At 39.9% G+C, this 224,917-nt stretch overlaps 3 protein-coding genes and 1 pseudogene across 13 annotated transcripts; 2 read left to right on the top strand and 2 right to left on the bottom strand.

Moving 5' to 3' along the window:
* The first annotated feature begins 2,402 nt into the window (after positions 1 to 2,402).
* Positions 2,403 to 119,027, top strand: WWP1 (WW domain containing E3 ubiquitin protein ligase 1). 4 transcript variants are annotated; one of them, XM_058528975.1, is made up of 25 exons: positions 2,403 to 2,525; positions 24,812 to 24,907; positions 33,770 to 33,860; positions 39,701 to 39,839; positions 40,486 to 40,610; positions 54,018 to 54,155; positions 54,251 to 54,314; positions 56,941 to 57,125; positions 66,964 to 67,300; positions 81,088 to 81,183; positions 82,700 to 82,874; positions 84,678 to 84,732; positions 84,814 to 84,898; positions 85,024 to 85,152; positions 88,726 to 88,801; positions 88,909 to 88,980; positions 90,908 to 90,996; positions 94,466 to 94,625; positions 98,260 to 98,393; positions 98,482 to 98,622; positions 103,187 to 103,307; positions 108,678 to 108,782; positions 111,318 to 111,414; positions 111,838 to 111,910; positions 117,441 to 119,027. In XM_058528975.1, the coding sequence occupies exons 3-25, from the start codon at positions 33,791 to 33,793 to the stop codon at positions 117,538 to 117,540; spliced, it is 2,766 nt and encodes a 921-aa protein (XP_058384958.1). In that variant the 5' UTR covers positions 2,403 to 2,525; positions 24,812 to 24,907; positions 33,770 to 33,790; the 3' UTR covers positions 117,541 to 119,027. The 4 variants fall into 4 exon arrangements, with proteins under 4 accessions (XP_058384958.1, XP_058384954.1, XP_058384955.1 ...); XM_058528971.1 differs by having other exon boundaries at positions 2,404 to 2,525; positions 54,248 to 54,314; XM_058528972.1 differs by lacking the exon at positions 24,812 to 24,907 and having other exon boundaries at positions 2,404 to 2,525; positions 54,248 to 54,314.
* Positions 28,607 to 31,222, bottom strand: LOC131396646 (eukaryotic translation initiation factor 4B-like; annotated as a pseudogene).
* A 4,937-nt stretch (positions 119,028 to 123,964) lies between the features above and the next one.
* On the bottom strand, positions 123,965 to 160,043 carry RMDN1 (regulator of microtubule dynamics 1). Of its 5 annotated transcripts, none has more exons than XM_058528978.1 (10): positions 159,878 to 160,042; positions 152,769 to 152,886; positions 144,789 to 144,885; positions 142,724 to 142,883; positions 133,545 to 133,634; positions 130,444 to 130,499; positions 128,598 to 128,685; positions 127,293 to 127,323; positions 124,556 to 124,650; positions 123,965 to 124,097 (listed from the first exon to the last, which is right to left on the bottom strand). In XM_058528978.1, the coding sequence occupies exons 1-10, from the start codon at positions 159,986 to 159,988 to the stop codon at positions 124,047 to 124,049; spliced, it is 897 nt and encodes a 298-aa protein (XP_058384961.1). In that variant the 5' UTR covers positions 159,989 to 160,042; the 3' UTR covers positions 123,965 to 124,046. The 5 variants fall into 5 exon arrangements, with proteins under 5 accessions (XP_058384961.1, XP_058384960.1, XP_058384959.1 ...); XM_058528977.1 differs by having other exon boundaries at positions 124,537 to 124,689; XM_058528976.1 differs by having other exon boundaries at positions 124,556 to 124,689; positions 159,878 to 160,041.
* Positions 160,044 to 167,284: 7,241 nt separating this feature from the next.
* On the top strand, positions 167,285 to 210,097 carry CPNE3 (copine 3). Of its 4 annotated transcripts, none has more exons than XM_058528981.1 (16): positions 167,285 to 167,375; positions 179,750 to 179,889; positions 180,163 to 180,342; positions 181,766 to 181,840; positions 183,102 to 183,173; positions 187,113 to 187,196; positions 189,166 to 189,255; positions 193,845 to 193,943; positions 196,548 to 196,634; positions 197,320 to 197,379; positions 197,901 to 198,034; positions 202,796 to 202,850; positions 202,933 to 202,984; positions 206,152 to 206,285; positions 207,395 to 207,631; positions 209,509 to 209,699. In XM_058528981.1, the coding sequence occupies exons 2-16, from the start codon at positions 179,758 to 179,760 to the stop codon at positions 209,617 to 209,619; spliced, it is 1,602 nt and encodes a 533-aa protein (XP_058384964.1). In that variant the 5' UTR covers positions 167,285 to 167,375; positions 179,750 to 179,757; the 3' UTR covers positions 209,620 to 209,699. The 4 variants fall into 4 exon arrangements, with proteins under 4 accessions (XP_058384964.1, XP_058384967.1, XP_058384965.1 ...); XM_058528982.1 differs by lacking the exon at positions 167,285 to 167,375 and adding an exon at positions 176,975 to 177,035; XM_058528983.1 differs by lacking the exon at positions 167,285 to 167,375 and adding an exon at positions 178,304 to 178,320.
* The last annotated feature ends 14,820 nt before the right edge of the window (positions 210,098 to 224,917 follow it).

A 224,917-nucleotide genomic window follows, 5' to 3' on the forward strand; every position in this document is an offset into this window, starting at 1 on the left:
AGGTAGAAGAAAACTTTTTTTTTAGGAAGATTGGCCCTGTGCTAACATCTATTGCCAATCTTCCCTTTTTTTTTTTTCTTTTTTCTCCCCAAAGCCCCAGTACATAGTTGTGTAGCATAGTTGTACAGTTGTAGCTCTTCTATGAGGGACACCACCTCAGCATGGCTTGATGAGCAGTGAGTAGGTCCGCACCCAGGATCTGAACCAGCGAACCCCGGGCCGCGGAAGGAGAATGCGTGAACTTAACCACTACGCCATCGGGCCGGCCCTGAAGAAAATGTTTTAATGTATAGTATCAATATATTGTCCTTATATCAATGCAGTTATAAATATAATTTTTAATATTATTTTATGGTGGAAGAGGCCACAAAGGTAAAAGCATCTAGGGTCCATGAAAATCTCAACGTGGCCCTGGGTGGCAGAGCTGTGGTTTAATCCCAGGTGATATGACATCTAAGCCTATGTTCTTCCTGGGAGGCAGCTTGCCAACATGTTTCTAGAGGGCCAAAATTGTTCATGCCTTTGATTATTTTTAAGGATTTAAATTAAGGCAGTAAGTAAGGACACGGAAAATGATTTGTGAAAAGATATTTATTCATAATAGTGTTCATCTGAAACCAAAGAAATACTTAATAATAAAAGGCTGGTTCAATATTGGCTGTCAACTTTGGGGCCTAGGTGAGCACTAGGAGCTTCTGCATGGAGGAGAACTGAGGGAGGAAGCTAAGGACTCAGGAGAGCTTGAAGTGAGACACAGTAGAGCAGGAAGTGGAAGGGGGCCTGTGTGCACTCTGCAGAGGGAATGCAGACCTCTGCTGGGTGTTTGTACGCAATGTCTGAGAGTGCACTTGTAAGTCTGTTCTTGAATTTATTTTTAAAGGAACTGGACCAACAAAAAGGTGAGGAAAAGGTTAAAGCAGAAACCAGTGAGCACAATCAGGGGACTCGGAAGAGTTTGTCATAACAGGAGAGACAGAGCACGCAAGCATGAAAGAAGCCTTGAGGATCATGTTTATTTTTGTCTTAAAAGCTCTGATGAGCCAATGAAAGATTTTAAGCAGTGGAGTGTCGTGCTCAGATGTATGTTTTGGAATAATCATTGTGGATATAGGGTGCATCAAATCCAGGTATCAAGTCAGAGGGTAGGACCTGATGTAATGGAGAGAAAGAGAATGTGCATTCATTCAGTCCAAAGATATTTATTGAACCCTACAAATATTCATGGAGTGTCAATGCTGTCCGTGGTACACAATTCTTTCAAAAGCTTGGTTATGATGGAAGAAGACAGAGAACTAGAAGGAGGTTGTAAAGTCAAGGGAAAATTTAAGACAGAAAAGTCTTAAAATGTGATTATACTGAGGAGTTGTACCCAACAGAAAGGATGAGGTTAGAGATACGTCAAGGAGGGGGTCCCAGGAGGGAGAGGTTTGCTTGGAGAGGAGCAGGGACACTCAGCCTCTGAGACAGAGCACAACTAGTAGGCTTGCGTGTGGATGTAGGTAATTTGTGGGGTTTGGGTGAGAGAGTTGGGCAAAAATTGCAGAAATCCCTGCTTGATGGTCTTCATTCTCTCTCTGAAGTAGAAGAAGTAGAAGCACAGGTCATCTGGTGAGCAATGCGGTCACCAGTGACTTCTACTTGCAGGGTGGCCTTTCTTCTAAAAGCCACACACAGAACCAACAGCCCCTCTCTAGACTAGTTGATTGGTTTGTATAAATGGGGAGAACAGACCCTTCCATATGGCACTGCTGTACGGATTAATCGCCCTGACACGGGTACCTGCTCAGTATTAGTTTTATCACTGTACTCATGGGGGCGGGAGGAGTGAACGTTTTGAGTACCAATAAAAATGGACTGGCACTCTGCTTATGACCATCCCTAAACGCTATTATTTCCTCTCCCAATGGGTTCTAAGTCAAACACTCGGTTAGGTCAAGGGGGCTATATTAACAGTCTCCTTTTGCTGTAAAGCGTTCAAGAACTGAACGCCAGCGCCCCACGACCTCACTTGAGGTCACGCACAGGTCCGGCCTCGAACCCGAGACTCAGGTCTGCAGCAGCCTGCCCCGCCGCCGCCCCCGGCTCGGGGAAGACTCCTCCCAGTCTGGGCCGCGGCCCCGCCCCTTCCAGGCTCAGGCCCCGCCCCCCTCTCCCATTGGCTGGCCCCTCGGCCGCTCCGAAGACCCGGAGGAGCGGAGTTTCCCAGACGCGTCGTCGCGCCGCCTCACTGCGCATGCTCGCGGGAAGCCGGATTCCGGTCCGGAGCGGGAGGCTTGGGCGGCCGCGGCGCCGCGCGCGGGGCGGGGCGGGCGAGAGGCGCGCTCCCGCGGGGGTGGGGCGGGCGTCGGCGCGCTCCCGCGGGGCTGTGGGGTCGACGCGGGCGGCGGCGGCGCGCGGCGTGCGGGCTCCGAGCGGCGGAGGCGGCCTGGCGGCCGGGGCCGCGCTGCTGCGAGATGGCGCCCGTGGGCGCGGAGGGCTGAGGCGCCGCCGCCGGAGGAGGGCCACCGGCCGACGGCGTCGCGCCGGTGAGGACGCCGCGGCGGGCGGCGGGCGGCTGAGGCGGCTGAGGCGGGGCGGGACCCTCGGGGGGCGCGGGCCGCCCTGCGGCGCCGGGAGAGCGGGCGCGCGGGGCCGGGCCCGAGCGCTGGCCGGCGAGGGGCGTGCCGGGAGTCGCCCGGCCCTCCGCCCGCGGCTCCGCTCCGACGCCGGCGGGGCCCCCCGCACGGCTCCGTCGGACGGGCTTCCCGCGCGGTGCGCTCCGGCCCCCGGCCCCCGCCCCCCCCCCGGTGACCTGGGAGGTGCGGTGACCTTGCAGTTTTGACTAGTCCTCAGCTCGTCGGTGACTTGCACCTTCTCGTTTCATCTCTGTTTTTGAAATTCTCGTCCTGCGCTGTGCCCGCTGCCGCTGCAGCCTGCGCACGAGCAGCCTGGGCGCGGGCTGTCTCCCCACCGTGGTTCGGGTGGGCTCCGTGGGCCCCCGTGATGCTGCGACCCCTTCCGTGCCGGGGAGGGGGGTGTCTGTTACCTTGACGTTTGCAGTCTTCCTGGGAGAGATGTTTTCCAGGGCCTCGATGTCGCTTTCTTGTTTGTTTGATAAGTTTTTATCTTTCTGTGTAGGCTAACGTGCGAGAAAGATTTGAGCGTCTGCTTCCAAGTGCCATTGGTAATAGGAGTGGGCAGGAATTACACCCGAAGTTCTCCTTTCCCTCCCTGTGCTGTTCTTGCCCGAAATTCCTAGTGGACAGTGGTCTGCAGATTTCTACAGGAGCACATGTTTAAGTCGGCCTCACCTGCCTCGCTCAATCGCCGTGTGTGGGGCGAGCAGAACGCGCCTTTTAAGAAAGAAAGGCGTTCTTTTATTTATGTGACTTGCTGTTAGCCATCAAGTGGCACGTTATCTGTGACTGGAAATGGTCACTTTTCGTAAGAAGTTACTATTCTTTCAGTTGAAAACTTAGCGGCCAAGTGTTGGGAGCTGCTCAAATCAAGAAGTGTCGAGTGTGGGGAAGAGTTCTTCGGGCTGTAGCTTATTCACATGTTCACATGGTTCTTCCCTTAAAATGCAAAAAGGTCTCTAAGACCTACCACACCAGGGCTTTGAAAAGCAGTAACTAAGGGTTATGTTTTTTGTAAGCCTCGCATGATAGAGAATGTCGCTGAGAAGGTCTTTGCCTTCAAGGAAATAGTCGTCTTTGCTGTTTACCCCGCGAAGGCTGGAATTTCTTTTGCCTCCTTGCACAGTTCTTAGCCTCTGCTGCATGACTGTGTGAGGTGTTTGGGGGAATATAAAGATGAAGATGATACCAGTTTCTGCTTTCACAGACGAGGTAGGCACGTAGGACTGTACACAAAGGCCTCGTTTGTCTTTTAACATATAGTTAAGTTGCGTAGAGAATTCACATTCAGAGCGGGTAGAGCCCACATCTGATTTGGCAAGGTGGGGTTAGTTCATAGAGCTGGCTTCTGAAATCTTTGTTTTGAAGGATGACTGACTCGGGATAGGCTGGGAAAGGTAATCCAAGCAGAGAGAAGGGACTGAGAGCACCGAGGTCAAACACTTGGGGAGGAGCAGGGCATTATGTTTGGATGGGACACACGGTGTGTGTGCTGGTAGAAAGGGTAAAGCTTGAAGTAAAAATCTGGACCGGTTTATGATTGTTGTATATGCCTGGCTAATGACCTTGGATGGGGGGGGGTGTCTTACAGATGATTTTTGAGTTGAGAATGAAATGATTAAAGCCTAGCTTTCAGAGGATTAATCTGGCATCAGCGTGTGGAGTGAATTGAAGTAGAGAGACCCTGGGGTAGGAAGGCCTTGATTGCTGTGGTTGTAGGTAGTGAGGGTCTGAACTGCAGCACTAATAATAGGAGTGGGAAGGAGGAAGGAAGTAGAAGAGACAGAATTTGATGAGAGAGGAAATGAAGAAAGTAAAAGATAGCTAAGATTCCCATCCAGGTTGATTGGGAGAATAGTGGTACCATTTTGAACGACATCCATGGAAGCTTTATCTTGGGCATATGTGTGTTACTTTATAGCAGTGGTTCTCAGCCTTTTGGGGATTACTAATCCTTGAAACTAAAATCTGCTGGCCTGGGAAATTTCCATGTGCACCTGTGCTTTGTGGATATAATTTTAGGGGAGTCCATGGACCACCTGAAGCTCATCCATGTAACCCATGGGCCAGTGGATTAGTCTGGGAGCTGCTCACAGAATTACTGGGGGCTTTTTAAGGCAGTAGAGCCTTCAGATTCTTCCACTTAGTTGATAAGAACCCCTACTGTAGAGACAGACTGTAAATACACCTAGAGACAGTATCTCCTTACACTTGTGTTGTGGTTTACAGTTTACAGAGGATGTGGACTAACTTATATTATTTGCTGTTATATTACAGAACAGACTAGCCCAAGAGGTTAAATAATTTGCCCGAAGTATTTCAGTTAGCAAGTGGGTGAATTGGAGTCAAAAGTTGATTGACAATGATGGTTTTCTTTGTAGGAAGATAAATGCAGCTGATTTACCATCGACTGGATATAGTTACTGCCTTTAAGTGACCTCATCAGTAAGGTCTAGATGATCCTGGGAGGTTTCTTCCAGTTTTTGACATTTTGCTATTGGTCTTAGATTTTCCTTGAACTATCTGTACCCTTCTTGTTTTCCATGTGCAGGGTTGCTGGTGAGGCTGAGGAATGGATTGGGTGTATGGAGAGCAGATGGCAATATCAGACCAGTCATTTACTTACTTATTTTCTTTGTATCTCAGTTTGGGTTGGGGCAGGGGAGGAGGGATGTGAAGTGAATGAAATAAGAAGCTTTAAGAACTTTTTTCTGTTCAGGTATGCCTTACTTAAGAATACCCTGTCCTTCATTCAGGAAGCCTGTATCAAGTAAAAACTGAAACTTTATAAAATAAATGAAGTACAGGGTCGTATCAGTGAATTTTTTCATTGGATTAAGTAGCTGACTCTCCCTAGTATGGTTAAAGCATAATTTGATTAGTAAACAATTGACCTTTCTGCACCTATAAGATGATCTTCCTGGTAGGGAACCAGAACAGGTTATTACGTGGTATCTTTTATAGCTCTAGAAACTGATTCCATAATGATTAGAAAGACTGGGGTCTTTTTTACCCTATAAAAATATGATGTAATTGTAACAAGCAGTGGAAAAACAAATAAATTGGCCTTTATAGTGGTGTTGAAGGACCTAGTTACTAATACGTAATGGAGGAAAAATGTCTAATGAAAGCACATACATAGACGATTTTTTTATTCTCTCCTGGCATTAAGAAGAGTATCATATATTAGTATAGCATTTTACATTTTTTCATAATGGTTGTATAGACTTTATCATTTGATTCTCATGACAGCTGAGCACTAGTGTGTCGGGAGATAATCATTGCTTTTTAGATGAAAACACTGAGGCTCAAAGAAGTTATAAAAAGTTAAATTTCCAGGGTATATGGCTAGTAAGTGGCTAAAATTAGAACTAGAGCTAAACCCATATTTTTGTTCCTAGGTCAGTGTTCTTTTCCCACTGACTCTTCATCTACAATGGAAATTTAACTGAAGGCTGTTGTGAGGAGATGGAGTTTACCTGTTTGGAATCTGTTAAACTTCTGTACTGTGTAGATCTGAACTTGTCTGTTTCCTCCTTTGTGTTAAAATGGTAACCTCATTGCAGTGGCTGTTGGTAGGTAATTTTGAAATTTGTATTTATCACAAATGGTTATTTTCCTGTCAAGGAAAAAGCAAAAGTTGATTTTTTTGGTCTGAAAAAGTACATTGGTGAAATGTAGGTATTAATTTCCTTTTGAAAATTTGTTGATTTTAGTTCAGCTGCTTTTACAGATGAAGTTTGTTCTCCTTTTATAGACGTGTAGTTTATGAAAATTTGTGTTTTTGGAGCATATAAATCGGGATCTGATTTCCAAAATATATATCATGATATTTCATGATTTTACCATTACATAAAAAGCTTTATCATTTAAAAAAAAAAGATTTACCATTAAAAAGTTCTTAGTATACACTTCAAATTCATGTTTAAACAACTTTTTTTGGAGTATATTATGTAAAACCATGTATCAGATAATTCCTAAATTCTAAGGAAGGTTAATGTTTGTCTTGACATTCCTTCAACCTATTGTTTGTTCACATATTGATGTTCCTCCTACGTGCTGCACACTGTGCTGGTACAGTGCTGGGGTGACAACATGGAGCCTGTCCTCTTGGAACTTGGGATTTAGTGGAGTCACTAACGTCACGAAGGGCATAGACTTCATCTTTTGAGATTGTGTGAATATTTGGGATTATAATTAATTACACCTCTCCTTTTCTCTGGGTTATCAACATATTATGCAAAAACACAAAGAACCAGGTGAGCCTTGTTTTGGTTACTTATTGCTGTATAACAGCCCTAAAACTGAGTGGCTTTAAACAGCCGTTGTATTTGCTCACAGCTTGGCTGTCCTCTGCTGGTTTTGCCATTGGTCACTAACAGCTGCTTTCAGCTGGCAGTTCAGCTGGGTGCCTGTCTTCTCTCTGTCTCTTGCTCTCTTTCTCTTTTTCCATATAGTCTTGTAATTTCAGGGCTCCTTCCTCTCAATGTGGCCTTTCCAGCAGGGGTGCTGGCCTTCCATGGTGGCTTAGGGCTCACAAGAGTGCAGAAGCATAGGCTTGAAACCAGCATAGCATCATTTCTGCCACATTCGATTGGTTAAAGTAAGTCACAGGCCCAGCCCATATTTAAGGGAAAGGGACTAGACAAGTATGTGAATCCTGGGATTACACCAAGAGCTGTATTACACTAATACAGGGCTTCTGGAAAACTGGAAGCTGGGACTTAAGCTGCCTGGTGCTGTCAGTACTTTGAGTCTGGGCCTGTCAGAGGGAAAGCTGAGTCGAAAGTGCAAATGATAGCATATTTGGCTTCTTGGAGAGATGAAACAGCCAGCACTATCCGTGGGTAGAAAAGAAGAGAACGTTTTGGACCTCTGGGGTCTGACCCAGTATGCTGCCGTAATGGGGCAGACTGACTTGCTCTTTTGAGGGTTGTGGAGTCTAAGAAGTGTAGGACCTGAGTGCAGGCTGCTCTGAGGCAGAGATTTACCCAGTTTCACAACCTGGATCGTCAGACTTCCGTCAGCACCCGGTGCAGAGGGTGGGCCACCATGGGCAGAGATCCGTCCCCTAGCCCTATGAGACTGAGGGTCGCAGAGCTCCTTGGCTGGTCACTCTGGCCTTGACTAGCCTTGAGCAACCTGGTGCCTTGTAAGTAGTATTTTCTGTTTGCAGTGTCTTGAAATTGGTTGGGATAAACCACTCTTCCTCGGAGAGGAGTCGTGATAGTGGAGAGAAGGCTCCTTCCTGGGGAGACTGGAGTGGAAGTCTCCTCTCCTCAGGGAAGTGTGAGGAGGAGGGGGATGCTCATCCCTTCCGGGAGCAGGGAGCCTCATTGGTTGCTAGCTGGGTTTCTCTCATTTTATCTTCTTTACTATCTTTATCTGACTATCACTTTATCTTAGTCTCAGTACTATCTTTTTTTTTTAGTTCAGGTTATCTACTAAGTAATGTTATGGCTAACTGTGGAATTGAAGAAAATGAGCGTTTCATTGTTATTACATTATAGCTTCTGAGTGGAATAATGAATCAGTATATTTCATTTAAAGAATTTAGGTGTAGATTTGGAGCATTTTTGAAGCGTTTCATGTACACTCAAAAGTGGGCCCCTGCATCCTAGTGCGAATCTCTGTAAATTTCTGAATCTAGTACACTGGCTGTTGAGGGGAGGAGTTTGGTGGTGAAGAATACTGAGAAATGTGGTTTATATAAATAGGAAAGGCCAGGGCGCAAGGAAGCGGGCAGATAGAATTACCTTAGGGTGTTTCTTTATGGCTCTCCTCCCTGCCCTAAATTACATGGGTAGTTTAAAAATGTACTAGCATTGACAGAATTGTAGGTGTGATAGCTTTTTATTTAACTAAGGAAAACAAGTTCTTTTGATAGCTGTTTAGTACACCCATAATTACGATTAAATAGGGTGGGTGGAAGCAAACTGTTGAGTCCTGACTTGAAGTAGGCTACTCCGCTCATGTGTTAGCCCCAACTTGTTTGTGTTTAGTTAGTGTGGGGAGGAGACTTAGTTAAATGAACTTGTTCTGTATAAATTAGGACATACTCTACCTTGAAAGTAAATAAACTAGATCACTCTGCTCCTAAAGGGTGAGAATTGAAGGCATCCTGGCGTGTGGGTTAAGAGCCATAGCTTGAAGGCAGGCAGAGCTGACTTCTGTCAGTGCTGCTTAATAGCAGTGTTGCCTCAGTTTCTTCTGTAAAATGTAAAGAATATCTTCCTTACTGGGTTTTTGTAAGGATTAATTAAAATAATGCTTGTAAAGCAGCAAGTGTGGTTCTTGGGACATAAGCAGCCCTGAAATCATTTTTATTGCTCTTAATTCATTATTATTAATAAATTGAAAATTCAAACAAGTAGTCTACTTTTCTGTGAGCCACTCATTTCTCAAAGACATTTGTAGCTTAGTTTTGGCATGTGCAGAGCTGCATATCAAATCTCACCTCTTCACTTAAAAAATATGTTGCCAGAAGGTTAAGAATGAATCTGAGAAAGATACTGACTCAGCACTGGCGGTGTATCAGCTGGTGATGGTTTGGCTGTGCAGTCTGAGAGCAAGAAGTTGTTAACACCTTCATGACATGAAATACGGTGCAGACCAGCGTTTGTCCAGGTGCAGTCCCCGCATGGCAGTCGTCTGGGATACCTGTGAAACATGTAGATTCTTCACTACGGTTCGAGATCTGTGGTGTGGTTCTTGATGGTGGAGCTCAGGAATCTTCATTTTTAACAAATATCTCAGATGATTTTATACACATCAGTTTGAGAACTGGTAGGAACTGAATTGGTAATTTGGAGTTCTGGTGTTCTCTGAGGCCGTTTTTTAAGCTACAGTGTTCAATAAATACAGGTGTATAATGTAAATACAAAGAGAGCTTAACCTCTGAACCTTCAGATGTTTAAGGAGGCTTAAGATAATGGCCAAGAACTTGATCCAAACAAACTATGGACACCTGACAGAGGATGATTATGGTAAGGAGTAGGCCAGAGAAGTAACCCGTTGAGAGGCTCCATCAGGCTTCCTTGTTCAAAAAATTTCCCTGTACTTCTACAAAAGAAGAACTTTTGAATGAATATATTTCTTTTTTAAAAAATGCCTACTGAAACAGTTAAGGTAGATATTGTGATTATCAGATAATCTGATTGCTTTTCACTTAGCTAAAATAAGCTGCTCAAAAATAGATGTTTTGGAATTTGGTCCTTTGGGTAGAAAGTAAGTTGGGTGGGGGTTATGATCTGTGTCTTGTGGGGAAAAGCCATTGCTTAGTGTAAGGGCGTTGACTTAGAAAGAAAGTCATGAGAAAAAGTTTAAATTTTAAATCGATCGATCAAAAAAAAAACTTGAAACTTATTTTCTCTGACTTTTGCTTAGGGCAGTAGTGATGGCAGCCTGTGTCTACATCACTTAAACTGTCCTCAGTCCTAGGACCATACCTGTATTGGAACAGCAGATCTTTGAATTGGGGCTGTTCATGGAAAAACTTAACCTATGGTTATATGAACCATATTTTTATTGTGTTAGTACCTTTTGTGGTAAGAAAAAAAAAACATGCCAAACCCATGATTCTTTCTCAAATTGAGTGGAAAAGATTAGTTGGCATTTGTTTCAGGAGCCTGTTGTTTTTGTGTTTGTTTTCACTGACTTGGGGGCCAGTTCTTTGAGGAGAAAACAATAAACTTATCTCTTTTTGTCCTGTGAGCTGTGAAATACAGTGTCAGTGTTTAGATGTGAATACCCAGCATGGAAAGTATACATTATACTCAGGAATGTCACTGTTCTAGGTTAAAAGTTTTGGTAACTATAACTTGCTTTAAAACTTTCTTTGTGATTTAATTTTCCTTTAAAGTGTTAACTATTACGAGCTTACGCCTTAAAGTAAGACCAACCTAGATTTGAGTTCTGATGCTCATTTGTTGGCTAAGTGACCTTGGTCAGGTTAACCTTAGATTAAGCCCTGGTTTTGTCATATGTAAACTGGGTCTTCATATGTAAAGTGGTAACAGTAATACCTAATTCATACATTTATTGTGTGGCTTAAAAGTGGCATTAGTATTCAGTAAATATTCACTATGATGGGTTCATAATACCTTGTCGCTGCTGTCAGATGTGTTTCAGAATTAATTATTTTCTTAATTTTAGAAGGGTAATGCGCTCCGTATACCACATTACATGAAACCGCACTGAAGTCTAGGGCGGCACCTGGTACTTCTTTGGCAAATGTTTAATGAATAAGGACAGTACATAGCCACACATCTGGTCAGATTTTGCTGCCAAATGAGTTCAGGTCAGTTCAGTTTGCCACCCAATGACTTAATGAAGGAACTTGAAGTTTTTCTAGCTTTTTGGGTTTTGGATTTGTGGATAAAGGATAATGTCCCTGTATTTTAAACTTGAGAAGAATGATGTTATTCTAAATAACTAGTTATTATAGAAATAAAGTTTTAGCTGTTTAATTGATTATCTCATTTTGGAAAGTTTCTGTGTATTTTGAATTCCTATGTTTTCCTCTAAGAGTGAGGATATCTGATGAAAGTTTATACTTAGCAGCCTGCTTTAAAATTCTTAGGAAGAGTATTTGTAAATAGTAAGTTAACATTGTGTGTCTGATACTTGAGTAGTTTTAAAATATCTTGAAATGTGTATTTATAACAAAAAATTTAGCAGCACTATATTCATCTCAAGTGCTTCAATGTAATTTTGGTCTTATCCTTCCTGCAGATGTGGGGCTTTGCTGTGTATCATTTTGCAGCACGGCTCTGCAACTGAAATGCCTCTCTCAACCTCCTGTCCTCTGAATTGTTGTGGAAGTATGCTAGGAAAATAGTGGAGTTTCTCTGCCTCGCAGTAATTGAGAGTGCGGCTGGAGTGGTGGTGGTGACAGGAGGGTGTTAGGAGATTAACACTTATGGGCGCCTTCTATATTCCAGGTTCTAGAAACAGTTCTAGTTTCCTAGGGCTAATGTTAACACGTCACAAAACTACATTAGTATCCTTATTTCAAAGATAAGAAAACTGAGACTCAGGATTGAAATGTACGTAGGTAGTAGAGTTGAAGTTTGGACCTAGGTTTGTCTGACTCTAAAAGCTGTTCTCTATGTTACATTACCCCAATGTGCTCTTCTTATGCTAGAAATTGGCACTTGGGAATTGAAGAGTTAGCAAGTCTCCATGGCTGCTTAAATGCTGGTAATTTAGAATCCTTAATGTATTTAGAGACAATCAGGAAACGTTTTGGGGTGAGCCTAACTTTGGGTCCTGATGTCCTAGTGACCAGGGCAGTGCAGGAGAGTCCTAGCCGGGTCAGCAGGCCTGGATTTGGCCTGACGTTAAGGAGCTTTGTGTCCCTGAGGACGTCCCCTAATCACCTCTCAGCCTCAGCTCTCATGACTGTGCCGTCTGCTGCTTCATGAGACGTGGCAAGTACTGTGTATTTGAAGAATACCAAAACATTTAAAATTTTTGGATTTGAAGGAAAAAGTCTGGTAAGCAAGTGTTATATTATTAAGGTACCACACTTTGAAACAAGTGACCAATTATGTACGGAAATGTGTCATTTTGAAATATGAGAGTGTACATAATATAATTACATGAAGTTTGATCTTCCCAAATGGTAAGAATGTTATGTTGCCCGGAACATGTTTTTCCTGGAACACATGGAAATGGTTTATTAAACCCAGTCCCAACAGCTTCCTCCTTCGTTGTTGTTATTGTTCTTACGTTTTTACACATTATCTTTTTAAGATTACTTCTTCTTTGTCTCTCAACCTTTGGGAGAAGTCTTTTCAATGACTAGCCTAAAAGCCCCACAAAGCCACCCTACTATGAAATTGTTTAATCTTTAAGTGATAAAATAAGAGAAGAGTAACTTCAGGTTGCTATAGCAAACTGCTCATTTTAAGGCGTGGGTTCAGCTCAGCATTTCTTACTTTATATTCTGTTTTTGCAGTGCAGATGTAGTGAAAAGAGCATTGGCTTTGAGCCCAAGAGATCTGGGTTCAAAATCCTGACTTGCACTAGTTTTCTGGCCTGGGCAATTTACTTAAATTCCTGAAACCAGTTTTTCCCACATCTGTTAGTAGGAATAATGACTCTGAAGGTAGTTGATGACATTAGAGGTAGTTTTTTTGTAACATGGCTGACAAATAATAGGAGCTCATAAATGGTCACTGTTATTCTTACTATTTTTGGAGTCAGAGACCTGATTCAGATTCCGGGTTTAAGACTGCCTGAGTTTCTGTGTCGCTTAGACACCCCTTGGAAGTGCAGGGGTCCCAAGTAGTTCCGCTCTCTTATCTTACTCTTCTTCCTAGGGAGTGTTTATACCGCTCTTTTTACATATGAACTTGATTCTGTAAGTTTGGAACCCAAGTTCTCAGATGGTCAGCGTTCTTTGAATTTTATTTTCACAATTGATTTTATGTAGCACAGGAGTAGGAAACCTGTTTTCTACTGATGTTCACTAAGGCGTGGGGAAAAATTACCAAATGCAAAGTATTTTGCTTTCAGTTTTGGTGTTTTTGCCATTGTAAACATAATGTTGCATATTATAAGAAATTGAGAAATTATAGCAAGTTAGAGAAGAACAATCTCATTCTCAATGCTGATAGCATTTTGGTGTAGTTCTCCTTTTTGACATAAATAAATTTTAGTATCCATTTTTGAAAACAGAAATAGGAATCATCTCCCTAAATTAAGAATAAAAAAATAAAGTTAGTCAGTGCGTGATAAGTAAAAATACATTTGAGTTTTTTATTATGGCCTGGGGAGGAAAGGGAGGGAGCAGGGAGAGAAGGAAAGATTAGTGTGACGAAGGACCCAGTAATGGTGCCAGAGTCCTCTGTTCTTGTTGTGTTTTTAAGGACCATAACTGTTTAGCTTAAAAATTAGAATAGTTGCTGCTAAATTTGATGAATATATTTCCTCACTAATGTTTTCTAGTAAACAAAATACAAACATTTTTGATACTCCTTCCTTACAGTGGAGGGAAACTATTTCATTTTTTGGAAAGTTGGTATAATGTTTTTAATTATATTTTTTAAAGGTGCATTTTATGGAGCAACATCACCACCTTGTGGCTTTCTAGAATATTGTTGTCAAAGTTATGTTTTCACAACTATAAGCGTAAATTAAATTGTTCTTTGATGTTGGCCAAGGGCTCAGGTTTGTAATCGGCATTCTTGTTGTAAATGGGAGTTGGGGGTAGAAAATAAAATGACTTGTACACTAAGATTGCTACTTTGTAAAAAAAAAAAAAAAAAAGTGTATTGGAGGAAAATAATGGTGCAAAAATGAAAATAGTCATTGGGCCGGCCCCGTGGCTTAGTGGTTTAGCACGTGCGCTCCGCTGCTGGCGGCCCGGGTTCAGACCCCGGGCGCGCACTGACGCACCGTTTCTCCGGCCATGCTGAGGCCGCGTCCCACATACAGCAACTAGGAGGATGTGTAACTATCTACTGGGGCTTTGGGGGAAAAAATTAATTAATTAATTAATTAAAAAATGAAAATAGTCGCAAGTTAGGTTGGTGCACTTATGGATGATTGCTGCTCTTTCATGTTTTCATGCAGTATGCAGTGTTTTTAGTGAAGCAGTTGTAAGCTAGAAAATCTCAATATTTCTGTGCTCTATTTCTTTTTTTTTTTTTTGTGAGGAAGACCAGCCCTGAGCTAACATCCGATGCCAATCCTCTTTTTTGCGAAGGAAGACTGGCCCTGGGCTAACATCCGTGCTCATCTTCCTCTGCTTTATATGGGACACCGCCACAGCATGGCCTAACAAGCGGTGCGTTGATGCGCGCCCGGGATCCGAACCGGTGAACCCCGGGCCGCCGCAGCGGAGTGCGCGCACTTAACTGCTTGCGCCACTGGGCCGGCCCCTCCATTTCTTATTTAATAAGGTTACCACAGCCCAGAAAAATTTAGATGCCCTGTCTGATTCAGCCACTTAATGAGACTGTTTGTTGTCTAGAACAGTGTTGTCTAAGCTGGTGACTCTTGGAGGAGTATTTCCTACATAAATTTTTGTTTTTCATTTTGATGATAATTTTAAGGGGAAAAAAATCAATTTGAGAAACATTGTAGTTCATTTAAAAGAGCACCTAAGAACTAAATAAGGCTATTTGGTTTTAAGCCTGTGTTTGCTTGTTTTTGAATTCAGTTAATGCTGGGTATCCTTCATCAGTGAGTGTGTGTTAGACACTCCTTTGTGCCAGGCTTTGAGGAGGTGCGTGGATGCAATGGTGAGGACTTGTCCCTAAGTTTACAGTTTAAATGCAGTGAGAAAAATAAAGCTATTTTGATGAACACACAAGTTTGAAATCAGGGATTCTGGATGAAAACAGCTGTAATTTATTGAGTATTTACTATGTGCTAGGCACCATGTGAAGTGCTTTTGGTATTTTCCTCAGGGTCAGCAGTTTATTTTGGATTTTGCTTGATTTTGCAGGAGCAGTGCGTATGCACACAGAGGTATTTGTAGAGGCCCTGAACTGCCTCTGTGGAACAGTAGGTCTCCTTGTGCAGCACGAGTGGTTTGGCTGTTACGGGTTGGGTGGGCTATTGTGGCTTGGTTTTGGTACCTTACCACCATTTATGAGGTTTCTGTGGGAACGTTTGCTGTGTCCTAAGTAGCCATCTTTCCCCAGACTTTTAGAGTCCAGTTGATGTGTAATTTGGGGATTAGCATATGACTCCTGAATTATTTTGAATATTTAATTAGGGCTAGAGAATGTCCAACTTTAATGAGCTTTCCTCTGGTTTATATACTTTTGGACATCTGAGTATTTAATAAGTCAGATGAGCATTTTAGGTAACATTTATCCTTTACTTTTGTGTTGGGCATTTTTGTATTGAGCCTTTATTGTGGGCTGTGGAGATGAAATCAGATTGGTAAGATGGACTTGGACTTGGTGCTCAGAATTAGCAGGGCACAGATGGGAGAGGCTATAGATGGTTTATAGTCCCACCTGTATAGGATTTTCTTTATAATATTTTAGTTTAAAGTTCCAGTTCTGTGCTATATAGGTACTTTTTTTAATGTTTTATTTTTATTTTTATTTTTTCCCATTAACTTTATTGAGATAATAATGGTTTATAACATTGTGAAAATTCAGGTGTACATTACTGTTCATAGGTACTTTTTCTTTTACCCTAACTGCTCTAACCAGTTCTACAGCATTAATGTTTCATTAATCGTGAATCTTCATTTAATACACATTTATTGAGTATTTAGTAAGGGCTGAGCACTGGGCTAGTGGCTGGAATTAGAAAGATGAATAGTAATCAAGATAGTGTAATAGGAGAGATAAATAAACCTGGTTAGAGGGCTGTGAAACATGGCAACTAACTCGTTCAAAACTGGAGAGACGACACTTGAGCTAAATCTTGAGGGATGATTAGAAATTAGGTAGATGAGTGGTGGGAATAGCATTTAGGAAGTCATTGATACATAAATGTGCCTGTGAGAATCACCTAGAGCCCCCAGCGTCGTCCCCAGGTGGTTCTGACATGGCAGCTAGGTTGGGGAAAACTGGTGGTGGATTAGAAATGTGTGTCCTTAGTGAGCTTTGCATAAAGAGCTTTTCTGGAGAATAACAATCATCTTATTTTCTCTAGCTGAATTTTAACGAATGAAGGTGACAGAGTGTGTATACGTAATGCATTTGAATGACCAGAGGTATTGTCATAGTAGCTAGAGTATGCCCTTTTCTGTTCTGGAACCTGTGCTCTAACCAGCTCTAACAGTTAATGTCGTTGCTTCTAAACATCAACTATGAAAATGATTTGGAAAAAAATTCGTGTCTGTGGAGATTGGTGCTGCTAATCACCTGGGCCCAAGTCTCTTCTCCTTCTGCCTCAGATTCCTTACCCAGCCACATCCCTGTCAAAACAGGGCATTGTGTCTATCTTTATTGACTATTGTGTTCCCAGTGCTGCAGAGTGCCTCCTTCGCTGAGGAAAATGGTGGGTAAAACCTCCTTAAGTTTCTTTCTAGACACTTTCAGAGATGTCTGCATTCACACCCATTCTCTTCTCTTTCTAGTTTCAGTGTAAGAGCTATTTATGTCTATACCTTGGAGTTAAATCTCAAGCAATCCTGCCTTCTCTGAGATCTTGTCTGAGTAATCATTGTCTCTCCTGTGACTTCAGCTTCTTCCTGTCTGTGAACATGGTTGAGTCTCTTCCGTCTTCAAAATAAACCTATGAACACCACTTCCCCGTAAGCCTGTATCTCTCTTTTCCTTTATAGTCAAACTTCTGAACAGTGGTTCTGGCTGTTCGTTTGCTTCTTAAGCCACTGGCTTCTGGTCCTACCACTGCATTAAAATTGCTCTTGCTAAGGGCCGGAAACATCTGTACTGTCCAGCAAACAGTCGTCTCTTTTTACTGATCTTACTGGGGCACTTGGTGAGGTTAGCGACTCTTTCCTGCTCCTCGAAATTTTCTTGAAGTTTTCTTCAACCCTGTGCACATAGTCCTCATCTCCTGTTCCGCCTTTCAGTGTTGGTGTACCCCAGGTCCTGTCTGTCCTTCTGCTAATCGTATGCAGTAGGCCTTTCCTGGGTGATTGCATGGACATGCACAGAGGCCTGTCGCATGGAGTTGGCTTTCCGTTCACTCTTGAGCTCCACTTACGGAATGCCATGCATACCTTTACCTCCAGCACATACCTCTCTTCTGAGCTTGCCTCAGTCAGTCAGTACTTACTTACTGGAAATCTTCCCTCAGCCAGGCTCTGGTTCTGGGAAGAGAATGGTGAATCAGATCGAGTCCTTGCCCTTGGGGGTGGGGGTAGAAGTGAGAGGACAAAATATGTGAGCACAAATAATGGAGAATTGTTAGGAAAGATAAAGTAGGATGAGGTGGTAGGGTTGGAGGAGGGAGGGTCTTGCTTTGCCTGGGCTGACTGGGAATTTCTTCTGAAGGGATTGTATTTGAGTTGAGCCCTAAGACTGAGAAGGCAGCCAGGGGACTATCAGATGGAGCTGTGAATGCGGAGGTCCCTCAGCAGCACAAGGTGATCAGATTAGGGATGGGAGGAGTGCCAATGAAAGGGAAGGGAGGGGAGGAGAGAAGTAAGAGATGTCGGGGCAACAGATCACGGGAGGCCGTGTGTGAGTTTGGATTTATTGTAGTTAAAATGAGAGAACATTGGAGCGTGCAACAGTTGTTGCAATGGGTCCTGTTAGGGAAAGATCACTCTGACTGCTGGATGGAGGATGGATATGAGGTGGGCATGAAGGGGGCGCAGGGAGACCTTGTAGCGAGCTGTGCTTGTAGTTTAGATGAGAAATTATGAGGCTTAGGGAGGAGAGCTGTACTGGAGATGGTCAGAAGTCATCTCCCTGTCTTCTCTCCCTGCATCTGCTTAGCCCACCAATTATTGTAGACTCTGGGCCTTCTTCCTCTATTTCAGGCCACATCCGGCCTAGCCCTCTTTCAGGCTACCCTCACAACACTATTAGAGCAGTTTTCTAAAATATAAGTATATTCCTTCCCTGCTGAAAGTTCGGTGCCTCTCTATGGCTTTCTTGTACCCTTCGTGGTACAGCTTCTTGATGCCGTCCGTAATGGTTTCATCTCTTAGATTTCTCTCTGCACACCCTTCCCTTGTATGCTTACTGCACGTATTGGTCTTGATAGCATTTCTTTCCTTTCGCATATACAGTCCTGCATAGGAGTCCTCCACAACTCGTCTCAACTGCTGCCGGCTCTCAGAAGCCCTTCCTGACACCTCTTCACTTCTCCCTCCAAATCCCATGTCAGTGCTCCTCTCTGTGCTTCTGTCGTGCTCTTTGCACAGCCCAGTCAGTGAGCTCATAGCTGCTGCTTCCTTTGTCTGTTTCCACTGCTGCGTTGTAAACTCACTGAGGGCTAAGAGCATGCCTTAGATGATTCTTGTGTTTCCTGAAAATATGTCTAGTATAAATGTGCTGAATGACTTAATTCAGAAAAATTGTTTAAAAAAATGCCTAATGTCTAGTTTGTGTATTGATCAGCTCTTTTTTTGCCCCACGGTAAATTGATTCTCTCTTACTGGAAAGATTACATTAGAAGCTTGGGTCAGGATTTCACAGGGAGAGCGTGAAGGCCCAGGGCACAGAGCACAGTCAGTGTTTACTGAGTGAACCATCGTCTGGTGCTGCAGAGGGGTCCAGGAGAAAGTGAGCATGATGTGGCCACAGAAGAGGAGGAAGTACTTCAGTCGAGTGGTGAGGCAGCAACTGCATTAGATGGGTAGGGGAGTCAGGAGGTGGGAAAGGTTAGCTATTCTTTTAAGAAGTCAGTTGGTCAAAGGATTTTTTTCTTTCTTTTTTATTGCTCTTTTTTTTTTTTTTAAATAGTACACGAGCCCTAGGTCTGTTTGTTAGGCAAAGAGAGGAGGGTATATCTGGGGCCGGGCAGGGGTGGGGGTATCCTGGGAGGTGGAAGTGGAGTAGGTACTCAGTCACTTTGGAAAGCAGGAGGGTGTACTTCGTTTTCAAAGTGTTAATACTAGGACAGGATTGTATGTGGTCTATTTTTATAAGAATCTCTATCACAAAAACTATGTAAAATAAGGCAGATGGGGTGAGTGTCTCCAAAGGCCAAAGTGTTAAGTTTTAAAAGGGTAACTTGAGTATTTAGAAAAATTGATAAAATTGAATAAATATAGCAGGACTATGTATATTTTTCTATATATGCTTTATTTTTCATTGTCTCCTATTGTTTTTCTCATGTTATGTTCTTAATAATTTAGCATTTATACAGCACTTTATAATTCACAAAGTGCTTATATAATATTAATATCACCTAAGACATCTGCTGCTTAGAGAGGTTAAATTACTTGTCCAAGTTCTTGTTGATTTATTTGTTAAGCATTTGTTGTGTGCCAGGCAGTTTTCTTGGCGGTTTGTCAATATTAAATCATTTAATTCTCTTAATAACCCTATGAGGTAGGTACTATTATCTTTCTCATTTTATAGATACAAAAACTGAGGCTCTGTGAGGTAAAGGAACTTTCCAGAAGCTGAGCATAGTCAAATGGAGCCAGGATTTGAACCTAGGCAGTCTGGCTGCAGAATTGACTCTCTTGACTGCTGTTATGCTGCCTCTTAGTAAATGTGGGAGCAGAAATTCAAATCCAGATTCAAACTAGACTCTGGTAAATGATAGTGGCTTATTTTCCATTCTTGGCTGTCCCTCCCCACCCCCAGTAGAAATAACTGGACCGTCAGCCAGACGGCATGTCTTCTGTATGTGAAAGGTTGGTCATTGACAGGATTTAACTTGGGTTTCTTGTAACTTATAACATTACTAGATGTTTATAGAGTTTAAGTTTGCAATAATTGTAATTTTTTTTAATTGCTAACCTCTGACTTGGAAAAGAGCAAAACCGGCACTTTTGTCAGCTCAGAATAGAAATATCTTTGATATTTGATCTTCTGGACTGACCTGTACTTCGTCGTGTCATGGTTACTGCCTGCTTAGCCTCTAGTCTTCTGTCCAAAGGCTATTATTAATTATTTATTACTTTTTGGGGAAAGAATTTTCATTCTGTATAGACAAGAAGACCCTGTAAATTTTGCTAGCTCAAAGTTTATATGAAACTCATTTTGTTTGAAAGAGTGGGTGGTTAGTTTTGCTGTGGTAGGTAATTGTAACTATTTCTCATTAATTGGGGCAAGCACCTTGATAAGAGAAGCGAAAGTTGCTCTGATCATGTTTTTTGCTGTGACTGGAGCCTTGCTTGTTCCCAGAATCAAGAATTAACTTGATTAGAAATAACTAGAATGAGAATTGAGTTCAATAGTTTGGCTAGCTGTTGGACTTGAATTTCTGTGAATGGAGTGAATTTTATGTGAAGAGTAAGGAGGTGGTAAATTGCAGGAAGTCAATGGGCAGCAGTTAGAAGGTATGCCATGATAATTTGGGGAGGCATAAGGTTAAATTCAAGGCTTTTGACTACCACAGGCATACAGTAACAATGCAAATGTCTGTTGACTTGAGGAAGGGAAAGAAATTTAATTTTCTAACCGCTAAATCTTGATCCCTCTCTGGGTTCCCTTTTTACTGCCAGTTTTAACCATTTCTAAACTACTATGTGAACGCCTTGCTCTCAAAATTACTCTATGATCAATCTACTTTATCAGTTATAGTTAATAGTTAATACAGAATTGTGATGTGTATGGTGCTTTTTTTTTTTGTGAGGAAGATTAGCCCTGAGCTAACATCTGTTGCCAATCCTCCTCTTTTTGCTGAGGAAGATTGACCCTGGGCTAACATCTGTGCCCATCTTCCTCTACTTTATATGGGATGCCGCCACAGTATGGCTTAACAAGCGATGCATCGATGTGTGCCTGGGATCCGAACCTGTGAACCCCAGGCTGCCGAAGTGGAGCACGCACACTTAACTGCTGCGCCACCGGGCCGGCCCCTGTGGTATATTTTAATGTAAGATTTTTTTTGCTTATTAGCGTGAAGTGGCAGCAGATACATATACTAATGAGAGGCAGATTTTGAGATAAGTTAATTGTAAAGCAGATTTTTCGTGTAATTGTTTGAAAGGAGTAACACTTAAAAATAAAAAAATACAGTTGAATATAAACTCCTTGTACACAAGAAAGTGAGATAGGTGAAAAATAGGGAAAGAATGAATTTTTGAAGGGGTAGATGTGAGATATAGCTGAAAAAGAAAAGTCAAGAAAAGAGGCCTAGATTTGTGTTACTGGAAAAGTAAATATAAAAATGGGAGGATGAGCAAAAACAGAACCAAAAGACCTGAGAAAAATTAATGTATTTACCTCCTCTGGTTGAAAATCTGAAATTGGGTGGAAATAAATAATAAGAGTTTAGTATTAATACTGACTTAGGAAATTTGGCATTTGGAAGATAAATACATTTTTCTCATAAAAAAACACCTCCTGTGGGGGCTGGCCTGGTGGTGCAAGCGGTTAAGTGTACGCACTCCACTGCGTCGGCCCGGGGTTCGCCAGTTCGGATCCCGGGTGCACACCGATGCACCGCTTGTTAGGCCATGCTGTGGCGGCATCCCATGTAAAGTAGAGGAAGATGGGCACGGATGTTAGCCCAGGGCCAATCTTCCTCAGCAAAAAAGAGGAGGATTGGCATGGATGTTAGCTCAGGGCTGGTCTTCCTCACACACACACACAAAAAAAACCACTTCCTGTGTTCCTCCCGTGGAGTGCCACATGTTGTGCAGTAAAAGGAGCTTTGAAATTGACTGAAAGTTCAGAGAGGTGGAGTAGAGAAAGATGAGGTTATTAGATCCTGTGATTAGATAAGCTTTATTAGATTAAAATAAACACCCAAACTATAGTCAGAGGTTAAAGGGTACCGGTGGATGCCCATCTTTGTTTGTCCTTTGTCTGGTAGATATTGTGAATGCTCTTCAAGAAACTAGAATGGCACAGTTTAAAAGTATTTTTCTTTTTCGCCCAATAGCACTTGTAAATTATCAAGAGAGACACAAGATGTCTCTTTGCATTTAAGAGGATTAAATAAGTGATTTTTTGCAAGGAGGTCAGTGTGGACAAGTAAACTTTTTAAGAAATCAGTTAGCTTCTGTCCCAAATAGTTAAAAGCATACATTGAGACCTTAGCACTAAGTTTATTTAAAGTTAGAAGGAAAGGCAAAATGGTTGAGAGATCCTGGAAGGAAAAGCCGTGTGGGAGACAGAATAGGAATAAAAATAATGTTAATATTGCCTTGTTAAAATTGGAAATGATTGTGCTTAGCCTATTCCCCTGAGATACGTATGTGGAAGTTTGAAACTGTGAAGTGCTTTGCAAACAAAGTAGTGATGATATTACTAGTTAGCACTGCGAGGAAGGAGAGCTGGAGGGGCTGGGGGCCCAGAGTTAAGGGACAGGTTCTAAATGGAGTGTGGGAGAGAGAACTATTTGGAGATGTGAGCAGAGTGGGGCCCTTCAGCTCCAGCACAGAGTTGTCCGTGCTAGTCAGTGGAATGGAGATTGGTAAGATATAAGGCCAGTGAGTTGTTGGTGTAGAGGCAGAGACTGGGGAGTGAGGATGATGGCATGGTGGGATGGTGGGGCGAACAGTAGGACTGAGTGTTAGGAAGCTATTCAGGAAGTTGGAAATGTCTTCGGATCCTTAGGAGAACACAGTGGTAATTATTTGGTGAGTTTGGTAAAAGTAAACAGTTCTGAGGGCTAAAAGACACGGTATTGAGAAAGCTTGTTCCCTCCTCCTCCCGTCTCCCAAGATGTAGTCTCAGTGGTGTGATATTCAGGTCTAGTGATGAATAGTCCCTGTAAAATTGATTTTTCCTTTCTCAATATTTAGGTCATACAGAAATGCAAAATCTAACAGAATTATGCTTTATTATAATAGGATTCCACTAGACAAATCTCTTTGAGATACATCAAAAAAGCTATCTTTGCGGTTGGAGCCATTACGTTGTTTACTAAGGTTACCAGATATCCCAGTGTGCCCAGAACTGAGAGGTTTCCCAGGAAGCAGGACTAAAACCTGGATGGTCCTGGCAAATCAGGACGAGTTGGTCACCCTCTTGTTTATTGTCCTGTTTTATAAACTTATTGAAATGACCAGCAGTATCTTCTTATAAATAATCTCTCTATACGGAAGTAATATTCCTGTATTGTTTAAAATTAAATCCTCTATTTTGTAGTTTATGTTTTTATGAAATACTTATTTTCTGCTTTAGAGTTGCTGAATCTTGGATATTTTAGGGCAAGGGAGACTGGTCTTGATTCATCTGTCTTTATATTTGCCGCATTCATTGGGTTTTAAATTTTGTGCTATTGATAAAACAGCATTGCCTAAAGGCAGGCTTTGTAGTTTTCCTAGTTCTGCGTTCACTGCACCTGATATGTACCATTCTATCTTGTTATTGAGGTTTTTACTGTGTATTAATGTTGTCTTCAAAACTAGACTCAGTATTGATGCTGGGACTTGGTCTTCTACCATTTTTGTGTCCTTGCCACACCCACTTTACAGAGTGGGTGATCAGTAAGCATGTTATTAATTGATCCAGGCAGATAGATACGTGACAGAATTTCTCTGGCTTTTTCAAGCCTTAACACTACGCATAGTATGCAGAATAGATCAGATCTGTTTTTGTTTTTTAAAATGTTGGTTCTGATTTAAGAATGACATCTTGAAGTAAGCAGGCAGTTAAGATAAATCTAAGTGAGGATTTGATAGGTCTGTAACCTTGGAGGACTGGAAATGTCGCTTATTATCTACATCCAGGACTCTCGCTCTGTTCTTTGCAGTTGAGTAATAATGAACCTTTATACAGCTCGGTGGCATTTTGAAAGGGTTGAGCTGGACATAATCAGCTTACATAAACTGGCCGTATCCTCTGGGGAGAGGTTATGACCTAAATTCATTTGGATGAATAACCAATTTGCTTGAAAGTTTATTAAAACTCAGACTCTGCTTTTTCTTTGGCCACGCTTGGTCACGCAACTGTGAAGTGGCAGATTGGAAACGAAATCCAAATAATCTGACTCCAGAGTCGGCTCTTGAAAACTGTGCTGTATCGTCTGGCACAGCTCGCTCCTCCTCTTCTCCTCCCTCTCCTGGTCATGGCGCTGTCATCCACCCAGGTAGTGAGGTGGGAAGTTTTAGTTGTTCAGGATCTTCCTTCTTTCTAACCCTCAGCTATCCTGTAATCATCTGACGGAAGATCTTATACACATCCTGAGTTTTTTCCTTCACACCACCAGTGCTCTAGTTCAGATAGTCGTTATTTTAAGTCTAACCCCACTGCTGCCAAAGTTATTCTAAAATGCAGTTCTCATTATTGAAACCTGTCAGTGTGTATCAGTTACCTTCAGGATAAACTTTAAACTACTATGGTTGGTATATTGAGAATACCTTATAAACTATTCCACAGGATCCTACACTATTTAGATTACTCTGTTTGCCTGTTAGCCTCGTCACTTTACACTATCCTTGCATTCCATTTTCTAGCCATTCCAAGCTTCTCTGAATGCTCCCTACTTTCCGTAATTCTCTCTTGAAGAATTACACTTCAAGACACAGTTTATTCAAAGGTTATCTTCCCTGTAAAGCTCTTCCTGATTCCTGTAGATTGGATTGTCTGCTTTCTCTAGTGTGCCCCAGATGTACTACTGTACATTTTGCCTCTATTTAGTAACTGTCACACTGAAAGCTATTTATTTGTTTACAGGTTTGTCTCCTCACTAGACTATGAGCTCCTTGAAAGAAGGAATCGTGTCTTACTCATCTTTATATCCCCAGTGTCTAGTACAGTTCCTGGTACATAGTAAGTGATTAACTTTTTTTTTTTTAACTAAGACTATGTTTAACAGTCAGTCTCCATACATGTTGATAGTTATACCTATGTAGACCTAGTAATACTTTGTCATAAAAAGTATGGCTGTAGACTTTTCACACTTATGAGGCTCAGTTTCCCCATCTGAAACATGGGAACAGTACCTCCCTACTTAGACAGTAGTGTTGTAATGCTCAGATTAAAGAATATATATAACAATACTACATTATATTTTAAATACCACACAACTTTGTTATTAAAGCCTTCCGCACACTTTGTTATATAAACAAAATTGTTTGTTGAAATAGATAATTTTATTGGCTATGTATCTTCCTTTTTAAGGCAAGATGGTACCATTTTTGAACCATCTGTGTCATGTTTTGCAGTTTAAATTTGCAGTTCCTGGTTACCAGAGGCCTGCACTCTTGAAACTGAGGACTGGTTTATATAGAACAAAGGGAGAAATAGCTTGGAGTGGGAATCTGGGTGAAGAAAGATTTTCAAGTAGTAGACTGAACAGTCTTTACCTACTTGTCACTGTTTCCCAATCTGCATAGTGTTTTAAACTCTAAAGTTCTTCTCAAATAGCTAATCCTATGCCTGTTTGTCTCCTTTATTCCCAGCAGTTATCTTTCTGTCTAGTTCACTAATAAAGTCCCTCAGTTTTTTTTTTAAAATCTATCTACAAATGAATTAATATCTTCACTTATCCTTAGGTCTCTCTTTTATTCTTCAGAGGAAGAAGTGTCTTTTTCTTGAAAGACTAATTGTTACACACCATCTGTGGGAAAGCTATGTCTTTGCCTTCTTGTCCTTCACGGGCTACAGACATAGTCCCTTACCATCTCACTTGATGAATTAGTGATCTGAACTTTCCTGTAGCTACTTCCTTGCCTTCTTTAAGTTTTTAAAATTCTGTAATTTGAACATGCTCGTTGTATGTAACATCTGGAAATTAGTAACTAATCTGGAAATTAGTAATAAAAACAAACAGTTGTGAACCAACCACTCGAAGTAAGAACTCGGTCAGTACCCCCCCAGTTAAAGAGCTGCCTGTGAGCATCTCTGCAACCCCGTATTCTTCTTTCCCCAACTTTTGTAGTAACTGTCTAAATTTGTTTATTTTTTATCTCCTCCTCTTTTTAAAAAATAGTATTGTCACAAATATATGTTTTAGTTTTAGGTTTCATAATTGTTCTGTTTGTAGGCTATTTAAAGCTTGCACAAATGTTATTTTATTATCGAGGAACATCTGATTTGTTCATCTTTATATATTTCAAAGAAAATATTCAAGCATCATAAAAGAATACATAGAAAAGTATGCAAATTTAAAACAGGAAAAAATCACAGAGACTTCCCATTGGAGTGTGGATATTATTGTAGTAGATACAAAGTAGAGCTGCTTATCCAGAGCGCGTGAATGTAGCAGAAGCCTTCCACACACTCGTTTCTTTAGTTTGTGCAGGAGTGTTTCCCGTTAGGGTCATAGTGTACTCCCTGGCGGAGTGACAGTTTGTCGTGGGATTGTCCTTCAGACCTCAGCAGTTCTTCACTGGGCTTCATTTGTTTGTTTGTTGATTGTGCAAGCTTCTGAGACTTAGGATCCACAGTGCCCCATGTTTCTGGGTTTCTTTTTCAATCATAGAATTACAGCATTTTCAAAGGAAATGCGTAGGAAAAGACGAGGTCATGATAACCACCAAAAGTATTCATTTCTTTCTTTTTTGTTATTAGGAGTTGGAAGCATTTTTTGGTTACCTCAGTGTAGAATGTTAAATCTTGGAGGTGGGGCTGAGTGAGAGGAAGATGTTAATACTCAGAACTCATATTTGTCTTTTTTTCATTCCTAAGATCCATTCCTGTTGTTGCCTACAGCCATAGTTCATTCCTTCTCACTGCTGTGTCATGCTCCGCTGTGTGTTAGCCTAATTCATTTAACCATTTTCCTACCAGTGGACATTTGAGTGTTCTTCAGGTTTTTTTGTTGTCGTTATCATGAGGAATGCTTATACTTGGCACACAAGTACAAAAGTTTTTATAGTATATGTCTAGAATTGCTCATTGAATGACATGCAAATATTCAACTTTACCTGATAATGCCAGATCATTTCCCAACAATTTTACCAATTTAAACACCTACCAGCAGTTTATAAGAGCCACCACTGTGCCACTTTTTTCCCTATTATTTGGTACTCTCAAAATTCCTAGTTTTTACTATTTTAGTGAGTGTTAAAATAACATCATATGTAGTCTTAACTTATAGTTCTCTGCTGAATAATGAGATTCTGCATCTTTTTATATAATTATTGTCATTACAAGTTTCCTTGACTATAAAAGTCTTGTTCATGTTTTTTGCCCATTTGCCTACTCTGTTGTCTTTTTCTTACTTTTTATAGAAATTCTTACGTAATTTAAATATTACTCTTTAATCAGTTTTACACTTGGCAGATATCTCTCACTTTGTGGCTTGTCTTAGTTTTCTTTATGATGTCTTATGGTAAATGGAAGTTCTAGATTTCCACATAGGCAAAATATTCACTCTTTTCTTCTTTGGTTAGTATGCTTGTTTAAGAATTCCTTCCATTCTGGGAAGACATAAAATAATAGTTTTCTGCTGTAATTTCTTCTAAAAACTTTAAAGTTTGCCTTTCATATTTACATCAGTAGTCCATCTTGAATTGATTTTGTATATGATGTGAGGTAGGGATCCAATTTCATTTTTTTCCACATAGATAGTTTCAGGACCATCTAATTGTCTCTCTTTTCCCTCAGATCTATGTTGCCTACATCTGCCACATGAGTATGTCCTTACATGCATTGGTCTGTTTGGGGGGCTCCCCATTTTGTTTTATTTTATTTACCCTTCATTAATCTTGCCTGGCATTTATTTGTTTTAGTGTTTCTAAGAACTCTGACTTTGTTGATCTTTTCTGTTACCTTTTTTCTACTTTATTTGTTTTTGGTCTTTATTATCTCCTTTATTATCTTCTTGGGGTTTACTCTGCTATTCTCTTTCTAACTTAACAGATTGGTCTCTTAACTCATTAATTTTCAACCTTTCTTTTCTTAGTAGAAGTCTTTAAGGCTATAGATTTGCCTCTAAGTGTAACTTTTACTGTAACCCACAAATTTTTATATGTAGTATTTTTCTTATTCAGTTCTTGGTATTTTTTTTTTTTTTAATTTTCAGTATGACTTCTTCTGACCCATGAAATATTTAGAAGTGTTTTTTTTTTCTATTTGTATTTTTCAAATTTATCTTTCATTATTGATTTTTAACGTAATTGTATTATGATCAGAGCCTGGGAACAACATGATGTATGCTCTCTGAAATTAAATGAGATTTTCATATTCTCCTGGTATGTGTGTTGTTTTCCTGTACGTCCCTTGCATGCTTGAGAAGAATGTTTATGTTCTGATAGTTGGATATGAGGTTTTGTTTATGTTCATTAAATCCTGCTTGTTCATTATTTTGTTTTAATTTTAATTTTTATTTTTTTGGTCCATTTGACCTATGAAAAATTGGAATGTGTTGCATTGCCCACGACAATGGCCAGTTTGTCAGTTGCTTCCTGTGGTTCTAACAATCCTTTGAAGCTTTTTTATTTCCCCCGGGACATGGTGAGTTTTATTTTGTCTTGTCTGGACAGAGATTTGATTTGCTCAGGAATGTTCCAGGTTAAAGAGAGACTAGTAGAAAGCATAGAGTGTAATGTAATGTAATGTAATGTAGTGTAATATAATCCTCCCCTCATTTTAATCTTCACCATCAGCTGAGAGAGCAGCATACTTCAGTACTGAACTTAAAGGCTGGATTCTTTAGGTTTCTTTGGCTCAGGTGCAGATTTGGAGTCTTGATCCTTTTTGTCATGTTTCCTTTCAGACTCCTTCCATTGGTCTTTGTTCCCTCCACTTCTTGAACCATGCTGGAGTTCCCACTTTCACCTTTTGGGACATTTACCCCATCGGCTTTATTTTCATCTTTTCTGGTTGGTCCTTCCTGAGATAGTTGAGCTGGAGCTGCTTTTCCCCCATCGCTTGCTCTGCGAGGGGGTTGCTGCTCTGTGTCTGAGCTCTGAGATCAGGCAGAAGGATTAGCACTTCATCCAAGCGTCCTCTTTTGATGGAGGGGCCAGCATTACCTTTAGTGGCTGATCAGGTTTGGGAGGCTTAGAAGTTGGAGAGTGACAGTCTTCTGCCATACAGAGTATTTCATTTTCCAGAGACTCCTCACTTCCCTCCTTCAAGTACCCTGGTCTGCCTTGTGATAGATGTAGCCGAGGTCCCAGTCTGAGGCGAATCCCTTCCTCTTCTTGACCATTCCTGTTCCTGAGTTTCTTCACTTTGCCGGTTTGAGTGTCTCTTCTGAGGCTGCATTCTAGTTTTGGTTCCTCTCCCTGATGCTGTGATTTCTCCTGTTCCTTCTGAAGCTGCTCTTCTACTTCTGCTCTCTCACAGCTGGGTCAACAGGCTTTGCCCCTCCAAAGATAGAAGCTGCTTGACTAGACTGGGAGTTACCACCAGAGGAGTCATCTTTCTTAGGAGTACTGTGAGGCTTTAGATAAAGTTTGAGTCTTTGGGAGGGACCTCTGCCATCACGCCTGTAGTCGTCTTGAGAGGAATCGTCTTTGGAGCTCCATGAACAAACGTCTGTCGTATTGGTCTTCATAGTGGTCCTGCTTCCTGTGTGGTTGTCATCCTTAGAGTGCCCCCTACCACATGCATCTCTGCACTGTTTATCTTGGAGCCATAGCCTCTGTCATAGTCTCTGCTGCTTAGTCACCGTAGCAGTCCTGGCCTCCATAGTGATCACAGTGTTTGCCTTCAGAGCTGTCGTCACCTCTTCGGGGTGGATAGTCATCAAAGCTGCCTGTGGCAGGACGATTCCTCCAGTCTGTTTCTGCTTTGTCAGAATCCTGATTTCTGTCTTGGCCAAAAGAACAACCATCCCTGTCTTTATCCTGTGTTTGATCAGCAATATCCACTGAAATTCTTTTACCCAGAGACTCTTCATTGAGGTTCAGGGTACTTAGCATGGAATCCAGGTTCTCAAACTCAGCATAATCAAAACCTTTCAGGCTCCCTGGATTGCTGAGTTTGCATGTAAATACACTGCACTGATATTTAATCCTCTAAAGAGCTCCTTAATGGAGACTTCTGTCCCATCACAAGTTGGGTTCCCTAGAGGAGCAACGTAGGGTGGCAATTCGGGAAGATGGCTCTGGTCAGTTTTGGGTCTCAAGCAGCCTGTGGAGCAGTGAGCAAGAGGCAGTGGTCAGTTGGAGGTGCCTTATGCCTTGTCATCATTGCTGTGCCAAGTGATTAAATATCTTCCAGGTCATCTGTTTTATGGTCCAGCTGACTGGTTTAGGACAGATTCTTCCTCCACCAGGGCTGCCATCCTCAATAAGGCAGTCTGTTAGCGAGAGACTCTTCCCTGTCTTTTTTGCTGATACCGCTGTGTTGGTGGGGGCGGGCAGTAGGTGAGAACAAAAGGTTAGGCATTTTTTTTAAGGCATGCAAGTTTAGAGTGTTGTATCTACTTACTGAATTGAACCTTGTATCATTTTCTTTGTTCTCCTTAATAATGCTGGTTGTCTGCTATTGTAACTAATCCCAGCTTTCTTTTTGTTTATATTTGCCTACTATATGGTTTCCGTATTTTTGCCTTCGTCCTTTCGGTATCTTTATTTTGTAGGTGTCTCTTATCTTGCTTTTGAATTTGTCCATATACATTTATTGTGATTATGTCTATATTTGGACTCTCTTACTTTGTTTTCTGATAGTCCTGGTTATTTATAATTCTTTTTCTTTCCTTGCAAGCCTTTTTTTGGATTGATTGAGTTGTTTTCTTATTGGATTCTCTTCTTTATTAGTTTGGAAATCATACCCCCTTATTTGTATTCTTTTATGATTACTCTTGAAATTCTGCTGGGAATACTATACAGTCTAAAGTTAAACCAGATCATAATCCCTCTGCTAAGCAATGCAAGCAAGGATTCACAGCGTTAACTGCCCTGCCCCTCCGCTATGTGCTTCTGTTCCTTTGTTCCCTATTTTAGTGCTTTATAGTTTTTGTTTTTTTAAACATCATAATAAGATATTGTTATTTGAATCAGACAATGTTTATTTAGATTTACTTGTATGCTTACCAGTTTCTTCACTCATCTTTCTCTTCTTGTGTCTCAGGTCATCCTTCTGTGCTAATCTTACTCTTTTATGAAACACATCCTTTAGATTTTCTTGAAATAAAGGTCTGCTGTTGGTGAACTCTGTTTTATCTGGCAGTGTCTTAATGCCTTCCATGTTCCCCAAAGAGAGCTTTGGTGGTTGAAGGCTTTTGTCTCAGTCCTTTGTAGATGCTTGTTCACCTTCTATGCTTCCATTGTTGCTGTTGAGAGTTCTGCCAGTGCTTTACTCTCCTCCTCTGTGTGTAATCTCTTTCTCTCTGGCTGCTTTTAACACGATCTGTGTTTTGGTGTTCTGCAGTTTCAGTGCTGTGTGTCCAAGTGTGAATTTCTTTATGTTTATCCTGCCCCTTTTATATATGTTATGTTTCTTAAAATTGTGGATAAATGTCTTTCATTGGTTCCAGAAAATTGTCGTTTTCTCTCCTAGTACGATCCCCCTCTTCCTTCATTTTTTGGACTGTGAGTAGGACTATGTCAGGTCTCAGTTTATCCTTAATGTCTTGTAACCTCTCTTTGGTATTTTCCTTCTGTTTATTTCAGCACTCTTTCTAAATGATTTTTTCAGATTTATATCAAGTTTACTGAGTCTCTTACAAGTTCTGTCTCATCTGAATGAACTATGGAGTTTAGTTAATAATGATGTATTGATATTTGTTCATTAACTATGACGAATGTAGCATACTAATGTAAGATGTTACTAATAGAGGAAACTGGGTATGGGTATATGAGAACTCTACTGTTGTCACAACTTTTCTGTAAATCTTAAACTATTCTAAAATAAGGAGTTTAAACAAATTCTATCTGGTTCTTTTTCAAGTATGCTGTGCCCTTTTCATAGTCCCTTTCTGCTTGACCATATTTTATTTTATCTTTTATTTCTAAAACTAATTTTTAAAAGTTTATATGATAATCATAATATTTAAAGTCCTTGGAGGCTTAGAAACTATTATTTTTTGTTTCTGGTGACTCAATCATGATGGCTTGTTTTCTTATAAGTTTGATTTTAAAATTATAGGCTCATAATTGGTTGTTCTTCTTCTCGGGTGATCCCAGTGGCCTAATTTGGGGTGCTTTCCTGAGAGCCTGTGTGCATGCTTCGGCTGTGTGTTCGAGGTGGCTGCTGACTTGGGCCCTCGCTTACTGAGGGAGTCTTGGCCCCCTTCCCTTGTGGCAGGCCCAGTGCTTTGTGTCTGGATCCCGGTGCTGCTGTCAGCATGCACATCCAGGGCAAAACTCTAATTGTTTGGCTTACTACTCACTGTTCCCTTCTGTTATTTCAAATCACTTTTAAAAAGTTTGTTTTTTTGGTTTTTTTGGCTACTATTATATGGAGTGAGAGCAGGCTTGATAATTTCTCATACTTCTTGAGAACATAACATTGTTTAAAAAGTACGTTGGTTTTAGTTTATCCAGGATCTGTTTGCATTAAAGCAGGAAGACCTTTCAAAATATCTAGTATACCAGACTGCTAGAAATCGAAAACCTTCAATCTCCATTGATTTTCTTCATTGTCCGTTGGTTTTGTAAGGCTTCCATTTCCATTAGTTTTCTCATATGACCATGACAGCTGATGTACCTGCAGGTAGATGTGACCCTCGAGCCTGTTTTCTCATCTGCAGAATGAGAACATTGGCCTGAATGAGGTCTCAGGCCTGTGAATATATGTTAATTGGAATCAGTTAATCAAATAGCACGCAACCGTTTATCTTGTTGTTTTACACACATATATGCAACTATAAATAAGTGAAGAGAGTGTGATGATTTTTAGAATATTGGGTCCTTGAATTTGGAGGAGGGATCTAAATGGAGCATAGAAAAGACTACAAATAGGGAAAAACAAGGTAAATATTAATGTTCATTATTATTTCTCAATCTTGCCTAGAATGTTCCACTTTATCTTTAGTAGTTAAGAGTGGATAGAAGTTGAGCCTTAAGATATTTGTCATGCAGAAGAAAACTGAAATAGCTATGCTTTGTATTTTATTTAAAAAGTAAAAATTGGGGTGGAGGAGTGAAGCAGAACTTGAAAAAAGTTATCTATAAAAAGAAGTGTGGAAGATTTACTGGGAACATGACAACTAATACAATGTATAAACCTGAACTAGGTACTGCATTTAAAACATGATAAAGAACATTGTTGGGACAGTTGATGAAATTATAGAATATGGACTATATATTAGATAATAGTAATACATTGGTTAAATTCCTAAATTTGGTCATTGTACTGTTGTTATTTAAGAAAATGCTTTTATTCTTAGGAAATACATAGGTAAAGTATTAAACTGTAAAAGGGCAACCTACTCAGGCGGTTCAGAAAATTAATAAACAAATAAAATGTATAATAATATTGTTATTCTATATAATATGTAATACTAAAATAGATGAAAATTACTTATATGTTTATTTTATTTATTAATCAACACAGACTCTGGATTCTTTGCTCAAATTGACCCAGATATGGTTTATTGGCAGTATTCTTCTATAATGCTTATAGCACTAAGTCTTAATTTTAAATGGAGGACAACTGTGACTATATCAGCATGTGATAGGTTGAAAATATTGTGTTAGGTGTGGTTTCTTAGTTGATTCAAAGTAATAATTTTAACCATATTGAAAATTACAATCTCTTGTCTAACACTTGAATAAATTAAATTTTTTATAGGTTTAAGCTGAATTTTGGGACATGGCCACTGCTTCACCAAGGTCTGATACTGGTAATAACCACAGTGGAAGGTTACAGTTACAGGTAACTGGTAAGTTATTTTCATAATAATTTAAAATAGTGATTCCCTGATGAAACTTTCTTTTTAATCCTAATTCAGCAGACTTAGTTCATAAGTATCTTTTCTTTTAGATTCATACTGTAGTGTATTTGTTGCAACAGGCCTCTAAGGTAGATACCCTCTAAGAGTGTTTTATTTATTCATTAAATATTTATTGAATCTGTGCTGGATGCAGAAAGAAGTGCATCCTCTTCAGTAGTGGGAGAATTTCGATATTGGAATAAGTGTCATTGAGTTGGTCTTTAAATGATTATTAGGATGGAGAAGGATGCTGAAGGCCTTCTTTCCTCCATTTAGCCAATCCATTCAATCATTGGGCAAATATTTGTTAAGTGGAATTACGTATATGAAAACACAAGGCCTTAGTTCTCCAGGAATTGACTGCATAGTGGTGGAACAGGTTAGTTTTGTATGGACAGCTACCATGCGGAGTGATCATTAACTGGATGCAGTGAGGACTTAGAGGAAGGTGTCTTAGGTCTGCTTGCGATTGGAGGTGGCCTGTAGACATCGGAGAAGAGGATAAGAGAAGGACTCACAGAGCGTTAACACTTTCACTCTTGCTGGAGGAATCGGAGTTCATCTCAAATTAGATAGGCAGTGTAGAGCATTAGAGGGAGAGGGAACAGCTTTTGCAAAAGCGTGGAAGAACCTTGGTTAGGGGACTTCACATAGTTCATTCTTGCAGTTGCATACGTGATTCAAGGAGGAGTGGTCCTTACGCTAGCAATTTTACTTCTAGGAATTTATCTTGCAGATATTTATATTGTTTATATAATTATAAACAAAAGTTTATAAACTGTTACATAGTTTATATGATTATAAACAATATATAATTAAATATTATATTATTTAAATAAACAATACAAATATCTACAAGATAAATTCATAGAATTTATATATAGAGAGAGAGTTTGTAATATATGTATATAATATATAATTATATGCAGGGTTGTTAGTAGTAAAAGACTAGCAGTGGAATTTTAGATAGATAATGAAATGAAATAAATGAATATGTGTACCAAAGGGGTCAAGTTCTAAGATAATATTTTTGAGTGAAGAGCAAAATGTGGAACAGTGTGTATGATATGCTACCATACGGATATGAAAAAGGAGGGATGTGTGTGTGTGTGGCTTTGTGCTTAGAACATAACAAATAATATTGGCCTTCAGAGGGGTGGGATTGTGATAGTAGGATAAGAAGGAGATATACTGTAATTCACATGGTACTCATTATTGTGAGGTCAGTTGTTTCTAGGAGTGTTCAGTGTTATTTTTATTTTACAGTACTGTTTAAATATTGGGAGAAATCTCTCATTACTTTGTATTTTAAAATATGCCTTCACTGTGTTCTAAATTACTTTACCTTTCACTTGAATTTTAGAGTCTCCCTCCCTTTTCCTCTGTCCTTCCCGCCCTCCCCCCCAAAAAAACCTCCCTCATAACCAATGTTAGTGTTTTCCTTTAGATCATTTAAAAATAATGTATTGGAGAGAGTTGAAATCTTTCAGTGTTAACACTTGCAAATCCAGGAATATATCATGTCGTTCCCTCCAAGGCTTTTGTGTCCATCATAAAGTTTTGTGGTTATCTTCTGGTGGATCCTGTACATTTCTTAAGTTCATTACTAGTTTCTTTGGGGGGTATTACTGCGAGTGGGATTTTTAAATTAAATTCTCTTTCTCTACATATGTACACAGAAGATTCTCTTTTTCTGATAGATTTTCAATGTTTATATAATCTTACAGTAGAGGACGTTCTGTGTATAACACCGAAGGAAACTCATTAAATGGGGAAATAGAAACTATCCTGTGTATTCCACTAATTAGAATTTTATTAATAAGGTTAATTAGATTAATTAGTAAGGTTGTAAGGTCTAATTAATAAGGTTAATTTTAATTAATAAGGTTATCTTTTCGTTATTTAGAATCATAGTGTTCTAGTTATTTATATGCACGTTTTTTGCCTGCATATTATAAATTCCTCGTGAGATAAAATATTATATCTTTTTAAAAATCACTTTCCTTTCCCTGCCAGCATCTAGTATTATTGAGGACTTTGCTAATTAAAGGTATATAATGGATGTGTTATGAATGTATCTGTAATTAACTCAGAAGAATTAATACTATGCCATCAGTAATAATAATAGAGTAATAGGTACCACTGTTGGGTGCCAGGAGTTCATTGATGATATTAGTACTTTGCATGCCTCCACTCACCAGTCCTAAGAATCCGGTACCATTGGTCCCGTATTTTTCAGATGAGAAAATTGAGGGTCAGAGAGGGTGATTGACTGACTTAAGGTCAGACATCTAGTAAGGGGCAGAGTTAAAGTATGAACCCAGATGTATTCAGCTCAGTGCTTTTTTTTTTAAGACTTTATTTTATTAGAGCAGTTTTAAGTTCACAGCAAAATTGAGAGGAAGGTACAGAGATTTCCTGTGTGCCCCGGCTGCCACACTTGCATACCATCCCCCATTATCAACATCCCTCAAGAGAGCGGTACATTTGTTACAATTGATGAACCTGCACTGACACGTCATTGTCACCCAGAGTCCATGGTTTACGTTACAGTTCACTCTTGGTGTGGAACATTCTTTGGGTTTGGACAAATGTGTCTATCATTATAGTATTATATAGGGTATTTTCACTGCCCAAAAAATCCTCTGTGCTTCGCCTGTTCCCTTACTCTTCCCTAATCCCTGGCAACCACTGATTTTTTTTACTGTTTCCTTAGTTGTGCCTTTTCCAGAATGTTATATAGTTGGACTCATGCAGTATGTAACCTTTGCAGATTGGCTTTTTTTACTTAGTAATATGCATTTTGGTTTCTCCATGTCTTTCCATGGCTAGATAGCTCATTTCTTTTTAGTTCTAAGTAATATTATCTGGATGAACTACAGTTTGTTTTTCCATTCACGTACTGAAGGACATCGTGGTTGCTTCCAAGTTTGGGCTGTTATGAATAAAGCTGCTGTAAACTTCCAAGTGCGGGTTTTTGTGTGGACATGAGTTTTCATCTTTAGATAAGTACCAAGGAGTGCAGTTATTGGATCATATGATAAGCTTATGTTTAGTTTGTAAGAAACTGCCAAACTGTCTTCCCAAGTGGCTGCACCGTTTTGCATTCCACCAGCAGTGAGTGAGGGTTCCTGTTGCTCCACACCCTCACCAGCGTTCGGTGGTGTGCGTGTCCCAGCTTTTGGCCGTTCTGTTAGATGTGTGGTGGCAGCTGGCTGTCTGACTTGCGTTTTCCTGATGACACATGCTGTGGAGCTTATTTGCCATCTCTGTATCTTCTCTTTTTTTTTTTTTTTTTCCAATAAGATGACTTTTTTTTTTTAATAATTTTATTTATGTACGTTTTTTCCCCCAAAGCCCCAGTAGGTAGTTGTATGTCATAGCTGCACATCCCTCTAGTTGCTGTATGTGGGACGCGGCCTCAGCGTGGCTGGAGAAGCGGTGCTTCGGTGCGCGCCCGGGATCCGAACCTGGGCCGCCAGTAGCGGAGTGCGCACACTTAACCGCTAAGCCACGGGGCTGGCCCTCTGTATCTTCTTTGGTGGGGTGTCTGTTAAGATCTTTAGCCCATTTTTAAAATCGGGTTGTTTTCTTATTGTTGAGTTTTAAGGGTTCTTTGTATATTTTGGACAACAGTTCTTTGTCATATGTGTCTTTTGCAAATATTTTCTCCCCATCTGTGGCTTGTCTTCTCATTCTCTTGACATTTCTTCCGCAGAGCAGAAGTTTTTAATTTTAATGAAGTGCAGCTTATCAGTTACTTCTCTCATGGATCATGCCTTCCATGTTGTATCTAAAAAGTCATTGCCATACCCAAGATTGTTGAGGTTTCCTCCTCTGTTATCTTCTAGGAGTTGTATAGTTTTCTATTTTATGTTTAGGTCTCTGTTACATTTTGAGTTCATTTTTGTGAAGGATGTAAGGTTTATGTTTACATTCATTTTTTTGTATGGATGTCCAGTTGTCCCAGCACCATTTGTTGAAAAGACACCCTGTGCTTTTAACACCATCCAATACTGCCTTCCCCTTCTTCCATTATGTAGATAAGACCTGCATATACTGAGAAAATGACACTTGTATTTGGAGTGAAGGATCTTGGTTGGGGGATTTCTTGGGAGAGAGAAGCCTGTGTCTTCTGTATCACTCTAGTGGTGTTGACCTTGGAACAGTTTGGAACAGAGAAGGATGGAAGTGAGTTTTGCCAAAACCCTGGTAGTAACTCTTCAGGCATAACGTTGAACCCCCTTTGATTGCTTTATGTTGCCAGTATGTAAAATAGTATTTCCTTTGAGCCTCTCTTCCTGTTCTTCAGATATTAGTTGAGGACTACCGTTCAAACACTGTACTTCAGCTTAGCATTTATCACACCATATTTTGGTGATTTATGTGTGTGACTATTATTTACATTACTCTTCTCTCACAACAGAATGGAAGCTTACATTAGTTTATTTATGTTCATATCTTTAACATGTGGTACAGGTATGGCAGGGAAGGGGTTTTCCCCTTTCTCGTCTCAGATCCTTGGTGTTCATAGGTAGTTGACTATAGAGGTGATCTTGATAAGTTGTTATTACTGCTTGATAGTCAGTACTTTTCCCTGAAGTATGTATTCCGCATTTGAATTAGTAGTTGTAAAAGTTATTTAAAATCAAATGTTTAGCCTAAATTAAGTCTTCCTCCAAATCTTAGGTCAATTAGATTTAAAATTCACTTTCTGTAAAGGGTTGTGATTAACTTCTATAATGACATTTTGATTTCAGAGTTTTTATTTGAAAAAGCAAATACTTGATTTTTTTTTGAAACCAACTTGCCAGGGAAACTCTTTTTAAATTGCCAAAGTTTATTTAATTTCCGATAGGCAAGTTATGAATACTACCTGGCAGAGAGGTTAATAGGTATGTTGAATCTGAAGACACTTACAGCTTGACGCAGTTCAGTATTAAATTGAAATGGTTGGTGAGGACGTGGAGAAATCAGAACCCTTATATACTGCTGGTGGGACTGTGAAATGATACAGCCACTTTGGAAAATAGTCTGGCAATTATTCAACACAGTGACCGTATGACCCAGCAGTTCCACTCCTAGGTCTATGCCAAGGGGAATGGAAACATAGGTCCACGCAAAGACTTGTGTACTAATGTTCATAGCAGTATGTGCACAATAGCCGAAAAGGGGAAATAACCTAAATGTCTATCAGCTGATGAATGGATAAATAAAAAGTGGTTTATCCATACAGTGGAATGTTATTTGTCAGTAAAGGGAATGAGGTACTGATACAAATGGATGAACTTTGAAAACATGCTAAGTGAAAGAAGCCAGTCACAAAAAGACGTGTTGTATGAATCCATTTATATGAAATGTCCAAAATAGCCAAATCTATAGAGACAGAGAGCAGATTAGTAGTTGCCTAGGGCTGGGGGAGGAGAGGGTTTGGGAGGGGTTCAGAGGAAATAGGGTGACTGCTTAGTGGTTTGGGGTTTGTTTTTGGGGTGATGACTATGTTTTAAAATTGATTGTGGTGATGGTTACACAACTCTGTGAGAATATTAAAACCGTTGAATTGTATAGTTTAAATGGGTGAATTATATGGTATGTGAATTATATTTCAATAAAACTTAAAAAAATTCAGACAGTTCTCAGGCATTATCAATTTTGTGTTGTTTTTCGTTCTGCCAATGAAAAGAGTTCGAGTTGCACAAGAAGCACAGTTCCATTTTTATTGATTTGTTAATACAAAATACTGCTTTTTGGCTACATATATTCACTAGTGATTATCATATTTCTGTTAGTTTCTAGTGCCAAACTAAAAAGAAAAAAGAACTGGTTTGGAACAACAATATATACAGAAGTAGTTGTGGATGGAGAGATTAAGAAAACAGCAAAATCCAGTAGTTCTTCTAATCCAAAATGGGATGAACAGCTAACTGTGTAAGTCCCTTGTATAAAAAATGCAAAACCTTCAAAAAAGAGGGTACTTCTTGAATTTTTTTTTATTATTTTGTAAGATGACTTCAAAGTATTGAGTGTTCTTTTCCAGTGTGAATGGACAATTTAAAGTATGCAAAAGTTTTTAGTTAATTTCATTTTCTTTAGAGAGAAGACATAATAATCCTTGCTTTTCCTTTATAAACTAAATTGTTTCTATATAGCCATATTTTCTCTTACTGTCTTATAAAAATAAATAGGGCAGAAAATCAGTCACCCTTAATTTTGTCATTTCTGAAATATAATGTAATAAATTTTTGTAGTGTAATTAATGCCTTCACTTGTCTTATATCTTTAGAAATTTGTTCAAATTGAAATAGTGTTGTTGTGAAGTCTCAGACTTATCATGTATTGCTGGTGTTTTAGTTTGCTAAAAATTCTTACCTAGTTATTAAAGTCCTAATGTAAAAGTAAATATTGTTTTTATTTATAATTCAAGTAGTTTACTATTCCATACAATATTTTTTCCTCAAGTAAACTGAATTCATGGCTTTTTAAAAATTATTGAAGCAAATGATTATTTAATAGGAATTATCACTTAGAGTAATGGTGTTACTCCTGTATTTTTGTTGTAATTTTACCCTTACAGAAATGTGACCCCACAGACTACATTGGAATTTCGAGTTTGGAGTCATCACACTTTAAAAGCAGATGCTTTATTAGGAAGAGCAACAATAGATTTGAAACAAGCTCTGTTAATACACAATAGAAAATGTAAGTTTTTGTTCTAACCTTTGTTTCTTTAAAAGTTTTATTTTAGACACTTTGAAAGTATCCTGAAGTCCGAAAGCAAAAACTAGTTTTGTATTTATAGAGGAGAACTTCAGTTATTGCCTGTGATTGCTTTAAGTTGTGGTGTTGTGTGAGATAGAAAATATTTACTGAGGCCTTTCTCCATCCTACAGATTTATAGAAAGACCTCAGTCATCCATGAGTGCCCTATTGTCAGTGCTTATCAGTGATTTATCATTTACTTACTATTATATACTTTAAAACTTGAAATCATGATCGTTATCTTAGCCTACTATACTTTGTTACTTGGTTAATAACAGTTGTGTTTGGACAAAATACATTCTAACTCTTAAATTTTCTTTTTTCATTTCATAACTAGTTCTTTGTAGAAAACATGGAGAATATAGAAATCACAAAGGAAGATAAATTATCTGTGAATTTGCTATGCAAGGATAACCACTCCTAATAATTTGGTCTCTTGTCTTTTTCTTGTTCATAGACACAAGCACATGTTTTTTTTCTTCTTTGCATCTGCTAGTTTATCCCCTGCTTTTTTCATTTAACACTATAATTTCTCCATGTTATTAAGTTTTTGTATTCTTAGGATAGTTTAAGCTTCAATTATTTGTAAGCCTCCTATCATTGTATTAAAAAATTTGGGAGTTTATACATATATTCTAATTCTGGGAAGAGAGTTCATTCCTTTTATCAAATTCTCAAAATACTGTGTGATCCAAAGATTAAACACCAGAATTCAAGTTTATGATTTTTAAGGACCATGTAATGTTTTTTCACACAATAATTTAGTTAAGTAGCCTTTCGTTTGACGTTTAGGCAGTTTCTAGTAGTTCACTCAAACTAGTGCCCTTATTCAAATATGTAAATCTTTGTATTTGTCTTCTTATTTCCTTAGAAATTTTCTCATTAATTCCTAAAAGTAGATTCGCCAGGTTAAGGGTTAAAATACTAATATTTAAAATGATAAGTTGATTTCTTTTTAAAAGTTTTTTTCTGTCTTTAACAAAAAAGAAAATCCACATATAATTTAAAAATCAATTTTTGATGTAGTTTTTAACCATAAAGAGTTATGGGTCAAGTAAATGTAAAAGCCACACTAATTTTTATGTATTCTGATTTAAAAAAAGATATTCTCTTGAAGCATTGAAAGTTTGATTCTCTGCTCTGCTGTGGCTTGTTTTTTCGTCGTGCAAACTGTCTTGGTGATGGAAATAGGTAGTTGGTTTTGTAAGCATATGAAGCCTCCCCTGGTCTGATGGTGGCTGGATTTGTACTTTTCCTGGCTATAAGGTGTTATTGGCGTAGATATGTAATACCTCAGTTAACCCATATTATTTCAGAATTGAATATTTTGTTTCACCTATTTTTATGCTATTTTTGTGCTGGAATAAGCATTTGCATAGAACCTCTTTTTTAGTACTCATACTTATTTGTCTTAATCTCATAGCTGAGGGATAGTAACTGCTAACATTTTGATGAATTTTGTTTACGTGTATAAGTGTATAACAATTGGGATCATATTCAGTTTCATATTCTGCTTAGTTCTCTTAATGTGCATTTCCCTGTATAATAATTCAGTGGTAATGTGCATTTCCATGTATAATTCAGTGGTATTCTTTGAAAGCTGATTTTAGTAGTTTTATAAAATTTTATCATTTACTGTAATTTTTTAAAACCGTGCTATTGTTGCCATTTAGATTGTTTTCAATTGTTCTATTAGACTGTACTGAACCTTCATATAAAGATTATAATTATCTTCCATACAAAGATTATAATACTTATCTGCCAAAATGATTGTTGTAGGAAGGTTGTAATGTCAATATACTTTGAAATGAAACTCTTATAAAATATATAAACTTAAAGTTGTCTCTTATGATTTAGTTGAGCAGAATATGCCCAGAGGAACAATAAAACTTTATAAACATTCATACATTTCTGAAGTCAGTGGCTTAAGAGATTGTAGCAGTAGCATCCTGTATGCTGTGGGCAGTCAGTAGATTTTTTTGGATAATTGAAAGGTGTATTTGCCAGGGCTGCCGTACCAAAATACCACAGGCTGAGTAGTTTAAACAACAGAATTGTATTTTCTCACAATTCTAGAACTAAAAGTTCAAGATCAAGGTATTGGCAGGGTTGATATCTTCTGAGGACTCTCCTTGCTTAGATGGCCATCTTCCCTTATATCCTCATACGGCCTTCCCTCTGTGCATGTGTCTGTGTCCAGATTTCCTCTTATAAGGACACCAGTCATATTGGGTTAGGGCCACCCTAATGACTTCATTTAACTTAATGACCTCTTTAAAGATCCCATTTCCAAATAGAATCACCTTCTGAGGTACCAGGGGCTAGGACTTCAATATATGCATTTCTAGGGGGGCGGGGGGGGGACACAATTTAGCCCCTAACAAAAGGTAAGTAAATTAATTTAAACAATTAAACTTGTGATAGAATCATAGTGCTTTAATGGTAGAAGAAACCTATGGCATTAATCCTGGTCACTCATTTTATTGATAAAATAACTTAATGTAAGTGACTTGCTCAAGAACACAAGTACTTGTGGAGTTATGACTAGAATACAGGTTTTCTGATTCTTACTGCTTAATTTTGATTAGAAGTAATAGAAAATTAATACGGTTCGAGACAGTCTTGTAGAATTTAAAAATACACTTATAATTGATAAAATTCTTGGTTGCCTTTCATTTAACCTCTTGGACTCTAGATTTTACTTAGGTATCAGTTGAATGAGCTCTAGTTAAATTTTGGGGGTGTTGTGGTATTTACTTTTAAAAGAAGCAAACAAATAAGAACTGTTTAAGAACAAAACAATAACCCAACTAAAACATGACGACATAGTGATGAATAAAGATACTCAGTGCTAAAAACATTCCCTGTCTCCTCTGTCAAGTTAGAATTCACTCACCAGCCTGGGAGGCAAGGTTATTATAAAAAGGTATTGTGTTTTGGAGGTGTGCTGTATCGAGAAGATGTTTGATGACATGCGCCTTAAATGAATAGAATCTGTATGCTTGTATAAAAGGCTGCAGTGGAGGGATATTCCAGGGTTATGTCTCTGTCGCACACTTGTTTACAGAGAACAGATTTTTAAGGGATGAAGTGGGAGCGGAATCTCCTGACAGGAAATACAAGTAGACGGAGGTTTTAGGTCTTGTGACAGTGAAAGAAGAGAACAACATTGCAAGCTGGTCTGGGCTTTAAGGAGCCCTGGATCTGGCATGCTGAAAAGTTCCAATATGGTTTCTGGCAAGACACTTTAAAAAAAAGTCTGTGGTATGAATAGTAGACAAGATAAAAGTCCTTAAAGGCAGATTACAACATGCAGGGGGTAACTGGAACCAGAAGTATTTGTGGGGGCCATGATATTCTAGGGTCATGTTAGCGATGTAGGGACATGGTTTGGTCATGGTAGGAAATGTAAGAATTTGAGATGGCCCTTATAAAATCTGTAAATCACAAACATAATGGAATTAATGAGCAGCTTGAAAGCAGAGACTGTCTTATTCGTCTATATTGTTCAGTGCTTTTCACAGTCAACAGCCAGAGGTTTGAATTTTAGGAAATTTGCTTATCCAAATAAAATCTTACTATAGAATCTTACTGTGTGTAAAGCATACGGCAGTACTGGACTACTCAAGCATGCACATACACACAGTGACATCCCTTTAGCTCTTGTTACCCCCACGGTTCCTGAATTAACTTCTTGGGACGCTCTTTCTCAAACTGTTTTGAAAACCACTTGGCTAGAAGCACAAATCCAACTCCTGCTTTTAACACCTTTAACACCTAGAGTCTTAATTCAGTGTTAATTTCCACTTAGAGCTTACTATATACTCTGACTGCTCTGTCCAGCTCGTCTTCTCCTGATCTTCTGAGTATCCTTTGCTTGTTCTCCTTTCAGAAGAGCAATGTCTTTGTCACTCATCACTTCCTTCATATTTTCAATAATTTTACATTTGTTTAGTGTGTCTTTATATTTAATTCTTTAACATACATGGAATTATTATGGAGAATGGTGTAAAAAAGTAATCTAAGTGAATGTTCTCCTCTTGCTACCCAGTTTTTTCCACGGTATTAATTTTTCTTATCACGTGGATGGATTTGGCCCACTAACATTTTGTGTTCCACTTGTGTAGCAGGTTCTCCCCCTTTTTTTTGTCTTGACAATGATGCAGGCTCTGTAGTGAACTCATTATTTTTGTCTAAATGCTATTGGAATGTAACTTTTTCTTCACTACCCTTATCTTTCAACATAAGTTTACTTAAACTTGCCCTAAATCCTTTCTGGAATAGGGTGGCGGTATAATAAATAATCAAATAAAAACATAAACTAGTTGTAATAATCATCTATAACTGAAGAAACTTTGAATATCATTCTGATGTAGGAATGAAGTTTTTCCTATAGGTAATGGTCCAACTTTCTCTTATCCTAAACTGGTGTTTATGGTTGCTGTATATACCTTACGTGACTCTTACTCCTTCTTTCATTAGTATTGGAGCTGTATGTTAGATATTTCTGTTTTATTGGGCACATGTTTATATTAGAACCACTTAAATAAGGATGATCTACCAAGGATCTTGTGAAGAAGGCAGAAGGGAGCACCAAGAACGACAGTCTGAGTAACAGCACGGATTATAATTTGCGTTGCGACTTGTCCTGACCATAATCTTGATTTCTAAACTTTTTAAATGTATTCTTGTGTAATCCCAGTACCACTGAATTTTATTGACACACTCTTTTGGTGTTTTGGATCTTTATGTAATTTTCTTCTGTCTTCAGAATGAAAAGTTAGACTTATTCTCACAGTTCTCTAAAAGCGGCTGTTCAATAGAACTTTCTGCGATGGTGGATATGTTCTCTATCTGTGCTGTCCAGTATGATAGTCGCTGGCCACATGTGACAACTGAGCGTTTAAAATGTAGCTAGTACAACTAAGGAGCTTAATTTTAAATTCTCATTTTAATTAACTTGAAACAGCCACATGTGGTTAGTGGCTCCCATGTTGGACAATGCAGCCTGCAACTTTTTTTTTATTGTTTGAATTACAAAATCAGAGTTTATTCCTGTTTTTCAAAAAAGTAAGCTTTCCTTTCCTTTTGCCTGCTTATTTTATCTTTCTCTTTTGTGAAGTTTTAATTTTTATCAGTAGCTGTCAGGTTATCTTTCATGTAAGGGTCAATTCTGGAAGCTTCTTAGTGTATTTTCTTAATTGCTAGTCTGAAATCTATATTCTATTTTAGAAAAATTTCTGAATTTCTCCCCCATTATGATTCTCTGCCTTCTGTTGTTTGTGTTTCTTCTGGCGTCCTTATTGATATAATTTAGTCCTAATGATCTTTTTTCCTAGGTTTGTCTCCTGTGTCATCAGTTTGCTTGGTCTGTATTTGTTTTGATTATTTGTAACTCCTTTCTTTGTTGCCTCCAATGTTGTTTTTAAGTTTTCATGTTTACCATTGTATTTCTAGTTTTTAAAAAATATGTAATTTCTTTTATAATAGTTCTTAAGATTGTATTTAAAAGTCCTCATAGCATATGTTGATCAGTAAATCTTATTTCATTTGCCTAAGATTTAAAAAATTTTTCCGTATAACTTAAGGATTTATCCTTTTGACCTCTGCAGTCTTTTAAATCAGACCCGAATTGCTTTTTTTAACTTTGTTTTCCCGTTTGCTAACAGCCAGTAAGACTTATTTTTCATTTCTTACCATTTATGATTGTTTAAATAAAGATGCCTTTGTTGTTTTGATGTTTGGTTCAAAGCTTCCTGTCTTCCCAGAAGTTGCATATTTTACCTTTTATATGCTCTGATAACTTGACAAAAGTTAGAAACCCATAAAGTTGTTGTTTTTTAACTTCTTTGGATTTAGGACTTTTCTTCATTAAAGGAACATTTGTTGAGTTTAAGAAAGAAACGTATAAAGAAGACACAGTTTCTGATCACTCCCCCACTTCCACCGTAGTATGAATTCAACAGTCTCCCATATCAAAATGCATTTTGCAATTGTCAAGGTCATTGTTCCTCTTCAGATTTATGAGGCTAATTCCTTCCTGTACTCATGGCCCTGACATTTTCTTCTCATAAATTCATGTTTTTACATATCGTTTCTCCTGATATATTTGGGGTAAGATTGGAGTATTCATTCATTTGGTTAGCTGTTTCTTCTATTTTTGAAGATGTTTACTTCTTCAGCCTTCATAATGTAATATGCATTGTTATAGCCATCCATAGCCTTAAATAAAACCCACAACTAGCCCAACATAAAATCATCGTATTTTCCCGGTAAAAATCCAACTGCAACTTACTGGGGAAATTTCTCCTCTTCTTCCTATTTTAATCCTAGTGAGCCTTCAAGGCCTTAACCTTCCTTGGTTTCATGTGATAAGCCTAGTGGGTAGGGTCCAAAGCTTTTGCTCATGCAGTCCTCTAATATATTGACTCAAAACTTCTGTGGATTTAAGCCCTCATTTGCGCCTCAGTTAACCTTCAGTGTTGCGTTCAGATCATTTGAATACCATTCTAAATTGTAGAAGTTATTTAATTGGCTCTGCAGAGATGTGTGGTATTTTTCGCTTTCTTTTCTTTATGTCACCAGCATTAGATACTGATATCTGAGGTATATTTTTTTCCTCTCAACCACACAATTTTTTAAGTTGCAAAGGAAAAATCCCTCTGTTGTCAAAGAAACAAAGCTGGACACTAGTTAAAGTGGTAAGGACAGGGCCCGCCTGGCAGGGTAGCAGTTAAGTGTGCGCGCTCTGCTGCTGTGGCCTGGGGTTCGTAGGTTCGGATCCCGGCCGCGCACCGACGCACCGCTTGTCAAGCCATGCTGTGGCGGCGTCCCATATAAAGTAGAGGAAGAGGGCCAGCCCCGTGGCTTAGCGGTTAAGTGCGCGCGCTCCGCTGCTGGCAGCCCGGGTTCGGATCCCGGGATCGCACCGACGCACCTCTTCTCCGGCCATGCTGAGGCCGGGTCCCACATACAGCAACTAGGAGGATGTGCAGCTATGACAGACAACTATCTACTGGGGCCTTGGGGGAAAAATAAATAAATAAAATCTTTAAAAAAAAAAAAAAACAAAAATAAAGTAGAGGAAGATGGGCAAGGATGTTAGCCCAGGGCCAATCTTCCTCCACAAAAAGAGGAGGATTGGCATTGGTGTTAGCTCAGGGCTGATCTTCCTCTCACACACACAAAAAAACTGATAAGAACAGAGGTTAATCAATAATATACTATTGGAATAAGGAAGCGAGTCCAGCTTGAACTGAACTCAACTTTACCTTGGACAAAGGTGACTGGGTCTTTCAAAGGGAGAATGGGGAGAGGGGAGCAAGCAGATGCTGGGTAGAGTCAGGGAAGTGAAAAATTAGGGTTGATCAGCGTAAATGTGGTTAGGCCAGCTTTGCTAGTTAGAATTCCGTTTTCCCATAGACTGGGAGACCCTGTCTTTCCTGATGATTATGTTTCGGAGGAATGGCTTTCAGGTCCTTGGGAAAGACACTCCTGAGTTATAGGAGATAACATGTGCATCTCAAAGGGCCAGGAGGGATTCACCGTTGTAAGCTGTTTGTAATGCATGCTGTAAGAAGGCGTGGTCAGGGGCCATCCCAGGTGTTGGCTGGGACATGGTAAATTCTTTTCGCAGGCCTGAGCTTTCTGAGGCAGGCACTGTATAAGTGGGGCTGGGGTGATCCCAGGGATGCAGCCTTGAGCTGTTAGAAACTATGTTAGTGTTTGTTCAAGTCTTTTAATGTTTGGGGGATGGCGGTGGACGAAATCATTCATGCTGAGTTTGCAGTGTTTATAGGCCAAGGTTGAGGCCAAGTCGAGAAGAGGCTCCGAGGAGGCTCCTGGAGTTTAGTTAAGGAGAGAATTTTGTCACTGTATTCGTGGGTAGGAAGATGTGTAGCTAATTCCCATGCTGGAGTGTATACGTTTTGTATTTCAATTTTGCGGCTGACAGAGCCACTTTAAACATTCCAGAGCAGTGTCAGATGACTGCCATTCGAACACTGGGAATTACACTGAGTTTTTAATGATGTTAGTTGAACCCAGAACTTGGCTTTTGTGAAGGAAAGCATTTTGAAATCCCTTAAGTTCAGTTCAAATTGACTTATGTTCAAAATGCTTTACAATGACCATTTATCTCTTTCCACTGAATGGTAGGGAAACACAGCAGAGAAATGTGTCAGTTATGATAGAAGACAGAGCATAGTCAAATTTAATTTTATTTAAAAATTTGCTTTAGCCTATTTACTTAGGTATTACTAGTTACTTGTTTAGTTTACTAAGTCTTAAGTTCTCTTTTTTATATTCACTTGCTTTCAGTACAAAGATATTTTACAGCTGAGGTTTTAAACAAACTGTGTCTTTATATCTGTAATATAAGTGCATTTCTATTCTTTAGAAAGGTTTGTAGGGTTGGAATTACGGGGTCAAAGGGAATGAGCAGCTTTAAGCCTCTAGCTCTGTATAGCTGTCCAGGTGCCTTCCTGAAGGCTTATGTTAATTTGTGTGCACAATACAGCATGTGTGAGTGCCTATTTGGAAATATTGGCCACACTGATAGATAAAAAGGTGAAGCTTTTTATCGAAACATTTCTTTGATTATTAATGTAGTCAGGTGTTTATTGCTTGTTCATATTTCATAATTTGTGATTGTCTTATATTCTTTGTACATTTTTCTATTGGTTTGTTTTTTCACTGATTTATAAGAGCTCTTACTTTTTTCTCCTTGTTCATCATTTGCCTCTGTATTTTTTATCCTCAGTTTTGATTTATAAAAGTTTAATATTTTTTCAGTCATTAAAGTTTATTCATCTTCCGTTGTTTGTAGTGCTCAGAGAATCCTTTCTAATCCTTGTGTTTGATAGTTATCTATTTTGTTCTTGCACATTTATTACTTTACTTTTACTTTAATTCCTTCTGTAAATTCTGAAATTTATTTTATCACATGATAGGAGATAGGGATTTCGTGAGTTATTGCACTTTGGCTCATAGTATGATGTAATAGAAAGACTTAGGAATCGGAAAACCTGGTGATTCTCAGCCTGTTGCTTACAAGCTTTATAACCTAATGCACTCGTTTTTTCCCTAAAATTCTACTATAATCATATTTATGTGTATGTTGGCCAGCCTTCACAATGCTCCCAAGCATTCCTACCTTCTGGTGTTTCACACCTCTATGGAGTCCCCTCCCCCACTGAATCAGACGCAGTCTGTGTGCCAAACAGAGTATGGCGGAAGTCATGGTATATGACCTCCAAGACTCGATCGAAGAAGGCATTCCAGCTTTGGCCTTGGTCTCTTGGATTCACTCAAGGGGAGACGAGTTACCATTGTGAGGACTCAAGAAGCCCTGTAGAGAGGCCTAGATGAAGGGGAACCGGGCCGCCTCTCAGGCCTAGATGGAGGGGAACCGGGCTGCCTCTCAGCAGTCAGCACCAACTTGCCCGCTACCTGTATGAACCACTTTTTAAGCAGATTTTCCAGCCCCACCCCCGAATTCCCCGCCCACAGAAACTATGTGCAATAATAAGTGGTTATTGTTATTTTAAGTGACTAAGTTTTAAATAATTTGTTACTTAGCAATAGATAATATAGTGTGCAAGCAATTTCTAAAAGTAGCTTCAGAATGTGACTGAGCTAAATCTAAATCTGTGAAACAACTTAAAAACCAAGATTTTTGAAGATCTTTTGTTTTCTATGGGGACAGAAAGAGCATTTGTTTTCGACAAATCCATGATTACAGGATAAATTTTCTAGTTATATACCTAGCTTCCCAGAGACTCAGATTGTTCTGTTACCCTATTAAAACTAAGGAAGAATGTCTAGGAGGTAGGAAAAATCAGCTTGTGTCAGATAGGGAAGCTATGTGACTGAATTAGGTGGACAAGATCTCTGCTCTATTGGAGACTTCAGTTTAGTTAGGGAGGTAAACTCCCCCCCCCACCCCCCCACCCCCATTCTGGTGGTAAGTCCGATGAAGGAAATAAGCAGAGTAATGTCAGGGAGGTCTGCCTGAGGCTGGCCAGGGCTCATCCTGCCTTCCCAGAGTACAGTACCTGGCACACACTGGGCACTCAGGTATTGAATGGAGGACTGTGTCTGAGTTAGGTTGTCTATACTGTAATTAGAATAATACCCTCACACCCCCCACCACGTACATACCCATGTAAATGGAAATTATTTATGTGGTAATCCTCCCAATTTTATGATTCAAAAATATTATACGCCAATCTTCCATGTTTAGCATTGTGAAAGACTTGACGGTATAATGGCCTTGCCCTGCAGAACAACTAGGTCCACAAGTTTTTGTGGCACTGATGCGTTTTGCAAAGAGGCAGAGGTGGTCTCCAAGGCCCCCCTTCTTCCGAAAAAGAAGGCAAAGAAAACCTTATGAACTGGAGTTAAAATAGTGAATAGCCACTTTAGGGTACTGAGCTTTTGGCTAACAGCCAGATAGGAGCTGAGCTTGGACTCCTGTGGTCTAGACACTTGGAGGTGCCCTCAAACCACTGGCGGAGTTAGAAACAGACCCTGACTATACTAAAGCCCAAAGATTACCCTTAGACTAATATCAGAGAATGAACTCACCATCAAAGATTACAAATTACAGGAACAAGACACCATAAGCAGGGATTGGCAAATGTTTTTTGTAAAGGGCCAGGTAGGAAATATTTAGGCTTTGCAGGCTATATCGTCTCTGTTGCACCTGTTCAACTCTGCTATTGTAGCAGGAAAGCAGTTATAGGAAATATGTAAATGAATGAGCATGGCTGTGTTTAAATAAAACTTTATTTACAAAAACAGCTTGATGGGCCAGATTTGGCCGGCAGACCATAGTTTGCTAACCCCTGGAATACAGGTTGGAATAGGGTAGATATTTTAAGAGATAATGGCTGTAAGTTGGTGAACAATAATGAAAAATAAGAATCCATAGATCCATAATATCCTGAGAAAGTCATGCCTAGATACGTCACAGTGAAATGCGTGACACCAAAGACCAAAAAGCAGCTATGGAGAAAAACAGGTTGTTTGCAAAGATTTATAAATTAGTATTGCAGAATTAGCCGTAATAGGAGAAGATAATGGGAAAATATCTTCAAGGAGTTGAGAGAAGATCATTATCATTGTAAAACTGCATGCCCAGCAAATCTTTCGAGGGTGAGAATACTCGAAATAACTTAGATTAAAAAATGAGAGAATTTACCAACCATGAGACCTACACTAAAGGATTTTGAAAGGCTGTTCTTTAAGAAGCTACTCAAACAGCTAAATATTTTAGGAACAAGAGCCAAACCTCCAAATTCCGGAAACTTTAAATGGAGAGAGATGACAAGAATGAAATAGAATGGTGGTCAATATACTCTTCTTCACATATAGATTATTAGAATCTAGATAAAGTTGAAATTCATGCTTTTGTAACTTTATGGGGGTTTGAGGGCTACTTTTGTACTCCCCCTAGTTTCTTTAATTATTTTTATTAATGTCATTTTTGTGATGTGGAGTGAAAATGAAGCTTAGGTTGGTGCAAATGGTTGGGGTAGGAATTCCGTAAGGTCCTCTTTTTTTTTTATTTTTTTTTATTTTTATTTATTTATTTATTTTTTATTGATGTTTTAATGGTTTCTAACATTGTGAAATTTTGGGTTGCACATTTTTGTTTGTCCATCACCACATACATGACTCCCTTCACCCCTTGTGCCCACCCCCCACCCCCACTCCCACTGCCCTGGTAACCACAGTCCAGTTTTCTCTGTCCATGTGTTGGTTTATATTCCACATATGAGTGAGATCATACAGTGTTTGTCTTTCTCTTTCTGGCTTATTTCACTTAACATAATACCCTCCAGGCCCATCCATGTTGTTGCAAATGGGACGATTTTGTCTTTTTTTATGGCTGAGTAGTATTCCATTGTATATATATACCACATTTTCTTAATCCAATTGTCAGTCGAGGGACACTTAGGTTGCTTCCACTTCTTGGCTATGGTGAATAATGCTGCAATGAACATAGGGGTGCATAAGCCTCTTTGGATTGTTGATTTCAGGTGCGTTGGATAGATTCCCAGTAGTGGGATGGCTGGATCATAGGGCATCTCTATTTTTAATTCTTTGAGGAATCTCCATACTGTTTTCCATAGAGGCTGCACCAATTGGCATTCCCACCAGCTGTGTATGAGGGTTCCTGTTTCTCCACATCCTCTCCAACATTTGTTGTTTTTTGTCTTGGTGATTATAGCCATTCTAACAGGCGTGAGGTGGTATCTTAGTGTTGTTTTGATTTGCATTTCCCTGATGATTAGTGATGTTGAGCATCTTTTCATGTGCCTCTTGGCGTAAGGTCCTCTTTTATTACATTGTTCTTAAATTTTTTGCAAAGAATTCCTATCCAGCAATTAGTCATTTCAGATTTTTTTGTCTTGTGTTTTCTGTACTTGGAGAATTAGTCAGTATGCTTATGCTGCACATTTGGTAAATGGACAAAAAAAAAACCAAACCAACTTGTTAAATATAGGAAAGACCAAAGTCAAGGACTTGATCTAAGAAGTGAAATGTTCCATGATTTCAAAAGAAATCGCTGCAGAAAGCCAGTGAAGATCAGATTGAAGTAATTGGCCTTATTTTGTATAATAAAGGGATCACTAATAACTTTTAATATATATTCTGTGGGAGAGAAGTTGAAGCGAAATGAACTTGAGTTTAAGAACTAGATATCCTAATAATAGGAAGGAAATATTTGGTTTTATATAAAAAAGAAATAATAAACTGTTGTCACAGTACTTACCATTTATTGAGCGCCTACCATGTGTCAGGTGTGGTGCCAAGAGCTTTCTGTATGGTTTTGCATTTGGACCTTATGACAATCCCTTTAGTTTGATGCTCTTATCTCTATTTTGTAGTGAGGAAACTAAGGCTTAAAGTTGTTTGACCGCTTAGTCAAAGTACAGCTGGAAGTAGCAAAGCTAAAATTAGTAACCAAACCACCTGACTCGCATGCAGAATTTTTCCCTCAACCACATCTTATGTGGTACCTTGGGCTGAAGAGCAGGTTTCGGCAATTGCTGCATTATTGTCTAGATATGTTTCTATGTCCTCTGAGGTCTGTACTGTGCAAAGGAGCAGTTACAGATGATACTGAAAGCGTGGGGGTGGGGAGGAGTTATGCAATGAGGTGTGAAAGGGCGTGATCCTGGTGTCGTGTAGAAGGGTCTGCTGGTGAAAGTGCAAGTAACTGCTTCCACACACAGACGCCAGGCACTGAATTAGACTAACTCTTGGTATGTAGTTTGGATTTCTAAAACATTTTTGTATGTGGCAAGAGCTTTTAAATTTGGATCGTTTTTTTCCTAGTGGAAAGAGTGAAAGAACAATTAAAACTTTCCTTGGAAAACAAGAATGGCATAGTGCAAACTGGTGAATTAACAGTTGTGCTTGATGGATTGGTGATTGAGCAGGAAAATCTAACAAACTGCAGATCATCTCCAACCAGTAAGCTAACTTTATGTTTTTTTAAAATTTGAAGGAAAAAAAATCAGCAGGAAGTATATAAAAACCTAGTTTCTTTCTTTCTTGTTGTTCAGTAGAAATACAGCAAAATGGTGATGCCTTACATGAAAATGGAGAGCCTTCGGCCAGTGCAACTACCAGGTAGAATATTTTATTTTAGTATTTGTGGCAGAGTAATATAACATTTCCCATATGTGAAGTTTGTAATTTTAACCTTAGTTTGCCATAGAATTTAAAGCTCATATCTAAACACGTCATTTGGTTGAATTCTTGCAAAAGTAGTTTTTAAAAAAATAACAGCTTTATTGAGATATAATAAATATATCATAAAATTCACCCTTATAAAGTATACATTTCAGTGTTTTTTAGTATAATCACAGAGTTGGGTAACCATTACCACTATCTAATTTCAGAACATTCTCATCACCCTCAAAAAGAAACTGTTCCCACAAGCAGCAGTCTCTCCCCGTTCCTTTCTCCTCCCAGCTCCTGTAGCCACTAATCTACTTTGTCTTTATGGATTTGCCTATTCTGGTCATTTCATATAAACGGAATCATACAATATGTGACCTTTTGTTACTGGCTTCTTTTCTTTAGCATACGGTTTATCCATGTTGTAGTATATATCAATACTTCATTCTTTTTCATTGGAAATGGCCTTTTAAAATCTGTATTTAGGCATATTTTATCAGTAAATAAATAGAGTCAGATAATGTGGGAAAATGAGTATCTCACTGCTATCTGAAGTGGCAGCTTCCTGTAGATCACTAGAAGAGAGGTGCTCCACAGATTGTGGCCTTCCTTCAGAAATCAGCTGGTCATTTCAAAAACTTCCTTGCATTTATGTTTGATGACAATTAATAGAGGCTTTCTATTTGAAATAATTTAAATTGAAATAAAAGCATGTAATAGACCAAATGTAATGGAATGAACACCTGAAAATATAAAAATATATTGCTCTAAAACTGACTTGTTGCATTTGAAAAAGCATGCTAGTATATGACAAAGTGTGACCTTTATTATAATCTACAGAGTAACTAATATCATTACTCCTAAATTACCATTAAATGATTCTCTTCAGAGCACTTAAACAGAGAATGTGTCTTCTAAATATATATTTGGCTTAAATAAATATATTAGTGTCCATATTATAATTTACGGGGTACAACAATAAGGTTGATTAAAATGTATTAGCATGTGCATATATGTGTCTGTTTTTATAATTTTTGAAATACAGTTTTAGATGGGTAAAGGAGCTTGAATCGTTACCAGTCTGAAACCTAATGTTTTGTTTATTAGGTAACCGCACGTTTTGAATTAAAGATTAGCTCTGCAGCACCAGGAGAACTTCAGATGGGTTCTTTCACGTGGGTCGCTGATCCGTGCTGAGTGGCTGGGGGTGCTTATTCAGATACTTACTGAGTGCCCATTGGTGCCAGGCGCCAGACCACGCACTAAGAGTATCAGCCCTGCTCCTGTGAAGTTTTCCTTCTGGTGGGATAAAGGTAGATAGGAAACAAGTGAAGACATAAGTTAGCTAGTTAGAGATAGTGATAAGAACTGTGAAGTCACTGAAACAGGGCAAGGTGACAGGAGTGGAAGGGAGCCTGTTTTAAGAGAGATGTCAGGGAATCATTTCTGAGGAAGTGCCATTCGAGCCAAAGTTAAAAAGCCAGAAAATGAACTGTGCATGCAGAGTTCTGAGGGCAGAGCACTCCAGGCAGAGGAAGTACAAGTGCAGACGCTGAGTTTATTTCTGCTTAATTTATGCTCTACAAATTCTTCTAAGTCTAGAAGATAATATTTAACCATTTTTTGATAATCCTGTAGACATTATAGTTTTACTGCCTGTATATAATAATTTGTAATAAACATTTGATGTCTTTTCAGCATGTTTTTCATATTCACTAAAGTTGATACACTGTATCGGCTGCAAGGGGAGCCAGGCAGAGCTGGGCAGAAATAGATCAGACTGAGAGAGGGGTGGGGACTGACCTTGAAAAGCTTTGCTGACTGTAGTAAGAAATCTAGATCTTGTTCCAAATACAGTGGATTTTAAGCAGGAAGGGGACGTGATCTGATTTATATTTTGAAAAAAACAGTAAGGCTGCTTTGTGGAGAACAGCAGCTGCAGGATGCCCTGTGTGTTTGGAAGAGCTCTCCTGATCACTCATATGATGTCACCCAATTCCCTAGCCACTGCCAATAAGATTTAAGTTACAGTTTTTATTAATTTATTTGAAGTTGATTTATACACTATAAATTCTTTTGACTCTGCAATATAATATTTAGCTTTTTCTGATCATGTATTCATTATTTTAAAGCCTAGTATATAATGATTTGTAATCAATATTTGAAGATTTTTCAGCTTATTTTCCAGTATTTGATAAAATTACACTAGTTTGGAATTGATTTTTATAAGTTTGAGCTTTTTGAAAGGAAGTTCAGAGCATTTTTAAAATAAAAATTAATATTGTTAGACTTAAATATTTAAAATGTACAGTGTGATCATTATTTTGAGGGGCTGAATTCATTTTGACCTGGTATATTTGTATATTTCAGTATATTTTTATCTGCTGGTGTGGTGTACTTAGAACTGAGAGTAATTGAAGCTCTAATTAATAAGAGCATGTCATATTTTTGTTCATTACTCTGTCTCATGACTTTGCTTGAATGCTAAGAACTTAGGAAATAGTTCTTATGAAAATTCCGATGAAAAGTTGTTTAATGTACTTAACTCGTTGAAGTAAAGCATCTTCTTTTAAAGGTTGGCTGTTGAAGGTACTAATGGAACAGATAATCATGTGCCTACAAGCACTCTCGTCCCAACCTCCTGCTGTTCATATGTAGTTAATGGAGAGAACACACCTTCATCTCCGTCTCAGGTTGCTGCCAGACCCAAAAATACACCAGCTCCAAAACCACTCACATCTGAGCCTGCCAATGACACTGGTAAGCATGGCTTTTTATGACACACTGTTTAAATGAAAGCTAATTAAATTTTATGTATCTGTGCCTACACTTCTCTTATTGTGCAGTCTTTCTTAATCTTCAGTTCTATAATAGGAATTTAAAAATTACAATGCCTAAAATTTTTTCTAATTATTTGAATTTTTCTAAATTATTAATGAAGGTATTCCAAAAATATAGAGAGCACACATTTCACTAAGCAAATACTTATGTGATAGCTAGATTCTTAGCCTTTATGCTATAAAAAATACCTATTTAATTCATAATATGAAATATATTTCCAGAAGAACTTTAGTGAATTCATTGATTTATCAGTAATGAATGGTTCCTTTAACTTGTCTTGCAGTATACAAATATTTATTTCTTGGCATGTAACTTAGTAGAAAAATGTACTGTGAGCTGATAAAACTCTCAGAAGGTTTTCTATTTTCTAAGGGTAAGTGTTATTCTATCGTAGAAGGAATGCCTAAGGAAGATTTCCTCTGTAATCCTGGTTTTCAATGGACTCAGCTGTAAAATTCATAAATTATTGTTTGTTTGATCTTTATGTATTAACTCTTTCAAATGAATCTCTTGAAACTCAAACATCTTATCACTTAAGATTACTAGGATATGTGCTGGGGCTGCAGTTGGAATCCTGGTCTTTTGATTCCAGAACACCGTATTCTTTCCTGTGTTTGTCTATTTATGAGAAAGTATTCAAAAGTAGAAACATGTAAAGAAGCAATTCAGTAATTAAGTGAAAATAGATGGATTTATAGGTAAGACAATTGTGTATTTATACCCAGGGTTGGGGGATATTTACCATGTGTTATCCTGAGAGTTTTTATAAACATGGGAACTGACATATGAATGGTTATTTACAAAATTTAAATTTGTTTATTAATGCTGCCCTTTTTTAAAATAAGATGGACTTGCAGATCCTAAGTACCCACAATAGGTAGAACTTTTTAGTCATTAATTTAAGGTGGCTCGAAAATGAACAGAAGATCAGTGCATATAACCAGGGTGAAATTAGTGAGCAAAGTGCATTTATTTTCTGATTCTGGCTTACTTTCTAGTATGAGCATTCGTCTAAGATTTCCGTTAGCAAAGTAGAAAAGGAAACATTATCTTAGATTATTCAGAATTGTCTCTAAATTAAGAACAGACCAGTTAAAACAGTTGATACTCCATCTTTTATAGATATATATGAAAAGACACCATAGTGTGAACATACTTAATAATTCCAAGGAAGTAAATACAGTAGTGAGTTTCACAGAACTCTGCCTTATATTGTCTATCCTAAATTAAATTTTACAGTTTTAAAAAATAGTCTGAGGAAATACCAGTAAGAAGGATCGATAATTTATTCTTTTAAAATACAACACATAGAAAAATGGTTTATGTGAATACCAGAGTTCTTTGCAGTAAAACATGAGTCCAATGCCTTTTGGCCAGAAGGGTTTTTAAGTTATCAGATATTTACCTATACCAGAAAACATGAAGAAAAAAGCCTAGTTATCCACTCATAAAAAAATTTCTGTTGTAAAACACTGTAACTTCTGCGAACTCTCCAAAGAGGTTATAAAAAAGAAAATACCCTTATGTGACCAAATGAATGAGTTGATTTGTTATATGGGATTATCATTGGATTCAGAGTGATAGATGTAATTTCCTTCTTTCTGGAAGTAGTTAGATAACGTGGCTAGTTATTTATTAAGTCCACTCCTGATTCATGAAAAGTGTAAGGATGTCAAATGCTCATTTTATTTTTTATTTTTTTAATGTCATAATAGTTTATAATGTGAGATTTCACTTGTACCTTATTATATGTCAGTCACCGTATAAATGCACCCCTTCACCCCTTGTGCCCACCCCCCAACTCCCTTTCCCCTGGTAACCACCAAACTGTTCTCTCTGTCCGTGTGTTAGTTTATATCGAATGCTCATTTTAGAAAGGCTTATACCACCATTTCATTCTTGTCATCACCCTCCATTTATAGTATATGGAATTTGGAGATTAGCTCTTCTTCCTAAAGTATTTAGCTGTTGAATAGATTGGTGCAAGTATCCGTTGACCACAGTTAGTTGCATGTTTTAGTGTTGGGCATGTTCAGATGTTGATGCAGAAGGGACTTACCGAGGCCACCTCATTGTAGAATCTCTTATTTACACTCTATGGCTTGTCAGATACTTTATAGACTCTTTTCCATTGGGAGTAAATTCACTTCCCACATTCTTACTTATTCTTGAGATTTCAAGGTGAAATAAAACACATATGTGAGGAACTAGAAATGAAGGCTCCATCGTAAATAATTCCCCTGACGTTACAATAACTGCAAGGAAACCTAAGACAATCAGAATAATAATGTTAATGTTTGTGCTGTGCATGTTCTAAACACTATCCATTTGCTGATATCACTCTCACAATAACTCTTTGAAATAGATCTGATATTTTTCACTTTTTTCTCAGGAAGGAACTGAGGCACAGGGAGGTGACAGCTGGGAGGTAGAAGAGCTGTAATTGACATCAGCTCTGTGGCTCTTAGCTCTCGGCTTTCCTGTTCATCTTGATGTGTGTGATTTTTATAGTGTCTCAAAGTTGTACTGTTCATCTTTTATACTATGATAGGCTTCAGATAATATTCCCCCAACCAACGTAGTGACTGTGTTTTCTCCTTCTCTGATTATTGTTGGTGACATCTGACAAAACAATTGAACTGTCATCACTCGATTGGCCGGTTTACAAAGCCTTCCGGAACCTAGTCTGTTGGTAGCAACCACTTAACCAGTGTCTTTTGTATGATCTGTCATCCCTTAGTAGGAGGATGAATTCAGGTATCTTTTCAAAGAATGGGCTAATCTGCTTTAAGGTGTTAGTGCAAAGATGATATTCCTTTTTTGAATGTAAACTTTAAAAATCCGTTTTCACTGTTTAAGTGGTAGTGGGGATGGGAGTGTACGTATTCTGTGTGTAAGACATTACATGCTCTTAATCCCTTACCTGCAATTCTAAACTCCTAAAATCTTTAAAAGCAAAAATTTTTTTTTGTAAACTCATTTGGTGACAAAATGACTAGAACTGACTTGAGGGTATTACAGTTTATCATGTTTACTGTGAGTATCTCTACATTTTGCTGCAGAAATATTGTGTTTAATTACAGTGTATCCTCCAAACATACTCAGGTAGTAGTGTAAGATACAGCATATGTGCTATACCATCTTTCTAAATTCCGGAAAGTTAGTGAGTTAACTTAACTGGAACACACTTTAGGTAAGAGATTGTGGGCCTGTGCCAAGCAGTTTAAGAAATGGTGTTTTTTCGCCAGAGACAGCATTGTCTATGAAGGCTTCCCTGCCCCACCCCCTGGTCTTTTGAGTCTTGATGAAGGGGATCCGTTCTATAACTTGAGTTCCTGTGAATATTGGCAGTTGTTTTAAGCTAAAATGGGAGGCAGTCATGATTGAAGAGAGTAGATGTGGCTTCTACAGGACTGGGTTCAAATCCCAGCTCTACCACTTAATGTGTTAACCGTGTGGCCTTGACAAATTTAACATCCTCAAAATTTATCTCCTCCATTTGTAAAAAGAGGATAATATTCAGTTAACTACCTTTTAGGATTGTTTTGAAGGTCAAGTGAAATAATAAATCTAAAACATCTACCATAGTCCTTGGACAGTGACAGGTATTTAAGAAAAATATTATTTTCTTTTCCACTTCTTCCCCCCTGCCCCTCACTTCTAGTGTGAAATGACTTTTTTCTAATATGTAATTATTGTTTTGTTAGTAAAATAGATTAGAGCTCAGTGTGATGAGTTTCAGACAGGGCTAACTGATTTCACAAGTTTATTAGATTTTTGTTTTTAACTTTCTATTTTTCAATAATTCTAGATTCACAGAAAGTTGCAAAGAGATATACAGGGAGGTCCCCTGCACCCTTCACAGCACCCCCAATGTTACCGTCTTTTATGACTATAATACAGTATCAGAATTGAGAAACTGGTAGTGACGCGGTCCACAGAGCTTGTTCACATTTCACCAGTCACCCCTGCTCTGTGTGTATGTGCGTGCACACAAGTTGATCCCATGTGGCTTCATATAGTTACCACAGCGATCACGATACAGAACTGCCCTGTCACCAAAGGCTCCCTCACGCCCTGCCCCCTTTATAGCCACACCTGCTTTCAAGTGTGACCTTTTTTTATTTTGGTGAGGAAAATTGGCCCTGTCTAACAGCCGTGCCCATCTTCCTCTATTTTGTGCATGGGGCCTCACCACAGCCTGGCTTGACAAGCACGTGAAACTTAACCACTGTGCCACTGGGCTAGCCCCTACACAAGCTGTTTTTTGTGTCAGACATTTAAAAAGGAATAAAAATGATATTCAGATACTCCAGTATTTCCACCTTTTTCTCTTTATTTGAATGAACTGTTGGAGTGAGGACAGATTCATGGTGTTATGAGATGTACGTATCATAAAGTCCATAGGATACTTGCTTCTCAAGGATTAAACGTGAGATTAGGGAGATCTGTCTTACAATCCAGAAGTCATAATGGCTGAAAATAAAGCTTGGGGTACGTTCAGTAAGAGACCGAGGGTGTGGTCTTATGTCTGTAGAGAAGGAAATGCTTTGCATGAGCTTCTACCATCGTACCTGTCACATAAGATTTTAGTAGTTTGCTTACGTCTAATTCTCCATATTCTGTCATGAGCAAGGAGCTTGTGATCCGCCCCCTTCCTTCCTTCCCTTTTGCTTTTGTCTTGTTTGTCAGTTTGTCCATTTAGTCATCCTTATATCCTGTCTTGGTTAACAGATGTTTATTTTGCAACTACTTTAGACTGCACACTGCCCAGTGGCTGGGGACATAACATCAGAGTTTCTCAGCTTTGGCGCTGTTCACGTCTTGGGCCAGATGATTCTTTGTTGTGAGTGGCTGCCCTGGGCGTAGCAGGATTACAGCAGCATTCCTGACCTGTACACACAAGAGGCCAGTAACATCCTCTCTTTGCCCAGTTGTGACACATCTCCAGACGTTGCTAAATGTCTTTTGTGGGGGGTGCATGTTTGTCCCCAGTTGAGAACCACAGATATGTATGAATAATGATCCCTCCAATCAAAGATGTGCTCCCCTTCCCCGCTCAGAAGTTCCCGTTATTAACGGCTTGCATTACTGTGGTACGTTTGTTACAATTAATGAACCAGTATAAATATTATTAACTGAAGTGCATAGTTTATTTCAAGTTCACTTTATGTTATATGGGTTCTGTGAGATTTAAGGGATGCGTGTTGTCACGTATCCACCATTACAGTATCATACAGAATTATTTCACCACTCTAAAAATCCCCTGTGTGCCACCTGTTCATACCTTTCCCCACACTCCTGGCAACCACTGATCTTTTTACTGTCTCTATAGTTTTGCCTTTTTCAGAATGTCATGTAGTTGGAATCAGACAATCTGTAGCCATTTCAGACTGGCTTTTTTCCCCTTAGCAATATTGAAGCTTCTGTTGTATGGATGTACCATACCACAATTGGTTTATCCACTCACCTGTAGAAGCATTTTGGTTGCTTCCAGGTTTTGGCAGTTGTGAATGAAGCTGATATAAACATTCACGTGCAGGTTTTTGTGTGGACTTAAGTTTTCAACTCAACTGAGTTGAGGACTGTGACTGCTGAATTATACAATGAACATGGTTATTTTTGTAAGAGACTGCCAAACTGTCTCCCGAAGTGGCTGTACCCTTTTTCATTCTAGCCATGAATAAGAATTCCTCTTGCTCTGCCTCCTTACCAATATTTGCATTTTGAGGAGAGTTTATTATTATTATTATTTTTTTTTAACAATACTGAATTTTCCCATTCTGAGATATTTTGTGTCTCTCCATTTAATCTGTGTTTTAAAATGTCTCTTGGTAATATTTTTTAGTTTTCTTCGGATAGGTCTTGAGTGTAATCTTGATGTTGAACGTGTATGTGGTCATTGTGCTGAAATGTTTTGGACAAATTGATTAATTGGTTCTAATGGTTTTTCACTTGATTCTTTTCTGTATTCTAAGTAAATAATCTTATCTTCTATAAATGAGTTTTACCATTTTATTTCCAATATTTTTCACTTCTTTCTTGTCTTATTGCAAATTGTCAATTATAATCAACAATTTTGAATTGGAGTGGTGATTATGATCTTCCTTGCTTTGTTCCTGATTTTAATTTGTTCCTGATCTTAATAGAAGTTCTTCTAATGTTTTTCCATTAATATATAATGTTTACTCTAGGTTTCTGATAGATAATCTAGATTATTCATGAATTTTCCTTGATTCCTCTTATCACGTGTTTTATCAAGACTTTATTGAATGTTTTTTGGTTTGTATTGAAAATAATCATATGGCTTTTATCTTTTAATATGTTAACATAGTCGATTTCTTAACATAATTTCCTAATATTGAACCATCTTTGAATTTATTCAGTTTCAGCTTTAGGGTTATATTACCTTCACAGAATAAGTTAAACTTTTTTTTCTTTTTCTCCCCTAATGTACTGTAACACTTTAAATAGCATGAGAGTGATCTGTTCGTTGAAGGCTTCATAGAATTTTCCCAAAAAAGCTAACTGGGACTGGTGCCTTCTGGGGGGACAGTGTTAGATCTTTCCTCAGGTTTTCCATTGTTACCCTGATTGGTCTTTTCACTTTTTTTTTCTCTTGAGTTAGTTTAGTTATTATAGTTCAGACTTACTGGTATGAAGTCGTACGTGGTATTCCTAATGTTATTCATGTTATATATTTTTCTTTCTAAAACTTGGCAAGGTATATTTTATGGTTTCTCCATCTTTGCTGATGAGTTAATCTGATACATTTGTTAAAAATACTGATTCCCAGACCCTTCCCTAGAGATTTCCCCTAGAGATTCAATAAGTCTAGATGGGAACTGAGATTTATACTTTGAACAAGATCCCACCTGGTTCTTATCAGGTAAGTTAGGAAATTCTGGTCTGTTTTATTAGTCTTTTAATTCTTTTCCTTCTACCATCCTCCATACCCCCCACCCCCACCCCCAGCTCTAGAATTGAATGCTAAGCTCATTTTTTGCCACTCTTTCTTATATCCTTGGATACATCTTTGGCCATGTCCAATAGCAGTTTGGTATAAGTGTTTTCATTGCCATTAATTTTCCTAAAGTTTGTAATTTCATTATTATTTCTTAACACAATAGTTATTATTATTATTATTTATCTTCTAAACAAATTCATTGTGGGTGGGAGAGAACTATCATTTTTATGGACATATAAGAATCAGTTTGCTTACCAGTAAAAAGGGAATAATGCTGGTGTCTGCCTCATAGCATTGTTCTGTGAGAATTAAATCAGATAATCCTTAAAAAGTGTTTAACATATTCTTCCAGACATTAGTAAACATTTCAGTTAAGTTGTATTTTGTTTTGTTTGTTTCTAGTTTTATTGAATTATAGTCAGAATGTGGCCTCCTGATTATGAAATTGAGGATTTTCCTTTTGTCCTTTACATATGTCAGCTTTCCTAAAAATTCTTAGAGTAATTGGATGGAGTACATACACAGTGGAAACTCAGAACTACGTCTCTAACTGTGTAATTTAGATCAAGTGTATTGATTGTGCTGTTAAATCTTTCATATACGGGCCGGCCCCGTGGCTTAGTGGTTAAGTGTGCACGCTCCGCTGTTGGCCGCCCGGGTTCGGATCCCGGGCGCGCACCGACGTACCGCTTCTGCGGCCATGTTGAGGCTGCATCCCACATACAGCAACTAGAAGGATGTGCAGCTATGACATACAACTATCTACTGGGGCTTTGGGGGAAAAAGAATAAAATAAATAAAATTAAATCCTTCGTATACCTAGTTAGTGTTTCTACCAAGGCTGCGTCTGTTATCTGCCTAGTTGTGCGAGAGGTGTGTTCACTTCTTCCTCTGTGATTTGTCTTTAATTTATTGATTCAACAAATATTTGTTGTTTTCATATGCCAGGAATTATGTAGCTGTTGGGAACACAAAATGCACAATTCTGACAAAGTTTTTGCACTCTGAACTGAATGAAAAAGACATAAAATGATTTCAGAACATGAGAGGCAAAAGAAAACAGTGTAATAAGTAGCCTAGGGTGAGGGTGGGGTGGGTACAACATTGAATAAGTTACTCGAGACTGCCTTTCCAAAGGTGTGGTGAGCATGGACTCTAAGTGGTGCGAAGAAGCCAGTCCTGAGATATCCTGAGCCCGTGGGAACAGGAAGTGCACGTCCCTGAAGTGGGAAGGAGTTTGCTCTGTTCAGGGAATGGAAGGAAGACCCTTGAGAAGTCAGGCGTAGCTGTGGAGCAGACTGTCCGGTCTCCGTCACGGGCTGTGGTCAGACACTGGACTTGATGCTGGTTGTAATGGTAATCCACTGGCATGTGTGAGTAGGGGAGTAAACAGATCTGTTATATGTTTGGAAAAGGCTACTTTGGCTGCAATTTGGAGAATGGGTTGCAGTTGGACGAGAGAGGCATCGGGCGGACAGGTGAGGGGCTGGTGCAGTAGTGTGAGCCAGCGTGATGGGGCAGGCGATGGTGGTCAAGATGCAGAACAGAGCCAAGAGCCCTCACTGTTGGGTTATTGCACGAGGGAAGGTTTCGCCTCGAGCAGCTGGATGGTGCTGTTTCATGGTTAATCTTCTTCCTCTGCTTCTAGCGGTTTGTGTTGCATGTGCTGTGTTTTAGTATGCACAAAGGTTTACGACTGTTTCTTGTTGGATTATCTTTGATCAGATATTCCTGTCTTCCCACTTAGTGTTGTTTCATTTTGACAAGACCGCTGCTAATCTTTTCTTTTGTGGAAATTAATTTCCACGCTACTGAAGAATAAAAATTAAATGAGACAATTCTTGTAAGTGAGCATCATAGAGGAGACACCAGAATTTAGTCTCTGTGCACATTCTCTTTTCTTCCTCCATGTTATCTAACAGTGTTGGGTACACAGCAGCTTTCTAAGTTTTTTATTTCTTGTATTTTGTCATTGATTGTGTTTCCCCCAAAGCCATTCTCTCCCCCAGGTTTGGTACAGAAATTCGTTGATTCTGTTCTTCTGCACTTACGGTTTGATTCCTTTAATAGTATACTCTTCTCTCCTGTCCACTATGTTAGTCTTTTCTTTCTTTAAAAATCTACCTGAAGAGTCCATTACTCTTAATTATGTCTCTGTCCCCCATTGATTTAGAATCTTGATGTATAATCTTCTAATAGATTTTGATCAGTAATCTCTTCTCTTTTCCATTTTAATTTGTCTCACTTTTATAGTGATACATAGTTGAAGTGGATCAATCACATTTAAAATGAAAATTAAGAAAATTGTATCACCAGATCCCAGTAGTAAGTTATTTCTTCAGAAAATGTATCTTTTTTGCAGTGCTCTGTAGTACTGTCTTCAGAATTAATGCTATTATATATTTCCCACTGTTGGCGAAAGAGTTCTTTTGATATTAGCTACAATTTGCATACTAAAAGGGAGATTGAAAGCCATCATATTTAAAGTTTTTATATAGCCCATGCAGACTTTCAGAATTAATAATTTGGAGGAAAAACATTTGTTATCCTAATGTTGGTTTCTCTTTAATGTTGGGGTGTGTGTGTGTGTGTGTATATATATTCTTAAATTTTCATTATTTGCATGTTTATCTCTAAAATATGAACAACAAAAAATAGAATGTCATTTTATTTTCATCAGTACCTGGTACATTGCTCAGTGTGAATTAGGTCTGAACAAGTATAACTGATGAGTTAATTGGTTGCTGTGTCATCCTTTGATAGATTGTCTTATTAACGTTCCTGTTTCAGTTAATGGAGAATCATCCTCATCTGCACCAACTGACGATGCTTCCGCCCCGGGTGCCGCAGTCGCATCTGGGGAAGCCGCCTCGTCGTCACCTTGCACTAGTGCTGCTGCTGAAGAGCCTCCGGTTCAAGACCTGCCGCCTTCCTCAGAAAACCATGAAAGTATTCTTTCTGCCAGTGCAGCATTTGGGTCTGAGGCTGGAAGTATAGTAGACCCTGCCGCCGCTCATTCTGGAGGTAGTTCTGCTTTAGATGCAGCAAAGTTAAGACAGCCTGATGGATGTGTGGAAGCTGTGCGGCAGCAACCTGGAAATGCCAGCACAGAAACTTTGCCATCAGGGTATGTTACGTTTGTTGTTTAGACTTCTGACTTAAATTGAAGCAGCAACTTTTTGGTAATATATGACTGTTTAATATGTATGTAAAATTTTTCCATTGTTCATTAATTTGAAATCTAAGTTGGAATCTGATTCATACTATTTGCTTATTTGCTACAAACCGAGTACTTTTTAAAACGAAGAACAATTGCTCATCTAGTTGCTGTATGTGCAGTATGAAGGTGAAAGAAAAAAACATGTTAATTTGCAGGACCCTCTTGATTTGGTTCTTGGTTTATTTTTACTTTGTTTTTTCTTTATTGTGAAATTTTTATTGTACGTTATTGTTCGTCAGTCACCATGTAAATGCATCCCTTCACCCCTTGTGCCCACGCCCCTCCCCCCTTGCCCCTGGTAACCACTAAACAATTCTCTCTGTCCATGTATTGGTTTATCTTCCACTTATGAGTGAAGTCATGTGGTGTTTGTCTTTGTCCTTCTGGCTTATTTTGCTTAACATAATACTCTCCAGGTGCATCCATGTTGTTGTAAATGGGATGATTTTGTCTTTTTTTATGGCTGAGTAGTATTTCATTGTGTATATATACCACATCTTCTTGATCCACTCATCAGTCGAGGGGCACTTAGGTTGCTTCCACTTCTTGGCTATAGTGAATAATGCTGCGATGAACATAGGGGTGCATAAGCCTCTTTGGATTGTTGATTTCAGATTGGTTGGGTAGACACCCAGTAGTGGGATGGCTGGATCATAAGGTAGTTCTATTTTTAATTTTTTGAGGAATCTCCATACTGTTTTCCATAGAGGCTGCACCAGTTTGTGTTTAAAGTGATGAGGTTATATTTATTTTTGGTGTTTTCTTTCCCTTGATCTTTGGTTTTATAATTGAGTGTCTGCTAATCTATTCTGATAGCTGCAATTTTGATGGTTTTGTCAACTTATTTTCTTCCTTGTTCGAAACTTATATCCCCTTTCTCTTTTTTTCCTCAGGCATGAGGGCCTTCTTGAGCACTTCTTGTAGTGGGGGTCTTGTAGCAATGAACTCCCTTAGCTTTTGTTTATCAGGGATAGTTATTGTTTCTCCATATCTTCCTTCATATCTGAAGGATATTTTTGCTGAATAGAGTATTCTTGGCTGAAAGTTTTTGCCTTTCAGAATTTTGAATATATCATTCCACTCTCTCTTAGCCTGTACAGTTTCTGTTGAGAAGTGGGCTGAGAGCCTGATAGGAATTCCTTGTACATTATCTTTTTTGTCTAGCTGTCCTTAATGTTGTTTCTGTCATTGACTCTTGCCAGCTTTACTACTATCTGCCTTGGAGAGGGTCTTTTCGTGTTGATATATTTAGGAGACCTATTTATTTCATTCACTGGTATTTCCAGCTCCTTCCCCAGGTTTGGGAAGTTCTCAGCTATTATTTCTTTGAGCAAGTTCTCTGCTCCTTTTTCCCTCTCTTCTGCCTCTGGAATACCTATAATCCTTATGTTGGATTTCCTAATTGAGTTGGATGTTTCTCGGAGAGTTTCTTCATTTCTTTTTAGTCTTAGTTCTCTTTCCTCCTCCGTCTAGAGTATTTCTGCATTGCTGTCCTCAATATTGCTAATTCTTTCCTCCATATTGTCAGCTCTGATGCTTAAGGCTTCCAGATTTGTCTTTGTATCCTCTATTGTGTTTTTCATCTCTAAGATTTCTAATTGGTTTTTCTTTATAATTTCAGTCTCTTTTCTGAAGAAATTCCTGATTTCGTTGAATTGTCTACCTGTGTTTTCTTGTATTTCATTGAGCTTTTTTATGATGGCTATTTTGAATTCTCTGTCATTAAGTTTATACATTTCTGTGCTTTCCGGGTTGACTTCTGGGTGCTTTTCATTTTCCTTTTGGTTTGGAGATTTAGTATATTTTTGCATAGTGCCTGTCAGTGTTGGCTTACTTTTCCTCACAGTGAAAATATCTGGTCGAAGTTTCCTCTTGCCACGGTTGAATGGGGGCCAAGAGCTGTGTATTCTGTGCCTGCCTCGATCCGCGGGTGCTCTGGTCGGCCTGCGGCTGAGCTGAGGAGTGGCTGAGCTGAAGCGCAGCTGAGTGGAAGCAGCTGGAGTTAGAGAGTGCTTGGGTTGAAGCAGCTGTAGCTGAAGCGCGGCTGGGCCGGAAAAGCTGGAACTGGAGCACGGCCGGGCCAAAGTAGCTAGAGCTGTGGCCAGTGCGCGATCAAGCCATTGCATCTGGGGCTGGTGTGCGGTCGAGCCTGGGCAGCTGGGGGCCATGGTGTGCAGTCGAGTCAGGGCAGCTGTGGCTGGGGTGTGGTCAAGCTGAAGGAGCTGTGGCCAGTACGTGGTCAAGCCATTGCGTCTGGGGCTGGTGTGCGATCAAGCCAGGGCAGCTAGGGCTGTGGCGCGGTCAACGCTGGGCATCTGGGGGCCATGGTGCAGTCGAGTCAGGGCAGCTGTGGCTGTGGCACAGTCAAGCCAGGGCAGCTGCAGCTTGGGTGCTCTTGGGCCTCAGCCACTAGTGCCTGGGCAGGGGTGCGCTGCTGCTACTGCTGCAGGGGCTCCGGGGGGCCGTCGTCTCTGGGGGGGCCGGGGTGTTGGGTGTCACCGCTGCTGGGTACTGGGTGTGGGCTCTGCTGCCGCTGTTGCCCGGGCACCGGGGGGCTGCCACCTCTGGGGCTGGGGCACATGTCGCTGGTGCCGGGAGAGGGGCACACTGCCGCTGCTGGTGCTGGGGCTCTGGGGAACCACTCCTGGGGTGGGACACAGGTACACCGCTGCTGCTGGCACTGGGGCCGAGCCGCAGCGCCGCTGAGCTAATGCTGCAGGGCCACTATGCTGAAGCGCCGGGGGGCTGGGGGGCCTGTCACTTACTTTAGCCTCCCGATCCCAGAGGTTTCTCGCTTCCCTGTTGCTCTCTGCTCTCCCGAGGGGCTAGCTTGTCTAAAGTACCCTCACAACAGTTCCGCCCCCTCCATACAGGGATTCCCCTCAGTCTGTGAGGGGTCTTGGGGAGCGCTGGTTTTCCCGTGGAGAGCTGCATGTTCTCAGTCTCAGGGTAGAAGAGCTTGAGGAAGGAAGGGAGCTCCTCTTACCTCGTTCCACTTCTGGGGATTCCAGCACGTCTGTCCTCGGGTGTACAGCTGCGTGGGTACCTCAGACGTCCCCTGTGTTGTGTGGATAGCTTCTGTTGGAATGTGACTGTCCTTTGTGTTGTGTCTTAGAGGGGGAGAGTTCAGTGGAGGAAGCTCACTCCGCCATGCTGCTCTATTTTTACTTTTAGATGAGAGTGACCATGACACTCTACATAATAACTTGAGTTCTCTGGCTTCCTTTATGGTCTACTCTCCAGGCCCCAAACTTGCGAACAAGTAGCCATCCTTTTTCTCAGTTAATACTGAGTGCTGGGGAGGGTCACCTAACTGCTGACTGGCTCTGTTACGAACTCAGGTTTTCATTGCTGCTTGGTAATTCTTAATCTCCTCTAAATTTCCCACTGTAATTATTCAGCTCCCATGATTTCCTTTACGGGGTATTCTGCGTGTGTGTTCCATTTGGTCATCTCTCCCATATTTACTTAGCAGTTTTTTTGAGTCTTTACTTGGCTTTGATGGTACTAATTTTAATTAATGATTCATTGTCTCTGCCTTCAAGAAGCTTATTTAGTGGCTCAGATTTGTAAACATATGTACAATGCAATTTGAAAATGCTGTAATAAAAAGATGGACACGGTACTTTCCAGTGCAGCTGATAGCAGTTAGAGTGTCTACTCACGTGGCTGTGGAAACTGCGCTTCTGGAGGTCTCTCCCTTGTTGCCCTCATTTTCTCAGGACAGTCGCTGTGTTCACACCCCTTTCTTACTTTCTGAACTGTGTTTCCTCAGTGCTCTCTCCCGGCTCATCTGATTTCAATCGCTGCCTAATTGTGGTTTCGGCCTTTGGTTCTCTCCTGCGTGTGCTTCCTCTGGTGGATCTTGCACTCTTCCATCTCTGTGTAGTCTCTGTGTCCAGCCAGACCTTTCTTTGAGCTTATTTTCAACTATTTACTGGAAATCCCCACTTCTGTTTTCTGTAAGCGTTTCAGGCCCTACATTATCTTCCCTTCCCTCTAAAAAGTCTCTCACTGTCCCTTTATCTCCTATGTTTGGCAGCTTAGTTGTTTATCCTAGTCTCTCATGTGCCTGCCAGTGTGACGTAGACATATAAGAAGTTGTTCTTTGCTCTCAAAAACCTCGTGGTCTAATGAGGGATAAAGATAAGTCAACAATCAATGACTATGCAGTACAGTTAGAGCTATGCTAGAGGTAAGGTGAGGATGCTGTGGGAGGGAAGATATGCAGAGAGAGGTTAGCGGGGAGTAACTTGTGCTATTGAGATCAAAGAATCCTTTTGGAAGAGATGACCTTTATGTGGATTTCTGAAAGAGGAGTCGTTGTTAGTGCTGTCGAGTTGATTCTGACTCCTAGCGACCCTGTGTATAGCAGAGCAGAACCTTGCCTGGTCTTTTTCCACCATCTTCTCACTTTCCAGTGCTCTGTCAGACAGTGCTATGCTACTATTCACAGGGTTTTCATGGCTATTTTTGGAAGTGGGTGGCCAGGTCTTTCTTCCTAGTCTGTTGCAATCTGGAAACTCTGCTGAAACCCATTTACTATGGGTGACCCTGCTGGTATTTGAAATACCAGCAGCATAGCTTTCAGCATCACAGCGACACGCAGCTGCCACAGTATGACAACCGACAGACAGGAGGTGTGGTTCCCTGACTGGGAAATGAACCCGGGCCACTGCAGTGAGAGTGCTGAATCTTAACCACTAGACCACCAGGGCAAGCCAAAAGTGGAGGAAGAGTTAGCAAAGCAATAATGGAGGCGCAAGTGGTGAAGGGGTTTATTCTCAGTAGAGCCAACTGCATGTTGCTCTAGCATCCATAAAAACGAGTAAGCTGAGCTCAGGAAATACTATTTTGTTACAGCTTGAGTTCAGCATTTGAAGAAGCAAGGTATATAGTACTGAAGAGTAGACAGTCCTATGAAGAATTTTGTATACCTGCTAAGTGTTAAAGAATTTTAAGTAGGGGAGTGGCATAGAAATGTTTGCATTTTATGAAGATCATTTTAGTAGTATAGACAGATTAGGAGTTAAGGAGACAAGTTAGGATAGCAGCCAGGCTGTTTTATAAATGAGAGAAGCAGGCATTCCAATTTAAAAGGATAAGTACATAAACTTAATTCTGTGGGGGCCAAATAGATGCTTCAGCTTGCCTGTAGCTGCCATATGTGATTTTTGCATTAGGAGAATTTTGTAGTAACCTAGATGAGTGATTTTCAAATTGCAGGTTGCAACCCATTAATAGATTATGACCAGCATTTGAACACATAATGAAATAAATCAATATAGATGAGAATAGAAAGTACTGAAGTGTTTTAGTTGTAGTAAGAGCAAGCATTGTTTCCAGAAAGTTTGTTCTTCTGGTGAGTGTTTATGCATATAAAATCTGTAAATAAATAGCAGACTAGTACACACAGAGATGTTTATGTAAAATGTATTTCTTACTCTGTGAGCTATGGTCAAAGAAGTTTAGAAGCTACTAATGCAAGTGAGAAGTTAAAATTGCCTGCACTAAGGAGGATGCTGGTCTTTCAGGGTGATGTTAGGAAGGGCCGTGGAAGCGGGTTGTGAGGAGGCACAGGAGTAGGCAGGTGGAGCCGGGGTTGGCCCTCCTGCCTTAGGCGTACTTGGCTTGTGTAACTAAGTCAGCGGTTTTCAGGTCCACATCATCTTCCCTCTTTCCTCAGAAATCTTCCTTAGTTCCTATGTTTCCTCTCTCTGGTAATTTCCTCAATTCTTTAGGTAACCACACAGTAGAATCGGATGGCTCGAGTGTCCTGAAGGAAGAGTGTTCCAACTTGGCGATGACATCCGAGCATTATGCCAAGCGTGCTCTCACCCAGAGACCTTTGCCTTTGCTCTAACTGCTGTGTGGAATGTTGTTCCTCAGATGTCTGCCTGACTCGCGTTCAGGTCTCGGCTCAAATGTCGTTACCTCCAAAAAGGGGTCTTCTGCTTGCCACAAGACAAGCCAGCAGTCGAGAGGCAAGGTGACAGAAGAGAAAGGGTCTTATTACAGCTTGCTAGCAAGGTGGAAGGTGGGGGACTACCATCCGAAAGAACCATCATACAGAACAAAGACTACAGGCCAGTTATATAGGGGCTGGTCTCGGGGTGGGGCAGACATCTGGTCTATCTAGTCTTAGTTCCTGATAATCTTTTGTTTTACTGGATATGCCTCAGAGACTGGAGCAACGCCCGATACCCTGATGTAGATTAAAGATGATAAGAACAAAACCTTTAATATGTATGATAAATACATGCATTTATTGTATGTGTGGCACCAACAATGTTACCTCATTCCAGAGGCCTTTTCTGATTCCGCTGTCCAAATCAGGCCCCTCTGCCCCATCCCCTTACCCTGCCTTATTTTTTCCCAACCTTTTGTTATGAAAATTCACAAACAGGTAGAAAGTTTAAAGAATTTTACAGTGACTATTCATATACCTACCACTAGATTCTACAATTATTTTACTCTGCTTGCTTCATCTCATATCTCTTCCTGTCTCCATCCGTCTAATTTTTCAATGTAATTCAGTAGGTTGCAGATATCAGTACATTTTGCCTGTCAACACTTCAGTTTGTATATCATTAACTAGAGCTTAATATTTGTTTAAAGTTTTTTAGGTAAGGTTTACATAGAAAGAAATGCACAAGTCTTAAGTGTACCATTTTGACGACTTTTTTTTAATTGAGAGATAATTGACATAACATTACATTAGTTTCAGGTGTACAACGTAATGATTCGATATTTGTATATAGTGCGAAATGACTACCACATGATGAGTTTTGGTGAACACGTACATCCGTGTAACCCAAACCCTTATCAAGATACGGAGCATTACCATCACCCTAGAAAGTTCTCTCAAGCCTCTTTTTTCAGTCAATCCTTGTCGCTACTTTTAGAGAAGCAATCACTGTTCTGATATTTTCCACTGTGGATTAGAGATTTCCCTCTTCTAGTACTTAATGTAAATGGAATCCATATCAACTCTTTTGAGTAGGTTTCTTTTAATTAGCATGATATAATCTGTATTATTATTGTTTATAATACTTAAATCCCTGTGTGACATATATCTGTTTGTGTGTTTTTCTTTTCTCTCCCCTAGACTGAAAAAGGGACTTTATTTTGTCCATTTCTATATTCCTTGTGGCTAAAACTGTGCCTGCCATATGGCAGGTACTTAATAAATATTTTTTAAGTAGAAGTGAATCAGCACTTGATTAAATGCGTTGAATGAGCGAGCAATTGGGCAAAGGCCCTGGCTTGTAAATGCCTCTAGAGGAAATGGTTAACAAGGTCAAAAGCGGCTAAAAATTTCAAGTAAGATCAGAACTGAAAGGCACCCATTGAATCTAACAACAAAGAGATTATTTGTTGTTGACCTTTGACAGAGTGGTTGCTGTGTGATGGAGTGAATGGGAGGGGTGGAAGTATGGTAAAAAACTCTTGAAGAGTGAGAACTGATGTGTAAAACTTTTCCCCTGTGAACACACAGGGGAAGCAGAGTGTTTGGTAGGAGTGGGCAAGAAAAGGTAGAGGGGTGAGGGGTGCTTTTTGTTTTGTACAATGGGAGAGACTCACAGGGCGATCAGCTGCTGGTGGGCAGGGGTCAGTGGAGGCAGATGAGCAGTACAGGAGAGAGGGAACTGCTGGGTCGAGGTTATGAGAGGGCAAGTCTGCCGTCTACCCCATTATCCAAGTTTGAAACCAGTAGTTATCCAGTCAGCAACTACATTCTGTTATTTGTATTGTCATGTATTTCACAAAATTCTTCCACATTTACTTTTTTTTAAAATACGGTTTTTGTTCAGTAGTAAGTTTTAAAAAATTTATATGTAATAGTGAAACAGGCAGACTATATCTAAATACTAGAAAGGAGAGTGTTATGATTAAAAGTGAAATGTGGCAGGTACCTTCTCTCTGTGAAATTAAAGAATTCTGCTGAGAAGTCTCATCAGTCAGCCAGGTAATTAGCACCTATCTGGAGGTATTTATGAATTTCTACTACTGGAATAATCTAGTCTCTGGCTGGTTCCAGCCCACCACTCTTATAGGACCCATAGGGACAGCTCTAGTGAGCTATCACTGTGAGTCACCCACAGCAAGCCACACTGTCCCCTTTGCCCTGTACCACCTCTCCCCGCTCATCCCACCAGCACCTTCCTCCCTTATTGCTGCCGGAGGCCCACTCTGATCACCACCTACACGTTGGGGACTCACTCTTGGCAACTGCCAGTCCCCAAGAGATAGAATCTCACTCTGCCTCCTCTGGGACCAGCTGCCAGGGGAGGAGAGAAAGGCCTGGGACCCTGGAGTCACTGGGACAGATAGTGACATTGACCAGGCTCCTCCCCTGCACGCCAGGAGTTCTGTGTCCCGAGAGTATTGTCAGCAGAGTACAACTGGTACACAGCATGCCCACATCTAGGATACCCCACCCTGGGAAAACGGGTGGGGGGGGGGCGACAGGAATTTTCTCTCCTATTATGTAAGTACCTACATAATAATCTTGATTTTGCCTCTTGGCCTGAAAATCATAAAATATTTACCGTCTGGTACTTTACAGTAAAAGTTAGCCTACCCTTGGTCTAGTGCATAGAATGTAGAAAATTATAAAGAAGATATCCAAAAGTAGTTCTAGATATAATGTTCTGTGTAGCAAGCAGTTTAGTTTGAGAAAGATAAATTCTGTTTAAAACAAAAACACTAAAATGTGGAAGTGATCCCCTGTTTTGGAAAAATTAAGGACCAGTGGTTAGCATTATGCTTGGTGCTTACTGAATATTTGGTGAATTTCAATTAGAAATATTTGCAATTAACTTAGGGTAAAATTAGAGAAGGGCTTCATGGCCCATTATATGGATGGAGCACTTAGTTATGTTTATTTTTTTCCCCTAACCTTAAAATTTGTTTCTGATCACAAAACTAAGACATGACCAAATAAAATATTTAAATCATACAGAAATATTTGTTAGGGGCTGGCCTGGGGGCGTAGTGGTTAAGTTCGTGCACTCTATTTCGGCAGCCCGGGGTTTGCAGGTTTGGATCCTGGGTGCAGACCTACGCACAGCTCATCAAGCTGTGTTGTGGCAGCGTCCCATATACAAAATGGAGGAAGATAGGGACAGGTGTTAGCTCCGAGGCATTCTTCCTCAATCAAAAAGAGGAGGATTGGCAACAGATGTTCGCTCATGGCCAGTCTTCCTCAGAAAAAAAAAAAGTTTTTGTTAAAGTGCCCTTAGCTCACCACCCAACAGTGGTGGCACATATGATTTCACCAGCAGGTACTTCTCTGGGTCAGGCTTTGTTCTAGGCGCTGGGTGCTCAGAGGGGCCAGAGTGCCCAGAACTCTGCTGTGGGGCATGTGTTTCGGCAGCCTGACCACATGGCCCTGTGTAAAAACCTACTCAGTACTGTCAAATAGTGATAGTTTCTCTGAGGAAGATAAAAGGTGAAGAGGATAGAGAGCAGCTATATAAAACACTATTTTGCATACACTTGTGGAATTATCTTAAGAAAAGGAGATCACTCTCTACATACTGTTTTTCAGTTGCTCTTTTAAACTTGGTCATATTTCCACGTCAGTACAAGTAGATCCACACATTCACCAAACATTTTATCAGTCAGTATTTATTAAGCACCTTTCCTATGCAGGCACCGTGCTATGTGCTGTTAGTACACTGATGGGCAATGCAGACTAAGGCCCAATCTTCATGAAGCTTATGGTCTGAATATGTAGGTCTCCCTCAGTTCTTTTGAGTGGTTTTATAGTGTTTCCTTGTGTGTTAATTATTACTGTGTAACAAATTACCCCCAAATTTAGCAGTTGAAAACAACGGACGTATCATCTTACACAGTTTCTGAGGGTCAGGAATCAGGAAGTGGCTTAGCTGGATGCTTCCGAGCCAAGTCCCTCATGAGGTTGCCATCATGTGGAGGACGATTAAGTGGAGCTGACTGAGCAAACCCCAGAGAGCTGAGTTCTGGCCTGTCGGTGGGAAAAGCCCGCTCTATGCCTTGGTGCTTCTCAGTGGCTCAGGAATTGGCAGCTTCAGGTATCCCTGGAAGTGGTGGTGAAGATGGCACTGTAAACAGCAAGATAGAGTGAAACTCCCTTTGAGAGATGAATCCCTAATCTTCCTCCGTGCAGCTAGGATTGCTCGCCTGCCCAGGGGTTTCTTCTCTGGAGGTTCTCTGCGCTTGGGAACACCAGGCACGTTTGAGGGCAAGGTCGTGTACCGAATCAAGGGACATAGGTGAACCTTAGGAGGTTAGTAAGTAAAGAAAGTTGGAAGTGAATTTTCAAACGTGCATCCTTCTTTCCTGCCCCAATCCCAGAAAATTGACAACTAGGATTTTACCTTTTCACCCAGGAGATTGGAAGGGTCTTCTATTGAAGACCCCTCAAAAGAGGCTAAAAATACGGATATCCTTTTGTTCAACAAAGTAGCCTTATATATATATATCACCCTTCAATGAATCCCACAGTCCATAAGCCCCACCTAGGCACACACAGCGCCCGGTCAGCTGTGTGGTACTTACTCATCAGACATCTGAGGGAGACCTCAGTGTGGAAGACAGAGGTCAAAACAACCTAGAAAATGCTGCTTGAAGAAAACGGACTATTTTAGTATTCTCAGAGGGCTGAGAGTGGATATAACATATTAAACAAGAACGAGGTATTGTAAAAACAGAGTACTCAAACAAAAGCTCTTGGGAATCTACTTCAGTGGGACTTGGCTGACAAAGATAAAGAAATTTCCTAGAAAGTAGAACCAAAAGATAAATTTATAAAATAAAAGAAATAGAAAAATTAGAAGACCAGTTCAGAAGATCTGATAAGGGAAGTTCCAGAAAGAGAAAATGGGAAGAAATCCTTAAAATACGCCCCCCAAAAAAATCTTTTTTCACAAATATGAAGAACTTGAATTTTCTTATTGAAAAGGCTCACCAAAACTCAGGATAATAGGTGAAAATAAATCTGTATTAAGACACCGCGTTGTGAAAATTTAGCACATTGGGACCAAAGAAGAAATCCTAAACATTTCCAGAGGTTTAAAAAAAGGAAAAATGCAGCTCTCATACTCACCAGAATGGCATTAGACTTCTCAGAATCAACACAAGAAGCTAGAGGACAATGGGCCAATGCCTTAAATGCCGAGGGAGATTATATCCCACCTAGAATTCTGTGTCCAGCCATGCTCTTGAGCGTTTTCAGACATCCCAGGTTTCTAGAAGTTCACTTCCCGTGTATTCTTTCTTAGGAAGCTACCAGGACTCGTGTTTCTCCAAAACTAAGGAGAGAGAGTGAAAGATGTGGGATCCAGGAATTAGGTGTCTGCTGAAAGAGGAGTGAACAGAAGTGCCAGCACGATGAGGAAGGGAAGGGCAAGGTGGCAGACGTGCGGCAGCCCTGGCAGTCAGCTGGTGTAGACTGGCAGCTGATCAGAAGGCAGGTGACTAGGCAGGACTGATAAAAAGTACCTGATGAGCTTGAGTATTCAGAGAGGAGATTTATGCAACTAGAAAAGGATTTGGAGTTAATAGTAAGTACATAGAAAATGGGAAGAAAGGAGACAATTAAAAAAAAGAAATAGTGTTATGTTCCATGGCTCAGCTGTTAAGAGGGTTTACGTAGTCATAATAATAACCCTAAGGGAAGGACACAGCGTGTGTGTGTGTGTGTTTGGAAGGGCTGGAAGGAGGGTAAGTGTTACAGAGTACATGTGTAAATGTGTGCAGGAAAGGGACTTACAGCTTCACCTTCTCAGTGAGCAGTCAGCATACCTTGTTTGAAATTAGGCAAGAAGTACTGGAGTAAGCTTGCTAATAAGGAAAAAGAGGTCAACACTGAAAGAATTGGCTACAACAGTTGCTAATGTGCCTGTGAGGAGTGGAAAATTAGGTTAAAAAGACAGCAGGCCGTGTTGTTTTTTTGTCATGAGCCTCGTAGACTATATGACTGTTTAAACTGTGAGAAGGTGTACATAATTATATAACTGTGAGGGTATATATTAAACTATGTGAAAGTACATATAATTTTGATAAAAATTAAAGCTAAATTAAAAATAGTAAAGAGAAGATGGAAATGAGAAAATTTGGCTGTAGAACAGCAATAAAAATTCAAGGTCTGATTATAGGAATTAATACCTAAAAATAGCAAAAGTATCATTATCAGGAAATTCTTGAAATTTGATACATTTTATAGATATTTGCTTTTGGCTGTTAAGCTTTCATACAAGTCAATAGCCTATTGGTATGTGTTATAGGTATCCCTGAAATGGAATCCTGCCTTCCCGTGAACTTTTATTATATAAAAACAAATAAAGTAAATCTGAAATGTCAAGTTACTTATTTTTAATGAAATACTTTATAAGGAATATCTAAATTTTTGTAGTACAGGATAGCATGAATGTTCCAGTGTAGGATTTTATATCACAGTGATTTTTTAGCAGATAAGTTTAATAGTTTATATGATCCTGAGTCACTTGTGAACTCAGGCATCTTGATTGGTCATGGTTCCTACTTAAGAATGCATTTTGTGACTTAGGTTTGTTAGATGTGACTCAAAGAACTATTAATTGTTTTTTTTTGCATGCCATTTTAAGTATGTCTATGTTCTCCTTGTTTAGGAAATAGCTTTAATATATGTGGTCATTGTATATGAAAATAAGGAAATAAATGAATAATTAAAGTCTTCTCTAAAAAGAAGTTATATCTAGTCTCTGGGTTTAAGAGAAAGGAAAATATTTTCCATTTATTTTACTTTGAAATTGAAAACAAGAATGTTAAACTCAGAAACCAGATTTTTACTTTTTATGATTAAAATTTTTCGGGGCCGGCCTGTTGGCGTAGTGGTTAAGTGTGCACGTTCCACTTCAGCGGCCCGAGGGTTCACAGGTTCTGATCCTGGTTGCGCACCATCACACTGCTTGTCAAGCCATGCTGTGGCGGCATCCCATATAAAGTAGAGGAAGATGGGCGTGGATGTTAGCTCAGGGCTAATCTTCCTCACCAAAAAAAAAGAAAATTTTCTTCTGTACCATATTAAGGAAAGACTGGAGAGGAAGAAGCAGGGACCACAGAGAGAAAACGAGAGTGGGGAAATAAGAAATTGATGGTCTTCAAGATAGAACAGAAAAGACAAAACGGGGATGTCCATACTCTCGGCAGCTTACCAGAAACGAGAGAGGGATGGAAGCACACAGCAGGAAGGCACTGTGTGCGTCTAGAGGAAGGGTGTGCCTAGAGCAGTATCACAACATGCTTGTCTAAGGCGATTTCTGCTAAAATTGTTTAGATGTGTATTTTTGAAATTATAGGCATAAATGGATGTTACTTCATTGATATTTTGTGCCTTGGGCGTGATATTAGGCTAAGTTCCTCTACCCTTGATTCAATTTCTGTTTTCTGATGGTTTGGAATTCTTTAAATTAGTAACTTTTAAAAACTTTAGATATTATTCTGTCCTCCTTTGCTAACTATACTTACTGAGTTTCCAATACTGTTAAGGAAAAGGAATAATTAAGAACTTAAAAAGCACTAATAATTGAGAAAATAAACAACTTTATAATATGTATAGCCTTTTAAGGTAAAACTTATCTGTAATTTCCCTGATTGTAAGAAGGGATCATTTTTTGGATGACTTTAGTTTGTTGTCTTTTACGTTTATTTTTGCATTTTTATGAAAGGTGGGAACAGAGGAAAGATCCTCATGGTAGAACCTATTACGTGGATCACAACACGCGAACGACCACGTGGGAGAGGCCACAGCCTTTACCTCCAGGGTAATGTAGCGTCTTCATGCATCTTCACTTGTGTTTTATGATACATAGGATTTTTAAAATTTATTTAATACAACATAAAATGATTCTTTAATTTTGCATATTATGTTTCCTTGATTTGCTTTTGTGAATAATGTATGTTCAGTAAATGAGATTTATGTTGTATTTCTTTTGCAGCTAGTCTAAAGGGCTTTCTCAAGAGATTGTCAAACATTGGCATGAGTTACTGAGAATAGTTGCAGAATTTTGGTCCAATTTTAGTCCTTGTTGTTATTTTTTAAGGAATGAGAGGCATATTTAGGACAATTTACATATATGGTTCTCCGTAGATAGTGATCCCTAAACTATGTTATTTCATGAGATTTAATGACATAAGAGATATTAGAGTGGTCCAAAATTATGATCTAAAAGATTGCTGCAAGTAAAATTGTATTACATTATGGCTAAAATTATATAGAGAGTTGTAAATGAATAACATTTCTGTGACTAAATTAAGTTCATGCTCTTAGGCTGTCATTCAAGGCCATTCACAAACTGATCTTCCTTTTCCTTTGGGTTCTTCTCTTTCATGACTCTTTGTACATACTGCTCTGAGAGCTAGTTGAAGTACACTATTTCTGTTCTCCTCGAACACTGTCTGTACGTGGAATATTCTCCTTATTGTCTTTGCCACTTCTCTTTCCAGGTGCAACTTAAAGTCCATCAATATAAAACACATTCATAGTTCAGAAAATTCAAGGCAAAGAATATGTTGTTTTTGTGATATTGGTTGCTGAAAGGCTTCTGAAATTGTTGTATAAATTAGTGACACAAATTGGTTTAAAGTGAACTGGACCCTGGAGGATGGGGAGAATTCTGGTTGGTGGAGAAATAGGGACAGGCATTCTGTTCTGAGGGAATGTTGAAACAGGCGTGACAGAATGAAACAGAACACATTTGGGACCGGCAAGTGGTTGATTTGGCTCTCATGTGGGTGTCTTGAGGGATCTCAGGGGAGATGAGGCTGAAGTGTGAACGGGTGCCTCTTTGCGTCGTGCTCTCCAGAGAGCCGGGGTGGGTGGGGTGATGAGACTGGGTCAGCACTTCAGTCCCGAAGCAGAGTGACAGCAGGAAGGTGGGTTCAAAAGCTGTGAGCCAAGTTAAGATCCTGCACGTGGGTGGTGGCTCTAGGGGCAGATTGCCCCCCTCTGAGTAAATGCTTATCAGACAAAGCGGGAGAAGGGGCAGTCAGGTTGACACTGGGACTGTTCTGTCTATGGCCTCTTTTCAGACAGTCCCTAGGAATCATGTAGTTGTAGAAGGGGAAGGTAATTGAGCTACAATAAATAGCAAATTACGTGTTCATAATTTTTCTGAAGAATGTCAATATTTACATTCTTTTAAAGTTATTTTATTATGTCTTGGACTTGATATTAAAATATTATTTGAGTGAAGTGTTAACTAAATATTTTCCAATTTCTTATATTAAGAGATTATTTTTTATTTTAATTATTATTATTGCTTATGTTATTTGCGGTAGTTGGGAAAGAAGAGTCGATGATCGTGGAAGAGTTTATTATGTGGATCATAACACCAGAACGACCACCTGGCAGCGGCCGACCATGGAGTCTGTCCGGAACTTCGAGCAGTGGCAGTCTCAGCGGAACCAGCTGCAGGGGGCCATGCAGCAGTTCAACCAGCGGTACCTCTATTCGGTAACTAGCAGCGTATAAGGTGTTCAGACAACTTTTTCCTCCAGGCGTTTGCCCTTCTCTATTTTGGTGATTTTTTTTTTAATGTTATAGATTGCATTACAAGGTATTTTTTAGTTGATCTTTAATGAATAATTAGCATTTCTGATATACATAAGCACTTAAAGTTTTTTAAAAATTCCAATTGACTAACATAACTATACACAGGTTTTTGTCCTTATTAAGTGGCTGTTGCATAAATGCAATTTCTTAATAAAATAATTTGTCTTTGCCAATTCACAATCCTCCACCTTTAATCATAATCATTTTGTTTGCTTTAAGCAAAACTGGTTATCTCCTGATTTTACTTGAGGCCAGTCTTGCCATAGTCTGGCTATTCTGATTTCCATCCTAGATTCTCAGAAACAACACTTTCATCTGTTTGGCCCACCAAAGACATTCCTGGGATTGGAGATAACTGTCCAAAAAGTCAAATGCTATCTGAAAATTGGATCAATTGGTAATTTATTTATTGCAGTGAACAAACACCCATAAGAAGAGTGGGGAAAAAATTTAAAAACATTTGTTAAATAGGTTTGATCACAGGAAGTAGAAAATATAAATTGTAAGTACTGAGCATTTCTAGATAGTGTTTTGAGGCAACTTGAAAGCCCAAAATGTAGAGGCTAGCAGATGGAAAGGAATTAGGAGAGACACACACAAAAACTTAAATAACTCTTTCTTCAGAATCCTGTCTCAGGCTGGCTCGTTCAACTCCATTTTCTTCCAAGGTTAGATAAGTCCTCATTTGCAGCTTGACCCACTCTCCTGGGTGTCTGTAGCCATCAGAGAGGGGGGTTGCCCAACCCAGCTTGCATAGCATCTCCTGCTGCCACCAAGTGCTGGTCCTTTGGTAACTTGTACAGAAATCTGTAGTAAGGTCCCATCGTTTAGTGGTAAATAGTAAACAGAAAATTTTGTACTGTGTGTGTGTATTTTTGGTTGGACTCAACTGTAGACATTAAAGCTGGGGGAAATGGCAGAATCAGGTCATAGTGTGTATCATAAGTGTGTTCTCCTGCACATAACAGAACATCTTTAAACGGATTGAGGTTTCCTATCTAAGTACAACACCGAGTCTGGGGTAAGAGTCGAGGGCTGATCCTGCCTTGATGTAGTGGTGCCATCCAGTACCCAAAATATTCACCAAGATGCGTGTACTTTATCATTAAAAAATGGTTTTTCAGGTAATGATTTTTGTATTTGTCATTCTTTTGAAATTGATGGTTGAATGTCTGCATTTTCTTTGGAATATATTTCTGGGTTGTAATAATGTGTAAACATAAATTTGTTTTTATGGATGTATGAATATATAAAAGATGCTAATATTAAGATAAAATTATTTGTACAAAGATGATACTAGAGTTTAATATTGGTTTTATTAATAGGCGTTTGTTTTAAAAAGAACTGTGATAATTGTTCTATTTTTAAACAAATAATATTGCCTTGTTTAAACACCACAATTTTCTGTATGCTCTTCTCTCTCATCCTGTCTCGCTCCTGTAGATTATTATGGAAAGGCTAAGAGATTAAACTATTGATGTCAATATATTATTTTTAAATTAGTTTAGAAAAACTAATAATTTTAATCAATTGATAATGACATTTTTAGGACTTAGTGTCTTAAAATTATTGTATTTGCATTCCTTTATCATATTTTTTAGAAAATTACTATAAAATTTGATTCTGCCAAGTGCTTAGTTTATCTTTGCTTTTACATTAAAATACTGTTGTTTTATTTCTCCTCCCAACCCTTTCTCCAATCAGGCTTCAATGCTAGCTGCAGAAAATGACCCATACGGGCCTTTGCCGCCAGGCTGGGGTAAGCTGATATGTTGTTGGTAAAAATATCTGCGACGTATATATAGCAAATAGTTATTAAATGCTGTGCTCACTTTTTCAGAAAAAAGAGTAGATTCAACAGACAGAGTTTACTTCGTGAATCATAACACAAAAACAACCCAATGGGAAGACCCGAGAACCCAAGGGTACGTATATTTTACAGGTTTAAATCGTCTTACACGTATCTGCAGGCAGAATCAAGTAAACCTGGATTCAGATGTTTTTAGTACCTGGAAAATGTTCACGCTGTAATTGTAACTTTATCTGTTAGCTTACAGAATGAAGAACCCCTGCCAGAAGGCTGGGAGATTAGGTATACCCGGGAAGGCGTCAGGTACTTTGTTGATCATAATACAAGGACAACAACATTCAAGGATCCTCGCAATGGGAAGTCATCCGTGTAAGTGAAAGCCTATTTATTTTTGTGAGGACGATCAGCCCTGAGCTAACATCCATGCCAATCCTCCTCTTTTTTTGCTGAGGAAGACCAGCACTGAGCCAATCCTCCTCCTTTTTTTTTCCCCAAAGCCCCAGTACATAGTTGTATGTCGTAGTTGCACATCCTTCTAGTTGCTGTATATGGGACGCAGCCTCAGCATGGCAGGAGAAGCGGGGCATCGGTGTGCGCCCGGGATCCGAACCCGGGCCGCCAGTAGCGGAGCGCGCGCACTTAACCACTAAGCCACGGGGCCGGCCCAGCCTGAAGTTCTTAAATGCTGTTTAATGAGGACATTAAGTTTAGCTCTAATTTAGCCTAAAATTTTACTTCTGGATCAAGAAAACCTACACAAATAGTACCCCAGAATACCTGTCTTTGCTCCACTTTATTACAGAATGGATATGTGGCACATAATTCCTTAATAACTATAGCCAATGTTTGTATAGTAATTACGTGCCGTGGATTGTTCTCAGCACTTCATATATATTAGCGCATTTTATCTTCCAACAACCCCTTGAGGCAGATGCTATTATTTTCCCTTTTCCAAGTGCAGAAGCTGAGGCTTAGGGAGCATAACTTCTGCAAAATCGTACAGCAAGTAATGGAGCTGGTTTCAGACCAAGGCAGTCTGTCTGCAGTCTGTGCTCTTAACTGTCACATCGTGCCGCTGGAATGTCAGGCAGTGAGATGTTCAACAAAACTGAATTTTCCAGATAAAGGTATCTTAATTAGAGCCGGCCCCGTGGCTTAGCGGTTAGGTGTCCGCGCTCCACTGCTGGCGGCCCGGGTTCGGATGCCGGGTGCGCACTGATGCACTGCTTCTCCGGCCATGCTGAGGCCATGTCCCACATACAGCAACTAGAAGGATGTGCAGCTATGACATACAACTATCTACTGGGGCTTTGGGGGGAAAAATAAGTAAATAAATAAAATTAAAAAAAAAAAAAGGTATCTTAATTAAGCATTTGACAGACCTCTCCTTCATCCTTACTCTTAGGCATGATGTCTTTGCATCATTAAGAAAATAGAAGCAGTCAGAAAAGGTCTTTTGCAAATTCCTAATGTCACGTCTACCCACCTCCCAGCATCTGTCTTCCCTCTTGATCCTGCAGATGAACTATTGCTGTTCCTCTCAAGGGCCAGTCCCTCTGCTGATGCACTAGGTCCTTCCCCTCTTCCTTACTCTGGCATTTATCATCTTTCTGTCCTCCATCCTCAGTTTTTCTTTCTCTGCTGAATTATTCTCATCAGCTGTTATTCCTCCTAGATTAAAAAAATAATAATAACTCTTCACCTTACAAATCCATTCCGTGTAAATTCATCTTCATTGCTGCCCTACCCGAAAACTGCCTGGAAGAGTTGTCTCTATGTTGCTCGTTCTGACCTCTCTCAGACCTGCCACCAGGAAGTCCCACTGACCGTGAACTTGATCAGGGCACCAGTGGCCCCCACACTGTTAGTCCGGGGGTTGGATTTCAGTCCTGGTTCATGTGACTTATCAAGAGCATTTGATACATTTCTCTTTCCTTGTGAAAGCAGTACAGGGACTCAACTTTCCTGATTTCCCCATGCTTTTCGGGTCTTATTTCCTCCTCTCCCTTGCGGGCCCTCCTTTTCTCTGCAGCCTCTGTTGAAGTGCCCGGAGCTCTGTCGTTAGTTCTCTTTTCTCTACACTCGTTCTCTTAATGAATCTTATCCAGTGCCATGCTTCTTTTTTTTTTTTTTTTTTTTTTTTTTGCTGAGGGAGATTTGCCCTGAGCTAACATCTGTGCCAGTCTTCCTCTATTACGTATGTGGGACGCCTTCACATCATGGCTGACGAGTGGTGTAGGTCTGTGCTGGGGGGCTGGCCCCAGGTGTCATGCTTTTAAAACACATCTCTATGCTGATGACTCACAGATTTTTACCTCTAGCTCGTACTTTTCACCTGAAGTTGCACTTCCTATTTCAGCTGCTCACTTGACGTCTCTACTCAGAACTACTTCCTGATAACTCCCATAAAACCTGTTCTCCCAGGGCTATTTCCCGTCTCGGTTGATGGCAACTCCACTCTTAGGTGTGCTTGGACCAAAAATCTTGGAATCATCCTTGACTCCTCTTTCCCTCTTACCTCATAGTCCATCGAGAACTCCCCAACTTCAGAAGAGATCGTGAACCCAGCTGTGTCACCACGTCCACTCCGCCACCTTGGTCCAGCTACCATTGTCTCTCCCCTGGAGTGGTACCTTTGTCTCTCTGCTTTCTACCCACACCTCATACAGTGTTATTCTCCATAAAGGAGCGAGACTGATTTTTTTAAAAAATTTAAAAAGTCATTCCTTTGCACAAAACCGTTCCGTGATTTCCTTCTCAATCTGGGTGAAAAGTAAAATCCTTACGGTGGCTCCCAGGCCTCACAGCGTCTGAGCCCTGTTCGCTCTTCAGCCTCACCTCTCTTTTCTCTCCTCCTTCACTGCTCCAGCCTCACTGGCCACCCAGCTGAGCTTCAGACACCTGAGGCTTCTGCCCCTGGGTCTCAGCTTGTATTCTCCCTGCTTGGTGTGCTCTTTCCCCAAATATCTGTGTTGCTTAGCCCTTCCATCGTTCTGCTCAGATTTTACTTTGTCTCTGAACCTACTCTGTTCACTCTTCTCAGAAGTGAAAAATTCTTCTCCCCGTGCTACTCCTTACCTTTTTCTTAGTGCTTTCTTTTTGTTTTTGAGGAGCGAGAATAGTACGACATTTATTCCCTTCTTACACACTACATACATAGTGTACTTACTCTGTTTCTTGTCTGTCTCCTTCACTAGCATGTAAGCTCCACGAAAGAGGTATTTTTATGTTTTGTTAACAGATAGTGCTCTCACTGTCTAGAAGAGCACCAGGTGCATACTCTGCAAATATTGTAAATATTTGTTGAATGAAGTCACTTGAACCCAACACACAAGAGAACATTTTCCATCCATTCCAGAATGTTCTCTGAGGGGCTGGAAGTTCTTTGTGCTTGTCTCTGAGGCTTTCGCTCGGTGGGCACAACTCCTCGCTCTCTCAGTGTGGATCAGCCTGTCCCTGCGTGCTGCCCCCGCTGCCTCTTCCTCCCTGACCAGCTGGGCCCGGTGACCTGGGTGTCACCTGTGCCTGGGAGTTTGACTATGCTTTCGACCTCCAGCAGTATTTGTTTCAGGTTCAGATTAGGTTTAAGATGTGGTAGGATCTCCTTTCACGTCTCTTCTGTCTAGAGCCTGTGTGCTCCTTAGGCTTAGGGATTATCAGAGGTTTTCTTTGAGATAGGCAGTGGTAGACTTAAAGATTCTGTTTAGCCGACTTCTTCACGTGAGATCCGTCCACATGTGCGCTCACCCTCTCTGGGTGTGTGTCGTGTGTCCTCACTGCTCGAGCAGCTATTGGCCCCTAAATAGATCTTTACTTCTCTCCCAGAAACTAACTTTCCTGAGGTCATTTCTAAGACTCTGGAAACACTCCAGTTTCATACTGAATATTAAATATCCAGGTTTATTGTGAATTAATATATGGTTCGTTTTTGTTTTTCTGTAGAACTAAAGGTGGTCCACAAATTGCTTATGAACGCAGCTTTAGGTGGAAACTTGCTCACTTCCGTTATTTGTGCCAGGTACTACAGTGGTAAATAAATCTTGTGTTTATAACCATTTAGTCTTGTCTTTACACAATGCATATACTACGGCTTACATGATATTATGATGTTATTTCCGTTTTTAGTCTAATGCACTACCCAGTCATGTAAAGATCAATGTGTCCCGGCAGACGCTGTTTGAAGATTCCTTCCAACAGGTAAGGGAGATGTTATCAGAAGAAAACAGTACGATTGGTCTCGTTGTAGTCTATATATCTAAATGGATTTAGGGTTTAGAAATTGTAAACCATTGAGAACCCAACTGTCACAATGACGATGTATCACTCACTGAATGTCCATTATAACAGTGTGTATTAAGTGATTGCCATATTCTTGGCACTGGCATCTTATATTTATCATTTCATTTAATTCATCTTCACAACATCCCTTTGAGATAGTTCCTATCACTATCTCCATTTTACAGGCAGAGGTACTGAGGCTGAGAGACACAATTATTCTACCATGAATTAGATTACTCAAATAAAACTTAAACAGCTTCTGGAATAAGTTGACACATTTTGATGCCTACTTTTCTAAGACTTTATTTACTCAACCAAAAAGGTTTTGATAATGCTACCAAATTAAAATTAAACTGGTATAGATACTATATTCATTCAAATATTCCTTTAATAACCCTGATTTTAAATCTCACCTCCTTTAGCTTTCTGTTTGAATGTCATGATCTCAGAGAGATCTCCCCTGAGCACAGTGTTTAAGATGTCAGCTCCTGTGCACCTCCCTCACAGTCCGTTCTAGCCATTTATGTAGTTGATTCTTTTTTCTAACACTTAGCACCACCTAACATACTTTGTCTGTCTCCCTTACTAGAATGTAAGCTCCATGAGAGCAGACTATTCTGTTCACTGCTGTTATGCCTACCACCTAGAATAGTGCCCTGCACATAGCAGGTATTCAGTAAATATTTGGTGAATGAATAATTGCATGTAGTATGTCTACCTTTTCTGAATCATCTGCAGAATGTTTACAGATAAAAAATCAAAATATTATCTGTTCTTTTTTTCTGATGAGGTGGAGAATTTTTCATATAAGTCTTCTCACTCTCCTCCAAAGTATTACAGGGGTGAACCAAAATTCCCCGTGTATACAGGTACACAGGGACTGTTACAATCCAAAATGGAATAACAATACTCTGAAGTCAGAGACGTTCAAATCCTAGCTTAATTTTATTGGCTGTTGAAGTTGGGGCAAGATATTTAATATAGCTATTAAAACTTTTTTTGGTTTGAGTTAACAAATTCTTAGCTTGTTCTAAGCTCTGATTGAGCTTTATTTAGTCATTGTACATCTGAATTTATGGTAGACTTGATTCTGTTTTGTACTCTGGCTTGGGGAGAATCATGGTCTCTTGATGTGAAGACTGAGCCCCTGAGTGCCTCTGCTGTTGAGGCCTGCTGGTGCACTGTCCCTGACCCAGACGTGCCAGGCTTAGCTTTGATTCTGACACGTGTGCTGGAAGGAGTTCATTTTATCCAAAAGTAAAGCCTTAACCTTAATGTAAACCATTAAGGATTATGAAAATTTGGCATAGGGATTGTTTTAAGATATACTTTCTTATGTACAACTTCATTGTCGTATGAGTAATTCTTTGCTGTATAGCTGAGTTCCTTTCCTATTGAGAAATGGAATGTGTGGAATAAGCAGGTTCCAGAACAAGATCTTTTGCTTCTCATTAAGTGTTGCTAGTCAGAAAAATTGACAGGTTGACTCTTATACGGTTTTGGTAAAACTTGGGGAGTGATGGGAGGAGGAAATGTTTAGAAAACCTTAACAGCTTTCTGTGTCATACTCCTCCTCTCTTGCCACTAACCCAAGTAGAACTACTGTTTAACACTAGAAGAGGGGAAGGGATTATATGCGAGTGAGACAGAGAAAACTTCATAGAGTAAGATACATAGTTAGCAGTTTGTGGAACAAATCAGTTATCTCGTGAGTTAAAGGCGTTGTTGTATGAGATGAGGAAATGGGTAATTTTGAAAATACAGATGAAATTTAAATTGAATTGTTTTGGAAGAAACTTGTGCTGTATGTGAGTGTTTCAATATCCCCGTTTTTGCTTTTACTTAGATAATGGCATTAAAACCCTATGACTTGAGGAGGCGATTATATGTAATATTTAGAGGAGAAGAAGGACTTGATTATGGTGGTCTAGCAAGGTAAAATAAAAAACACATATCTGCTCTGAAATAAGTGTATCCATTATATGCAATGGATGTATTCTTGATATATTTTTTCAACAGCAATCCAGAATTATTTTTAAAAATAAAAGTTAAGATATTTGCACAATTCTAGAGGTAACCAGTATTATTGCTATCTTGGTTATCCTATACATTTTCTCTGCATTTATATAATTAGTATATATGTGTGATATAGTACATATTTGCTGTTTTTTTAAAACAGTTGATCATTCAAACCTGCACAATATAGTGACTTGATTTTGTTATTTTATATATCGTGAACATCTTTCTGTGTCATGTGTAGAGCTAATACTCTCTTTTTATTTAATGGCTGCACAATATTCCATTGTATGGAGATACCATAATTAATGGATCAGCATGCATAAGGTGGTTCCTTATTTTTGCTATTATAATAGTTTATGTTGGTTTTATGTTTGTTTTTAATCCAGTCTGAGTCCTTTTGAGAATAAAGTTTTCCACATTCAGTAAATATATTGTTAACAGTAAACAGTTGTGAAGCAATATAAGTGGGAAATCCTTTTAATTTTTAATTTTTTTCCCTCAGTTACTTTGCCCATACCTAATTTGACAGCAATTTATTTTTTAGCAAAACACTTTAATTAAATGTTTCCAAAGAAAAACTTGCTTTTCACAGAAACAAATCTTTCTTTGAACTCATATTTCACTGTTGTACAAAATTACAAAATCACCAGTATTGTACAGCTAGCAAAAAGAGATGCAGGACTAGGCACAACTGGTGGGGGCATATGTGAGGTTATCAGAGTTTTGTTTATATTAGCATATTTTCTCATCCAAAATATTAAGCAGCTTTTTCAGCAAAGAAACACTACCGATCACGATAAGTATTCATGTCACATTCATTGTGATTTATCTCAATTTCAGAAATGTTCAGACATTAAAAAGAAAGGTACATCTTAGAAATTAAATATGGTATTATTTTTACAGTGTCTGATTTATAACATTCACATTCTTGTCTGAACTCTTATTTGCCACAACTGTTTGGGTTTAGTTTTATATTTTGATGGTTTTGTTGCATATAGTCACGTTCTCCACACCATGATTTTTTCACTTGCAAATTCTTTGTTTTTATTCATGTGTTGGTTTTGGTTCATTCAGGAGATCACACGGATGATACGTTCCTGTAGTTTTGCATGTTTGAGAATGTGTTTCTGTTGCTTTTGTGTATAGACAACAGCTTCGCTAGATACGGATTTCTTGCACACACTCATTCCTCCAGTCCTCTGTGGATGTTGCTTCACTGTCCCTTGGCACTGAGTGCCAGCACTGTGAAGTGGGAGGCTGGCCCTTGTAGGAGACTTTTTCCTCTGAGTGTCCATACAGTCCTTTTTCTTGAAGTTTAATTTTATTGTTAATTGTTTTATATCTTTTTTTAGGAACATATTAAGATCTTCCTTATTTTAAGGGAAATTTTCTTCTATTATGTCTTTGAATATTTTTTCTGTTCCATTTGTTCCATTTTTCTTCAGAAACATCAGTCATGGGTATGTGGAATCTCCTTTGTCAGTCTTACATGTCTGTCATCTTTTCTCTCATCATTTTTATCTTTGTGCTTTTCCATTTTGTTTTCATTTTTCTCAAACCTACCCTCATGTCACTGTTTGCAGTAATGCCCTAAGTTTTGCTGCTTCTAATGTGATTTTTCTTCATTAGTGATTTTACCGTTTTCTTCATTTTCTTCTTAGGCTCTGCTAACTCACCTGTTGTCTCACAGTTTTCTCGCCTCTTGTATCTCTTTACCTTATTGAGAGTACAGAGAAGGATGTGTTGACAGTGGGCTCTTCTGCCTCTTGCTAGTTAGAATCTTTCCTTCTTTTCTGCTAGTGTCAGGGTATAGATTAGATCCCATGTTATAGTCGTTCTTCTTTTGAATGTAGTCACTTTTCTCTGAGCTGCTGTTTGCTAAAAGTGATCTGCAGCAACTGGAAATTTTATTTCTGTTTTTTGTGTGTCTAAATGCATTCTCGCTGGATGTGTCCAGTCCTCTTCCCTGGCGGCATGTCTAATTTCAGCCCCATCACAGCAGAAGGTCACCTTGGTTCAACTGCTCTGTTGGGACTGGATTTAGTTTTATGAATTGGTGTTTATCATGCTTAGTTGATTTTGTGTAGGGACTCCCTTCTCTACCCTTCAGGCAGTTTCCGAGATTGTAATTTAAAATCTTGGAAAAAACATTTGTAAAGAGGCTGCCAGGCCAAACCTAGACTGCGGAGTGATGCCCTCCATTGTGATTTAAAATTTTTTTAATTACTTGACATTAAAGAAAATCACTAGATTGTGCTCAAAAATTGATATTTCTTACGCATGTTCCCAACTTCTTACATGGCATCAGTTGGCTGGATCAGAATAGCTGCTTCCCCTGTAGGGTAGTGTACACTCTTTTTTGCTTCTATGCCCACCACTGCCCAGTCATCTAAGGACTATGATTAGATGCCCAGAAATAGTTCTTCCATAAAACTAATAATAACTGTTATCGGGAATACAATGAGGAATGGGGGATTGTGGTTAAGAGGAGAAAGTGAGGTCCATGTAGAGAAGGAAACACACTTTACTCACTTAACTGACCGCTGTAGGCGTTGGAGTTTGGAACCGTGCTTTAAAGGCATTGCTGTTGAAGAGAATCTTGCAAATTGAGTTTATTTTGTAATATAAATTATTAATCTTTTATCTAGTTGGATTTCATATATTGGACTTTTTTAAATGAGCCAACATAGGTGGTAAATAGTTAGAGAGTGCTTATCACATTTAAAGATTTTACCTTTTTAATTATAGTTCCATTTTTAATGTATTGACAAAATTAAAACTGTTCCGTAGCGGCAGTGCTGTGTACCTCAGTATCATCAGCAAGTATTGATTAAAACTTATTGCGTATAGGTCTTAGAATGCTTATAAGAGTTGAGGATACAAAAAATATATAAAGACTTGGTTTTTGCTTTTGAGGAGCTTTTTACAGTCTGGTGGATGGGGCAGGTCATGTGCAGAAAAATAAATAATATTGTGAGGTTGTTACCACAAAGTGTTTAGTGACTGATACAGATAATATGCTGAACATTGCTGCGGTGGGATAGACCTCAGCTAGACGTGAAAGAACAAGTGGGCTCTACGTGGGCTGAGGGGACGTTGGGGAGACATACCCAAACAGGAGGATGGCATAGAAATAACCTGCTGTATGTGAGCAACACTGCAGGAACTGGCAAGTAACTTTGAGTGGAGGGCCAGATCCTAGGAGGACTGGAATGGAGGGCCAGATCCTAGGAGGACTGGAATGGAGGGCTGAGGGATCAGGCAGCAGGTTGTTAAAGGCTGTTGAGCAGAGGGATGGTGTGTGTATGGATGTATTTAAGATCTGTTTTTCAATTCATGTATATATAAATGCTAAAAAATAATCTTGACTTACATTTTCTTTTAGAGAATGGTTTTTCTTGCTTTCACACGAAGTTTTGAACCCCATGTATTGCTTATTTGAGTATGCTGGCAAGAACAACTATTGTCTACAGATAAATCCAGCATCAACCATTAATCCAGACCATCTTTCCTACTTCTGTTTCATTGGTCGCTTTATTGCTATGGTGAGTCCTGACTTTCCATTAGTTATTTAAACTTTGCTTATTTCAAAAGTATTTTAGAGAGGACTTAAAAAAATGATACGGCATTATCCTTGATTTTGTTACCAAGGATGTTTGCCTACGAAGAGAGTATCAAAATATAGCTTATTTTTGGAGTACCTGTATGCAATCAAGATTATGAATGTGAGGATTATTGCTATAGCCACTTAGTCTTTAAAAGTCCTTTTATTTTATAAATTAAAGCCTAATTTTAATATATATATAATGTATAATAAAAATATAAATAATTTTATAGTATATAAAAGTATAATAATATTCTTTTCTATAAAAGGACAGTCTGAGTTGTGTAATAATTGCAGTTGATTGCTGTATCTGGAATTTTCAGAGCTATGCTAAAGCTATTCTGGGACTATTATCTTTTGTGAAGTGTTTGTGTTTATTTATTTGCGCTTTGTTATCTGTTAATTCACTCAGCAAATATTTATTGAGTGCTGACTACAGTATCATAGTATGAGAGAGATGAGACCATGGAAAAAAGACACATTCCTTGCTCTCAGGGGTCTAAATTCTATTAGTGGGAGACAAATAATAAGTAAGTATGTGCTGAGGGAAAGGGAATGTTGCTCTTTTATATAATATGATCAGAGGAGGCCTCTGACAGGTAACACATGAGAAGAAGCATGAAGAAAGCAAGGAATTGAATCATGCAAATATCTTAGAGAACAACATTCTAGGCATAGAGAACAGCAAGAAAAAGGCTCTAAGGTGGAAGTACATTTTTGATTGAAAAATGGCATGGCTGGAGCAAAGTATATGTGAGAGAACGTGGTAGGAGATGAGGTTGAGAGATGCTGTGTGAAACCTTTAGGAAATTCACTTAAGGGTTTTGAGCAGGGAGTGACATGATCTCAGTAACATGATCTGACTTTGATTTTATTAAGCTTACTGTGCTGCTCTATGGAAGAGAGACTGACTGAGGGCAGAGGAAAGCAAGGGTAGAAGCAGGAGAGCCATTTGCAACAGTCCGGGTGAGGGATGAGAGTGGCTTGGACTGGAGTGTGTCGCAGTGGAGGTATTGAGTAGTGGTTTGGATTCCAGATCTATTCTGTAGTTAGAGCTAACGGTTTGCTGACAGTTAGATGCAAGGTGTGAGAGAGTCAAGTATGGCCCCAAAATGTCTGGCCTGTGTGTCTGGTTGCAGTTGCCGTTTCCTAAGATGGCGGGGTTGTGACGAGGGCAGAGATGTCTGTAGATGTCCATGTGGAGATGTAGAGTAGGTGGTTGGACATCCAAGTCTGGTGATGGGGGACGTCTAGGGAAGGCTGTGTGATCATTTAAGGAATGAGTGTGGACAGAGAAGAAGTTTAAGGACATTTATAAGAGAGGGAGATGAGAAGGAACCAGCCAAAGAGCTGAGGGGGAGGAGGTAGGAGAATCAGATGAGAATGGTTCTCAGAAGACAAGGGAAGAAGGAAGTGTGTTTCAAGAAGGAAGAAGTGCTAACTGTGTCGGGTACTGATAAGTAAGCCTGTGATTTGGCCAGGTGAGAGATACTCAGGAGCGCTAGAGAGGAAAGATTGATGGGAGTGATTCAAAAGAGAATGGAAGGAGAGATGGAGACAACAAATATAAACAAGTCTTGAAAAGAAAACATTTCTATACTGATAGTGATGATCAACTAAAAGGGAAGAATTTTTTTTTTTTTTTTTTTTAATTTATTTTTCCCCTAAAGCCCCAGGCCATACTTGTAAGTCATAGTTGCACATTCTTCTAGTTGCTGTATGTGGGACGCGGCCTCAGCATGGCCGGAGAAGCAGTGCGTCTGTGCGCGCCTGGGATCCGAACCCAGGCAGCCTGCATCGGAGCGCATGCACTTAACCGCTAAGCCACAGGGCCGGCCCAAGAGGGAAGAATTTGATGAGGTCAAAGAGAGAAGGAATATGTGAGCAATGACCTTGAGTAGGAGAGGGAGGAAGAGATCTGCTCAGTGCACGTGGTAGTAGAGAGCTTATCCATGATGAGAGTAGATAGGGCAGACGTGGTGGTTCTCCTCTGTTTCCTTGGTGAAATAGAAGGCAAGATCAGTGGCTCAGAGTGAGGAGTGGGGAAGGGACGTGTCTGAGGAATGAGGTCGTCGTCGGGAGAGGGAAGAGTGAATGCACTGGGGAAGTAGGATCACCAGGCAGCACTAAGCTCTCGCGTGCAGTTGTTGTCATGAACTGGTCAGCATGGTTGTACATGCATTTCTAGCACGTTCCACTGCCCAGGCATGGGCATGGAGTAGGTTGAGAGTTGTGTTTAGCTAGGCTTTGGATTTTGCCAGAAATACACTGCAGAGGCAGGGTTTAAAGGTATACAAGGGAGTAATTTTAATGATTGAGGGTGGAATCTAAACTGAGTAAGGGGAGAAATAACTTCCTGAGGGGGCTGAGAGACAGTGACAGGGTAGTAGGTTCAGTGGATTTTTTTTTTAGATTCCAGTGGGGTCAAAAATTGCTGGTCTTACTACTAAAGGCAGTGAACTGGACAATTAGGTGGTGTTTGAAATCGAGTTTAAGAAGGAGTTGCATTATTGCTAATAATAGTATCTACAGTGTGGTGCTGAGAATGTTTAGCTAAGTTAGAGTAAAAACTAAGATCCTTGGAAGGACTAAAAAGCCAAAGTAGTAAAAGAATCATGAGTGTGGGTGTTGAAATCTCCAAAATTATGATGGTGGTGTAGAAGAACACAATATTGAAGGAATAAAGAGGAGAAACCAGAGATCTAAGGGTGACCGCACAGGCGGGGGTGGGAGGGGGTTGGTAGCCGCTAATGTAGTGTGATGGCGTGAGCTTTAAGGCTGGGGCAGGTGTAGGGAGGAGGAGTTAGTAATTGGGAGCAACACTCGCCCCACTTCCAGGCCTGGTGACATGAGTGGGTGGGAGAGGAACAGCCACCCCTTAGAGAGGACTCCAGGGGAAGCAGAGTCCTCAGAAAAATGCCAGATTTTTGCTACAGCAGGATGCTAAAGGATCTTCAAAGAAAGAGTTGAGGATGTGGGGGATGGATCATGGGCTCCAGAGGGCAAAGCAGAGTAGATGGTTTGGTAGTTTGGGGATATGTGAGAAGTAGCATCGCCTTTCAAGATGCAGGCAGCTGGTGGTGAGAGTCGAGGTACCGAGGTCTGGGGCTTCCTGTGTAGCCTTGTGAACAGCAGTGAAGGCACGATGGGGTTAGTCCTGAAAATCTCAGCAGGGTGAGATGAGAGGGGCGTGCAGGAGGGATCTTTCCAGGGGTCTGTACAGGGGGCCCTCAGGCTCCTTCTTCATTTCTGCGTCCAGTTAGGTTACTTTAATTTATACAACGTATTAGAAAGAGGGTGTTAGTAAAGCTCCTTTATCATCCTCTTTTACAGTTGTTGACAGGACATGATATAGCTAAGTGTTGGACCTTAGTTAAATAGATGTTGTTTTAACTCTGTAATTTGTTTTTCAAACAGCAGTTTGTATAATATTTTAGTTTTCATGGTTTATGCTGATTGCATATGAAGTGCTTTTTTTGCCTGTAAAGCCTCATGATTTCTCTCTTATCATTGTGCTCTGAATAAGAAAATAATTTTGTAAAGTTTTAAATAAAAATGTTTGTTTTTCTTGGCAGGCACTTTTTCATGGAAAGTTTATTGATACTGGTTTCTCTCTACCGTTCTACAAGCGTATGCTAAGTAAAAAACTGACTATTAAGGATTTGGAATCTATTGATACTGAATTTTATAACTCCCTTATCTGGATAAGGTTTGAAGATTTATCTTTCAATAAGGCATTTTCTTGAAAGCAATTTACATGTCTTATTAATTAGTGGATATATATCTATATCACCCAGAGACAACAACATTGAAGAATGTGGCTTAGAAATGTACTTTTCTGTTGACATGGAGATTTTGGGAAAAGTTACTTCCCATGACCTGAAGTTGGGAGGTTCCAATATCCTGGTGACTGAGGAGAACAAAGATGAATATATTGGGTAAGGTGTTATACCTGATTGACCTTAATTCCTAGAGCTTCTAGAGCATGTTAGACTAACTCCTCTATCTGTACCCTTACTTTCATCCCCTGCTCGCTCCCCTGGGGAGGTGTTCACATCCTTTCCCTCTTTCACGTATCCTTTTTAGTCATTGTCTCTCGACTCAATCATCCTCTCAATTTATAAACATGCTCCAACAGTCCTCAAAAATTCAAATGCACTAAAAAAACACTTCCCTTGCCTCTGATACACATTTAAGTTCTTCTCTGCAGTACCAGTGTTGTTGAAATAAGAGAATCTTGGTGACCCTCGCTTTCCCACGGCCACTTGCTGTGTGCATCCTACCTTTGTCCAGAGCAGAAATTGTAGAACACTGGTGCTGCAAGGGCTTTGCAGAGACTGTGCAGCCCCTTCATTGCTAGATGAGGAGACCGAGGCGCTCTGTTGGGTAGTAGCAAAACCAAGTCTGGGAACCAGGCCTTGACGGGCAGTCGAATGTTCATTTCTTCTTCCGTCTTACTTTCCTCTCTTTCAGTAGTGCTCACCACAACCTCTGTTTTGAAACTCTGTGTTCTGTTGAAGTCCATGATCCCACACCATACTGATTTGCTTCATCTTCTCTTTTAATAATGGTTCTCTAAATCTCCGTTTCCTAAATGTGGATATTTTTCCAAGGCTCTTTATTCAACCTGCTTCTCTAAATAGTCTGCTACCATGGCTTCAATTTTCTATTAAAGTAATGCCTGAACTTTAGAAATAATTTTCATTTGCCAGCCAGGTAAATCCAGACTTTTCCAGGAAAGAACCAGATAGTGTTTTAGGCTTGTGAGCTGCACACAGTCTCTGTTGCAGCTATTCCACTCTGCTCTCCTAGCACAAAAGCAGCCATAGACAGTGTATGAACAGAGGTGTGGCTAAGTTCCAATAAAACTACTTGTAGACTCTGAAATTGGATTTCATATAGTTTTCAAATCATGAGATATTCTTTTAATATTTTTTCAACCACTTTTTAAAAAAATGTAAAGACTGTTCTTAGCTTCCGTGCTGTACAGAAGCAGACAACAGGCTAGATTGGGCGCACGGGCCCTAGTTTGCCAACTCCCGAACTACTGAATGACTCGTCTTAAATTTGACGTGTTGAAGTCAAATTTCTCATTTTTCCCTGTATTGCCTCTTCTTGACCTATTTCTATTCATGGTACTACCATTTTCACCATCTTTTAGACTTGAATTCTCAGTGTCATCTTTGTCTCTTCCTTTCACATTTTTTGTTTTTCATATTTGTTAAAAAAAAATGGGATGATATCATACTCTTTACTCTGTGGCTTGCTTTTTCCGTCTTCCAGGTCAGTAGAGAGAGGTCTAACACGTTTGTTTTCTCATGGCTAGATAAACGATAGTATGTCCATTCTGTAGTATCCTGCCATCTCTGCTGCTAGGAGTCGTTCAGATCGTGTCCAGTTGGGGCCACTGTAAACAAGGCAACAGAAGACCTCCTTGAGCATGAATCCATATATCCTGCTGCTTTTGTCTTTGTGGGATAGATTTCCCGAAAGTGAAGTTATTAGGTCAAAGATTATTGAATAGAGATTGCTGCGCTGCTTTCCCTACAGATCCTGGCAATTCTTTCTTCCCTTTTGACCCTGGAAATTGCTGTGGCCTTTCAATTTCACATCCTTAAGTGTCTCTCTGCTAAGTTGTTGCAGCCTTCTTAGCAGGGCATTCTAGGCCCCTTGCTCTCTATTTTTTCTGCTAAACTAGTTTTCTCTGAGTAGAGGAATTACCAGTAACTTATTTTCTTCTTTATATATCTTTGATTCTCTGAGGTGTTTTTGTTCTGCTTACTTGTCATGCAGTGAGCATTTATTACTCTTAACAGAAAAAACGATAAAGCTGTTTACATTTTGAAGGAAATAAATTCACAAAGATAGTGCATAAGGCACTGGGCTTTCTATATCTGTTAAACCTTAAGCCTTCCACAAAATCCAACAATAATTATTAAATAGCACAGCCTAAACATTTAAATAACACCATCAACATTTTAAATATCAAAAGCAGATTAAATAAAATTTCATCACGTAAAGTTTATATTTAGTTAGCTACTTTGAATTTTATACTTTGCACTAAGGTAACCACTATTTTTAAAAGTCTTACCAGTATAATACCTACAATATATGAGAGTTGATATCTAATCCTGAATTTAACAATTTTTGGAGGATTTTGTTTCAGTCTCTGAAACAATAGCAGACTTTAATCTTGTTTTTTAATCTTGCTCTTTAAAATTATGTGATAATATTCTTCTTTTTTAGTCATGATATTTTGTTTTTAGTGCACAAAATAGGACCTCAGTGAATCGATGAGTAAATGAATAGTAGAAAGATGTGTAAAGTACTGTTAGAATACGGAGTAGGAAAGAGGCTACTGATTCTGCTGGGAGGACTCCAGAAGGTTCTTCATCAGACGTTGCACACAAGTGAGGTCTTCAAAGATGAGTGAGAGCTTGCCTGAGGGACAGGGCAGATGAGCTGAGCTGTTAAAGACATTAGTTTATCCAGAGAATCCACAGCCACAGTGCTGTGAGAATGGTGGAAGATGTGAGAAATAGTGATGAGATTGGAGCCTCGAATGGAAGCCAGATTATGCCTTAGTCTGAGGAAACTATAGTATTTCTTTAAAAAAACCTGGATTTTTGCTCTAATCTAAAGAGCCCTCGAAAACAAACCAAAACCAAGATGGGACGATCAGAGTTATTTTTGGAAGGCTAATTCTGGCATCTGTGTGGAGGACGAATCGGGACTGATAGATGGGAAGGAGTGATCGGAACACTAGTTAGGAGGTTGTTTCGGTAATCTAGGAGCCAGGTGTCGCAGGCCTGACACAGGGAGACACAGTGGAGGTAAGAATGAGGGCATGGATTTTTGAGGATGTTTCAGGAACAGAACAGTTCGGATTCAGGGACTCGTTCCATGTAGTAGGGGAACGAACAGTAAATGAAATGTTGATGGTGGAGGTTTCTGGATTGGTTGACAGTTGGACGTGTTAGCAGGATATCGAAGTAGTACGACTTACATCTTAATCTCAGGAGGAAAGCAGAATGGGGGAATTTAAGAATTACTGGCTTTTCTATGATAGTTAAAACTTTGGTAGTTAATGATACCATCTTTAGATAGTGAAGAGCTAGAAGAGAAGGCAAGGCAGAGATCTCCGTGACACCAGCGTTTATGGGACCGTGAAGCCAGTGAAGGAGACAAAGGAGTAGCCAGAGTCAGACCAGGAGGAGTGGTACGGCCAGACCAGGGGACAGGGGTGTGCGAGTGGGGATGCTGACATCTGGGGTTACAGGAAGTTCACGTAGCTCGAGCACTGAGAATAGGGCATCGGGCTGGGAAATTCGGAGCTCTTTGGTGACATTTGTCAAGAAAGTGTTTTCTTCCTGGAGGAGGAGATTTTGAAAGCCCAACTACAATGGTTTAAAGTTTGGGTGAATAGGAGGTGAGAAAGTGGAGACAGTGTAGAGTGAGTGGTGGTAAAGAGAGGAGAGAGAGTGGTTAAAAGAGGTACTGGGTTGAAGGAGGGGCTTTTGGAAAGTAGTGGTCCGAGCACCCTCGTGGGCAAATGGAGAGAGGAGTAAGAAGGTGGAGTGGAGGGCATGGGGCAAAAGAGGGTTAATAATTGATAAAAGTTTCGGAGGCAACAAAGATGAAAGATTAGTCTCAGAAAAGAAGATGACCAGGATCTTCTAGGACACAAGAAGAGGAGTTAGAAGTGGGAAGAACGTGGATAAATTGGCTTCCTCTGGCCTGCTGGTGTCGGTGGCTTCTCAGTGGTGTGTGCTGTTCCTCCACAAGGACCTCCAGGCCCATCTCCTTTCAGATGCTCCTTGTGGAGACTGTGTGTCACTTATGGATTCTCTTCTTTCTCTTTTGTTATACTTTCCTACTCTGCAGCTGCTTATGTGTCTCCTCAGAATGTTTTATTTCCGTCTTCAATTTCTTCTTTTCTGGTTGGGAAACCTTCATGTTCTCCAATAAATGAGTCTGTGAAGAACGAGTTCTCCAACTCTAAGCCTTCTCAGACAGAGGCACCATACGCCTGTTTGAACACATGGCCCACGGAGAGATCGTGCTGCCTGTTACTGAGACAGTCCCTTGCTCCCCTCGCCGTGGAAGCATTTGTGTTCTCAAGTCTTCCTTGGCAGAAGCGTCAGTGGAAGGGAGAGTGTGTTAAAGGACTGTAGCCATACCCTTACTATGTCAGCACACCGTATTTGGAGTTACTTGTCTAGATATGAACAGGAAATAGTGCTAGAATTTGGCTGTCTTGCTGACAAAGAACCTATTTACTTTGAAAAGCACTCTTTTTTATAGCTACTGATATGCTAGAACTGATTTCCTCATGTAGAAACGTGTTAAAACTTAAATTACCTACACACACACAAACATGTATGTGTTATGTGTATATGTGGTATATTTAGAAAGAGGAAGGAATTTTAGAAGTACTTGGTGTTTCCAAGCCTGTTACCTCACATACAAATTACCTGTTTTAAATACCGTCTTTATTTTCAGTTTGATGGCAGAGTGGCGTTTTTCTCGAGGAGTACAAGAACAGACTAAAGCTTTCCTTGATGGTTTTAATGAAGTTGTCCCCCTTCAGTGGCTGCAGTACTTCGATGAGAAAGAGTTGGAGGTGAGACTCTTTTCTTATGCCGTCACAGGGAGTGTTGACGGGATGAGAGACTGCTGTGCCTTTACAGAAGAAGGTCCACACACTTTAAAATCTTTGGCACAATCATGAATCCTCTGCTTCATCCAGATGTTTAAGGGGTTAAAGCCCTGGCACGGAGTGAGGGTCTTACGTTCTCTGAACCATGATGATGTCATCACCAAGTACCAACTGTTGGGGTCCTAAAGAGTGAATGCACCCTTAATAATTCCAGTGAGCTTGCAGAAATCCTGGATCACTAGTGACTTGCCCCAAAGATCAGACTTTTAATTCAGGAATTCTTAGTGACCTTAACTTTACTTAGACTTGTTAGAAGAATATCAGGAATGCCTTTCTTTTTTTGGTAATAAAATTCAATTCGCATAACATAAAATTTACCATCTTGAACATTTTTAAGTATACAGTTCAGTAGTGTTAAGTATATGCACATCATTGGGCAACCAATCTCCAGGACTTTTTCCTTTTGCAAAACTGAAACTCTGTACACGTTAAACAACAACTCCCCATCTCCCCTCCTCCCAGCCCCTGGCAGCCAGCTTTCTGTTTCTCATATAAGTGAAATCATACTGTATTTGTCTTATTGTGACTGGCTTAATTCACTTAGCATAATGTCCTCCCAGTTCATCCATATCATAGCATGTGTAAGAATTTCTTCCCTTTTTAAGGTTGAATAATATTTCATTGTACGTATATACCACATTTTATTTATCCATGCATCAGTCAATGGATATTTGGGTTACTTCCACCTTTTGGCTGTTGTGAATAATGCTGCTGTGAACGTGGGTGTACAGATATCTCTTTGAGACCTTGCTTTCAATTCTTGTGGATATATACCCAGGAGTGGTATTACTGGATCATACAGTAATTCTATATTTCATTTTTTGAGGAACTGCCACACTGTTTTCCATAGCAGCTGCAGCATTTTACATTCCCCCCAGAAGTGGACAAAGGTTCCAATTTCTCCACATCTTTGCCTACACTTGTTATTTTCTGTTCGTTCGTTTGTTTGCTTTATAGCAGCCATCCTAATGGGTGTGAGGTGATATCTCATTGTGGTTTTGATTTGTGTTTCCCTAATGATTAGTTACCATGACTTCTTGAAGTCTCCTTTTCCCATACAGAGTAGAACATGGGCAGGGCATTAGGATAGTCCATGGCATTTCCTTTCTGCCTCCTTTGGGTATAGTATTTTAACTTTAGCCATCTTGGGTCCTCTGTTAAGAAACTTGGTTCATTCATGTAATCAAATGTACATATGAAAAATTAGCATCTTAAATTTCATGCAGTAATATTCCTATGTATAAATTAGCCCTCTGGAAACTGACTGACATGGGAAGTAAATGAAAATCAGGACTCCGAGCCTGAATGACACGTGGACTCTCTCTAAGCCTAGTTAACATCTCTTTCTTAACAGCTTGCTTAGACAAATTAACAGAAGCATGTTAGAAGAGTAAAATGGAAGATATTTTTTAGAGTAGTTATTAATCATTTTTAATCACAGACTTCATTAAGAATCTGAAGAAAATTAAACAACTTTATATTCTCAAAATTTGTACACCTAAAATATTCCATGTCTTCGGTTAAGAACTCCTATCTTAGAGGCAGAGCTCCGGCATCGGAGCAGAGGTGAGACCAAACAGTAGGTCGGAAAGGATGTGGACAGGCACACTTCCCCGTAGCCCTTCGTCACGTTTACAGTGTTGTCACGTACAGTCCTGGAAATGGTTTGGCCGTATGATCATTTCCTTTTACGCACAGGGAGACAAAAGCCCTTACTGGTTACCAATTTGCCCTTAGCTCATAGTACAGAGCTGTGAGAAAATCTTGATTTTTACTCCTAGTCTATTGTTCGTTCTTTCACTCCCATTCATTGTCTCTGTTAACCGTGAATAATATCACAATAATAGGTATTCATACCATTATTCAAAATAGTGGTTATTCATAATCATGCCCCGTTTTACAGGTTAAAATCTGTTTAAACTTCAAGAAGATATGAGTCATTCTTTATAAAAACTCTCATCACACTAGGAATAGAAGCAACTTTCTCAGTTTGATAAGGGCATGAACAAAGAAAATAAACCCTGACATCGTTCTGAATGGTGATACCTTGAGTAGTTCTTGTTGAGACTGGAACAAGGCAAAAATGTCCATCTCTCCATTTCTGTTCTGCGTTGTACCAGATGCCCTAGCCAGTGCAAAAACCAAAATAAAGAGCATACAGGTTGGAAAGAGTAAAACTGTCCGTATTCACAGATGATAAGATGATTGTCACCTTAGCAAATCCTAAGAACCTACCCCAAAGCTACTAGAAATAATAGTGAATTTAACAAGACTGTAGGGGACAATGTCAGTAATTTAAAAATCAATTGTATATCTTGTATATACTAGCAACAAACACTTGGAAATTGAAATTTTAAAGTTTCATTTACTAATACATCCAAAAAATGAACAAATTTAACCAAAGGCATGTAAGACTTCTGTACTGAAAACTCAAACATTGCTCAGCAAATTAAAGACTTTAATAAATGGAGAGATATACCGTGTTATGTATCAGGAGACTCAGTATTGCAAAAATATTCGCTCCAAATTGATCTGTGTATTCAACACAATCCCAATCAACATCCCAGCAGAATTTTCTTAAGGAACTGACAAGCTGATTCTAAAATTACGAGGAAATGCAAAGGCTCTGGATTAGCCAGAACAGATTTTAAAAAGGACAAACTTGGAGGATGCTCATTACTTGATTTCAAGGATTACTGTAAAGCCGTAGGAATTAAGATCATGTGGTATTTGTGAAAGGATAGACAGATAGACCAATGGAACACTAGAGAGTCCACACATTGTGTCAATTGATTCTCAAGAAAAGTGCTAATATATTTCAGTGGAGAAAGGGAAAGTCTTTTAAACAGATGATGCTGGATCAACTGGATATCCATATGGAAGAAAATTAATCTTGACCCCTACTTCAGCCCATAAAGATTAATTTAAAATCAGTCATAAACATAAATAAGAAAGCTATAAAGAAAATAGGAAAAAATCTTAGTGTAGGCAAGAGTTTCATAGGGAGAACACAAAAAAGCAATAAACCACATGCACACACAAAGGATAAATTGGACTTCATCAAAACTTAAAAAACTTCTGTTCTTCAAAAGACGCTGTTAAGTAAATGAAAAGGCAACCTACACACTGGGAGAAACTATTAAGACAGAGGTCTTGGGGCCGGCCCGGTGGCGCAAGCGGTTAAGTGCGCGCGCTCCGCTGCGGCGGCCCGGGGTTCGCTGGTTCGGATCCCGGGCGCGCACCGACGCACTGCTTGGTAAGCCATGCTGTGGCGGCGTCCCATATAAAGTGGAGGAAGATGGGCACCGATGTTAGCCCAGAGCCGTCTTCCTCAGCGGAAAAAAAAAAAAAAAAAAAAGAGGAAGATTGGCGGATGTTAGCTCAGGGCTGATCTCCTCACAAAAAAAAAAAAAAAAAAAGAGGTCTTATATCCAGAATATATATTCACAAAACCTCTTATGACTTAATAAACAGTCAAAATGTTTTTTTAAATGGGCGAAGACTCCACAAAAGTTGGGGGTTTTTTTGTTTTTTTGTGTGTGTGAGGAAGAATAGCCCTGAGCTAGCATCCGCCACCGATCCTCCTCTTTTTGCTGAAGAAGATTAGCCCTGGGCTAACATCTGTGCCCATCTTCCTCTACTTTATGTGGGACGCCGCCACAGCATGGCTTGACAAATGGTGCATTGGTGCTCGCCCAGGATCCAAACCCGAGAACCCCGGGCCGCTGCAGTGGAGTACGCACACTTAACCGCGATGCCACTGGGCTGGCCCCCTAAAAGAGGCTATATTGATGACATAAACACATGAAAGATGCTCACTAGTCACTGGGGAAATGCAAATTAAAACTAAACGTAATACCACTTGGGGGCAATGTTGGTAGTTTCTTACACTGTTAAACATCTATCAACCTTACGCCCTAGCAGTTCCACTGTTGGGTATTTACCCAGGCGAAATGAAATATATATTCACACAAAGATTTTGCCATAAATGTTCATCACAACTTTATTCATCAAAGCCAAAAATTTAATCTAAGTGTCCACCAGCAAGTGAATGGATGAATAAATTGTTGTATATTCATAGAATAAAATACCACTCAGTGATATGAAAGAAGCACTGGTCCCCACAACACTGTGGATTAATCTCCTAAACGTGCTGGTGGGTGGGGCAGGGGGTGCAGAAGTGAGAGAGAGAGAGAGTGTGTGTGTGTGTGTGTATACACACTATGTATGATAGTCTCAAAAATCGGATCTGTGGCGAAATCATTGATCACCTAGAGCCAAGGATGAGGATGGTAGTTTTGACTGCAAAAAGGGACATAATGGAAATATTCTACATTTTAATTGTGGTGGTGGTTACACAGGTGTATACATCTGTCAAAACTCATTTACGGGACCCGCCCCATGGCTTAGCGGTTGAGTGCTCGTGCTCCGCTACTGGCGGCCCGGGTTTGGATGCCAGGCGCACACCGACGCACCGCTTCTCCGACCATGCTGAGACCGCGTCCCACACACAGCAACTAGAAGGATGTGCAACTATGACATACAGCTATCTACTGGGGCTTTGGGGAAAAAAAAAAACAAATGGAGGAGGATTGGCAATAGATGTTGGCTCAGAGATGGTCTTCCTTAGCAAGAAGAGGAAAATTGGCATGGATGTTAGCTCAGGGATGATCTTCCTCACAAAAATAAACAAATAAATAAATAAATAAAACTGTTAAAAAATTTACCTCTATACTTAAAATAGGTGAATTTTATTGTATGTAAATTAACTATTATGCCAAAAAAAGTTTTCATCCCATATATAGTAAACTGGGGTTATTTGCAAATTTCACATATGTAGACTATTTTATTCCCAAAGCCAGGATAAATGAATAACAGATTAGTATATTTTTACTTTTAAATAGATAAGATAGCATAGATTTTAAAAAAAGAACCAGAAATTTATGTTTGAAACTTTTCAGTAATTTGGGATGTATTTATAGTAGAAGAGATACTCTTTTTAGTACAACTAATGTTTTTCTTGAAGAATAGTTTCTCTAAATGTTGTGTTCAGTTTGAGTTCAATAAACATGAATAAGATAAAGTACCAAAGAATCCTGTATGTTAAATGGCCACAAATTGTGTTGGATTTGCTTACTGTGATCATTACTTGTCGAGCATACAGCTATTCATGTAATTATGCATGTGCTTAGCTGTGCGTCAGTGGCCTTCAGTCTCGTGGTTGTCCCCGTCCCCAGATCTTCACCATGGCCTGGCCCTGTGCTCACTCCCCAGGTTATGCTGTGCGGCATGCAGGAGGTTGACTTGGCGGATTGGCAGAGAAATACTGTGTATCGACATTATACAAGAAACAGCAAGCAGATCATTTGGTTTTGGCAGGTATTTGCTTTTATTTTTTTGAAACAAAATATTCAAAGAAAACGTTTTCTAATGAAACAGTGGTTTAAACAACAGTTCATTTTTCATATTGAGACTGCTTTTGGATGTGGTCATTAGTCTTTGAATTCACATCAGAAGTAAGTCGCGTGGACCCTTGTTACAGGCCTTCCCAGTGCTTATTTTGACTGTCTTCCCAGATAAGAGCATGAATGACAAACTCTCCTGTACGGAAAAGTGTAATGGTCATAGTTGTAGCTATAGCATTTTTTTTCCTAGTAGTATAAAAGTACTCTATAAATTCTACTTAATTCTAAACATAAATGAGGAAGTGTGTTTTTAATGAGAAAGTCAGTGCAGATACTTATTCCTCTGAAGGTGATACTGTGCTAGGGAACTAGAATAATCTAGAGGACCATGTCCAGGAATGACTTTTTCCTTTTCTCTCTCTCTCTCCTCCCGCTCTCTTTCCTTTCTTTTGTTGGTGTGTTGGCTTAAACTCCAATAGCGTGGTCTCTGGGCATCCACATACTACAGCTGATCTTGAAGCACATGTTAATAGACTTCCTGTTTTGTGTGTTTATTTCAGAATTTAAAATCTCTAGGCCAGGGCTATTCTTCACACAAATCTGCTAGTTGAGACTCATTCAAGCAGCTTAGTGACTGAACTTCTGGTTTACTTTTGTTTAACTGTATCACTTTCAGGTGAAAAGTAAGCCTGGGTTTTTGTATTACTATAGAAAGATTTTCCAAAGGTTTCATCTTTTCATAAGGATATATTTCATGTGTTTACTGCTTAATACTTTAATGAAGTGTGCACACTTCTAGAAATTTATCTTACAGATGTACCTCAACATATGCAAAATGGCACGTACCAGAATATTTACTGCAACGTTATTGGTATACTAACAGACTTGAAACACCTAAATGTCCATCAGGAGGGGACTAAGTAAATAAATTATAATATATCCATTCTGTAATTCTGTACCTTGTAATCATTCTTTTTTAAATGCAAATTAACAAAAATATTGGAGAATAATATGTTTCAATACAGTATTAAGGGGAAGAGGAAGGTGTGTATAATATGATGCTATTTGGTTGAAAGGAAAACTTAGATTCTGTGGAGTCAGGGTCTGTGCGGGTATGTGAATGTGCCTTCTCTGAGGAGGAGGTGAGAAACCCGGCAGCAGTTCCAGAGCGAGCTGAGCAGTCAGGGGAGAGGTGCAGAAGCGGCTCTTCGCTCTCAGTTCTGTACTGTGTGTGCCTATTACCTGCTAGAAAAAGTCAGTAAACAAAAAGGTAGGAATAAATCCATTTTCAAGCCTCACGTATCTGAATTGCATCCCAGACAGAACGTATGCAGGTGTCTGCAGTCTTCCCTTTCAGGCCCTTTCCCAGCCTCCTTCCTCCCTTGTGTTCTGACTTTCCGTTTGGGCGTTTGTGTCTTTGCACCTGAGGAGCTGAAACTTGGGGTCCTGTAAACCTAAACGAAGTTTGTGTTTTCTGCATTGGGTTTGTTTTAGGGAAAGTGGTGAGGTTTATGTCAGACCTGGTCATGAGCTCTCTCTCGTGTCTTGACAAAATACATGCCTCAGCACAGTTCTGGGTGTTTGTTCATGATTAGCACAGCATTTTCTCTTATCTTGAGCTAACATGTAGTCCCTGTCTTTAAGATATATTTCTATGCACACTGCGCCCTAAGTTCCTTGCCTTCTAAGATACTGAGACCAACTCAAATCAGTATTGCACCACGTTACTCATTTATGGCCCTCTTTAAAAAGAGAGAGTCAGTGAACTAGATATTTTTAGAGGAATGCATACTTTGGGTTTTCAAGTATGAAGAACACAGAAAGTTTGGAAAATGGTGTTTAGTGGGAGAAAATACCAAAAACTATTGAGAGTGGCAACTGGGAAGTGTTCATTTGTCTTTGGTAACTTATGAGGGGGAGAGTAGTCGGCTCAGATCAGGATAACAGGGGTTTAGAACCCAACCAGACTGAGTTGATTGTTAGTTCTGCCACTAATTAGCGGTTTGAGAAGGAGAAATTATTTCACCTCTCTAGGCCTCCATTTTCTAATATGTGTAGAGGAGTGGTTAATGATAGTACCTCCCTCTCAGTGTTGTTGTGAGGGCTAAATACACAGCAGGCACACGGGGAGCCCTCTGTAGGTGACGGCCCAGCATCTGCCCTGGGTACCCGTTAGTGGTACGTACGGCCTTGGACAAATGACAGCCTCTCGGAGCCCCTGTTTCCTCTCTGTGAGGTGATCACAGTGGCTGACCCACGTTCATGTGGGAATGAACTGAAGTGAGAGTCACCATGTACTTAGCATGGTGCCTAGCTTTCATAAACAATAAATGCCCCAGCCACTTGTTATCACAGACCTTTTGAACCAATTTCTGTGTTAAATTTCTTATTCTTCAGGATAAATTCTTAATTTTATTGAAGAAATTTAAGAATAATTTGTCTACTATTTTTATTACTGAAGATAATTTAGCATTGATTTTATCTTAAAGTAACTTCGATTTTGTCACAGTTTGTGAAGGAGACAGACAATGAAGTGAGAATGCGACTACTGCAGTTTGTCACTGGGACCTGCCGATTACCTCTGGGAGGGTTCGCCGAGCTCATGGGTAAGTGCAGTCCTCTGGGGTGATTTGTGACGGTGATGGCCTTTAGGCACGGAGCAGACATGAACCTAAGGATTGTTCTTCTGTGCTCCATGCTGTGCGTGTGCCAGACCACAAATAAACGGTTAATACCAAATACGTTTGTAAGACGAGAAGGAGAGTCTGCTCACACAGCCTGGCTGGCCATTGCTTTGCCCCGTAGGGTGACTGTGAAGGGGACAGGATTCTGTAGACACTTGTCTTTCCACGGACGTGCTCTCAGTGGTGGGTCTCTGCAGCAGGAAGACACTGCTCTAGGCAGAAGCGGTTTACATTGTGGTTCATTCTGCATCATTCATGTGACTGACATCTTCCCTTATTTAACTAGTTGTCAACACCAGAAAGTTTAACGGACCAGATGAATTTTGTCTTGTTTTCCTGGTTTAGGAAGTAATGGACCTCAAAAGTTTTGCATTGAAAAAGTTGGCAAAGACACCTGGTTACCAAGAAGCCACACGTGGTAAGTTCAAGACTCCTAAATAGGAAGGTGAAAGCGAGAATGAGTCTTTTGTTTAAATATTTAAGACTCAGTATTACTGCTTATTCATTAAAGTAGGCAGGATTTCAATTTGGACAACAGATGATTAATACAGCATTCTATAACTAAATGCTTTGGAATAATTTCTAGTTGGCTAGTGTAAATACTTGAGAAAGTACCCATTGATTGGGCAGATATTTAGAGTACCCCCATGTGTATAAAATAAGACTGACGTGCCCCCTGCCCTTTATGACGTTTTCGCTCTGTTGGGGAAGGGGGCACGAATCACCAGCAGGTGCACAACTATGTGCAGATCCTAGGAAGCCCCTCAGAGGACGTAAGGAGGTGCTGTGGCGGAGCGCACGGGAGGGAGCCTGCCCCGTGCCGAGTGGTCAGGGAGGTGTCTCAGGACGGTCATGCTGGAGTCTGGCAGCAGCACGCTGTGGGAAGGAAGAGCGCGTTCTTTGCACAGGGCCATGTCCAAAGAGCCTGAAGTGAGAAACCATGTTTCAAAGAAGTGAAAGGTGACGGCTGTGGATGGAACTCGCTAATTGAGGGGTACAAAGATTGGGAGGTGTGGGCTGGCTGGACTACGTGAAGCCTTACAGGCTTTTATAAGGAGCGTGGGTTCCACTTTGAGGGCGATGAGCAGCCTTTGAGGAGCTTTAAATAACTAGTAGTGAGATCCAAGATGAATCCCTCTGCAGCAGAGGAGAGAAGGAATTGGATGCAAGAGTGAATGCAGAAGGATTAGTTGCAGACTTAAAAGATGATGATGGCTTAAAGGTACGTGGTTCTTTCAGGGGGTCAAAACTGTTCTTAGACTAAGCCATTATTTGCCTTTTTATTGCTTTGACATTTGCACTTATGGTGCAAAAGCCATGGCGGGTAAAACCGCTCGTGCCTTCGCCCAGATCAAGGCAGTGGCACCAGCTGCCGTCTCTCTGTTCCTCGCCACCACACACCCGCAGTTTAAAGCAAAAAAAAAGCCAGGCTCATTGAAGACTGTTCTTTATGAAGCACTAACAGTTATTAACTTTATTAAATCCTGAGGACTGAGTCTGTGTCTTTGTAATATTGTGAATGACAAACAGGACGTGTGCACAGAGCATTCTGCGCACCAAAGAATGGCGGCCGTCCCAAGGGGAGCTCTTTGGCAGCTGGTTGAGTGGACAGCTGAACCGGCTTGCTTTTTTCACGCAACACTTTTTCCTTGAAACAATGACTGACAAACAAACTGTGTTTATTCAGACTTGAGTATCTAGCAGATATTTTCTTGAAAAGTAATGAAGTCAGCTTGTTACCTCAAGGAAAACATTTGGAAAACTTGTCTATACCACCATGAGCTTGACAACTTCCCAAGACTCCTCTGATGAGTTTGGTGGTTTAATTAACAAATGTGATTTTTTTTTTCTATTATATAGTTAAATATGTCAACATTTGGAAATTCTTTATAACTCGGTGAACCAGTATTTCCAAATGACCAGGGCATGATGTTACAAAACCATGCGTGGGTAAAAGATTCATTCAAAGTGCAAGGTAAACCCATGGATTTTACATAACAGAGTATACAAAAAGTTCTTTGATATGATTTAAGAACCCATATTTGCGTAACGTTGTCAAATTTAGTATGGTATCAAAGAATAATACCCACAATTATCTCAAAAAATGACTAGAGTACATCTCTATTTTCTAACTGCATCTCTGTGTGGGGACAGATTTTCATATACTTAAACAAAAACAATACAGTGCAACAGAATCCAGATGTCTTGTATTAAGCACATTAAAAAGCTTTGCAAAAATACAAAATAAGGTCACTCTTCACTATTTTTTTTTGAAAATAGTCATTTTTTCATAAACAGTTATTTTAAAGTGATTTTTTAAATTTCTCAGTTTTAACTTCTAATATAGTAAATATCAATAGATATAATTCACATAAACAAAGCTCTTCGGGGTTCTCAATATTTTTAAGTGAAAAGGGATCCTGTGACCAAAAAAAAATGGAGAATACCAGCCTAGATTAAATTGATGAATCCTATAGAGGAGGACAGATTGTTGAGGCGGGGTGAGAAGAGAGTTCATGACAAAGGAGCTAATTCTGTAAGAAAGATGGAAAGAACTGGGATTCTGAGGACACATTAAGGAATTGGCCTTGGATAAAAACAGGAACACTTCCATTTTTACAGTAGAGGAAGAAAAGTTGGGTATAACCTATAGATCTACTTGAGATTCTGTGAAGGGAAAATAGCTATCAACTGTTGGTTTCTATTTTCTCAAAGTATAAGGTGAGGTCACTCGCTATGAGTGAAGACAGGAAAAACTTTTGAGGAGGAAGAATGGGAGAGTTGTCCGAGATAAGTATTTCCTAGAGAAATATGGCGAAGAATGCTGGGCAGTGTGGATGGCCCGCTCGGGTCTAGTCGTTCATGTAGAGTGACACCAGTCTTCCTGGTTGTAGGATTTCCCCCCAGTAACTTGCAGTGTTAAGGTACAAGGAACAGGAAAGTAGAAGGCTGAATTCATTCCTGGTTTGAGTTTTGATTAGTAAGTTCAAAAGAGGGAGAGACGGGATTTAAAAGTATTTTCGAGGGATAGTGATTGTAACAGTGGGCTGTGGGTTGAGTAGAAAGTGAGGACGGGGGGGTGGGGGGCGTCTGACAGGATAGGATGGTGAAAAAGGAATGGGTCAACAGGGTGGCATTTTAATTGAAGTCAGCTGGAAAGACAGTGGCCAGAGGGTAGTTTGTTAATTAGAAATGTTCTTCACTGAACCTGAAGTCAGTAACTGAAGTAGAGGAGCAGGTCACTGAGGAGGAGGAGGACTGAAGGCCGGGGCGTTGCCTGTCGTCCCCGTGAGGGAGAGGGGACTGTGGCCCAGTGCCGAAGCTTTCAGTGAAAGGAGCGTGAGCGGGCGGTCTACAGCTGTAACAGAGTCTGGAAAGAAGGCTGCACGGCTAGATGGTGTGTGCCTCAGAGGGGAGAGTTTTGTTGACTGGCTGCAGGGGAAATGGATGTTTCAGACTAGCTGGATTTCAGTTAAGGCAAGAGAGGAGTTAAGACTATAGAAAACTGCAAATCATAAAACAGAAGTTCAGAAGGGTGTATTGGAAAGGTCTGAGATGGAGGGTGGGCTGGGGATGTAATTCACATCAGGCCAGATACAGGTGATCAGTACTCAGATGAGAACTTGGATGAACAGAGGTGATCCAGAAAGGTGAGTCAGTAGTGACTGAGGTAAGCAGCGCCGTCATCTGTGGTGGAGTCGTGTGGACAGTTCTGACGGGAGCCTACTGCTCTCCTCTCCCGCGCTCTGCTGCGTGAGGTGGCAGCTGTCAGGGCAGGTGCCTCAGGCCATCTGCAGTGGTATAGCAAGCCGACAGGGGCTGTTCCCGCAGAGTCCTCAGGAAGTGTATTGGTCAGTGTCTTCCCTTTTTACAGATAAGAAAGTAGAAGTAGCAGATTTGACTCAAAGCTGGAACTAAAACAAAAGCTGAACTAAAACTTAAAACAGTATTCTGATATTCACATAGTAAGTACTCAATAAAAGATGAGTAGATTTTAGTATGTCTCTGTCCTTTTTGTAAACCAGCACAAAACATAATGCCTCATGTCTTAGAACTTTTGCAGATGTTTTCAAGTAATCCACTTTCTTATGTAGTTCAACTAAATGTTACTAAATGTCTACTGTATGTGAAATGGATCACTGTTAGGAGAGAACAGTGACAACTCTGCCCTCGTGGCTTTTAGAATCTAATGGAAGAAACCAGTCAGTCATAATAAAGTAAATGCTAAAATAGAAATAAAAAGAGCTTATAGAGGGGGGAATTATTAAGTCTATATAATACGCTCAAGAAGAATTCCTGGAGCAAGTTGTAGCATTTGAACTGATTCTGCATGAATAAACAATATTTTCATAGGCAGAAAAGGGTATTCCAGGCCACAGCAGAGCCATAAGAGCATGGTCATAGAAGAGAAAAGCACGTGGCCTCCTTGGAGAACGTTAAATAAGTTGATGGGGGCTACACCAAACAGCACAGGCCTCCTTCCCCACCCCTCCACAGTAATTGGAAGCAGCAGAGGTTAAACTGGTGGTCTTCTTAGGAAAGTTCCTCTGGCAGTGACAGAAGGCTCGATAGGTTGTGGAGAAGACTAAAAAAAGTGTACGTAAGATCAGTAGGCAGGAAATTCTGATGGTCCAGATAAGAGATGACGGGGAAGTATATATGTACGAGAATATAGCAGCAATAGAAAGATCAGGAGGGAAAGAAGGGAGAGAGTCGGTAGCCAGAATGACGGAATTGAACAGAGGCTCTTCATGAAGGCTGTAGGAGAACTGGAAGGGGACTGGTGTCAGTTTAGGGCTCCACTGAAAAATCTTTTCCTGGCTTCCACTGTCAGACGGTGCCTTGAGGCACACTTGAAAGGTGGGGGCAGTGGCAGGGGCTGCGTAGGAAGTTATATGGTCTGCTGGACTGCTACCGTCAATACATTTAACTTTTCATACGAAGAGGATAAAAAGGTTTGAGAAGAACACCGTTAGATTGGCTGCTCTTGATTTTCAGGTTTCCTGACTCTTAGGTGGGAGTGGGGCAGGGGCAGGGGGAACCAGCAGGAGTGGTAAGAGGAACCTGGATGATCTAAGAACCTTCCACACAAGAAAACCAAAGTACAGAAAGGTGTGCCTCCTCAGAGCTGCTTCACTACACTGATGGAGTGGGGACCACAACCCTGGACCCCTGAATCCTCATCCAGCTACTCAGTGCTGTATCTTAAAAAATTCAGTGTTATTCCACCGTTGTAAATTGAAAAACAATACATTGATATTTTAAGCATTTTTAATATATTTTCTATATTTCATCAGTTAATCTCAGCAGGGAAACTTGGAGTCTGGCAGGACTGAAAACATGTCATTTTAGAAAAGTTTATACATAAGGTGAGATTATTTGAAAAGACCAAAGTGTACATTTGTCTATCGACTGTCTCTACCCCAGAATTTAAGTTCCATGAGGCAGGGATTTTAGTTTTTCATCACTGTATCCACCGGCTCCTGGAAAAACACCTGATACATAATAGCGTATCAATAAATAACTGATGAATGAGTGAGTGACTGAAAGAAATGGGCTCTTAATAACCGAGAGAAGTTAGGGGACTCATGACACACTGTAACAGAAACAGGACAGAACAGAGAAAATTAGACTTTTTCAAAAAAAAATTCCAGTCTTTATCCATATCATTACAATTATTGTTTGTAATTCCAGTTTTCTCTGGGAAATGTTAAAATATTTTTATGAATAGGTCTTAAATTTGAATAGATTGCTGTAAGAATCTGTATATGTTAATATTATATTAAGTAATATTACAGTAGTAAATTGTTAGAATACTTCCAGCAAAATTTTTACATACTTCCTCTATCCATTTGGTTTTTCAAATGTGGTTAAAAGATACTGTATTAGAAATTTTTACAGTTTGTTTTATTGAAAACACATCTGATTTTGTTTTTGTTTTTGTTCAGTTTTAATCGCTTGGATCTACCACCATATAAGAGTTATGAACAACTAAAGGAAAAACTTCTTTTTGCAATAGAAGAGACAGAGGGATTTGGACAAGAATGAATGTGGCTTCTTGTTTTGGAGGAGCTCTTGCATTTAAATACCCCAGCCAAGAAAAATTGCACAGATAGTGTATATAAGCTGTTCATTATGTACAGTGAATTTTCTGAACCTCTCAAAGTATAAACATTTTCCGTTCTTCCACAGAAATATGCAAAACAATTCATCCTTTTCTACTTTATTTATTGTTCCCTTGAAGTGACTGACCAGGAAAAAGATCATCCTTAAAATTTGAAGCAAGCAAGAGACTTTATCAAAAATGAGAAGTATATATCTATCTAAACGTATATGATGGTGGCTCTAGTTTTATAGAGCTCCGAGTGTATTAAACATGACAGCCGTTCATTCAAAAGTATTCTGGATTTGCTCGACCTTGTTTCTGTCATCCAGGGGAGAAAGTGCAAATTGCTCCACGTTCTCCTCCCGTGTCACATCCCCTGAGGGCGTTGAGTTGCATAGCTGTTCAGGAAGGTATTAAGGGCTTAGGCCAAATCTTACTTTGAGTATGTTAAACAATGCTGCTGGCTTTTCTGGAGACAGGTGCTTGAACCTGTCAATTTGTTTTAAATAAATACAATAGTTGAAAATTTTCCCTCTTTGCTATATCACTAATACAAAGTAATGAATGAAACCATAACTTTCATGAAAGTCATATACTAGATCCAGTACCATTTACTTTATTTTAGAGACTGGGAAGACTTCATCACACAGCATAGAGGTTTGTTTACATGTTACTTTGGGATGCTAGGCATTTGTGGAATTAAAAAGCATCAGGCACTTCTGTACTTTTGTTTTTAAGTCTGTGATGTTCTTTAAATTTAATTCATAATAAATTGATGCAGTTTAATACTTAGGAACATATAAAAAGGTCATGTGAACTTTTCTGCTTTTGTTTGTGTTCAAAGTTTATTATAAAACCAGATGGACTGAAGAGTTACATAAGCATTTGAACACTCAAACACGAGCTTATGATTTTCTGTTAGTGTTTAAATATCTTCATTCCTCTTAAATTCATGAAAATTCTATGTATCTGAATTAAATAAGCATATAAAAAATCTGGTCCCTCCCCCCTTTTTACATAGATCATTATTTTTGTTCTAAGTAAATAACACTTTTAAATTGTTTTTCATTATCAAGGGCATTTGCTGAATTACAAAGATGTATAACAAATTAAAATCTGATGTTAATGCTACTATAGCAAACAGCTTCCTTATTAATATAGAAACTTAAATTTCCATTTGTATCATTATTTCAATATTCACTGTTAATTTCACTAACTTAAATTTTTATAACCATGGACCTGACGTCTTGGATGTTATCTGTAACTTATTTCACTGCTAAGTACATACGGAAAATAGTAGCATACAATTTAACTGCCTTTAACAGTAGTTTGTTTTGCCAAAATTTTTCTACATGTTTAGATTGTGTTCTGCGTTTTTATTCAAAATTCATAGTAAAGATGAAATAAAGGCAGGATCCACTTGAATAGACTCCTTTCCCAAATCCTGGTTATTTTCAAACCTAAAAAATTTAAGAAAACAAACTAATGTATATGACAGACTTGCAGTAGAGGGTGACCAGTATTCAAAAGGGCTACTTGAGTGATGCCATAGAAGTCACCACTGCTGGATGGATCCGGCTCTGGCAGAAGTTACTGAGCATCATTGGTGGAGGTGAGGGAGACCACCACCTGGCAGACCTGACTGAAGACAGACGGCTTTGGGGGTGCCGTCCTCCCTCCTCACCTCAGGTGAGAAGTGTCTGTGCACAGATGAGGCTACCCAGAGGCTGCAGAGACCAAACCAGCTTTCTGGAGAAGGCTAGTGTGGAGATCGTGTCAGGGCCTTCCACCCTTCATACCCAACTGTAGAACCCAGGCCTCTAGGCAGCGTTTATTGTCTTGATTGATCCACTCCATGGCAGTGAGAGAAACCTGAGGAATGTGGCGCACCTCTCTCCTCCTCTCCTCCTTCCCCATCCCTGTCCTGCCCTGCGCTGGGCTGGGCACAGAGAAATCGGAAGTGCACAGCTCACCATGCCTGAACACAGTCAGTCAGGAGGAAACAGGTGGCTCAGACAGTCCCCATCCCCATCACCCGTAAACTGAGCCCCGGGAGTGGATCACAGGCACAGCAAAGTCCCTCAGGCAGGCTAGTGTCTGCTGGGGAAAGAAGCTACAAGTGGACTTTCGGTTTTGTTTTTCCTACTTCTAGGAGGTTCAAGCTGAAAGGATTAACAAAATCTATTACCCTTCAGCCTTGTGTTAACCACCTGGCTCTTATCCTCAAAACTGGATAGGGTGCTGTGTGTTAACAACAGTATCAGGCAATATTGCTTCTGTTAGAAAGGACCCCTGACTGGTAAGCTGCCTCTGGACTGGGACAACTCCAGACACTTGACTGATAGGAAACCATAGCTTTGACTTCCCCGAGTGTGGAATCTCGTAACTGTACGTCCCCATGAGGTCCCCGAGCTTTCACCTCGGGAGACGATGGTTCTTGCAGCCATGTGGACGCTCTGCTACAGCAGCTGCTCCTGTAAGGTCACCTCCAAATGTGACGAGGCCCCACGCTGACCTGGCCAGCTGTGTTTCCTGTCCTGTAGCCTTCTGAGTGAGCTGAAGCCAAGTGGAGCCTATCAATCATAGGCTTTCTGAGTCTGAATGTTGGGTTGAACCTAAGATCCCCTGGTAGACACTGCAGAATTCAAACAAAATCTTCTCTTGTTGAAATATGCGGATGAGAAATAATACAGGTTCTCTTATAACATCCCCCCCCCCGCCGTTTTCTTAATCCACTGAATTTAAAAACCGAATTTGAGTTCAACTGGGGATTATGTCTGTCTCAAGGGAAAAGCCCTGCCTGGATCACAGCAGCTTTCTACTTTGATGTGTTTCCCTTCTTCCTAGCATATACTCTTCAGTCACAAGGCAGAAGCACAGTTCATGGCTTTCAGAGGGCAGTGCAATGGGTCAGGACAGGATGTGCATTAAATTAACTGCACATGGCCCTTGCCGAAGTACTCAAGCCCTCCTCCTAGTTTTTCTTCCCAGTAACGCCCAGGCACAGTCCAAGAGAGGCTGTATAGTGAGCGCCACATGAAAGCAAAGAATACCCCCAAAATAATGTTGTGCCAACAACAAAAACTTACTTACAAATGCAAAAGTGGTATTTCCTAAATTCCAAATTTTCTCTCCCAATCTCAACCAAGGAAAATGCAATCAGATGATAACAGTTACTGATACTCATGCTAAATACTTTACATGTTCTCTTTAATCCTCACAACTCGATTAGGTCGGTGTTTTTTTGCTGTTTCCTTTGTTTGTAATGATGCTTATTTTATAGATAAGGAACGTGAGTCTGAGTGAAGTCATTTTTACCAAGTCCACACCTAGTCCAATCTATGATTAAACACTCAGTGGGAAATTTTGCCAACAAGAAATTGAGAACTTTCAGATTCTCATAGGATAACAGCCACTTTCCAAATTCAGATTTCTTCTCACATCCTCAAAAGGAAGGAAATATATCCACAGAAGAGGTAATTATAATCCCCCACAGCCCACGTCTGTGATACGTTTAGAAGACAGAATACTACAAAATTCTGTTTACACACGTGGGGATATAAGCATCTCAAACTAGCTCTGGAACACACAAGAGCAGAGTCAAGTGTGGAATGCACAGGAAAGAATATAATGGGGTCCCTAGGGTTCATTCCCAGAAGTCAGGTCTCACCCTGAGTGGAGAAATGCCAAGAACCAGTGTGAGACCTACTGAGTCAGACTCTTGAGAAGTCAAAAGGAAGAAACTGAGAAAGTGCACAGAATCACAATTTTGGGGAGGTACCACATCATGGAGAAGGGAGCCATCCCTTAGTAAACAGGGAAAAAGGAAGATAACAGCTCTCTAACAGACCCAGCAACTGCACTCCTAGGCCGTTAACCCACAGAAATGAAAATTGATGTTGCTATAACCTGCACCTAATGTTCGTAGCAGCCAAAGACTGGAAACAGCCTAAATGCCCTTCAGTGGAGGATTAAATAAACTGGTACCACCATACGATGAAATATAGTCAACAATAAAAAGATCTCAAAGAATTATGCAGAATGAAAAAAGCCAATCTCAAAAGGTCACATAGTGTATGATTCCCTTTATATAACATTCTTGAAATTACAAAATTAGCACAGATTAGTGGTGGCCAGGCTTGGGGATGGTGGCATGGAGGGGAGGTGGATGGGTGTGACTATAAAGGGTAGCGCTAGGCATGTCAGTGATGCTGGAACAGTTCTGTATCTTGATTATGGCAGCAGTTACAAAAATCGATACGTGTGGTAAAACCATAGAATAACCGTGAGAGCATTTTAAGTGATAAAATCTGAATAAGACCTGTGGCCTGTACCCATTTCCTGGTTTTGATAGTGTTCTGTGTTACCATTGGGGCAACTGGGGAAGGACCTCTCTGTACTATTTTTTTTTGCAACTTCCTATGAATCTATAATTATTTTAAAGTAAAAATTTTTTTAAAAAGCTCTATAAAGTAACAGAAGACCGACTCTCCCCTCCATAAAATAGGCTTTATTACTGAAAAATACCTCATTTCACAAAAACTACTCAGCAGAAGGTATTTTTGAACTAAAACCCAAACCCCTCACGTCCCATTTGATTACCCTGCTGGCACTCAACACACGCACACAAATGGCATCTCCAGAAAAGACATTCAAAGTCACTCTAAAGAGAAAATTGAAAACGGAAATATTTCTGATGAAAATGCTTAAAACAGAAAAAAATTGAGTAAAATTCTTTAACAAAATATACTAATATGAATTAAATATAAATTGCAAATATGAAAAAAATCCAGATTAGAAATTCAAAAACTCAGAAGTGGACAAACAACATGAAGATGTGAAATGACTGCTGACTGAAATCAGGAAAAACGTGGAAGAAAAAAACAAAAACATCTGAGAAGTGAAGACAAGAAGTATCTAAGGAAGAAAACATACAATCAAAAATAAAATAAGGGAGAAATGAAGAGAGCCAAGAAAATGAAACTGAAAGAGGTAAATAGAAAACTTAGAAAGTGATAAATATAAAAGTTAGCCAAAGATCCAATATACATATAATAAATTGGAGTCCCTGAAAATAAGATGGAACGGTGGTTCTCCAAGTGTGGTCAACACGGCTGAGCTGGAAATGTGGGATAATCTGTAAGACGACTAGACCGGTCTCTTCAAAAAGTCAACGCTGTGAGAAAAAAGATGAGGAAACTGTTCTAAATTTTAAAAAACTAAGGCGGAAAATCAAATGCAATGTATGATCTTTGAATGGATCCTGGTTTTAAAAGTGTAAGACATTTGGGGACATTTGAGGAAATTTGAATATGGCTGGATATTAGATGATGATCAAGAATTACTGTTAACTTCCTAGTTGTGGTAATGGATTTGTGTTTGTTTAGAAAGATGTCCCTTATTCTGAGACAATGCATGCTGAAATACTTAGGGACGAAGTATGCTATTTGCAATTTCAAAGGTTTAGAAGTAAATAAAAATATATACACACATTTAAGTAAAAATGTGTGTAATCTTAGCAAAAGATTAGCAATTGTTGAATCAGAGATGGGTATACAGAGGTCCAGTATTTTCAGTTTTCTTTTTTGTTTTAAAATATACATGATAAAACAGAAACAGCACATACCCACACAGTTCACTATAACATTACAATTCCCAGGTCCTTTGGGAAAAATCCACCTAAACATATACTCTCAGGTTTATCTAAGTGGCATTCAAAATACTCTTTTACAAAACTGAAGATTCTGCAGGGGTGGTACCCCAGCCTCAAGTAAGTAGCATTGTCCTGCCTACTTAAAACATCTTAATTTCCATTTCACCCTTGAGTTCTGTGTTCCTTCCACCCCTTTAGGGAATAGAATTTGGGCTCTGTCTAGTGACAAAAATCAATCCACTTGTGAGACTGCATCACTTTTTAAAAAGGAAACCACCCTGTTTTCAGTCCACTCCTGACTTTTCTTTCCTCACACAGGCTGGCTCCGAGATACATCACTTAACTGATTTATACCAGGGACCCTCAGCATCCTAACCTCCTAACTTTCACTGCACCTTCTCTGCAAGACCTCAGCTTTGACTCAATCCAAGTTGAAAAGGCACTCCCCCACATGCTACCTCTCCCACAAAGCTTCCTTTTCTTGATGTCCTCCCATCCTGATGTGATCAGTCCTCGTTAGGAATCTCATACCAGTTCGTGTTGCTGCTGCCCCAGATGTACAGTAATCTTCGCCTCTGAGCCATGGAGGTATCTCTCTCACTCTTACGGCAATTGTTTTTGCCTTGTTGTTTGTGAAGAAACTTAGAATTTTGTATGTTTAATTTATTAAATGGTCACAACCTTAAAAGAACTGAGAAAACAGCCATAGAATAGTTATGGTCAATGTATTATCTTTATAATTTGATGAAAAGGCAATGTTTCTTAGATATTTCATCTGCTTTCTTTGAAAAATTCTCAATTCTTGTCACTGAAACCTGTAAGCAACTGAGCAGCTTCTGTCTGTATCTAAAATGGAAAAACACACGTTATAAATAAACAGTACAGCATAAGGATCAACTTGTGAAATTTAAGTTCATACAGTGGACTATCCAAAAACCAAGACAGCACATTAGAAGAATAAAATTTCTTAACAGTGACTGATGAGACTCAGAGAACTCTTCCATATTAGTGCACATCCCTTGTCTTTTTGTTTTAGAAATCTTACTTGGTCTGCTATCTATGTCAAACAGGAATAATTCTGTATCGCAGCAAGTAATTCATAACGTATTTGTTGATAGTAACTCAACACTTGCTATGCAGAAATTATAATGTAAATGTCACTGAATTCACGTTTAAAATGAACACTCTTGTTTTCACCAGTAGGCATTTAAACAATTACATTTTTAAAGAAGTTCTCAATTCACCTTTATTTAATAGTGCCTCAGTAGAAACCTATCTGCCTTACCTTATTGGAGACGTTTTACCTGTTTATCCTCCTCTGTGTGCGCTGGGTGGTCCCTGGCTTTCATCAGCCAGAAAGCAGCCAGCTTTCTGTTGTGTAGCTTCAGATATGTCTTTCCTAAAAGAAGCAAGTTTTTGCTGTAGAAGTTTGGATCCACTGTACATAAGAAAGAAAAACAAATTTGTCTCAGGCAAAAGAGTATCGCTCTTATTTTTAAAGGCTTAATTTTTCTGATATAGATTTCAGTAATAAATTTGGTTAATAAATGATTTGGCTAACTGAATTCTCTTTTGTTCAATTATTCAGATCTCAAAAAACCTAAAATAATTACGATTTATTGAGTGTCTACTACGTGCTAGGCACTATATGACACATTTCTCAGTTTTGCAACCATTTTCTAGAACAGTCACTCCATTTACTAGATGGGAAATGAAGGCTCCTGATAGGATAGAGCTCCATAGGGGCAGGGGTTTTCTTTCTGTAATCTCTTTTGTTCCCTGCTGTATCCTACGCACTCAACATACATTCGCCGAATGAGTGAATGAAATCATGGTGACACGTACACATGTACATCTGATCTACATTTACTGAATGTGGGCTATCCTTAAGCAGAGATGAAACAAAGTCTCTGCTCTTTTGGAATTTATAATGAAAAGGAGAGACAAACATGAGCACAACCAAATGTACTGTAAGAGTGAAAGGAATGATAGGTATACACACTTTAAAGTGCTATGAGAAACCAAAGGAAAAAGGCCACTAACTCTTACGAGGTTACACCTGGGCTGACTGGAGGCTGAGTAGGACTTGAACAGAAAAGCTGGAGAACATTCTTGGCTGAGGGGAAACGTGAACAGAAAGCCTATGAATGAAAGCACGGGACTGTCTCACCAACTTCATTAATTGTTCACACAGTTTCCTCCTGTCAATCTGGGACCCTCTATATCCGAAGCATACTTTTTCCTGGATATAATTTATGATTAACTCCATCTTTTCCTTAAATCAAAATTGTTTTACTTCTTTAATTTGAATATATTTGTGAGATGGCAAGCTAATGTACTTAAGCGTTCCCTGGGGTTAAGTAAATTCATTCATTCATGTATTTACTCAGTCATTCAGCGAATTAGCCAAGCATTGTACTAAGCAATGAGGATGCAACTGTGAACAGAGACAGGCATCTCCATCTCCTCTGAATTTAGTCTAAGCCATGTAAACATTCATACTATAGAGTCATGAGGGCCATGCTGGGAGAAGTACAAGGTACTAAGAGCATAGAGGGAGCTCTTAAACCAGATATGGGCCATAAGAAAAGGCCTCCTAGAGGAAGTGACCTTTAAGGTAAAACCTGGAGGATGAGTAGAGTTACTGAGGATTTTAGCTCTGTGAGAGAAGGACCATGTTTTTCTCAACACCTGAACCCTTGAGTCTCTAAGGCCCTGTTTTTACTTTGTAATTCCACTTCCAAATCCCTTTGAGGACACTTCACTCCCACGGTCACGTTCATGATATGTAATACCACCAGGATGAGAGGATAATGGAAGGCAGCAACAGAGTAAACCAGAATTAATGTATTACTGAGACATTTAACATTAGACACAATTCTTTGTAAGAAATGTTTTTTAAAAAATGCTTTGCTATCATGAGAGCATTTGGACAAGTCCATATGAGTAGGCTCTCAAATTCAATAAACACTGTCTTTTTCTTCTGATTAAGTTTTATAGAAATACATGCAATGTTTTTTTTGGTGTATTTGGTAACATGCTTATGTCCCTTCTCTGGTCTGTGCTATTAATATGAAAAAGGATGAACCTAGAATGGGCTGGTCTCAGTTTTGTAGGCTGGCCATTTCTTCAAAGCAAGACTGACATGACACTCTTCTCCACAAAAGAAGACAATATCTGCAACAGAACAAAACTGGCCTGGTTTAAAACCAGAGTTCTCATGTCAATGCTATTTGAATAGTCAAATGCTACTGGAAAGTTGTTAAGAGAGCAGATCTTTAAAAAAAAATTTTTTTTTTAAGTTTTTATAACTATGTAAGGTGACAGGTGTTAACTGGACCTACTGTGATGATCATTTCAGAATGTAGATAAATACTGAATCATCATGTTGTACACCTGAAACTAAACTAATGTTATGTCAATTATACCTCAATAAAAAAGTAAAATTTTTAAAAAAATTAAACATGAAAAAACATAAATGCTTCTAATTAGCTGTGTAATCTTGACATAATACAGTTAACCTGTCAAAGCCTCCTCTCAAAAAGGGAAGGATGATGGGGCCGGCCTGGTGGCATAGGGGTTAAGTTGGGGTGCTCTGCTTCAGCAGCCCGGGGTTCGCAGGTTCGGATGCCGGGTGCAGACCTACACACTGCTCGTCAAGCCACGCTGTGGTGGCGTCCCATATAAGGCAGAGTAAGATGGGCACAGATGTTAGCCCAGCGCCAGTCTTCCTCAGCAGAAAAGGGAAGGATTGGCAACAGACATTAGCTCAGCACTAATCTTCCCCACAAAAAAAAAGGAGGGAGAAGGCTGAGTTACATCAAATGAAGGACCACTCCAGAACCAGAGTTCTAAATTCAGCAGCAGTCTATTTCTTACTCAGGTGACCTTGACTGAATAAAAATGGTTTGATAATGTCTAGTGCACAAAGAAGTTAAGTATATCAGAACAGATAACTTATTTTTGTTTTAAAAATTCCTATTACATATAAAGCATTCATACAATTTTAACCATATTAGTATCTGAAATAAAAAATGTTACCTTGCTCTGCCCTGTGAAAGTAGCCTAAGGCCTGTTAAAAACACAAAGAGCCCAAACATAATGAAAAGGATTAAAAGAGAATCAATATTAAAAAAGCATTTTCTCAAAAGATCTACTCCTATCTTAAATATAAGTCAGGAAGTAAATTACACCATCTTAAAATAATGGTCAGTTCATCAGCACTACTAGTTAACAAAATTGAACCCAGCGCTGTCAGATCATCAGAGCAGACTGCAACATGTGGACCACTTCCAGTAATAACCTGACTGCTGTTTAGAACCTGTAGCAAACCAGCATCGTGTACCGAGAGAAAAGAACATTACCATGTGCAACTCAGCTATTTCGCTCTTTCTCTTCTTAAAGCATAACAGTGACTACCAGTAAAAACTAGATAAATCAAAAGCCAAATTTACTCAGTGATACATTGGTTGTACCAGTGAATTTTTAAAAGTTCTTTATTATGGAAATTCCTACATAAAATGTTACTGTGAGTCTGAAACTCTGCTAATTCTTTTTGTCCCACTTAAACTTTTTATAATTGACAATTTCTTAGAAGCATAACTAATTTGTTATAGTAGAACTGACTGTATCTTTTTTCTTAGAATGCATTCTTTTTAATAAGAATAAATATTTCCCAACTATGTTGTAATTATACAACTAAATATTCTTTACATCAAATTCTACACTATAGCTTCCCAGAAAAAAAATAGCTCCTTGTTATGATACAAGTGGGAAAGCTTTCTCAATTGCCTATTTCCTTACTCTGAAAATTCTGTGAGGAGTAAACGCAAAATATTTGCCCAGAAATCCCTTTCAAATTTTATTTTTAACAGGAAAGGCAAAAGGCCTTGAAAATATGAGAGAATATGAGCCTTTCAAACCTACTGTTTAAAAAAAAAGTTCTAATTACTACTTCCTTTATCAATAGAAACGTGCTTCATTTTCCAGGTAAATGACTGTTACTGTGCCGAATGTGTACCTTAAACATGCTGAATAACAGTTGCTATATTTCTTGTTCTAGTTTATGACTTTTATATGGTATAGATTTCAAATAGAAAACGAAGGTAGATTTTAGCCAGGGCCTATTTTAGCTGACAATACAGCAGAATTAGCAGCCACTCACCTAAAGAAAAAAGCCACTCCCCAATCATGCACACAAGGATTAAGTCTCTGTGACGAGACAGTCGCCCTGGATCGTTAGACACGTGCTCAGGTCCCTCAGTGACCAGAGCTCCCGACGTGGGGACTGGAGAACAGCCCTGCGGTTAGGAAATCAGCACTAACTTAACAGAGACCTCACACTACCTCCTCGTAGGTGGAACTGGGAGGGGTCGCAAACAGCATTCTAGCAATTCTTCTTTGATACCAAGGCATTTCAGCAAATGTGTAACACCTACAGGGAAATAAAATAACACGTATAGATTCGAATTGCACCTTCTTTTTTCTCTTAAAGAGAACTAGCATCTTAACACATACAAAAGGAATCTTCTCCTGCTGTACATTTAAACAATTTGTACTTTACATAATATCCAGTAGGTTAATACTCATACTGAATTATTTAGAGACTGACATATTGATCCATCAATTAGGGTGTATTTTGTGATTAAATATAAATAGGAAGCAAGAGTACTAGTAATAGGGGCCGGCCCCGTGGCTTAATGGTTAAGTGCGCGCGCTCCGCTGCTGGCGGCCCGGGGTTCGGATCCTGGGCGCGCACCGACGCGCCGCTTCTCCGGCCATGCTGAGGCCACGTCCCACATACAGCAACTAGAAGGATGTGCAGATGTGACATACAACTATCTACTGGGGCTTTGGGGGGAAAAATAAATAAATAAAATCTTTAAAAAAAAAAAAAGAGTACTAATAATAATACAACACAGTCATGTGTGGCCTAATGACGGGGACACGTTCTGAGAAATGTGTCGTTGGGCGATGTCATCGTCATGTGAATGTCACCGAGTGCACCTACACAAAGCTAGGGGTACAGCCCACCACACACCTAGGCTGTGTGACACTGATCTACGGGACCACTGCTGTCTACACGGTCTCTCGGGACACCAGCGTCATGACATGGCACGTGACTGTGTCTCCTTCACCACTGAGTGCTGGCTGCAGGTGCTGAGCTAAGGATCCTCTCTCTTATCACTCCTTACAACAACTCACTGAGACAGGATCGTTACCTCTACTTTTTACATGAGAAAAACTAACTTAGAGAAGTTAAAAAAAAATGACAAAAGTAAACATGATATATGTAAATAATGGCAATCAACAATTAGTGTCTACATATTTAAACGGATGTGGCAAATGATTAACATCCGAAGATCTTGACGACTTTCCAAAATAAGTGGGACAAAAAGTGTTGGATCTTTGACTGGGGCGTGAACTCCCTGAGGCGGAGACTCTGTCTCACTCATGTTTGCTCACTAGCATCTGACTTAGGGACTGCCCCTCAATTACTGTTCATCCTCAGTAAGTGTTCTGTTAGTTTAATATGTCCTTTATCCTGAAGGAATACAAGACTGTTTACATCGTTACCCCCTTAGAGGACCACAAATAATCAGCTCTGCAGATTACACCTAAAGAAAACAGTGGCGAACCTGTCTCAGGGAAAAATCTTAAACCAGCAAGCATTAACACACTGGTGTACGCTCATACCAGCAAAATAGTGATGTACGTTGGACAAAAAATGGAAAGACACTGATATAAGTCAGATTACATTGTTCCTCAGGTGAATCAGACTGTATTTGACAAACTTCGAAGACATCAAGACCCTCTTAGAGCATCCTACTGTATTACTAGAGTTAGATAAATCCAATTTCATTTAGCCCAGTAAATAAGACTAGTCTTTCCCAACAAACGGAATTTAAAAGTCTAACAGAAAGTTTTAATGCTTTTTTAGCCTTAGTTCATGTTTCTAAATGATCTGAATAACAATGTACAATATGATCACAATCAAATTTAGTATTTTCTAACAATACATGTACAACTGCTGATTAATGTAATGGATTAAACACTCTTGATTACCAAACAATATTTTAAAATATTTTACATCTTGCTTTCTTATATACTACAAAACAAGATATGTATACATACTATAAGATAAGATCATACTAAATATCACAGAAATATTTATTTAAAGAAATTTTCTTACCAAATACCCATGAGGTGAATTGAGGTAGCATCTTTAGGGTTCAGTTCAATTGCTTTCTAACGAGAAATGAGAAAATCAATCATATTTGTTTTCTATAGACCAGTAAGTACTTTACTATGTTTGCTGAAGAAGCTATGATTAGAAAAAAAAAATTTACGACACCCCCATTTCATTTTTTCTATGATAATCAACATCAACTTTCTTCTTCCTAATTCTTTAATTGGTTAAATTTGTTTCAATACACTATTAATGACTTGTACCAAGGTTACTATTTTATAAGGTTCCAAAACTGACAGCAGGGTTTATCAACATGAGAAAAAACATGAAATTTGTAAATGAATCTAATTTTGAAAGCAGCAACAATCTATAGCTCTCAATGTTTCTTTCTTCTAGATTAAAGGAAAAATAAGTAGGAAGTTCTTTTGGCAAGTCCTATATGAATACTGAATAAAAAGTATTCTTTCCTAAAAGAAGAACAAAGTACATAATAATTTTAGAAAGTCTCTTCCCGTATGCAGATTTTGTTCAACTTCCCCATCTATACATAAAGGAATAATAAATACTATTTATTCAAAGATTTTATTAATAGAATAATTATATACAGTATAAAATGTGTTGATAAAGTGTCCCTGATTTCTAGTCACCATGTGCAAGTCCTAGTGAATTAAGGTAAAGCATAAATCACAGAGTAACTTTAAAGAAATTACTCCTCCTTTTATCCATTATTTTGTTGAAAATCACTAAGGAAACCTCACAGATTAATGTCAATCCTATTAAAAATAAAAGACCCTTTTTAAAAAATTGAGACTTTCTAGCTTATGCTTTTCTGTAAAACCACATTTTCACTGTCAATTGGTAATGTGTGAGACACATATTGTCAAATATTTATATTGGTTATCAGTGTGGGCTCTGAAGCCAGACTACCAGGATTCAAACCAAAACTCAGTAACCTCTAATTTTGTGACCTTGGCGAGTTCTATATTCTTGCCGTGCCTGAGTTTGCTCTTTTATAGAATCGAGAAAGTCATATACCTACCCCAGAGAGTTCTGGTGAAAATTAAACAAGCAAGTAACAGGAGGGGCTTACCATAGTACTATCTTCTGTCACCAGCATCATTATTATTTTTACTTTTCCTAAGTACCAGGTACTTAATTTATTACTAACATGGATTAATGTTAGTAGTTGTAGAGGTAACAGCTAGAATAAGGCTAACCAAGCTGACTTGGTGGAAATCTTGCTTCAATAATATGGGTAAGAATCAGCACTGACCTAATTTTTACTTTTCTGTAAATACAGATATGATTTAAAGTATATACAACTTATACTCTAGGCAGTCTTTCCCAACTGGAGTTCCACTAGAAAATTAAGCTCTACAAAAAAAATCCTATGAGTAACTATTTTCTCCATTCTACCAAGAATGGTACAGAGCTAGTACCATTCTAAATGCAAGGGAGAGAAGTTAATTCATCACCTACAATGGATGCCTTGGGGCATTAGAGTTTAATTTTCTTATGGGATGGGTTGAGGGGGGTTACTCTCAAGTAAATCCTTTCTTTTAGAATTCTCCTTGCCATTAGTTTAAAGTGTCTTCAAAAACAATCCAAAGATGATAATTCCATATTCCTTATAAAAGCTTTTTACTAGATGTAATAATGGAATTTGAAACAGAAGTACTATAAATGATCTTTTTAGTACTTAAATACTAAACACTGTCATTTTTTAAATACACTTAACACACACACATTTGAAAACTTATACAAAACATTGCTTTTTTAAAAATAATCCATAGCCTTCACTGTTTCTTTAAAGTTTAAAGTATACATTAATATATTTTCTGCACTTTTTCATTATTCACATTGGAAGTTATTCATCATGTATTTCTACAATCCCAAGGCACAGAGTAATTTAGGTGATTTATCTAATACCACTGAGCAAATTACTATATTTCACTGAATCTAAGAAACCAAACAAGTTACGACACATCATTATTTTCTGTACACTAAGAAAAAAAAAACTGCCAATTATAAGATACCACTGATTATATAATGCAATCTGATTTCAAAGGTCTTGAAGTGTGGAAAATGTTGTATGTTAATAAACTGAAATACATATATAGATAGTACGTAAGTGTATGTGTACACACACATATACACACTATTGATGCCTGAATAAGAAGCGAGGTCCTCTGACTCCCAGTCCGATGTTCTTTCCCACTAGTCATTATATACACTAGGAACTGAGACTATAGCCATAAAATTCAGAAAAGCTATTAGACAGCTTATTTAACATTATCCCTATGTATGTTTTCATCTCTTTCTCATTCTCTGTATTTTTGAGCTGGTTTACAATATCAAAAGAGAAAGCAATACCCTGGGTTTTTAGTGGCAGTGTTTTGTTTTTCCTGAGGACAAGAGCAGTGTCATGCACGTCATGAAATACACAAATGCCTGGACAAGTTCCAGCGCCTAAGGGAGAGCTTACCATAAATAAATTAACTTCAGGGGAGATATTAAAACATGCACACACATAACCCACACACAGAGAGCACAACCATAAATAGTACTACGACTACTGGGAGTGATAAGTCAATTGTGTTAGAGGGTTAGATTAGACCACACCTCCCAGTATTCAGAACCTTGACCAGTCCCTCCCAGACTCAGGTCTTGGCCACCACGTGACTTATTCACGTCGACAGACAGGACACTACCAAGTGTGATGCAAGCAGAGGCTTCACACAAGCTTGCACGCTGCAACCTTTCCCCTTGCAACGCTCACTCTTAGAAGTCAGCCACCATGCTATGAAGAAGCGAGGGCTAGACTACTAAGCAATGAGAAGAAAAGTGGAGAGAAACCAACACAGACGAGAGGGCACCTGGTACACTGCCCTCCCAGCTGAGCGTCCAGGTGAATGCAGCTGTCTAAATGACCTCAGCCACACCTGGCAGAACAGAAGCACTAGTGTGCAAAGTTAACCCACAGAACTGTGAGAAATGGTCACTGCCGTGGGCCACTAAGTTTTAGGTGGTTTGCTATATATAGCATAGATAAGTGAAACAGAAATCTGTTCAGAAAATTAATGACTTTTTAAATTCATCAGTACCTCAAAATGCTCCTTGATAGTGTAGGCATTTGCAATTTTAGCCCTGATGCCTTCATAATCTCCAACATCACTTATGCAGATTGCATACCACTAAAAATACAAGAAGAAAAGGTGTCAGAACAATAATACTCTTAATAATATTTCATTCAATACAAGGTAAAACTGAATAACTGTTTATTCCTCAATAGTCTTTCCCATTCAACAAAAAGTTACTAAGCATAAAAACTGTATTAAATATGCTGGAATATACAAAGAAAAGCTCCCTCGAGGTCGGGACATGTTTATAGAGAACTTTAATACAAGCCAGAGAGTAGTGAATCTCTAAGAAAGTTATCAACACAGTGGGGAGTAATGATTCAAGTTTAGATCTGAGTATAAACTCAGAAAAATGTGCAGCTGAATGACTATCATTTTATTTTCACATCCTCTTTTCTGGCAGCTGCCTCTTCCCTGACACCTGCACTATGACAGTAAGATCAGCCACATTTGTCAACTGCAACTTTGTCTCATAGCCATAGTTGGATAACAGACCCAAACTGAATTCAGTTTATTTCTTCCCAAAGAACTGAATCCAAAATATCCAAGCTTCATAAACCCTGGAAAGTCATAAGACTTAGGATGAGAAAAAAAAGTCTGCAGTCAAAAAGACTTGTAGATAACAGCAAAGAGGAGAAACAATGAAGCCTCAGAGCAATGGAACCAACTGCTCCTGAAGTTAACCCTGCCCTTGGGTTCTGTGAAATAACCACCATTTCTTATAATAAACACCCCTTCTTTTTGTGTTTGAGCTTATTTCTGTGGGATTTTAATAATTATAACCAGAAACATTTTAACTAACACTTAAACTTCTGTTTAAATCTATTCTCCACCAAAAATCTTTTGTATCTTGATATGTTTATTGATAATAAAAAGATATAATTTAAAACACACACACATCTCTACAGACTATGTTCTTTAATCTCCACTGACAGTTACTCAGCTACCCACCTCCAGATAACCAGACGGGCTACACAGGGTTTCAGACTAGGTACTGTGCTCTTCTCCCACATATCAGGGCTCTGGACAAAATCACTTTCTCTTACACAATTAACTATCATCTATATGCAAAGCAAACACAAGCTTATGGATGAATCCTGAACATTCTACCCTGATTATACTGGCATTTAGTTACTGTACAGGACTGTTAATTAATGCTCATATGAGCAAGAGCTGATAGTAGGCGGTGTGATCCTCGGTGATTTTTATTTCCATATTTGTACTTCTTTTTCAATTTCCAAAATGCCTAATGTCTGTAATGAGTTTACATTATTTGTTAAAAACCTTTATTTTAAATAGATATTCTAGCCAAGAAAGGGTAATAGGTACTATACTAGACTTACCTTCTTGCCTGAAACACTAAAAAACCAAACAAAATATAAAAAATAAAGCCTCGCAAGATCTTACATATCAGGCAACAGTGATTGATACCTGTGGTGAGCCCTGTGAGTATCCCAGCTCATGGCCTAGAGAGATCTCCAGGCTGAAGCCCAGGGAGGCAAAGTCGGCCACCTGGCAGTCTCTCTACTCTGAGAAGATGGAACTGGGAGTCAGGGGAGGCACAGGCGTCTCGAGTTAGCAGAGCAGAATAAGGCAGAGAGAGAGCTGAGCACAGCTAGAACTCGGGAGAACTGCAGACGGTCATTCTTGAGCATTAGCTGAGTAAAGATCTCCACTTGCCTGTGATGAGAACACTCAAGGCTAGGCAAAGAACCACCTAAAAGGACTAGAAATCTGGAGCTTACAAAGCACTGGCAATACCAGTTGTAGGAAAAATAAACTCTAGAGAAAATGGTACTCTAGTCCTGCTTAAAAACCTTCAAGCAAAATCCAAAAGGATCAAATTGTTTCTGAGTAACTCAACCATGTCCCAGAACAAAGCTCAAGAATATTTTTTCCTGTTTTATTGAGATATAACTGACACAAAGCACTGTATAAATTTAAACTGTACAGCATAATTTGACTTATAAGTATTGTAACATGATTACCAGAGAATATTTTAGTAATACATATATATCCAGCACCCATTAAAGTAAAATTCACAATGTCTAGCATCAATCATTAATCAAAAATCACTAATCATGCAATGACTCACAATGAGGGAGAGAAAAACTCAATCAAAAATGATCCATAAATGGCACAAATGATAGAATTCACAGACAAAGACAACAAAACCACTCTTTTAACTGTATTTCATATATTCAAAAAGCAAGATGAAAGGCAAATATGTTAAGGAGAGAAATGCAAGATTTTAAAGACAGAAACCATTGCAGAAGAAAAGATTACTGAACTTGAAGACACAGAAATGAAACTAACCAAAATGAAACAAGAGTTTGAGAGGCAAAAGAGTAAACACACAGACCATCAGGGAACTTCTGGACAATTCTAGTGGGCAACTACACGTGTAATTGGAGTCCCAGAAGAAGAGTGAGGGAGAAGAGCCAAAAGCGGCTTACAAAAAGAACGCTGAACACTTTCTAAAGTTGATGCAACTACAAACTCACAAATCCAAGAAGTACCTGAAATACGAGCCCAAGAAACAGGAAGAAAACTATCCCATGGCACATCACAATCAAATACTTTACAACCAGTGATAAAGAAAAAACTGGCCAGACCAAAAAAATTCCCATCACCTACAAGAATTATAGATTTCTTACTGGAAATAATGCAAGCTAGGAGATAGCAGAGCAATGTCCTGAAAGTATTCTCCACCCAGGGAAAATGTTTTTCAAAAGCAAAAGTGAAAGAGGACTTTTAGTTACATCAAAGCTAAAAGAATTCATCATCCAGAGACTTGCAATATAAGAAATGTTAAAGGTATGCATGTTGAGAAATGAGCAAGTCCTCCATGCAGAAAGAAAATAATACAGACGGAAAGCTCCTTCTACACACAGGAATGATGTACACCAAAACGGTAACCATATGGGCAAAGATGAAGACTCTTCTTTCTTACTATTTATGTCTCTTTAAAAGATAACAGACTGTTTAAAGCAAAATAATAACGTATTCTGGGATTTCTAACATATGTCGAAGATGTATCACAATAACAGCACACTAGCAGTTATGAACACATGAAGCGTTGTATCACTTTATGTGGACTCTAAGTTAAAGACGTATACTACAAACCTTAAAGGAACCACTAAAATAACACAATACAGAATTCTAGCCATTAAGTCAATAAAATGGAATCCAAAAGTGCTCAAGACAGAAGGTAGAGAAAGAACAAAATGAGAACAGATGAAACAAATAGAAAGATAGGAAATTTAAACTCAAAAATATCATTAATCATATCAAATGTAAATGGTCGAAACACCCCAACTGAAAGGCAGATTGCCAAACTGGATTAAAATTAAGCAAGAATGAGAGTGACGTAAGCGAAAAAGGCAGAAGAAAGAAATCCAAATTCCGTTCCTCCATAAAAGCCACGAAAAAATGAGCAAAAACTGTCAGAATTAACTTTTTTTGGAACACCAAAATTAAAATAAGACTTGCAGCAACCTGAAAATGCTTACTCAATGCTACAGCTTACTCTTGGTGAGAACAGTGAACTCTGTACTGTTTTATCTTACTCCAGGCCCATCTCACACTCCCCAACTCAGTGGTAGCCATGAAAATAGCCCGCATTCCTGGCGGAGAAGGAGCAGAACAGAGCTCATTTGTTCGGATCTGTCTGGCGGTTCCCTGGAAGACTGGCTCGAAAGCCTTGTCTATATTTCACCTAACTTGGAAAAAGCCTAGTGCCAAAGCTGCTTCCTTGGGGGGCATTTGTTGAAAACACTTAGAGGCTAATATCTTAGGCTGCTGCTGCCTCAGGCTAATAAACAGACTAATAAAAAGCTTGAGAGGAAAGGCTAGGGATACAGACGTCCCTAAGGGCTTTGAAAAGCTCCAACAAAGAAAAATCAAAAGAAGAATAATGTTTCATGACATATGAAAATTATATTGAATTTAAATTTCAGTGTCCACAAATAAAGCTTTATGGAAAAATGATGGCTCACCATTTATGCATTGTCTATGGCTGCTTTTGCTCAACAATGGCAGAGGTGAGTTGTGAAAAGAGATCATATGTGATCTTCTAATTGATTCCCACTGCTGCTCAGTGCACTGTGAATCACAGTGATAGATTTATAACTTGACAGCATTTCAACTACCATGCATATTGGCATACCATGACACTTTATTTTTTTATAACCAATGCATATATCAAAAGAAGATAAAATGGACTTCAAATGTCATGCTTTGAAGGCACAGTGGAGTGTGGATTATTTTGTTATTGAATTAGATGGCAAAGCATTTTGTTTATTATGCAGTAACACCAAAGCAAAAAAAAAAAAGACGAAAAAATGAAAAACTCCCAACATATCCTTGAGAATACAGCAAGCCACACACAAGCACAGGATGATGTGCACGCTCGGGAAGGATGTGAGAAGGCCCTAAGCGCACCTCCTGCTGACCTCAAGGCTATACACAGGCAGGAAGGGAGAGCTGGGGCAGAGTTCTGAACTGCCTGGTTAAGTGTTCAAGGTGTGTCCCAACACACACACAGCCCCATGGCAAGGACTGGAAAACACTTTGGTTCCAGGCATTTTAGAAAATTTCTGTCCCATCATTAGCTGGCCATTAAGCTAACAGAACAGAGACTTCAGTGGCTACACAAAACAAAGAATACAGACTTTACAGAATTAGTTAAGAAAAGTCACTAAAGAAACAATAAATATAAAAAGCAGCAACAACAACGAATTCTGGAAGGGGAGAGAATCTCATTTCTAGATTTACCATATTATAATTGTCAACATATCCAGTTTTCAACAAGAAAGTATAAGGCATGCAAAGAAATAAGATAGTAGGACCTATACACAGAGGAAAACAATCAATAGAAAATATGCCTGAAGAAGCCCAGATGTTGGACTTCCTAGACATCCTACATTCCTTATGTATGTTCAACAGAAAAATTATGTATAAAGAACTAAAAAATAGTCTAAGACCAATGTCTCACCAATAGAGAATATCAATAAAGAGATAGAAATGATAAAATGGAACCAGATAGATATTTTGGAGTTGGAAAGTACAATACTGAAATTAAAAATTCACCACACTGAATTGAGGATTCAACAGCAGATCTGAACAGGCAGAAGAAAGAATCAGCTAACTTGAAGATAATAGCTCAATTGAGATTACCCAATCTGAAGAACAGAAAAGAAAAAAGAAAAAAAATCAACACAGCCTCAGAGACCAACCTGTGAGACACCAACATGTCTCCCAAAATACACATAATGGGAGTCTCAGAAGGAGAGGAAAGGAGGGAAATAAAGGAGTAGAATGAATATCTGAAAACAAAATGGCCAAGAGCTTCCTTTTTTTTTTAATAGGTTTCAGATGTACAGCATTATAATTCGACCTCTGTATACACTACAAAGTGCTCACCACCACAAGTCTAGTTACCATCTATCATCATACAACTCGCCCCCTTCACCCATTTTGCCCGCCCCCCAACTCCCTTCCCCTCTGGTAACCACTAATCTGTTCTTTTTATCTATGTGTTTGTTTCGTTTTATTCTGTTAGTTTGCTTTGGTTTTGTTAGATTCCACATACGAGTGAAATCATACGGGATTGGTCTTTCTCCATCTGACTTATTTTACTTAGCACAATACCCTCAAGGTCCATCCATGTTGTTGCAAATGGCAAATTTCATTCTTTGTTATAGCTGAGTACTATTCCATTGTGTGTGTCTGTGTATATATATATATATATATGTCTTTTCGATAATAGCCATTCTGACAGGTGTGAGGTGATATCTCATTGTGGTTTCGATTTGCGTTTCCCTGATGATTAGCAATGGTGCGTTTATATATATGCCACATCTTCTTTATCCATTCATCCATCAATAGACACTTACACTGTTTCCATTTCTTGGCTATTGTAAATAATGCTGCAATGACCATAGGGGTGCATATATCGTTTAGAATTAGTGTTTCTGTATTCTTCAGATAAATACACAGAAGTAGAATAGCTGGGTCATATAGTAGTTCTTAATTTTTTGAGGAATCTCCATACTGTTTTCCATAGTGGCTGCACCAATTTACACTCCCACCAGCAGTGCACAAAGGTTCCCTTTTCTCCACATCCTCGCCAACATTTGTTATTTCTTGTCTTTTCGATAATAGCCATTCTGACAGGTGTGAGGTGATATCTCATTGCGGTTTCGATTTGCGTTTCCCTGATGATTAGCAATGGTGAGCACCTTTTCATGTGCCTGTTGGCCCTCTGTATGTCTTCTTCGGAAAAATGTTTATTCAGATTCTCTGCCCATTTTTCAATCAGGTTATTTCTGTCGTTGTTGAGATGTACAAGTTCTTTATATATTTTGGACATTAACCACTTATTGGATATATGGTTTGCAAATATCCTCTCCCACTCAGTAGGTTGCCTTTTTGTTTTGATGATGGTTTCCTTCGCTGTGCAGAAGTTTTTTCATTTGATGTAGTCTCATTTGTTTATTTTTGCTTCTGTTTCCCTTGTCTGTGGGGTCAGATCCACAAATACATCATGATGTCAAGGGGCTTAACACCATTACTCTCTTCGAGGAATTCTATGGTTTCAGGTCTTACATTCAAGTCTTTAATCTATTTTGAGTTAACTTTGTGTAAGACAGTCATCTAGTTGCATTCTTTTGCATGTGACTGTCCAGTTTTCTCAACACCATTTATTGAAGAGACTGCCATTTCGATGAAATATCCAGAGTAGGTAAAGCCATAGAGACAGAAAGCAGATTAATGGTTGTCAGGGGCTGGGAATAAGAGGGAATGGAGTGACTGCTTAATGGGTACTGGGTTTCCTTTTGATGAAAATGTTTTGAAACTCAATAGAGGTAATAGTTGCACAACACTGTAAATGTATTAAATGCCACTGGATTATACATTTTAAAATGGTTAACTTTATGTTATGTGAATTTACCTCAATAAAAAAAAGAGAGAATTGAAAGCAGGTGTTCACACAAAAATTTGTATACAATTGTTTATAGCAGCATTATTCCTAATAGCCACAAAGTATAAACAACTCAAATGTCCATCGGCCAATGAATGGATAAACAAAAGTGGTATATCCATACAAAGGAATATTATTCAGCCATAAAAAGGAATGAAGAACTGTCACAAACTCAACATGGATGAACCTTGAAAACATTATGCTAAGTGAAATAAGGCGACACGCAAAGGCCATATATCGTATGATCCATTTATATGAAATGTCCAGAATAGGCAAATTCATAGAAACAAAAAGCAGATTAATGCTTGCCAGGGGAGAAATGGAACTAACTGGTAATAGCTATGGGGTTTGTTTTGGGGGAAATGGAAGTGTTCTGGAATTAGACAGTGGTGAAGGTTGCACAACATAGTGAATAAGCTAAAAACCACTGAAATGTACACATTACAGTGGTGAATTTTATGTTAATGTGAAGTATATAAAATAAAGTAAAAATAAAAATAAGCAAGACTTATCACCTGCTTATAAGAAGTACACATTAAATATAAAGACACAAATAAGTTAAAAGTAAAAGAGCAGAAAAGGATATAACATGCTAACATTAAGCAAAAGAAAACAAGAATGGCTACATTAAAATCAAAGTAGATTATAAAACCAAGAATATTTCTAGAGCTAAAGAGGATCATTTTGCAATGATAAAGAGGTCAATGCATCACGACAATGTAACAATCCTAATGTTTATATTCCTAATAACAATACTTTAAAATACATGCTGTAGAAACTAATAAAATTGCAAAGAACAACAGACAAATCTACAATTATACTTGGAGTTTTCAACATCCCTGTCTCAATAATTTATAGAACAAGTAGACAGAAAATCACTAAGGATACAGAAGACTCAAACAACACTATCAACCAACTTGACCTGAATGACATTTAAAAGCTACACCCAGGGGGCCAGCCCAGCGGCGCAAGCAGTTAAGTGACCACGCTACGCTGTGGAGCCTAGGGTTTGCTGGTTCGGATCCCCGGTGCGCACCAACGCACTGCTTGGCAGGCCATGCTGTGGCGGCGTCCCACGTAAAGTGGAGGAAGATGGGCACCGATGTTAGCCCAGAGCCAGTCTTCCTCAGCAAAAAGAGGAGGATTGGCAGATGTTAGCTCAGGGCCGATATTCCTCACAAAAAATAAAAAAATAAAATAAAAGATATGCCCAACAACAGCTGAATAAACATTCTTTTCACGTGCACAATGAACATTTCCAAAGACAGACCATATTCTGGGCCATAAAACAAGTTTTAACAAACTTAAGGATTTGTATCTGTTTTATCCTTACTATAAACCAGCAGTAGTTGGGGGTTGGGGGACCAATCCCTAAAGGCAGCATTTAGAAATGTTTGGAGGTGGAATCTGGTTGTCATGGTGACGTGAGGCTTTACTGAGGACAGTCTAACATGATACAGTGATGTCCTAATCTGAAATACCAATGATGTCCCCTAGTCTCCCCACAGTGTCCGCTGAAAACACTATTCTAAACCCATTAGGAAATCCAGAAACTAGCGGAGTTCCAGGTGAAAAGTTACAGTAGGCCTCAGGTGTCCAGCTGCTATATTCCTACCTCCACATAAAACAGAACCACGTGAGGAAAATGAGAAAACATCTGTCAAGTGCTTGTACAACTAGGAATAAAGATACAGGTAATTCTGGAAACTACCACTTTTGTTTAAAAATAAGCATTCATGAAAGTAATTTACCACGCACACTAATGAAGTTAGAGTAAATGTTCAAGAATGCAAGGAAACAACTACTTCCTTTTTTTTGTTGTTGAGGAAGATTGGCCCTGAGCTAACATCTGAGCTCATCTTCCTCTACTTTGTATGTGAGCTGCCGCACAGCATGGCCACCGATGAGTGGTGCACGTCCGCGCCTGGGAACCAAACCCAGGCTGCTGAAGCCGAGGGCACTGAACTTAACCACTAGGCCATGGGGCCAGCTCCCAAAACTACTTCTTTTTGAAAAAATGTTATCAAAATAAATCTCTTCCCTACTTCTTTAAAATAGAGCAATTTTCTTTCCTATGTAAATTAGGGAGGATAGATAAGTACAGACCAATGTACCTCTCAGTACATGGTTAACAGTTCCATTACTTTAAGCACCTCACCTTATGAGCTGCAAAACTTGATTCATTTTTTTCTAGCGCTCTTTTTGCATACTCTAGAGCTTCATACACCAAGAGCTTTTTCTCCTCTTCTGAGGTGCTGCTAAGCTGAGCTGTATCCCGTGATGCCCGTGCCAAACGCCACAGTAACTCTGCATCTTCACTAATTTGAAATAAATATAAAACAACCATTTTAGCTTGCATTAAAAAATTGTTAACGGTCACATGACTAATGAATACATACGGTCTTTCACATCAGTGAGGACATAGCAAGCAACATGATATTAAAAGCCATTATTATTCACAATGTTAAATTTATTATTTTCTTTCACATAAAAACATTATTTGCCAAAATTTCCTATAAAATATCCAATATTATACATAAATATTAACTTGTCTACAATATGTAAAATACGAACTTCCTTAGAAAGTATCTCGGAATTCTCTAAACATTTAGCCTACAAAACTCAACATAAAAGTTGAGGCCTGACTTCACTGGCACTGTGCTTCTGACAGCTCACTTACTGGTTCAGACAGTACCATAAAATACATAAGCCTTACAGACGGTCATGCTCTAAAAAACAGAATTGCTGTATCCCTAGCCCCAAACACAGTACCTGGAACACAACAGATATACGATAAGTATTTGTTAATGAATGAATGATTGAATATAATGTAATCTTAAAATAAATCCCATGTTTAAATGTGTCATCCATGCCATCAGGCATGGAACATTACAAGTAAGGAGACTGGACTCCCTGAAGAACTGACAGTCAAAAAGAATTACGTAAATAAGAAATGGTTAATAAAATACTAACCACAATGAAGAGCTAGAAATATTTAAAAACTAATCTTAAATTTCTTTTTATTAAATGTTTGCCTCTAAGCCTACTATATTATGTATTTCTTGACAAAAAATGGTATTCACATAAAATTTTGAAACTAAAGGTAGCAATAGTATAATTCAGTGAATATGGAGTAACCACCTTATGGCTTACTTTTCAAGTAATTACTGAAATGACTATAAAATGCAAAACCAGCCACCTCAAGTTTTTTTTTTTTTTGTGAGGAGATCAGCCCTGAGCTAACATCTGCCAATCCTCCTCTTTTTTTGCTGAAGAAGATTGGCCCTGGGCTAACATCTATGCCCATCTTCCTCCACTTTATATGGGACGCCACCACAGCATGGCCTGACAAGTAGTGCATCGGTGCGCGCCCGGGATCCGAACCGGTGAACCCCGGGCCGCCGCAGCGGAGCATGTGCACTTAACCACTTGCGCCACCAGGCCAGCCCCAGCCACCTCAAGTTTTTGAAGGAAGAATAGAAAAGGAAAGATGGATCCTATAGATACTTAGGAAGTAAACTGATGGGTCTTGGAGAGAAAACTGGTTTTGGGAATGTAAGACAGGTAGCTGAAAATGACTCGATATTTTTAGTTTAGGAGCTGAGGTAGATTAGTGATCTGGAAATGTCAGTTAGCCTTCTTTGACTTATTTTATAGGGCTGAATCTCCCTCCACCTCCATCCTCCCAAAAAAATGAGCATGCGTTGATACTCTGAACTAAACACATAACCTAATACTAAAAATACAAAAAGGAGATATTTTAACTTCTCTAAAAGACTGTGCTTCTAACGTGATACACAGATATCATTCAATGGTGGCATACAATCATCCTAATTCATTTAAATCTTATGCCAATAAGAAAACAATGTAAATGAAAAGGAATGAGAAATATATAATATACATAGATGAGATAAACATATATTCAAGGATTACTTTGCATGATCCAAAGCAAAATAACAAAATGGAAAAAATGTTTCAACATTCTACTAGAATGAGTAAGTAGAACCACCTTTTCTAAATCAATGAGATATATGTAGCACTTTTGAGTCATTTAATAAAGAAATAGCTTAATATAAGAAATAGTTTAATATAAATTAAACTCTAAGAAATATTATTTTGAAGTAATAATCTTAAAAACCTATAAGAATTTCAAGCACCAAGAATTATTTTAATCGTTAAATAACAGAGGAAATTGCAAATCCAGGCTATCATACATTGCCCACCTTTCCTTGTATTGGGTTAACAGCTGATAAAGTTTTTCTGTTTCTCCACTTTCATATAGGTAGTCTGCTTGTTCAAGGATCTCTTCAACTCTAAAGACTATAAAAGAAAAAAGATACAATGAAGTAGGTCTTCCCAAGCCAGATGAAACATAAGCACTTTTATATATAAGCAAAAGAAATTAGATACAGAAATCACCCCTAAGAAAAGATTAGAAATTCTGAAGAATCTAGATGTAAGTGTAGTAGAAATAAGTATGAAGTTATCATAGTAAGTGATTTATTGAAATCATGAAAATAAAAAATTAGAAAACTTATTCTGGTACTGACTACATATGACATATTTTAAAAAATGAAAAAAGTAATTTCTTATGAGGAATTTATGGTACCCTTACCCTCCATACAAAGTCTTTGTTGTTGCTGCTGCTAAGTATCATCCACTGTAGAAAATGATGATATAACATCCACTTACAGCACTGAAAATTATTAATTTGCAGGGACTGAACCATATTGTTTTACTAGACTCTCTTCAAGACCTAATTTACACAGACACTGTTATAGAAAAAGAGTCAAATCTGTCATCAAAAACTTAGATGAAGTTAACTGCAGACAGAATCTGAAACTTACCTCATTGCACTATGCTCCAAACAACTCTAAACAATGTAGTTTAGACATTACTACAAAACACATAAACCTTATAGACAGTGTAATGCCCTAAAAAAGTTGACTAGTTACTGAAAAAACCACTAAGTCTGAATTTCAGGATATTCCAATCATTACTAAGGAACACACACATTTAATTTTGTCTTCTATAAAGGTGCTGTCATTTCTTAGTCCTATGTACAAGCCAACATTCCAATGTGTTCAGTTAAATTTCCTCATTATTTACCTTAGTATGTTTTAATTAATCATAGCATATTTGAGGTTAAAATTTTTTAAGTTTTTGAAAAATTAAAATCTAGACCAGCAAAAAAAAACCTCATGAATTTATGATACAATGTTGTAAAGTGAAGTATTTTTTATTAAGTTAACATCATAATGTAATTATAACAGTTCAAGAAAAATTAAATGACAATAGCAAAGAAACCATAAAATTAAAGATTTTTTTTCCTCTTTATTCATTCTGGTTAGGTGCTATAGTTTAATAATATTCACAAAGCTGGTTAATTCTCTTAAGTTTGCCTCCATTCTATTCTATATTTTTATCAGTGGCTGATTCTCCAAATTTGGGTAATAACAACCCAAAGATTCTTAAAAAGAATGAGTAGTAGTCTCAGCATTCTTAGCTGATAGTGGTAGGCAGAATAACGGCCCCAAACATGTCCACATCTTAATCCCCGGAACCTGTGAAAATGTATAGGCTACATGGCAAAGGGGAAGTAAGTTTGTGGATAGAATTAAGTTACTAATCAGTAACTTGAAAACAGGAGGTTATCTTGGATTAGCCAGGTGGGCCCAATATAATCACAAAAGTCCTTAAAAGTGGAAGAGGGAGCCAGAGGAAAGTCCCAGACGGTGTAACCATGGCAATGTGGTCAGAGTGAAGTGACTGCCGGCTTTGAACATGGAGAAAAGAGGCCTTCAGCCAAGGAATGTGGAAAGCCTCTACAAGCTGAAAAACACAAGGAAACCGATTCTCCCCTAGAGCCTCCAGAAAGGAACACAGCCCTGCCAACTCCTTGATTTTAACCCAGTGGGACCCATTTTAGACTTCTGAACTACAGAACTGTAAGATAATAAATTTGTGTTGTTTTAAGTCATTAAGTTTGTGGTAATCTGTTACAGCAGCGACAAAAAACTTTCACAATATTAAATATATTGATTTGGCATATTTGATTGCATACATGGTCTGTGTAAGTAGGAAAGTGACATTTAATTCTATTCATTGATTTTTCTCCCACTCCTTGAGAAGACTGCTAAAGAGATTACCATCCAATCTAGCAATTCTACATCTCATCACCCATGTAATTAAAAGAAAAATGTACAAATTTAGTAAATAATTTAAATCTTTTTTGTGTATTATTCTTTTATAACTTCTTAAGTCACTTATCTCTAATTCCTTCAGTATACAGTATAATATCATAAGCTATAGTATTCAGGCTTTAAATATATATATTTTTTTCTTGACTCTAAACAGAAATTTCTAAAATCATACAATGTGCAATTTATAAGGAAAAAATGCACTTACTCTGACACTAGACTCACATAGGAACTAGGGTAGGAGCATGTAGACCACTCACATATCTGCATATCAGTTGTGTTTTTTTACTTGTTTAATGCTGTGCACTTTTCCTGAAAATATTTAAAAATAAGCTGTTACTGACATAAAGAGACCATATTCTATAAAATGGACTAAACTTTCAAAGTAAATTACTTTTCAACTTAAGTAATGAATAAATATCCCAAGGTAAGAATGTAGAGGAAGAAAACTGAGATATTAATGCACCTAAAGAAATCTTAAATTTAGCCTAAAATGAATATGCTCACGATCATAACAATTCTTAGAATTTTTTTTTTAAAAAGGCAATGATGTGCCATTCTGCATATATATAAACTTTGGTTTTCTAGTTTTTCTTGCTAAGTGTATTCTTAGCCATATGAGAGGTATCTGGACAAAAATGAAATACTCTACTACTCTAAGCAAGCAAAATAGCTCTATTTCTGAAGTTTCTCCATATAGAACTTACAAAGTAGAAAATGAGTATCTAGGTTTTCTAGACACTCTTAAGATTTTTGTAGATACTAGAAGACTCTAAGTAGGAGCAACATCATCCAAATTTAAGGCAAATTTTCTACACCAACAATATGGTGTCTCAGCAGTACTGGAAGCAGCGCCTCTAAAAACGCCCTGAAGCAGAGTACAAAGGAACACACGTGAAGGAGCAGTGACCTCAGTTCTGCAGCTTCGTCAGTAGAGAGGAACCAATAAAAGTATATGATAAGAGACAAGTGAAGTGACTGTATGAAGAACCTTTATTTAAGGTGAGCCCCTTGTCGTTATCTTTTAAGCGTTTTACAAGGGAACTTGCACACACACAAGAGTACTGTGAACACACTAGCATATCTTGAGGGCCTTTAAATTTTGTCTATTTTAAGGAAATAATGAAAAACTTTCTACTGGAGTGCTTCAATTACTGCTGACAATTGGGTCTGTGTGCTATCTTGTGGTAAACATAGGCATTACCATTTAAAAAATGAGTCCCACAGTCCCAGCCAACTGGAATGTCAAAAGTATATATGCCCTTAAATCAATTTCTAAAGAAGTCTCACTTCAGAATGTGATTTAATCCTGGTAAATGGAGGAGGAAAAAAATTTTAAGTGGCTTTAATGAGCATGAAGCAGATCTAAAGAGAATTAGGCAGAAGTTTTTGATGAGTGGAATTATTTGAAGACCAATTCCCAAAAAATATGAAAAATAAGAACCACAGCAGAGCAACTGGAAGAGAGATATACGACAAAGTAAAACTTGCAAGGGCCAATGAAGTTATATTTTTATAGAAACATAGATCATTATCCAAGTTAAAAAAAAATCTGGTTTCTATATTTTATCAATAATTCATGTTTTTTCAAGGGCTATGGCCTAGGCTAACAAATTATATGAACATACCAATCAACTAATTATAAAATGAGGTTTTATTTGTTTTAAGAAAACAAAGCCAAGGGCCAGCCCGGTGGCGCAAGAGGTTAAGTGCGCGCGCTCCGCTTTGGCGGCCAGGGTTCATAGGTGCGGATCCCGGGTGCCAAAAAAAAAAAACCACAAAGCTAAAGAAAATCAAGGTAGACAAAATTAATATCCATACTCTGCTCTTTGCATTAACTTTTTTTTTGCTTTGTGAGGAAGATCAGCCCTGAGCTAACATCTGTTGCCAATCCTCCTCTTTTTGCTGAGGAAGATTGGCCCTGGGCTAACATCCGTGCCCATCTTCCTCTCCTTTATATGGGATGCCGCCACAGTATGGCTTAACAAGCGGCGTGTCAGTCCGCGCCCAGGATCTGACCCTGCAAACCCTGGGCTGCCGAAGAAGAGCTCGTGAACTTAACCACTACACCACTGGGCCAGCCGCTGCATTAACTTTTTAAATACTCAAAACATGCTTGAAAATACAGAAAGGATTCCAAAATATAAGGCAGTTTTCATTAAAATCTATAACAAAAACAATGACTTTAGTTTTCAGAACAAGTTACACCTTGGAATACTAAAATTTTTTTTTCAAGGTCAAATCAAAGTTTTATTTAGTGTTAGGATTGGAACAAACATTTAGTTATTTTTGTATGTACATACTTTTATTTTTACATTGTCGAGGAAGTTATAATTTTTTTTAATAGCATATAAATGAACATAGGTGTAAGCCACCTAGAACAAAAGAATTAGCATGTACTGGATGAAAAGAATCAGAATTTCTCTAACACAATAAACGCATACACCAAACATTGTTTTGCACCAAATGGCAACTACAAATATATATACAAGGTAAGTACCGGTACATCAGAGATACCAAAAACATCTTTGATGCACTCACTTAGGAATTGTAAAAAATAAGTATTATCCAGTATCTGATGCTAAATAAAAAAACCGGATGGCTAAATAAACAGGGGAGTCACTCTATCCCATTTCCTTTTTTTAACTTTTATGAATTCAAGTTTATTCACAAGTTGGATATACAATCCTATAACTATTCTCTCTTCTTCAATAAGTTCATAATGGTAGCTTTAAACAACTTTAAAGCTTGAGCTCCTTCTGAATTTCCCAAGGTTTTTTTTGCACTCTTTTTCAAATGGACCTCCTCTTCAGGGGTCAGCTTTATCTTTATAAGGTCTGCAATACCATTCTCTCTCAGGATACAAGGAACTGTAAGGAATACTTCTTCATTTATTCCATAGAGGCACTTACTTATGGTGGAAACCAGACACACTCTCCTAAGATTCTTTGAAATGCTTTCCATTAAACCAGCTACAGATAGGCCAACGGCCCAATTAGTATAACCTTTCATTTTAACCATCTCATAGCCACAGGTAATCACTTCTTTGTGGACATTTTCCCACTGCTAAGGATTTTTATCCATTCCTATATCGGAGTTCAGATCCTTTAGAGGGACACCAGCAATGTTAACTCCACTCCACACAGGTACACTTGAATCTCTGTGCTCTCCAAGGATCCATTCATGACAGTCCAATAAAGAAATGTAAACAGGCAGTGTCCAGATTACAGCCATTTCCAATAATAATTTTTGGGAAATGCACTCAACTTTCAAGCTACATAAGTTAAGATAGCCACTGGCTTGCAAACAACTATGAGTTTGCAGTGGGGACTATACTGAGTAATATTCAAAATCATTAATTTAAAGATGGACACATTTCGCTTGACTACATCAAGGCATGTTTCTCCTATTCTTGGGCGTGTACCTGCTGTGATAATCACTAGGTTGGAGTCTGCAATGACAAGGGGATCTTTGCTGGAAACAGTATTTGGCATTTTCATGAAAGGGCTGCCATGCTGAAGACCCCCTGCCTCACCCTCCAGTTTGCCTTCATCAACATCCACAAAGGCAAGTTCATAACCCCAGCCTTTTAATACGATGCTGATAGCACAGGCCACACCAACTGATCCAGTTCCTATAACGGAGATCTTACTGTGATGAGTGGTCTCCTCTGAAGTGAAATTCTCAGTAAGTTCACACTTGATAGCTGCCATCTTGGAAATGGGGGTGAAGGGCCAGCCGTCCCTGAGCAGGATGCATGCCGCCTAACAGGGACACAGAGCCATCCCCAGACAAAGGAAATGCACTCCTATAGTGCCTACTCTCTGGCTGGTCCATAGCCCTCCCGCAGCCCAGTTCATGGCCACGCACTCAAGAGGTGGAGGAAAAGAATGGAGGAAAGCCACGTCAAAGTTCTCTGAGGCACAAAGTAAGGAAACCGTCAACCCCCGCTATTGCAACTGTGCAAGGCCACACCCAGCTCATGTGGGCCTCACAGGGGCCTAGCACCTTAAAATGTTATTTTTAATTTCCTGAATATGCAATAATTTTTTGTCATTAAGACACCTCTGAAAAAATCGACTATGATCATTAAGGCTAAATGTAATTTTGGCTTTGCTTTTCAATGTGCCATATTTTATTGCTTAAGGCAGCACTAAATCTTTGCACTCATTTTTGTAATGAAATGGTGCTAAAGCACACTGAAACTAAGTGTGACAGACGTGAAAAGAAACACATAAGAGTTGTAATCTCTGCTCTCACACTTTGACTTCGAAGAAGTTTAACGCCAAGCTTCTTTTCAAAAATGAATATTATAATGGCGCACACACACAGAAAAATCTTGCAAGTGCAACCACACGGCATATCTCTCAAGGATAAGTTTTTAAAAAAATGAATATTATAATGTGATAATACAACTTGTCCTAACTACTTTACAAAGTTGCTGCGAGAAGTGAAGTTATGGTGAAAAGTCTAGTTGAGCTTTAAAAAGCTGAGCTGTTGTTAAGTATTCGCTAAAATACGTCATTGAGCCTGTGACAAAACCAAGTCCTCTACTTTGTCCTTCATGAAAATGATACATTAAAAAAGAAAGAAAACAGGCCAGCCCGGGGACGTAGTAGTTGAGTTCATGTGCTCCACTTTGGCAGCCCAAGGGTCACGGGTTTGGATCCCAGGAGCAGACCTACACACTTCTCATCAAGCCATGATGTGACAGTGTCCCACATACAAAATAGAGGAAGACTGGCACAGATGTTAGCTCTGCGACAATCCTCCTCAAGCAAAAAGAGGAAGATTGGCAACAGATGTTAGCCCAGCGCCAATCTTTCTCACCGAAAAAAAAAGAAAATATAAAACAAAAATATAGCAATTCTCAATTATCTGCTTTTTTAAAGATAAGAATAGTCACAGATAAATGAAATCAATAAATAACTAGTAAAATAACTAGTAATTTTTAGTTAATATCCTCAAATTCTTCACCTACCAGAGCTGTAATAAGAATATCTATTCAAAATCAAATCTCGGGGGCCGGCCCCGTGGCTTAGCGGTTAACTGCGCACGCTCCGCTGCTGGCGGCCCGGGTTCGGATCCCGGGTGCGCACTGACGCACCGCTTCTCCGGCCATGCTGAGGCTGCGTCCCACATACAGCAACTAGAAGGATGTGCAGCTATGACATACAACTATCTACTGGGGCTTTGGGGGGAAAATAAATAAATAAAATTAAAAAAAAAAAAAAATCAAATCTCTGCTTCTTTCCCCAATCACCTTCTTGATGACTAAAAAGTGGGGACCGTGAAAAACAAAATGGCTTAACCCACAAATTATTAAAAATTTTTCTCTAATATACTGAAATCTCAGCTCCATCTACATACACAATTGGTTTAACTAAATTTAATTTTTAAAATATGGCAAGTCTTAATATATGTTTACTATCTATGGTATGCTAAATAAGAAATCTGATGAAATTTTTCTACTTTTTAACCAGTTATTTGATCTTTAATATCAAACTTACTTTTGTTTGTAAATAAAATACTTCTATCTCAAAGTAACTGGGCCTTTCTTAATTATATCAAGAAGAGCGTTAACACCCTGGCATTAAGGAAGCAATGGAATCATTAAACCATTATAAAGCAAGGGTCAGCAAACTTTTTCTATAAAGATCCAGAAAGTAAATATTTTAGGCTTTGGAGGCCAAATATGGTCTCTGTGGTATATTCTCCTTTTATCCCGCCACAACCCCTCAACACTTTAAAAATGTAAAAACACATTCTTAGCCCAAGGACTCTATAAAACTATAAAGTATTAATAGAGTATTTCTCTCTGAAGGAGCTCTAGTTGCTAGAAGTATATATACATATATCAGACGGACAAGTAGAGAAAAGGAGAAAAAACTCTAGCCTATAACAATGTTAGTTTCATTATCTATTCAAAAATAACTAAATTATTAACAAAATATAACAAACCTAAATAACTCTAAGTGTTCCAGATATTTAGCTTAGGCTTACCTTTGGCTGTGGCATGAACCAAAGCAGCCTGGGAAATGAGTTGATAAGTTTCAAAACCCAAATAAGACAAGGCTGAGAATAAAAGGCTTCTTTTGAAAGCTCTTCGGTATCCTATCACCTACGAAAACAATTATGGTCAGAGTTATCAAACAGAAAATTTGAAGGAACTGCTACCCCCAGCAAAAATTATATCAATTTTCTCCCACTCCCAAAGCAATCAATCCTAAGAATTTTGGAAGCTCAAAATTTACTTCATCAAATTGTTCAGTAAAACTATTTCACATAATTACCTTATAGGGAGAGCATATCCTGTTAAGACTAGTTTCTTAAGAATAGCTAAAGGTGGTAGCTTATCTAACAATCACAGTCATGCTGATAAGTGCCAGACAGGAAGATTTACATCTTATTTGAGGAGATATGGATATTGTTATAATTGTATGAAATAAAATATGAGACACCAACATATAACAAATATCAATCCTAAGAACAGACAACAGGGGGCCGGCACGGTGGCAAAGTGGTTAAGTTCGCGCACTCCGCTTCAGCAGCCCGGGGGTTTGCAGGTTCGGATCCCAGGCACAGACCTACGTACCGATCACTAAGCCATGCTGTGGCGGCGTCCCACATACAAAATAGAGGAAGATGGGCACAGATGTTAGCTCAGGGCCAATCTTCCTTACCAAAAAAAAAAAAAATATATATATATATATGTATATATATATATACATATATATATATATTCTTCTTTTCTCCATCTGTATCATTTTGGTGATTTCATTTCGCTTCATGCCTTTAAATACCATCAACATGCCAAAAACATGCAAATGTAATCTGAAGCCCAGATGTCTCCTCTAAACTTCAGAATCATATATCCAGATGCCTAATCAACATCTGTCTCCACATGAAGTATAACAGGCATCTCCAGTTTATCAGCCAAAACAGCTATTGTTTTCCTCAAAGCATTCCTCTCAGTTTTCCCTTTCACGGTAAATGGCAACTCTATTCTTCTAGTTGTTCAGGTTAAAAAAACAAAAAACCTCAGAGTCATTCTTCCACTCTTTCTCTCACAACCCACATCTGATCCACATTTTAACTTCTCATAGTATCTAGGGTCAGAATAAAGAATCCAACACATTCCAATTTGCTGATTGCTTAATTTAATTTCTTGAGCATGAATATTCAAAATATTGTACAAAACTGGATTCAAAATGAATCTATAGGGGCCAGCCTGCTGGTGCAGCGGTTAAGTGTGCACGATCCACTTCAGTGGCTCAGGGTTCGCTGGTTCGGATCCCGGGTGCGCACCGACGCACCACTTGTCAAGCCATGCTGTGGGGGCGTCCCATATAAAGTAGAGGAAGATGGGCACAGATATTAGCCCAGAGTCAATCTTCCTCAGCAAAAAGAGGAGGATTGGCATCGGATGTTAGCTCAGGGCTAATCCTCCTCACAAAAAAAAAAAAAAAAAAAAAAATCTATAGCAAAGCAGTAAAACTAAATTTGACTCAGTCACATTTTTAACATTTAATTTGCTGAGTTTATTCATATTTACCAAAGAGAAGCAAGATGGGGTAGGAGCAAAGGGTATGGGCGTGGGTGTGTGTGTATGGTGTTGGTGGTACCTAGAAAAAGAAGAGGAAAAAGACTAAGATTTTATCGGTATATCTCCTAGTTCCCTATTGCTCTGGTAGGTGTATCACATAGTAGAAAAGGTCGCACAGACTATTATACCTTGAGAAAACTACACATTTAGAGTGTTCAGCTTCCTTGCTGATACGATGCTCAACAAACAATATTCTGGCTTTCTTAGAGGGAGAAAATGCACCGTTGGGCAGGTGACATTTATATTTCTTATTGTAAATTAATGAAGTGACAGTTTACCAGTTAGACTCATCAGTTTGGTTAATGTGAAGCAGCTCTCTGCTCATCTCTGGGAAAGTAGATAAAAATCATGTTTCTGGAACTAAAAAAATCAATTAAAAGAATCAGGACTCAGTGACACCTCCCAGATATTAACAACTTGTGAGACTGAGACAGCCAGAATGTGCTATTATACCTTATACTTCCAATACCCAGCACAATGCCTTCATAAAGTACATTCTCAAAAAACATTCATTAAAAAAATACATACACTTGTTGAACAAAAGAAGCAAACTATCCCTTAGATATGTCTTTTCTCCAACACTGATTATACTAACTTCAAGCTGGAAGGAATTCAAAAATGCAAACTCATCACTAAATGGAAAGGAATGTGTCATCACCATCTCCTAGTTTTCCTCCCAACTTTCTGTCAGCTCCTTCTCTACATGTTGGAATTCCTCCATGGTAGGTTCTAGGCCTTCTTCTCGTATTACTATTAAACAATTTTAATCTCTATCATGGCATCATTTACAACTATATGCTAAAGTCTCCTGAATCTGTATCTCCAGCTCAGACTCCAGAAGGTAAACACCAGACCTATCAAACTACTGTCTATTTCACATATCAACTTGGCTATCTCATCACACTCACCTTAATTAGTCCAAAACATAATCCATCTCCTCCTTTACCCTCTAAAATGCATTCTGTAGTCTTATCCCAGTAAATGGCACCACCATCCATCCTGCTGCTCTAGCCAGAAACCTGAGAATCTTTCTTGACTCCTTCCTTTCAACTCCCAAACCAAGCTGTGTTTCAGGTCTGCTAAGTTTATATCCTTAATACCCTTTAAATGCATCCACTTATTTCCATTTTGATGGCTACCACTAAAGTTCAAACCACTACATTTCTCACCTATCCTATAGCAATGATTTCTTATCTGGTCTCCAGCATCCATTCTACCCTATCCATTCTTGACACTAGACAAAGTTATTTTTTAAAGCAAATCTGGAATCAAATGACTTCCCTGTTTAAAACTCTTTCACAGTTTCCTACAACCTTTAGAATAAAATCGGAAATACTTAACATGGTTTACCAGATGTGGTTGTTTTCAGGATCTGGTTGTGGTAGGCAACCTCTAAAATGGCCCCCGATGGAGGCCAGCTCTGTGGCCTAGTGGTTAAGTTTGGTGCACTCCACTTTGGCAGCCTGGGTTCAGATCCCAGGCACAGACCTACACCACTTGTCAGCAGCCATGCTGTGGCAGCGACCCACATACAAAATAGAGGAAGACCGGCACAGATGTTAGCTCAGGATGAATCTTCCTCAAGCAAAAATGAGAAAGATTGGCAACAGATGTTAGCTCACAATGAATCTTCCTCAGCAAGAAAAATAAAAATAAAAAAATAAAACAGCCCCCAAGGGGCTCCGGTTCAAGATAGCAATGTAGGAAGATCCTGAACACACCTCCTCCCACGGACACACCAAACCTACAGCTACATATACAAAGCTATAGTGACAAAAACAGCATGGTACTGGCACAAAAACAGACACAGAGATCAATGGAACAGAATTGAGAGCCCAGAAATAAACCCACACATCTATGGACAGCTAATCTTTGACAAAGGAGCCAAGAACATACATACAATGGAGAAAGGAAAGTCTCTTCAATAAATGGTGTTGGGAAAACTGGACAGCCATATGCAAAAGAATGAAACTAGACCCTTACCTTACACTATACACAAAAATTAACTCAAAATGGACTAAAGACTTGAACATAAGACCTGAAACTATGAAACTTCTAGAAGAAAACATAGGCAGTATGCTCTTGGACATTTGTCGTAGAAGCATATTTTCAAGCACCATGTCTGACCGGGCAAGGGAAACAACAGAAAAAATAAACAAATGGGACTACATCAGACTAAAAAGCTTCTGCACAGCAAAGGAAACCATCAACAGAATGAAAAGACAGCCTAACAATTGGGAGAAGATATTTGCAAACCATACATCTGATAAGGGCTTAATCTCCAAAATATATAAAGAACTCATGCACCTCAACAACAAAAAAAAACCAACAACTCAATTAAAAAATGGGCAAAAGACCTGAACAGACATTTCTCCACAGAAGATATACAGATGGCCAACAGACACATGAAAAGATGTTCAAAATCACTAACTATCAGGGAAATGCAAATCAAAACTACAATGAGATATCACCTCACACCCATCAGAATGGCTATAATTAACAAGACAGGAAACAGCATGTGTTGGAGAGGATGTGGAGAGAAGGGAACTCTCATACACTGCTGGTGGGAGTGCAAACTGGTGCAGCCACTATGGAAAACAGTATGGAGATTCCTCAAAAAATCAAGGATAGAACTACCATACGATCCAGCTATTCCACTGCTGGGCAGAGAATATGAATAGACATTTCTCCAAAGAAAACATACAGACGACCAATGGGTACATGAAAAGGTGCTCAACATCACTAATCATCAGGGAAACGCAAATCAGAAGCACAATGAGATCTTACTTCACAACTGTCAGAACAGCTATTACCAAAAAGACAAGAAATAATAAATGTTGGCAAGGACGTGAGAAAAGGGGACCCCCGGGCACTGTTGGTGGGAATGTAAACTGGTGCAGCCACAATGGAAAACAGCATGGAGGTTTCTCAAACAACTAAAACTAGAACTACCATATGATCCAGCAAATTCCACTTCTGGGTATTCATCCTAAGGAAATGAAAACATTAAGTTGAAAAGACATATGCACCCCCATGTTCATTGCAGCATTATTCACAATAGCCAAGAAACGGATACAATCTCCGTCTGCAGATGAAGGGATTAAAAAAATGATACATGTATTTATATTTATATATTTAAATATATATATACACATACACACACACACACATATACACACAGGAATATTATTCTGCCATAAAAAAGGATACCTTGCCATTTGCAACAACACGGATGGACCTCGAGGGCATTATGCTAAGTAAGTCAGAGAAAGACAAATAGAGTATGATCTCGCTTATATGTGGAATCTAAAAAAAAAAATCCAAACTCATAGATGCAGAGAACAGATTGGTCATTGCCAAACGCGGGAAAGGGGGATGAAAAGGGTGAAGACAGTCAAAAGGTATAAACTTCCAGTTATAAAATAAATAGGTCCTGGGCATGTAATACAAAGCGTGGTAACTATAGATAATAATACTGTGTTGTATATTTAAAAGTCTCTAAGAGAGTAAATCTTAAAAGTTCTCATCACAAGGAAAAAACCTGTAACTGTGTAGAGATGGACATTAACTAGATGTTGTTATGGTGATCATTTTGCAATATGTACAAATATCGAGTCATTATGTTGTACACCTGAAACTAATGTTATATATCACTTATATCTCGATTTATAAATAAATAGATAAATAAGATGTCCCCCGATGATCCCTGCCGGCCGCTATTCTCTCTTATGTAAGCCCCTCCCCTTAAATGCAGGCTGGACTTGACCGTCTCCTAAGAACCTGCATAGCAGAAGTGAAGGGAGATCACCTCCAGGACTGGGTAGAGAAGTGCCCGCCCGCCCCGGGGGAGGCCAGCTGCGGGGTCTGAGGCAGCCCTGCGAGCAGCCCTCCGGCAAGGACCCAGGGCGGCCTACAGCCACAGGAGGGAGCTTGGAAGCACAACCTCCCCCTGCCCCAGGCTCGGCCTGCACTCGAGACCTCGCCAGAGGCCCCCAGCTAAGCCTCGCCCGGCCCCCTGACCGACGGAAGCCACAGGCGACGGGCGCTGGCGGCTCTAAGCCATCACCGCTGCGGCGGCCGTCCCGCAGTCACAGACGAGCCGTGCCGCCTCACGCTTCCGCCTCGGTCCCTTTCAGCTTGCTCTGCACTCCGGGCCCCAGTCAACAGCACCGCGTTTGCTCACCCCCAGGCCGCATCACGCTGTCCGTCCACCGGAACACCTGTCTTCGCCTGCCTGTGCTGGTGAGCACCGAACCCGTCCTTCTACCTCACCCCGAACCGCTCACACCGCTCCCCTCCCGTCCAGACCAGGAGAGCTGGGACTCCGCTCCGTTGCCAACGCTCCGCCGTCACCACACTTACTCAGTGACCAGCTACCCCCCCTCCGGCCTGCAGGATCAGCGGGAAAACGCTTCTGCTCACCGGGGGCGTCCACCAGACCCCCCGAGCCCTGCTCCCCGTGGGCCCTCAGCGCAAACTCGCCGAAAAACCAGCGTTCGGAGACGGCTGTTTTGTAACGTGCATCGCAAATCCAAAACGACAGAAGAGTGACGTCTCTCCTCGGCCCCTCAGGAGCGGCCCCAATCCCTGCCAACACCTGGGGAATAAACACCTCCACCGCAACCTACTGACGCCATGCGCGAGAGCGCGCTGGGAAAAGGAAAACAGAAACGACAAGGGCCAGAAAACGCACGAAGAACCGGAAATCTGGTAATAACAGTTCCAACTCCCCCAAAACTCCACACACCCAGAGGGAGGACAGGGTGCTCGTGGGGGCCTTGGGCCTTGGGCGGCGCGTCGTCGCGTACACGCCTCCTCGCCCCCGACCCTGACTCCCCGTCCTCGCCTCCCGCTCCTCGTTTTCAGCGTGGAGCACGGCGGGTACAGGGCTCTGCACACGCCCCCCCGCCCCAGATGGAACCTTCCCAGCTGCGCCGCCTGGGCACGTTCTGCAAACCTACTGCAGTGTCCCTGAACCCCGCAGGCCCTCAGACACGTGTACTTCAGAGCTTCAACGCCCAAACGCCGGCTTGGGGTGACGTACATCACACGCACCCTCGCCCGGCCTCGCCCTCCAGCCCCGCCTCGCACGGAAAGCGCGGCCACGGCCGGTCGGCCACGAACGCCAAGACGGGACCGATCCGCGGCCCGACACCCTTCCCGACACGTGTTTTACGGCAAACAGTACAAAATCTGTGCTTCGGGGGCGTAGGAATGTTCAAAGTCCCACCGCAAACTCCAGGTCCGGCGGCCTCCGGGGGTTCCCTGACCCGGCGTCGCCGAGCGTGAGACTAACGGGGTGAGAGTTCTCCCCTAACGCTCTCTGCGTGCACACGGGGAAACGGGTTCTCGGGGATGGAGCAGGGCTCACGCCTCCTCCGCCCGGTTTCAGAGAGGAAAGGAGGCCGGGATAGAGAGGGGCCGGCCGTCGGCCACCGGGGCCTCCGGGCACACCCCCGAGTCCTCCCTCAGCCCCGCGTCCCCTGAGGGGCAGGCTGGCGGGTACCTCAGCGCCGCCGAGCCGCCCCGGGCCGCACCGCCCGCGGCCGCCGGCAGCCCCCGTCAGAAGCCGACGTCCCCAAGCGAACGAGCGACAGAACCGCGCGGTGAGCGCCATGACCTGTACTCGCGGCCAAACCCGCCACCCCTGAGGTCGCGGTGGGCCTGGGCGGGGCGAAAGGCGCCCGTCCTTCCGGGGAAACCGCGTCCCCCGGCTTCCGGCCGGCGCCGTCTCCGCCCCGCGGCTTCCGGTCCGCGGGCTGGGCGGGAAATGCCCCGATTGGGCGGGACTTGGGGCCGTGTGCGCCTGCGCAGAGGGGACTGGGCGGCGGGGGTGCGCGCTGGCTCGTTTCTGTGCCTGCTCTGTGGAGGGCCGTCGTGGTCTTGGCAGCGGGATTCGTTGCCGGAGCTGAATGCAAGCTCGGAATAGGGCCCAGAATTTACGTGTGCAAGACGAGAGTGATTTGTTGTTTACAGTGGTCTGCTGCCTCCAAATAGGGCAGATCCTGGTCCTGGGGGGGGTTTTGGGAAATAAATGCTCGGAAGAATTAAACTGTTCCACATAAAGAAGGGAAAGGAAGAGACCGAGAGACTGGAGGGGGAGTTTCAGAGAAGAACAAGGAGTGGAAGCCCAGGCTGGTCTCAGTGAGGAGACCAGGGAGGGGCCTCTGGACAGGAGGATGGTGCCTTTGTTTGCTGTGGGATGCGGGGCTTCCCCTGGCGTCTCCTCCTCGCTGACTGTGAGGTCAATATTCACACCCAAGGGGAATTCTTTTGGAGGGAGTGAAGAGGTCTGAACCCGCCTTCAGAGCTGATGTGGGTGAAAACACCAGCTGCCAATGGAGAACCTACTGTGTGGATTGCATGAACAGTTTTTTTAAATTTTATTCATGTCATAATACTCTATAACATTGTGAAATGTCAGTTGTACATTATTATTTGTCAGTCACCATATATGTGCCCCTTTACCCCTTATGCCCACCCCAACCCCCTTCCCCTCTGGTAGCCACTAATCTGTTCTCTTTGTCCATGTATTTGTTTATCTTCTGCATATGAGTGAAATCATATGGCGTTTGTCTTTCTCTAGCTTATTTCGCTTAACATAATACCCTCAAGGTCGTGCATGAACATTGTTTATGGGCAATAAGGGAAGATAGTCATAGTTTTTCAAAATTAGGTCACATTTATATAGTACTTGTAATTCTACATGGTGAATTAACACGCACTTGTTTCCTTTAATATTCCCTACCACCTTGTGAAGTCATTGGTATCCTAAGTTAATTAACGAGGGAACCATAGCTCAAAGAGATTTGTTGACCAAGGACACACAGCTGGTAGGTATTGTTAGAAGACTGGAATTCACATCTTCTAATTGTTAGAAGACTGAAATTCGCATCTTCTAATTCCAAGTCCAATGCTGCTTCTGCATGATTGCTGCCTCCACCACTTCACGTTAAATCAGCCACATTTCTTTAGGACTACGTCAGTGATATCCCTATTTTCTTTGTTTTTAAAGTATATTTTAAAAAATATATAGATCCTTTTCCCAACTTTTTTGAACCCCAGTCTTTTTTCACAGAAGGAACCATTTTTATGTTTGTCTACTGGTAGCTACCTCAATATTGCTAAATAATATGTTTATACCACTGGATGCCATGAAAATCCTGAAATGGAGTTTCTGATATCTCAGCCAGAGTGAAATTTTAATTAAATTTTTTGTTTTGAAAAAATTTATATCCTTAGAAAAATTGCAGGAACTCCCATATATTCTTCAACTAGGTTCAGCCATTGTTAACATTTTGTCACATTTGCTTTATCTTTCTTTACATATATTGCATATAATATGCATATTATATTCCTATTATTATTTTCTGTTGTCGAACCTTTGAGAGTAGATTACTGATACCATGACACTTCATGCCTAGAAACAAGGACGTTGTCTTATTTAGTCCCAGTATAATTATCAAATTCAGGAAATTGAAATGGACAGAATACTGTTATTTAGTATACAAATTTTGCTTATTGTCCTAATGCCATCCTTCATAGCAACTATTTTTTCCCCAACTTGGGAACAAATCCTGATTATATGTTGCATTTAATTGTCATGTTTCTTTAGTCTCTTTAAGTATGTAATGTTTCTGTCTTGGCTCCAGGCACACTATCTTTTCTTTCCTCCAGTGAGCTTGAGACCTCCCTACATGATATTCTCTCTGTCAGGATTCCTTCCCATTCCACTACCTTGGCAGCCTCCTCCTTCCCCCTACCCCACTCCACTGTTCCTTACCTAGCTAATTCCTATTCATCTTTCAGCTCTTAGCCCAATGTCACTTCCTCAGAGAAACTTTTCTTGATTCCCCCTAATATACTTTCATTTCCTTTAGGGCTGTAAGCACATTTTGTGATTTCAATTTTATGTTCTGTGATTATTTGTTAATCTGGAGTATATCTGAGGTAGAGTTTTTTTTTTTTTTTTTTTTGGTGAGGAACATCAGCCCTGAGCTAATATCTGCCAATCCTCCTCTTTTCGCTGAGGAAGACCGGCCCTGGGCTAACATCTGTGCCCATCTTCCTCCACTTTATATGGGATGCCGCCACAGCATGGCCTGACACGATGTGCGTCGGTGCGCGCCCGGGATCCGAACCTGGGCCGCCAGCAGCTGAGCATGTGAACTTAGCTGCTACGCCACGGGACCAGCCCCCTGAGGTAGAGTTTTTAAGAATTGGTAATATGTGCCTTTGCTATACTGTAAACTCAATGACATGTCTGATTTTTGCCTGTAACAGGGCGTGGCACAATTTCTTCATGCATTCAACAAATATTTATGGCATACCTATAATATGCCTGGTGCTGTTCCAGCTGTGAACAAAGAATTCCTAGTGGAGTATACATTCTAGTTAGGGTAAGGCGGTAAGCACGGTAAATAAGTAAAAGATGTAATAGACGATAAACGCTAATGAGGAGGATAAAGCAGGAAGGAGTATGGGGTGTATTTCCATGTAGGCATTGCAGTTTTCAATAGTGTCATGGCCATGGAAGACCTCAATGAGGGGGACATTTGAATAAAGACCCAAGGAAGGGGGAAGGAGCCATGAAGATATCTGGGGGCAGAGCACTTCGTGTAGAGGGAAAAGAATATGCGAAGGCCTGAATGGGAAGACGAGGGGCATTTTCCATGAACAGGAAGTCCACTCTGGATAGAGTCATGTGAGTAAAGAGGACAGTATTAAGAGAGAAGGTCAGAGAGGAGCTGGGGACCAAGTAGTGCAGGACCTTGTGTAAGTGAGCATAAGTGAGGCCATCTTGTTATGCTAAATGGCCCCAGCCCCTCCTCTGTGTGCCTACTTGCTGCTGCACACATACTCCAAAAAAATTCACGTGCTCTCCTAATGTACGGCCTCTGCTTACATAGGTACTCCCCAATAGCTTGAGAAATTAAAACCTTTGTTCTATGAGTTTCTCTCCAGGAACAGGCTGACCACAGGCGGGAAACACAGCTACAAGGTATCCATCACAGTTGACAGAAGAATGGAACAATAAAAGACCCTGGAGTCCATCATGCCTAAAGGAAACCTCTCATTACTACCCATTGTCCCTATATAACTAACTTAAGATTGTGTAATTTCTGTGTGGGTGTGTGTGAGGAAGATCGGCCCTGAGCTGACATTTGTGCCGATCTTTCTCTATTTTGTATATGGGATGCTGCCACAGCGTGGCTTCATGAGCGGTGTGTAGATCCGCACCCGGGATCTGAACCCTCGAACCCCAGGCCTCGGAAGTAGAGCATGCGAACTTAACCATTACACCACCGGCCCGGCCCCAAGATTTTGTAATTTTTGAAGATGGTTTTGTTGAGACATTAGTCTGCCATGTTTCTGATTATGCTGGCTAATCAAATTGCTTGGTATCACTGGTAGGCGATTTTAAGAACTTTGATTTTTTCTTTGTATGATTGTGTGTGACATAATCTAATTTACATTTTAATTAGATCCCTCTGACTGTTTTGAAAGTAGACTGAAGGGGAGCAAGTAGGGAAGCAATTACTAGGGTATTACAATAATCTAGAAGGAAATAGTGGTGGCTTGGACAAGGCTGCAAGATATGAGTGGTCATATGTGGAAGATATGTTTTGAAGGTAGAGTTGACAGGATTAGCTGACCGACCAGACCAGATAGGGATGGGGGTATGAGAGGAGAGAGTCAAAGATGACTCCAAGTGTGTTGGCCCAAACAACGGAAGAATGCTTTGCCATTACTTGAGATAGAGAAGACTGTGGGAGGAACAGCTTTGTGGGGGGAAGACCAGGAGGTTTTATTTGTACATTTAGATTTGAAATGCTTATTAGACATCTGTGATAGCCAGCCTCGAAGATGGCCCTCAATGATCCTTACCTCCTGGATTTACTGCTTTGTGGAATTGGCTCCCACATTAAATCAAGGCAGATCTGTTTGACCAATAGAATAATGCAAAGGTGATGGTGTCTGACTTCCGAGGCTAAATCATAAAAACATTGAGCTTCTGCCTCGATCTCTTGGATTGTTTGTCCTTGGGGAAGCCAGCAGCCATGTCATTAGGACACTCAAGCAGCCCTATTGAGAGACCCACATGGAGAGGAATTGAGGTCTCCCACCAACAGACAGCACCACTGTTACGTGTGAGTAAGCCACCTTGGAAATGGATCCTCCAGCCCCCTAAGATGACTGCAACCTTGCCTAATACCTGACTGGAACATCATGAGAGATGATAAGCCAGAACCACCCAGCTAAGCCACTCCTAAATTCCTGAACCACAGAAGCTATGAGAGATAATAAAGGACTATCTAGTTTTAAGCCACTAAACTTGATGTAATCTGTTACAGCTCAGTAGATAACTAATACAGCTTCCAAGTGTAGAGTAGGAAATCTAGAGTTTCTGGGTTTGGGAGTTTGGTAGCCTTCGGAATATAGATGGATTTCAAAGCTGTAAGACTAGATGAAGTAACTAAGGGTGTGAGCGAAGACCGAAAAAAAAGAAAAGTCCAAGAACTGAGCCCTGGAGCAATCTGGTGTAAAAACTGGATTATGAGGATCAAAATAGCAAAGGAGATAAGAAGGAGCAGCCAGTGAGGTAGAACACCTAGGAGAGTATTTTGTGAATATCTCACCTGTTTTAAGATCCATTTAAATCTCCACCAGGTGTTGAGTACCATACTTATTTGTTTCTTGTTTCTAGAACATTGTTATGCCTAGTACATAATATACGTTCAGTACACGTTGAATAAATGGGTGAATGAATAAGAACAAAAGTAGAATAGATTTTAGACTATAGTTTGAGGAGAATGAATAAGTACATTGAATAGCTATGGCACTATGTATTTAGTTTTTTGGGGGGTTTTTTTTGTACTTTTTTGGTGAGGATGATTGGCCCTGAGCTAACTTCTGTGCCAATCTTCCTCTATTTTGTATGTGGGTCGCTGCCACAGCATGGCTTGATGAACGGTGTGTGGGTCCGCACCCGGGATTCAAACCTGCGAACCCTGGGCCACCAAAGTGGAGTGTGCGAACTTAACCACTATGCCACCAGGTGGGCCCGGCTATGTATTTAAATGAGAGATTGCTAATTGGGCACTAAAAGTATAAAACCATTCACTTGTCTCTGCTCTCTCCCTATTTTAGTGGAGACAAAAGTCATAAAAGTTAGGTACAGATACTATGTATTCCGGAAATTTTGAAACTTTCAATTAAATTAGTGATGCCTGAAGACCTTCACTTAAATGTAAAAACAGAATCAAAAACAAAACAAAAAGGTTGTTTTTACCAACCTTTACCAAAAACAAAATAAAACTTCTCTTTCCTCCCCTCTATGCTCCAACCACAAAGGCCTTGTTTCTGTCCCTGCCATCTGCAAAGTCTGTTTCTGCTTTCGCCCCTGCTGAGGTTCCACCGGCCTCTGATCTTTGCGTGACTGGCGCTTCCTTATGTTTCAGGTCTCTGATCAAATATCACCACCTTAGAGAGACCTTCTCTGATCCCCAGTCCAAATAAGTTCTCATTATTCCTACGTCCCTCTATCACATGATCCTGTAGTATTACTTTCCTCACGGTAATTATGGCTATCTAAAATCATCTTGTGTATTTTTAATAACTTATTATTTGTTCTCTAGCATAGATGCTTCCATCTGTCACTCGTTTGTCACAAGTCTAGAACAATGCTTGGCACATAGTAGGCACCCAGTAGGTGTTGAGGAAATGAATGAATCCTCACTTGCACTGATGTGATTAAGTGTTTCGATTGCATTTTTTTGGATTAAAAGTAGTTTTTACTTAGGAAAGTCTATATTTATTTCATTTTCCATTTCTTTTGTAATTAAAAAAATTATCCTTTGCCCGTTTTTCTTTTTCTTTTTGAATCAGTTTGAATGTGCATAAGATACTAACCGTTTCTTTCACTGTCAGGTTTGTGGCAAACATTTTTTCAATGTTTGCCTATTGATTTTGTCCCTGTTTTCTTGGGCAGAAGCTTAAATTTCAAGCCGTCGAATGTAGCAGTTTTTCCATAGTGGTTTGTTTAGTCCCGGGCAGCATCAAGCAGCGGTCAAGCGGGGTGCTTTGAGTTTAGTTTACTGGAATCTGTGACTTTGGGCAAGTAGGCCAAATACTTAGCTACCAAATCTTAAGTTACTCAGTTGCAGTCTTCTCATTTGCGAAATGGGGATAAAGGCACTAAATACGTCACAAAACTGTGAGGATTAAACGCAGTTAAGGAAATGACTCCGGTAGTGTGCACACTAGAAGCGCTCTACATAAGAATGGTTAGGAGCTGGCATTTCAGGACTTGCACGCTGATTCTTTCCTGGTTCAGAGAGTGGTACAGATTTCCTCAAATATTTTCATTCTTTTACCCTTCGGGAATTTATTTTGGCGCACCAAACAACTGATTTTAAGGCCTCAAGTCACCTGGAGTTTTCGGTAAGCAAGCGATCTCCTTCAAGCAGCCTTAAAGCGTCAGCCTGCAGGAAGGAGCAGTGCCCGGCGGGATGTGGCCGGGAGAGGGGAGGCCGGGGAACCGGGCCGCGCCTTGGCCCCCTCGGCCCCGCCCCTCGGCCCCCCGCCCCGCCCCAGCCGCGCCTTAGCCCGGCCCCCGGCCCTCAGCCGCGCCCCGCCTCCCCGCCTTAAGCCCCGCCCACCCTCAGCCCCGCCCTATCAGCACCCTCGACCCCGCCCCCAAGCCCCGCCTCGCCCCTAGGCCCCGCCCCCTCTGCTCGGCCCCCGCCCCGCGCATCCTAGGTCCCGCCCCTCCCGGTCCCGCCCCCCCCCCTGCCCCGCCCCGCTCCCCGGTGCCCTGCCCTCTAAGCCCCGACCCCAGAACGGGCCCGCCCGGCCCCTCGGCCCCCCGCCCACCCCCGCCCCGGCCCCGCCCCCGCGCGCTGGGCCGCGGGTTCCTGTGCGTCCGGCGGCGCTGCGACCCTGCGGGCTCTGCTGCCTGGCCTCCCTCCCTCCCCGCCCAGCGTCCGCCCTGAGACCCGGACGTGAGTGCGGGGCTGTCTCCGCGGCGGGGCCGGCGCGGCGGGCCCCGCAGCCCCGGGCCCCGCGGGAGGAGGGTCCGGCCGGGACCGTGGGCCCGCAGGCTCCGCGCCGGGCCCGCCCGGCCTCGCGCTGGACGTGGCCGGGCTTGGCCGCGGGGGCCGGGGCGGGGTTCCGCCGGGCGCCTCCGGGGCCCGGCGCTCGGCCTCCCGGGGGGGGCGGGGGCGGGGGCGGGCGCCTCCGAGAGCCGGGGCGGGCAGCCGCTGGGCGGGGGCGCGGAGGGGAAGGCTGTCCGCCACTGCCGCCAGCCCGCCGCCGGACGTCTCGGGGTGCGCGGCCGCCGCGGCCCGGCGGGGCGGCTGCCGTTACTGGGGGGGGGAAGCCCGGAGACCGAGCACACCCACCTTTGCGCTTGAGGACGAGCCGCGGTGTGTGCTCGTCCTTGCTCCTGCCTTTCCGTGGCTGCCTCGACAGCTGATAATCAAGTAGAGGGAAGGGCCGGGCTGCATAGGGCGATTATTGGCGGCGGTATCCCACAGACACGGCCAGTTTTTATCTGTTAGCTCATTTAAGGCTCGCAACCACCAGTTTAGGTGATATTGTTGTTCCCGTTCATACTCTTGGAAACTCACAGTGAATAATTTATCAAATGACACAAGTGGTGAGTTGAGCATGAGGGTTGGAATTCAGGCCTGCTTGATTTCAGACGACAGGCTTTATGGCTTAATGTAAAGAACATTACTCTTTGGGATAAGCTGGATACCCAGCTTTCAAATCTACGCTTTGAGGTGTGTTAGCTATATGACCTTGGGCAGGTTACTCAACATTTTAGGCCTGTTTCTGCATTTGTAAAATGGAGATAAAATACCTCCCATGTCATAGGGTTGTTATGAGGGTTAAATAGATCGTGTTTGTAATACACTTAACAGAGTGCCTGGTGCAGAGTTAGGCTGTAAACCTATAGCTGCATATGTCCTGCTGTTGTCATTATGGGGTCAGCAAACTCCAGCTCTGAGCCAGCCAGAGCCAAACAAAACTTGTGCAGGCCTAGAGCACAGGTAGAGGGAAGCAGGAAAGGATAAGAAAGAAAGGAGAACTGAGAACAGATGATGTGTATGATGGCAGTTACAGTGACACCAATAGATTCGTCTGTGGTCCCCAGGGCCACTTTTCTGCCTTTGAGGGAATTTTTTAAAAGGCAGTGCCTTCTGGCTGATGAATTGGAAAAATGCATCCCGCTCTGGGCTGGAAAAGTTCAGAGAGGCAAGTCTGTGGGGCTGGACCATGCTAAGGCTCTCTGGATGTCGGGGAGCCGAACCTTAGCGCTCCACAGACTGCGAGGTGCCTGGCAGAGACCCCACAGTGAAATGTGCAGGATTTGTTCTCTCAGATCCAGCCCCTGAAGAAAGGAGAGGGAGAGGAGGTTTCAGGATGTAGGAAACAAAAGGATTCTTCGCCTTTTAAGGGTTGCTTAATGACTGAACACTTCTCCTAATTTTGCTTCTAACTGTGAATGCTTTATAGACAATGATCTTCATTTCTACATAAATTTAAGGCAACCTAAATATTGCATATTTTTAAATGTTTTATTTTTATGTACTCTTTACAATGCTATCACTACTACTGCCCTGAATATTTCCTTCGCAGCATCTGTTCAGATACCCAGTTCATACTGTACCCTGGCTCCTATCAATTCTCGCTATAGCTTTAGACATAGTTTTCCTTGCCCTCCTTTTGTGGTATTATCACTGCACTTTTTTTCTACTATTAGAGTTTTCCTTTCTCTTTTTTTTCAAAGCTTTCCTTAGTCAGTGATTTAGTATGCTAGAAAGTATACCTGTCAGCAAAACTAAGAAAACTAGGATTGGGTGTGAAATATGATTAAATAACGTTTCGACTTTCGAAGATTTGTAATGAGTCATCACTGCTCATCAAAAGCATGGTCTTTTAGCAACAATCAGTGCCCCTTTCATTGGTGGCACTCAGCAAGTTTGAGGAGGCCAAACGTGGGCATTCCTTTAATGTACCTGCACCCTGCAGGCCAGTTTCCTTCTCACCAATGTTTTTCCCTCGTTTTCTTACTTATCTTATAAGGATTGCTAAGCAAGTTCAAGTCCAAACAATTAGGTAGGATATTTGGTAGAAGATTTGTTGAAAGAGTGGCTGAGAAGGAGATTTAAATTAGCACCTAAAAGTAAAGTATCAGATTTTATTTAACTACATTATTTAAGTTTCTGATATGATAATCAAAAGCAGACATTGTGTATACATTTTCATAAGATTATGATAACTGCATTTAAGCTGATTATGCTGGTTTAAATGTATTTGAAGAAGCTGAGGGGGGAAGGGTATTGGGATTCTTTTGGAGAGGCTATTTATTCATTTAATATATAACAGCTTACCAGTAGGAAATCATAATTTTAAAAAGACATTAAAATTAGTGTAATTGTCAAATTTACCAGTATCAATTAGATGGATAGCATATTAATACAGTTTCCTCATGAAAAATGGAAGGAAATACTATCTACTCATTTTAGCAAGTCATTTCGAAATGTCCTCATACCAAGTGGATGGATTATGTCTGGTTCCTGTAAAAATTACTAAAGCAGCCGTGTGGTTGCAATATGCGTTGTCCTCGGGCTACTTCAGTTTTCTGAGCTTTTGGTTTACCAGGCCTCTAGACTCTAAGGTGATATAGATGTTAAAATAGATACCTACAACTGTAAAGAGGAACCTGTCTGTCCACATTTTCATTTGTGTAGGGGTCAGGATTTTTAAAAAAGAAGCGAAAATCAAGACAAGTGTTTCCTGATGGTGACGTCAAAATAAGTGTGTAAAACATCTAAAACTGCACCCACCTTCCATACTTCTTCCTCCTCCTCTGCTTTATTTGTCTCTCTGGCACTTACTACCACCTAGCATATGATATGCTGTACTTACTTATTGTTTTTATTGTCTGTCTCCCTGTAGTGTAACCTCCTGAGGGCGGGGATATTTGCCTATTTGTCGGTTTTTTTCTCTGTTGTCTCCTAACACCTTAGAATAGTGCCTGACACACAGTAGGCGCTCTATACATATTTGTTGAATGAGTATTGAGTGAATGCATAAGTACTATTAAACTGTTCGTAATTGGGAAATATAAAGGTGTTTGACAGAAAGTTACAAACAGCTGAGATGTGTGTGCTAAGCAACCATAAAGCAAATATTCTTGCAATCAGGAAATGTATATAACTTCTCAACAGTTCTTGCTCAACGTACAAACTTTTAAACCTTGAGAACAAAGTGGTTGTGGTTCTTGCAGCTTTGAACTGAAAGAATTTTCATATTATTGTTCACCATGAGCCAGCGAGGCGCACGTAGTGACAAAATGTGAAGTGTCTGTCGTGCCCAATTGGATATTGTATGTGCCCTGCTAAGAAGAGAAGGGAGGGAGCCAAGATTTAGAAAGAATGCTTTTAGAGTTGGGCAGGTGAGAATTCTGATGACTGGTCCAACATCTGGAAGATTCCAGAAGGTGGGAAGTTCTTCAAGCACTCTGAGAGGAGTGAGAGCCCCAAGGGACTTCAGTCTCTGCAGGTTGATTTGCTTTAATTTAGCATCCAGCCCGCCTGCAGCACGGCTGGCGAGAACTCTACCAAGTCCTTGTAATTTTAAACTTGCCAGCTGAGCATCCTGGCATTTTCTGCTAGGGGGGGCAGCTCTCATTTTTGTCAAGGCAGTTTTTGGTAAAAGATGATTCACTTCGTAGACAGGTACTCTGTAGCTAACTTGCCAAGATGCGTGTTTCATAAACTGAGTCAATACTGAGCTGTCACTCTTCTAACTTTTAACACCTCCCTCCGTGCACCCACGATGAACTGTTCACTTGGTAGGCTTGAAAATATAATCAGTGACATTTCTAAAATGTGTATACAGCAGCCAAGGGATCAGTAAAGCAGTATAACCTGAAACACATGTTAAGTAAACTCTGTAGCATGCTGTGAATCAGAGAACAGATCAGTATATCTTAGGAATTTTCTAGAGGCATCAAGGAAGGGGCCTTAGTCACTTTGTAGCAAGAAGGACAGGGTGACACTGCATAGACTTCTTATGTTTAAAGTAAGAGTGATCAGGTGTCAGCACTTTTCGTATTAACCCATGCTTTCCCCAGTTCCGCATGTTTAGGTATCAGTAGCAGTATCACTATTTAGATTTTATTCAGGACAATTCAAGAATCTGGAAATTCATTAAAAAAAAAAAATGGTGGCCAGAAAGTGATTCCCTTTGCTGCCATGAGATGAGCTGAGAGTTTAATAATGTGACATTCTGTGGATGGTAGTAAAATTGACTTCCTTATTATGCTGCATGTACCTAATCGACTGGGCCCTGCGTTTTGTTTGCTGATATGTGTTATTTTTTCAAGTCATCTGGGGCTGGATAAGGAATTTAATAACAATTTCAAGCAAAGATACCTAACTAGTGAGAAAGTATCTAAATGTATTTTTTTCAGATACAGCTTTTTCAATAATGGGAAATGGAGGCTGAATTTGGAAATTTTATCCTTTTTCTTCCAGTTCTCTTTTTGGTTCTTATAAATGTTCTGATATTTTCTACTCTTTTTTTCCCCTGCTTTTTTAGTACCACTCCCTAAACAAGTTCCATATTCACTGTAATTAAATTAGAGTCATAGAACGTTTACTGGAAGAGGCCTTAGAAGTTGCTTAAAGTGATTGACTCAACTCTTAGTTAATTGAAAAAACCGAGGCCTCGAGAAGCTACAGCACTTGCCCGTGTGTGGTGTGGCTGAGAGAACTACACTCCAGTTCTTGTGACTCGGAGCCAGTACTCCCTCCTGTCGGTTCTTCTTCACGTTGGAAAGAAAGCATGCCCATTTCTCTGTGCATATGCTTTTGTGCTTGACCTAATTCTCTATCCCTGTCTCTAGTATCCCATGGCAGGGATTAAAAAAAAAACGTGGGCATCACTTTCTTACTAAATGCAGGAGAAGCTCTGTGAAGTCCTTTAATTAAAGGTTTTCGCTCTCAGAGTCTGGATATTAAGTGCAGTGTGTTCCTGAGAAAAAATGTTGCCCTAAGATGGTCCAGCAGTGCCCTCAGAAAGCATTGAGGTCCTCTGACCCCCCTGTAGATCTGTGTGTGTGGAGAAAATGTTTCCTTAGCCTGAAGTAATTTACTATTTAATGGGCTGTCTTGAAGACGAACTGCTATGATGTAAATATAAACCATTCAGTTCTGCTACTCCTGTGGCAAGCTACTGCTATTCTGGTTACATTTGTTTAAGAAAGATAGTAATAGTGGTAGCTTAAATATTAAGCTTGTAATTTTTAATATCGTATTGATTAATTTGTGTCAGGCTGAATATTACATTTGATAAACTAACTAGAAAGCCATAAGGAAATTAATTAGAGAATATTGCTGTTATACTAAATAATGAATAATTAGAGGCATTAGTGCCCTCAGGATGTTCTGGCATTAGGCGAAAAAAATCTGGGTTCTTGCCCTGCCTTGTCACTTAATAGCTTGTTTATCTTGGGTAAGTAATTTTGCCTTTTTGGAGAAACTCATCTTTTTTTTTTTTTTCTAATAGACGCTATGCATTGTTCTAACAATTAACAATGTGCTGAAAATTATCAACATATTGTGGGGCATTCCAGATATTTGAGTGCTTACTATTATAGTCATGGCTGTGGCGTATTGAGCTCTTACCATATAGTAGTAATCCTTGTCCTGCCCAATTCACTAGGTTTTGGTAAGGTTCAGAAGGTAATATATTATTTGGAAGCACTTTGAAAATTGTAAAGAGCAAAACCAAACATTATCCAGATGTATGGATACTTTAACTCTTTTCTTTCCTCCTTTTCTCCCATTCTCCCCTCTCCTACTCACTACCCTTAAGTTTCAGGTGAAAAAAATCCAGTAGCAAGTGGCAACAAGAATGCAGATTCTTTTATAGTGACTATAGTTTTAATCTTCAGGAAAAGTAGAAATCTCCAGGAGATTTCTTCTGCTCTGAGGACATTTTGCTCCCTGTCTGCACCATACAATTTTATATTGTCGTGTATTATTTCTGTGTATACATGGCTAGCTAGGTATTTATTTTGCTTTTGTTTTGCATTCTCCTTCCCCTTCCCCCTGCATTTAAAACACCTAGAATATAATCAATAAATAGTTGTTAAATGAGCGGATCTCCCCAATACAATTATTATAATGAGCTCCAAGGTCGTCTATTGCTGTGTCATGTCCCCCTCTGTCCTTCACATAATAATGGGTACACAGTAACCTCTTAATATATACTCTTGTCAATTTTACCTGGGACCTCCAAGTACTGTAGCAGCTCTGGGATTTACTGCCATATTACCCTTCCCTCACTTTTTTTTGGAGGGGGGCACCTATTACTGTTGAGTCACATAGTTTAAGAAACACTGCATAGGTGTGTCCTGCTGATGTGGCTGGGCCACTTTCCAGCCGCCCCAAGGTTACTTCTGCTGCCTTTCATTGGAAGTCATGCAGGATGTGCTATGGACTAGCAGTTACTGAATCATGGTATTGGAACCAGAAAGAACCTTTAGAACTTCATTTTGTAGCTTAAGACTGAAGTTTACTAAAGGCATTGGTGAGTGGGCACTGATTTTCCCTCCCAGTTGTTTTAGGACAAATGATGAGTCATTGTCGCTGGCCCTGGGCCTCCTCCCCAATGCACCAATGTGCAGTCACTCAAATGAACAACCTTGTGAGAGGATTTAGGAAAATTAGCACTTATCTATAGTCGAGGCTGACTGCTTCCGCAAAATTTTGTGTAAATCCCAGAGATTCTTTTATTGTTATTATTCCAAGGTGCACTTCATAAGGAAGGATGAGAAGAGCACTTCATGTCTTAGAATTTAGTAATAAGCCATCAATAATGAGACAATTAAAATTGAATAGTTAATAAAATAATAATTGCTGTAATTCATAGAATGTCTAATATATGCCGAGCATGCTACAAACCTACGATTGTCAGGTATTTTTTAATCCCCATTTTATAGATGAGGAAATGGAGGTTTAGATAGATAATTTGGCAGAGCTGCCACACTCAAATAAATGATGAGAAAGAAATTTGAACCAAGCATATTGACTCCCGAGTTATTGCTCTCTCTGCCACAAATAACCTGTGCCAGTCGTTGTGCTTCAGGATGAAGAGGAGGCTGTAAAACGTGGTCCCTGTCCTCAGCTCACAGTACGTGGAAAGGGAGATGAGCTATGCATACGAGTAACAAGAGTGGAGAGAAAATAGAACCGGTGCCGTAACTGCACTGGGGGGTATAGCAGCAGCTTTATGGAGGAAGTGTCATTTGAAGAGGATCCTGAAGAATTTAGACGGGCAGAGGCAGATGCTCAGGTAGGCTAGGGGTGCATGTGGACAGAGCCGTGACCCCAGGCTTGGCTAATTGAAGTAGCTACGGGGTGGCCAGTAGTGATTTTTTTTTTAATCAGAAGTGATAAAATCATGATGTGACTGGAGAGAGGGTGGTGGTGGGACTTCCCATTAGGAGACTCTCACAGTAGGCAGGTGAGGGCGACAGAAGACCTGAAGCAGCTGTGACTGGGTGTAGGGAGGGCGCTGCACTTTCACATTGGAGAGAGGTGGGGTCGTAGTGGGCAGGGTCTGCTTCACCGAGTAGATCTGAGGAGTGGGTTACAGGAAGATGGGGAAAGAGGAAGCAGACCAGACTGCAGGATTTTCACCCAGGGCATGGGAGTGACCACATGCCTTACATTTCACACAATCTTAGGTCTTCATTTTCAATTGTTTTGAATTATGTGTGTCATATAATGTTCATTCAGGAAAGTTAGGGTGACTGGGAGAATGGTTGATATGTTTAGTATTTCTAGGGGTTATTTGCTTTTCAGAAGCCAAACGATTCTCCAATAAGTAATCTGTACAGTAGAGAAGCTGCTGTCGAATCGCAGGGGCTATTTCTGCTTTTCCCTCTATCATCCTGCTCTTTGGGGAGTAAAAGACATAGAATCACTCTTTAGTTGCACGTGCATTCCTCTGCCTGGTCACCTATCCCAGCCAAATCCCCTAATTTCCAGACTCAAGAATACAAAACATTTGTTTTATTTTCTCCCATCATAAAAGAATACCTGATTGCTCTTTTTAAAATTGTGTATCATGTGCTGGATAATTACGCAGAAAGGAAATGAAAAGAGCCTCTTTGTGAATTTTCCTATTAACAAGGTTCCAGAGCCGAGTGTTTATGCAATTTCTTCCATGTGCCGTTCAGCCGTAATAGGTTTCTAGATAAAAATGAGGCTGCATTCAGAGTCATATTCAGGGGGGAATGATGCTAATGGATGCTAATGCAGTGATGTAACTGTCGGCAATTTGCTACATCATCAGGTGTGCCGGGCTCTTGTTTTTATAGCTCTTATATGAGCATTGTCAGGGAGAAAAATAACACTTGTCTGATGTGCTGTGTCTCTTGGCTATGTGACTGACTTTACACGTAGATATTCTCTGCGTTTTCTGTTGAATTCTCCCCAACCTTGGAAATTTCAGGGCTTTCTGGTTGCTGGTAGAGAATTCTCTATATTTTGTTTTTTGGGGGCTTTAGAAATCCTGGCTCATTCTAAATCCGTCCGCAGGGTGCTGCATTATCCTGGGTACTGCGGACATGACTCTAAACTACCTTATGCAAAAGAAAAAAATTATACAGCTAACATTTATTCCGTAGATTCTTTGTTAGCTATGAAAAGCGAGATGCCCGGCACATGCCAGATGTACAAGTTCACTTGCAGTGTCTCTGGTTTTATTGTTGAGGAAATCTAGGCTCAGAGAGTCAAAGTAACTTACATGAGGTCCCATAGCTAGCGCCAGATGCAGGGTTCAACCCGGGTGCGCATTACTCCAAACTTCATCTTGTTCCTGTACTGTAGTAATCTGTTATTATTGGTGCAGCAGGAATTCAAACGAATGACCTAGTGTGGGTTGGAATAATTAGGGAAATCATCATGGAATAGGACAAAAAAAATATGAAACGGGGATAGGTAAGAGAGGATCAGGTCCTGGAGGCAGGTAGTCCTAAAATAATAATAATAATAATAATAATAGACTTTTACTATGTTCTAGGCGCTATTTAAATTTTTAACTCATTTAGTCTTCACAACAACCATATGAGATAGAGACAGTTGTTATTTTCATTTTGTAGATGAGGAAACAGAGAGGTTAAGGCTCTTCCCTAAGGTCGCACACAGTTAAGTCAGTGGTGGGATCCAGATAAGAACTCAGGCGGTCTGATTCCAGAGCCTGTGATGTGGGGCGGTGAGGAGGAAGGGGCAAATCAAGGGAGGCTGCTTCAGGGCTGAACACAGTGGAAGTAAACTAGGGGAAAGGTAGTTGTGCATAGGGACCAGGGGTGGGGGGGTGGGGCTGGGGGATGTAGGCTTCAGCTGATGCCTGAGGCCTCAAGAGGGGTAAGATCAAAGAGCAGTAGAGGTAGAGGAAGATCAGGAGGTGACGGAGCCTGAGGGGATGCTCACAGTTCCTGGTGGGAGGAGGAGGAGAGGTACTAGTCAGAGGTGGAGAGGAAGAGAATCGGGGTGGAACATCCCAGGAAGAAGAGCATGGGGACGAGGCCGCCGTGTCGGTACGCCAGAGACCTCTTGGATGTGGATAACTGCAAAGTAACTGGATCATCGACTGTCGTCTCCGTGCTTTTGTGTTTTGTGGTCTCTCTCCTTTCCTGCCAGTTTCTCCTTGCCTCTTATTACGTTGTGAGCACTTTTTCCTCTTTCATAAATCAAAGTGAAGAGGGATGATGATTGTATTCATCCTATTATCGCAAATGCCCTCTACTGTCGTGTACACTTCAGAAAAGGAGTAGCTCCTCTTCTGAATTGGGTGGTGTGCAGGCGTGCTCATTTTGGTGAATGCTGTATCTGGTGTATTGCTGGATAAGGAGACCTTCTTGGTTCGTGTTAGAGTCTTCTAAATTCCAAGACACCGTGGAGCTAGAAGAGCTTGGGCACAAGTGACATTTTAAAACAAGCCGTGCTGTCCGCTTATCCCCAGTCTGAGAACCCGCAGTAGCACCTGTTGCCCACGCCCTCGTCCTTCAGCCTGGCTCTCAGGCCCTCCACACTTGCCCCCTGACGCGGGTGCTCACTTCTGTGACCACAGCGAGGTGTCCTCACTGTGCCTTCTAATGTCTTGTTCTTTCCTGTCCCTGTGCTGTCTCGCTCTTCACCTGTGTAAACGGATGCTTCAGAGCCCGGGCGGTGTCCGTCTCAGCCCACTGAGTGCTGTCAGTTCTCCTCTGTCTGCTTCACTGACTTCTCCTGGACCTTAACATCTGTGGCGCGTGTTGTCAGTACTATGTATTTTAGCACTTGATAATTTCGATGCACGTGAAGTGGCAAAAAAAAATATGACTTCATAGTAAAAGGCCATAGTAGTTTTAGTTTTACTTTTACTTTTTTCTAAAACCTTTTAGTTTGACTTTTTACTTTTAGTTTTTCCTAAAGCTTTTAGTTTTACTTTTACTTTTTTCTAAAACTAAAAGTAGTTTTAGTTTTACTACAAACATCCCTGCGTAGGGGATTTAGGAGGCAAATTGGGGTTTGTGAATTTTGTTCCTTATTAAGGAATAATTCTCTTCCCAGGTGAAGGTCCACACATATAGCATAGCTTTTAAAAGGGATTTCTAGCTACTAAGACTACGAAACCTACCTCATTATTCTCTGTTTCCTTTAATTTAGGGAACTTAAATGCTAGTATTGATTTTTGACACATATTGAGGATTGCCACTGTTTTTAGAGAGTCCATCAGAGTAATTAAAGAATTTCCATAAATAAGACATGAGTTGTTTTTTGACATTGCCAAAGAGCTCTTCTAATAGTAATCCTTATTATTTCAGACCTGATAGGGATTTGGTACAGCACAGAAATCCTGTTTAAATATAATAGGATGGTGAGTAGATTTGTTCCTGTTGTCCCAGAATTTCAGCTAACTCTCAAAGTGCAGGGCAGAGAACATTGACTACCCGACAGTCTAAGGATGTTGCCTGCAGCTCTAGGGGAGGAGGTTCATACCTCCAGACCTGACCTACCTCATCAACCTCCACATCACTCTAGACAGTCGGCCTGGTGGACTTCCAGCTGGGGAACGCGATGCCTGTTTCCTCTTCTTGGTGACACCTGCAGTCCCTTTTTTTCCCTGGTCTCAGAGGAAAGCAGCTCATCCTCAACCCTCTATCACCTCTCACGGCCAGCCCCCAGTACTCCGCCCTGTCCCCAGTCTTCTTCATGTATTGGTTGGAGGTTGGGGTGAGAAGAGGTTGGTGAAAGTAAGGCTCACTGCTATTTCTTAGCAAGTCTTAAGGAAAGATGAGCCATGCCTGTTTGCTGGGTGCTCTCTGTAGAACAGTGGGTTCGTCAACTTTGTCTACACATTTGAATGGTCTAAGGAGCCGATGCCCAGGTTGTACCCTCACCCAATTAAATCAAATCTCTTTGTGTGGGATGCCAGCATCAGTGGCTTTGAAAACTCCCCTAGTGATTCCAATAAGCAGCCAAGATTGAGAACCACTGCTGTAAAATGTGCTGTAAGGTGGGGTGAGGAGAAAGGGGGTAGGTATTTGGAGTCTCCTATTCTCCTGGTTTGGGTCTTAGCCACAATTCTTTGAAAGCAGCAAATATCTCACTCAGTATCATGTTAAATAAACAAAAATAACATTAAGGTTGTGTTTTAATCTGTTTTGTAGCAGAATGCTATGTCTGCTTTTTTTTTTTTTTTTTGGTGAACAAGATGAGCCCTGAGCTAACATTTGTTGCCAATCCTCCTCTTTTTGCTGAGGAAGATTGGCCCTAGGCTAACATCTGTGCCCATCTTCCTCTACATTGTATGGGACGCCGCCACAGCATGGCTTCATAAGCAGTGCTTAGGTCTGTGCCCGGGATCCGAAGCTGTGGACCCCAGGCCGCCGAAATGGAGCATGTGAACTTAACCACTGTGCCACTGGGCTGGCCCCATGCTATGTCTACTTTTAAGTGAAGGATCAAGATTATACTTGGACTTTCTGAATGGTAAAATTTATAGTAAAGTGAAAAAAAGGTTAATATGTTTTATTTGCCATCTTAAAAGCTGCATTTTATTGTTGTTGTACAGTAAATGAGTTTCATCCCAGCAAGAGAGTCTGACTGAAGCAATCTCACTGGGATGAGCTAATAGACGTTGCAGTCACCAGGAGGCACATACAGCAAAGTCTTATTCTAGCAAGTTCACTGTGTTATTCTATTCTGACAGTTTCTCTTAAGAATCCAACTATTTCGTTAGGAATGCATGTGCTTCTTAAAGGCGCCATTTCATTGGCTTTCTCATTTCCTTGCTTTTCTCACAGCTCAAGAGATGGCTGCCCAGTGCGTCACGAAGGTGGAGCTGAATATTTCCTGTGATAATCTCTTGGATCTAGATGTAGGGTCAAAGTCGGACCCTTTGTGTGTGTTATTTTTGAATACAAGCGGCCAGCAGTGGTATGAGGTAATATTAAATACTGTAGGTGGAAAGCAATCTGAATTGCTCTTTTGACAATATGAAGAGTTTATTAAAAATGTTAAAATAATACAACCATCTCATCTGTTAATGCAGATGTTTGGGGGCAAGTTTGTCCTTGATTGTAGAATTTTTCATCCACATCTAGAAACTTCCTTTAGCTCTCATGCCTGTATTTAGTTACATATGCTACACAGAAAAGTTAAAATCCAAGTGCACCATTGATCTGAAGAAACTTTTTTTGTCTTGGGGTGGGTATAGGTTGACCGCACAGAAAGGATTAAGAATTGCTTGAATCCCAAATTTTCCAAGACATTTATTATTGATTACTACTTTGAAGTGGTTCAGAAGTTGAAATTTGGGATTTATGACATCGACAACAAAACCATTGAGCTGAGCGATGATGACTTCTTAGGAGAATGTGAATGTACCCTTGGACAAGTGAGTGTAAATAGTTGCTGTACTATATTTTGGCTAAATTTTAACAAAAGAATTGGGTATTTTGGTAAGTGCTCATTAGTTTAATTTTTAAAGTTGAAAAACATGTAATCACTTTAAAGACCGAGTTCATATATTAGTATGGTTGTCTTGAACATAATAGAATTTATCTAATTTTTCATAAGGGCAGGGATCATGTGTTTTTGGCAAAGCCTATTAATTCTTTTGAGTTAGGGGTGTTTCATTCGGCATTTCGATAAATAGTACCATTGCTCTAGCTGCTTTGTGTGCTGGTCACAGATTTCAATACAGTGTTCTTATGTTTAAGTCATAAATGCTGTCCGAGTAACAGTGACTTCTCTGATATTCTGACCAGCATGACTGGTACCTCTTGACCCCCGATGCCCCAACACCATCCCTTTACCTGGCTTGCTCCTCCTGAACCTTAGATACATCAGTTTAAACCTTACTCTTCCTTGCAAGCCTTCTCTGAGCCCTGCAGTAGTTTGGAGACTCACTTGATGCTCTCTCCTGCCCCTCTACCTTAACATTCACCATATTTTATTGCAATTGCCTAATTTGCTGTCTTTCCAGTGTGTGACAAGTTGGGTCAGGGTAGGGTGTGTCTGTGGGTGCACCATTTTGCTCCTAGCTCAGAGTCTGACTTCTAAGGAGAGATCACCACCGTTTGTAGTAGAATGGGGAAGGCTTTAGGAGGGAGGAGTCATCTTTTTTCATTGGTGACATGTATTGCTCAAGTTTGTCCTGTATGAGTTTATCTCTCAGTGTTGAGTTATTTGCGGATCACGGTATTTCCCATGACTCAAGGACAACCTGGAGCTGATCAGTGTTCTACAGCCTTGATAAATAGTCTCAAAGAGAAAAATCAAAGAAGTATTTATTTTTTGGAAAAAAATCACAGTGTGGCTAAAATTATAATGAATTTGAGAGCTATATTTGTTTGAAAGTGCCTAGGTCTGCTCTATTATTTTACTCAAAATGATATTTTTGTGGGGATCATATATTGAAGTTATGTGTCAATTGAAAAGTCAAATCCCATTTGCTGAGTGTTCTGAGGCCCACCTTCCACCTCCCGGGGTTTCAGCTCAGTGACTGGTGTATGCAGTGGGAATGTGGCCCTCTTTTTCCATTACCAGGAAGAAGTTAAATGTTGAAGTAGTTGATAAAGAAGCTAGTGGTGGGAGATTGTACCGGCCAGGACTGGCCCCTCAGGAATCTTTGCTAGTGAGTTTTAAATGTGTAGATGGCTTTTATAATCTCTGTATCTTTAAGGAAGGGACTTAATGTTTGCATTTCTAATGACTTTTGAACTTTGTACTCAACCTTTTTTTGAAATCATTCAGTTTAGAAATTCACATGTGGAAGTGAAATAGCTCTTTGTAACATCGCTTTCTAATTTTAACAGATTGTTTCCAGTAAGAAGCTAACTCGACCATTGGTGCTTAAAAATGGCAGACCTGCGGGGAAAGGGAGCATTACGGTAACAATAAAATATTTGTCTTTTGCCTCAAAAGATTTAGCATAATTGGACATGCTGAAACCGTACATTTCAGACACGTATTCTACAGCCAGCCTTTGTCATGTGATCCTGAATCTTGCCCTCCATCCACTCTTGCCTTATGGTGATCACAAATGGGAAATGTGTTGTCCCAAAAAAGAAAGAAAAATGCAGTGTGGGAATCCCTTCTTTGAGTTTTTTTACATTGCCCATAGCTCAGGGGTACCTCGGTGATGCTTGCCTCTCCCCTGAGGAAGGGCAAATTCCCAAGTTAGAGAGAAACTCTTTAATCATCTGAATGGATCAGTTTGGCTTTCTGCGAAGCAAACATTGTCCCCCCAACATGACAGAAACTTTCCATAATGGATTTTAGTCCAGATGGATCTTGTGTTCTGACATGGCCTTTGAACCTCTCGACTCCTAACCATCCTTTGTGCTTGCACTCTGCTGCTCCTGTCCTCCTACGCGTTGCTGATGGCCTGGCCCTGGGCAAATGCATATATGCTTCATCCTATTTTAGATTCCAAATTATATAGTGCCACGCTCTCAAATATCTTATCTTCTAGAGTTTCTGTCCAGGTCATCACTGCCTGGAGCGATAGTTTTCTAACTTGAGCTCTGTCTGAGAATGGAAGGCTGGCTCCCTGAGGAAGCCACGTTTGAGGGTTATTGTGATTATCAAATGCATTTCTCTGAGCAGCTGCTCTCCTCTGGTTTAAATTTCCTGAGGCATGAGAGTGTTCAGTCAGTTGGGGGTGTTGACTTCTGTGGGACAGAGAACATTATCAGTGGTTAACTTTATAGCCTGGAATTTGTTTTTAAGTAGAATAAGTCTTCCAGTTACACTGGATGAAAAGCATTGGTCTAATATTTCCATTCATAGTGTCTCTAGGTGTGATTTACTCATGCTTCTCAGTGTTTGGAGAACTTTAGCTAGTGTTGTGCAGTCTTCCAGGGCTTTGATTTTTCACTGAAATGGAGAAGATCCAGTTTGGGCAACAACATTTGAAAAGGAAGTTGCATAATGCAGATTAGGCATATTTGGGGAAAATATTTATTTTGTATGCATAAAAGAAATAACGATAAATATTTCTTAATGGTACCATTTTGTTATTAAACATTTAGAATTCATTTATAGTTTATAAACTTTATATATTTTAGATAACAGAATAAATCAATACTCCCTGATTATGTCAGAATCCCTAAAAATGTATTTTCTTTCACTTACCTTATGTACTCATAGATTTCAGCTGAAGAAATAAAGGATAACAGAGTGGTCTTGTTTGAAATGGAAGCAAGAAAACTGGATAATAAGGTGGGTGGTGATGCAGATTTCAACAAGGATCTCATGTTTTGCCTCACATTGATTCCTTTTGAGAAAATAATAGTGCAATTAATATTATGAACTCCATCATCTGAGCATCACTTAGAGTATTAGTTACTTCCAAATGCTGCTTTTCTGTGCGTGTGTGTTTAAGCAGAACCCATTTCTCTTTATCTCTTTCCTCTAGATGTAATGAAAGGGTTTGTCTAGCCTAAAAGAGGAGTTAATATAAGCATTAATTTTGTTGTAAAAGACATTTGCGAGAGTATAGTTGGATTTCCTTAAGGAAAAAAGCAAAAATTCCATGCTTTATTAACTACAGATTTTCCTTTTCATTCAAAAGTCAGTATTTTTTTATGAAGGATAAGTACCAATACATAACAACACAACAATTTAGTATATAGCATGGAGTAGAATAATTCTTTGAGTGATCTTTGTACTTAATTCTATAATCCACTCAATATTTTTCATCACTTGCATTTACCTTACAATTCAGTTTGCAAACAGACCAGTAGCCAGGGACCTTTTTTCATTTTGGAAAAATTTAAACATATACAAAAATAGAATAGTATTTTAAAAAAAATTTCATGTCCCCGTCACCCATCTTCAGCAGTTATAACTCATGACCAATTTTGTTTCATCTCTACCCCATCTACTTTCTCTCCTCCCAGACATAATATCATTTCATTTGTAAATATTTTGGTGTCTCTCTAAAGACTCTTTAAAAAATATAATTGGTCAATATGTTTCTTATATCTTTTTTAATCTATAAATTCCCTCCTTCTTTACTTCTTTCCTCCCTCCCTCACTCCCTCCCTCCTTTCCTCCTTCTCTCCCTCCTTCCCATCCATCCATTCATCCATCCCTCTGCCCATGGAATTTATTCCGTAGAGAAACTGGCTGCTTTGTCCTGTAGAAGCTTCCATACTATGTATATGGCTGCTTAAACCCCTGTGGTGTCATTTAACATGTTCCTCTCTCCACCTTTATTTCCTGATTTCTGTAAGCTGGTAATTGAATCTAGAGTTATGATCTGATGGTATTTTGAATTGTTGGTAAGACAGTTCCATAGGGGTTGGCGTGTAATTCCATCAGGAGGCTCATATTATTGAGTTTTATCTTTTTGGGTTGTTAGTGATCGTTGATCATAACTACTTAGATATATTGTTTTAATAAGAGTATAAAATAGTGATAGTCTCATGCTATCATTACTCCTTCATTTAGTAGTGAGAATACTTCTATAAAGAGAAGTATTCTTCTCTACATTAGGTATTTATTTTGAGGTCCAGTCTGTACAGAAAAGGCAAGTTAAAATATTTGATTTTTTTCCCCCGGATTTATCATTTTTCAGAATAATTTGGTTCCCCACCATCCTCTAAATGTGACCAATGAGGGTTTTTTGTTTGTTGTTTTTTGTTTTTAGTATCACTATCAGTTAACTCCTGTTAATGCTGAAGGTCTTCCAGCTTTGGCCTGTGGGAACTTCTTTAAGTTTGTTCCTGAGACCGTTTGTGACAACCCCAGGGGTCTTTGGGTAGCTTGCTTGCTCTGTGGCATGGCAAATGTTCCAGGCTTATTTTATCTAATTTCTGTCCCAGATTGGCAGATTAAAAGGAACCTTACTACATTTTAGTGGGAATTGGTATTTAGAGACCATATTCTGGTACTAGGGGTGCTTAGTCTTTATTGATTATTGCCGCTCATTGTTTCTAGAACTTTTCAGTAAACAGATATAGGAAAGACTTTTATTTAAGAAAAAATAAATCATAAATTTACATAACTGTTTCCTATTCAGATATAGAATTACAGGGCCTTATGTCTTTAATTCTATATTTATACCTCTTTTCTCTTATGCTGAAAATCTTAGTTCCTAAAAATATTAACGTAATTGCTTATCTATTTTGTCTTATATAATGTCTAATAGTTTCATAATAAAAATATCCATATTATAATTAAAATATTTTTACTGAAAACAGTTTGAGCTTTCTTTGAAGTTCTTTTTGTCTCTAGGGTTATATATTCCAGTCGGGATATACAGTCAAATTCTTGTGTTTTAAAGAAATAGTTCTCTGAGTGGTTATGCTGTCACGTTGACACAGTTGAATTTTGCTTTTGATATTTAGGGATTGCTTTTTTAAAAAACATTTTGAGTTAATTTTTTTTATAATCATATAAAAGATTTACATGGTTCCAAAGCCAAATCTACAAAACAAGGTATATTCAAGAAATTTAACTTCTTTCCCTCTCCATTCTATGTTTTATACTCTTTCATCACTGTAGGTAATAATTTTTTTAAACTTACATTTTAGAGTTTAATTTTTCAATTTCCTAAAATATCTAAGGTTTTTTTGTGTGTGTATGTGTATATGTATATATCCATATGTGTATATTTGTGTCTGTATGTATATACACATGTATACACATATGTGTATATGTATCTAGATAGATATGTGTGTATGTGTGTGTTTCTACTTATATTCCCCACCCCCAGCCCTTGGGTAAGTGTACCATACTATATGCACACTTTCTTCCACCTTGATTTTTTCCCTAACATGCTCTGGAGGTCTGAGTCAGGGACTTTAAATTCTTATTTTAGTTCTACTACTGACAACTAATGAACTTTCAAACAAGATCTGTCTTCTGACCTTCAAAATGGTAATAATGATATTCTGCCTTTCTCATAGGGTTATTTCTAAGATAAGTCAGACGGCGTGTTAATGTGTTTTTGGAAAGTTAACTTCTCTATGTATAATGCTGTTATTAGTTTTATAAAATGAGGCATAGAGAGACCTATTACATTACTTAAAATTCTTTTTAGAGATAAGGTTAAATTTTAAAAGTTCTGCATAGTCTTTGTGTTTATATTTTTTACTGTACCAAATATATTACTTGCTTGACATTAAACTATTGAGAAGGGAAATAATATTATCTTAGTTCTTAATTTAATACTGAGGTTAATGTGGGACTCAAAAAGTCTTCAGTTCAGGGATATAGCTGCATATGTTACTGTGGAGTTAACAGGTGTTCTTTCATTTTGACAAATAATAAGTAATTATTCTAAGGGGAATGGAAATTTCAAAATGAAGATGACAATGAGAAAATAAAACCATCCACAATCTCACTCGAGTTTAACTTCTGGGAGTAATTTGTACATCCTTCCAGATTTTGTCTCTCTGTGTAAGTGTGTGTGTGTGTGTGTGTGTGTGTGTGTGTGTGTGTGTGTGTTTGTGTTGAGGGTGACCATAAGGGTGTTTTTGAGCACTCAGTGTGCTTGAGCATTGTACAGGAGTGCTATGGTGAATTACAGAGGAAAAAGAAGACGTACTTTGTGCCCTTGAAGTACCTCTGTTGTGCACTGCACACATTTACCTCCGCTCCCTGTGTGTGTAAAGAAATGTGTGGAATTGGTGAAAGAGTAGTGACTACAGAAAGATAAGATATGAAGTCAAGACTCAGATTCATCAATTAATTAGATATGTAATCTCGGCAAAGTCACTGAACCCCTCTGAATCCATTCGATCACTGATAACTGCTCTGTCCCTCACAGAATTAGTGTGGCTAGTGTCTAGAGTATCTTTTATATAGAACTTCTCAGTGCTACTTGAATGAACAGTGTGAATAATGAAAACAAGCCCAAAACATATTTTATTGATTATGAATCCTGTCAATCAGTATATTTTAAAGCCATCATGGTTTCTGAGAAGTAACGGTGTGATACACAGGATAATGAGCATTTATCACAAATGCCTTAGGAGTTCTAGTAGACTGCAGCAACTTTATGGGTGTGTGAGGAAGGTGGTGGGATTGGTATTTACTACTGTACTGTGCTGTATATATCTGTACTGTGGAGTTAGATCAGGTATCGTTAACATGTAACATGTATAAAGTGTGGTTTCAGAGGAGAATAATGACTTTTTTTTTGTGACATAGGATCTGTTTGGAAAGTCAGATCCATACCTGGAATTCCACAAGCAGACATCTGATGGAAACTGGCTAATGGTTCATCGAACAGAGGTGAGTATCAGAATTTGAAAAGTAGAGTTGAGGTTTCCTTTAGAATTGTGGTAATCTGAATTTAAAAAAATTATATATTTATAAAAATATCAATCTGAGTTCAGACATATATAGCCAGAGACACAGGGTCAACATGCTCATTTTTATTTTCTTTTAATGAGGAGGGGCTTCCGTAGTTAAATATTAGTAAAGGTTTTATTTTGAAAAATTTATAACCCTATAAAAAAACACTAAGGTGTCTACCTGCATATTCTTCACCTGTATTCACCAACTGGTCATACCTGCACATGTGTGTTTTCTCTCTCTCCCTCATGCACTCACACACACAGACGCACATATGCACATACACACACATGCACACGTATACTTCTCTTTTGCAAAACCATCCTAGTGTGGGCGGCAGACATCATGACTCTTTGGTTTTAAATCCTACGGCAGGTATTTCTCAAGAACAAGGGCATTCTCCTGCACAGCCACACCTGAGATAATTAATACTGATTTAGTAACATCATCCACTGTACTATTCATCTTCAGATTTCCCCAGTTGTCCCATACATGGTTTATATATATATATATATAGTGTTTTGTTTTGTCCAAGATCAATTCAAGTTTCACATTTTGCATTTGGCTATTATGTTCCCAATATAAGACCCTTCTCCGTACCTCCCTTATATCTTCATGTCATTGAATCTCTTGAATAATCAAGATCATTGTGTCCAACATTCTGGAGTGTTCTGTTTCCTCACAGTCAGATCCGGATCAAACATTTCCATCAAGAACATTGTGTGTGTACCTTGCTCTGCGTCATCAGGGGACCCATGTGTCAGCCTGCCCAGTATTGTTGATGCCAGCCTTGGCCACTTGGTCAAGCTGGGGACCACCAGATCTCGCCATGATAAAGTCCCATGTTTTTTCTTTGTAATTAATAAATGATCTGTGGTGTGATGCTTTGAGACTGCACGAATAACCTGTTCTCCAGCATTTCACCCACTGGTTTTAGCATCTATTGATGATCCATACATGAGTCCATTATTATATTGGAGGTTATAACATAATGACTTTTTTTCTGAATCTTTCATCCCTTTATATATAGTAGCAGATACTCCTCTTTTATCTCTCCTCTCTCACTTTCTCTTTTCTTGTTTTTAGTATCATTGTAGACTTATGGATTGTTATAACACAGTGTATTTGTTGTGTTATAATTCATTAGTGTCATTATTTTTGCTGCTCAAATTAATCCAGATCTGACCAGGGGAGAGTGCCTTCACATGGCTCCTAGGTTCTTTTAACATGGCCTCATTAGTCTTTAAGCATTCTCTTATTTAATGTTAAAGTCTGTTCTCAGTTCACCTTGTGCTTACCCTGTCCCAGGTCTGGAATGAGCCATTTCTCTTAAGGAACGCTGTTCCTTTAGGAGGGTAGTAGTATCTGGACGCCAAGACCTGAGTGCTGCGTGTCCTCCTTGCTGCTGGGATGTCAGTGCATTTAGGCCTTTTCAGTGGACACAGCTGGGAAACGTGCATTTGTGTATATCTGTTTATTATGTGCATATATATGTATATTTCTCAAATTTTAAATCATGAATTTAGACTATTTCTGCAGTTCAAGTCCAACTCCGCAAGGTTCTTCCACATCCTTTCTTATTCCATATTTGAATCTTCGGTGTCCTGCAGTGAAAACCCTGGTTTCCAACAAAATCAATAATCTGTAGTTTCTAAGTGTACCTTGTAATGGGTAGATATATTTTTCAAATAATTTTTTTCTTTACCCAGAGTGTATCACAACTAGACAATGCACCACAGTTTCATGTAGTTGTATAAAATTGTTGTAGCTGGTTTTTCGTTGAGAAGGTTGACTGGGTGAGGAGGTGAAGGCTGGTTGGTGAGAGTGTAGCCAGAATCTCGGAAAGGCAAGAGCAAAGTGTGAATGAACGTTTTTCTGACTGGTCTTTGAATCTTCATTTTTGTAGGTTATTAAAAACAACTTGAATCCTGTTTGGAGGCCTTTTAAAATCTCTCTTAACTCCCTGTGCTATGGAGATATGGACAAAACTATTAAGGTAATTTGAAATAATATATCTGTTATATATACACATATACTTGTTTTATAAAACTGATTGATTAGATGCTATTTAAAGAAAGTAAGGGAGGTAATAGATATCTGTAGGACTGAATTTTATTTAGATTTAGGAATACTAAAGCAGAAATGTCTCTGGTAAGGAAATAGTCTGATCTGTTAACCTAAAGCTTAATCAAATGTTGTGATCTTTATTTTACTCTTCATTTTTTTTTTTTTTTGTGAGGAGATCAGCCCTGAGCTAACATCCGCCAATCCTCCTCCTTTTTTTTTTGCTGAGGAAGACGGCCCTGGGCTAACATGGGTGCCTATCTTCCTCCACTTTATATGGGACGCCACCACAGCATGGCTTACCAAGCAGTGCGTCGGTGCGCGCCCGGGATCCGAACCAGCGAACCCCGGGCCGCCGCAGTGGAGCGCGCGCACTTAACCGCTTGCGCCACCAGGCCGGCCCCTTTACTCTTCATTTTTTAAAATAAAATATTCAATTTAAATCTTTCTTTTAAAAAGATTCCTTTGCTCTGTGAATAGGAGCCTTGAACTACACGCTGCCTTTGGTGTGTCCCTTGCAGATGAAAGTGGCCGTTACTCTAAGACCCCGAGCCGCCTCCTTCCCTCAGCAGCAGAGATCCATGGTGGCGTCTTCCCTCGCTTATGTTCAGAGCGAGATATAATTCACTGAAACTTGTAGACGGCTTTAGTTTTAGAGTCAAGAAAGCAGAGTGAGAACAGGGAGTAGCAGCAAATATCTAAGAATTTTTTTTTAATGTTTTCATTCATACTTTATTATTAAAAAATATGTTGTTGTTTTTTTTTTTGTGAGGAAGATCAGCCCTGAGCTAACATCGTGCTAATCCTCCTCTTTTTGCTGAGGAAGACCGGCTCTGAGCTAACATCTATTGCCAATCCTCTTCCCTTTTTTTTTTCCCCCAAAGCCCCAGTAGATAGTTGTATGTCATAGCTGCACATCCTTCTAGTTGCTGTATGTGGGATGCGGCCTCAGCATGGCCGGAGAAGCGGTGCGTAGGTACACGCTCGGGATCCGAAGCTGGGCCGCCAGTAGCAGAGCGAGCGCACTTAACCACTAAGCCACCAGGCTGGCCCAAAAATATGTTATTTTTAAGACACTTTATACTAGAGTCACTTTACAAAAGATTCCAGATAGAAGCCTTTTCTTGTGTTTCAATGTCAGCAAACGGAGGTGGGTTTTTCATTTGTTTGTTTTTTTTTTTTTCTTCTTCCTGGTAATTAATATGGTGAAAACAGGAAAAGTGGTGTTGTGGAGCAAACGTAGGACTTAGAGTCAGACCAGAGTCCAGTCGTGACTTAGGCCTTGAACCAGCTCAGGGATCTTGGGCAGGTCATCTAACGTCTTCGCTAATATAATAGAGAAAATAATGTCTATATTACAAAAAAAAGTAAGGATTAAATTAGTGACAATGAAAATTTTATAAACTGTTAAACACAGTACAGATGTTGTTATTGTTGAAAACTGCTTCGTTTCTTAGATCCATGAAAATTTGTCCTCAGTTTGCAGGGTACTTTAAAAATCAATATGGGTATGATTTGTGTGGTATTTCAAACAGCAGTGAAAATCTAGGTAAAAATAAGTAGTTGAAAAGTAGCTTTAAAAATTACTTTCTATTGTTGTATTAAATCTAGAACTTTTGCTTTTCACATTAAAAATAGTAAGTTGAAGCTTTATTAGATCTGAGATGCAGGAAAGGCTGTGGAAAAAATGCCTAAACCATAACTATTTCATTGTTGTAATAATATGTTAACAATGAAACAATGTTTTTTAAACTTTTTTTGCACACAGTGGCATGCTTACAGGGCTATTTTATTATAGTAAGTAAACTGCTTTTCTGAAGCTTTCTCTGATGAACGTCTTCCATTCTTAAAAGTTTCTCTGTGTTAACCGTACACAACATGGTTTGCCAAATCATCACTGTCTTTATTTCTGTAGTTCTGTATTTCCTTGTGGTTTCAGAAAGTCATACATCTGTGATTCTCTTGGTGTTTGGAAACTGCTTAGAGGTGTAGTAAAGGTTATAGAGCAGAGAATAGAGTCAGAACCATCAGTGGTTTCTTTGCTGCAGTGTGAACGTGCCAATGTTACCACTCTAGCATGTACTGTCATTTTCATAAGATCGAGTGAATAAGAGAAATAATCGTGCATGTTGCCACCTTGCCTAAAATGGGAATGCATTAGTGAATGTAGTATTGTGTGGTGTGTGCATTCTTTTACATATATACATAGGCACATATGTATATATGCATGTATTTCAATTTCACAAACACTGCTGATACTGTTGTTCAAAACAGCCAATCATACTAGGTTTTGAATTCTTGAAAAGAGAAATTAAATGACATGTATCGTTATATCATTTACCTCAAACTGTAGCTGAACATATGCCAGTGTTATAAATGTCACATCTTTCTTTAGCACTAAACATTTGCCTTCAATGGGGCAACAGTGAGCTTTTCCTATATATTTATTATGGTAAATTATCAGAAATTACAGTTAAAAATATTTATACATTTCCTGAAGTTTCAGGCAGTCTATACATATGAACAGTTTTAGGTCTTCATAAACTTTGTTTAAATAAAATCTTGGCCTTATCAAAGTTTGATCTTGTCTTAGATATAAAGTGGAGTTTCCTGAATGCAAACCTAAAATGTAGAGTCCTGTTTTCCATAATTTTTTTTTTTTTGGTGAGGAAGATCGGCCCTGAGCTAACATCTGCCAGTCCTCCTCTTTTTTTGCTGAGGAAGACTGGCCCTGGGCTAACATCCGTGCCCATCTTCCTCCACTTTATATGGGACGCTGCCACAGCATGGCTTGACAAGCGGTGCGTTGGTGCACGCTGGGGATCCGAACCGGCGAACCCCGGGCCGCCGCAGTGGAGCGCATGCACTTAACTGCTTGCGCCACCGGGCCGGCCCCCCGTTTTCCATAATTTAAAAAAATCTATTAAGAAGTGAAATCATTAAAATATTAAGATTGTTTTCAGCTTTATCTTAATTTTACTTCCTGTAGAAAAAAATTAGTACGAAAATTAATTTTCTTTTCCTGTGACACTTTGAAGAGTCAGATAAAGGGATTTTGGTTTAAAAATTGAATAGCAAATATATAGGGCAAGAGTCAAACTGTCAGAATTGGCCAGAGACTGAAGTGCTTGCAACAAAGAAAAACCCTTATTGTTACTCAAAATTGCAATTCTGCACTTTGTTTTTATTAATTGATTGATTTATTTTTAGTCTTCCTGAATAATAATGAAAATATCAGTAAGGCATGAAAGACTTCTGTTGTGATAAACGCTCAGTTCACTTTTCACAGAACTGAGAAGGAAGGCAATCACGTTGCCAGGTGAACCTAAATAAACCCTGAGCATTCTAGCTTGGCGGTTAATTTGGGCGGTTAATCTGACTTTGTAAAGGACACCCTGTTGGCATAGGGTAAATGCAAAATGCTTCTCAGTTACAGGCTTTTGTTTTAAATCATAAACTCTAGGAGGATTCAGAAGTGTCCTTAGCACAGCCTTACTTTACCTGTGTAAAGAAGACATACCATCTTCTAAGACTGTTTAATTCCTCAGCCTACCTCGCAAGGCTAAGCAGATAATGCATGCAGTGTATATAATAAATGTTTGCAGGAATGGAATCATCTGTTCTGACATTATAAAGCGCTATAAAAACATGGGTTATTCAGTGATCACAATGCACTTCTCTGCTGGCTAACAGTTCACACCACCTTAATTGTCTCCTTGCAATGAATATTCAGGTATTCTTGTGAATATTGACTCTCTGGCTACACCTGTCAACTTGGCACAAAGCTCCATTCAAATCAAATACCCTCAGCTCTCTTCTGTCTGCTTTAAGAAGGAGCGAGAAGAGAGCCAGAGCTGAGACTAGAATTCACCTTGTCTTACATGGAAATAGAGTAGATATGACCCAGTATAGACACTTCCTCGGTGGATTAAGTACTCTTTTCCTGGAATTTTCTTTTTCATCGTTAGAGTTGTGATCCTTAGAAAAGTGCGAATCTGACTTCATCCTAACTCCCGAGACAAGCCCAGCCTTACCAGACGGCAGCTAATGAAATCCATTTTCCATAATTTTAAATCATCTAGAATCTAATTACACAGTTTTTAGCTGCCGGGGATACTGGGCTTCCTTTCTTCCTCCAGATAGTGCCTTTTAGCCGTTTTACAGTGATAACAAGGTAAGGGAGTGGATGAGAAAGAAGGTGTAGCTCCATTTTGATTTCACCAGCACCTCCAAAGGGCATGCAAGAGGAACTGGAAACTGCTTCATGTGGAACTTAAACAGTATCCGTGTTTTGCCTCTGCCTGTGGTCTGTCCTGGAACCCGTTCCAAGGATAGGTCGTTTTCAGTATTGCTCCTCTGGGAAGGTAGTTCCTGCTTCTCCATCCAAGTAGGACTGCATAGTAAACATTTTCACTCATTTTAGTTAAAAGGGCACTCCTTGGTAAGTCCCATTTATTGCAACCAATCCTTTTTAACAAAATTATGTTGATTTTTATGTATTTTTATTATACCTAATTCTAGGTAGAGTGCTATGATTATGATAATGATGGGTCACATGATCTCATTGGAACATTTCAAACTACCATGACGAAACTGAAGGAAGCCTCCAGAAACTCGCCTGTGAGTCGCCTCTTTGTCATTTCAGTGTACTTTATAGTTTGGCCATATATTTGTTATTTCATGTTTTTCCTTGGTAGAGCAAACAGTTTACCGTGTTTTTACGCTATATTACATAATACTCTGAAATCTGTGGACTGTATTTGTTTAGTAATTGGATGATCCAGAATTTATACTTGGGCTGTGAGTTTACGTTTGTATTTAGAGGTTTGGTGTCCTTGGGCTTCAGGCAGCGTATATTGTTTGATTGAAAATCCTTAGTTTTAAAGCTTTTGGCGTTTCATTGGTCACAATAATTAATATCTACAACACTAGACAAATACCTGGGCTTGAATTGTGTATGTTTATGCTCCTTTCGACAGGCTTTTCCAGTCTGCCTCTGGCTCTTCTCTCTGCCCTGTCCTCACCCAAAGGCAGCATAAAAGCGTAGTTACGGTACTGTAAATTACGGAAGAGTCAGCTGCTGTCTAATGGCACTAATTTGTTAAGATTGCTTGTCTGCCAGTTTATTATTTGGCATCCTGATGTATTTCTAAGAGTGCTTCTGAAACTTTTCTGTCTCTAAGCCAAAATGGCTAAAAACTATTCCTGGTCATTTTATAAGTAAAACCTGTAAATTGCTTCCATCTTATTTACCTTTCTAGTGTGAATGAGTTGTTAATTCTCTTTATAGCTTACTTAGAATAATATGAATTGTTTATCACCTGCTTAGAGACCTGAATAATACTCATATAGCCTTTGCTTTTGACAGTACAAACGTGGGGTTTAAGAGGTGAGAGGTTGTGGTCGGGTGAGAAGATCTTTTATATTTAGTCATGTAAGTGAGGTGACCTAGAAGATGCTGATAGTTTTAGATCAAAACTTAAATACTAAATGAATAAATAAAACTTATGAGCCATTTGATTTAAATAATTGGGAGAAGTGAGTTTTAAACAAACCTAGTGGGACTAGAATTCTCTGCAGGTCACGCAGAGATCTCCAGTCCTGTCCCTGCTCCCTAGTCACAAAGCCCAGGGATTGGAAGTGGCCTGCACAGAAATGCTTTGTGTGAAGAGGGAAAGGCTTTTCAAATTACACCTAACGGTTTAAATGCAAAGATTCAATTGGCTTTGAGTTAACAATCTTTGAATTCAAACAGCAGCAAAATTCAGCTGTAAATATTCTATTTAAAGAATTTTTTTTAAAAGGCATAACTAATGGAAAATGGTGAAAATCTGAACACTGCAAATAAAGCAAGCTACCTAAAAGAACCAAATATGAGGAGCTGTCTAGATTGTTGCTTCCCTGATTTCACTTTGTCGTTATTTTCCAGAATCGGTAATGATTTTGGAAGATAGTGAACTAACAACTAACTGTATCGTACTTTATGATCATGTCAAGTTTTCCTGAATCCAGCTAACTTGATCCTCCCCTCCCGCGTGACAGAATGAGGCTTTTCATGTTACTGTGGTGACAGGGTTTACCCACGCTGGTTCTTCAGAGACAGGGCTGTCTCTCACCGTCTCTGGTTCTCAGTGTCTAGAGCAGTGCCTGCCACCTGGTAGACACTTTGTAAATGTGTGAATAAGTGAAGTGAAGTGATACAACCTTTTACCAATGAAAAGTCTGTTCAGGGCGCTTCTGCATCTCAAACATTCAATAATTAATATTCATGATGGTGACTAAGACTCTGGCAGGGCCTGAACCATCAAGGAATTTGTTTAACATAATTTTCTTTTGTATCACTGTATCAAATGTACTTTTCAGTGTTTGATTCTTAGACAATTAGTAATCACTCTGTCTAAAGTACCTAAGTTGCTTTCTGTTAACCAGAAGAGGTGACTTATCAGGTATTCATTGAATATCTCTTATATTCTTATTAGGTAAGACAGAGGAAATTGAAATGTATAATTTGGAGGTGATTATACACTAGCTATGAAAAAAAACTAATGAAATGAAACAATTGAGAATAATTAAAAGTGTGTAACTACATTTTATATGGTTGTAGAAGTTTAAGGAGATGGGTGGAGGTCAGAGAAGACCAGACAGTAGCTCATGTTATAGAGGAGTATGACTTGAGCCCAGCCTTACAGACGGACAGGTGGGTCGGAGGTGGAAAGGAAGCCCCTTCTGTTTGGGGGAAGGAACTATACTAAGGACAAGATGTAAGATACTAGATTTGTTTCTAACACATACTTGCAGCGGAAAGAGAGGATCTTTGCTGCGTATTTTGTCATAGAGTTGGGCTTCATATATTTCTGTTTTTTGACAGTAGGTTTTTTCCTTCTTTTCTAAGCAGCATATCTTTGTTTTTTGTGAAGTAACAACTAGGAATAATATTTTATTTCCTTAATTATAAAGGAGAAAGATTACTTGGAGCATTTGCAGGGGAATTTATCCTTAGAAACTATTTTAAATGGTATACAATTTTAGGAGTGCCTTTTGGAAATTTCAGTGATAAATATTTCACATACTTAACATATTATGTAATTGTTTGAGACTTGTATTTTGCAACAGACCTACATTAGTAGGTGGTTTGATTCCAAGAGAAAAAAGTCATTCATTTAAATGCACACTGGCATTTCTAATATTGATAGTAAGAGTTAACATTTTGTCTCCTTCCTACAGATTGAATTTGAATGCATAAATGAAAAAAAGAGGCAAAAGAAGAAAAACTACAAGAATTCAGGTGTTATCAGTGTGAAGCAGTGTGAGGTTAGTTGATTTTGACCATTTGTAGTGTGATGAGACCATATTTCAAGTTCTTACATCAATGTGGTATGTATCAAACAAACACTTGAATTGGAGGCAGTTGAAAATCACATGAGCATCTGGAAATCTTTCAAGTAACTTTGCTTCCAAAGTTTGACAACTTTTTAGCAAAGGACAAAGAATATTAAAGTTTTTCATCATCTTAGGAAACGTGAGGCATCGTGGTATTTTCCCAGTGCATTAGTGGAAATGGCCTGACCCACTGCATCTATCCTGGCCGTAATTTCAAGATGAGGTGTTATGAGTGGAGGAAAAAATCCAAGAGATTTCTTACAACAACGTGGGGGTTTTTGTTTTTGTTTTTTTAAATTTTGATTACTATACTTATTAAAGCTCCCAGCATAATAGACTTATTACTAGTGTCTTAAAACTTAAAGTGAGTCTGTTTCATCTTTGGCCATTAAAATTCTAGTCTTAACATTGCTATAATTATCTTGAAGTACAGTCTTACAGATTCATGGCATGTAGGGGCAGTGGTGCCTTAAACTCACATGCAGGAGTTGTTTCCACACGTTAATGTCATGTTCTGTTCAGCCTATAAACTGTTAAAAATATATGCCAGCGAGCTTTTTGTTTCTCTCGTATAGTAGGAGAGTTTTAATTTTAACAGTTTGCTATTTGATTTTAGATTACGGTGGAATGTACATTCCTTGACTATATCATGGGAGGATGTCAGCTGAATTTTACTGTAAGTAACACAGCGAATTCCTCAAAGTAGGCTGTCACATGTCGCTTTCTCCTTCCATTTTGCAGTGTTCTTTCTTTTCCTGCAAAACTGACTTTGCGATGACGCTGACACCATCTGTTTAGCGTAGTCTCCTCGGACAGGTCCTCTAGGTTTGTCACGAAGCTTTCGGCTTTGTTGATGAGATCTGTTCCTTCTGACAGAAGGCAGATATGTATGAGCCAGTGGTGATCCTGCAGTAATTTAAATAATAGAAAGCATTAGTTAAACAAACATACGAAAAGCAAGCCTTACGTCTCAAGTCATGGGTGCAGTCATTCATAACTCAAGGCGTCTAGAAACATAGGAATAGCAGGTTGTTTCGTGCTGAAGCTTTACTCGTTAGTCATCTGTGGAAGCACCAGGTGGCTCAGGTATTCGTGAGGAAATGGGGTGAATGTGTCTCGTCTCCTGAGGTTTTCCTGGACAGCAAGCATGGGGGTCCCTGCCTTCTCCTTGGTAAGGGCTGCGATCGTTATTTGCAGGTGGGAGTGGACTTCACTGGCTCCAATGGTGACCCCAGGTCTCCTGACTCCCTGCATTACATCAGTCCCAATGGTGTTAATGAGTATCTGACCGCCATCTGGTCCGTGGGACAGGTCATCCAGGATTACGATGCGTGAGTATGCCTGACATACTTGTTTCATAACTTCATCTGCTAGCGCTCTGGTATGGTTGGTGGGGATAAGGCTGCTGGGGGCAGTAGCTATGTCCCCAAAATTTCTCTTATCTTTTCCGTTTTTCTCTTTGTGACAGTCTTCATGTTGACCTTTGACTTCTGATCTCTGGCTGTGACCAGTTACAATGCATTGTGTGTAGCTTGCTTATTTAACAGCTGACTGAAGTCAGCAAGGCTCTTGTTTCTTTGATCTAGTTTCCTTGGGGTTTACTCATTAGAGTTAAGTTATCTGTGCAACTGAGTCTAGACAACATGTTGTAAACACTCCTAAACACTATTTCTTAACACATCTATTTTCTTGGCAGCCATTGTCAAATTATTATCTTATTGGCGACTTTTCAACAACTGCCAAAGGATAACTTGACCTAATTGCTATAAAATATTTTTAATGGGTTCTCAATGGGTAGAGTTTGAATAGATCTAAATCGGTCCTCTTGAAGGTTTACTAAACAATAGAAAACAACTCTGCATTAGTAATTTTTTGTTCTGGATCTGTTAGGGCAGAGTATAAATTTTTGCTTACTTTTGCCTATTATTTGATGATAAAAGCCCTTACATATTGATGGAGCTTTTTGTTAATCTGTTATGACATTTAAAGAGATGACATTTTCAGGCAAATGCTAACAAGATTAAGCAAAGGTGGTAATTCCAATATTGGCCTAGTAGAGTTTAAGGCAAAACTCCTTAAATACAATTAAAAAATTACTTTAGGGGCCAGCCCCGTGGCTTAGCGGCCCGGGTTCGGATCCCGGGCACGCCACTGACGCACTGACGCACTGCTTGTCAAGCCATGCTGTGGTGGCGTCCCATATAAAGTGAAGGAAGATAGGCACAGATGTTAGCCCAGGACCAGTCTTCCTCAGCAAAAAGAAGAGGATTGACATGGATGTTAGCTCAGGGCTGATCTTCCTCACACAAAAAAAAAATTTCTTTATAGAACACTGTTATATTATCCAAAATGAAAATATAACCATGAACATGTTTAATAACAGAGTATCAAAATATTTCAATTGAAAATAGTTAGAAATATGATAAAAATTTTGAAGTAACACAATTATATGAGGGATCATATAAAGAGTAAAAAATATACTTTTTTTCTGAGAAAATTCAGTTACTTTCTCAGACTGCCACCTGTAAGTTAATAACAAAAGAATAACAAAGAAAATTTACTATATGGAAATAAAAAAATTCTTACATAGTTCTTAACCAAAGAGGAAATCAAAGTGTAATAACAGGCTATCTAGAAATAAAGGTATTGAGAAGACTATATGTGGTCCTGTCTCTATAGGGGAAAATTTCTGGCCTTACATGCCTTTATTTTTAAACAAGAAGAATTAAATATAAATGAACTAGCTTTTCAGCAAAATAAAATTAAAGAATAGGAAGAAAAAGTAAAAAACATAATAGCATATTCCAGATATGTGTTAGCTATGATGTGTCAGGGACAATTTAAAGTACTTTCTACGTGATATTTTTATAATGCTCATACTTCACTGTGAGATGGCTCTTGTTATCTGCGTTGCACAGATGAGGAAACTGAGGCATAGGGGGTTCAGTGACTTCTCCAGGGTCTCTCAGCTGGTAACTGGCAGGAACAGGATTCAGCCTGGGCCATCTGGCTCCAGAGATATGCTCTCATAGCCGTGCTATGCTGTGCTTCCTCTAAACACAGAAAGTAATGGCTTGGAAGGTTTTTTAAAAACCACTAAATTAATAAATTAAATGAAGAGATGATTCTTTGAAGTTCAACAAAACTTAGGCAAAACTTTGACAACACTGACTCCCAAGAAAGAGAGAAAACATGTATAGAATATTAGTAATGAGACAGGAATTATAAACATAAATTCAGAAAAATATGCAAAAAATTGTGAGTTAATACTTTGTAAGATTTTATATTATTAATTGGAAAATCTGTATTAGAGGAATATTTTTTAGGGAGCTATAAATTACCAAAGTTGACTCAAAGAGGCAGAGAACTTGATAGAGCAGGAACCATGGAAAGAAGGGAACAGCTAGTCCAAGAGCTGCTTCCACAAAGGCACCAGGCCAAGACCGTTTCACACATAAATTCCAGCAGAATGTAAACCTAAGAGACTCAAGTGAAAAATATTAGAAAATGGTGGGCATTCAGAAAGGTGGTCAGGTACAACATAAAATAAAAAATCAACAATTTTTCACTAACCAGTAATATCCAATTGAAGAAATTATAGTGGATAAAAGATCGCAGTTCATAATACAATAAAAAATGAGAATGAATTAGTAAGAGGTCTAGGATCTTTAGTGAGGGAGAACTACAAAATTTAACTGAGGGACAAAGTAGGAAACTTGTTTGAATGGAAAGACATAGCATGATTCTAGATAAGCAGGTGTTATAATAATGACATAAAATGTAAAATTTATCCCTGAATTAGTCAATTTTAATCAGAATTGCAATGAAACCATTACAAAATGATTCTTAAAACTTTCTAGAGGGTAAAATGAATTAGAATAGCCAAGAAATTTTTCAGGAAAAAAAACGAAATGAGAGGGAATTTGTTCTAGCAGATATTAAAACTTATTTTAAGGCTATATTAATTAAGAGTGTGGAACTAGTACATGACCAGTGGAACAAAGCAAAAAGTCTTGAAATAGACCCAAGTGCGTCTGTGGATTTAGTATATGATCAAGATGGCCTTTTAGGAGAAGGGGCTGTAACATCTGTCACACTGGACACGAACTGAATTTGGATCCCTGGCTCAGACCTGTATCTGTTAGGATTCTGTTCTGCATAAATTAGAGTATAGACAAAACAGCTGACACGGACACCCACAAACAAAGTGGTTTTGACAAAACAGGTTTATGTCTCTTTCGTCTTGCACGTCCAGAGGTAAGTAGTTCAGACTGATGGGGCAGCTCCGCCATTCTCAGCTCAGAGCGTCCACCCCCGGGTCCAAGGCAGCTGCTGTGGTTCGCATCCTCCCCAGCCAGTGGGAGGAGGAGATGGGACCTGGGAGTGCATCTGCATTCCCTCTCAGGCAGGATGCAGAGGTGGCTGACAAAGTGCTTCTACTCACGTCTCCTTGGCCAGAACCCAGCCCCTGACCACACTCGGCCCAGAGAAGCTGGAGGAGAGCTGGTGTGGTCTCTCGCTCAGGTGTTCTGTTATTAAAGAGGGAGAGAATGGACTCTGGTGGAGGGCAGCAGTTTCTGCTTCATATCCTACTCCAAAACACTTTCCAGATGAATTAGAAGTTTAATATCATAAACAAACCTTGAAGATTCTGGGAGAAAATATATGTCAATTGTTTATAATCTTGCAGTGTGGAGGCTTAAAAAGGAAGACAGTGAAGGCAGAATTCACAAAAGAGTTTTCATGTGTTCACATCCATCAATATTAAAACCACATGGGCCGGCCTGGTGGCATAGTGGTTAAGTTCACGCACTCCTCTTCAGCAGCCCAGGGTTTGCATGTTTGGATCCTGGGCGCAGACCCACACCACTCATCAAGCCATGCTGTGGTGGCTTCCCACATAGAAAACAGAGGAAGATTGGCACAGATGTTAGCTCAGAGACAATCTTCCTCACCAAAAAAAAAAAAAATAAATAAAATATATATATATATATATAAAATAAATTAATTAAAAAAATAAAAACTTTTAGAAGAAAGATATTTTAAACAAAGTTATAAACAGACTAGGGACCAGGTAAAATATTCTTTTTTTTTTTTTTTAGAGTTTTGGAGAATTTTAATTTTTTAATTTTTATTTATTTATTTTTTTCCCCCAAAGCCCCAGTAGATAGTTGTATGTCATAGTTGCACACCCTTCTAGTTGCTGTATGTGGGACGCGGCCTCAGCATGGCCTGACAAGCGGTGCATCGGTGCGCGCCCGGGATCCGAACCTGGGCCACCAGCAGCGGAGCGCGCGCACTTAACCACTAAGCCACAGGCCGGCCCAGGAAAAATATTCTTGATGCATGTGACATAAGTTCTATCCTCGATGCAAAAAAGGACCATTAAAAATTTATATAAAAAACAATATCCCTAGTAGAAAAATTAGTTATGTCCGTTGGTGTTTTATAATGGCAGAACCCTGGATTCTCTCAGTAGGAGGAGAATATCCATACAGCCATTCCCATAAGGATGCATATTCAGGTCCATAATCTCTTAACCCTTTTGGCCAAGTATTCATACATTTTGCTGCAGAAATGGGAGAGTTTTATAATATGTATCATTTGTGCCATGTTTCTGTGGCCAAATGTATGAATATTCATGGTAAGTGGCATAAATAAAGGCAATAAATAACCTCATATCACTTGAGGTCAGGTTTTGCTGCCAGAGTTTTCTGTAAAGGAAGGAAAAAACTTGTGGCTTTTATGGCTTTGTAGATTTATTTGTATATTTATTCAGTGAAATGATATACGGTATTTAAGTAGAAAGGAATGTGTTATAAAACCTAAATATAAATTTCTTTTGTATAAATGTATAGAAAGAGGCACTTTTCTCCTTCAATGTACAGAAAAATATTTAGAATGAGAGTTGCCAAACATGAACATTGATTCTCTTTGGTGGTTATTAGAGGTAATCGTTATTTTATCTTTCTATTTTTCTAAGATTTGGAATTTTTAAAAAATAAGCTTATATTGGTTTTATTGTGAATAAAGATAAAACTCTCTGCATTTTGAGAAAATGATCTTTTGCTTTCTTCGAATTTTCTCTTTAGTGATAAGATGTTTCCGGCTTTTGGTTTTGGAGCCCAGATCCCTCCTCAGTGGCAGGTAGGAGGACACCTCCTTTTAAAGCTTTGCCTCCTGGAAAAGCACCGCAGGCCTCATCAGCCCTTCCTTCGTCTTCTGACAGGTTTCACATGAATTTCCGCTGAACTTTAATCCATCCAGTCCCTACTGTAATGGTAAGTTAAAACAGAAACGTGAAGGTTTTGAACTGAAAGCCTCACGAGTATCTGTTACTTGTTTTTTTCTGGTGATTTAAAGCTACGCAGATTCCCTCTCTAGGTTCCTTTTTGTGACATATTTAATTCTCTGTTGTGGCAAATAGAAAAATTGCACCAAGTTGGTGGTGAGAGTGGTGATGACAGTTATGGGGCAGATCACTGTTACGATGATGAAGATTACAGGCTAAATTCTTCTGCCTGGAGAGGTGTGAGAGAACAAAACAGTTCTCAATCTTGAGACTAGATCAATAAAAATAATCCTGTTATTTTCACATGTGAGTTGATTTTAAAATAAACCTTCAATAAAATGAGTCATTCAGTGTACAGATCTCTTGACCCTTTTCTCAGAGTAACAGTCGCTCTCTACAAAGAAAAGATGTCCAGCCTCGATTTGCTTGTTATTCAGGCTGTTCTGTATGGAGGTGAGGTGGCTAAGGTACTTCTGAAGTACCTTCCTGTGTGTGGAGAGCAGGGGACAGACGTGTGTCTCTCATTTCACCTTTTTCTTTATACCTCAAATATCCAAGTGCTTCCTCGTTTTTACCCCATTGAGCAATCAACCTAAAATGCCAAATCTCCCACAAAATTATGGGAGACTGTATAGTTTGGAGGAGAAAAGGAGGTAGGGGCAGAGCATAAAATTGTAGATAATAAGCTAATTTTCTGTAAAGGGTCCTTTTGACAGTTACAAAATGTATAGATTTCTAACAGAAAAAGGTACTGTTTCCTTTTCTTCCTAAACCATATTCATAGAAGAACATGAACATTTTCTTGGGAGTAGTTTGTATGAGGATTTTCTTCTTTTTTCCCGACTAATTCAGTGTTCCTTTGATGTACTTTCAGTGGCTGGTTGTGACCGTTTTAAGCCCTAGCCATTTGAAAGTGGGAATATTATTCTTTTCAAGAAATGTGCTCTATGTGCGTTGTGCCTGTGAGGTATATGAACCCATCTTTGGGCTGCCACCACGCCCAGCTTTTCTTTCTTTTTTTTTTTTTTTTGTGAGGAAGATCAGCCCTGAGCTAACATCCGTGCTAATCCTCCTCTTTTTGCTGAGGAAGACCGGCTCTGAGCTAACATCTATTGCCAATCCTCCTCCTTTTTTTTCCCCCCCCAAAGCCCCAGGAGATAGTTGTATGTCATGGCTGCACATCCTTCTAGTTGCTGTATGTGGGACGCGGCCTCAGCATGGCAGGAGAAGTGGTGCGTCGGTGCGCACCCGGGATCCAAACCCCAGGCCACCAGTAGCGGAGCTAAGCCACGGGGCCAGCCCCAAGCCCAGCTTTTCTACTTGTGGTTTATAAAAAGGATCTGGAGAAAAGAATCAGTTTCGTTTTAGACAAAGGAGGTACTGTACAGAAAAAATACAGCCTTATTTTAAGGCAAGGGAGTTGAGTCCCCTTTTCCGAATTAATGATTGAACTTAGTTGGCCAGAAATAACATGTCTCACTTGTTCGTTTAATGCAAAGGAAGGATTTTGGCATAATTCAGTGTTAGTGGAGGAATTGAAGGCAATTGATATTTGTGAAGAAATTTAATTAATAGTTTGCATACCTTCAGATTGAAAAGGAAGCTGCTAAGATGACAGAAATGGAAGAAAATATTGTTATGGCTGCAGTTATGGCCTCGAGTTTTCTACAGCATGTATGAGAGCAGTCAGATCCTGCTGCCGGCACGTGTTAAGGTCACTGTTTTTGTTACTACTGGACCCACTGACCACTAGTCACAGCCCCACCCTGTGCCTGTAAACCACCTCCACATACGAAGAGTTACAGCCTCGAAGGCTGTTCATAAGACCACTTGTTCCTAAGGTCAGAGTGACCAAGAGGAGTTCACTGGAACTCGTCAATTGTAAGAGGAGCGAGTTGGTCCTGGGGAGCTTTGAAACACGTGTGTGCTTCTCCCCCTTGTTGGTCTCTGTTCTCGTCGGCATTTATTTTTTATTTTTTTATTGTGAAATTTTTGTTGTACATTATTATTTGTCAGTCACCATGTAAATGCATCCCTTCACCCCTTGTGTCGTGGGCATTTTTTAAGCAAGAGACCTGTTTTGGTTTCTATTAAGTCTTCTGAGGCAGATTTCCTTGATGATCTCGGCAGGTATTGTGGGGGAGTTTCTGGAGGATTTCTGGTATCTTACTGAATTCTAGACACTAATCTTAGGAGCAGATCCAGCAGGTACGTGGTGGCCTTAACGTTTCAGGGGCAGTGCCTTTACCAGGAAGGTCATTGTACTTTCACAGAGTCGTGCTGCTATAACAAACGGTCTGTGACTCGTAATGACAATAGTTCATTTCTTGTCCGCTTTGCATACCACTTGACCTGCGGCTGGGCTGCAGCTCTGCTCCGTGTGTCTGCTCATTTGGGGACCCAGGCCGAGAGAACAGCCCCTGTCCGGGATGCGCTGCCCCCGTGGCAGAGGGAAGGAGCAAGATCTCTGGTGGAAACAGATGGTGGTTCTTACAGCATCCACTTAGACACGGACGTCACGTCCATTTACACGCATTGGTCAAAGCTAGTCGTGGCCCTGCCCAGTCGTCTATGGCATAACGTCCCAGCAGGCCCAGGCAGTACCCCATACACAACGCGTTCGTGTCTGCAGGAAAATGCAGGGAACCGCCTGGAAGAGAATATTTGGAACTGTGCAGTCTGCCATACCATGCTTGACCTTCGAGCTATTGGATAAACCCTTGACCAGAATTAGCATTGGGTTTGTAGCCATCTGGTATTTTTGTAGATCCTCTGGCCACATATGCAAAAGTTTTTCCATTTAATAGATTTTTCTTACCTCTGTGGTCAGTTGTGTGATACAGCACTTTTTTCATAGTTCTTTTTCCATCCGAGTCTCATTCGCAGAACACATCAAAATTAAGCAGTCTACTGTAGATCAATGAATAATTTGGCTGAGATGGCAATAAATGCCTTCTACTAGGGGAGGGTAGAGTTGATAGGGTTTTGCGATGGAGCATAGCTATGCAGGTTTGTAACATATAGCTTAGAAGAACTCTTGAATGTAGCAATTTTGACTATTTAAAGCACTATGTGTTGATATATAATTAGCCAGTATGGTGAGTAATGGACAATTCAATTGTGATTGAGAATTTTTCATACCGTTTTTTTGTCTAGGAATCCAAGGCATTATAGATGCGTATCGGGCCTGCCTTCCTCAGATAAAACTCTATGGGCCAACGAATTTTTCTCCAATCATCAATCACGTGGCCAGGTTTGCTGCTGCAGCCACACAGCAGCAGACAGCGTCTGTAAGTGCTTGTCGCCGGGGGACCAGGAGAGTGGGGTGGGAGTTGCTCCCACTGCTGCTTCTCTATTTGTTTGGTCTGCAAGATACACAGACAGAGCATGAAGTAATGATAGAGTCATCCTGGGTGTGGGAGTGGCACCTGTTGTTGTTAGCTTAGTGATCATTAGAAGCAAGACAACAACACAACAACCTTTACGCTCATAAGTCCTTTCTCTGTCTTTTGAATTAATTTTTCTTAAATAGGTTCTATCCCGCAAAAATGGCTGTCTACCTTTTCGAAGGTATACTTAACAAATTAAGGCTTGAGGAGACCGACAGCTTCAGTTGATGTTGCAGAATTACTTACTGTACTAAAAAGTTTTGACTTAGACAACCATTACCTGTTGGACTTTGGATACCAAATCTCTCTTAGCTTTAGTATATTCAAAAGTGAGGCAAGGATCACCAGCTCACACAGTTGTTGAAAGGGTGAAATAAGGTATCTCAGAGAGAGTGCACAGTGTCTCGGTCGGAGTAATCACTCAGCATGTTAGCTACTGTTCTACATCTTATTCCCATTCTAGATTTAAATGACCCAAAAGATGAAGTCACAATTTTATGTAACATTTTACCACTCTCTAAAAAGGTTTGTCAGAGAGGACAGAATTGAGAGAAAGATTCCCCCCTTAAAGCATATCCATTTTTTTAAAGCGTATTGTAATTTGGTAAACAATTCTACTTCTTCCATATTTGATCTTTTAAGAATTGAGTTGCCACTTGTTTCCTTGGTACTTTGACATATTTAATAGTTCAGTTAAGTTGAAGTGTTTATTCCTACGCATACTCAAAGTCTAATCTTTGACGTTAAGATGTCTTGCTTCCATGTATTCATGCCAACCCTATTTTGTGGTCTGTTGCACTTTTAATAAACCTGCAGTTTTTGTATCAGTAAATTTCCTTGTCTTCAGAGAATCTTAGAATATTTTATGTAGATGGTATCCTGGGTAGAGACTGGAAGGAAAATGAGCAAGAAAGAGACGAAGTGACTCATCAAGCTGAAGATGTATTAATCATTGCTTTTCTTGTTTGGGAGCTGACCTGCTCAGTGGACATAATTTTCTGTTTTGGCAGCAATATTTTGTGCTCCTAATCATTACCGATGGTGTGATCACAGACCTTGATCAGACCAGACAAGCCATAGTGAACGCTGCCAAGCTGCCCATGTCCATCATCATCGTTGGGGTCGGAGGAGCAGACTTCAGTGCCATGGAATTTCTGGATGGCGATGGTGGAAGTCTCCGCTCCCCGTCGGGCGAAGTGGCCATCAGAGACATTGTCCAGTTTGTGCCTTTCAGACAGTTCCAGAACGTGAGTACCACCCCTCCCTTTTCTTCGTGCACACTAACGTGTCTGAATACAGACCTTTGCCAACCCATAACTAAGCCGTTGAGAAGGTGTCTATGGTGAGAGGATGTGTGAATTTTCCATTTGAAGAGCTCTGATTAGACTTGGTAGTTTTGCTTGAGGTTGTATACTTGTGTGCCTCTTGCAGTCGATATGATAAATTGTTGAAAATGGCGTTATTATAAATGTCTTAAAGTATTTTTTATCTTTACCTATGTAACAACAGAAAAACTCTGTACACAGGGCCGGCCCCGTGGCTTAGCGGTTAAGTGCGCGTGCTCCACTACTGGTGGCCCGGGTTCGGATCCCGGGCACACACCGACGCACCGCATGTCCGGCCATGCTGAGGCCGCGTCCCACATACAGCAACTAGAAGGATGTGCAACTATGACGTACAACTATCTACTGGGGCTTTGGGGTAAAAAAAGGAGGAGGATTGGCAATAGATGTTAGCTCAGAGCCAGTCTTCCTCAGCAAAAAGGGGAGGATTAGCATGGATGTTAGCTCAGGGCTGATCTTCCTCACAAAAAAAAAAAAAAAGAAAAACTCTGTACACATATATGATGAATTTACCAAACCAGAAGTTGGTTTGATGAAAATCTCTTAGGAGGCTGTTTTACCCAGTTCACTCCGGTGGTGACACCTTGTGAAACTGTGGTACAGGATCACAGCCAGGACATTGACATTGATACAACCAAGGTCCGTCATACAGGATCCCTCATGTCCCCTTGTGTAGCCATACCCACTTCCCTCCCACTTTCATCTCCTCCTTAACCCCCGGCAGCCACTAATCTGTTCTCCATTTCTCTAATTTTGTCATTTCAAGAGTGTTATGTAAATGGAATTGTACAGTACGTAACCTGTGGGATTGAGTCTTTTTCACTGAACATAATTCTCTGGCGAGTCACCAGGTTGTTGCATGTGTTCCTTTTTATTGCTGAGTAGTACTCCATGGTACAGGTGTACCAGTTTGTTTAGCCATTCACCCATTGAAGGACATCTTCAGTTGTTTCCAGTTTTTGTCTGTTACACACAAAGCTTCTGTAAACATTCATGTACAGGATTTTGTGTGAACATGTTTGCTGGGTCATATGATTGTTGCATGTTTAATTATTAAAGAAACTGTCAACCTTTTCCAGCATGGTTATGCCAGTTTACATTCCCACCAGCCAATGTGTGAGTCCTGGGGAGGGGGAGGGGTGTGTGATTAAAAAGTGGTGATGTGAGGGACCTGTGTGGTGATGAAACAGTTGTGTGTCTTGATTGTGGTGGTGGTTACACAGATCTACCCAGATGATAAAATTACATAGAACTAGGTGTGCACACACACACACACACACACACACACAAGTGCATGTAAAACTGGTGCAATCTGAATAAGGTCTGTGAACCATACCAGAGTCATTGTCCTGGTTTTGATATTGTGCTGTAGTCATAGAAGACTTTGGAGCAAACTGGGTGAAGGGTATGTGGGACCTCTCTGTATTATTTTTGCAATTTCCTGTGAATCTATAATTATTTCAAAATGGAAAGTTAAAAAAATTAATACCAAGTGAATGAAAGACCCACATTTAAAAGTTAAAGAACAAAAAATATCATCAAATGTCAACATGCTGGCACCAGGAAATGACTTGATAGATGCTAGCAGGGATAATTAAGCATTCCTAAGTAACGTCAGTTAGCTTATTCCGGGTTTCATGGACTGTTTCTAAGACAAGATACGAGCCTAGGAAGTGGGAGTTGCTGCTTCTTACTGACTGCTGGGGTATTCCTGGTCTTTTATCAAAATGCCAGTAAAACTTTGGTTGCTAATAAAGTCTCTTTGCTTCTGTTTCTCGCAGGCTCCGAGAGAAGCGCTGGCTCAATGTGTCTTGGCCGAGGTCCCCCAGCAGGTGGTGGGCTACTTCAACGCCTACAAACTCCTCCCCCCCAAGAACCCGGCTGTGAAGTGAAGGGAGCGGGCGCCCGAGCAGAGTGCTTCTGTGCCGTGGGGAGCGGTGGCTTCCTCCCTCACCCGAATCATGAGTCTTTTCATTTTACACACTTTTCACCCCCAGCATTTATCATGTAAACCTAGTTCTCTATGGAGTGTCTCTATTTAAAGCATTCTCTGTGTACTTTTTTTGGAGGAAAGTGCTAAGTTAATCTTTGCTCAATCAATTCAGTGAGTGCTAGTGATTTATAGTCATTTCAGTGAGGCTGTTTGGATTAGAATCTCGTGTGAGAAAAGCCGCTTTTGTCGTTGTCGCTGTTTACTGGCATATGATGAAAATGCTGTTTTTCGATGTTTGTCAATAGGAAGAATGAAACATTGTTGGGACGATGCGATTTACAGCTTGGTGCACTTGATCTGTTCTAGGCAATAGACGTTTTCCAAGCCAATGTCCATATCTCATGACAAGAGCTTCCTAAGTGCTGTGCTGTTGAATGTGTTCCTGTGGCTGTGTTCTGTGCTTTGCCGTGAGGTGAAACCGCCTTCACTCGCGCAGAATTGTGCTTCCTCTTAGACACTGCACGTTTACAGAACAGCACGCGTTCACTCGGGACTTCATGAACAGTCCTGAGTGAGACGGACAGCACAGAGTCAGTTCTCAAAACGTACAATCGACGAGTGAAAGGAACCTCATGTAAATAAGCCATTTTTATTTGCCTTTCTCCATCTTCTATTTTCACTGCGGAATACTGTAACCATGGTCAGATCCGACCTTCTCGTAGACTGCGTGTGACACTCGGGATTCTCTATCTGTCTAGATCATAGCTTGTCCTTGAGTCAGCATCAGTAGATTATTTTAACTGGAGTTTGTTACAGTGGTTACGCCTGCTTTGTCCAGGAAAGCTGTGAGGACCAGTCATGCAGGGGAAGTTCAGAATCCCATTTCCTTTTAACTCGTGAAAGACTTCACTTATTAAAAAAAAGACCATTTTTATACTTTTCTTGCTAAGGTCCCGTACATTGATTTGTGCATTTGTGCAGATTCATTTCCACATTTTCCTCTTTTTTTTTTTTTAGTAACATTTTCGGTCTGATTTTTAAGCTCCTGATAGTGGTTATCTGTTAATCAAAATCACATTCTATGTTTTAATAATGTGCTATTTCCTAAGCCCAGAATGCAGTGTACTACGCATAAAACCTGTTGTAACTTAAAAAAAAAATTCCAACCGGTGCAGTAGGATAGAGTGGACTTTATGTGCTTTTTTTTAAGAGTAGAATTTTTTTCACTGATTTTTACCCTTTAGAGCATATTACTTAGCAAACATTACATTTTTAGAATAGATTCGGTAATGTTTTATTGAGGACCTGTGTGCCAGGCACTGTGCATATCTGTATGTTGTCCAATCACCCCTAACAATTTAACACTAGAAATTGTGTGTTTATCTCGTATCTTTGAGTGGCTGCTCCCAGTGCTGTGCTGACCAACCTTTCAGTCTTACTGAAAACTCGCACCACAGCCCATGTGTCTTGTTCTCTGATGTGTCTGAAGGAAGTGAGCTCTCAGCCGTGAACAGCTTTGGCTTCCCAGAAACAGCTCGTTGCCGAGGTCAGGCTGGGAGGAGACCTGCTTGCTACCGTGGTTGCCTAGCCCGGGGACCAGTGACCAGCTGCCCTTAGCTGGCTTAGCTAGCTGGCCTCTGGAGGAGTGCTGTTAACCGGAAGGTACCTAACTCATAGTCTGTTTCTCCGTCGTGTGTCTCATCAGTCGACAAGTCACGTAGACATCAGTTAGGGGAGAAAAAACAGATCATTCTCCCAATAGTTTGGAGCCTTTGTTGTCTCAGATGTCCTAATTTCAGTTCTCTTTGTGTGTTTGGAAACAGCATTTATATGTTGCTGTGGTTTTCAGAATTTTCTTTTTTAAAAACATGAAGCCTTTAAAAAAATGATTTACACACATTCTCAATGTGCAGTAAAACAGATTGAAGTGGAGCTTGCCCGTCTGAAGCCTCCGCAGGGTCCTCCTCACTCTCCCTACCCAGCTCCTCGCAGCTCCCGAGTCTTCGCACAGGGCACTTGGGGACCACTGGTCGTGAGCACTCACTGTTTCCATTGGCCAAATAACAGTACTCTGTCATCACTGGCAGACTGATTTAGTCTTCATAGTTTTATATTCTTGTTTTAACCAGAATTGTTCCCTTTTTAAAATTAATTTTTTATTATTCATTCTTGATCAGGTTCATCAACAGAGGCTGTTATTCATAAGAACTGCGATTCCAGCGAATTAGGGTAATTGATACTTGTCCGCAGTTTTGAATAAAAGCATTTACAATTTCTAAATTATCATTTTATAAAATTCTTACATTTTCAACATTTCCCCTCATCACGTGCTGATTTAGTATTATTTTATATTAAAATTGTCCCTTTCACTGTTGTGCCACCATTCACACAAGTGCCATTAGTTCTTAAAAATGCATTTAAAGAAGAAATAACCACGTCAACTTGCACACTTCATATAATCAGCTGTATTACACACATGGATTGGGGAGACAGTGCCTGGATGGTTGTAATGTTTCTCATGTCTGCCAGTACTGAGAAAACAGCATACCAGTTAGCATGGTCACGTCACCTTATGCTTAGAATGGAAATTTTCAAGATCATAAAAATTTAGAGACAGATCAGGGATTGACAGCTGTTCACTCTGGTCGTGCCTTAGGCAGCCTTTCCAGATCAAATTCAGGGCCCCATTGCTGCTTATGCTTTGTTTGACATACTTTGCCTTTTTCATTCTGTAAATTGACTGGAAAGCCATCTCAATAAACTTCTCCTGGTCTCTGTGTGTGCAGTTGATGGTTGTGAAGTGACACATAAGGGAAGCCAGAAGTTTGGTCGAGATGGCGAGAGGCTGTTTTGTGCTTTTATGGATGTCATAGCTGATAATACATGTGTAAGTTACTAATATATGAATTGGTGTTAAATGTATCTTCCATTTGAATGCCCTTTGGATAAAATTATTTCTTGATGTAATACAGTAGTGCCTTGTTTTCATTTTTATTCTTTCTCCAAATGTTATCAAAACCAGTAGAAAAGTTAGAAATAAAGTGAATATAATATTTTAAGTGGCCTGTATTCCATATTTTACTGAATGAAACAATTGGGGGGATTTTATTATTTTATGAGATTTATTCACTTAAAAGATATTGCATACATTCAAGGTACTTTGCTGGGTGCAGTAAGGGAAATATTCTCAGCTTGTAGCTAGGGTGACCTGAGAAATACGGTGCTCACATTTTATCAGTTGCGTTAAGCAGGACAGTATATCCACTTAACTTTTTTATTTTTATTTTTATTTTTTGGTCAGGAAGATCAGCCTCAAACTAACATGCATGCTCATCTTCCTCTATTTTGTATATGGGATGCCGCCACAGCATGGCTTGATGAGTAGTGCATAGGTCCATGCCTGGGATTCGAACCCGTGAACCCAGGCCACCGAATCGGAGCACGCGAACTTAACCACTACACCACTGGGCTGGCCCCACTAACTTATTTTTTTTAGTTGCTTCCATTATGTTGCAGTCACTGGGCAAGGCCTTGGGGATACGTTGGTGACCATAGTTGAGGCCTTCATGGAAATAATGGCCTGAGCGAGAGAGAAAACATTAAATGAGTAATTATAGAGACATGAGATGAGTGTGTGATGTATTGTAGGGGAGACCTGACCCATCTGGCTGGCAAGGAGCACTTCCCTGAGGTTGTGCCATTTAAAGAAAGACCTGAAAGTTAGCTGGCTGAAGAAGGTTAAAAGCATTTATCAAAGTGTCGGGTCAACAGCAAGTATGGAGTTGAATGTTTTAGCAAGGAAAAGAAACTTAAGTTTGCTGGAATGTGAAGTGTGAGAGGGAAAGGGGTGAGACAAGAGTGGAGCGATGAGTGAAGTGCTTGTGGGCTCTGCATCCTGCAGGGGAGTCCAGACTCAGGCTAGAGGTAATGGGAGGCCACTGAATGGACTTAAGCAAAGACATGATGTGACCGGATTTGTGTTTTTGAGAAACTGGATGGCCTTACATTTTAGGACTGACAGATGGGACCCTGTTGCAAACTTGGGTCTGATGAGGGAGTTGGTGGTGGTCACCTTATGGTGGAGACTGAGCTATTTGGCCACACACTTGCGAAGTGTCTGATGCCAGATTGGTTTCTGAGTCCTGTGCTTTTCCTGCCACAACCTTGCCTCCACATCAAGTCATCTGTTAGGTCCATGTCTCATCAATTCCGTAATGGTTCAGAGGCTGCTCACACTGGTGATGACACAGATCCCCAGGATTGCAAAACCCTTGCTTGTGGCAAGACCATCACTCTTGTCACTTGTCACCAAGCATGGCTATGTTTGGCCAAATTCAGGTTGCAGGGTTCTTGGAGAATTCACAGCAGGTTGCAGGGTTCTTGGAGAATTATACTTTGGCTTGGCTGTTGATTCTCTCCTCCCTAAAAAGAAATGGTCAGTGAAGGAAGTATCATTATAAGCAGAATTTTGACTTCTTCCAATAGGGGAAGGACAGCCATAGTATCTTTGGTCTCTTCCCAAGCAGCCAGCTTTTTGTAACAGTACCTGGTCTTCTAGGAATGGACTCAAGAAATTTCAGGAGTTAGGGAGCCCAGAGAGTTCTCAGGGAGAAGACTGAGTAGGAGATAATTTGTCTTTTTCAACTACCCCTTCCATCCAGTGAAAAGTATTCTCTTGATTTTTGAACAAATACTTATTGAATAGCTTAGTACCGGCAATCAACAGGCAAAGTCAAAATTAGCAGAATTTCTTACTAACTTCAAAGAACTTACGATCTAATATGGAAAAGGAGACAAGATATGACACTAAAACGAAAAAGGAATGAGCAAGATGAGGCAGCCCTTCGTGCTCAGAGGGAGACTGTCCCTTCTTAGGCCTTCGAGCATCCATGGCGTGAATACAGAGGGGACCCCGAACACTGCTTCTGGCAAGATGCTCCTCGATCCCCTCCTTCCAGCTGTTCCTGCCAGTCCTCACCAGGAGCTCAGATTATGAGCTTCCTCACTTAAACTCCACCTGGCTCCTCTGTGCAATCCATATTCTGACCACATCCCACTTCTCTCCAGCTTCCCGCAGCCTTCCACTCTGCCCCTGGGAACTGAGTCATTCTTTAGCAAAATCCCTTACATCAGTGCTTTTTCTGAACAATCCCTTCGTGTTTTTATTCTAATTGAAACCTGGATCTCTTGAAGAACCTTACTTCCTTTGCAGCCCTCAAGTGGTTGTTTTCTTTTCCTCATCCACCACTGGGCTTGGGGGCAGGTTAAGTGTCCTCCTTGGTCCTCCCTTCTGCTTTCAGATAACTTTCTCCTCCTCTTTAAAACAACCAGCTTTGAACACCATATTAGACTAGGCCCCTCTCGATCCCTTCTTCTAATAATCGTATTCTCCACCTCACCCCAGCCCTCACTCCTGAGGTCATACCCTAGACCTCATTATGGAGAACAAACCCCTCCCTAATCTCAGTTTCAAGTATCCCATTTTCCAGGAACAACCCACTTCCCAGCTTGCACCCTCTAGCCACAACTCCAACGATCATTCTCCATCAGCACCTTCAATTCACGAAACCTACCAACTTTTCAATGGCTCTCATGGTGCTTTTCTAAACTTTCCTACTAGTCTGTACCTTGGCCATTCTGCTCAACCACATGGGCTTTCTTGCTCTTACTCGAATGTGCTGGCACACTCTTGGCCCAGGACTTTTGCGCTTGCTGTTGCCCCTTCCCGAAGAGTTCTCCTTGGTCACCTGTGAGCCCTGCTCCCGCACCTCCTTTGGGTCTTTGTTCAAGTATCAGCCAAGTTCAAGTATCACCAGCCTCTGGTGATCACCCTATTTAAAGTTGTACCTCTTTCCCTAGCACCTTCTATGCCTCTTCCCTGGTTAGGTTTTGCTTATTTTGTTTCTTGTCCTCTTCACCCACCATCATATAAGTTCTAAGGAATCAGAGATTTTGTTTATTCTGTTCACTACTGCCTCCCCAGAGCCTGGAAGAGAACTGGCATTTAGGAGGCACCCCTAACGGACCCAGAGAGAATGCATGAATCAGGTATGTGTTAGAGCATCGTAAGGAGAGAAGTTCGTTTATATGAGAAAACATTGAAGCTTGGAGTGGGGTGATTTTCTTTCAATGTGGGGAGCAATCAGAACAGTGGGGAGACCTGGAAAAGCTTCCTGGGTGGTTTGGCGTCTCCTCTGGGATTTGAAGGTTACATAGGGCTTTATAATGTAGAGAAATCAGAAGAACTTCCAGACAAAGAAATCGACGTTGTGCCTGGCTTGAAGTCAGACAGGAGGGTGGGTTGGGAACATTGTTGGTACAGGGCGATGAATATGTGTTTGTAATAACCCTTTTATTTCATAACTGAATCTCTTTACTCACTTTTACAAATGGGATATCAAAATTCCAGCTGTGTTCATCTTTCACATTCCCATTTTCGTGAAATCTGTGGTGAGTCCCTTTCTGAAGGACAAGCTAAACGTGGAACTCTCCTCTCAGATTTGGAGTATAAATATGGTCCTAACGTGGCAGACTTGACCATCATTTCGCCTCAGAAATCTTGGGAAATGTACTTGTTAATTTGAAAAAGTCCTACTTTTATCAATGATAGTTAGCCCATGATCTTCATGTTTGAAAAACAATGTGGTATCTTTGTCCTTGTGCTCTGCCATACTCTGGTGTGATCCTGGACCCAGAATTCTGTATAGTGGGGGCTTGGAGTAGGAATCTCTAAATTCCCTCTCAAGTCGAAGATTCTGGTCTAAACAACAGAGCTTTGATTTATTTAAAGCTGGGTGTAAGAAACCGCATGCCGTGCCTGGTTAATAATCCTTAGCATGCCCTGTGTGCTGAATTCTGTATTACTCAGGACGCCCAGTAGAGAGGTGCTCGTAAATTTGCAGCAGAAGCATTGTGTGCAGCGGGCAGAGAGGCAGAGTGACATAAGAGGGGCTGTGACCTTTCAGGTATGCTTTCCTTTCCTTAGCCGAGGGAGTTACTGTCTAGAAATGGTAGTTGTACTGCTTAATGATGCACATTTATTTGCCCTTTGCACTGTCACTTCTAGTCACAAAAGTTATAGTAGGGAAAATACAGCCAGTCATAAAGACTCATAGAGGAAAACATCAAATTTTACTACAGTGTATGGGTGACATACTTAAAACATGAATTTCAAGTATCTTTGGTCTGATTAGATATAATAAATTCCAGAACAGCATAATGATTAATATCTTCCAAAGATTTTTAAAATTCCTCATAGGAAGGTAAAAGAATTATTATAAATATCGAATAGGCCCAAATTACAGAAAATACAGACTCTTGTTGGTGTTCTGTGTAGCAATTTTTCATCTAGTGCATAACTGAAATGAAACAGTCTGTTATATATTACTTTAGGGTTATTTAATACCAGTGTTAAGCCAAAGATCATTCTTAGAATATGGAAAAGGGGCCAAGTCACTCTTTCCTCTGGGTGTACTTAGAGCTTTTGGCTCAGTCTAATACAACATTTGGTGTGGTTGTACACTTTAAAAGTAATTTCAAGTTCAAAGTTCTCTGTTTTAGATAAAGAAAGGTTTTGTTTATTTTTGACATGGTCTGTGTGAAGGGTTGAGAGATTTAGCAAACAAAAATATGGGACATCAAGTTAAATTTGAATTTCAGATAAACAGTGAATAATTTTTTAGTATAGACATGTCCTAAATATGGCATGGGACATGCCTATGCTAACCTGGGTGTCCTATATTTTATCTGGCAATCCTATCTGGTGTATAGGGTTACAAAAATGCCCACAATCCTTCCCTTCTCTGTAGCCACCCCTTTCGCAATCTGACTTTGCAGTCCTCCCATCAAGAGGTGGATTTTCTTTCTCTACCCCCTGCATCTAGGCTGGCCTTGTGACTTCGCTGATAGAATGTGGTAGAGTAGTGAGGCGCCAATTCTGAGCTTAGACCTCCAGAGCTGTGCTCCCTCCTACTTTCTCTCTCTTACCCTGTGCAGCCTCCAAGCCCAGGCTAGCCTTTTGGAGGATGAAGACCACGTGGATTAGAGACAGCGGTCCCACCTGAGACTTCCTAGACCAGCAGCCCCCCAGCCAACCCAGCAGCTGACTCGAGAGCATGAATTAGCCCAACAAAGACCAGAAGAACCACCAGCTGAACCCACCCCAATTTGGCAACCTACAAAATCATGATTGTTATTTTAAGTCACTAAGTTTTAGTTAGCAAAAGCAAATTGATATAGTCCAACAAAGTAAAGCAGAGCTGGGCATTTTCTAAGACTAGAGAACAGCTTATAGGTTGTGCTGAGTTTTCAAGGCCACAGATGAAAGTAATGTAAGGGTAATTTTGTAATAGATTTTGAGCAAATAACACTTGGAGATGGCTTCAGGGAGTCAGGGGAAATTGCTTGTTGAATAAACACTTGCGCCCACAGAAAAAATTTCCCTTCTATAAAGAGACTTTGTTTTGCTTCTTTAACCATTTAATGTTTATCAAGTGTAGAACGTCTGCCGAGTGGCTCCTTGCTTTCTTCTTCCTTCTCTGGAGATCTTTCCAGGAAACATCCCCTCTAACCAGCCCATTCTGCACTATTCCTTTGGTGACTGATTGTTGCTGTCAGACCCAGGTGGGGTGGAGGAAGAACTTTCATATATCTACGCATCGTCAGTTAGCCAATTAGTCAACAGACTACTTGTCGACTAGTCAATGATTAATGAACATGGGCTGTCGGGGGTCCGGAGAAGAGGGATATGTGGGTTAGCAGTGGTAGGGGAAGAAAGAAGAAGTAGAAGGGAAAAGCTTAGTCTTTATCTCTGGGGACCCCTGGGTGTCCCCGGGGTTTGACTCTTAGCCAAGATAAGGGTGGTGGGATTTATGATGTGGTGTTTAAAGTGCCAAACTCCTCTGGTGACCCCCAGGGTCAGTCTTCACTGAAGGTTTTCTGGTGGCCTAACTGGTTGGTCAGCCTGCCTTCATTGGTGGCTCCAGAGGTATAAGACCCCCACTGGAAACCTCAGCTTTGAGATCTCTGAAGCCTAGATGCCTTGCACAGATGTTGGTAGTTCAATCCTGAAACAGAACGTGGTCAGATCCTGTGTGAGTAAGGATGCTGGGAGCTTGTTCATGGGATGTCAGTCAGAGCCCCCAGTGCTGGCCTGGGCTCTCTTTCTCTTGCTGTGTTGTATCCATGGCCTCTAAATAAAATCCGTATGTGAATATGGGTATGCTCTGTGGAGTCTGGTGCGTCTTTTCCAATATCCTAACTTGGGGAATCTTAGCACTTACAGTGAACCAGGGCAACTCCAATAATTACTGTCTCATTTTCCTCATCTGGAAAAGGGTGAAGATGAAAAAAACAATAACTACCTCATAGAGTTGATAAGAAGATTTAAATGAGTTAATAGAGGTACAGCACTTAGAACAATATCTGGCACACAGTAAATGCTGTATAATGTTAGCTGTTATTATTTCGAGCCTGTTTCAAACCTTAGCGTGGAGGACTTCCTTTTTTTTTTTTAAGGAAGATTAGCCCTGAGCTAACATTTGTTGCCAATCCTCCTCTTTTTTGCTGAGGAAGATTGGCCCTGGGCTAACATCCATGCCCATCTTCCCCTACGTTATATGGGATGCTGCCACAGCATGGCTTGATAAGCGGTGCGTAGGTCCACGTCTGGAATCCGAACCTGTGAACCCCGGGCTGCCAAAGCGGAGCATGTGAACTTAACCACCATGCCACTGGGCTGGCCCCTGGAGGACTCACTTTTGCCTCGACATTTTTTTTCTTTTTTCTGCTATTCAACATGTGAATTTTTATTGGGCACATTCAAATGCCCTCGCGTGTGTTCAGAGAATAGTAGTAGGGTGACTGTTTTGCCTTCTTAATGATGCCTGGTTTAAGCTGATGCTAGATTTAGTCTGCATTGCCTGGAGGGCACACTGTTGAGGCGAGGAGATGGGTGGGGGATGGAGGTCCTGCAGGGAAGGATGTCAGTGCTAATCCACGTCATAGCAATTGGAAACCAGGCTGCATCACGAGTGTAGACAGCTGGCAGGAGACAACACGCCCTTGGAGAGATTGGGGAGGAGGTTGGGGGTGTTCTGCACCAATAGCATTTGGAAGACTGTCAACCACAGTGAGACTTCGTGTTACTTGAATTTGAGTCTAGAATATTGGAAGACAGAAACCCTGCCGTCTTGAGGGGATCTGGGTGGGGAAGAAAAAAACCTGAGTGAGCACTTCCAGGGAATTCATAAATCCTCAGCTGAGAAGAGTGAAGGGAGTTCAGAAGAATAAGACCTGGAGGGCTCTATGTGATTTAAAGCCTGATCATTTCACGAAAAATCTCAGCAGCTACACTGAGGCGTGGCAGAGTGATAGAGGTAGACTCCAGGAGGCTGGGTCTTGCTCCAGCTCTGGACAGAGGGAATCCCACATTTAATTTGGAGATTCCATTCACTCAGCTACTTTTTATTGAACACACACAGTTATGCTATCCTAGGGAGAAAAAAACCCACCTTTAAAAAATTTTTTAATCAGAAAATGTTTTTGAGATTCATAGGGAAAAAATATGGCCCCATCCATGTCTTAACTTGTTCCTATCCCCCACTCCTCACATATTTCACATCTTTAAGCAAAGTATAGAATTAATATTATCAAGAATGGGTTCTGGGCCTGGGGTCTGTTAGGAATTAGGACATGATAATACCCTGGGGTTTTACAAAGAATAATGAATTTATTAAGATTTGTTGAGAGAAGTATGGTCCACATTTATGGAAGTTACAAACCCAGATTTCAATGACTGTTCTTCCCCATAGTTAAGTTGCTGGTAACTCGCTGTTCAGGATGTACTTAACAAACGAGCTGATAAAATTTAAGGCTGGAACTCAATATTTTCCTGCACAGTTGCTCCCCAGTGCCCGTTATGTTACGCATCCACCCCCCTTTCTTGCCACTGCCTCTCGATTCCCCACGATGTTCTCTGCATCCTCGTTTCACTGCCCTTCTTTCCTATGTCTCCAACCAACAGCTTCTCCCACCACAGTTCATGAGACTAAGTGTGTTAGTCCTCCAGGGCTGCCGTAACAGAAGACCACATACCAGGGGCTTAAACAATAGAAGTTCATCTTCTCACAGTTCTGGAGGCTGGAATTCCAAGACCAAGGTGCTCGCTCCTCGGCTTGCAGACGGCTGTCTTCTTGCCATGTTGCCCTCACGTGGCCTTTTCTCTGCACGATCAGCCCTGGTATCTCTTCCTCTTCCTATGGGATTAGGACCCCACCCTTATGACCTTATTTAACCTTAATTACCTCCTTAAAGGCCCCATCTCCAAATACAGTCACATTGGGAGTTAGGGCTTCAATGTATGAATATGGGGGGACACAATTCAGTCCATAGCACTAAGCATGCTTGGTAGTCTCTGCAGTGGTCGAGTGGAGACTTGTCTAGATGCAGAAGGAAAGCCTCATTGTCCACAGCAGCTACCCCAGTGGCTCAGGAGTAACTGAGGCTAAAGGAAACATTGGGGGGCTCTCACTTCTCTGCTAGCTTGTCACCAGACACAACACTGAAGCCCAAGTGCATGGAATTTTGTGAGGCGTGTTTCTCAGCTCACTATCCTCATTAGTTGGTTCTCTTGATTTATTGTTTTCTTCTCACATCATCTGTTCCTATTACCACTTCCATTTTCCTCTCCCCCCATAGTTGCCATCTCTAATGCATTGAACATAGTTCCTTAGACATGAATGAACTTTTGAAAGACATACACTGTTTTGTATATGTTTTAAATTGGAAACCTGTAAACACTGCTTTTGTTAATCGACAAAAGGACACAGTGCTGAGAAACTTTGTTCTCTAAGATCAAAGATTGTTAGAAACTTGGCTGTTCGAAATCTTATCAGTGAGACTGAAGCATTCTGCTTTCGCCTGGCGGACTTGTGTCATTCTGACACAGAGAAGCAGCCAGGTATACAGCTGCAGATAAGGGGATTCTGGACACAGCAGTCTGTATTTATCTAAACTGAGTAGTTTCCAAGGGAACAGGACCCTGAGTCTGCTTGTTGGCCCAGGTCTGATGTTAACCCCTTTACATAGCGTCTTGCTTTAGTTTGAGCTTCTCAAAACATCACTTCATTTAAACTCTACCTAACCTCTACCTTTCCCCAACATCCTATAATAACTGTCTTCTTACCTGTGTTTGGCGGGACGCCCATGTTTCCTCTGGTGAACAGTCTCCCTTGTCACAGCAAATTAATAAGTTTGGCTTTGATGAGCTACAGGTTTGTCCCTGATAGTCTTTATCAGACAGGCTTTATAAAAATATACATGCATGGTATTACTGAAGAGCCATTCTCTTTTCTTACTTTAAAAAAATCCACACTAGTTTTTTAAAAAGATCTATCCATGTTGTTATGTGTAAATCTAATTCATTACTTCTAATGGCTGGATAGAATTTCATCTTAAAGCACATCCACACTCCCACACACCATATTTTTTTATTCATTCTCGTAATGGTAGACACCAGAGTTGCCTCCAGTTCTTTTGCGCTACAAACAATTCGTGTCCTCTTATGCATATCATCATCCATTTTCTCTTATGGACCTGCTTGAGAATTTTCTAGGATGTATATCTGAAGTAGTACTCCTGATAGTTAAGCTGTACTGCCATAGTACTGCCAAGTACCATCAGAATGGGAGCTCCAATTTACATACTTGCCAGCTCTCCCTATTATCTGCTTTCAAATGTTTTCCAATTTGATAGGTGTAAAGTGGTATTCCATTTTTGTTCTGATTTGTATTTCTTTGAGCTCAAGTGAAGTCAAGCATCTTTTCTATGTTCATTACCTATTTATTTTGCTTCCATGAATTGCCTATTAATATTCTCTCTCCCTTTAAAAAAAACTTGGCTTTCTGTCTTTATACAAATAAAGCATAAGAGCTAGTCTTTGCCTTGTTATAATTTATAATTAAGCAGAAATAATTCACAATTAAGCAGAAATTAGAGGCGAGTGGAGTGCTGTACTATGTGGTACCTCCTGAAAGTGCAAAAGACAATCCTCTGAGATTGAAACCGTCATGGGTTGATGTTTTTAGAGGCAGTTGGGAGAGATTTGAAAGTATAGGAAAGACGTAAGTGGTGGAGAAGAGACAATGTTCCATACTATGGCAGGCAGCATGGACAAATGCCAGAGGAAGAAAGGTAGGTGTTAGTTCCAGAAAAAGCAAGGAGACCAGCTTCAGTGGAGGATACAGTTGGGGTAATGGTAAATTTGGGTAAATAAGATTTAAATCAGGAAGAGGGACTTGTAGGTCCCTGGGCAGAGAAGTAACATGGTCAGAAGTGGTTGCTATGGTTTGAATGTTTACATCCCCCTGAATTCATATGTTGAAATCCTAACCCCCAAATATAATAGTATGTGGAAGTGAAGCCCTGGGGAGGTGCTTAGGTCGTGAGGGCAGAGCCCTCAGGAATGGGATTGGTGCCTCTACAAAAGAGTCTCCAGAGGGATCTCTGGTCCATTTCACCGTGTGAGGACACAGTGAGAGCCTGCTATGAACAAGAAAAAGGGCCTGACCTGACCCTGCTGGCACCATGATCCTGGACTTCCAGCCTGCACAACTATGAGAAATAAATTTCCGCTGTTTATAAGCTACTCAGTCTGTGGTATTTTGTTACAGCAGCCTGAATGGGTGAAGACAGTGGTATTTTAGGAAGATCTGATTTTTCTCATGGCAAAGGGATCAAGAAGGTAGACCAGTGATTGGAGCAGACTGTAGGTAAAAAGTGAATGTTTATCGAATTGAACAGAAAATATGTACTGAGGTGTTAACATTGGACTTGAAAGAGAAAGGATAATTAGAAAGATTTAAGAAGGAATAGGGGGCCGGCCCCTCGGCTTAGCGGTTAAGTACGTGCGCTCCACTGCTGGCGGCCCGGGTTGGGATCCCGGGCGCGCACCGACGCACTGCTTCTCCCGCCATGCTGAGGCCACATCCCACATACAGCAACTAGAAGGATGTGCAGCTATGACATACAACTATCTACTGGGGCTTTGGGGGAAAAAAATAAATAAATAAAATTATAAAAAAAAAAAAGAAGGAATAGGGATTTGTTGACACTATATAAGCAATGGAAGAGTTACTGATTATTTCTTAGATTTTAGTCTGAGGCATTGGAAAAATAAAGATGATATTATCTGAAATAGGATAGTTTGGGAGAGGAAATAAGCGACAGAGGAAAAGCATAAATCGCAATGGTGTTATATTTTAATTTCTTTACAGGGTATAAGGGGAGAGCATATTATTCACAAGTTCAGGATTTTTTCCTTTGTTTTTTTCCTACTATCAGACTCTTTTCAGGCCCTATTTTCACCTTTTCTTTCTGGTTTTTCTAATCACTCTTTGTATACACAAACTCCCATTTGTCAAGTAAGCACTATTTAACAATTTCTGTCCATTCTCTTAAATCCTGAAAAGCACCAACCAACCTTTTGTAAAACTTGCCATGTTTTTATGATACTCTAACACTAGATTAAAAAACGGTGACTCTACAAAATGATACATTTTATTATAGTGATCGATTTATACATGGGTTGCTGAATGCATCTGTGTTGTAGGCTTTTTGGCTAATATAATTTGTGAAAACCCTCTCAGCAGTGTGCTGTTACAGTGACCATCTTCTGGGGCTTGGAAATAGGCTTATTATACAGACTTTAATATTACATACTAATGGCATTTCTTAGAATGGAATCCTGTGTGTATTATTACTTCCGACATCAGCCTGGCTTTTTTAGCCCCCTCACAGCATGAGACTTTGGTAATTATGCTAATGTTAGCTGATTCACAAGGATAACTTCCTAAAGTGCACTTAATTAACTTGGAGATTTTGTAAACAGCTGTACATGTAGGTTCTGCAAATTGCAGGGACATGTCAATCCGATACGTACAGTCTGCCTTCCTAACCTCATCACTTTCTACTAAAGCTGAAAACAACGAGAAGCTCAAATCTGGCACCTTTTGAAGCAAATGCTCAGGGACGATCTGGTTCCTCCTGTCTGAGTCTGTTAGCCAGAGGAATTAGGTAGATTGTTGCCTTTTATGTTGGTATGAGGGAAAATATTAAAGTTTGTTTCTTTAGCAAAGGGTACAATTTTTCCAACACGTTTCTGCAATGTGATTTTGCCCATGGGTTTGTTAGTCCTGCCGACCAATATTGCTCTTCAGGGGACACTTCCGCAAGTCAGATTTCATGTCCATTATCTCTGC

The sequence above is a fragment of the Diceros bicornis genome, chromosome 33 (genome assembly GCF_020826845.1).
Source record: "Diceros bicornis minor isolate mBicDic1 chromosome 33, mDicBic1.mat.cur, whole genome shotgun sequence".
NCBI classification, from domain to species: domain Eukaryota; kingdom Metazoa; phylum Chordata; class Mammalia; order Perissodactyla; family Rhinocerotidae; genus Diceros; species Diceros bicornis.

What these genes read in the sequence shown, in the direction of transcription:
- WWP1 (XM_058528971.1), top strand. Translation starts at nt 33,791, where the DNA reads ATGGCCACTGCTTCACCAAGGTCTGATACTGGTAATAACCACAGTGGA. An exon ending in AACTCCCTTATCTGGATAAG is followed by an intron (nt 98,394 to 98,481) that starts GTTTGAAGATTT and finishes TATATCACCCAG; the next exon opens with AGACAACAACATTGAAGAAT. An exon ending in AGATCATTTGGTTTTGGCAG is followed by an intron (nt 108,783 to 111,317) that starts GTATTTGCTTTT and finishes ATTTTGTCACAG; the next exon opens with TTTGTGAAGGAGACAGACAA.
- RMDN1 (XM_058528976.1), bottom strand. Translation starts at nt 159,988, where the DNA reads ATGGCGCTCACCGCGCGGTTCTGTCGCTCGTTCGCTTGGGGACGTCGG. An exon ending in ATTCACCTCATGGGTATTTG is followed by an intron (nt 128,686 to 130,443) that starts GTAAGAAAATTT and finishes ATTTCCCTGTAG; the next exon opens with GTGTTACACATTTGCTGAAA. An exon ending in ACACAGAGGAGGATAAACAG is followed by an intron (nt 124,098 to 124,555) that starts GTAAAACGTCTC and finishes TTTCCATTTTAG; the next exon opens with ATACAGACAGAAGCTGCTCA.
- CPNE3 (XM_058528981.1), top strand. Translation starts at nt 179,758, where the DNA reads ATGGCTGCCCAGTGCGTCACGAAGGTGGAGCTGAATATTTCCTGTGAT. An exon ending in GTGAATGTACCCTTGGACAA is followed by an intron (nt 180,343 to 181,765) that starts GTGAGTGTAAAT and finishes TAATTTTAACAG; the next exon opens with ATTGTTTCCAGTAAGAAGCT. An exon ending in TCAGTGTGAAGCAGTGTGAG is followed by an intron (nt 196,635 to 197,319) that starts GTTAGTTGATTT and finishes ATTTGATTTTAG; the next exon opens with ATTACGGTGGAATGTACATT.